The sequence below is a fragment of the Cyrtonyx montezumae genome, unplaced genomic scaffold (genome assembly GCF_038088225.1).
Source record: "Cyrtonyx montezumae isolate F1298 unplaced genomic scaffold, pur_monq_1.0 scaffold_3, whole genome shotgun sequence".
NCBI classification, from domain to species: domain Eukaryota; kingdom Metazoa; phylum Chordata; class Aves; order Galliformes; family Odontophoridae; genus Cyrtonyx; species Cyrtonyx montezumae.
In genome coordinates, this window is record NW_027072034.1 from 79716876 (window position 1) to 80005233 (window position 288358).

General features: G+C 41.1%; 8 protein-coding genes, 10 non-coding genes and 1 pseudogene across 26 annotated transcripts; 9 read left to right on the forward strand and 10 right to left on the reverse strand.

The window, feature by feature from the left end:
- Nucleotides 1–11116: 11116 nt before the first annotated feature.
- On the forward strand, nt 11117–92826 carry COL8A1 (collagen type VIII alpha 1 chain). Of its 3 annotated transcripts, XM_065742001.1 has the most exons (6): nt 11117–11186; nt 26992–27122; nt 49235–49297; nt 64986–65098; nt 89361–89676; nt 90874–92826. In XM_065742001.1, the coding sequence occupies exons 5-6, from the start codon at nt 89364–89366 to the stop codon at nt 92778–92780; spliced, it is 2220 nt and encodes a 739-aa protein (XP_065598073.1). In that variant the 5' UTR covers nt 11117–11186; nt 26992–27122; nt 49235–49297; nt 64986–65098; nt 89361–89363; the 3' UTR covers nt 92781–92826. The 3 variants fall into 3 exon arrangements, with proteins under 3 accessions (XP_065598073.1, XP_065598072.1, XP_065598074.1); XM_065742000.1 differs by lacking the exon at nt 49235–49297; XM_065742002.1 differs by lacking the exons at nt 49235–49297; nt 64986–65098.
- Nucleotides 92827–99098: 6272 nt separating this feature from the next.
- On the reverse strand, nt 99099–136979 carry ST3GAL6 (ST3 beta-galactoside alpha-2,3-sialyltransferase 6). Of its 6 annotated transcripts, none has more exons than XM_065742008.1 (11): nt 136835–136979; nt 119649–119751; nt 118741–118809; nt 117322–117399; nt 114066–114169; nt 112728–112791; nt 106456–106551; nt 105015–105201; nt 103786–103923; nt 101015–101167; nt 99099–99924 (listed from the first exon to the last, which is right to left on the reverse strand). In XM_065742008.1, the coding sequence occupies exons 1-11, from the start codon at nt 136977–136979 to the stop codon at nt 99844–99846; spliced, it is 1218 nt and encodes a 405-aa protein (XP_065598080.1). In that variant the 3' UTR covers nt 99099–99843. The 6 variants fall into 6 exon arrangements, with proteins under 6 accessions (XP_065598080.1, XP_065598079.1, XP_065598077.1 ...); XM_065742007.1 differs by lacking the exon at nt 136835–136979 and adding an exon at nt 136668–136672 and having other exon boundaries at nt 119649–119748; XM_065742005.1 differs by lacking the exon at nt 136835–136979 and adding an exon at nt 136466–136484 and having other exon boundaries at nt 119649–119748.
- A 29247-nt stretch (nt 136980–166226) lies between these two features.
- Nucleotides 166227–168577, reverse strand: LOC136052862 (inhibitor of growth protein 3-like; annotated as a pseudogene).
- A 5232-nt stretch (nt 168578–173809) lies between these two features.
- On the forward strand, nt 173810–181584 carry CPOX (coproporphyrinogen oxidase). The gene is made up of 7 exons (XM_065742042.1): nt 173810–174212; nt 174281–174427; nt 174917–175027; nt 175738–175879; nt 178185–178403; nt 180091–180195; nt 181091–181584. Exons 1-7 carry the CDS (start codon nt 173810–173812, stop codon nt 181176–181178), a joined length of 1215 nt encoding a protein of 404 aa, XP_065598114.1. The 3' UTR covers nt 181179–181584.
- A 516-nt stretch (nt 181585–182100) lies between these two features.
- On the reverse strand, nt 182101–182172 carry TRNAD-GUC (transfer RNA aspartic acid (anticodon GUC)). The gene has a single exon. It is a non-coding gene; the product is annotated as a tRNA-Asp (tRNA).
- A 276-nt stretch (nt 182173–182448) lies between these two features.
- TRNAI-AAU (transfer RNA isoleucine (anticodon AAU)) lies at nt 182449–182522 on the reverse strand. The gene has a single exon. It is a non-coding gene; the product is annotated as a tRNA-Ile (tRNA).
- A 179-nt stretch (nt 182523–182701) lies between these two features.
- TRNAD-GUC (transfer RNA aspartic acid (anticodon GUC)) lies at nt 182702–182773 on the reverse strand. Its single transcript has one exon. It is a non-coding gene; the product is annotated as a tRNA-Asp (tRNA).
- A 391-nt stretch (nt 182774–183164) lies between these two features.
- Nucleotides 183165–183236, forward strand: TRNAD-GUC (transfer RNA aspartic acid (anticodon GUC)). Its single transcript has one exon. It is a non-coding gene; the product is annotated as a tRNA-Asp (tRNA).
- A 100-nt stretch (nt 183237–183336) lies between these two features.
- Nucleotides 183337–183408, forward strand: TRNAH-GUG (transfer RNA histidin (anticodon GUG)). The gene has a single exon. It is a non-coding gene; the product is annotated as a tRNA-His (tRNA).
- Nucleotides 183409–183525: 117 nt separating this feature from the next.
- TRNAI-AAU (transfer RNA isoleucine (anticodon AAU)) lies at nt 183526–183599 on the reverse strand. The gene has a single exon. It is a non-coding gene; the product is annotated as a tRNA-Ile (tRNA).
- Nucleotides 183600–183814: 215 nt separating this feature from the next.
- TRNAS-AGA (transfer RNA serine (anticodon AGA)) lies at nt 183815–183896 on the forward strand. Its single transcript has one exon. It is a non-coding gene; the product is annotated as a tRNA-Ser (tRNA).
- Nucleotides 183897–184271: 375 nt separating this feature from the next.
- Nucleotides 184272–184345, forward strand: TRNAT-AGU (transfer RNA threonine (anticodon AGU)). Its single transcript has one exon. It is a non-coding gene; the product is annotated as a tRNA-Thr (tRNA).
- A 154-nt stretch (nt 184346–184499) lies between these two features.
- TRNAI-AAU (transfer RNA isoleucine (anticodon AAU)) lies at nt 184500–184573 on the reverse strand. The gene has a single exon. It is a non-coding gene; the product is annotated as a tRNA-Ile (tRNA).
- Nucleotides 184574–184932: 359 nt separating this feature from the next.
- TRNAL-CAG (transfer RNA leucine (anticodon CAG)) lies at nt 184933–185015 on the reverse strand. Its single transcript has one exon. It is a non-coding gene; the product is annotated as a tRNA-Leu (tRNA).
- Nucleotides 185016–185956: 941 nt separating this feature from the next.
- On the reverse strand, nt 185957–205760 carry LOC136052130 (transcription termination factor 2-like). Its single transcript, XM_065742009.1, is given in 23 exon segments — nt 185957–186174; nt 187063–187137; nt 188001–188083; nt 189658–189811; nt 190789–190847; nt 191281–191451; nt 192191–192330; nt 193326–193408; nt 194096–194187; nt 194886–195039; nt 195883–196073; nt 197113–197218; nt 197864–198014; nt 198974–199087; nt 199364–199445; nt 199561–199718; nt 199946–200134; nt 200772–200898; nt 201625–202596; nt 203183–203249; nt 205225–205311; nt 205538–205721; nt 205724–205760. Coding segments are annotated over 23 exon segments (3618 nt in total). The 3' UTR covers nt 185957–186032.
- Nucleotides 205761–208213: 2453 nt separating this feature from the next.
- On the reverse strand, nt 208214–216541 carry GPR161 (G protein-coupled receptor 161). Of its 2 annotated transcripts, none has more exons than XM_065742011.1 (6): nt 216087–216541; nt 215575–215986; nt 214310–215034; nt 212614–212718; nt 210275–210394; nt 208214–208950 (listed from the first exon to the last, which is right to left on the reverse strand). In XM_065742011.1, the coding sequence occupies exons 2-6, from the start codon at nt 215940–215942 to the stop codon at nt 208703–208705; spliced, it is 1566 nt and encodes a 521-aa protein (XP_065598083.1). In that variant the 5' UTR covers nt 215943–215986; nt 216087–216541; the 3' UTR covers nt 208214–208702. The 2 variants fall into 2 exon arrangements, with proteins under 2 accessions (XP_065598083.1, XP_065598082.1); XM_065742010.1 differs by having other exon boundaries at nt 210263–210394.
- Nucleotides 216542–217758: 1217 nt separating this feature from the next.
- On the forward strand, nt 217759–224663 carry TIPRL (TOR signaling pathway regulator). The gene is made up of 7 exons (XM_065742012.1): nt 217759–217910; nt 219529–219708; nt 220537–220636; nt 221518–221649; nt 222065–222160; nt 222865–222927; nt 224489–224663. Exons 1-7 carry the CDS (start codon nt 217810–217812, stop codon nt 224639–224641), a joined length of 825 nt encoding a protein of 274 aa, XP_065598084.1. The 5' UTR covers nt 217759–217809; the 3' UTR covers nt 224642–224663.
- A 2052-nt stretch (nt 224664–226715) lies between these two features.
- Nucleotides 226716–234072, forward strand: SFT2D2 (SFT2 domain containing 2). The gene is made up of 8 exons (XM_065742014.1): nt 226716–226786; nt 226930–227016; nt 227132–227217; nt 228215–228296; nt 230632–230667; nt 230785–230843; nt 231557–231586; nt 232197–234072. The coding sequence occupies exons 1-8, from the start codon at nt 226724–226726 to the stop codon at nt 232234–232236; spliced, it is 483 nt and encodes a 160-aa protein (XP_065598086.1). The 5' UTR covers nt 226716–226723; the 3' UTR covers nt 232237–234072.
- A 7325-nt stretch (nt 234073–241397) lies between these two features.
- TBX19 (T-box transcription factor 19) lies at nt 241398–253725 on the forward strand. Its single transcript, XM_065742044.1, has 8 exons — nt 241398–241594; nt 246901–247165; nt 249023–249157; nt 249916–249977; nt 250489–250550; nt 251197–251298; nt 251587–251719; nt 253369–253725. Exons 1-8 carry the CDS (start codon nt 241398–241400, stop codon nt 253604–253606), a joined length of 1194 nt encoding a protein of 397 aa, XP_065598116.1. The 3' UTR covers nt 253607–253725.
- The last annotated feature ends 34633 nt before the right edge of the window (nt 253726–288358 follow it).

A 288358-nucleotide genomic window follows, 5' to 3' on the forward strand; every position in this document is an offset into this window, starting at 1 on the left:
ATTACATGCAAACAATACTCAAAACCTCATATTTTTACCAAAAAAAAAGTCATAGATTCTTTCTTCATGCATAATATAATTCAGCCTCAGTTGTCTTCAGGAATGTGGAAGATGTTATGCCATGAAATGTTATTTGTAGGTACCATAAAAGTTAGGTATTTATGTTTAACAAATACCCTTGATCCTCCTTCTGTAGCCAGTATAGGTAGTGCAGATATTTTTAAATGGCACTTTTAAATATAACTGTTCTCCTATTTTACTTCCAAACCTATCTACAGATCATGACCTATTTCCTATTTCTCACAAGTCTGGAGAAAAATATACTGAAGTAACATCAGCTCAGAGTTGCACATGAAGACTTCTGTTTTGACCAACAAACAAACAAAAATATATATATACATATATATACAGATTATTTTTGACAATATATATATATACATATATATATAAATATATATATACGTATATATACAGGTTATTTTTGACAAAAGTACTACAGAATCTAAGTATTACCATACCATTCTGATTGGATAATATCTACTTGCAGAGAATATATTGGTAAATTCTGTATGCTGTGTCTCCAAGACTGACCTTTCTTTACTAGTTTGTTGGTTTTGTGCAGTTTTTTGTTTGTTTTTACATGTGAGGGATATATACATTTGTTAGCAAAGTTTACAAAACACTTAGCAAACTTCAGTTTTCAGCCTAAAGCTCATAGTGGGGACATTATCCACAGAAAATGGGCTATTTCTTTTTTTTTTAATTAAATCCAATATCTCCAAAGTACAGCCACATTTGAATCCTTGAGACAATTCAATACCAATGTCAGCTGTCATCTTAAAAAACTTTGAACCTTAGTAGTATTTTTTTTCCTAACTTTTTTTTCTTTTTAATAAGTAAATTTCTGGAGTGCAATCTGAAATCAGCTGTCTTATCTTTTTCTGTAGAAACAGGAGCTTTAACCAAGTCTACTTCTCTACTTCTCACAAACTTCACCCTGAAATTTACCATTCCAGAATCACAAAGCTGGCCTACGGAGACATGTTTGGAAAGGCCAGGTGGAAGCTGGACCTCACTACAATGAGGCCTCAAACTGAACACAATAAAAACCAGAATAAAAGCATTTTTTGCTAGCAGGTTTCACACATTGGCAATTGTTACTGTACTACTTTATCACCTAATCACCTACATTAAATACGGATGAAAAATGAATATGTTTTTGCTGGGAACAGGAAATGAGGTTGAGAGTAAAATCAGCTTATGAAGTGTAAGATAAAATCTGTAACAAATTTTAGAACAGCCTGAAACAAAAATTGCAGTCCCTTAAAAAAAAAAAAACCAGAACAGTGGTGCATTACCTAGCCTTCCAGTTGCCTGCAACCTCATTCCAGTTTAATTTCTTAGAATTCTTCTTAGATTCTATCATACAATAGAATCATATCATAGAATGCCCTGGGTTGAAAAGGACCATAATGTTCATCTAGTTTCAACCCGCCCGCCATGTGCAGGGCTGCCAACCACTAGACCAGGCTTGTCTAGAAAATTTAGTTATAGAAGTGCTAAGAAACTTCATTTACTTCAGACAACTTATGGCAGTTAAAATAAATATTTCCAATCTCACCTGCATGGAAACAGTATGAGTGTATGTATGCAGTGTATTTAATCCTACAGCCATGCTGCTTTACTTCAGAGAAGCAAATATAAGAAAAGATTAGCAAAGGAGTACTCTGCTGTGATTTTCTTGCCTCTATAACACTAAGAAAAAAAAAAAAAGAAAAAGTAACATGAAAATGTTCTTAAGGTTATGTAGAAAACCATCTGAAAATTCCAAATCATTAACAAAGTACACTGACATACAAAACCACACGTCATAAAAGCCTGAGAAAGACTGTAACCATGGTATTTCCTCTGCCACCAGAAAAACAGAGAATCTTGTGAGAAAGACTGTTCATCTGTTCTCATTGTTCCTGAATCAGATGGCAAAACTGTCTCTGACTTTAGCTGGTTATCCAAACTAGAAACTGGAGAAAAATGCACCTCTGGAATTTCTCTGGAATGGTTAAATACAACTTATGAGGTGAAGTGTGATAAGCAATAGCACATACATACAAATACAAGATAACAAGTTTGTCAGCATTTTACACCAAAGTTCTCTTCCTTGAACAGGACACTAATCAGCTACCTCTGCTTTGCTGCATGTTAGGAACATGCAGGTAGGATTTGCCAAATAGTGGCTGACTTGCAGAGCAGCCTACTTCTCTGCGCAGTCAACGGTGCACATCTGATACCTCATTTCTAATCACTCTGGGAGTAATTGCTCTATAAGTGGTACTGAGAAGCCCAAAGGAGCTACGTGCAGCTGATTCCATTCATTTAAAAAAAAAAGCTTCTTTAGTTGGCATGAACTTCATCTGAGTTCTGTGGGACAAAATGCTTTTGGCTTTGTGCTTATTGAAATGTTAACAGTAACACATAAACATGAAACTGTTTGAGAAAAAGTAATGCCTGGATACTCCATCCAGTCCAACATAAATAGAAATAAATGTTTTAAGATATGAAGTGCCTGTGCATCTGGATTGAGCAGAAAGGCTTTCACAGAACATGCTTTGCCTAGAGAAGCTTCAGTAGTTCAGTCTGCCTTTTCTTGTTGCAGCTGGGTGTGTGATAAATGCTAGCTAGAAGAATTCTTGTACTTTTCTAAAGTAAGTCTGAACTGAGCGCTCACTGAAATAAACCAATGTCAACCATCTCTATAAATTAAAAAAATGTATAACATTGAGCTCCGGCTTGGAAATTGGCACTAGAAGTAGTTTGATTAACAGTCTAAAAGTATTCTGGTACAAGAAAGCCCCACTGTTTGCTCAGTGACTCACAGAAGAGGTCTATGAATCTCCCACAGGATAATCTAGGGTCTGTACTACAGTACCACTCACCCTCTTGCTGATTAAGTGGAAGCACGGTCCTGATACAAAGCTATGACAGTTCTGGATGCTTCATCTCTCTGACAGTAATACAACCAGTCTGCACTAGGAGAAGAATTTTCAAATTAATCACATATAGTACGTTTCTCTTTCACAAAAGCCCCTCTTATTTTTCAGGCAAAAGGGAGATCAGAGAAGAAGAAAGCCCTTTCTGCAGGTTATTGTGTTGCCACTGAAGTCTATCCAACAGGCACACACAAAGGAAGACCAAGTTTACTGTTATCATCATAAGTGCAAAAGGCCTTTTTTAAGTAGGTGGTGAGCTTACTCTCTCATCACTCGTTCATCTCGCATGACTCACTGCATTACAGTGCTCTAGCAAAAGGCTGTTAAAGCTTAGAACTGAATTTAAAAAAAAAGCCAACATTGATGTAATGCCTTCAGTTTCAGTAGGAGCAGATGAACATACTGAGAATGAATTCGTGATGTGAAAAGAGACAAGTTATTAAAACCAAAGGATTATTATAAACTTTAAGGAGTTGTCTAACAGAATTTCTACAGTTAGGAATATGCCTTTACTGTCCAGAAATTATCATTTTCTAAATATTCTTCCCCTGTAGTGTTCTGAATATTGAAAAGAGCTTTTTCCAGATTAAACACACACCAAAAAAAAAAAAGAGATAAAGTGCCAAGTACCAATTGGGAACATATACAAAAGGGCCAATGTGTCACGAAGCACTCATTCTATATTCTTTTTTTTCCTGAAGAACATGCTGGCAAACAATTTTTTACTCAATGTTACAGTGATAGTGTGAAAAAACTTATGATTATTGACATTTATTTGAGTTTGGTACCTCTCCAGCAAGAGTGATGGAAAGGTTTTCATTTATACTAGAACTTCTTTCAATCTGTTTTTTTCCCAATGGTAATGATTTTAGTAGTTTTCCATGACAAATCAGACATATAAGCTGAGCAGATCACTTAAATGTTGCCTTAATCATCATGTTTGTTGTGAACTCAGTACTTGCTTGGAGAATTCGTGGCTCTTTTAGATATTCATTAAAGTCTGTTGTTTTTTAAACTTCTATGGTTCCAGGGAACAAATTAGCAGGGTTTAGTGTCTATGCTAGAAAAGAGTAATGGAAGACTGCAAGAGTAATATGGAAGATAATATATACTAAAAATAATGGACTTAATGAAACACTCGCAAATGGCATCAAGCTGACGGAATATCTTTGCTAGACACTTCATAGGCCATGCTCTAATCTATTACAGCAAAGCAAAGAACTCTGAAGAAAAGACTGAAGGATTGAAATGCAAGTCCACTGAAATCTTATGAGCACCACCAGTCATATCTGTGTTCTCAGTCCTGTTCTGGCACGGTACAACTGAGAGCTGAAGCTGACCTGCTTCCTTGACGCAGTATTCTGTGTACAAATAATATTGTGTTTACTCCAACACTAAAATGTGATGCAATTTGAACAAAGTGTGTGTCATTATTATAATGCGCTTTTGGTGTTCTCTGAAAACTGTCTCTTTCCAGAAATTTCCAGGGCCATTTTAAGTTTCAAAAAATTCTCAGTCAGTCTTTAAAATTAATTTTGAAAATTACCAAATACACACTCCTTCAGAAAAAAAAAACTGTTAAGATCTTTGGGATCAGACTCCTACAGCTTAATGATAATAATACTAGGCAGCTTTATGAAGATAATTTAATTCTGTCTCAATAGGGAGGGTTTTTTGTGCAGAGAGGGAAAATTTACTAATGATGTAATCATGTTCATCATTTCAAAACTAATAAATTGTATAGAGACAAAGTAAGCGATATCTGTGAAATAAGGCTCGAGTCCTGTGTAATAGAGCTGGAGTAGAAAACACTGACATTTAATTCAACTTCTGGTTCACTCCATTGTTAACCTCACTGTCAGTGGAGCAAATATTTCCTTTGATCAGAAATATGTTTTCCCAAGGATGCTGTATTTCATTTGAAACAGAGCACAAATTAGCTTCCTAAAATAAAAAACACTATATAAACTTTTGGCAAAGAGATTTAAAAGAATATATATTACAGCCAAAATGTATGCCACTTGGCTTCATTAAATAAACTTTCAGGAAACGTATTTAAAAGAAAAATACTCAAAGTCTACACACAGAATGCATAATACTGCCACCAAGCACATTCTGGTGGAACTGAAGACAAATCTTATTTAATCCCCAATCATATGTTGAAAGTTAAGACCTTCATTTGTAATGTGTTATTTTTCAGAAATGCACACATTCTATATTTAAATACACGGACACTTTATCAACTTTGATCATATTCTGGGCCAGTGCCTCAGTTTCTTAAATGCAGGTGAACTGAAAATCAACTAATCTGAGTATTTCTACAGTATCAGGCGAGAAGTCTTACTCAGTATTATCCTATAGCATAGGATCACAGACTCATTTTGTTTGGAAAGGACCTCAGAAACTCTCTAGTCAAATGCCCTCCCCAAGAGAAGGTCAGCCATGAGGTCAGAATGGGCTGCTCAGGGCTTTGTTCAGCTGTTTCTGGAAAACCTCAAAGGATGGAGGCTGCACAACCTCACCGAGCAACCTGCTTTTTCTACTGTCTTTCTACCATATATAATTGCAAAGAGCTTCAATCTACCTTCTCAATAACCCTCCCATATGTAGTTGGGGTAGCTGTTTGTTAGGTCCTCTCCAAGCCAATTGTTGGCCAATGTGAATAAGTCCTGCTTCTGGAGCCTCTTCTCACAGATCAAGTGCTCCAGCCCCTAGGACCACCTCAGTGGCCCTCCTCTGGACTTGCTCCTGTTCATTGATAGCTGTCTTGCACTGGGAGTCTCAAAATTGAACACAGTAATCTAAATGTGGCCTAATAAGCACTGAGTACAAGGGGATAATCATTTTCCTTAAGTTACTGGCTGTACTCCTATTCCTGTAGCTCAAGGTAGTGTTGGCCTTCTTTGCTTCCAGGGCCCACTGCTGCCTCAGGTTGTTTGCTGTGTATCAAGCTTCTCCCATATTTTCAGTATAAATGCACCTCAGCCAGTGAGTTTCCAACCTTTATACATTCAGTCTAGCTCATGTTAAATCATACACCTTCTGAAAAACAGACAGTATAAGTAAATGTTGCCAAGATAATAAGCAATTTTTCCTATTTTGATATAGTGAGCATGATAATCAGCTAATGCATCCCAGTGGCTGCCCCAAAGCTGACACTCAGACATAGGAAGACAGTAAATCTAGGACATGAACAACACAAACAATCGTAAGCTGGATGGATTGATCTATTAATAGCAGTGTTGGACTGCATTCCCTTTTCACTGGTGGAAACAATACTAAAGAGGTAAGACACATGCAGAATGACATCAGTTATGGCTATAGTGTGTTCTGTATCAACTCTTTCCAGTTTTTTCAATTACATCTCATGTTCTGTGGTAAAGAATGAACTCTGTCATACAAGTGAAAACATTGGTTGAGGTTGGCATGTGTTACTTCCATACTCACACTCAGGCTTTGCTCATAGGTTCATAGGTTCATAAGGTTGGAAAGGACCTATAAGATCATCTAGTCCAACCATCCTCCTATCACTATCCCTACCCAACTACTAAATCAAATCCCTTAGCACCTCATCTAAACGCTTCTTGAACAGCGCTAGGGATGGTGCCTCAACCACCTCCCTAGGCAGGCCATTCCAGTGCCTGACCACTCTTTCAGAAAAGAAATGCTTCCTCAGGTCTAATCTAAATCTTCCCCGGCACAACTTGTGGCCATTCCCTCTCGTCCTGTCATTATTTATCAGGGAGAAGAGGCCCACCCCCTCCTCACCACAACCCCCTTCAGGAAGTGGTAGAGTGCAATAAGGTCTCCTCTGAGCCTCCTCTTCTCCAGACTAAACAATCCCGGGAATGCAAGATCCACACTTACAAAATGTGTCGTGATTTTGCATCCTACATTAGAATGCCATACAGCAGTTTGTAGCCAGACCACCTAAGTGACCCAAATCTAAGAATACAAATTTGAAAGTGGGAATTCAGACATTCTTCATGATGTGGAGAGTATAAAATGAATTAAAAATTTTTTGCTCTCTACCCTTATCCTCCCCTCTAGGTTTATGAATCTTTACTGTGAAACAGACAATGCTCTATAAAAACTGCAACTCATTTAATTTAATCACATTTAGTTCTCTAAAAGGCAAATATGCTGGAAAGGCTTTGGATAGATCTTACAGTGATGGGAAGCATGACAGAAGACAGAATGTTTCCTGAAACCACTGGTTAATAAAGCATACGGCTGGTCAAGTGAAAAAATCATTCATGTCTTAGGCCCTACAGTCAAATTAAATAAAAAGAATACATTTCCATGAAGGTGATATAGGTTAACAAAAATTTACCTGTGAGCTGGTTAGAATATTTTTCTACTAACTGATGTAACAAATAAACTTTGAAATGTTTTTCTCTTTTTCAAAGTTATTCTGTTTTTAATGTATAGATGTAAGTTGGAAGAGTACTTCACCAGGGTTCTACTGCTATATTATCCTGCTTTAAATTAGGAGATCTTTTTATATGTGTCTGGTTTGTGTTTCACAAAAGTGTTGAAACCTTGATCTTGATAACCCATCTTCTGTCGTCACGATGTCATTTAACTGAACAGTGACCCTCCTCTTTTGATACAACCACCAAACAGCAAGTAGTCTCACCTACCTGAGCTGTTGCTGCAATGCTACATAAATCCTGATTTATTCACAGTTGAAATCTCCATCAATTCACATTCATTCTTTCTGCATCCACAGCTAACACATTCAGCCACATTTATTTCAGTTGAGCAACACTCAAGCTGGGAGTTAATCACTTGGTTCCTCTATTAGAATTAAGGTAGGAATTTTGGCATATCTACTCTTAAAAGTTCTATAATAAAATATCTCTCATTCATATAGCTGTAGTTTTAACCACTTCTACCACTTCTATTAATAATTATTATCTACCATACAGTTTGTGTGGCTGACCAAATTTAATTTAATAGAAGACTGACTGGAGAGCAAATATACTTAATGTGATTGAAAAAATACAGCAATTATGGTTGTAGTGCTGTCTCTACTAGCAAACTGTAATCTGTATCATAATCATAACATGTTAGAGGGATACTGTTGGCTATACCAGTATTCTGTGTTGTAACACTTCCACTATAAGACAGCTGCAAAGGCTGCCTGGGGGAATCCTTCCGTAGGATCATTGCCAAATCTTTGAAATGATAAGAAAGAGTCAGGGCACTCTAACCCTTCATGGAAGAGTTCAGAGTTCCCAAATTAATTTAAGTGTATTTCAGGAGATTTTTCACAGAGCCACTACAAAAGTGTTAATTGAATTATGCCAGATGGTCATTTTGCTCTCTGAACCAGTACACAGTATTTCTTAGCTGAGCATGTACAGTTCCCAAAAGCATGAGAGAACACTCTTCCCAAGTTTAAGGTACTTTCATGAAGCTGAATCCACTGTTAACAGTTCCATTTTGCACAAAAATAACAGACCTACTATCAATTAATGTCACTACATGGTATGGATCTTGGATGTGCTAAAAGCATAGGCTACCCCAAAAAATTCTTGGTAATTAACTGTAAACAAATCTGGACATTTTAGGGTAAGAATGCAGAAAGAGGAATACACCACTGAACGTACTCTTGGAAGGATAACTTTGCTTTTACGAAGTAGATAGGGCCTAAATGTTTCAGAAAGGTTGGACATCGTTCTTGGTCACAGGGACAAGACATGTCCACACTAAAATTACTGTCTAGCCTAGCAGCATGCCCTGAAATCTACTTAACTCATATGACGAACTAAATCAAATTTCCCACAGAGATTTTGGTTAAGCTTTCATCTATTAAAAATCTCATTAGAGAAGATAAACAATGCAGTACAGTGACTAGATAATTACATGACTATGCCTAACACCCTAGTCTTATCAGGTAATCTTCCATATAATTACATCATGGTACTGCTTTAACAATCATTAACACAGTCTGATACTTTTCATCTATTTTTATTTTATATTTGTAAAGTTCTTTAAGGTTGCCTGAAGGAAAGAACTAACAAAAAACTTCTTTATTTTTTCTCTTCTGGAAATACTAAAAGATAAGGCTACCCTTCAATCTGCTACACAGTAGGACATGTAATCTTCTGTGCACAACCAGTGGTATATGAGTTCACTTGAGTATTGACTCACTTTTGAAAAGTGGTACTTAGCACCTGAAGATAAGGATAAAAAGCTTAAATAAAATCATTCTACAGATAGTCCTTTACATTTATGCTTTTGTTTCCAAGAGAAAAAGTAGCTTGATCTTTAGAAGGTATTGAGATTAAAAGAAGTATCAATTGATTCTAAAAGGGATGTAGAGAAAGGCCAGCAATTTTGAGACAGTAACAGTCTGGGGAGTCATAAGGACATAGTCCTTATAAGTCATAAGGACACAGTCCATAAGTCATAAGGACACAGGCATCTATTACTCCATAATTTCCAAAAATCTTATCCTAGATTTCTGTAAGCGCAAAACCAACCGATGTTAGATGAGCAGAATTCCAGTTTATGTGCATTATTTAATCTATCAAACCATCACAAATTTCCCATGCCTGAACTAATTATTGCATAACTTGCAATTATTGCTGTAACCTGCACCCTTTATAACACTATTCCTGTTATCATTACTTTATGTAGCCTTCCTAAAATCATACTGTAATCTCTTCAGAGAACCCATCTCTTCTTAAGAACTGTAAAACTCCATTGAGTGCTGCATGAATAACAAAATAACATGACTTTTGTTGGTAATTAGTTGCAAGAACATAAAGTTGTCCTAACCAACAGCAACCTGGTACTTCAGAAACCTTAGTAATTTAAGCAGTCAGTTAACCTTTCAGCTCAACTGTTCTCAGTCCTTAGTCTTCATCAGCAAGGTCATGGCAGCTATTTCTACCACCTAACACTGATATACAAGTGATTTATAGGTTGATAAAACCAAATAGAATTGCACGCAACTCCAGTTGTCCTGGTCAACTCACTCATTCAGAACCAAGGTTTTGTTAGCATCTTATGATTCTTCACCCAGTGACAACTTTGGCCCTTCAGTGCAAGAAGTGGCATGTGTTACACTTGATTTTCCATCTCATTCACTACAGTCTTGCTTATCTTAACTCTGTAAATTCAGATTGCCATTTGTTTTCATCCTGCCCAATTTTAAAGCAGGATGCACCTCTAGCCTGTACCTTGATTTCACACCACTGTCCTCCCCTTCTTGTTCTATTTTTCTGGCTTTCTCCACTCACACATGTTCCAAAATGACAGAGGCATTACTCACAGGTTATGGTAAACAATACCAATAAGACCAAATGTCTCATTCAGAAATCTGTGCAAATACAGAATCAGTGCATTCCAGATGGATACCACTGCCTGTTTCACCTCCGGGAGCCGATGACTGGACACTGTGCCACTCATTCTTCCATGCCCTGAAAGCAGTGAATGAGTTAAAATGAACAATGAATAATTTTATAAAGAAACCACCAGGAATGTGTATTCCGACTGGTTTGTCTTTTTGGCTAGATTTGCCTTTTTGAGAATACCAGTTGGGAAAATTGTTTAGAACTTAGGCACACGGAACAATAAACCCACTAAATTAAACTATTAGAAAGTTAGTGTGTAGATGGAACAAGTTACAACTGCACCAAGGAAAAGCTGGGTAACTTAGGAGGGTTCTGGAGTAGTGATTGAATAGATATTTTGAATATAAAGCAAGCAGTTTATGCACACATTCCTTTTTAGAAAGGGAAACACAAGCCTTTCTGATAACTACTTTGTGCTACTATTTACTTCTGCTATTGAGGCAAAAAAATTTCCAAAAGACTGAGACCTAGTAGCATTATAACTGTAACCAGAAGAATGCACCAGATTCTGAGAAACAAATACAGAAGAAAATCTTTAGTTAGCTAATTCATTTAAAAACAAACAAATAAATCCAATGCTATTCCTCCCGTGAATGCCATTCAGCTTGCTTTCCCCCCCTTCTTCTGTCCCCAAAGAGCAAAATCCTACTGTGCAGTGCCTTCTGAAGGCTGTCTGCCTGCTGTCCTTACTGCCCACCTACCGTAGGGAGCAGCTCCTCCCACCTGCACATAAAAGCCAAGTGCATGCTACCAGCAGCTGATCAGAGCACTTTCTCAGCCCTCCACTGTTTTGAACCAGTGATCTTCTCTCCTTGGATCTTGTACACTCAAGGTAAGATGACTGCTGCTTCAGGTTTCTGCTCTAACCAGCTATCGTGAGGAAGTCTTAATGTGAACTCTAGCACTGCCTTGCTGGGTGGTTCTGGCAGGGTGCTTAGCTTTTTTTTTTTTTTTTTAAGATGTAGTGTCATCTGACAGTTAAGTTAGTAACAATCTGTTGTTGTAGCAATGAAATAAAAACAGATCTTGCTGGGAAACACTGTGTGGCTGAGAAATGGTCTCCTCTCTCTCCTTCTGATAGATTTTTGAAGAGATTAATATGCCCAGACCACTTCTAACAATTTATTATCCCTCTTAGAAGTCTCAGTCCAGTCAAAATTATGCAAGAAAAAGTACACATTAGAGCTGCCTTAAGTTTGAAGAAAAAAAAAATAAGCTTAGTGATAACTCAAAATGCTTACTCAAGAAAAGATCTTTTTATTATTATAACCATTACTTACAAGACAGACTGAGCCGGTTTTGGGAATGAAGTGCATCTTCACAGGTTTCACTGCCTGTTAAAAAATGTGTGCTTAAACTTATGCTGTCACGGGAGTACAGTAGTAAGGCTAATGGAGTTTGCTATGTGGTGTCAAATGTGCTTAAAGTACAATTTTCACGAGCAAAATTCTGCTTCCCCGAACAGACCTCTTATGTCTATGAAATCTGTAAACCAGCTTCCATTGTATTTTATCAATGCTGCCTACATAGGTATTTCTAATGCCACGGGAAAGAATAGTTAGCTGTCTCATGCAGACAACTGCTGAAGAATTGAAACAGTAAAACATAAGTGCTTTCAAAACTGTGTTTGCACTGCCCTCTGTTCACCTATCATCCTCCCAGAGGTACATCTATTAGTGACTAGCACTCTCACATCGCGTGTCAGTGCACTTTTAACACACAATCACCTGTTTAAAGAGATTCCATCACAGAAATCCTCACCAAATGCTCAGAGATGAGAGAGCATGAACTACTAAATGCAAGCAGTGAATGCTGACTGTAAATAGTTTGTTTATACTATATATAATTCATTCTGCTGTTAAGACTGGTTTTCTTTTTGAAAGCCAAACAATTATCTTCCTAAACTGACTCTTTGTTGTTCTTTCCACAAATAAAAGTCTTTTCTAAGAATTATCTCCCTGCATAGCTGTACTCACTGTAACTGCAGCTTTTTAAGCTACAACCCGGTATAAACATCAGGAGAACTCTGCTTAAAACGCCTTTTCCTGCATACTGTAAGAGATTTTTCTCTTTATTTTACATGTTATTTGTTGTATCTAATGGCGGAAAGAAAAGATTGCCTTCAGCTATTTGCATGGAAGATTACATAAGAAACTTTCCTAAAAAAAAAACCAACAAAAACTATTCAAAACAAAGTACAGTGCTTTCTACAGGAGGATTACAATAAAACTACAATTGCATCCAGGTAATCCATGCAAGTTGCCTATAGGAAACATGACCAAAATCATTGGATTCTATTCCTATAAGAGATATTCTGTCTCTAAGCTATAAAATTTTAGTCCTTAGTTAACACTGGATTTTTATAGTAAACCCTCTTCCATCTCTGAAAATGCCCCTCTTGTAAAACCCAGATACATGTGAAGCATATAAAATTTACATCTAAAATCTGTCAGTAAAGCCTAATTTTTCATACAGAACTTAGATAAATCAATTTCTCTCAGAGCATTTTCCAATTAAAAAAATTATTTGAAAATGTATTTGCCACAAGAAATGTGTATATAGCAAAATACCTTTTATTAAAGCCTGCTGTGAAATGTGATGTTTTGGCATTTCAAAAATGGATTGCAGGGCATATTAGGAAAACTCCACTGAAAGGAATGTATCTAATTTAGATCAGAATCTCCTCTGAGCAATTTCTCTCTTAGGCTGAATAGATCATTCAGCTGAGCATCACTTGGCAGCAGGGAACGAAGGGAAACTGTAACCAGCTCATCTCCCAGAGTACTTAGGTGTCTAGAAAGGCTTTTATTGACTTACATGCTAAACTGAAACACCTTCTTAAAATCAGAATGTACTGATAGTAGGATAAAAACTATCACTTTAGAAGAATCCAATAGCCACAATTAAAAAAAATAAAAAGAGAGTCAGTGGGAGAAAAAGGAATTCAGACTTTATTTTACATCATGATCGCATTAAAAAAAGAGATTATGTTAATTTTTCTACTAAAGACCCACCAAGTGTTAAGAAGGCATCCTCGGCTACTACTCTTGGTTTAAGGACTTTTTAGATGTTCATTTAGGACACAAATGCCCAGTGAAATTACTAGAGTAATTCCTACTACTGTTAAAAATGCCAGACTAGAAACCTGAAAAAGTTGTAAGTGTAGGCTGAACTACTTAGTCAGTGGCCTGCCATTTCCACTGACTCTGAGACACTGATCTACATTAATTTATTTTCACTGCATCTTTTTGAGGCAGGGATATGTTTCCTCTGTCCATTCTGATACTCTGAGGGCTGTGCAAAAACACTGCCTCCTATTTTATTATGCTGTCCATGACGTCAGAGGTGAATGTTGGTGGTATGGCAGTAGAGCTCAAACCTACTTCCCACCAGCATTTCCTTCCATGCTGTTGCCATGTGACAGATGGCAGCAGAGGGGCAGTCTGACAGAAAGGCCACTGACATGGGAGTGCAGATGAAAGAAAGGTGTGTCATTAAATTCTTCCATACAGAAACAAAAAAAAAATGATATTTGACTCTTGCTGAATGTTTGTGGAGACCAAATGGTGGATGTGAGCGCAGTGTGGTGGTGGTGTGTTTCAGCAATGGTAATATTGACAGCTGATCAACACCTCCACTGGTGCAGACAGTTATGAGTGTGACATGCAGGCTCTTGTTCATCACTAGTGAAAATGCACAGCTAATGCTGGTAACCGTGTGGAAAAATAGCATTTTGTGTGTGAGACTGCTCTATCAAACAGCGTGATTGTGCTCTCTGTAACTGCTGTAGTTTCCATGAAAATAAATAGCCATAAATTTCAGGGCTATCTACATAAATACATGGACTGTTTGATTCATGGTCACAGTGAAAATTCAGTGCAGAACAGAGAGTCAGATTTAGCTCTTCTGGGTTCCAGTCCAGCACTTTAATCCCAAGCTTCATTTTCTATTCAGCCTTATAAAGTACACCCCTTTGCAGCTGATCTGTCTTTGCATGCCTCCTTAGGGCTGAACAGCAGGGAGGATTTCAGTGTCACTTCTTAAGAGAGGCAATTCAATCCTAACACTTTGGATCTTCCTTTGAAATCATTTACAACCCCGTTACCAGGATTTGAAAGTCATTCTTGGAGGGGAAATAGATACATAAATGAATAAATAATCAAATGACCTCCCCTTTCTTACCCTCTCTGATTTGCTGAGGCTAGCTAGCCCAGTCTTGTCAGAATGAGCAAGCAAAGATCCACTGCCATGGACCAGAAAAGGCAGCAACACCTAACTATAGGAGTGCACAAGACTTGGTAACACAAGATTGGTCTTGTGAATGTTGCATTATCAATAAATAAATAAAATTAACACATGCTTGTGCTTGATTTCTGAAGTAATTGCCCTACTTGCTTTTGGAGGTTTTGTCTCCCATTCTTCTACACTGAAAGTTACCACAAAGCTTTTGCTGCTCTCAGATAAAATAGTGAATGTGTGAGAGGCAACTGGCAAATTAGTAGACAAAAGAAGATTAACTGACATACTATTACCTGCAGTAGAAGGTAGGACAGTTGTCATAAGTGAGAAAACCTGCAACCATTTTCAGCCCATTTGCTCTATGTCCTGTTATATATCTCAGGGGAGGAAGGATTACATTTTATTGCTGAGCTTAAAATATATCCCCATACTTGCCCTTACTCTTTTGGCTTTTCAATTATCCCTGCACATGGATTCCTTCCTTCTCCAGAGAGATAATTGGTTTTTTTCACTGGTGTCATATTTCTAACAGAGCAATGGTTTTCAGTGGAGTTAGTGTAGTAAGGAACAAGAAAAGACAAAAGCATAGCAGTGGCTTGTTCTGTCTTCGATTAAAACTAACAAATATCTATATTTAACTGTACAGAAGTTTCTTACTTTTACCACTTCACTGACACAAGATCCTAGCAAATGTGTATTTCTGTTTTATGGATTTCCCTTCAGAAGAAAGTGAGATCTATTCTTTACGCTGTAAGAATTTTGCTTCAGAGTTTAAAAAGATAATGATGATCCCTGGTTCTGAAGCCTTTTGTGGATCTTGTGCAATAACTGTGCCTATTCTTTGTACGCATCAGTAAGCAATTGTGCTTGGTCGCCCCATACTCCTGAAATGTTGGATGTGTTTCTGTAATTGTCTTGATTTGTAATGAATTTAATGTTTCATAATTACACTGCAGGGGATTAGTACCACTATGCAAGTCTAGGGACATCTTTTGATTATTAAATCTTCATGCAAGCTCACATTTCAGAGCAAAGGCAAGACAACTGTTGTCTCTTCCTTCTTGGATGGCAGGTGAAACTGCTGAGGGGTGACGAGTAATGGAGTGAGTGAGAATCAGTGCCCTCTTTTGGTTAGAAAAAATATATAAAGGAGCCCTATGAGAGTGTTTGTCAGTTCCCTCTGCTGGCTACAAAGCCCGCAGCCAGATGAGCAGCTGTGTTTGCGGAGGCGAAGGTCTTAAGTTCTATTCCCAGTGCTGAGTGCATGCAGTAAACTGATGACTATGGTGTCTATGCATGTATGTGGACATCATTCTTCATAGGGTCTCATCAGAAACTATACTGAGTTCAACATGAGGGCACTCAAAAATAATATGGAGTTCCTGGGAGGTAAGAAACTTTCCACAAGCATCCTAGCAGCTACACCATTCTTAATATTACACAGCAAGAGCTAGAGCATCCTTTTGTTATGCATCATACTCTATATTCAGATTTGCACCTTGCTTTTTCCTCCTCTTCAAGACAAGCATGCCTGTGATTATCACATTCAGTTTAGAGATGTCTGGTCAGTTATCTCAAATATTCACATGAAGAATACCATATTTGCAGAAAACAAAAACAAACTACACACAAATAACCTATATAGGTCTTTTCCATTCTCTTAGGGAAAGGCCTACATAATCTGGTTACGCAACTGGAGAAACAGGTTGTGTAATTTATGCAACTTCCCTGAAACAAAATTGAAATTGAAAAACTAAAATATATTGCAAACTTAAGAGGGAGTTTTTATTTTAAATGAACATCTGTATTACTAAAAAGGAAAAATTCCCGAGTCAGCTATCCAAGTTCACTTCAACTCCTGGAAATTTCTCACGGCAACATATAGGATACACAAATCTTTCCTATTAAAGGCAGAATGAGTCAGAACTAATAGTCTGACATACTAGAAAACACATGTATATTAAAAGTCAGATTTCTGAAATATCCGCTGCCTGTTTCCTGCTAACTATAAAAGGAACCACTCTTTCTAGACCAAGATACTGCTATTTTCTTCCTTTGGAAACAAAAAGTGGACAGATAGTACACTGAAGAGTTGTACAAAACAAAGCATTTGACTACTTCCAAAATTAAAACTCCAGAGAGCAAATCAAGGTCCTAATGTAACCCCATGTTAAGAAGTGAAGCAACAATATATATACGTATAATACAGTACAGTCACTGAAATGGAGATGCTTACACTGTCCTTCATTTACTTGATATAATTTTCAGTGGGACAGAATAGTCCCAGGGACACTCAAACCAAATACAGTCAACTTAGCACTGAAGAAATCTAGCAGTAGAGTCTGTTTATGCCAACAAAGGGCTTACCTCTGTTCTGCTCTTCCATTCTCCCCACCATGTGCAGAGCTCCAGTGAGTGTAGAATATCACAACAAGGATCTGTTATGTAGCTCAGAGACCAGAAATTTTCTTCCAGTTTGCCTCTAGGAAAAAAAATAAGAGAGAAGAAAGTGTTCATATATTTCCCAGCAAATGAATAAAGTGAATTTAGTCCAACTCTTAGATGATGGACATTAATACAAAACACCCAACTGGGACCTCTGTTGGCAAATCTCAACAAAAAAAGTCAGAAAGTAGTTAATTTAGGTCAAAGTTGAGAAGTAAAAGCAGGCTTGCAAGAGAAATTTATATTGCCAACATTGATATCTGTCACCTGTACTATGGATAAAAGGCTAATAAGCTAAGAGTAGTTAAGCAGATACACTCCACAAGCATGAGCATTCACACAAAACGGACTTTAGAAAAAGAAGGAAAAAAGACAACACTCAGTACTTATTTGCTTTCAGTCAGTGGCTTGAATTGAATTTACCATAGTAGCACATTACATTGTTTGCTGCAGAAAAATGCAAAGCTTAGGCCTTTAGGAGTAAGTCTCTTGTGCTTTACTGGTTCCAAAAATGTCAGTGCTTGTCAAAGTGTTTTTGAAATAAAACCAAAAGCATGTTAATAAAGTGAACTTTCCAAGACAATGCTGGCCAAAACCGATTCTTAGATTTCTTTTCAGTAACAAACTGCCTCTGCGGTTGCTGAACTGATAGGGAAGAGGATTTAAAGGGCCAAAGCCAAATTCTGGTCAACTCAACGAGGGTAAAAAATAAACTAAAAAGCAGAGCTCTCAAGCAGAGCACAACCCTCCAATGAATCAAAAGATTTTTGCTGAGGGTGGGCAGAGCTTAGCAAAATCCAGCTGAGCTTTCAAAAACGCTTGTAATCATTATTAGGTTTCTCTTGGAGGTACTTGGAGACTGGAATACTTGTTGTGGGTATGATTGGTGAGGTGCTGCTGTAGGTTACTGGACAAGACTTGGGACTTACGTAATTTAGAATTCACAATCTGAACATCAGTTCACAAGAGCGGCCTACTTAATAATTCCCTAAATGAACTGACAAGGCATCAAATGGACTGTCCCATCCTATCCTGGCCTTTCTGAATAATAGCTTCAGAAATAGGCTCCAGTGAAGAATTAAGGTATTTGTGATGAACTGAGTTCCCGCTGTGCGTACAAGCTGCCTACAAGTCTAGGTGGTGAGATCTCTGAGCTCTCTGGCTGTATGCGCATCTGTAGCAGCAGCTTCTGTTTCCCACAGAAGATCCTACAGTAGCTGGATGCTCTGTGCTGGTTACGGGAATCCTTGCTATGTTCCAGGCCCAACCAGTACAACTGACATTAGTAGGCCTATGCAGTACAGCCCAAGTTGTCACTGCAGGAGTGCTTTCTTTGCTCCTGCTCTCAGGAACTCCTACAGGCTACTATTATCTTTGGGGATCTGAGCATAACTCATTACCTCAGGGAACATAGAAAGCATTTTAGCATTGCTCTCTAAGCTTGCATTACCAGCCACAGCTAAAACTTGTGTTCATAATATCCTGGTAATAAAAGTGTATGTTAACATCCAAGCCTGCTTCTTGAGTAAGATTCATTTTCCAGCAGTGAAGTTTTTATTTTTGTACTGGTATAAAATTATCAGATGAGTTTAAAGCTTTTGTTTAAAGGAAATTCACTCTGCTTTTGTAATGTCACAAGCACTGCCTCTTGGTTGCTTGAGAGCAATCTAAAACAAGCTGCAAATGGTATCTAAAATCTGACCTGTTCATTCATTTTGGCATGTGACTCTCAGGGCACAACTGTACCACAGGCAGGGCAAGACGGCTCTTAGATTAAAATTTTGAGCACAAAAACTGCCTTTCATTGAGCTCAGAATTAACTTGCAATGAATATTTCTTATTCTTCTTTTGAAACTCCCTGTTTTCAACATCACATCTGCCACTCATATGTCAAATGCTCTCAAGAACTCAATACAAAAGGTCTGTGAAACACAAGTTAAACAAATTTAATTTGCAACTGCTCAGAGACATTTCCTCTGCTACTCTGTCTTTTAACTTTCTATTAACTGTTCGTGTCAGGAAAACAAGAGTCTGAAAAATAAACAAATGGAAGTCTATTAAATATATTTTCAGCGTTTCATTCATCACACATAGTGAGAGCTGGAATTTTAGTGTGACGGATGCTCACAACATCCAGCCTTAACCCTCAGTAATAATGAGGGCCCTTTGAACACAGTGACCATGTGCACGAGACCAGAAGCTGCTCCTTTCAGCGCCCGCTGAGGCTGACTGAAGAGGTTGCCTGCTGCTCCACAGCCCATGCCAGTCTTGGGAGGTGCAGCCCTACCTCTTTTTCATGTATTCCCCTCCCTGCTGCCCAGCACCATGGGGACAGGTATTTCACCCCACTCTGAAATGTCTTTGAAGCCTCCAGAACGACATGAACTGTCGTACCTGAAGCCCCAGACTCTCAAGGTGGTGTTTACTTGCAAAACTGATTCAACCTGCTAGATTGCACTTCAAAAAAGCAGATGAACAAAAAATTCAGAACACACCAAATAATCCAAAACAACAACAAAAACCCTACTTTAGCCTAAAACAACATACCATGAGCAGCTAACCCCCCAACACCCTCAGCACCAGGGTGTCCCCACTACCATTAATTGCCATTAATGAGCAGAATGCGGCACCGGCATGTCCCACCCTCAGTGGGCTGCAGGCAGGACCAGGTGCCCCTGCCAGTCAGATCAGACCATGGTGTTGTCTGTGTTCATGCCTTCTGTCTCCCACTGTTGCACTGCAGTGGGGTCAGCGGTCAAAAAAGTGATGTGGAGCCTGCCCTTCCCTTTCCCAAAAGGAGGGGCAAGGGTTGGTGAGCGCAGAAACTCCCTGCAGCCCAGTCAGCTGAGGAGTGTTTATGGAAACAATGTGTTTGAGGTTTTTTGGGTTTGGGAGATACAGCCTGGGGGCTTCGCTTCTGCGTGCCAGCCCTCAGTGCCCCTCAGAGGAGGATCTGGGCAGCATTAGCACGCACAGATGCTGACAGTGCTGGAAGGCCAAAATGGGGGAGGAGAGGGAGGTGTAGCTCCTCTGTCTGCTCAAAAGAAAATGTCGCATCCTGCGAGAGGGCCGCTCCAGCACACACAGCGGGTGGCATGGGGCCTTTCACATTTCCCCCATCTGGAGGCAAAATTGAGGCCACTGTGAATTTAGGAGTAAACAAAAATGAAAGCGTCCATTTCAAAGTCAAGGTTCTTTGGTGCAAAAACCAGAAACAAACAAACAAACAAACAAAATAACGCTGTATGTGGGTATCCAGGCTATAAGGAGAGCACCCGATCTTTTAAAGTTGAAATCTGAAAACCCCAAGACTCCCATATGAACCACCAGACACTTTCTGTCTGGTGTTAGGAAAGAAAATGGTAAAACTGCTGTATTCAGAGGCAGGGAGGAGGCAAACAGCTGCACGGAACATCTTTCTCCAAAGAAAATGGCCTGCCTTGCATTGTTTGATGCAAAGGTTTTTCAAGGTGTGTCGCTTTATATATTTGTTACATCCCCTAGTATGTCAGAGCCCTGACTCACTCGTAGTAGTTCAAGATGAATAAGGAGTAGCAGCTCCTGAGCTTGACAGCCTTTAAATCTTGCATACAGTAAAGCTGATTCCCGGATCCTGCTCTGTTCCCTTTAGCAGACTCCTTTTTACATGGATGATTGGTATGTCTGGAAAGATATGACACTACAAATGCTTCACCTCCCTCTCCTGAGTGCAGAAGCATCCAAGAACATCACCTACAGTAGATTAATGAATTTATCCTTCCGAGCACCCTGGCAACGTCACTCTCATTTTAGAAGGAATTGAGGCACAGGGGAATTTGCTGGTGTTGCATTCCAAGGGACAAGCCAGATTCTCAAGTGTCTTCCCATCACGATGGGAGCTGGTGGGAGAGCTTAGTTTCTACAAGGGCACTTCAATGAGAACCAGATTTTCATTAGTGCTCAGCACCCAGTAGTTCTCACAATGGCACTGGCAGCCAAATTTTCTGAGAAGTTCCTTTGATCGTCTGGCCACTGCCTCAGTGGAAGGAGCAAGCTTTTGAAAAACCTGATCCCATTTGTGGGTGCTGAGCACTTTTCAAAATTCTTGCTTAAGTGACCCAGCCAAGGATGCAGACTAAAATTTGAACAGACCTTGCTTTGCTTAATCCCTGGGCCAGTGAGTTAACCACAGGCGTATCCTTCCATCCTCAGCAAAGAAAGAATAGGCGCTAGTTGGGGCAGGAATCAAAATGCTGAGTAACTGCCAGTACCCATGCCTGCCAAGAAAAATGCCCAGATACCTGTGGGCAAACCAGACAGCCACATTTTGGTACCTTCCTGAGAAGGGATTATTCCTAATAGCACCACCAGAGTCTGGCAACCTGGATTATGCTCTTTCCAGATGTACCTATTTCTTTCTGGGATAAAACTCTTGTGAACATGCCCTCGCTCAGGCACACCCTCCCTGCTCTTCAGTAAAAACAGCAGCTATCCAAACACTCTGCTGTCTCCATTATCCTTAGAGAGCAGGCACACTTGGGCAAGACAATGGTATTTTGTGTAATTACTGAGAAGCAGTGGTCGCGTCAGTGAAGATTCTTGTTTTCATTGAATATTTCATTCATTTCTCAACATAAGCAACCACTTAACTGCAGTTGTGCTAGATGCAGAGGAGGAAACACATGCTATTCTTGGCTGGACTATACCTCTGTGGGAAGCAGCAGCAGCCTCCTTACAAGAGCCTCTGTCGGCTGCATGATTTAGCTACACTTACGACTGTCCTAAACTTCAAGCAAGGATGTGCCTCCAGGTTCTGAGAACCACCAAATGTGAAGGCATGCAAAACACCCAAAAGTAGTCTGGTTCCTTCATCTTATACTCTGTTCACCTGAAGCCCATTTGCAGACAACACTCTCCAAAGCCAAGAGTTAAGGCTACATTAGAAATTCCTCTCCAGGCTGGCCACTTGAGATGCTGTCACTCACCATCAGCTTATTAGGCTGAGTATCACAGGACCCCATCTCAGCGTCAAGCTTTCATTAAGTGCTGCCTCATCTCTGGCCAAGCTTTCAGATCACCTCCCAAGTCAGTCTCTAACCAGTCTACTAATAAGAAGATAAGGCACTCAGTCTGTCATGGTTTTAAGGAAGCAGAAATATCACATGCTGACTATTGAATGAAAACATTTACAGAGAAATAGTTTTGTAAAACAGCTCTGACTAAGCTGTTGCTTAGGACTGAACTCAAGCTATGTAAGCCAAAAAATGCAGCTGCATCTTTTCTAGCCGAACCTAGGAACAGTTACGTGTACTGGAAAAACCTTTGACTGGAGGAAAAGAAAAAAAAGTAAGGATACTGTCCTAATAAAGGACTGTATCTAGAAGCAAATGTGAGTGCTTGTTCCCTGCTCTGTGGGGTCTTACACCTGTAGCAAAGCAAAGAAACTGATGGCTGTGGTCTACACTTTAATTGCTAAATGACAGTGCTTTCACTTCATTCTGACATCTGCTGCAGTTATTATTGTAATAACAATTACAATCAGAAGCTGGACTTCAGAACAATACCACAGGCAAATTTTACAGCCTCAAATTTATAAACAGAAAAACTGAGGTAGAAAGGGATGAGCTTTTGCATCATGTTTATGCAGGCAGTTAATTGCCTGTGTTTTAATGTAGAAAGTTTTAGGCAGTACCACTGGAAGAACGTAGATTACAATTAGTTATTCTGTGGGCTTTCAATATTTGTCAGCAAATTTGAGACTAGAACTTGTCACTTTTTCTTCCTCCTTCATTTTATTTTATTTACTTTATTTTATTTTATTTTATTTTATTTTATTTTATTTTATTTTATTTATTTTATTTTATTTTATTCTATTTTATTTTATTTTTAAGTTGTTCTGTTTTGGTTTTAATTCTATTTTTTCATCCTTGGAAGAACCCAGAGCATTTCTGAGGTGGACTTTTTTTTTTTTGTGTGAAGAAAACTAACAATCAGAAAACATTGTGCCTATTGAGGGCCCAGGACAAGAAGTCTGTCTTAGGTATTATCTCCTTCAAACTCAAAAACCAGCAACAGTTCAGAAAAGGTCTCAGTCTGGAACCCAGCAAGGTGAGCAGAACACAGTCCACTTGTAAAAGGACTGGGAGATGTGTCACTAGAGCAGACTTACCAAAAAATGGCTCAGAGAGAAGGCAGCTGTGTTTGACAGGCCCAGCCTGGTAAGCTTTTAAGCAGAGCAAGCAAGCTTACCCACACTGGCAGGAAAGGGTGCAACCGTTAGGGAAAACTAATGAAGAATGACCTTACACTTCGCCTATACTGGAGCCAAGGACTCTTGCATTTTCCTTACAGTTCCAGGTGCTCTAGCACTGGCTTTTCCACCTGGTCGTAAAGGCAGTTTGAGGCTTGTGTCTTTGGCATCAACAAAGCAGTATGGAGACTCAAAACTGGGGTAGTCAACCTGCCAGTAATTGATCTTACGAGATACTGTTAGGGAAAGTTATGTTTCTCTCTAATTTTGTCTAGAAATTCCCTTCAGGAAATGGAAACTACAACTAATAGGTTTGTTTTCAACAAAGAGCTGTAGTTTTGAATTGATGTATCCTGAGAAAAAAAGTTTTGCTTTGAAATTACTACTGGTTTATTTGGGAAATAATTACTAACTATAATCATATGAAAGTGGAATAGCATTTTTTTTTTGTGCCCATGAAGATTGTCACTTGAAACCGGTGCCCACTGATGCAGGTCTTAAAAGAACTCGAGTCTCATTCTTAATTCAGACCAGCATTATAGAAAGCTGTGCTTCTGTAAGCTACACAGTTCAGCCTCCCTGAAGGGTTTGCCAGCCTTTACAGATTTACCCATGACAAAGCAAAACAATTGCCAAGCCTAAGTGAATTTATACAGCTAAATAAATCACTTTTCAAGTGTTTAAATATCATTGTGAGCGTGAAAAGATGAAATGTGCTGTATATCATCTCTCCAAAACCAGGAGGAGTTATATTATAAATAAACAGAGTTTGCTTGGTATTAGGGACATAGGAAATTCCATTCAAGAACAGACAAATGGCACATCTTGTCTGGTATCCTGCATCTGGCACAGGCCTGTAGCAGATGCTTAAAATATTTGGCTCTCTTGGTTCCAGTCTCCTCCGTTCCACCTACCACCAATGTTATAAATCACACAGTTTTGCTAACTTCTGGTGAGAGTCTCTTTCCTGCTCACTTGTATAATGTGGGAGTCGGAAGCACAAGCCAGATAATTACATATCTGCCCTGTGTGATAATTATAACCGTGGCCAGTGCTGAAACTTGGCTGAGCTGTGGTTCTGCCTGTTACAGAACATATATGGTATTACTGCCTGTATTGCCTAAGCATCCAAACCAAGGAGCACACAAGCAAGGACTATGCTTGACTCCAGAGAAAGGGGGAGGGATTCCTCTTCTCTCTCTTATCTGCCCATAGCTAGCAAGCATGCTCATAATTTCTAGGCTGTCATTGTCTGCCATCTCTCTTACTGTAAAGGCATTGCCACTTAATTGCTCCTCACTACTAGTGACAAATATCCTGGCATGACCTTCTTAGGAACTTTTATAATTTAATGCATGGTGACCAAAAATTAAATTAGTTTACTGCCTATCCAGCAGAGTTTGTTTTTGTTCTCTTTATTGCAGAGGTTCTCAAAATACGGTTCACACAACCAACATCTCATCTAACGCATGCTCCTCTCTTCAGAAGCCTTGTTCTTCTAGATGTTGTTATTGCTTTATGTATGCACCTGAAAAAAAGCTTATGGAACTCATCCTTACCAGAAATATGGTTCCCAAAATTTCCCTTCATTTTCTACAGTCTTGTGCATAACCAACATAAATTCAATGGCACAGTCTGTTACAGACCTCCAAAAGAAAAAAAAAAAAGAAAAGAAAAAAGAAAAAAGAAAAAAAAGGAAAAAAAAAGCAAACCTTTCCATTTAAAAAGTTATGTGTTCTTTTTTTGTTTGTTTTTTTGTTTTTAACTCTGTTAATTACATTGTGCCCACTTTGTGTTCCTCTGTGAGAAAAAGAAGGGTTTAAAAAAAAAAAGGCTAAAGAGAATTTGTGACTATGTTTAACTTCCAGTTGAAGTTCTTTAACGTTATTTTACAAAAGCAACAGGAAGAGAGTGGTAGCTATAGAAATGATAGCCTCATATCTAGGCTATATTGTTCAAAAAATAGAAATTTTAAGTGTCCCTCAGTTTGAGCGTATTTGCTCCACAGTTGCTGAGCACTGCTGTTCTTAAGGAATAGCATTAGAAATCTTTACATATTAATAAGGGAAAATTTAATCCTGATGGTGGACCCAGACCATTGGGTATCATTTCATATATTGGCTTTCTCCAAGCTCAAAGATTATCCAGTTTTGGCTCCATCCTACCAAACATAACTTTCAGCGTCAAAGGTGTAAATCTAGACCAGACCTTTGATCCAGCAATCCCAAATGTGTGCCTGTCTCAGCCACAAACCACGGACTTTGCACTGCCAATCTTCCTGAAAGAACTGAACACATTAAAGCTATCAAGCAGAAGTTTGCATCCTTTACATGCTCCAAATCAAATATGCATTTGGAAACAGCTGGGCTCAATACTAGCAGGAGCTCCGTGACTTTCTGCACTTCTCCTGATGTACAACAAGAGTGACTTCTAGAATATCCGTCTTGCTTCAGTCAGGAACAGAAGTGGAGTTTTTTAAGGCAGACGAATGAGTCAGCCACTTGCTCCAAATAAATGCTAATGGTGTTCCAAGTTTCCTAGACAGCTTCAAAAACTACATAGAGCAATTCAGCTGCTTGATATATTGGGTTATGCGCCTCACATTTAAGACATCACAAAATCATATGCTTTTTAATCCAAATAAAAGTTGCTTTATCCACAACAGTCCAAAGTCGCCTCATCTTGTCTCTGTCCTCTGTTTCCTTGCTAGTCATCTTGTTTTGCCATTCCAAGGAGCAAAAGCAGCACCCTTCATAGTAAAGAAAAGCAGCTGAGACTCCCAGCCTGCCATAGATTTGCTAAATAATACTAAGAATATTAGTGATTGTGATTGCATATGTCCATTTGTATAACAAGAATGTTAATAGTTTGCTTTCTGAAGAAATGGCATCCTCAATTAATATAACAGTGACAGACAGGGCATGAATTAAAACTTGAACACTACAGTAAAATATTTATTTGTATAAATAATTGTAAGGAGATATATAGAACTACAAAAATAATTTCTTTACTTCAAAATCTGCCTTAACAAGAACCATAACTCCTTCCTGCCTCAAGAAATCTGAATACATTGACTCATGTCTTTAAGTGTCATGGCAAATTTGTTCTTTTATAATGTGCAGTAGTCCAGCTTTGAACTTTTGATTTTTGGAAAAGGCAGAGCGGAAAAATGTTTTCATGGGAGAGGAGCGCACATTCCAGAACTGTCGACTGTTACTCGTTTATGAGGGGGGAGAAAAAAAAATCTTAGGTTTTAGGGTTTGGTTGATGCGATTTGTTGCTTTCTGTTGCTGGTTTTGTATCACTCTACAGTGAAGGATTTCAGTTATCACCTTCATTTTTCCAGCTTTCACTTCTTCAAATCTTTGAATAGTTATTATTTGTAGTATACAAAGTAGTCCAAAGAGAAAATAACTTACAGCTTGCTGTGAATTAGAGCTACACACAAGCATCATGTGGGAATGCAGACAAATTTAACTCATAAAAATGAAATAAAAGAAAATGTGAGCCTTTCATGGTGTCTTTGTAACCTGAGCAACAGTTTTAAACACAATTTTCTCTGCTGTCTCCTGTTTAACCTTTGATTACTTAAAAAAAATTAAAATAGAAAAATAAAATAAACTTTCTGTAGTTTATTTATTCTACTACAGTAAAAAATATTTCTCTGATGTTCTGAATATTTTGAGGATTATTAACATACATGCATTCTTTCATTCCTTTCCAGAAACAGAAGAAAGTGCAGACAGTCAGAGCTCTTCCCATTTGATACTCCGCACTATTATGTTCTCTTCATTACCGGATGTCAAGTCTCGATACCAGAACAGCTTCAGTGAAGTACTCTCCTATTAAGCCAAGGTAATTTTCTTCCTAACAACTTGTTTTTAAGCATTACAGAAGTCTTCAGTTCCCTACCAATAACAGTTCTTCTTGGGAGAACAATTTGCTGTGAAGTACAGCATCAGTTGACCCAAAAGACTGAAACACTGACTCTTCAATACCAGGCAAATTTAAGCCCCATCTGTTTTTACAGATTTAGCAACAGTGTATTATGAGCACATGGATTTGAGTTTGGAGACAAAATTTAAGACAAAATTATTGTCTTTAAAAAGAATCAGTCTTGTCAGGAGTTCTGAGACAAAGGAAAAAGCTTCATGAAAATATCAGTCCTGAGACAGATGAGGAGAAAACTCTTCCATGTCCAAAGTCATCTGTCAGGGTATTCTTTGAGGAAAAGAGATCATCTGCTTCTCAGGCACTTGTACACTGAGATAAGGTTCTGCTTACTGGGGTGGATGTTCCTACTTTATGTTGTTTTATAAATATTATTCACTCAGCATGAAAAACTGCATTCATGAAAGCTTACTAGTCCTGGCCAGCAGCATCATGTTTCCTCTCAAGGACACAGTCGTGCAGTGTGGGACCGATGTGGTCAAGGTCAGGAACAGGAACATGCAGCTTAGGGCACAGGCTAGAAGGCATCAGTTCACTAAACTGTATTCCATAAATAGGAGGTGGCTTCTGTTGAATCTTGTCTAAGAATGCAGAGATGAAATTAGTCTTGGAACTAGGGTACACAGCAGATACTTTCCAAAAGATTTATACCCTCACACAGCTTCAGTGTTCCCCTCCTTTCCTCATACATCAGTGGTCAAGACACTGGCAGCATTCTCTCTGTTGCCCTAGTAGAAATGTGCATCTTTTGCAATGTAATATGTAGTTTGTAGCTTCTTTCCCTCCCCCCAGTTGAAAAAAAAAAGTTTCTAGAAACGCACACAAATGTAGCTGAATTCTGATAATCTGAAAAGAAAAAAAAAGAAAGAAAAAATACTACTAGTTTATTGTTAATTGTTTTAGGTAATGTTCAAATAAATGTAATACTGTATAAACACTGGTACAGAAAAAAGGGAAAAACACATATGTAGGTGCATAGGGAGATTCCTATTAGTATCTCTAACAAAGTTGCCTCAGGCTCACATTTGCTTTCAAAGCAATGAAATTCTATTACAGGGTAGTAACCAACGTGGCACATAATTTTTTGAGGTCATTTAAAGCCTGCCTGTTAAACAAACTGTACTCTGAATTGTCTTCCAAGGATTCATATTTCCTGTATACTTGCAGCAATTTTTTGTTTTATCTGTCTCCTAAACCATCATTTTGAATCACCGACAAATTTTTTGCCTAAAACCAGAACTCTCTTTTCATTGCTTTTCTGTTATTAATATTCCTTACGTTGCTTTTCAGCTTCCACTCAAGGCTAGCTGCAATAGTTCTTCTTTTTGTGGAAGTCCACTGTACTTTACCATGGATCTCAATTGAACTAGAATTCACATAATGTCATGCAAACTGTAAAAGACAGTATAGCTTAACTTATTCAAAATAGGTTGAATTGGGAGTTTTAAGAATAATCAAAATCATATTTTTACTAGCTAGCAGAGCCAGTGATCCATTGAAGCTCTGTATTCTTTCTCACATAGCACAGAATACACCCATTTCAGTATTCATAGCAATTTGTAAAAGCATCCAGGTAAAACAAGATGCATTTTCAGATTTTATTAATTTTTATGACTTACCACACAGTAGAAACCCTGAAGGACTTTATACTGGGCAGTATTATATATGGGAGAAGTATTTACTGCTCATTTTCTTTAGGCAAAATATATGCATTTGCATGCTTCTATGTATTTATGTACCAAATCATATATGCTTTTAGTGAATTTGATTCTAAATATTTTAGACCAACTTACAGGCTTTGGTAATGCCAATAGAGAGGCAAGTTACTCCACATGCATGATTACATCTGTTCAAACGCAATAGGAAGCTTCTCATAATGTTACCTGTGTGCCTATGTGTTAATAGAACTTGCATTTAGAGCCAGCCTGTCACAGACAGCAGAATATAAACCTTTGTCTTTTGTTTTTTTTTTTAATCTGGGTTTCTTTTTGCTGCTGACTACAAAGGTTTATTTACCAATATAAGTGGAAGTTATCTGAGTGGCAGCCAACATAGAAGCAGTCAACAGCAATGATTCAAGGAAATCTTTATTTAAGCATTATTATTTAAGTATTCAAAGGCCATACACACAAGAAGTTAGTTCCCATCCTGTGAGATGGAAAGATTGTTCACCTCTCTTTGCAAAACTGCAGGCACAAGCCAAAGCTAAATGCTTTGGTGGCACCACGCAGTTCAGCTGAGTTGTGGCTACCTGCAAAAGGGAAGAATTTGGCCACCTATGCCTGGAATCATAGAATCATAGAATCAGTGAGACATTTTAAACTTGTTCTAACTACAGCATAGGTTCTGCTAAGCTGAATGATTTCACAATGCTGAGTTATTTCCCACGTTTCTTTGTTGCTCCAGTAAAGTAAAAAAATGCAGGAACTGCACAGTCATATGACCCATGGAAGAGAGAATAATGTGGTTTCTAAGAAAAATATTTATTACCAAGCAAGCTGTATTGATTTATGAAATGACAGCTTCCCATCAGAGTGTTTGTTTATATGGTGCTTGAAACCACAATGCTTATATAAAGCCAGGACGTTATTTGTTTAAAGGCATCCACTTGTGTTTTTCTTAATAGAAATATCAATACGTGACAATGCCAGGTTTGCAGAAGCTCATCCAGGAATAAACTCCTGAAAAATTATTTCTTTCCTAGAGCATCCACTAAGCCAGTGCAGGCAATGCGTCTCACTGCTAGTCTTCTAACATTAGATTTATAGGATGTTATAATTAACAACAGGTGGCGGGGAGCACTGTGTGCACGGTGAACAGACTGAGAAGACTAGCAGCTCAGGAGACACTTATGAATCATCAAAACTTCTCCCTGGATAAACTCAAGTAGTAATCCTGTAGGTTTTATAACTTTTTTTTTCTTTCTTTCTTTCTTTCCTTTTTTTTTTTTTTTTTAATTCCCCACTCCCCACCCCCTTTTCCTTTTTTTTTTATGTCAGAGATCAGGGCCAACTCTCTTTATCCTAATGCCTTATCTTACTAATCTTTTCCACTTTTATGTTTACCTATCCACAAAGTCAGATGAATTACTCTTCCCTATCACTGAGCACTTCTTGGAGAACTACAGGCGAGTCCATGCACAACATTTTTAAACGTTGCAGATTTATTTGTAAGAAACATTTGTGTCTCCAATTTTTCAGCTCTCTCAAACTCACATTCTGCACAAAAAAGAATACAGGAAAATAAAAGGTTCAATTCAAGATATACACACTGAGATGTGTGAGTGAGCAAAACAAAAATATATCTTAAATTATTTTTAATCTGTGCAGTTAAACCAGTGCCATTCTTTTCACACAGTTGTTTCTGATGCAAGAAGTGAAGGATGGTGTGCTGGGAAAGGTTTTATTGTCTCAACCAAAGGAGGACTCATATCTCAAATCTACCAATTGATCCAACTTTCACGAGTCATTTCCAGTGTACTAACCAGAGGTGAACCAAGATATTCACAAGATAATCAAATGTTGTAACATAATGATTATGAGAAGGTACTTGTATTTGGCTTTTATTTTTTTAAATAAGAAAAACAATATTTTGGATAATTGGCTATCTCACTGAGTAGAAAATGCTTTAAACGCATTAACTTCTAGGAAAATATAAATAGGAATGGTCAAACAGTAAAAAAAAAAAAAAAAGAACAGTATTTGTACTATAGAAGGGATTTGAGATTTTTACTGAGACATTCCACATTCTTGCCAATGTAGTTCCCCGAGTTCCTCTACAAATAACTCTGATGCATGAGATTAGTTCCTATTAAAGCCTTTTTAGGGTGTTTCTTCCCTCCCCTTACCTCCTTCCCCCAACCCCCAAGTACACTTGAGTCGTTAACCTTAAAAGTTCTTAGCATTACTGTATTAGAGAGTAATGACAATTATTCTTGCTTTTTGCTAACAGGCTGCCAGCATGAACACAGGGTGGTAAAAGTTTGAGTTCTTTATAGCATAGGGAGCTAAAACTCTCAGAGAACTCTGCAGAAGAACACGTTCATTTTTCATGAATGTATGGGATCATTTTACCCAAGGCCTGGATGTCAATACCTGGAAGAATCTAGAATTGGACAATGCTACATAGGTGTGCATTTACTAACTTATTTACATACACCTCCATAATGGAAATCAATTCGTTTTAGCGAGTATGCTTTATAATCCTACAATTGGATGACGACTTTCAAATCTGCTAGCAGATACTAAGTTGTGTGCTTATTCAGTGCAGTCCAAACTGGTACCAATGTTTTGGATAAATCATTGCGAACCGGAGTCTCAGTTGATTTTTGCTGAACTGCTTTACTGCCCAGCAGTGGCTGTTGTAATGATAAAGTTATCCTGCTGGTTGCAGACTTTGCATTGGATTAAAATTCACACAGCAAATTTCATCTATAGCTGAGACACTAGTTGCTCAAGGGATAACTTGTTACTCTGTATAATTAATCAGAGGTGATGGGAAATGTTTCTTAATGTTCTTGATAATCTCCAGGGCATCATCTATGAGTGAAATGTTGGCCTCACTGAAGTGGAAAGCAAGTTTCAACAGTAAGGAAAGGAGGCCAAGAGTTTTCTCACAAAGCACTTAACGACCTGGTGTCATCTGGCGAAGTTTCTCTGTGCAGTCCTTTTTCTGACTTGGAGAAAGAGCTCATTTCTATTACATATTTCATATGCATACATACCAAGAACCTTGTTTTGGTAACCATAGATATTTTAAGGAAGGTTCTTTAGGGTAAACAGTTCGTAAAGGGTTTGAATCTATATCCAAATAGTCTGTCAGTTCTGTGTGCTTGAAATCACATCCTCAATAGGAAAACATTTCTATGCAGGAAGAAGGAAGGTAAATAAGACTTTCCAAAATGCTTGGAGGTTCAAGCACTTCACTTGAAACAGCTCAAAGACTACTGCTTTATAGAGTGAAGCTAGCATCAAAGATCATTTTTATTTTTTAGACAAATAAAACCTTCCCTCTTTTTATCAGATGTCCACATTTAGAGGTTTAATTACTGGGTTACTCAAAATAATCACTTTTAAAAACTCACTTTTTTTTTTGTTATAATTTCTTTCAAAAACATTTTAATTTTTGTGACCAGCCATAGATTTTAGAACTTCTATATGTAGAGACCAAATGAGGTGTTTTTCTTATTGATGTGCTTCAGTATATTTCAACTCTTGCTGGACAAAAGTAGAAAAAAATTAAGAAAAATTTGAAGTATTTCCAATTCAAAAGAAGAATTCTCCCCAACCCAAACCTGTCAGACTTTTTGTTTTACACTCTTAGATGATTTAGACAAATATTAAATCCCACTGAAACTGACTCAGCAATTTATTTCCTCTAGTCAGCTCTTTCAGGTGTGATTTATTAATCCTAAATCTGAGAGAGGAATTAGCACTTGGCATTTTTATTAGCTATTCATTTCTTTAGCCATCCTTGCTCTAAAAACAATATTTTTCTCAGCTGTATCTATTTAAAATAGAGATATTTTAAGAAATGTAAAATAAATACATAAATAATTGAATCATGGAAGTTATGGTATACTGGAGAGAAGTATGAAGTCTCAGTTATAGTTTTCATTTGTGTGTTCTAAAAACATAAAGAATGTTTTCAAAGGAGTAATTGCGGAACACAACCAGATATTGATGTATAGATTTTGCCAAGCTCATAAGGAGAGCTGTAAGCTTTGCATTCCTTCTTTTGATTGTCCCCTGTATCAGTAAATTTGACTCAATTAAGAACATACCATGTTATTGCTGAAAGCTCTCATTTTGAGTGCTCTGTGACAGTTTCAGTGTAGCAGGAACTAACTAAATTCTTATTTTTTCATATTGCTCAGCAGCACCATGAACTCTAGTATGGACATCACAACAGGCTTATTTTGTGTTATGACTAACTCAAGTTCTCCATAAGAGGTTCTCAAAGGTATCAGCACTTTCGTGACTATAGCAAAAGTACCTGGCTTTCAGCATTAACTGCATCTGTGAGAGTCTATAATTCACTGTAATATCTCCAATTTGGAAGAGAAATATTACAGGTAGGCACTTAGATGGATGTGTTTGTTAACACTGTTTCTTTCTTCTGAATGGAAATTAGTACTGATATTTTGCTTTTATGCTGAGCTATTCCTGAAATTACTCACTAAGGAAGATAAGACATTTCTGGGGTATTAACACATGTGACAGAGTCTACATTTCAATACAGGACTTGGATATAGGATCTGTATCCATTTTATTTGGGCACTTAACTTCCCCTGAGCTGCAGTCAGGCCACCCACAGTTGGTGTAAGTCTTATAAGTTCTTTCTATATGCCTTAGTTTCCCATTTGACAAAACACATTTACAAGCACACCCTTTAACATTGGAGTTAGGGTGGTAAACAGAAGATAGTTTGTAGAGTAATGACATGCTGAAGGCTGTTTACTAATACTCACTGAATACAAAGATAGAGCTACATGATTTCTGCCATAAAGAACTTGCAATATTACTACTAATTTGCAGGAGACATTTACATTGTCTACCTGAACTGTTTACATGTCCCATGATCCTGATCCAAAACAGCCATGCATACTTCAGCCAGTGGAATCACTGTCGTTGGCATGAATCTTTCATTTGAATTCTTTTAAAATGGGACAGAACTAACTATCTGCTGATATTTAACCTTTGATTTGTTAAGCTGAATCCTTTATGGAAATGTACACATGTGCCTGTACACGTGATAACACATAAAAAATGGTTTTGGGGAGAGGCACAATGAAACATCAAAGTGACATCAAAGACAATATTGAAACAATACAATCTATGCTGTATTTTTTTCTATAGGAATAAGAGGTAGGAAAGATGAAGCCTTTTCACAAGACTGAATTATCATAAATCTTGTAGTGAATGGCATAGCACTAAAAACATTCAGCAAAAATACCCTCTGTGCTTCTGTTCTCTTATTAAATGAATGAGAATTAAGTCAGCGAAAGACCATACGGGGGTATATGCTTGCCTTTAAATAAACCCTGCTCATATCAGCTCAAATCCGTATAGACATATTCACTTACTGACCTTACTTTAGGAAAAATCTGTCACAATGAGGGAGTGAAGGAGAAAAGCAGTAACGTATTGAAGACATTTAAATTCTGCAGAAGTACCAGTGAAAAGTCACTTTCCTGTGATCTTCACATTCCACAGCAATTTTGGATCACTTACATGTCAGCCAAATGATTTGGCTTGAACAGAAGCTACAGTTTTATTCTTCTCAAATACCATACTCAGGTAATGTATTTATTTCCTCTGAGTCTTACCAGTATAATTCCACTACACACACTTCATGTGGAAATTATGTAAAAGACACTGCACAAGTTTACAAAAGAATAAACAAAAAAGTCAGATACTTCCCACTCTAACTTCTTTTGATTTTCAAACTGATTTTTTTTTTCATTATGACAAGCCAATGTGCATCGCCTTGAAACATTCTACCCTTTTGAAATCAGAGATGCCCTTTGCATTGGTCTGTGGAGAATGTGTCAGCATTTTCTAGAAAATTAATATTTATGATGAATTATGCATTTCACTTAAAAAAAAAAATCTTGTTTAAAGGCCAGGCAAATCAGCAACTTTCCTGTATGCTAAATATAGTAACGGGATATTGAACAGCAGTTACTTTTTGTGAACTTACTGCTTCTTGCAAAAGATGTAAATATTTCCAGGAAATTGGTAAAATATCCACAAAAACAGGGAACAACCAATTAGCCTTCCCATTAATGAGGACATGTAGATAGCTGGTCACCATCTCTTGGGACTTCAGTTGTACGGGATTTTCTTGAGAATGTATTTGAATTGCACTTCTTTGGACACAACTTCTATAGACATCCTATGTTGCCATTTACAATAAGTTGTGAAAGTTAAGAACAGGACAAAATGAGTCAAAATCACACTCACTCATCAGGATAATATGATTTCACGTGCATTATAATCAGCCCGTCTTCTGCTTTTGGCAGAGCTCCAACAACTGTTGTCTGGGACACGACAGCAGGACCATCAAAAAAATGCCAAGCCTTCATAGCAGGAGCCTGTCTGTGCTATTTCTCTCAAATTCATTGAGGTCTTCTTGTTCGCGACTGATTGCAAACAACACAAACCCACCAACTGACATATCAGAGTATTGGCAGTTCTGGTCTTTCAAATGTAGGAAATCATAAAACTGTCTCCTGAGTCATAGGATAAAATGATTTTGGTAGTTATCTACTGTTGTTCAAGCCATTAGACTGATATTTTCCAAGTGTTGGTCCCTGCTTTATTTAAAAATGAAACCCATAGTTTCCACAGGATCTGAATTTCTATTAAATCTTTACCACCTAAGACTTGGCAGTATCAGCACAGTTACCTTTAAAAATCTATTATTTAATGTACAGATCACAACAAGCAAGGAACAGATCTGTTTATGTCATGAATGCAGTAAGTAGAAGTAATTCAGACTCAGTTCAGACTGAGACTTCAGTTTCAAAGTCTTACTGTCCCCAGAACTCTGTAGGTAGGCTACAGGTACCTGTTGCAGAAACCAGCTTGATACTACACCAGCAGATCTGGAAAGTAGAGTAAGTCACATGAAAGGTTAGGATTGAATGAGCCTTGGACTGATGGATCAAAAATAATTATCTTTTAAAAGAAATAATTCCCAGTTTACAATATTTTTGAAATAAGTAGAAGAAAAAAAAAAAGCATCTACACAGATCTGGATTATTCTCAGACACGTTAAAGATGGAAAATAATTAGATCATCCAACCCATTTCCCTGCCAATGCAATATTGTTCTCTGCAGTACATATTCTAGTGCTTAGGTTGTTGCTGTCTGAAGTCCCTTGGAAAGGGAGATTCCAGCATTTCCTTTGGACAGATGCTGCACACTACCAGGGAGGCTTTTCCCTCTGTGTTTAGCCAAGCATTCCCTGTTCCTTCATTTTTCCCTTCTTATCTCTTCTTCCAGTAAAGAACCATCCTTCCTCCTTGGGGCCATCACCCTTCAGGAATCCAGAGGGGATACTTTGCCAACGGGGATAAATGTTTCCCAAAAATGATGTTCCAATTATGGAGCACCATCACAAATAATTGTAGGAGAACATTCCTGTAGTCTCCTTTTGTTTACTGCCAAATGGGAAGAACACATCTGGAAACTCCTTCAGCACCTTTCAGTATCTTTAATGCAATATTCTTCAGTTTAAACTTGAGGGAGGATACTTGATAAACCCAAAGCTTGATCATGTCAGATCAGGTTAGGACTGCTGGAAGTGAGTCCCATTCTGAGATGTAAGTTCACATACCATGTAACCTGTGATTTGTTCTTTTAAATAAGCGACCTGAAGAAAGAGTAGAAAAATAGATGTTCTTGGTCCAGTGGGGTCAGAATACAGTCAGCTATCTGTGCTGTATGAATGTACTCAGGACAGCATCAAATACATGTAAAACATTCACATGCAACAATTACAATCATGATATAGATGCCGTAGCTAATGATTACTCATCTCAGAGAGTTCTGTTGTCAGAGAAAAGACATACTACCATCAGCAGCCTGTTTGCAAGCTAAGAATCTTCATGTGCATTTATTAAGAGTTCCATCTGTAGTTCACACAAAAGCTGTGGCTCACAAGGAACTACAGGCCAAAGACGGCCTGCTTATTTTCAGACATTTTAAGAGTCAGGTCAAAGCAGGAATTTAACAGTGATTTGCTGAACGGAAGTGTTTTCTTGTTAACATTGTCAGCTTGAGTTACACAGCCTTCTAACATAAGCAGTCCAAGCCTGCTACCTTGATGAAAACACTGTAGTATAGGTCATGATAAATGTCATTCCCGAGCAACAAGTTTAATTTTGCCTTCTAGAAGCCTAGCCAGAGAAATCAGGGATATTTTCTTAGAAGAACAACAAATGTGAAATATCTTCTTGTTCAAATTTGAACAGGTGGACTTAGTTGTTGGTCATGCAAAATAATTTGCACAATAGAAGAATTAAGTTTCCATTACCTAATTCAAAAGACAGGGCAAATATAAAAGAAAAAACAGAAGAATTTGATTGTAAATGTGTCCACCTCCTTGAACGAATAGAAATGTTCTTGGATTTGTCCTCTCTTTTGACACATTTATACTGATTACAAATAGAAGGGCAACAGTGGAGCATTACTTCCTCCAAACTGCCTCAGCACATTCCCTGGGGACAGGCCGAGGAGACCCTTAGGGCACATTGTGGCTCCCTGCTTAGTAAGTTTAGACTTTTCTTTCAGTGGGAGAGACCCCTTTTCCATTGAACAGTGAAAAGCGTGTGTCTGAAAAAGCACTAGAACACCTGTCCCATTTCAGTGAGAGAGCAAGCTTCATCCATTCCACGAAGCATTTCTGACAACAAATGATAAGGCAGCCTATATTACATTTTAAATTTAAATCTATGCACTGACAACCAGCCAAGTGAAGGTCGACCATATACTTCTCTTGAAAGCTGTTTATAGATGGGGTTAAACTTTGGGCGAGCCCTATTAGGGTACAGGTTAGTTTCCAAGTATAGATGACACAGTGTTACCTCAGGGTCTTTAGGATCTACCCAGTATTCTCTATCAGCAGTGTTTTGTCCTAAGCTTAAAAGAAAAAAAATTTCTGTTGAACCAACAGTCAAGCAACTGGCAAAAGTAATATATATGTAAAAAGAATACCTTCTTCATTAGAGCAATACATGTAACTTACCTTCTGTGATACTTCTTACTAATTCTGTTAAACACACAGTCAAACAGGAAACTTAATAGAACCACAGTGTGCCTCAAGATTCAGAGTGGGAAGGGGGGGGAGAGAGAGAGAGAGAGAAGTCAGATTTGTGACTTTCTACCCTCTATAAACACCAGAATGGTCAGATACTTGTTAGAACTTGTGCAAAGTGCATTAAACTGGGAGAAGAGGTCATTTCTGGGGGCATTTGCATCACTTTCACTCAAAAAAAAAGTAGACGCTTCTTGTTCCTAGATCTAGACCCTTACACTCACACAAATTAAAGAAAAAGAAAAAAGAAAAAGCAACAACCCCCAGACCCCAAACACACACACCCCCAATACACCACAATCAAAGAATTTGGAAAGAAAAACCAGGGTTGTGGATGAGTAACATTAACCTAACCAATTCGAGTCCTTTTATTGAGCCAAGCTGTTTTCCTCCTACAACAAGGAAAGAATATTTTCTTGTGTTACATTTCCTGTTTTTACTTCATTGTTCCAGAGAGGGGTAGTTCTTCTAGTCAGGGCAGATAATTCCACAGCCTGTGGTACTGCTTTGATAAAAGCAGAGGAAGAGAAAGTTTCCTAAGTCCAAATTCCCATGAGTAAGCACAACAGGTACCTTAGGCATAGTTTTGAATCTCATTGATAACGTCACCTTGAAACAGTCCAGTGAAGAGGATGCAATTGTGTAAATACAGCAAAGTGTAATTAGCTTTTTAATTTTGTAATGTCTACAGTAACTTCTCTATAACGCAATTATGTTGTTCTTGGAAAGACCCACTGCAGAGCCAGATTACGCTCTGTTTCATTCCCTTTCCAGACAGAAGAAGAATCCCTATTCATCAGCCAGAACACTTGCCTTTTAACTTCAGGAACTTCATGGCTCTATATTCACATGTGTGAAAACCACCTTCTTTAATAAGCCTTGAGGGGTTTACATTCAACATGACATCTGAAAACCTCTGCGGCTCAGCAGTTGTTAGCCTGCATGCCAACAGAAGCCAGCTTGACATAAACCATTTCCATTTCAGCTTCATTTGCTATTCCATACAGTTTGTCTCTCAGCTGCTGCCTCATCCCAGCTCTGGTTAGTGGCTTCACATCATGGAGGGCAACTCGCTGGAAATGCAGTGCATGGCAGACAGGAAGAGCTATGAATGCTGACAGAAACTCATTGTCTGTGCACTGGTGCACTGGTTCAAGGCAAAGTGCTTCCTCTGGTATTACAGTAACATTTCTGAAACCACAGCTTGCCCAGCTCTGTACACAGCAGCACAGACCTTTTGGTGTAAAACGACGGATGATAGCACCCATCTGTGAGGGACAGAGGACAAATTATGATTGTGGAGGTCACAACCAAGTTCTCCAACAAGAAATGTCTGTGAAGTTTTAACTCCCTGCAAAGCTAACATGGTGTTAGTCACTGATAACATCCAGCCTCTCCTCTGTCATGTCTGATGCTTAATCTATGCCAGCTGCATAACAACTGCTAAAATAAATACACAGTCCCACAAGTGAGTCCTTTGCTTCCACTTCTGCTCCCCTCCCTGCTCATGTTCCTGAGTTTCTCCAAAATAAAGGGGGAAAGAAAACATGGCAGCTTTTTTGACATGTAGAAAAGGGACCTCAATTCTGTATCTCCTTTAATTCACCAAAGCTCATGCAATATGTAGTAATATTGTCCAATTATTTTAATGTGAGTTGTAGTATTTAGCACGACACAATCTGTTTCTGCAGAAGAAAGTAATTTCTTCAGACCCTAGAAGGGCTAATAATAATACTCTGTCTCTCTCTTTGTGTTTTCTGATATGGGCACTCTACCAGATTGTTCAACAGAAGGACTATTTTCTAGGCAGATTGCTTTCTCTTCTTTAAGAACGTTTTGAGATACCTACTAACTAAAGAGAAAAAATGAGTAGAAGCATAAAGCTTAACTCATAGAATCATAGAATGGCTTGGGCTGGGAGATCATCTAGTTCCAACCCTCTGTTGTGGGCATGGTTGCCAACCACTAGATCAGGCTGTCCAAAACCTCAACAAGCCTGGCCTTGAAGTCCTCCAGGTATGTAGCATCTACAACTTCTCTGGGCAGCCTGTGACAATGCCTCACTGCCCCCTGAGTGAAGAATGTCTTCCTAGTCTCTTTCAAATGTCTTGTCACAGTAATAAATTGTCATCTATTGTCCTTTTTTTCTTTTTAACTATCTTGGATTTCTCATAAAATTACATGTCAAAATTATATATATAGTTGTCATGTATTTTGTAGATAAAATATATGGCTTCTTGGAACAACCTCCCTATGGTAAGGTCTGCTGAGCATTTCAAATGCAATGCTTTCTCTGAACTATGTGTAAATTCTTCTGTTACAGTCCACATTTATTTTATTGGTTTGGTAGAGGAACTAAGTTTCTGCTTTTCTTACAAGCATATCATGGAAAGAATCCAGTGCAGTAAGAAACACATCAAAATCATCAACAAGAAGGCTTTATTATTTTGTAATTTATTTCCTCCCATTAATTCCTTAGCTGATTTATCAGATCTCTGACTGATTTCACAGGTCACTAGACTTGCCAACACATTTTTGCTTTAAGTCACTTCCTTGCCAGACCAAATGTAGAAATAAAAACTCTTCATAAAGAGAACAAGGCTATCTTTCAGTCTTCCTGCCTCCACTGCTGAATGTAAGACAAGATAGGAAAAGAAACTATCACAGGCAATAGAAGAGGCATGCATACTTCATATGCATATACACACATTCTCTGTATTCCATGAAGGAGACTGTTTAATAAGTAGAATTCTAGGAAATATTTCGAAACCAGTAATTCTGGACTCTTCAATCATGGATCAGGACTTATTTGTAGTACTCTAAATACGTATAACAAGAAGGTAGCCTCTGAACTGAAAGGCTTTATATTCTAAACTAGATCTAAACTAGATCTAAACTAGATCTTCTAGTTCTGCTCCTTCAGTTCTCCTCTTTTGCCGATGTGCTTTACAAACCTGTCAACATTAAAACCCACCTTGGAAAGCAAGGACAAGTCTTCTTGTATTTAAAACAAAATACTCTGTTACCAGATACTCAGATAATTTCTTGTTACAAATGTAGTCAAAAAGACAAAAGTGCAGATCCCACCACAAGTGCTCCTTGAGAGATGGAAGCTTCTTAATAATGCAATAGGTACAGATGGGATAACGCCTTCCAGTTCCTTTGATGGGATGCCATTCATGGTTTTCTACAGTCATGAACCTTAGAAAAGTCTAGCATTTATTTATTTCTGCCCTGATGTACTTTTGCGTTGCTCATGAAACAGTCTGCTTTATTCGCATCCCTAAGATCTTACATTTATTAAAGGATAAATCATTGGTAAGTTTAAATGCTAACTCAATTAGGGTGTTTACATGCGGTCTTTGCACAATGTTTATGAGATAAAGTTTGAAGTAAAACTCAGACATGTTCTGTTTCTGATTTGTACCAGAAAAATTGCAGTGCAGCAAGGAAACATACTTCAGTGAGTCACATCTTGGAAAAGAAACAGATAAATGGCTAAAAATGCAATAATGGTAGGCTATCAGGAAATAAACAGTATCTGAGCTAATAGACTTGTTTGTCATCCTGCTCACGACCACTTCTAGTCCATTTTTAGGATAAGACTTCAATCACGCAACTAAAGAAAGCCAGTCATTGCTCTTGGTGATATGACACCCATAACAAAGGCAAAAAAGAACTGAGTTTATTTTTCTGCCAAGAAAGGGTATAAAGGTTGAGACTCCAGGAAGACAGGAATGTATATAATTTCAGCCTGTAGCTGATCAATAACCCTTAGCATTTTTTTTCTCATCTCAGAGTTTCTTGCAAACAAAATGAAGACCAGTGATTCGCTCTCCTAAAATGGGTAGCATTATACCAGCTTCCCTGTGTGAAACTGAAAGTGAAACAGTGTAATTCCCTACACACCTATAGGGACAGAAGTGGAGATAATCAGTGCTAACAACTCAGCTGGTATGAGTATGCATTTGCAGTCTTTATTTTTCTAGGTGTAAGCATTACACATTCTCATATAAACGCCAAAGAAAAAGAAGAGGTCACACTAAGTAATGAAATATAACTTATTTTTCAAAACAAAATTCCTTACTGTGTTCAAAAAATATTTTCCTTTAACTTTCCATCTCATCCTTACTTTTCAGCCAGGATCAGAACAGTGGAGGAAGTCACAGTCCAGTTCATCTGTAAAGCAAAGGCGTAGGCTAAGTCCAGTGAGCAACACACTGGCAAGCATTCATCTCTGCACTTCTCCTATTCTTTACATTTTAAACCCATTCGCACAGTTTGAAGCTTTTGAGTTAAGGCTTCAGCTTTTATCAGAAGAAATAATGCCTTCAGTCATTTGTGTTACCTCTAGATGGGCTTTCCCACCTTGTAGAGGCTGTATCAGGGCAAGGACAAAAATGATTCTTACCTGAAGTAACTTCTTAAAATATATTAAAAAGCAGCTGTTCAATGCTTCCATCACATTTGCAAGTTTATTTTTTACTTGGGTAAAATACTGACACCTCTTCAAAGTTGCTAGAAATTTATGTTGAAGCAGAAACAAAAGGAAAGATGTCCAACAGATCATTTGATTTATTGCAGTAACCCTCTTTTAAATGCGGTGTTAAAGTGATCATGTGCATAAAAGTTAAGTATTTTGATTCTGTGGAAAGGTTTACAGGAATAAGTGATACACATACACTTTCCTAATTACAACTGTATGGGTTGGGTTTGGGTTTTTTTTTTTGGTTGGTTGGTTTTTTTAATTTGTTTTTTAAAAAATGCTATATCACTGTATAGTGTGTGCAAGCTAAAGAGTGTACTTCAGAGAAAAGAGTGAGAAGACATTACCCTCCAGGCTAGATAGCAAAAGCTTTGGCACCTCTGAAGTGGATCTGGAATGTTTCTACACATAGGTGTGATTCAAAACAGTATATACGCATTTCCAACAGCAAGATTTGTAATTCCTCACCATCCTACCAAAAATGCTAAAGGACTCTGATAGTTTGTACACTATCTTGGCTGAGCCTGTATTCGCTGATGCCAGATATCATTCCTAGTGTATTCAGCTTCTTACATGGATTTCAGGACTTTCTATCCAAGAAGTCCGTAATGCTTTTGTGGAAAATGTTATTCTTGAGGAGTACTGCATGCAAGGCTTGCATTTTGTTTTATGATCTTTTATAGAAAGCAAAGTTTATCTCAGTATACTGTTTCCTTGTCACTCCGTCTATTTATCTACTCCTTCCACCCCAAAACAATATTGAAGCTTGCTGGGCAATACGAGTTTCAAACTGAGAGGTCTGAAAGAGCATTCTATCCTTGCACAAGTTCCTGAAAATCAGTGGGTAAGCAATGGGTAGAGACAACTTGGCAACATGACCACAGAGGGAAAAAGAGAGAAGATTCATCTGTTAGTCATTCAGTTTGGCCTCAGGAAAGTAAAGAATGTAAATCCAGAAGAAATCAGAATTCACTGGTTTTGCTGCTCATACAGCAGTTTGGATAGTCCAGTTGGGTGATAAAGGAACCATTTGGGATCCAAATGTTTTACCCATCCTCACCGTAGAACATCAGGAATACATGTTGCCTGGGTACAAGTCAGATGCTAGACAAATACAGAATTTGTGGAAGGAGAAAGATCTCATAATTTGCCTTTTTAAAGCCAGAATTACTTCTTTCCACTGCTCTTTTGGTTTTCCTCCCCTTCCTGAACTCCCATTTAGTAACAGATGGCAGTCTGCAAGATAACTTAAAGCACCTTGGATATAAAATGAACCAGTTGACAGAAAAACAGGGAAAAGGTGCTTCTAGGGTTCATATATCCCACTGAAATTAAAATGGATGCCAGTGTAATGCTACTGTCTGGCAAGATGACCATGTACTAAATTTACTCAAGGGAAATGATGATTGAATCATTGCTCTTTTGCCTAAGAAATACTTGACAAACAGAAAACTTCTATACAGATAGTAGGAATCTTAAAGTTTGCCATTCAGTTTACTATATATACTATCATTAAAACACCTGATTCTATTACACAATTTTTAATTTACTTCCACTCATACAGCTTAAGGATTAAGCAAAAGGAATAACAGAACGCCTTACAAAATAGTCTTAAATATGTTGAAGTTCACCACTTTGGAAATAAACGGTTGTCAGCGTTTTGCCAGACTACAGAAAAAGGACAATACCGAGAAGTCTTCACACTGCCATCATCTTTTTATAGCAGTATGCACCTTCCCCTTTAGCACAAAGCCAGTCTTCTCTCTTTTGCCTATGTAGTTAAGAATCTACATCCACTGCAGGCATGTTTCAGGCTTTGTAATTTTCAAATATTTGTATTAAGTCCTCACAATTCTAATAAAATATGAAAGCCATCCTCATGGGGCCCAGTTTTTCCCCTCTGCCTTCAGCCAACACTCCTACTTTAAAAGAGTGCTTTGCTTACGGTGAACAGGCAGGCACAGGCACCTTTCACAGTATACACAAGTGCTTTTCCCAAGAATGCAATCACAGTTCAGGAAACAGTATTGGGAAGATTAAAAAGAGAAGCGGGGAACTATGCTCTTAAAACTCTCTCTTTAAAAAACAGGGACATCATAATTACAAATGTTACAAATGTATTTGTTGTTATGAAGCCCAAAGGAGAAAAGGAAGGGGAGAGATGCAACAAATCAAGGCATTTTAAAGGTCCTTGGTGCAACATGTCTCTTTCTGTTCTGTAAATCCACCTCTATAACCCAGAAAAACAGGGGAGATACCTAGTAGGTTACCTGGCCCACAGGAATTGATGAAAAGGAACCTTCAGAGTAGGTACACAGCATCTTCCCAGCCCCAGAATAAGCACAAGTAAGCATATGAGCAAGCTTACTGTGCTCTGTGCTCTGCAGCCATCTGCTGAGCTGACACTGGTAACGTTTGTGAAGTAGATGTGTGCCATCAAAATTTATAAAGCTTTTAACCAAAATCAAAGCTGTTCCTTCTATCTTTTCAAAAACTATCGCATTTGAGTTACACTTCGTTCATATTTTTCAGATTTATTTCCAGACATCCTGAAACATGAGGGTCATAAACAGATTTAGTAACCTGATCTGCTGATCCCAAGAGATGAGGATCTACATATTACTTTTGTTAACACCTTTGCTTCAATTTTATTTGGATACAAGATGGGAAAAAATGTATGTGTGTATGCATGTTACATGGTATAGAGAACCAAATGGTTGGCGATTTCAGAAATGGTTAAATACATGCACACACACAAGGTTACACCATATGTTTGTAGGAGAGGAATTAGCAAGTGTTTTCTATCACTGCAATACCTCTTTGAGATTTCTGCGGTGTGCAAGTTTCTTCCTGCATCTTTGGTTTTGCTTTTTTATTTTTTTTTTCATAGGCAAACTTTGAAATTTGAATGAAGTGTTACATTTTCACATCCCATGTTCCTGTGTAAAGAATGTGCTTGAATCCCGGAAGCTAGTCACATTCAGATGAACTGCACTTTACATCTTTTTTCATACTGAAAACCTTTTTCAGTCCTGATGGCTTCAGACATGAAATCTGAAGTCAAGCCTTCCCTTCCAACCAGCATCTGCAATAACAGCTCAACAGCAAAGTTTGTTCCTTAACACCATTTCATTTAATATCTAATTCAAACCTGTCCTTACAAAACTGGCCCCTGTCCATCCAACTTCTGGCACTCTTTGACTGGGGAAGATCTGGTCCCGGTACATATGAGTATGAATTATTTTCTTAGGACCTATATTTTCTTCTTAAGCCAGATTGATGGAAAAATACCTGCAAGATAGGCCAGCATTATCCATACATGAGTATTACAGTTCATAAAGTATAATTGTCATGGTGAATATATCCAAGAAATTCAACTTAATTTTATGCATATGATAGAAAATCTGTAGCTAGGCATTATAACATCTAGTTCCTAACCCTAATACATAAATTCTGAGAGCCTAAACTAACATATTCAAATCCATATGAGACCACAAAATGCTGAGAAACAACTCTTTCTCAAGTCTCTAGAAAGTTTCTGACACTCAGCTTCTGAAAAGAAGATTTCTTATTAGATGCCAAGTTTTAGGCATTGACATTTGGAAAATGTTGGCCAAAGCTCCTTGGCTAAGCTCTAGGGATCTTGTTGAAGGAGTTCATAAACATGAAGCAAACAAGTAGTCATTGTGTGGGCTGAAGAACACTCTTTGAGTTGCACACAAAAGGAGTATTTTGATTAAAGGATGTGATACCAAGTCAACATTAGCTTGAGGTTGCCAAGAGGAGGCCACCAGATGACTGACAAATGCAAATGCACCCTTAGCAGATGTTTCTCATTTCTATGTATTCTTTAAGCATCACAAGTTTTGTTTCTCCCACTACATGGGTTAAATACCCGAAGTCCTTAATAAGACACTTCAAATAAAGCATTGACATTTTCCCAACATGATAGGCAGCGCTGGAAATAACGGAACAGGACATTTTTAGAAGAAATTTTAGAAAAGGCCCAGATGCTATAAATGTATTCTACTTAGCTGATATTAGACTACTTTATTCTTTTGTAGCAGATGGTTCTTCCTTTCTAAATTTTTTAGGCAGTATTTTTGCAGAAGCAAAGATTTCACATTAATCATAGCTTTTACCTTTTTTTTTAATCTGAAGACACTATTTCTTTGTTGTCTAAGCTCCATAATTCAAGACCATTTTCCATTTTAACTGAAGTCTTGATAACAGTGATAATAAAATTGATTGCAGTTGTTAAACACAGTATTATGTTTACAGAATTCTTCAACAATCTTTACTTTAGTTATATCTTACTTTTCATTTGAACAATCACTGAGGAGTTGGAAAGCTGATTTCCATTTTTCTTCTTGTAGTCAGTCATTCACTATTTATGGGCACATTTGTTAAACTGCTTCAAGTTCCACATACATCAGGTGACTAAAGTTCAAGGAGTGTTTAGACACCGCTCTCAGACATAGGGACTGAATTTTGGTTGGTCATTTATTGAGCCAGAAGTTGGACTTGATGATCCTTTTAGGTCCCTTCCAACTCAGCATATTCTATGATTCTGTGATTTCATGAAAAAGTATTTTCAAAGGAGACAGTGATTTTGAATATTTGGCTTTCCACAAGTGCCCAATTGGAGACTATGCAGCAAGGCCAGTCCTTCACCAAGTGCTGAACACTTATTTCTGAGAATAAGGTTGCTTTAAAGTATCACAAACTGAGCATTAGTTCATTTTCAAGACTTACATAGGCAAAAGCTATTATCATTTGTGTCAGGTATAAAACTAGAGTTTGTATTAAAAACCTTAAAGAAGCTGAGACCAAAATGTTCACTGCTTTTAAAAACTAAGTTGCAATTTTCTGTTTGTGACAGCATCATCAATTGCTTTGGAAGTTATGGCATTCTAGAACCACTAATGAAAAGCTGAAATCATAATCATTCAAAATCCTTTTTTTTTTTTCTTCCGTTGATTTAAGCTGGAGGAAGAGGAATAGAAGAAATCTACAACATATGAGCAAAATTATCTCTAAATGGAGTGTTCAAAAATGTTTCCATCAGGCATCAGCAGACGGGTCTTTAACTGAAAGCCAAGTATTAAATGGCATCTATTTTAAGTTTTGCATTCCAAGAAAGAAATTATGAGCCAGATAAGTTAGTCTGTGTTGACATGTAAAGTACATCACACCCATCAGAAGGGCAGACATGAATCTAAATGACCCAAAAGATTCTCTGTGACTCAACCAAATACCAGAGAGAAGAAGCATAAATGAATTTGACCATTGGTAATTCAATGGTACTCACTGCACCTCTGAATCAGCCTGTATGCAGACTTCCACTAGACAGAAAACACCTGGAAAAGTTCTCCTAAGAGGGCTTGCTTCTTTGACAGCTTTGGATGACAGCCTGCATAAACAAAGAGGCAAAAAAGAGACATTGTCCTCTTCTTTTTTCCCTCTTGTTTTTTTTTTTTTAAACTCAGCATCGTTTTTATGATCACTTCCAAAAGGCCAAATGTACAGTTCCAGAGCTTTTTCTATGGGCAAAGCATATGCTTACAGGCTTGCGCTTTTCCATATATGCTTGATATTTTCATCATTCTTTACTGTAACTCATGCTGTTTTTCATACAGAGTTTATATCTGATTTTCCCCTGAAAGCTCTAATATTGAAATTTTTGCGCACATAAAAACTTCACTCCTCAACTATTAGTCTCATGTATGATATCACTTCCTTTTGTTGTTTATAAGCAAGCAGATTGTTCAGAAAATTCCCAGATTTGTGTATTTTCAGTGAGTTGAAAATACTAATTTAATCTTTATTTATACAAAATAATTAGAAAATCAACATGATGTCAAACTGAGGCTAGTTTCAGTAGTAATGATGGTAACTGATTAATTTCAGTCTACTTAACAACACTGTTTAAATTCTTCCTGCCTCCCTCTAAGACAATTATTTTAAAACTCGAGGGACTTCTCTTATGCACATCTGCGAATTCAGTGTCAGTTCCAGACTCACATTCTGGTGGTGTATCAAGCTGGCCTCAGTTCACCCAACAAGAGGCCAGCTTTTACTAGACAAACAAACTGAGGTGACTTAATACTTGTGGGGTTTCACTGACTGATATCTGGCATATTTCCTTGCTTTCACCATCCTTTTTCCACCTCTAATGAATCAAACATATTACTACATTCTGTTGACAAATTGAAGATGATAGGAGAGAGCAGATGAGATAGACATTAACAATTTTAAAGCAAGGATGCATGGCTTAACTCCCTAATATCTGACACCACCAGCTCTTCAGAGGGAGGCTTTCATTACTGGGAAAGGATTGAGAAACAGAACTGAAGTGTAATGGTTTTCTTGTCATTTATACTAAATTATTGGGAAACTAGGGAAGAAATAACAATTCCAAATTACTGCACCATCAGCAGTGAACGTCCTAAGTAGTATACGTAGCATTACTTAGTGATAGAGGTTATCAGTATATAGTATCTTCTTATAAACGTTTGGAAACTGATGTATATAAATGTAGTCATTTACCCACACTTCATATTAAATATAAAGTTTGATTCAGCTTTTTAGTACAAATTTGAATAGTACAAAAATGAGAATTTTTGTTACTTAGTGCCTTATCATGAACTAAGCCAAGTTATAAAATTAAATATGAATTGATATGATTTGGACTTTTTCCACCGAGCAGGAATGATGTTGGACTCAACATCCCTGAGAAAAGAGACATTTGCCTCCACACAGAGCTGTGCAAGTAAGTCATGAGACCAAAAGCCTGGCACTGCCAAGTACTTCCTGGGAACCTTTAGGCAAATTATTTTCTTTTTTCCTTTGTTTTCTCTTAATAACAAAATTTATTTGTCCTTGCCCTAGAAATTCTTGTGGCTGTAAACTATTGGTTCTTGAGCACTAAGCAGCATTAGAAGAAAACTGACCATCATAAGTACACCATTTTGTTGATAACAGCGACATCATTTCATTTTTTTCCAGCTGTGGTTACTTGGCATGCTCCCATGTAGTACTGCTAGTATTCATTCCAGGGGGTTGTTTTCACCTTTGCATAGTTTTGTTTCAGTGCTGTCTACTCATAGTCTTTCAGGGCAGATCTTGTGGCTTTTACTTGCACAGGGTTGTACACATCACTCCTCAAGTTCTTTCATGAGTCACTGAGACTAATTGGTAAGTGAGGAATTGCTCAGGCTGAGAGAAGCCATGTGTAGGGGACAGAAATTCAATATGCCTAGGATCTCCTGGGCTAAACAGGGATAATATCCATATCACTTTCTAATTATTTTTGGGTAGAGGTTGCTGTTCCTACCTTCAGATGTGAGACTTCCAGTTTTTCCTTAAGAGATTTTCTCATCTTGTCCCATCACTCTGCATCTTTCTTTGCATTTTCTCTCAGGCAGGTGCTGTGTTGTTTCTGCAGCACTCTACATCGCTTTTTAGACAACTGTCCTTTAGTGGCTATTGTAATTTTTTGGCTTGCTAAGTGTCCTTGCTCATCCTTTGCACTTTGTGGATCTACCTTCACTTATATTGCATAGGCCACAAAATCATTACACAGTAACCTTCTCCTTGGCAATCTGACAGCTTGTTCTTACAACATAACCAGATGCTGGAGACAAGTGGAAGAACAGGCCATACCATTTTTCCCCACAAGACAGATATGTTGCATGCTGTCAAATACAGAGTGCATACCCTTTAAGCCTCCTGCCTAAACTTCTTGAAGATGTGTTTTTTGGAAAAATTGCAATGTCTTTGTTACTAAGAGCTAATGCCAAAGCAAAGTTCAAAGAAATATCTCAGAAGATTAGCAGTCGATGCTAGGACCTCTAATCCCAATAGTTATCATAGCATGGGAAAATCAATAGATTTTCTCAATATCTTCTTAAGATAGGGCCTTTCCAGAAGAGCTGTTTAACAAAGATTTTCAGCTTAGGAAGCTGAGGTTCAATGTAAATCCTGATATCTGCCATAAAGATGGAGTGTAAGTAATATTGATAACTTTCTATCATAAAGAGAGACTTGAAATATCATAGAATGGTTTTTTGGTCACATGGAGCACTATGTATTTGAAAAAAGCCAGTGGACTGTTTCAAACTGAATCACAAGCATTTCTGCTGAGAAAGCAGCAGCTGCCTCAGAGCTATTAACAATGAGGTCTGCTTTGAAGAGATGAAGCAAGTTTATTTGATTCGCAAAAGAGTAAACCTTCAGTTCTGATTTTTTTGAAACATTCTTTCAATAGTTTTGCCTGGGTTTTGAGCAACCTTTTCAGAATTAAGCACCCTACCAGACTGCTGCCAACAAAGGTTGGTTCATTCCTCAGTAAAGTGGAAGTCTTGTTATTTAAATAAAGTAGCTACTGTAGTAGATTTGCAGATATGTTAAGAGTATTACAGGATCTAGAGGTAGATTTAGGAAGAAAATACTATAAAGCAGGAAAAAATTAAACAGTGCACTTATTGAAACTTAAAAGACATTATGACATGTGACATGATTGCATCAGATAATGAGCAGGTGGAACTGTGCTACCTGTATCTGCAATGCAGTGTGTGTCACAAGGTGACACCTGTTTACAGTTATATTTTTCCTTTACAACCAGTCACCCTTTAAAACATATGCACCACTAGCCTACTACAATAGGGGAGGAGTACAGAAGCTACTGGGTCCTTCTGTCCCTTTTTATGAACTGCAAAACACCATACTGTGTTTTCCTACGCACAGGCAGATTGTCCACAAACTTTTTCATCAGCATCTGAAGTTGGAGCAGTGCATGCACATGCCACACATTCATTGTCACAGGATGATAGCTTCTGGTAATCCTAATGAGAATGATAAGAATTACAAAGATCACCTGACACACATCCTCCCTAAATAAAATAGGTGCAGACTATCTCTGGAAATCACCCAAATGCAGTTGTATATGGAGTCTGATCAGACATCTAAAATGCCCCTAAATATCTAAGGCTTATTCCTGTGCAGTACATGAGGTACCACACGAAGTCTATATTCAGGACTCACTCACCTGAACCTTTCAGGTGTGTATTCTTAAGGGCAGACCATTATGTTTTGCCAGGATAAAAGTTACACCACATCAGGGTAATCAGAGAGTCCTACACAGGCAGCAGAGGAAGAAGCTATTTTGCAGTGTTTCCTCAATGGTTTTCTTGTCCAAGGCTCTGGTCCAAGGTATGTTAGGGGTGGCTTAATTGCCTGATGCTGCAGGTCAGTGGCTCACTGTGAACGGTATGAAACAAGGTATCAGGCTCTTGTCCGGGCTTGGCATGAAAGCCTCATGTTGTCTGTAAGTGGAACTAGTGATACATGCTCTGGAAGCACACCACCATGCTGAAGTTTTTCAACTAGTGAAAGTTCATCTGCCAGACCAGCCTCTAGGAAAAGCACCCTGGAATTTTACTGGGAAAAAATAACAGAAACATTCTTATATTCAAAAACCTGCATGCAAATCTACTCCCTTTAGAGAATAAGCTGGGATGTTTTAGCAGACTCAGCTGCAAATATTTTATTGGCAGGTGATTAAAAGCTTCAGTTTTTGATAAAATTTCAAGAATACAGATGCTTACAGAAGACTGACAATACAAAAACAAGAGGAAGAAAGCAACACTGGGAAAAATAGCATAAGCAAAAAACAGAGCCAGATCTCCTCAGAGCTTGCTTTGGATAAATTATTAATGATCTCCATTGAAGCTCATTGATTACATGAATGTAAAGAAAACTCAGGCAACTTATTTTCCATGTATAGTGAATGCAGAGGAATCCTTTCTCCTCCCCAGATTCTTGGAAAGTGTCCTACTACTAGAAGGTACAAACCATCCATGCATTGAAATGTGGGAAGACATTAAACTCTGGAATCAATTTGTAGCCCCAGCTGTGATCAATCTTATTTTTTCAACTAGGTATTTATTATGTCAATTATTTTCCTTCGGCATCTCAGCATTCCATTAGGTGTCCAGGGAGAGCTGCCTGTATTTAAAATTTTCATAAACTACCCAAAACCTTTTAGATACACTTACAAGTCATTAATCACTGTAGGGGAGTTCCTGGCCTGTTAAAAGTCAGTGGCAAAACTTCCCTTGACTTCAGCAAGGATTGAATTTCACATCACTCCATGTGTCTAGCAGGTGCCATTGCCTTTAATGCCAATTACCATCAGGTGTCTTTTCTGGCAGTTCCAAATACATCATTTTCTTTATTATCCAGTATATTAAAAACTTGTTTTCTGATGGTTCATACTGATCTTTCAGTTCAAGGTGGAGGTTGTGACATCTAACCAAATGAGGTTGAATGCTGCTGGAATGAGTTCCTGGCTCCCTTCCAGGCTCTCGCTCTCTGTCTCTTAGTGGCTTTGGAGCTAACCAAGTAATAAATCAAAGCTGATTTGTAATTCATATGGCCCAAGGGTTGCAACAAAACCTTGCTGGATCTACCAAAACATCCTACCAGTTAGAACTATTTGTTAGGCCACTGGTCTTCTCATTTGGTGAACTGCCCACCTGTTGATACAGTATCTGTGGAAGGTGGATCCTTCCTCTAATGATTAGTTTTCATGTGTTAATAAGCTATTATCTCCATATGTTTGCCCAGTTTGCTCCTTTTTTTCAGTCTCAGAAAAGAATCTACCATAGAGGTGACAAATGGATTTTTAAAACCATCCCGTTTCACATCCTCTGCTAGAGACACTGGTGCTCTCTGAACTGGTGACCCATGCAAGAATTCAGATATCTAAGTAATAAGGATTTCATCTTTGGGAAAAAGCAACCCACAGAGTTGTCTTTCTATCCTTCTCCATATAACAAAAAAATGTGTTTTCTCTTGTGTCAACAGTTTACGGGCAGGTTCGGCCCGGTTCCGTGATGATTGGTGCAGGGGACCCACGGACCCACGCCCCAGGAAAGGGGAAGGGGGAAAGGGAAAAGGAAGATGGGCCTAGAAACAAAACAGTGGCAACGATCTGAGGAGGAAAGCTAATTTACTAAATAGATATCAGAAAGCAAAATAACACAACATAATACAATATAATTGGAATTAAAGCTAATAAATCAAATAAAATGAGCAAGAGAGAGTGTCCGATAAACCAAAGGCCTTACGCTAACGCTGAAGGCGGATGGCAGCGAGCACCCACTGCTGAGTTCATCCCAAAGGAAAGAGAGTGTCCCGTGACCGCAGACAGTTTTTATCTTTTCCCTCTGAGCAGAAACATGTAAAAATACAAAGCATTGCACAGTCCTCTGGGGAATGGAGTTCTTCTTCTCTTCTGAGACAGGTATACCTGGAACTATCGATGATCCACAGAGCTGGAGCATTAACTCTTCAACTCTAAATGCACTACATGGTATTATGATGTGGAATACCAGTACCAAAAATCATAAAATCATGACATCTTGTCATTTTTGGGAGTCAAAGCCTATCTAATTATCCCCATCCTTTGTCAGACCCATCTCATTATGTTCAGAAATCTTAAGCTTCTTCCCCCCCTAAAAGTTCACTTGGAAATACTGATCTACAAATAGGATGTTAATAGATCTGGAATTCTGTTACCAGCTTTGATCTCTAGCACAGTTACACTCATCAGTCAGATTTGCAATTTGACTTATCTTCCTCCATCAGACCTTACCCTATTTAAGTCAAATTTTAAATTAAAACAACCACATCTTGTGTTTTATTGCTATCATAACCAAATGTTTTAAACACTCAGGTATCTAATCAACCAGCCAGCTATCCTGCTAAAATCCGATTATTTTTTTTTAATATTTGCCAGGCAAAACTTATCCCTGTCAGCCTTGTACTGTTATTGGCTAAGAAACTAAAGGCAGTAAAACAGCTGCTGTGGAAGATAAGCTGTTCTATGTTTTCATTTGCATCCATCAGTTCTTGAGTGAAGAAAGGGCTGGTATTTTTCCAGTTTCCAAGAGCCTAAGATTTTAGTTCTGTGCTCTCATTCAGATTTATTCTACCACTTCCAAACATGGTATCCACATATGGTCATTCCGTATAAAATACATAACAATAGTTAAGGCCCTTGGAAATATCTACCTCCCTATGATTTGGATACCAGTGAAGGTATTGGTCTGTTAAATTTTCAGTAGTTTAAGGCATGGAAAAAGAAGACAGTTATTTTTAAGTAACATAGAATCATAGACTCACCAAGGTTGGAAAACACCTCCAAGATTATCCAGTCCAACCATCCACCTACCACCACCATAGTCTTCCAGCCACTCTGTCCCAAGCCTGTAGCATTGCCTGGGGTTGTTGCAGCCAAAGTGCAGGATCCAACACTTGGTCTTGTTGAACACTGTCCCATTGGCCTCAGCCCAGTGATCCAGCATGTCCTGATTGCTCCATAGGGCCTTCCTATCCACAAGCAGATCAATGCTTCCTCCCAGCTTGGTGTCATTGGCTAACATTCTGAGGGTGCACTCAATGTCCTTGTCCAGGTCATCAATAAAAGTATGAAACAGGAGAATGTAACACATGACACCTAAATTAATTTCTACCATACCTACCATGTAAACTATCTGCAGGTGATAGTAGAACCATTCTGGAAGTAATACATATATAGATCACTCTGACGCTCAGACCATCTTAAAGAAAGTTGGAACTTACCCTGAAAATGTTTTTATAACCAACATAGCACACAATTTCAAGTGAATTCATAATAAAATACCATGGATAAAAGAAAGAAGGGTTAACTGCTGGAATTGCTTTCCCATGTGCAAGCAAATTTGATTTTAGTCCTGATTGCAGTGCAGACTCCAGAGCAGAGTTCTGTTGCCATATTTAGATAGCTCCAATTCAGGGAACATTTTGGGCATAACCAGCTCATCCAACTCCATCAAATTCCTTCTTACCACCTCCAGAAAAGGCCAACATCAAAGTCCATTCTATAAGTGCTGCTCTGAAAGCAATGCCTCCTATTTTATTATGTTGACCCATGACATCAGGGGTGGATGTTGGTGGTGTGGGAGTAGAGGTTGAACTTTCCCACCAATATTCTCTTACGTCTTGTTGACTTGTGACAGATGCCAGCAGAAGGGCAGTCTGACAAAATGCTGTCTGACATGGAAATGCAAATGAAGCAAAGGGGTGGACCTCAATTCCTCTGTGCAGGAAAAATGACACCCACTGACAATTATCAGCAATTGCTGGACATTTGAGGGGACCAAGCAGTGGATGTGAGCACAGTGAGGTGGTGGATGGTGCATTTCAGCAGTGGCAATGGCAACAGGAAAGACAAGCCATGTTTTGGATGGACATGCAGATTTTCAGGAGTGCAGCATGCAGGCTCTTCTTCTTCACAGATGAAAATGCACAGCTAATGGTGGAGCCTATATATGATAGTGTTTTATATATAATAGTGTTTTGAGACTTTGCTCTATCAAATAGCGTTATTGTGCTCTTTGTGTCTGCTGTGTTCTCCATGGAAATAAATAGGAGGCGTTATTTTCAGAGCCACCTACCCACATTTATGAAAATTTTAAATGAAATCAATGATCTATCATCATTATAAACTTGTTCTCAATTTATTTAAAGTGATACATCTAATTTATGCTTGAGAAGATTTTTTCTAGTGTGCTTTCCAGACCATTGCCCAGATTTTACAATCTACATGTTTTTGGGATCTATAGTTTCCACACTCTCCATAATTCCAGAAGCTTTAGGAATATGATTAGAAACATGCTTATCACTAAAATCATTCCACCCAAATCAGAAGAGATATTTAAACATAGAATTAGCGTTAACACTTGTTTTTAATTCTTTATAAAGTAGCCTGAGGAATCCATCCACACCTGGACTCCTGTTGCTTTCTAGAGCCAATTTGTTTCCAGAATATCTGCTTAGATATATTTCCATAGAAATGTTCTTTCTGTTCCTACACTATGTGTGGGAGTTCATCTAAGTCAAAGTACTATTTTGCAGTGCTTGTGCTGTCTCTTCCTGTGTAAATATTTGAGGAAATCCTTCAATACTTCCTTTAAAGTCATTAGTGAATGTTCTCATTTTTACCAGCCCGTTGCATTAATTAAAAACATTCAGTGGCACTTGAAATGTTTATTTCAGTACTCATGCATGACAGATCTGAGCACCATTTCTGACTTGTCACACACTTGATCTTGTAACTGCTGTGTCATTACAGCCCTGGATTTACATTGCATAGCAGCTGGGAGTTCAGTACAGCCTCACCTAGAAACACCACCTCTATAAACACATGATAAAATATTGAAAGAGAAAATCCAGGCATGCTAGAAACACAGTATGTACTGTAAAGTTTAATTACCTAATGACAATCTGAAGATAAAAATTACTCTGTGCTTGAAAAAATGCAGACCGTGCTTTTTGGCACGGAGGAGGCAAGTGGCATGATGGGATGGGATGGAAGAACACACTTCAGGTAGAACACAGTTAAAGAGGTGAGTTATGTTGCAGATTCCTCATACACTAGCAATGTTTGTGCTGCTGGTTCTGGTTAAAGCTTTATATTGCCACAGAAAGGTGGCTCACCCACTGACAGAGGCAGAGAATGCCTCTCACCTGCCCTATGTCTTTAACACTCCTCCAGATCAATACTGGACAGAGGATTTGGCATGTCTGTTCTTCAGAGACCAGCAAACAGAGAGCGGGGGCTCTTCCTTATCTCACAAAGAACTGTGAAGATAAATATCTGAATATTTAGGTACTACCGTGATAGTGACCAAATAAGCCACTGGCATGAGCTTATCCTGTACTATATTAGCACAGAGAAGAATTCTCCTGCTTGCCTGTAATGGGAAACTCCTAAAATCTGGCCTTAAAAGGAGTGGACAACAAACGGCACAAATCCCTGAGGGGGATGAAAGGGATATCATACGTAGCAGTTTGCAAAGGCAATTTGCTTACAAGGGTGGCATTTTGAACATATTCTCAGCACTCTTTCCTCTACAAGCCTGAAAGCATTTCACTTTATGACAAAACGTACAATTTCTACTTTTTTATTACTAACAGTACTATCTTCATTTTCTCGACCCAACCTGAGTAGAAAATACACATCTGTTTGAGAAATGCTTTGTTTTGATTTTACTTGGGAGAAAGAATGATGATGAACAAAATAAAAATATGTTTTTCTGTAATTGATATTTTGCTCTTTGCTAAGTATGGGGGCATTTCCACCAGCTTAAGGCCCTGACTCAACGAAGGAACTAATCAGGCACATAACCCAATGTACATAAGCAGTCCCATTTAGTTACTCCCAAAAATAAACGAGATGCATGTTTTGCTACTTCATCAAATCAGCTCTCTAGAGAGTTGAAATGGCAAAGTTTCCTTTATGATGTGAGATTCATAAGGCTAGTGTAGCAATTGTTTGGAAAGCTCATCTCCTTTAAGCCTGACCCTGTGGTGGGACAAGGGAAAGTAGTTTCAAACTGAAAGGGGAGATTCAGACTGGAAATAAGGAAGACTTTTTTTTATAGTAAGAGTGGTGAGGCTCAGGAACATGTTGCCCAGAGAGACAGTGGCCCTGTCACTGGAAACATTTAAGGTCAGGCTGGATGGGGCTCTGGGCACTTGACCTAGCTGTTGGTGTCCCTGTTCACTGCAGAGGGATTGCACTAGATGTCCTTCAAGGGTCCCTTCCAACTCAAACAATTCTATGATTCCGTGATTCTATAACCATTTACCAAAAGTGAAAGAATCAGTGTTCAGTATTCACTTATCTGCATATCAGCAATGGAGGACAGAATTTACTTTTTTGTTTATTTCTCTGCTCATACAGAGCAATCAGATAACAGCTAAGGCTCTTCTCTGCTCTGATATTTCGTACTGATCATATTTAAGATATTTGGGAGAATTGTTCCAAATATATTACTTGGAAGTTATCATAGTCCTTACAGCAGCAGCTCAGCCTTTTATGGTAAATGACATGAAAGGTTATGGTGTGATTCAGGGGACTCTGCTAAACAAATAAACAAAGCAACAAGAACTGGCTAGTGCAGTCAGAGCAAGGGGAACTACCTATTACTGTGTCGAGTAAAGCACATTGGTCATTGCATTCCATACCAGCAAGTTACATGTTCTGACTTTGTATTATATCAAAAATGTGCATTTTGCTTCATTTTTCCATAGAATATGAGACTAAGCTGATAAAAATTCCAGGACGGATAACAAATTGATTTGCTAAGATTGGCAGCAGCAAAGAACTGGAAAGTTTACTTTTCTGTTTTTTGTTTTGTTTTGTTTTTGCTTTTGTTTTAAAGACACATGCATAAATAGCCTCACTAAAATTACACAGTGCCCTTTATACCTTATGTTTCCTTTTACAGGTACTTCTCCCAGAATAGCTAGTCTTGGCTGGCAGAAGCAAATCTTTGCATATATTACTTAAAATCAGGAAAAAAAATCAAGAAAGAAACTCAGTAGTCTTAACAGAGCTTCCATTTCATCATAAATTTGAAATTCTGTCCAAGTTCATGGTGTAGAAACATACCAGAGAGAAATGCGCAGTGATACTTAATTCTGTCCTGGAGGCCTGGCAAAATTTCAGTCTGGGCCAATAATATCTCCCTATAATCTCCCTGGCACTTTCCACCTCCTCCATAATAGCAGTTCAGCATGCTCATGCAAACCTTTTCTGGGGAGGTGGTTTTGTAGGAATTACTTTGGCTGAAAAGCCTGAGAAACTTATCACTGTTACAAACCACTACTAACCAAAAGCATGTCTTGTGATATTCCCAATAGCAAGAAAGAAATCACCTGCCATAACCCAGTATCTACCTTTACCTCAATGCAAATAGCTCACACCACCTGGAAAGCAGAAACAGTAACACTGTTTTTTTCATGGACTAAACAAAGTGCAACGTCTATACCTATTTGTATGCAAGTTGTAATCACACCCCAATAACCTCTAATAGTTTAATCACAAAGAATCAAGTTACTGACACTGAACAATAGAAATGCGTTCCTTATCAGAACAAATCTGAAATAGTGCATTAAGAAGGTAGAAAAATTCCTTAGACAAATTAAAGTTGGAGAAAACGGAGACCGTGATTTCATTGGCTTAAGGTAGTACTTCCACAGCTAGAGATTCAAAGCACAGTACTGGTTCTTTATTATATGGCCACGTATTTCTTCCAGTAGAGTCTGCAGGAATTGTCTGGATAAGACCACCCATTTAGTTCTTAAACTCTAATCCTTAATCTTTTGTGTTGATCTTCCACAAATTGTGTTCAGTTTCCGTACTTGAGCTCTCCCACACAGCAGGAGAAGGCAGCATGAAAGTGGCCCGGCCCAGCCCAGGTATGCACCGTGAGCAGCTCCTTGTGTTATCACACAGAGGGCAGACAGAGCCAGGCAGCAGTGAATAGAGGAGCAGGGCCTCAGAGCAGCTGAAAGAGCAAACAAGCTGCACAAACAGAACTAGCACTCACCCACCTCAGTTACTTTCAGGATTAGAAACACAGGCCAGCTCCAGTTCTACAGAGTAATTCATTGTGCAAAGCTTACAGCATGTGAACAGTGGCACTGAAGTCATCGCAGCCAGAGAAATACATGCTACGATGTGCATATTTAGATCCCCCCGCGCCAAAGTATTTTTCTGTTTTGGGGCCTGGTAGTCCAAACCCTCTGCCATTTCCCATCTCAAGCACTTGCTGTGCACCCTGGGGAGGTGTCTGGGCAGAAGGGACACTGCAAGGAGCAAGTCCTTCCCAAGGCTGGAAGGGACTGGAGAGTCCACTCAGAACAGGAAATACTTCTCCAAAAGAGTGGTCATGCACTGGCACAGGCTGCCCAAGGACGTGGTGGAGTCACCGACCCTGGAGGTGTTCAGGAAACATTTAGATATTGAACTGAGGGACATGGTTTAGTAGGAAATATTGATGATACATCGATGGTTGGACTGGATGATCTTAGAGGTCTTTTCCAACCTTGGTGATTTTATGATTCTATTCTATGAACACCAGCATCCTGCTGCTCTCAGCTCCCTGCGAGTACCAGATCAGAAAGAGGGAATGAAGAGCTTCCTTCTGTTCTAAGAACAGAAGACTTGGTTCACCTAGTGGTGACTCAAATTACAGACAATGTTACCTGATCATATCAGGTGCACTGATGCATGTTTCTTCTGAAGTCTAATAGCAAGTGGAAACTACTTAGAATGAACCCTATCTACCATCTTCTAAATAAGAAGTGAGATCATGCTCCATATCTGTCCTAAATCAGCCACGCACACTGTAGTAGGAAAGTCGCAGGAAGAGGCAATCAGAATTGATTTTGCTTTTCCAAGTACATCAGAGCCAAGATTTTTCTAGTGGCACAGAAGTCTGATAGACCCAACTGGAGTTAGGATGACAAAAGTGAATCAAGAGAGCAGATGCCATGACATTCCCCTTTTTGTTTTTATAATCTGACACTGGTAGAAATTTGGCCTATCAGTTCTGAAGCAATTGGGGCAAACACAATATTTTTCTCTTTGCAGGAGAAATATAAAAATATTTTTACCTCAGTGTTGCTTAAAATCTTGGTTTCGATTCAAGCATCTCAAAATATTGAGAATAATTGCAACATTATGTGCCGCCAGCATCTGCAGTACAAAACTCTTTGTGTTTTTCTCACACTTTATGTGAAAAAAGAACATTTTGCACCTCAGTAGATGGCTGTGGTTTTGGATCACAAAGCACCAAAGGTTTTGATGTGTTCTGATTCCTACCCTTGTGTCTCATTTTTCTCATGGCTTAGAACAAAATATTAATGTGACTCATCTGTCATAAGTAATTCTCATATCCTCCACTGTATTTTAGTGCGTGCCTAGAGGAAAGCTGTGGTTTTGTAGAAGTGTTTGTGTACTTTGAGTAAGGGAGGATGGGAATCAAAGGTGCTTTAAACAAAACAAAACAAAACAAAAAAACAATGGCAGCAGAAAATGGTGAATTATAAATAAAAGCATCTTTTATGTATCGTAATTAAACATAATAAATACTTCAAAACACACTATTTCAATTTAGTACTTCCCAGCTTCAAAAATCACAGCTGTCAGTCCCTGGAAAACTGGAAAAGGAAACAATAAATGGCAAAACAATATATATTTAGACTTTGCGGACTGGCGTGTCCAACGTGAGTCCCAAATGTGATACTGAAACATTTACAAGGACACTAATTATGCCTGGAAAGCTGTTATTTGAAATTACAAATGTCAGTTCCAGGATGTCAACATTTTCTGGTACTGTTTAGGAAATCCTGTGCAGTGTGCTACTTTCGAAAGACATAATTATGTGTGCACATTCCTGTGACTCTGCTCCAGACACAGCCTTCTCTTCCACAATAGTTCTCTCTTACAAAAATTGAAAAAATTTGTTAGAAAATAGCCCGAACTATGAGTACAGCAGCAATTCTGCTACAGAAGCATTTGCAGGAATCAATTGATTCCTCTTTTCTCCACCAAACCAGACTCAAATACTTTACTAAATAGATCCAGCTCATTGCAAACCTCATTCCACAAAAGTCATTTGCATTTGGGCTGAATATTGAATCAGAAGAACTCAGGTCTATGCTTAAAATAGAGTTTGTATTTATGTAGCTGAACTTAGGGGTCACGCTGTTTTTGTGTTAAAGAGAGATTACAGTGATTTTCTACCTTTCAACTGATGCCTTTCTGCGCTTGTATTGAAAACACAGATGCTGTTTTCCACACCTGGGGCCAGCAAAGTGGGAGAGGGAGGAGAACACATGGCACCTCCTATTTTTATGTATGCAGAAGACAAATCCTCCACTTTCCTTTCAGCTTCAGATTAGCACTAGAGGGTTCTTAGAAAAGCAATGAAATGCAGCTGTACCAATCAGGAAATCAAATGCTTAAGTTTCCTCTTAGAAGTGATTTCTCTCATTCTTTTCATATTCTCTTCTCCCCTTTCTTCTCCAGGAAGCCTTAACAGGCCCTCTTTTCTCCAAAACAAAAATGACTGCTCCATGTTGCTTTACTCTCTCCAACACTGTGGCTTTCCACTTGTAACACCTCTGCGCAGCCCTAATCTATGTATCAGGATCTCCACATGACTGAATAACACAAGTAAGACAGGGCATGTAGTAGACCTTTCATGCAATTAATTTTCTGGGTTAAAAAAATAGACATTGCATCATCGCAAGCTTTCAGTTCTGAAAGAAGTTTAGTGAAAGAATGCACATGTAGCCATCAGTATCAGGACAAGAAGAGCTGGATAACAATAATATTGGAAGGGTTCATAGAGAACAACACCTCAAAGCAGCCAAAATTTTCTCTCAGAAAAATCATCAGGAGCCAGAATTTGTCTTTTTGTTGGTTACACAAAACCTAACAGTCTGCATTGGCCAAGGATGTCCTTGGAGCAGACAAGGAAGGCAAGGGCAGCAGTGGTGTCATGGATTAAGGAAAGACACATGAGAGGGAAAGGTGGGGACCGTCAGTTATGTTATAGGGGCTTTCTGAGAACCAAGGGGGGATACTATGCGAAAGTTGTGAGAGGGCAGGACACTTTTTTTGCTCCCAGAGTTGGATTTTATCCGGAGGACCACTTCTTCCTTCTCCTCCTGGATGGGACCCAGAGGCCCTCCCCTCCCTTCTGCTCTCTCCACCATCACTGCCTATGCATTCTTCTGTAGCTTCTTGATTATCAAGAAGGGGTTGGTACAGGTTTGGAGGAGCAGGAATTAGGATAGGAGCAAGGCAGAAAGCCAAAGAAATCCTGCTTCTCCTGGAGGCAGAAAGGGCAGGTGTGACTGCTACTGTACTGGGACCTGCTGGTACACGCTGGCACTCCTTCAGCCACCCTCTAATCCCACAGAGGCAGTAACAGCAACATGGATGGTACAAATTGCAAGCAGGAATGAGGTGCTCGGCTGAAACACCTAATCCCTCTCTCCTCAGGCACAGGCAGAGTAACTTGCCACCCCCTCCAGTCTGGCAGCTCTCCACTTTGTTAACTATTAAAAGCTACCTCCGAATTCGTGACTTTCCTTCATCTATGCAAGAAGCTGAGCCAAAGCCCAAACCTAAACACCTGCAAACTGTGGAGAAGTTCATGTCCAGAGCCAAACTTTGGAGCCCAAGGCCATGTCTGAAAGTGATGAATGGGTATAGATTTGTGAGTTAACAAATCATTGCTTAAAGGAGAAGGCCTGTTTGGCAAGATAAACCATTAAAAGCTACTGTTATTTAAACTAGGAAGCAGATGGTAATGAAGCTGGCAATTTGTGCTCCCTAGGCTGTAGAATCCTCTCAGGAAATATGCCAGATGCACATTTCTTCATCCAGCTCAAAAGGGCTGGAATAAATCTGAGGTAAAACAGTTAAGCTACCTGCAGGTTTCCCTTGTAAATTCAGTGTTGCTTCTTGACTGTCCTCCCTTGCCAGATGCTCTCTTCATCTATGGTTAATGCAGGTTGGTGGTGGCTCAGCCCCCTGCGAGTCAGCTCCTGAAGCACACCAGGTCCTGGGGCAGGTGGCACTGTGAGAGTTCAGCTGTGCAAAGGTTAAGAGCTTCTACTCTTAAGCTTTCATTTTGTCCTGGCTGATAGAATGCTTGGAGTAAATTGAGAAAGACCTCTGGATATGTGGCTCTCTGGAGCTAGTCTGGCTACTAGGAAAACCAATGACTTCAGAAAGGCAAAACACAGGCTGGGAAGATCTCAGGCCAAATACCTAAAATTTCAACCATGAGGCCAATCAGAGTGTGAAAAACTACCCTGCTTATCACAGAGCTGTTTTTCTAGCTTTCTGGGTGTTAGCGCATGGTGGACATTGAACAGCAATTGAACAGTGGCAGTGGTTGTTTGAGAGTGATTAGCCTATAAAACAGATAGCATGGTTTATATTTATGTAGGATGCTAACAATGCCTGTGGCTCCTCTTGTTAACACCTTCCCAGTGATGCTTAGGAGTCTGGCTGGCTGTTCCAAGCACTTCCTATCAGTCCAAGCCTCTCAGGGACCAATGATTGCAAGACATTATTTGTACGTACATTTTTGTGGGGGAAACACACATGGAGAAAGATGAGAATAAGTAAGTGTTTTTCAGCAGTCCTTCAAACGGATAATTTTGTACCTAATAATCTGAAAAAGCTACACAGTATCTCTCTAGAAGGGTGGAAACAAGACTCCAGGAACTTTTCCTGAAATCCAGACCCAAGCTTTGATTTATTACAGGATTGCCAACAAAAATATCAAACATTAGGATTTTCATTCTGTATTCAAATTGCTACATCAGTTTTCGCGAGCTCTTTAAAAGCAGCCTGAAGCAATGAGCTGCCAGGTTGTCGTACTTCTGAACAGCAGATCTTGAATAAGAAGTCTGAATATGGAATTAAGAGACCATGCTAAGCTGCTGTGTTTGAAAATCTTGGGCAAAATTCCTCAGTATTTCTGCAAAAGAAGGCCAGTGTGCTCCTACATTTCTTATAAGCTTTCTTTTCCCTCTAGGGACCATCCTAAAATCAACAAAATAACAACGGGCCTTACTCAAACAGGAAATCTAGGTCTCTTACAGTGAAAAGCAAACAACCTGTCCTTCTGCCCTTTCCTGAAATCTGAATGTAAGTATATCCAGCTTTGAAATGCTGAATGAGTTATGCATAATGCCAAAACCAAAGTGCAAAGGCTTAAAACTGAAGTTGTCTTAAAGCTAGCATGAAGTAGGATTTGATAAATTACTCAAATGTTTGCTATAAACCAAAAGTTTTGAATTTTAGGTAGAAAAATATATGGAATGCATATTTTGGTGATTACCCTCAGCAGCATGGTTTTTTTTTTGTAGATAATTAAAAGATCTGCTCTTTCAGACATTCTCTGATGTTTAATAGGAAAGAACATGTAATTTTGGCATTTTGTGATTAAAGAACTTTGTTTAAAATCTATTTTACAGACAGTTAAGATTAAGGATGGGTTTAATTAAAAGGTGATGGCAAAAAAAACATTCTGTCCTGGGAACAGAATGAACTATGCTAGTGGTGTACTTCTGATATCCAGAATACGTATGCATATGTGTCTGCATCCATTCGTATGTGTATGTGAAGACAAACAGCAGTAACATTCATTTGGAAATCCATGTTTAATACAATGTGTAGTTTAGCTCAATAACGGGAGGAATATGTTAAACATCATTTTAAGCCCTAATGGAAAAGTTTCTGACAACTAGACATTAGCTCATAGTATCCACAGTCATCTTAAGCCTATGACTATTGTTTGTTATCAAGTGTGACTTTTGGAAGAAAAAATGCATTATTGCTTAACAAGCTACACTGCAGTAGTGTCCTGCGCTCTGTTTTGGTTTCTAGATGGCTAATTAAAAGCATCCAAATGTTAAGAATTAATCACAAAAGTTACTCAGACTTCCTGACTGCCTCTTTGGGAAGATGAGTGCCTCGTGACACCATGTGTCTGTCCTGCAGAGGAATCTTGCAGGACATGTGTGAAAGGAAACGTGTGGGTCCATACAAACACGGCCTCTCCAGGCACTGGGGTGGGCTGGCCCAGTGCTAGGCTGTATGATGCCTAGTGTCTGCCAGCTCTTGGAGCCAGCCATAGAACCCACACCATGTGGTGAGGATCCTGGGACTGGCCCTAGGCAAGGTGCTAAACTGGTGTAACACGTAAAAAAAGAAAAAAAGAAGAAAAAAAAAAGAAATGATACAGCCCAAGGTCCCAGCCCACAAATGTTATAGAGTATAAAATACTTTCCTGCAAGTATTTAAATTGTCCCAGAGCTTCTATAACAAAGTTTTAGAGCCCAATCCACCTAGCAATAAAACATCCATCCAAGAACGGCAGTAGATTTTGATAACTTGGTTGTGAGTGTTTTATAGCATCTGATTAAAACATTCTGTGAGAACACTGCTTTTTTTATTAGTAATTACTTCAAAGCTTTTGAGAGAGATTATCCAGCATTATATTATATCAATATTATAATATTGATCACTTTTTAAAATGTATCATTTGTTCACTACTTTGGAGTCCTTCACCTACAGCTGGAGAAATAGGAATACAGGCTACTAAATATATGTGCCAGGCAGTAAAAAGCAACAGTTAACTTAGTCATTGCAAACTAGTACCTGCTATTTTTCATGCATGGAAAAATTGCTTTCAGAAAAAGAAAAAAAACAAAAACTCTCCTCTACAACACAGAGATATCAAAGCACAGAGAATTAAGGGGAAAAAAAAAAAAAAGAGAGAGAACTACAGAAAGGTTGAAAGTTCTGGAAAATGTTATTTCCTTCTTTTTTTCTTTTTAATCTGTTCCAGTGAGTAGAGAAGAATTTCAGCAAAACATTCAGATCTGGATAGAAATATCCCTCAAATTAAAAGGAAACAAAGCCCCAAATCTGTAGCAAGAATACAGAAAATTTTCAGACTTGAGCATCAACTGGCAATTAGACTTGAAAGGCATTTGGGTCCAATAGAAGTCCTGAGTTCCTACCAAAATCAACAGTCTAATTGTCTCAGCTGAAACTGGGGCTTAACTTTTGGGTTTCCTGTAACTAAACCCTGCCACAAACAGCTCTGCTAAGTTTTTCCTCCAATAAAACAAAATACAGCAAAATTAAGATAAATACGAGAGACAATGAAGATGAATACATAGTTCCCAATGTAAGGCGGGGAGCAGATGTTAGAGAAAGCTTGTGAACATATCAAACTAGGGCTCGTCAGTTCTAAATGGTTGATATGACAGTTCTTCAAAAATAAACAATCAGACATCTGAAAGTAATTGCTAGACTAAGGGATTTAAGTTTATTTTATTTAAGCAATAAGGTATTTTAAAAATGTGCTCAGAATATCTAGCTCGCTTCAAATTGCTTTGGTTTTCTACACAGTGTCATGGTAGTCACTACCCATCCAAATGTGGTATTTGAATAACATTTTTAAATTGAAAAAAGACAACTGAAATGAAGAAAATAAAACTATTCTGAAAGGTTACCAGAATGCATAGTTTAGTTTAACTTCAGACACTTTATAATCTGATCAAGAAGGAAAATGAAGAAACGTATTGTGCTGAATTTGTAGGCACTGAATCAGGTGATGAAGTTATTCAGTTTTACGTGGTCTTTACTGAGGTCTGATCTTGAAATCAAAGGCAAATCTAAGTAATTTCTCAGCTTGTATATTTTGATATTCTTTATATTTGTCCTTTCTCCTGTTGTCTTTTATGCTTCTGTGTTTAAATCTTACAAACATTGTCTTCTTCTCAGTCCTCAGATTCCTCATTTTCTTGTGCCCTACATTCCTCCATGCAATCTCCACATATGAGCTAATATGGACTAGTTTGCTAATCATTCATTTCCCTGTCTGACTCGGGGAGCTGGAAGTTCTAGAGAGTTTTAAGGAATTTAAACCTCAAATCTTTCATGCATTCATGAAAATGTTATCTTACGTTTCCAGGTCCATTGATTTTTCAACAGAATTCAGTGGCTCAACTCCTTTAGTCACTCTGGAAAACCTAGCTTCAGATTCCTCCCAGCAGTTCAGATGGGAGGAAATTAAAAGGGAATTACACAAGAAAAAATCTCTTCCAAGCATAGCAGTGTTATTCAATAGCTTAGAAATTTGCTTCTCTTTTCCTATTGGCAAATGTGGTTTCTTTAACTAATCCAAACATTATTGTGCATATACCCAAGGGTTGCTTTTGTCTGCGTTCTGAAGGAGAGGGGCTTCTTTTGGGCCTTAGTAGTGATAACTGACACATAAAGCTTTGGTACTATGAACACAGAAAAATGAGGAGATGAACTTGTCTCCACAAATCATTCAATTTGGGGCTATTCCAGATATACCTCCTGCCTGCCTTTAGCAACCATGATGACATGTTTATGACCCAGGCTGTGCAAAGCAGAGCCCCACAGGACCTGCTGCTCTGCAGATTCTCTGCCACTCCAGTCCCCGCCTCCCCAGCCCACCTCACATGTGCATACACAGACAAGCTCACTTGTAGTCTGCAGAGAAGAGCTTGCCATTAACGTTTTGTTGCTTCTTTGCATTGTGAGGAGAATCAGCCAAATCAATGTGCTTAGGCTGAAAAAAGGCAGATTTTTATCCTGATAACAGCAAGTTATAGAAGAAAATGTCTGATTTGGGAAACAGCAAGTCTTCTAATGCAGTAAGCCTAAATCCTCCTCGCTGTGTGCTGAAGTGTGTGGTTTGATAACAGATAATTCAGTAACAGCAACATATAGAACATATAGCTGCAGTCATCACATTGTGAACATAATCCATATGTCTTCCCATAGCTTTGGGGTCCAGAGATAAGTAACACTAAGCACAACTCCTCCTTTCAAAAGCCTGATTATCGTAATTTGTCACTGCAACAATTCCTTGTGGACTCACTAAGTTTCTTTCAGAAACACCAATGGATTTTCTGTGCAGGAGTCTCTTCAGAAATGTCTCATTTTTGTCCTGTTTTCTAGACCCAGGGTGTTCAAATGCAAGAATTTTGTCTTGCAAAGATCAGAGAACACTACCACAGTACAAAGTAAAACCTGAAATACACTTGGAAAGATTACCCGGATAGTAGTTAGCTCATTAATGTATCAGGTTGGTAAGTGAACCTTCAGCTAAAATACGTGCTATACATTTCAACTTTCTGTTTAGTTTGAAAGGAGTTCAATACAGCTGTTGGGTTTTATTTAAGTAACAGGTTAAGGATGTCCTTATCTTTTCTAAATTGCAATAGATACACAGTGTCCAGTATTATAGTTCATAGTAGTATTCCATAGGAACACTCTCTACTTTATAGAACTGAAATCCCCCCTGTAGTTGTTCCCTGCAGCAGTCTAGCTCATGCTTTACCAGGAGTGGAGAGATACCAAAGCACAATGCTGAAATCAGGGATATTTTCGTTGAGAAGCTGACGCAGTTTGCTGAACACATTTCTGGACCATTTACTCCATAGTAGCCTAAGTATTTCTGGCATAAATGAGAGACAGTGTGAATGGAGCCAGCTAGGCAGCACCGTGGCATCAGCATACAACATGGGAATGTGAGCCATGCCAGCTGATGGCTGCAGAATACTTGCTTGCGTGTTTCACGCTGCTTTGCTTGCACTAAAAGTATTTTTAAGCAATTCACAGAACAGAGAGATAGCATTTTGAACCTACAACGGATCTGGAATGTACTCAGGCTCCCCCTCCTGCCCAATGCCTGTGAAGCTGTCTCCTGGTGCGTGATAAACTGGGAAGACAGAGAAAAAGCAGCACTGTGGAGGCAGTGCTGGCTAAGTAAACAGAAATTGGAGTTCACCGAATCAAGTTCACAATTTGCAGTGGAGGGTCATAAGGACTTCAGGCATTTTTGGTATTTTGTCTCTGCTATCTGTATCAAGCAAATAAAAATAAAAATAAAAATAAATTAAAAATAAAATTAAAAAAACCCACCCTGACAGTCAGCTTCCAATTCTGTATACTTGGCATCTCAGCTCAGCCTGAAAGAACACAGGAAGCTCTGTCTACAATTGTTTGAGGACATGCCACCCTAGTAAAGCATTAACACTTACTCATTCCCAGATTCCTTGGTATTTTTTCATGTGACATTTGATAATCTAAAAGGCTTACCCTGCTTCAGCAAATCCAAGTGGCCTGCAGTTTAGTTGCTGAAAATGCACTATCGAATTTAGCGTGGGGAGGAAGAGTCCAAAAATGTTAACTCTTAAAATACGATATTCCTCTTCTTTCATCCAGTGCAAGGTCACTATACAATGTCAAATTCTTTAATGAGAAATCTTCTACACTCTGTAGCTGAACCAAAGGAAACTTAGAGAATTAAATAGTAAAAATAGGACAGTAGGTGATAGAGGTATTGGCTCAATTTTTTGTACACTATGTTCATTCAGTCTTTCAAAGAGACTTCTTTGTGTCCCTATCTTTGCAACCCCATATGCATCTTAGCAATCATACAGTGGGATGCTGCTGTGTATGTTACAAGTGCCAATCACTCGAGCCTGAGTTGCACCTACAGGTGCTAAGAGGCTCCTGGGGATGTCCCTGCCATTCCTGACAGCATCATGAGAGATATGCTTCCAGCCTCAGCTGCCTGGATGCTCTGAGAACATTTTCCTGCAAGCTCAGGAGAAACTGTTCTAGTTGCTATTAAACACAGTCAAAGCCATACTTTGTTGTTGACTTCCTTCACTGGATTTTCTTCACCAGTTGTTTCTTCCATGGCTTATAAGAGCAGCTGCTGCCCACGCAAGTGCTCAGTGGCTGTGAGAAGCTAAATGCAGAAGATATCTACAGGCCTTTCTCCTTTGACTTCCCCTTCTTTTTTATTTCCTCTTCCCTCTCACTTTTTGCCTACAGATGGAGGATTTTGTTATTAGGTTTAGTAATACTGAATGGAGTAGAATAACACCTAAACAGATAAAGTTAGAGCATAATGTTACCCCCTCCTTACCATGGTCAAGTGCAGGATACAGACATCCTTTTATGTGTGCTTAAACCTAGAAGAAATGAATATAATGCCTAAATAGGAAGTATAACTGCAAAGAGATTCTCAAAATTCATTTTATTTCTTTCCTAATTATGAAAAGATTAAGATTAAAGGGATGCTGTTCAACACTTTCTTCCAGCTCAAAGCACCACAATCCACTTCTGGGTTAGATAGATAACAGAGCCCCTTGCCTCCTGATGAACAGTGTCTGAAAAACTAAACAGAGACTAAAGCACAGAAAGCCAGAAAGGACTGAAAGGGAAAAATCAGAAATCAGTCCATCTTTTTCTCAGGTGACAAGTGATAGGATGTAAGAAAATAACCTCAAGTTGCCACAGGGGAGGTTTAGATGGGACAACAGGAAGAATTTTGTCATGGAAGGGGAGGTCAGGCATTGGCAAGGGCTGCCCAGAGAAGTGATGGAGTCACCATCTCTGGAGGTATTCAAGAAACATGGGACACAGTTTACTGACCGGTTTGGTAATATTATGTTGTTGGTTTGACCTGATGCTCTTGAGGATCTTTTCCAATCTAAATGATTCTATGACTCTGTATTTGTTGAGGCTCAGCTTGTATCAGATTTGCCCTGGCCAATGCCAGGAACGTGCTGTTTTGAAGTAGCTGTCTCTCGTTAATCATAACATAATAGTTCTGGCTTGAAGGCGGTTTAACACAGCTGCATCCCAGCAAACACTATGTGAAGGTGTAGCCATGACACCAATAGCACCCAAATAAAGGACAGTTATGAGGACATGTCTTTATTATTTTGCTTACATATAATCTCAAGCAACTGTCAGGGCTGTACCTGCCCTCGAATGGATCGTTCACGCCACCAAGGGGCAGCTACAGTAAGGAGCCGACTGTGCTCTGGGAACTTCAGCTTCCCAGGAAAAGCCGCTGCGTTTCTGATACTGATCTTCAATGTCTGCTCCAACAAAGATCCGAACTGGCTGTAGTACACATCAGTAGCTAAATATGTACACACTGATTAGAAGCATTTGACCTTCAGATGCACTGCTGAAGCATTTGAGATTCGCTGTGCTTGATTTTATAAGCCTATTTGTTAACTATCCATTTTTTATCTTGGTTACAAATAAGGATTCATAAACATTGGATCCTCTGTTTGATTACTGCCACAGATTAGTTATGGTGACTGTATCTAGTCTTGCATTAGATAAATAATAGAAAATGAGTTTCAAACATCAATCATCTTCTGAAGATTGCCACAGGGAATCAAATAGGACTCGATGCAAGGCTTACAAAGGCAACACTGCTCACACCAGCTGACTGTCCCTGAGCTACTCCATACAGTGTTGCTTTGAGCTTAGATGTACACCAGCCTGTGGCTGTGGTGCCAAAAAGAAAAATGTGTCGAATTACAGCTGTAGACACAGTACCTTGTCCTTAGGAATAACAGCATACCCTTTGTTCAACTGTGCAAGTGCCAGCCTTTCCACTGCTTTTCAGAGGCTTCTTTCCACCATCCCTTTTAGCTCTTTTTTCACTGTTTCACATTCATTAACACTACCTAGCCCTTAATTCATAGCCAACTCCAAAAATAGAGCGCAGCCCAAGCAGCTGAGCCTTAAGGTGGGGGCAGACGGACAGGAAGCAAGCATTTCTGGAAAAAGATCAACTGGTACATTTCTACTAAAGAAAGAAAAAAGAAATTAAAACCTTATTGTGGTGCTTTTAAAGCCAGAGTTAATAGCTAATGTACAAAAGCAAGACGATTTCAGGCGGCTCCAAAACATACAAAACAGTGATCCAACCCAGGATAAACAATAACATGAAGAGAAAGAAATGTGTCCCTTTAAGACAGCAAAGGCAAATGATCCTGAAAGCCACTGTAATTAAAGGCACAAAGGGGAACGTTCGTGGTGAGGGGTGGAAACATAACAGTTGGTTGCATTTACCCAGACCAAGCAATGCATGCAGAAGCAGCAACAGTGTATAGAACCTATGTGATACAGTGAGGAAAAGTGTAGCTAGCACCCACAGGTCCATATTAACTGTGAATACAGTGTCCAATTTGCATAAACCAAGTAGAATATGCAAAATGAATACCGCTTTAGACAATATGGCATATACAGTAGTAAGGCTGGGAAAAAAAGCAGCAAAAATGCAGCATCTAGTATGAAATAAAATTAAATTTAAAAAGCAGCTCCAATCCTGGGATACCAAGAGACAAATCCATCTGACTCTGCTTAAGCAAGCCATATGGGCAGAATGTCCTGTTTTAATTTCTCTTTTGGCCTCAACTACATTGTTTACCTTGAGCGCTCATCTTCTTGACAAATATAGTTTGAGGAACTTTATTCTTGCGGGTCTCATAGCCCTGAAGAGAACCTGAATAAATGTGTCTACTCATCAAGTGTGGCTTGTGGTCTCTGTGTGGTTTTATTTCAAGTCACAGGTTCACAGAGACCAAGAAACAATGTAGTACATGAAAAAGCTTATTGCCAACACAAGTTTCTTCCCTCCGTAAATGTGTTAAGATACAGACAAGCAAGAGAACATTAAAATGCTTTTCAGAGCTAAGTAGAGAGTGTCAGAACCATTTTACAAATGAGGAACAGAAGAATGGTGACGTGTGGTGATATCCGTACTACGATTCAGGAGGATCTGTAGCATACTGCACAGGTATCAAAGCTTAACTCCAACCCAAGTAGCATGGGTACCACCAGGCAACACCTCGATGCTCAGTACAGGTTGGAGCATGCAAAGAAAGTCCAAGGTGCAGAGAAATACCAGGCAGTGCATATACACGTGCAGACAGAGCAGAGGCTGGTGGGTCAGGTCTGCCTTTACCTTATTTAAGTTAAAATATGGTACTTAAGCAGCCTGCCCAAGATCAGAGAGGTAGTTTTGAACAACCTTACACACATGCTAAAAATCTTCCAGTTCTTTTAAAATCTGAGTCAGCAGCTTGAACGATGGTGTCTGGACAGACCAGCCTGGGACTCGCAGCAAGAGTTTTGCCACCCATGCCATCATGCTGTGATGTGACCAAGCAAATAGGACTCAAGTCCTGTGTAGTCTTTTTTCCCAGAGGCAGGGGTCAATCCATTCTCTAATTCAGCGATACCAGACAGTTTATAATCTGCCTTTAGTCTTTTCCAGAGATTCTGGCACGTCTAAGTCTGTCCTTAAGAGTTCATAGGGAAAAAAATAACAACCAGGTATTTCCTTACTTTTCAAGGGGCAGTTTTTCCTATTAGGAGGCTGGAACAGTATTTCACAATTGCCATTTTCTAATCCCTTCCCCTCCAGCACTGCTGGTAAGAGGGAACAGAAGATTCAAAGTGTGCTCGTTTCACCATTTTGATTCAGAGCATCAGCCTCCCATTCAGGGATACCAGCTGTGTTATACTTGAAGGAAAAAAACAAAACAAAACAAAACCAAATTGGCTTTCCAGGGCCTGGACTCTGCCACCTCAGCTCATTTCTATGGGTGTGCTTTGGCAGCACACAGCTGAGCAAGGCCATGGATGTGTGTTTTAGAACATGGTAGCCTTCTAATTTCATTAAGAATCATCTATATTATATTACAAGGGAAAAGTGTGGTACATTTTTTTCCAAATCAACTCAGTTTAGGACCATGGCTTTTAGTCAGTGAGGCGTCATCACCAGGAGTGAACAAGACTGAACAATGAGTAAGTTTGAAGCGTCTCTGTAATGAGTTTGACACGTTTCGAAGACCTGGGTTTTCTCATGCACCAATTTTCTTGGGTTGGACAATGATCAAACACAATACTGCGCATAGCCAGCACACAGTATACGTGTTCACTTTGGTTAAATTACAAAAAAGACTAACGTCTAACTTGTCCGTGTCATGTTATTTGGCAAAACTAATGATATAATTAAACGGATCCAAATATCAAAACCATATGCATCTGCTTACATTTATACTTCTTTTCCATTTACAAAATAATGCTTTCGTTAGAGGATAAAATTCAATTAGCTTCATATGTACTGGTAGAGTCCTGCAACTCAATAATTTCTTCATCACAATGGTGAAAGAAATTCCAGCACAAATAATCTAGATTTATAGAGCTGACTGCAATGTTGACACTTGGCCTGCAGAGCTCTCTAGCAGGCCAAAGAGAAGTAGTCCTTTCCACAGATATGAAGTGGGCTGGCTGATAGTATCAGCAAAGCCATGGTGAATGATATGGGCAGAACATTTACAGCCCTGCTCCTTGCTCAACTGGAAATCTTTGAAGTATGATGTGTCAGTTCCACGAGTGCTTTAAGCAAACTCCTGCAGGAAATGGGATCCATGCACTTGTTTTCTAGAGAGCTCCTTGTAAAACAATAATCAAGTCTGAACATAAGTGTGTATTTTAATTTAATTTATAGGTTTACTTTACATTTTGTTCCCTCCTTCTCCTACTGCCTGTAGGATTGTATATCAACAGACATTCAAAGTCTGCTTTCATTTAATTAAATGGGATCTTTATTGCCAGTCAAAAAAAAAAAAAAAAGAAAAAAAGATACCAGATATGTGAAATAATGTCTGTTCTCATGACATTTTCAGCCCTGTTTCCAGGAAAATGTTGGGATTGTTTTGAATAGATGAAACAAATGATAGGAAGAAAAAATACTTCCTTAAAAAAAAAAAAGAAAAAAAAAGTCAAAGGAAATCCCCCACTTATCTTCCAACTCTATTATCTTCAGAAGTTTTTCTTTTAGCTCAGAGGCATTAGGCGAATCAAGTTGTTCATCTGTGACATCCAATTAAGTATCATAATTGGCAGAATATCACCAATATCAATAATTAATTCAGCTATGGAAATATCTGGACTCGGTGATGTGGGTTACTCTGCATGTATGCAGAAATTACCTCCACTGCAACCAACATGGTACCATAAACCACGGGAAGAATCTGGGCCAGCAGTGGACACCCATTCACTGAGCTATACAACGGTAGACCGGGGCGTGTCCTTAAGCTAATGCAGACCAGAGTGCTTCCTCTTTTACTGACTGAAAATGAGAATTTTTTAGACCTAATTTGACATTTGGTCCTTGCCAAAATATTTTGCACTGGCACTTACTGTTGGAAAGGCCAGATTTTGCCTACTGCCAAGAATTTAGTAAAATAGCTAAATTCTTCACTTCTTAATTGAGCAAATCTCTCATTGTAGTTTTGCTTGATCAAGAAAGACAGGCCATGGTCAAATGCACAGCTAACTGCCTGGGAATGTAAACATATAGTCTGAGGGACATATAAAAATATCTAGTAACTACTGCATTTTATAAGGGTTTTAATTCTCATTAAAAAAATAATGGGGTTGTCTATAAATGTCAACTTGCCAGTCTCCGCAAGTGACCGGTTCCCTGAATGCTGAATTTCACAAGCTTCTAATGTTGCTACCTGCCACATGGAAGTGGTTAATCAAGTCATTTGAGAAAAAAAATCTGTTACAGATCATACAGGGTTTTCTTTACTGTTGTGGAGGCCTAAATTACTGAACTCTAGGAAATCTTATTCCTCTTTTTTTTTTAACACACACACACACACACACACACATATATACACCAATGTACTTGATGCACGAGAACTGATAAGATGCAAGTTTCCTACTAGCCAGGAAAATTCTTCAACAGTTTGTGTTAATAAGTTTGCATTTCCAAACGAAAGATAAGTAGGTTTATATTCTCTTCTGCCATTTATCAGTATGTTGTGAATGTAAAATAGTGTTGTGTGTCCTCAGTATACTGATTAGTGCAAGTGGAAGAAAGAGGAGAAAAGCACACATCCTACTTTGGATAATGTATCATGTTTCAGTCCTTTGAAGACAAGTTTATTATAAGTGTCAAATTTAATAAAGATAAAGACTCTGTTACAAACTAAAGGCCTAACTGCACCTAATCATTAATATAATATCAAAAAAGGAAATAATTTTTGACTGACCAGCATTAAGGGACTCGGCTTCCTTTGGGGAATAAATACAAGTACAAGACAGGATAAAACAAGGTATAGCTATTAGTCATAGATAATTGAGAGATAAAATAAGGAATTCAGGAAAAGGAGAGGCAGGAAAGAAGTTAACAGTGGTTCTTAAAGGTGATTTATGAGTTTTGTACAAGGAGAAAATCAAGTCCAGAGCCTACATAGGCAAAAACAAAACTGCCAAATACTATGAGATGCTGCATGTTGAGATTTGGGAGCTTTTGTTTGTTTGTTTGTGTGTGTGTCTGTGCTTTAACTTTCTTGGCTATTTTGATTACTGGTGTTCCTTTTGGGGTACAAAGAACAGCATATTTTTTTATGCAGATACCTTTTAGAACAAATCCCTCCAAATCTGCATTTAAAAGCAACAGCATTGCCTTCTGTCAGTAGTTTGTACATTTTGCATACAGTGTTTTAGGAGAAGAGATGAAAAACTCCATAATTTTGCCTTCCCTGCCCTCTTTGAAAAATTATGTAAAAAAATGTCTGATGCAAACAGTATCAAAAGAAAGAGCCATCCATTGCAAATAGGGACATCCACATTCCCTCACCTTCTAGGAGCTCTCAGATGAAAGAGGTTAGATCACCTCTCAGCTGCAAGCAGAGTGCTGATAAACCACTGGGAGCTCAGAAATGCCTTCACCTCTGCACCTCAGTTCTCAGCCCAGCATTCTTCAAGCATTCTTCAGGCTGCAGGTGGCCAGTGTGTATTGTGGTTATGCTACAAAATGTTGAGGACACAGTAATACCAACAAAGATGACTTTTGGAGTTTCTAGTGTTTCATTCTATTATTACTGTATTATTGCATCATTTTTCTAACTGCTTTTAATTTCTATGCATACATGTGTGTACATTCAGGCAGGGACTTCCATCCCCACACACTGTTAAGGGTTGCTGGTATGGCTCCTTCTCAGCTGGAAGCATTTTGTCATCCAGTATTACTTTAGCAACAAAGTGATGCTACTCTACACATGGGCCAGATTTCACTCTACTTAAGGACTGCTGCTTGCCAAAGGTTTTTGGGGTTCTTAAAGCTGCAGATATATCTTTGGGAAACATCAGTACCTGAATGACTATTAGCACAACTTGTGAGTATGGTTCTGTAGAGTTCACTCCTTTAAGATCTAACCAGCCTGTCAATTCTTGTATTGAATTTACTGGAAAATTTGCAAATTTGCTAAAAAAGCTCAGCCCTAAGAAGGCAACTCTCTAAACAAACTCTGAGCCTGAGGACTACAGTTATGTACTCTATATTACCAATTGTTCTGGAACAGTTAAACGAGTCTTCCACAAAGTATCTTAGAAGGATTTATATTAATGATTTCTGCTAGCATCTGAAAATCTGGGCAAGTTTCTCAACCTAGCAAAAGAAACCCAACTTAGACTGCATACCCTATGCCACTGTCAAGAACAAACCAACTGTCCCTGTAAGACTGTTGACAGCCACACTGTTGTTCAGAGAAACAACGCTGTCTCCCTGCAAGTGAAATATTTGCCTAGTGGACTTATTTAGGATTTGGTAAACCTATGGTCTTAAGGTTGCTGTGAATCTTTTGCTCCAGTGCTTAGCAGTAAGAATCTGTTGGAAAATGTTTGCGGGGATGAATATGATTTTACTGAAGTGCAATGATTTCTGTAACTGTAGATCTTCTAAAGTCAGTCTTTGTTGTCTTAACCGCATCACCCCGGGAGCAGCTAGCACTTTAACCACCCTTTTGAACAGATACAAGAAGAATTAAAGGAATATGTATCTGCCTCAAAATAATCCAGATTTTAAAACAAAAGGAGGACCAGGCAGGGAAATCAGAGGCCTTAGTTGATTGACAATACAGGATTTAAAATCTTTAGATCCTAATCCATGAAGGGATGTTTGCATCTGGCCCCATAATGGAGTCCACATGCCCGAATTAGATGCCTGGACTCCATGCATGTGCAAAAGTGAGTTAAGTGCCTCAGAGAGGGATTCACAAAAGCCACTGTTTGAGGAGCTGCCTAAGCCAGCCAAATAGGAAAAGCTGAAGATTGCACTTCATCCTGAATCCTCTCATGGTTTTAAGAGTCTTCTGGTGAATGAGGCACACAGGCTCAAGTCCCTCTATATGCTGCTCATAGCCCATAATCCTCTTTCTAAAGTGGGTGCCAAAATTTTTCCTTCAAACCATGAGGTGCCATCAGCAGCTCAAGCACACGCTTGCTCAGGCTGCAGCAGTAGGGTTGAATTCTTTCTTTCTACAAAGGGCACCAACACGCCCATTCTCTACCCTGAGGCACAACCCAGCCAGCCAGGTACAGGTGATGGTGAGCTGGAACGGTGTGCAGCAGGCCAAGGAGGACCAAAGCCAGAAGAGAGTTTGTCTTGAAGATTTGGCAACAGCTAATCAGTCCCTGATCAGAGACTTGAATTTCATCTATGGACAAAAGTGCTTTAATTTCTCCCTTCAATCCTATTTTCCCACGTAGTTCCAACCCCACTTCTGCTTTGTAATGCTGTCAGCAACCAACATGAGGCTGGTGCCCCCACTGGCTCCAGAGGAGAAGTCTGGTAGCACCAGGATCTTCAGCCTGCCACCACCAGTTCAGTCCTCCATCCTGGCCATGGTACTCATGAAATGCAAGTGCCAGTTCCCACTGCAGACATTTTTTTATGGCCCTTCATTTTCACTAGTATCACAGTTACCGATCATGGGTCCAAATGGTTATGCTGAACATTTTGTATTGTTTCTCTTGGAGCAGAGTTGTGAGATTTAAGCAAGTGATAGTATTTAGTCTCCACTGCTTGGCTTTGATTTCCCTTGGCTCTTGGTTGGGTTATTCCAAGGTGATAGATAGAATAATTTCAAGTCCTTTGAACCACAGCATGTTGGATTGCATATAGGAAATAAATACTGTCTTGTAGCATCTTAGGGGTCAAATCCAAAGCAATTTAAGTTGAGGGGACACGATGTATTTGTTTCTCTGAGAAGTCGATTAATTTCTTACTTTGTGCAAATGTATATTTTCATGATTCTGGGATAAGTTTGTCGGGGGTGAAGGAGAGCTCTGCACTTGCGTGTGTTTTTCAGAACTATTATTTTTCTTTTGAGCGACCTGATGAACACTTAATGTCAGTATTCACTGAGTCAAACCTATGCTGAGTGTTTCAAAACTCAGGTTAAAAGTTTTTTGACGGTGGTCTGATCTGTTTGGAGTGGTATAGGGATATACAGAATCATTAAGGTTGGAAAAGGCTGCTAAGATAGATCATTGCGTCCAGCCACCAACCCATTGCTACCATGCCCACTAACCACGTCCCTCATGTCCCACATCTGTATGGTACTTGAACACTTCCAGGGATAGTGATGCCACAGCATCCCTGGGCAGCCTGTGCCACTGCTTCACCACTCCTGAGAAGAAACTTTTCCTCATATCCAACCTGAACCTCTCCTGGTGCAACATAAGGCCAGTGTGCAGGTCAGCTATGATGGCACTGCAGAGATGTGTATTAGAGTTTTTTACATTGCCGGCACCCAGAGAGCCAAGTTAGGAATAAATGTGCACTGGTAGATCCACTGTCAAACATCGTGCAACTTCCAGTTTCATGTCAGCCCACACATTTGGCCCAGAAAACAAAGGATGTTTAAAAAAAAAAAAAAAAAAGAAAGCCCAGTTTTTAAAGTATGTTAACTGAATGAGTGCTTAGCTGTGGTTATTGTCATCTTAGTCTTCATCTAGACAGAATCTTGCCCATTTAGGGAGTAGAATTATAGAATAACATCTGTTTGATTTGTGGGAATGGAGGCAGCAGTGTCAGGTCATGACTAAGATCAGCATGTCCTAACAAATATGACAATATCCGAGCATTTGACAATAAAATAGGAAAAATTCTGTTGCTAAATTGTTTTAAAACATCCTTCACTGATTTCTATCTGAGTGGCATGGTCTTGTGTGCTTCACCTTCTAAGGCAAGATAATTTCTTCCGCTGTTTGAGCAAAGATAGGGAAAGTAGGCAAAGGGCAGGAATCTTTCAGTGGCAAATACCCTCCCAATAAAAATGCTCTAACAGACAGGAGGCTTTTTTCAATAAAAATATTTTACAGACATTTGTTACTGTTTTCATATCTCCCTTGGACTGGGACTTTGGGGTTCTGAAGTGCTGTAAAGTCAGAACAGAACAACAAAAAAAAATAAGGGAGAGAAGATCTTTCTCTTGACAGGCTCACCAAAGCAGAGCAAAGGGAAATAGTGAAAGTGGTAACAATTCATCTCCAAAATGGAGCCTCCAAAGCCTTTTGCTTTTATTTAGAAAGAAAAAATTACAAAAAAGCATGAGGGCAAGAACTAAGAAAACACATTTTGTATACCATCAAAGTGGGAAAATGAACAGGCAGTGCTGTGCTTTGTTAGTTTCAGAAAGAGGCAGTCAAGCAAATTTTATGGCAAGAAGGCAGTGTAAGGCCACAGGATTGCAACAGGAGTCACAGAGAACAATAAATTGCTTCAGACGAATCAAGGCAAATATTTCAGTCCTGCACAGATTTCTGACTTAGAGTTCAAGAACTCCAGGACTGTTAAAGTAAATGCAAGCTGCAAAGGCTACAGTATGATCAGCAGGAACGGACGCATAAAATGAAGTTTCTTTGTGACCAGAGGCTTCAATCCAAAAAGATTGTACCCAGAATTAGACACTCAGTGGGATTTCACGATGTTGACACATTTTTAGGGGTTAATGGCTCCCATTTGGACCACAGGAAAACAATCAGCATCTATGTGCAATGCCAAAATGAGGAAGGGAGGAGAGCTGCAGGTCTAAACTTCTAAGAATCCCATCTCATCACTGATAACAGAGACTAAACCACACCTTTTTTTTGTTGTTACATATACAGATAAGGTTTCCTAAATGAAAGAGTAACAGGCTCTGCCTCTGAGCAGCCTTCTCAGAGTCACAAGAGAAAATCTTAAACCAGTCTATGTTACATAAATGTGTGGCCTGAGCTGAGCCTTGTTTGCCCCTTTAGGAATCAATGCACGTTCACAAAGAAAATATTTTGATTTTCCTTCTTCTAGTACAATACTTCCATTCATCAAATGAGCAACTAAAAGTTCTCTGAAACTATGAGCAGCAGATCTCCTTGAGAAGACTCTTTGAATCTTTGGGTGAAGATTCAGGTCACATTTAGTTCCATTTAATTGCCCGAGCCAGGAGCAGCCTCCTGTCTCCCTCTGCCTACTCCAGCACCTGGTGCAGTGGGGGCACTCCACCCCTTCACTTCAGACCCAACCCTCAGAATGGGGCTGGCATCAGATCCAGTCAGCTCGTGTGGAGAACTTATCAGACACGGCTGTCCCAGGATGCCTATGGCTCTCCACCCCTTCTGCTTCGTAGCCAGTAATGCTGAGAGGTTCAGCCCGTGTTCAGTAGTGCACCAGGGTGACCAGAGGGTGATGAGAGCTTATAAACAGACAAGCAGCTTCAGGAAGTGATCACTCTGTGTGTGTGGCTGCTTTATGGGGTGGTGGTGTGACTAGTGGTGGAGGTGCCTCCATCGAAGCCATCTGCCAAGTCTGCAGGCAAATGGCTCAGAAGAGGGCATCAGGCAGAGTATTCAGGCACAAAATACATGGCAGGAAAATGTATTTCACATGCAGGTCTTTGCTAAATCCAACTCGTACTTAATTTTAATCCCATAATTACAGTCACATGCTTTTCTGCAAAAATTCCCCTAATCTAGTCCTCCTTTCAGGTGCATGGGGAAGACCAAGGACAGCATAGTTAGGTCTATGTGGCCTCACCTTCCCTTCCCATCTGCTGCTTCCAATCACAGGATGTGCTTTCACACACATGCACACTGAAATATTTGCACGCAAATACTATCTGTGTAGCTTCTGACACACACACAAATGTAAGTTGGTTGAAAAAGGGTGCCATTTCCATTCAGATAGCCAGCTCACTATCCAGCCTGAGCACAAGCACAGATCTGCTTGGAAGAAGACTGGAGCAGAACAGTTGCTTTGTCTTTGGAAATGGATTTACAAATGAATAAATGGAAATATCCCCAGGCACTGGGAGAAAATATCATATTATTACCATGAAGCAAAAGGCAGCTTATAGATGATTATCTGTTATTAAGATTAAGCCATTTACTGAGATGCTTTCACGCTTCTCTAGGAAAGCAACTTTAGGCATCAGTTTGATTTAAAAAGACAGAAATAGCATCTGTCACGTATTGAGTATTCCCCACTAGCAGCAGGTTTATGCATGCGTGCATTTAAAAATGTTTATTGTGACAATCTGTGGTATGACTGTCTTAGATTTACTAAACACCACATGGTAGTCAGATGCAATTGGTAGACCTTCAGCAAAAATGATTTCGTTTATTTTTAATGTACTGAACAATAGCTGTTTCTCAGTTACCCAAATGGAACACAAACACTCAACACTACTTTGATTGCTTGGAGGGGGCAGAGAAAAGGAGGGAGGCAAAAAATAAACAAACCTGATCTTTGTGGGAGAATGTCACAGGAGACAAGAATGCAGAACTGCATTCAACAGACCCCAGTTTGCCACGATCCGCTCTCCCTGCTGAGTACACAAGCCTTTCACACACAAGAATCAGGCCCTGTTGTCCCCAGTTAACACAGAGTACTGTCAGAAGCAAAATACTGAAGGACACTCCAAGCCTGCCATGAAAGAGCCATTTCCTCCTGGCAGCTCAATGGAGTCCATGGACGGGGCCACTCCTCCACCTCCTTCATGCTCTCTATTGCCAAAAATAAGGTTCAAGATTAAATTGGCAGAGCAAACCTAAATTTGTGTTCTGGAAGTTTGAGGGGAATTCTGTGCCAAGCTGCATTTTGTTGCCCTTACTTCCTGTTTATATGTGGGTTATGACTGAATGTACAAAAAGAAACTCTAAATTAGGGGCTTAATTAGTTTGATTGCAAATGTGAAAACATCTGCCCAAACGACATAAAACATCGTTTGGCACGGAAAGGCAGAAGAGTGCTTCACCTTCAAGTGGTAATGTATGTATTAAACGGCATCCCAAGTACTAAGCAAACAAAATTATTTGGCAAGCAGAAGGCTGTCAGTCTTTCCTGCTCCCAAAAATACGAGTTGACACTAAAATTCAATCTCTGAGCAGCACAGTGCATCTCCAGACCAGTTCAGAAAGTATTCAGTGATGCACAAATTACTTCTCAAAGCCACTGAGGACTAATGATGCAGAGATTAATTTTAGCTGAGATTAAGTTTTGAAATCAAGTCTGAAAACTGCAGACAACAATGTGCTAGGAAGGATACTACACAGTCAATTAAGCACTGCCCTGATGCTACCAAGAATTAGGGGCCTGTTTACTCAATTCTTCACAAATAAACACATTTCCCAGTGGCAGTCACCCTAGCCACTCCCTAGTGCTGAGCAACCACAGGATCTAAAGCTCTGAAGGCTGCTCTTGTCATTTTATGATGCATTTCTCAGAATCTAGCTAGGTGGAAATATCCACATGCTTGCAGGTGTAACCCAGAGGTCTAAGGAACAAAGTAACACAACATGTTAGCAGTGTAGGTTATTTGTTATCAATGTAATGCCAGAAATGAAAACAGAGAGTGAATGGCTACCACCTCTTGTGAGCCTCTTTCTGGCTCTGCACCAGCTGCCACTTACCTCTGTCTGTGAGCTGGGAGCCACAGGGTGTCCCCGCGGAGGGCAGCTGTGCCTCTGAACCTGCCAGTGCTCTGCCACACAGCTGTGCTACTCCTCACTCTGAAGCACATTCCTGGCTGCTCCCACAGCTTTCTGCTGTCCCTGTGTTCCTCTGTAGGCAGGGAGAGACTCGAGTGAAGTTCAGTAGGTCCCAGGTGGGATTAGAGCCACCAGTTCCCAAGACAGGAGCCATCCCCAAGTACACAGCTGTGAATTCTTGGTAATGTGATTCATTATCAAGGATAATTTGAATGCAGTTCCTAGCCACTCTTGATCTCAAGCCAAAATGTGGAGAATGTAGCTTTTTGGCACCAAATATTTTGAGTAGAGCTCCTCTGGGTACAGAGCATCCAGAGACATCAGGTTGCCTGCTGTGTGAGTTTTCTGGCAGTCATGTCTACACGGCAATCTCAGCACTGGCCAGCCCATGCCCTTGATGCACTGGGGAGCAGGTCCCCGCAGCTCTTCCATGGAAAGGACCTCAGGGCAGAAGAGTTCAGGTCACTGTGATACATTCCTCATGCCTCACGTAGTTTTGAGAAACACGGCAGTTCAAAAGCAACATCTTGGCAATGTAGCCTGTAGAACTAGTCTTTGGGCAAATGTCCTACAGGTCCTGAGACACTGGTAAATTATATGTAATGCAAAAATTGATTGCAAAGCAGTCATTCCCCTGTAACAACTGATTAATCAAGGTCTGGTTTCCACCCTTTGCAAGACCACCTATGATTTCAAGTCTAGACGGGCATCACTCTTTCCATACATTCTTCACCCAATTAGACTCAACAGCCATTATTTCTTCACACTAATATAAGAATTATGAGTGCTGGTACATTTTGTTTTGTCTTTGGTTTCTGCTGACAAACACAAACAGCCCAAGGGAGGTCCCTAGCTTTCTTAGGAGAAGAGCTCTACCAAAGAGATTATTGAGAAATGTTCTCACTTGAGCTTTGCCCATAAAAATGCATTTTTTTTCCATAGACTCTCTCTCACCCACAGAAAGAGCCACCCATGTTCACACATAAACAGTTAAACACTGTGGCTTGGGATAATTTTCCATTGCTTTCCAGTTGTGTGCCCCCTATAACATTTACTATATGAATGACGGGCAAAATGATGTGCCACACTGCATCTGCTAGAGAGGGAGAGACATATACTTGGCTGTGCATCAGAACACAGCAGCTTTTCCTCCCTCTTTCTTCAGACATTGAGTTTTGGTAAATTTTTGCTCGCTTTAAGTCTTTGGCTTCTCTAAAGGCATATGCACACATGGATTCACCTGTCATAAATATGTAGACACATTCTTGTTTCTTTCTGACAGAAGCCCAGGAAAATCCCATTCCAAAGTCAGCTTATCACTCTGCTGACAGATACCTTTGAAAGCACATTGGATCATACTGTGTTTGGAGGTCATCCCAAAATTGCTGAGATATGGCTGAAGCGTGTGGAGAGTCTTACACTTTGGCTGCATCTTCAGCATGTATTTTTCTCTTCCTGTCTCTGGTACTGTCTGTGCCACTGCTATCAAAATCTGCTTTTACTATTCATAAGCTCCAGTGTTCCAACAGTAATGTAACCAACAGTTTGGATCTACTCACTTATCTAAAAACCAAGAGCACAGTCTTCAGCAGCTTTTAGGCCTTTAAAGATGCTAATAGCTTCCCAGCAGCTGAGAGGCATTTTGCAGTAAATGCGTGGCTTCACCGTGCTCATCAATGTTAATTTTGCTTGACTTCTCCTCTGAGAGCTGCACGGCCACCACCCAGGTTTCTGCAATGGATCTAAGACCCCAACAGCACGCATGAGGCCGCCGGGGAGACGCTGACCTCCTCCCACAGCAGTGTCAGCCAAGACCCATTGGGCCCAAGGTCGCTCCGTAAATACACCCCCTACTTTCCACTCCACAGCCACTGGCCCCAGCCAAAGTCAATAGCTTAGGAGCAATTTGTCATTTCCAGGCCACGCTGTTTTGGTTATGATGAGTCAAAAGGACTTGAAAGGAAACAGAGACATAGTGAGGTCACCTCATTTCTGGAGCCTTACTTTCTCTCCAAGCTCTTGCTGGATCGCTCTCAGAATTTGCACACAGGTGGGCACATAAAAGCTCCTCGTGTGTGCACAGTCGTGCTTGCAGGTGCACTGCAAGAGATTTGATGGGGACGGTGGCAAGCACAGAGAGGCTCGGTTCCCTCCACACCATGGACAGACTGGTGTCTCCCCATAAGAATTTACTTCAGTTATTTCAAATAGCTCCCACTTGCTCACACAAAAACCACATCTTGCAATACAAACAAAAAGAAAAAATTAAGTCCAAAGGAATTTTACCTATTTCCCGCTCCGCTGATTCCATCAAAGTGATATTTTTGTGAAAAAAAAAAAAAAAAATTGGCCACCAGAACAGCAAAGTAGCCAAAACACTAATTCAATAACCTCATTCTTCCAAATCCGCCCTGCCCTTCATACTTCTAGGTTTCAACAACAGTCTCAAATTATCCCACACCTTGTCCTGCTTTTCTTCAAAAGGTTCCACTGCCATTTTGCCATCACACGAGAAACGCTCTTCGTCCAGAGCAGCTCTCCAGCAGCAGGGATGCTCCCTGCGCACTGAGGCCGGCGTTACCCCGCCGGCTGCAGGCTGGTTCCTAGCTATGGTACAGAAAGGCCACAGAAGAGACCCCCTAGAAGGTCTCTCTGGGCCACCGGCGCAGCTCAAGCTACCACACGAGCCCGAACAGCTGCAGGCTGGCCTAAACCCCACGGCTTCAGCTGCCGGCGCAGCTCCCGGCACTCAGCTGCACCGCGGCCCCGGAGCTCCCGGGCTCCGCTTTCCCCGCCACGCGGCTGCTGCGGCGCGGGAAGGAGCGCGGGGGGCGGCTGTGGCACGTGCGCGCCACCTAGCGTTAGTTGTCCCGTACTACAACAATCCTGCGGCTCGTTTGCCCTCAGTAATGACTTCCGCGGTCCGCTTAGGTCGGTACTGAAAGTAACAACGTTCTGCTGGTTTGTTTTGAAGGGCAGCGGTGACAACATCGACTGAGTGGAAAGCATCCTGAAAAACAGATACAGGGAAATGGCAGAGTCACGGAATCACAGCTCACAGTCGTAGGGGTTGGAAGGGTCTTCTAGAGGTCATTGAGTCCAATCCCTACATCACGTAACCTGCACAGACATCCAGACGGGTCTTGAAAATCTCCAGAGGAGATTCCTCCACCTCTCTGGGCAGCCTGTGCCAGTGCTTGTATGGAACTTCCTGTGTTCCAGTTTGTGCCTGTTGCTCCTTGTCCTGTCACTGGGCACCACTGAAAAGAGTTTGGCCCCATCCATTTGACTTCTGCACTTCAGATGTTTATAAACAGTGATAAGATTCCCCTCTCAGCCTTCTCCAGACAGTACCAAAAATCATAAAACCATGACAGAAGAGTTCCAGGTCTCTCAGCTCTTCCACGTAAGGGAGATGCTCCAGGCTCCTCATCATCTTTGTTACGCGCTGCTGGACTCTTTCTAGGAGATCCCTGTCTTTCTTGAAATGTGGAGCCCAGAACTAGACACAGTACTCAAAGATGTGACCTCACCAGGGCAGAGTAGAGGGGCAAGATCACCTCCCTCAACCTGCTGGCAATGCTCATTTAATGCACCCCAGGATACTGTTGGCCTTCTTGGCCACAAGAGCACTCTGCTGGCTCATGGCCATCCTGCTGTCCACCAGGACACCCAGGTCCTCTGCAGAGCTCCTCTCCATAAGTTCATAAGTTCATAAGGTTGGAAAGGACCTATAAGATCATCTAGTCCAACCATCCTCCTATCACTATCTCTACCCAACTACTAAATTAAATCCTTTAGCACCTCATCTAAACGCTTCTTGAACAGCGCTAGGGATGGTGCCTCAACCACCTCCCTAGGCAGGCCATTCCAGTGCCTGACCACTCTTTCAGAAAAGAAATGCTTCCTCAGGTCTAATCTAAATCTTCCCCGGCGTAACTTGTGGCCATTCCCTCTCGTCCTGTCCAGCACGTCAGCCCCTAACCTCTACTGATGCATGTGATTATTCCTCCCTAGGTGAAAGACTCCACACCTGCTCATGTTAAACCTCATCAGGTTCCTCCCTGCCTAACTCTCCAGCCTGTCCAGGTCTTGCTGAATGGCAGCACAGCCTTCCAGTGTGTCAGCCACTCCTCCCAGCTTTGTATCATCAGCAGACTTGCTGAGGGTGGACTCTGTGCCTTCACCCGGGTCACTGATGGAGATGTTGAACAAGACTGGGCCCAGCACCAACTCCTGGGGAACACTGCTAGTTACAGGCCTCCAGCCAGACTCTGAGCCACTGATGGCAATCCTCTGAGCTCTGCCAGTCAGCTACTTCTCAGTCCACCTCACTATCCCACACTTTATAAGCTTCAATACAAAGATATAGGAGACAGCATCAAACCCTGCTGAAGTCAAAGTACACAATATCTGCTGCTCTTCCTTCACCTACCCAGCGGATGATTACATCTTTGTTTCCTGCAGTTTTAAATTACTCTCCTTCAATAATAATGACATACTAATTACCATTGAGAGATTAGATTTCAGAGAAAGTGAGAGATAATGTCCAATAAGAAGAGCAGGTCCTTCTTCAAATGCAAATTAACAGGAATCTCAGAGCAGAAGCAAAACACAAGAATATGTGAGATGTCACTACATGGTCGCAAGCCTTCATAACAGCAGGAAACAACCTCTGCCAACTCTGATTTTTTCTGTTTTCCTACAGGTGATGGCCGTGCTGCTCATTCCCACACAGCTGTTGGCAGTTGCTGTTGCCATTTCCCTGCAGCTGGTGAAGTCCACTCAGGGTGGTGTCTACTATGGAATCAAGCAGCTGCCACCCCAGGTGCCCCAGTACCAAGCCCTCGGACAACAAGTACCTCACATGCCGCTGGGCAAGGAAGGCATCCCTATGCAGCACATGGGCAAGGAGGTCCCGCACATGCAGTATGGCAAGGAGTACCCCCACCTGCCTCAGTACATGAAGGAGGTTCCACAGGTGCCAATGCTCGGCAAGGACATGGCTCCCAAGAAGGAAAAAGGTAGGCGTGTCCCTCACCAGCCTAGCCCTGACACACTCCACACAACAGTGTTAGTTAGCCCCTGGGTGAGTGGGCTGCTGTCAGCTGGATGTGGCGTAGATTTCCTTTTCTGACTCTTTAAGTCATCTTTCTGTCAATTATGTATTGGACCGAGGCGTTGAACACACAGGAATTATCGCGCAACTCTGCACCTACAAGCATTTTCAGTATTCAGTATTCAGTAAAGAAAGTTTGGAAAATATTAGAATATTTAAGAAAGCAACAAAAAACATCTAAAAATTCAGAGTAACCACAGTCTCCACTGTCTCCAGTGGGAAAGGGAGAATCTCAGGGTCTGTTTCTGGAGTATCTGAACAAGAAAAACAGCAGAGAGAGGGTTTCCACCTCTCAAAGAACAATCCCATCTCCTGCCCTGAAACCTCTTTTCTCCTTTCACCGAACCCCAAACCTCTCATTTCTTCCATTATGGAACAAAAAAGCAATTAGCCCCCAGCACAACCACTCCCAGGTGGCGCCGCCTTCACCTGAAATGCTACATGATCACATACACAAATAAAAACATGGTTTAGGATAATAAAAAGCATTTTGTGAAGTGTTCAGAGGGAGCTCTAATTAGCCATGCCTATGCCAAAAACTTTTGAGAGCTGAGTGAGGCAGCAGGTTTCCATTAGCATCTTACAGGGAACCAAAGCCTTGTGAAAACGTAGTCATTCCAACACACGAATTTCTTACCAACACAGCCTTATTTTATTGATCTTGCTAACATAAGCCCCTCCAGCAGCAGCACTGTTTATGCCAAAACTACTCCTCCTGCATGGTCACACCACGCAGCTTCTGCATCCTTCTGAAACTCACAAGTTAGTCCGCAATAATACAGGAGAAAAAAGTCAGATTTCACTGCTTAATATTATACACATGGAAAATGCAACAGCTTTTCTGTTAAGAAAAAAAAAAAAAAGAATGCAAAACAGTTTTTCATATAAACAGAAACACACACATGTTGGAAATATGCAAAACAGCAAGAACATCCTCTTAATTGCATACTTAAGCCAGTAATTTTCTGGACTTTTCCAGCTACCACAGAACCAAGAGGTACCATATGAAGCATGTTCAGTTCAAAATTGCCTTTGCGTTTTTCAAGAGTTGTGAATACATTCACACTCCTACCTTTTCCTTTTTCTTTCTTCCCCTACCCAGAAATACCCATGCGCAGCTTGAGAGGTGAGCAAGGTCCCCCTGGTGAGCCTGGACCCAGAGGACCACCAGGGCCACCAGGATTACCAGGCCATGGTGTGCCAGGAGCCAAAGGAAAACCGGGTCCACAAGGATATCCAGGAATCGGGAAGCCGGGTTTGCCAGGGATGCCTGGAAAACCGGGGGTGATGGGGCCTCCTGGGCCAAGAGGGGAGATGGGGCCGAAGGGAGAGGTTGGCCCCATGGGGATACCGGGGCCACAGGGACCACCGGGACCTCATGGACTCCCAGGAATAGGGAAAGCAGGTGCTCCAGGGCTGCAGGGACAGCCAGGACCAAAGGGTGAACCTGGGATGAAAGGACCCCCGGGGGTCCCTGGGATCCCCGGTCCAAAAGGGGAGAAGGGTGTTGGGATCCCGGGTTTGCCAGGGCTGAAGGGCCCACCTGGGCTGCCCGGTCCCCCTGGCCCCGTGGGTCTGCCAGGGGTGGGGAAACCGGGTATGGTGGGGTTCCCTGGCCCGCAGGGCCCCATGGGCAAGCCTGGTCCTCCAGGTGAGCTGGGGCTGCAGGGGCCCCCGGGTGTCCCTGGGATGCAAGGACCTCCTGGCCTGCCTGGTGTTGGCAAACCTGGCCAAGATGGCATTCCTGGTCAGCCGGGCTTCCCAGGTGGCAAAGGGGAGCAAGGCTTGCCAGGCTTGCCAGGCCCTCCTGGTCTACCTGGGGTTGGTAAGCCAGGCTTCCCTGGCCCAAAAGGTGAGCGTGGGGTAGGTGGCCTGCCTGGTCCCCTGGGGCCCAAGGGGGAGAAAGGCCATGCAGGGCCCCCTGGCATGGGAGGGCCACCAGGGGAGCCAGGCCAACCGGGCCTGCCGGGCATCATGGGCCCCCCAGGCGCCGTCGGCTTCCCAGGACCCAAGGGAGAAGGCGGTGCTGTGGGGCCACCAGGACCAGTGGGCCCCAAAGGCGAACCAGGCCTGCAGGGGTTCCCAGGGAAGCCAGGCTTTCCCGGGGAAGTGGGGGCCCCTGGGCTGAGGGGGCTGCCAGGCCCCACCGGGCCCAAGGGAGAAGCAGGGCACAAGGGCTTGCCAGGGCTGCCGGGTGTCCCAGGGCTGGTGGGGCCAAAGGGTGAGCCAGGGCTGCCTGGTGCCCAGGGCCTGCAGGGCCCCTCCGGCATCCCAGGTATCGCAGGGCCCAGTGGCCCGATCGGCCCCCCAGGGTTGCCAGGGGCCAAGGGAGAACCTGGCCAACCTGGTCCTCCTGGCTTCCCTGGTGTGGGAAAACCTGGGGCCGCAGGGCTGCAGGGCCCTCCAGGGAAGCCTGGGGCACTTGGTCCCCCCGGGCAGCCCGGCCTCCAGGGGCCTCCCGGTCCTCCTGGACCACCTGGGCCCCCAGTAATCATCCCCCCAACTCCGCCGGCCGCGGGACAGTACCTGCCTGAAGTGGGGCCAGGGATAGATGGCCTCAAGCCCCCTTATGGCTACGCAGGCAAGAAGGGCAAGGCCGGCGGTGCCGTCTACGAGATGCCCGCGTTTACGGCGGAGCTCCTCACCCCATTCCCCCGAGTTGGTGTGCCCGTGAAGTTTGACAAGCTCCTCTACAACGGCCGGCAGAACTACAACCCCGCAACAGGGATCTTCACCTGTGAGATCCCTGGGATCTACTACTTTGCCTACCATGTTCACTGTAAAGGTGCTAGCGTCTGGGTGGCTTTGTTCAAGAACAACGAGCCACTCATGTACACCTACGATGAGTACAAGAAGGGCTTCCTGGACCAAGCCTCTGGGAGTGCTGTTGTTCAGCTGATGCACGGGGACAAGGTTTACGTTCAGATGCCATCCGAGCAGGCAGCGGGACTCTATGCTGGGCAATACGTTCACTCATCTTTTTCAGGATATTTATTGTATCCCATGTAAAACGAAAACCAGACACACTCACACACACACACACAAATCTAAACCTTTCCTCTCTGCTTCAAACTCTTATACCACAAAAGATGCATTTAATGACCGTTTTGGACCATCTTGTTAAAAAAAACCCACAAAGTTTAACATGCACAGCTAGATATAAAAAAAAAAAAATGTGGTGAACATATTTAAAGGTGTGTATCAGGTTCATAAACAGATGTTTTGCACCCAAGGGGGACATATTAGCTGTACATTATATATTTCTGTGACGCCATGCTTCATTTCATCACAATAATGCAATACTGAGGTTCAAATCAGTTTATGTCACTCACTCCCCTGTTACGTATTTGACTGATGCAATGATCACAGTTATGAGATGAAAAACAGTGACTGAAAACAGAGTAGGTCAGACTCCAATTGCATGGAAAAAAATGAGTGGCTTTTTACTTGTTTCGGGGGGGAGGGATGGGGGGGTTGTGGTGGTGGTAGTGGGTTTTTTTCTGACAGCAGGGCTGCCTGACAAGCAGAGGTTCTCACACTGGAGAGCTTTACTTCTCTTCCCTCTACATGAGACATTCCTGCAGGTTTGGTTTTGTTTTTCCTAAGCAATTTGTTTATCACGGAAAAGGAATACTGAGAGCAGAACTGTTCTCTGCGAGCTTTCTCCAGGGGTCTGAGGGCTCAGCACACCGCTTTACTCCAGCGGGCACTGGGTTCACCTCCAAACACCGCAGCACCCAAAAAGCCTCTATATGTACTCTCACTGTTGAAGCAGATGCAGTAGATCAGAGAAAATTTAAGGACTTCACTATTTGCATTATGCCATGTGATTAAGACATCTTGGCTGTCACTTGCCAATGCAGCAGGGTGGTATAAATTTGCTCAGATTCTGATATCCATGCAAAAAACCTGCAGTCTGTCCAGCTTGCAAAAGGACACAGGTATTCTGCCACTCAGCCAACATAGAATCAGTTTACTGTTCCAGGACTAGGCAAAACAAAAGTAGCTCTATTTGCTAACTAACTAACTCATCGCCTGAGATCAGCCAATAGCCTTTTCCACAATACTGATCACACAAATCTATCTGACAATTTCATTTTATCTAACAGCTAATTTCCAATCCTTATTTATGTGTTATGAATTGTCTAGGAGAATCTGCAGGCCTAGATCCTTTCTGTATCTGGGAAAAGCGGCTTTCATGCAAGAACTGTCTGTTCATCAATGGTGCTAATCTCACCTCAAGAGTATTAATTTAAAAGGCAGTGTCCTTCTCTGTGTTTCCCTGTACAGTGCTGCACATCACACACTTAGGTTAGTTGAAAGTTAATTGCTCCTCACTTGGATCCATGTCTTAGCTAACGCTACTGCTTTTGATTCAAAAATGAACTAGATTTTTCATGCAGAACTAAAATTGGATTTAACTGGCATTACTGTTATTTAAATACAGAGTTTAATGCAGTCTGACATTGACTAAGGACTCCAGTGATATAATGTGGTGCTTTATCTCTGAAATTTTATGGAACGTTGGCAGGAACAGACGGACAGCTTACCAGCCACTGGTGACTTTGGTATGTTTCCAGAATATATGAGATATGTCAAAAGCAAATAATTTTGTATTTAAAATTTTTGTACTGATTTGAAAAAAAAATATCTTATTAAATATCTTAAAAAAAAAAAAAAGAAAAAGTGATCCTCTCTTCATTAAGCAATGTTGTTAGAAGGAACATTCAAGCCACCAACTTCATGTAGCAGGCCACAAGGACTGACTCCCCTCTAGCCCCCCCACAGTGGCACAGCTTGCTCAGCACACAGCAGGATTAGGACTGGGACAGCAGTGCGAAGGACTGCCACTGGAAAAGACATCGGGGTATGACAGGAGGGGAGCAGAGGGATCAGATGTCTGTGAGATATGCTGGTAGGTGGTTGTACTTGGCCAAAAAGCCAAAGCTGGCTGTGGGACACCACATTAGGAGATGTGTGCCTCATCCCTACAATGTGAAAACAACTTTTCATACTCCATTCACTTCCCCACACCCTGTTTTTCACCCATGCCAAAAAGGTGGTCTGAAAGTGGCAACTAATTTGTCACTGATCTAGGTCAGTGATAATCTCTGCAGTTTAAGTTACAGCGCAGGGTGTGCCTCCCCTGACCTCACTTCATCGATGAGCGTTTCCTCCATGCTGGTGAACTGCTGAAAGGGCACTACCAAAACTAATACTTTAAATACCCACCACATGTGGCAGGAAACTGCTTTTTGAATCACCTTGAAGCTGCTGAAAAAGCAAGAGAGAAAAGAGAAAAGGAGTGGAACATTGCAACCAGTACCCATCCCTTCCTATCTAACGTATTTCATCACACACCATGTTAAACATTGTTCACCTGAAAGAAGCGAGTAAGGTAAGATTAGAAAGCCATGCAACAGTCTCAAGAGAGTGTTTGTCTTGATCTTACCCACAAATATCACATCCAGTTTTGCTGTAAATCAGCCAGAGTGATATTTCTACCAGCAGCACAGCTTGTAACCAAGGCTCAAACATTTTAAGCCCCATTTGCCCTACTAACCACAAAGGTTTGCTCTGAAACACGATACCACATCTGACAACACTGTATTTACATTACACAGAACTAATAATGGGATTGGGCACACACAGCACTGACCTTGCAAAAAACAAGCTGGAAGGTAACATCTTAACACCATTTATTCGCAGAAAAAATCACTTTCCATTTGTAGCATTCAAAATATCACTTGAAACATCTGTAAGAAAGTCTTCAAAATGTAGCTGACACTTTAAAGATCCATAAACTTAAACAGCAAATAAAATAATCAAGTACTAATCTATAGCAGAATCTATAGTCGAGCTTTGCACATTCTTAAGATCAGGCTCCACTGAAAAGTGACAGTATTTTATTACCTGCCAGAGCACGGCTGAAAATAGAATCACGGCACAGGAAGCAAGAAGTACCACGCACCGATCAGTAACAAAGCTGTGATCCTGCATTATTCTCAACAGTGGTGAGAAATGTGATTTAGTTGAATCTGTTAGGCACTCTCCAGTTCATATTTAGCACAATAATTTATGACCTTCCTCGTGTCGTATCTCAGCATTTCCTTTAATTATTACAGTTGAGGAAAAGATACTGTCAAAAACAAACAGGCTCCCTAAGGGTCAGGGCCAAACAGAACTGGGGCTGATGGATGTTATCCTGCTTACTGCTCGTGTGCACTTTGGTACTTCAGAGTGAGGTCTTTCTAACGGCGCAGCATTTTGGTAGGGAGTGACAGATAAAACACAGGAGCATCTTTGCTGCAAGATGCTGCTGGTGGGAGCTTCAGTCCACTGCTGGGGAAGAGGAAGAGAGGAAGCAGTGGTGAAACTATCTGATTTTGCAATAGATATGGAAGGAAACTTTACAAGGTACCTACACAGTCACACTGCTATCGACATGAAAATAGGGCTTGAGCACTTTGGGATTCACAGTTCGACAGTTTCTCCACTGATGATGTGATCAACATAAGGGGCAGCTTCCAAAGGAAAATTTCAGTGCAGAAACCTTGCCTTCAGGAAAGGCAAAAAACAAGAAGCATTTGAGGTATGCATTATTGCCTTTTTGTTTTTTATAATAAAATCTAAAAGCCCTAAGGCTGATCTTTGATATTACATGCTACCATTGAAAATACGGACCTGGATATAATAGGCACCACGATCTGCAGACATTGTTGACAAAGTAAATACATTAATTCCTGCCCTCAAGAAGTCCACACAGAAGCTCTGTCTGTTCTCAAGACAGAACAGAAGAAATGGTCACGTGAGGTAGGGTGACTCTACACTGATAAAGCAGGGCCAGTATACACAGAAACCTACCAAAACACGTTAAGGTAGAAAAACAATGAACCAGAGAGCTCACCGCTTATTGCTGCAGACAAAAGCTGCAGGACTGCAGGCTGCGCTTTCAAAAAACAGTGCCCTATTGTTTATCAAAGCTATCAAACCTTGCCTCAGTCCTGAGCAAACAGGTCTGGTTCAGAACTTCAGTGAAAGTCACCCTGTCATGACAGCAGCCTCAGCCCATGCAGACTCAGTTATCCCACAAGAGAGACAGATGTGAGGAGAAAGCAGGCACAGGAGTACTGGTTGATTATGAAAAGGAGAAAGCTGTAAACATGGGAAGACTCATGGAGGAGAAATAAATAATAATAATTAAAAAAACCCCAGCATCTGATAGGGATAAATGCTTGCAGGCAGCATACTAAGCACATTTACAATATCAAATGTCAGAAAAGAAGCTTAGAGTGACCATAATGCTGAGGTGATTCAAAATGAGAATAAAGGAGACTACTATAAGTAAAAAAGGAATTTGGGCACACCAGCTGTTTGCCATGAAGTCCTTTTTATCCAGTCATTTTATCTGTGGGCACCAAAGGGAGATGCAGCCCCCACCTTTGCCCTCAGCACAGTGAGACTCTCCCAAAGACTTCTGTGCAAGGAAAGCTCAGCGCTGTCATCTGTGTGAAACATCATGCCTTGGCTTTTTGTTTTCCTGTGGAAATGCTGCTGTCAGTAGTCTGAAGCAGTGCAGGGCTGTACAGTCATGCACAAACCTTTTTAAATGACTGAGGTAATCACGAGATATAAACGCTGGATAGAGCTAAAGGCATCATCACCGTTTTCTGGTGCCGAATTTCACCTAGTTCAGATTTTTAAATGACTCCTTCTGCCACTTAATCATAGTATCACAGAATGGCCTGGGTTGAAAGGACCTCAAAGATCATAAAGTTTCAACCCCCCTGCCATGGGCAGGGTCACCAAGCACTACTAGTCAGTGCTGCCCAGAGCCACATCCAGTCTTGCCTTGAATGTCTCCAGGGATGGAGCATCCACAAGCTCTCTGAGCAACCCGTTCCAGTGCATCGCCACCCTCTGAGTGAAAAACTTCCTCCTAGCCACTCCCCCTTGGCCTATCCCTATCAACCCGTGCAAACAGTCATTCCCCCTCCTGTTTATACGCTCCCTTAAAGCACTTGTGGTTCCTTCCACTCCTGCAACAGAGGTTCTGCCCTGGTGCCTCCAGCACCTTTGGCATGCCCCTCTTCTCCCTGCTGCCACCTGCACACAGCCACTTGAGGAGCCCCTGCACACAGGAGCACCATGGTGGCTGAACCACCACCTCCCTGTACCATGCTGGGATGCACATTTTTGACATCTGCAGTTATTTAAAATATTTCCCATTTGCTTGAAACCAAACAGAGCCAGGAGTCACTAGGTAAAAACACTGAAACACTGTACAACAGCACAAGCCATCTCTTCTTTGTCTATGGCTTGCTTCCAAAATCATGCTGCACTCAGCAACTACCAAGTGGCAGAGCCAAGGAGCTAATGAAAATATTCCTGATAGCTTCCTCATCACCTATTGCATTCTGCAAGAAAAACAGGAAAAAGGATATGATGGCTCTTCAGTCACTTCAGTCGTTACTCCTCTGCACTGCCAGCAAAGTAACTGTGGTCAGTACTTCTGTAATGATCAGCTCCTGAAAAGACAATACTGTGCGGATAACCTGCTAGAGGCTTGAGATCATATTTTAATTGCTTGCACTGGTCCTAGATCTACTACTTCTCTGTGTCTTTGTATTAAAACACAACGTTTTTCTACCAACTTCAAAGACTTTTTTTAAGCCAACTTCTGGTTTTTTTTCAGGCATGATCAATAGATAACCATAATGTCTTCCAGAAAAACCTGCCATAATAAAAGATATGTAAATACATCCTAGGAAAGATTTAGAATGGTATTTCACATGTTCTTTCATCTTTGAACGGTGTCAAGGATGTTCCAAGGCAAATATAACTTCTTTGGTAAGGTTGTCTGAAACAAATGAATACAGGAAACATAACCATCCCAATAAACATCTCCATTAAATTCCCACGTAAATGCCAACGGCTAAGTGATTTAACTCATCCACATCATTTAAACCCAAAAGTAAAAACAAGAGATATAAATGGAAGCCAAATGATAATTCAGCTGATGCAATCCTACGTGGTCCCTAGCACATTCTGCTGCCAAAGACAGGAATATTTACTGTTTGTACTGATACATTTCAAAGTTGTAAATGCTTTGCAGCATGTGAAAAAGGGGATTACATTTGGAAAAATACATTGTTATTCTTCAAGAGAACAGAAAGATACAGTAGATCCTATCCTGGAGATCCGGGAACCCAAAAAAACACTGCCTCTAAGGTTGAACTCAAGTGTGAACGCTACCGTCTGAGCTCACATTCCTGTTGTCATCCTGTTGTGGTGAGTGAGTGACACAAATAATTCAAGACAAAGCTTCAGTCTTCAAACTCCCTTTTTTAAGAGAAGTCAGAAATAGTAAAATTTATTGGAAGCACAGCACAGGCAGTAGGTTTTTTTCCATAAACCAGTACAACACGAGCATTGTCAGTACCAAAATCTCCAGAAAATAGACCAAGGATCTTCACCTTTGGCACACGCAGACAGCAGTTCAGAGTCAATGACCATTGTGGGTTGTGGCTTCTTCACAGAAGATGGATGTCTTCTGCTCAGGAGGAGGGCAGACTGAAGTCCGTATGTCCTCTTCCCCCAAACACACAGTAATGAATTAAAAAGGCATTGTTTTTAAAGTCACTTTTGCATTACAAGAAAGATTCAAGTTTTGACATCCATCCACTACTTAAATAGTTGTCTCAGTCTCTTAACAGTGTAATTCTTCTGAAGGACGTTAGAAAAGAAGGTATTCCAGAGAAGAAACTATTTGGAAAAAAGTTCTTGCTGATAAATAAGTAATGTGAATCACATTTTTATACATCCCTGATACTTTCATCTGAAAGTTGTGTGTTTTTCCCATTAAATAGCTTCACAGAAATTCAGTTAGCTCTGCTTGCAATAGTCTGTTATCCTCTGGCTTAGAAGAAGCTTCTGCCTTATGAGGTTTCTGTGCTGTTTTTAAACAGTAAACAGTTACGTTGCACTTAAAAAATAAAAATGTCATACAAAAAATAAAAATTTTTGAAATCTTGAAAAAAAGCGATTGTTCTTCATATTTTCCATCCAGTTTTCACGTCAAATTGACCACAAAGTTCTTGTCTATAAGCTTCTTCAAAAATTTCTGCTCAGCGTTGATGTCATGATATTCATTCTAAAGAGATGTGAGGAATAATAATCATTAAAAAATTAAATTCAATATATTACCACAAATTATCACTTCATTGCTCCTTACTCCCTATTTCCTATGATGGAGGATGCTAAGAGCTGGAAGAAAACAGGTGAGTGACCCTACTGCCCAAAACTAGACCAGACTTTCTATTAGCATGCAAACCAAACAAACCTCAAAATAAAGGTGAGTTCAGCATCAAAGAAAAATCACCTCAGAGCAGAGGGCACCTAGGTCTCCTCAGAGAGATAAGATGTCCTATGGACCTTGCCTCATCCTTCCTCTTCAGGAAAGGGAGGAGGAAATAAAATAGATCCCACATGGAACTGACATACCACACTGGGTATGCATGTGCAAGAGAAAACTTCACACGGAGGTAAAGGGCTGAGATAGAGATGCTTGGAGTACAGAGATGAGGGCAAGAGCAGAGACAAAAACCAGAGACATAGCTGTAGCAAAGCCTTTCTCTGCAGGAGCAAGAGGCTTCACTGATGTCTGCCAGCCTCCTGCTGCTTCCTCCCCTGCTGAGCTGTGGCTTTTCCCTCCTGGAAGTGCTTCCTTCTTCTCCTATCCCTTCTTATGACCTGTTTTTCTTTGCTGCTTTCCGTATTTGAAATTCATCTCTCTTCCTAACTGCAAATTTATAGGTCTTTCACTCCTTTCTTTATCCTTCCATTCTCTTATCAAAGGAATTTCATAACTATGATCAACTTTGCAAGTAGCTGCCAAAGAAAAAGAATGGAAGCATGAACAGTGCTTACTCATGTTCTAGCAGTGCTAGCAAATACGCCACCATGAACAAGAGCTGTGCTGCCATCGTTAAAGGAAAATAGAGCATACAAATGGACAAATTAACACAGGCACACTATAGAATGCAGTATAGCTGAAAGGACACTATCCACATTTTTAAGAAGCAATAGTAAAGACAGACTTTAAGCAATAAAAACCCATGAGCAGCAGAGAAGATGGGAAGCCTTTCTAACCTGTAGTTCCTTTTACCTCATTGCATTGCTTTCCTCCCTTGCCAGCTGTATTTCCCTAAGCACGTCCCTCAGCACAAACAAGTGTGTGTTACCTGCATCATCTGAGCCATTGTTTCATTGCCATAGTAGTGCAAAGAACTGCTCCTGTCAGCGAAGTCATATTTGAAGCCTGCCAGGTGAACTTCATGACAAATGTGAAATGCTAGTGTAATGGCAATTAGCCCCGTTGTTGGATGCTTGGGTTTCTAAAACAAAACACAAACAATGCACATAAATAAACAACCAGCAGCTTCACAGGAATAGCAAAGAGAAGAAAACAGGCAGTCATTATTTGGGAGCCTAGCTCTTCTACAGACATTTGGCTTTGTATTTGCACCCCCTCCCATCTTCTAAGGAGTAAGGTGCTGCCTGCAGCATTTCCATGGCAAGTATTACTCGTCAGGTCAGCATCACACAGGCTTCTCTGGTTTCTAACAAGGGCTGAGCATGTTCTGTGGCCTTTCCCCAGTAGAGGAATCAGGAAAGTCTCTCCATCATTCTCCTCAGAAGCCTACATTCATGAGATCAGTCCTCAACACGTTGAAGAACACATTTCCATTAACTTTGACTGAATTATCATATGTGCTCATGTTTCTAAATGTTGGAGATTCAGACAAACACAGCATCTCAAATCTTTGCACTGCAAAACCAGCAAACATGAATGCTACTGCTGCATTAACTTTGAACTTCTTCAGAGCAGTGAAATTCCCAAGGAACAGCTTTAGCTTTCCCACACTATTTCCATTAGAGGAAAGTAAACTGTAGATAAAACAGCTTGTTTCCCTACAGGGGATATCTCAGAAGTAAATGCAAAGTAAAATGTCAAGAGCAGGTGATAAAGAAGTGATTCAACAGCTGAAAATTAAAAGTATCTAACTGAAAATGTTCTTTAGTTACGAGTTGTACATTTCTTACATGAGACTATCTTCTGTAATAACATATGATTGTTCTAGCAGTAGCTAAAATGATGAGAAATTAAATTAGGCACGGTTTTTGTTTGATGTGGTTAGTGGGCATGATAGGGATGGGTGACAGTTGTACTAGATGATCTTAATGATGCTATGATTCTACTAATTCAATCAGAGACCAAATGAGCTGAACACTTCCAGTAGTTGCAGTCAATATCCCGCTTGAGCAAAAAATAAAGCAAAAAAAAAAAAAAAATCACATCTTGTTTTCAACTTTTACTCAAGGTTCAGTTTATTTGCCTCTGAAAACAAAGCACACACACCAGAAGTGGGAAATCCTGGACAGAGAAAAGGTAGATGCATTCAGTGACAAAAAATAAAAAGTTATTTCTGTTGTATGATATAGAAACAAAACTGTGAGAAAAAAAATGTTATTAACATCAGTTCTGTAAGACAAATTAAAACCACAGGATTGGACTACCATATTTTATGTTATTTTGGGGGACTTATATGACTTCTGGAGTACTCCAAGAATAATAACATCAACTTAAAATGCATCCCACTGCCCAGAGAGCAGAACAGCCTTCCAACCCAGAGGGGTCAACAGCATAACTTTATGGTGCACCTATCAGTACCCCAGAATTATTACAGGTATGTTACATGTCAGGAATACTGCTAGTTGGAAATCTCAGGAGTATCACCAGCTGCAAGCTAACTCTCTTCACCTCTGGCTATCATAAGCATACAGTTCACCAGAGGAATATACCAATGAAAATCAAAACTGCTTTTATAATGCATTGTCATGCTTTAAGTATGCTTTTTTGTCCAACCAAACCCCAGAGAAACCCTTGAACATGGCAAAGGAAGAAGCCTTGATCAAGCAAACTGATTTGTTGCAGATTCTGCTATATGGAACTGCTGCTGCTTAAGTGTTCCTAGCATGGCCTAGTGATATCCTGGCTTACAATGACATTCATTCACATCCAATTTTACAGGTTTTCCAGGCTTGGTTAACACCATCATAGTCACTAACAGAGAAGAAGTGCTTACTAGACTAGGCAGAAATGCACTAACAGGGAACGTAATTTTGGCTTATTGGAAAAGGCAGCAGACAGCAGGGAAAGTAACAACTGTCTTTGGCATCTCCTCCAGGCAGAGGGAGCTGAAGCACGGGAGAGCAAAGGCACTGTACAGACCTGCTACACAACACACATCAGTGAAATGAGAGAATTGAGGACTTAGGCTCAGCCATTGCTACTGCCTGGGATGATGGGCTCCAAAACCCCAAAGGTAGAGGAGTAAGGGGGATGTGGAGGAAGTAGAAGGGTACATCCTACCATGGACATACTCTGCTCCAGCTTTGAGCAGGAGAGGAGCAGAAAGCGACAAGAGCAGCCTGCACCTTTCTCAGCTCTGGGACACCACATATATCTGCTTGGCTCAAGAATACTGCCAGGTATATGCCATTAGCACGGAGCTGCTCCCTAGACCCTCAACAGAATGAAACCGCAGCAATGTTAGAATTACTGGCTCTCCTTGCCTTCTTGTTGTTGGTGGTTTTGTCTGATTTTAAATAAGAAAAAAATCCCTAAATTTAGTAATTCAGAACTCCTTAAACATTTCTAGAGCCTCTACAGACCGATCATGTTATAGTACCTGCCTAATTTCTTCTGTTTTGTAAAAGGAATTATTTGCCTACAGTGCTGTCTCATTTAATACTAGTGATGGAATCTGTAAGAGTTTTTTAGCATACAAGACTAGCCACTTTCTGAACTCAAATTTTTTCATCTCTGAGCATCACCTAAACCCAAGCTAATGTAATATGATCCTAAAATGATATTCTAATGGTCTGCTATAATGAAGAAATAATTACTTTGGTTGCACACAACTAAAAAGCAAAAACAAAGAATGTTTACCTCTTTTTTGGGAAATCTTGTTGGGAAATGAAGCCAATCATAAGCTGCTTTTCTGGTGATGCTAGGATCAAGAATCCTGATTTGATTAGATTTGTATATCATGTTCAGAGCTGGTTTCTTCCAAAAGCCTCTAGCACTCTGCAATGGACAAATAAACAAGTTATTTACTGCAAATTTTAACAGTTGATTTTGGTTCTGTTGCAACCCTGATTCTAACCAGGGCAAAATCCAATGGTAAGAGTTTGAGGAAGAAGAAAATAACTGTTGAACATTCCAGAGCTCAAAGCCATATGCTAAATCGTGCTCTTGCAATAGGACGACCCCCTGTGGCAGGTTGGTTGGCTTTGCAGAAAGGTCCTTAGTAGACAACAATACACACCATCACTGTGCCCTGCAGGTAACAAATGCCCATCATATACTTGGCTCCTTTAACAAGAGCATGGGAAGCAGCTAGAGAGAAGCAATCATTCTCAAGTACTGTGCCTGCCTGTAGTCTGACAAATGCCCTTTTGGGCTGCCCTCAGTAACAGTATAAGAAAGCACTGAACAGGGCAAGCTCAGTACAGGAGCCCAGAGTGCATAACATGTAATGCAAGAAGGGTGTGAGGAGGCTAGGTTTGTTCAGCTCATCTTCCAACAACTGGTAGAGGTTTACAAGAGGGGAAAAAAAAAAAGAAAAAAAAGGGGCAGGACCAGACTAATATCCTGAGTGCTCAGTAATCAGGAGGAATTCTTTCTCCTGTGAGAGCACTGCTGCGCTGAAACAGAAGTTGTAAAAATATCCCTGGGAATAATAAAAACTTACCTGGACAAAGCTTTCAGAAACTTGTATGGCTTTTGAACTTGGCCCCATTTTATTTGAGCAGGGGTTTGGACTAAAGAACTCCAAAGAGAGGTCCCTCAGAATGTTATTCTGCTATTTCACCAAACGTACAGGATAAAATGACATGGAAGTGGCAGAAGCATTTGTGTTAGAATATGAAGCAGCGCTAGAAGAGAATAAATAGAAATCTCCAAGAAGAAAAATGCTTCGGGGTGAAGAACTGATTAAATGTGGGAGGGGAAAAGGACAGAGGCATACAAGAGAAAGGGAAACTGAGCAGACAGACTGAGAGATTTAGTATGGTCCCCAGCCAGGAGGGCTAAGGTTAAAAGCAGACCAAATGCACCTCCACAGGAGAGACATGTGGCAAGCTGAGAGCAAAAAATGCATAAGTAATTAAACTCACTATTTTCTGACCACCTAATATCTCCCAAAGCCACTTTAAATCACGTGGTTTGAAGACGATAATAACAACAGTAGTATTAGGGTCGTAGTGGATCGGATCTGAGAAGATGGATTCTGGGTAAGAGAGGCGGAAAGTTGTCCTTCTCCCAACATCCTCTTCATACCCTATAACAGGGCCATTATTCATTCTGGAAAGAACAGAGACACAGAAATGGCAATGACTACTCTAGACACACATCCTTACTGCGCAGTGGTCTGCACACACACAAGTCTGCAAGGCAGGCACAGCACATCCAGGTGTGGAAGGGTTTAGTGTCCTGGCATTCACTTATCGCATTGCATGGCAGACAAGCAGTTATCAGGTGCCTCCTGTGCTCACCTGCTAGCACAGCAGTATCAAGCACAAATGGGAACCTGGCCAAGGTGGTTTAGAGTACAGCTGTATGACTGCTTATCATGTGTCACTCAAACAAAAGACCTTCTGATTTTGTCTCAAACACAGCAACTGAAGTAGATCAAGGAGATCTATGCCTGGCTTGGAGAATTACTGACTGCTCCATTCATAATATTAGATGATTTGAGTCCCACAGGAGGCAATTCTCAATCCTTTTCAACATCTACAGTACATAGCAACAGTGATTATGACCATATACCTGATGCTCGTTCATCTTTGTTTATAGCTTTCCCCCCCTTTAAAAAGTACCTGCACAGCTGCCACTGCTTTGTAATACAACAGATTAGTAAGCAGAAGGCAAGTTTTGGTTTTAGAGATAACTGCTTTAAAGTGTGTAATGCCAGCATATATGGATTTCAATTTTAAGAAGAGAAGATCCATCTCAAGGGAGCTTTTGAATTGAAGAATTCAATTCAAACACTTGACAGACAGTAACCTTACATGATTGTAAAGCAACAAAAAAAGAGACTGAGACAATAGCAAAGCAGAAACTGAAATGGCAGCTCAGAGATTTTACTGAAAACACACCATCTGACGGGACAGCTGCTGACAGAAAGATTGTTTGACTAGTTCTTATCTCAGTTTCTGTTATAAATTAGCCAAACAGTCTGATTTTCATATAGTTTGGCATCTGAATTCCACCCCCCCTCCCCCCATCTTGCCTGTTCCTCTCTAAGACTTCCTTAGCTTCCCTGAACTGGACACCTCTTCTTCAGACCCTAGCATCCCCCAGTATACTTCCAGTATAAGACAGTATGTTTGAGGAAAAGAAACAAGCACCAATATCATAGTCTAGATGATGAGCACCTTAAGGTGGACCTCACAACATTACTTTCAACCCACTCCAAGCAATGAATATGGCGGCACAAAGGGCAGACAGGCACGGTGTGGAAGGTAAAAGGCAGGGCTGGACTCTAATGCTACCAACTTAATATAATTTTTTTTAATTCTCTACATGTAGAAAAAGCAAAAAATAAATAGAATTTACCTTATTATCACATCATATGAGTCAATTTTTCCCCCTAAAGTCTTATTTCGAAGTACTCCTCCGTTACCGACCACAACACACCGTTGACAGGCAACACTGTGAAACAAACAGAACATTGAGTGGCACTACACCTCATATTTCAACAATGTGATGAATATATTTGTCTTATGAGCACATAGCTGATGTGTTTATCTATGCTGTATCTTGGTTGCTCCTTGTCCCCCACACAGGGGTCTCAATCCTGTTTCACATACAAAATATTTCAGAGGCTGCAAAAGTCAGGAAGTGGCTGCTTCTCTGTAAAATAGAATTTACACACTGTTTTCTAGTGGCTTATTGAACACACAACCAGATTGTGATACGGGTGCCATTCAGTAAACCATCTCCCACAGCACTTCAGATTTTTCCCTCTGGGATATAGCATGTGTGGAAAACTAACTTGAATTGTGATGTTCCTGCAATATATTGTACAACTCCACAACATTAGAGACCTCCAAGGAAAGCTACAGCGGGAAGATTTAGGTTCACAGTTTACCTCACAAACTTCTGAACTGTACGTGTAAAAACCTCAGCCCAATGACACATGACAGCTCTACACATGGTTTTTTTTTCCGTCCACTTATGAAACATCATCTAAACTTGCTTAAATGTGCTGAAGAGGAAGTAATAGGGACGTGCTTGATAAAAAGGCATCTTTTTATATGCCTAGAATACTGTCTGATTTGAATTCAGTGATATAAAACACTGAACTTGCAGTTAGATTTTACAATACATCCAGTCAAAATCCATCCTTTTAAGATACATTCACAGCTAGAAAACATATGTAAAAATTAGTAAACAGAGATACTAAACTAATGAAATTGAAATCTAACAGCAAGTTTTTCCAAGGAGTTGTCCATATCTTCTACTCTCTACTGTATATTTCAATGTTAGCAGAAGGCGTGCTTTGCTTGCAAAAGAAGAGTTGACAGGCTTGGTCTTGTTTCTCTCAGGAAGCCCTTACAGAACTCATTCATTTTCAAAATATATATTTTTTTCAATCTATTTACATTATATCCTGAGAAAGCATGCAGATGAACTTGCAATGAGTGTAGATGAACTCCTGCAACAATTACAGTGGGAGGAAGGGAACAGAAGTTACCCTTCTCAAAATCAGAATTGCTCAGGTTGGAAAAGACCTGCAAGATCATCAAGTCCAACCACAACCAAACCATACTACCCTAACAAACAACCCACTGCTAAATCATGTCCCTGAGCACCACATCCAGATGATTTTTAAACACATTCAGGGATGGTGACTCAACCACCTCCCTGGGGAGCCTATTCCAGAGCTTAACAACCCTTTCTGTAAAGAGGTTTTTCCTTCTATCCAAACTAAACCTCTCTTGACACAACTTCAGGCCATTTCCTCCATCCCATCACCAGTGAGAAGAGACCAAAGAAGGAGAAGAGACCTTTTAGCTTTGTTACTTGCAACTACACCACAGAGCTCAATACAAGACCCTAGGGCACAGAGAAGCAGCAGCGAAGAGAAATGGGAGGGGAAAAGGAAAACCAAAAAAGAAAAAACAACCCTCAGTCTAAGTGATTAAGATGAAAGGAGGGAAAACTGAAAAGAATATCTCACTTTTCAGTCATTTACAATTCTCAAAAACGTTACATTTCAGTCCTCTGGGCAGCAGCTGGGAAATTGTGATGTACCAACCTCACAGGTTACAAACCGAAATAGGTGATTTCTATTATTCTGACCAGAGCAAGCAGACAACAAGTTACTTGAAGCTGCACTGCTTGTTCTGACATTTGTAGCTGAATTTTAAATGATTCGTAATAGACTAAGTACCTTCCTACTTTTGGCCCAAGTAACAATTTAAGAAACTTTCTTCACTATATCCACCCTACCTATAATATAGGCTTCTCAGATTTCAGATGACACCTACTGAAATAACGTCTTCCAGCATGGTGTAAAAACAAGCAAGCAGCTTTTCAGTTTGTCCACTTTGCACTTTACAGTTGTGATGTATCAGAGTGTTCAGAGCAAGGAGGTAAAATAAATGGGACCTCGGAGCTGGGCAGGTGCTCTCAGGTCAAATCCACTTCCCTCTTCTTACTGAGAGATGCAGACCACGTCTCATTAGTGGCTTTTTAATAGCTGAAATACTGCTTGGACAAAAACAGACTGAAATGTGGCATTTGATAAGGCTTTCAGATCTCAGCACCCTTAGTAACATGAATACTGAAAAAAAAAAAATGTGATCAGCTGCCTTCAAATAACCTACATTGGAAATGTGAATTTCTGAAATGGATATCACAGCCAAGAAGCAGGGGAAATACTCATGATGACTTGGTACACATCACTGTGGAGTCAGAGATATACCCAAATCAGAAAAATCACCTTTTAATCTCTGTCAAGCCCAGGAACTTAAAGGCAGCCAACTCAAACAGGAAGTTTGGTAAGAACAGATATTTCTGAATTATCTTCTTCTAGCTGTCTCCACTAAGCATTTGAGTGTCTCCACTTACTGTGAAAGGTCTACACCCACAGTAAATGAGTCCACCGATAAGCAGGTAACTAAATGGTTTATTTTAGAAACTAGATACACTTGATGCACACGTGTAAATGTTAAGACCAATGAAAACTGTATAGGAAACCTGTTATGAAATAGAGGTGAAAAGTATATAGCAAGACTGGACTGTATTCGACTGGACTGTATTCAAAGACACTTGACGTAATCCGACTTCTACTTACTGCACACTACTGAAGTGAACTACTGATTTTCAGCAAATTGTCACTCGTAGACATTATACCCATCCCATTTCTTAAAGTTTACTTTTTTTGTGATTTCATATTGAGAAAAGGAAAAAAAATGCTCATCTTTTCTCAACATTAACAAATCAATGACAAGTAAATTCCAGTGTCATTAGATGACACTGGGCATTCTACACAAGCAGTAAAATGAACTGAAATATCCAGAGATCCAGATTACAAAAGCAAGTATGAATATATAAGAAAAGGATCTCAGGTATAGCAATGGTTTGAGTGACTAAGGGATTATACTTAGGTCAAGGAAATCTACATTGTTTACACATGGATCCTGATGCAAATGGCACAGAAACTGATCTCTAATACCAAAATGTAATACCTAAAACAATCACTTAAGCCCCTTTATTCACACTGTGTACAAGAGCCTCTTAACTTAAAGGTCAAGCATCAGTTTGTGTATTTCGTTTACATGGTGAAGAGACATTTTCCTAGCCCCATAGAAGAAAACTACTGTTCAGTGGCAATGTAGCCTTTAAAGTGCAAAAAAAGATTTCATTCTCAGCATTCCTGTTTCTCTGGAAAGAGAAACAAACAAACAAACAAAAACCCAACAACAACTAAACATATCTTGACCTCAGCTGCTTTAGCATGCACTCTTAGTAGTAGCCTGTTGAGGAATGCAAATCATTTCCTTTGAGGTTGTTTAGTAAAAGGAGGATGTGGAGGTCACATCTTGTTGACTCAGTATTGTGTAAGCGTATCTGTAAGAATTTACTGCTGATAAACTTGAAGAGTGCTTACTGAGTACTTGTGAAGAAATGGGTGGAGCACATTTGGAGGGTATTCTGTGGGTGGAACACATGGTCAGAAAGTGCTCTATGCATACACGCTCAGCATGGAAAACCCTTCTGCTGCAGGCTTCTCCACATAAGACAGTGACACTTACCTTCAGAACAGCTTTGTAAAACTAGACCTTTAAAGAAACATTCTGAACTAACATTAAAAAAACTACACTGTTCCAAAAAAAGAAATCCTTCAGAGCAAATCACGTGGCTTTACTGATGCTGCACACAAGTACAGCTCATGTACATACATTTGATGTTCACGTTAGCCCAGTGTTCATTAAAATACTTTAAAGTGAGATGTCCCCATCCCAAAAAAGTTTACAGGAAAATTTGATTTCTATTCTGTTGAGAATAGAGAACTAAATGACAGCAATACAGAACTGCCTAATAATTCTACTGCTGGAAAACGTGGTTAGGATCCATTTCCAAAGCGTTTCCTATTTAAAAGCCACTGTATGTTGGTTAAATGTATATTTTAAAGTTCTTTTTCCCTACAATGATTCATACTACATCAGCGCTGTACGCAAAAAATGATTAAGAACAAATACGCTGAATGAAGTCATTGAACATTCAATACATTTACACTACTGTTTGTTAAGCAGTGACAGTTTTGCTTCAGAACCAGCACAGGTGTGCTACTTCTAATAAAATAAATCATAATTCCCAGAAATTCTAAATATCTCTCTATTTCAAATGAAGATCCTACATTCAAAGTATCACTTGACTTTTGAGATACAGGGCAGATGCTTCAATTTAAGAGATGTTATGCTGTGCTACAAGGTTAGTTATAGCCAAAATCATTAGTTCTGAACTTGTGACTTCAGTAGATTTCTAATACAACCCTTAGAATTGTTCTTCAAGCTCCAAACAGAAGCCTAGCCTCTGTCAGTCAATTCTGTGCAAGTTTACCCAATTATCCTACTCATGCTAGAACACAGGTATTGAACTAATGTTTTATTCTTGGTTGTTTTTTCCCCATTCTTCCGAACTTGAAAGTAAATCCAAACATCCTAAATTTTAAGGTAAATACAGAAGAAGAAAGGAGTACAGTAGGCGAAGAAAAAATGAGTATTAAAAACATGAAAACTATTGGGTTTGAACACCAATTACTGCTTATATTGCACCTAGGTTTGATTAAAAATCAGTTCTTTGCCTCAGTATTTACTGGCAGGCAGGCTTCCCATGCCTCTCACCATCCTTGAATCTTTGAGCAGTGGCTAGGGGGAATAGGGTCCCTCTCCCTATAAGAGAAGAGCAAGTCTAAAACCATGAGACTGAATTTGTACAAATCTGTGAGACCAGATGACAAGGATCCCTAAGTCCTGAAGGGGGGCCACAGCAATGATCAGAGAGTTGGAGCACTTCTCTTACTAGGACAGGCTAGGGGAGTCAGGCTTGTTTAGCTTGGAGGAAGCTCCAGGGAGACCTCATTGTGGTGTTCCAGTACCTAAAGGGAGCTTCTAAGCAGGAAGGATACTGACTTTTTGTATGACCTGATAGTGATAGGACAATGGGGAATAGTTTTAAACTAAAGGGAGAACTTTACATTAGATGATAGTGAGAAATTTTTTATTTAGGGAGTGGTACGACACTGGAACAAGCGGCCCAGATTAAGCTGAGGATGCCCCATCCCTGGAGGTGTTCAACGTCAAGTTGTATGGTTTTCTGGTCAGCTTGATGTAGCAGATGGCAACTCTGCCCACAGCAGACAGGGGCTGGAACTAGATGACCTTTAAGGTCCCTTCCAACCCAAGTCATTTTATGATTTGCTTGACTACAAGTCTAAGAAATTATTTGTGTCACATGGTAAACACATCATTTTAGTAGACTTGCCAACCCACTCACCCTACCTCAAAAAAAAAAAAAAAACAAAAGCCAACAAGAGAAAACATACATACACACACACACAAAAAAAAAAAAAAAAAAAGAAAGAAAAACTCCAAAAAAGAACCAAACAAAAAAATCTCAGCAGAAGTGGCTTCCATCCAAGATTTAAACAAGACAATCTAATGAATGGAAAATGAGTTATCAAGGCTGCCAAACTCTGGTTACTCCCAGACTGCCAGGAAAGATCTTTCCCGGCTGCACAAGTCTCCTTTGGGAGCACAATGAAGTCATTTATGGGAAAAGGAAGCTGAACATGCATATGAGTTTGTGTTTGAACCAGGACAGAAGATGCAGTAGCACGGGAACTTGGGTAAAACTTATTGTTTAGAAACTTTCAGTCTCCAGTCCTTTGAAAATAATTTAGTTATGTAAATATGGTAAAAGCAATCTACTTACGCCAGTAATGACTTCAAAAGAGACTATATGCAATTTTTAAGGGTGTTAAGTTTCACCTTTCTTGAGTATAGAAAGACTAGAGAAAGCTGGAACTGGGTTCAGATAGCAAAATCTGAAAGCACATAGGAAAAAAAGTTCTGGAACTTTAAGTTTCCTCACTGAAAAAAAAATATTTTTTTAAATGTTGGCATTATAATTGTTTAAAACTAAACTTATTTAAACCTTGGAATCCATTACATACTGCTTGGACACACTGTAGGTTAGATTTGCATCGTATCTAACTTAAGCAAATTCAGGATAACGTCACTGACAACTTTTCAGATAAATACCAAATACTGAAAATTCAAGGAACAAAACCAGCAAAAAAAAAAAAAGCATCTCACCTGTCATCTTCATTGGACAGTCCACAGTTCTGCAGTCTCGAAAGGCCTAAACGAAAAAATTGTTCTAGAAAGCAAACAGAGACTTTAATGTAAAGATTCAATGCTTTGCAGTAAAAAAGCAAATATGTCCACATGACCACAGCCTTTTCAAACACAATAGTTTTCATGCACTATTAAAAAGAACTCAAAAATAAAACCTCTTCAAAATTACATGTTTATCGGAGCTGCTCCCTTGGAAGCTGTTCCTGACTCCACACTCCACTTCTGGAAAACAGCAAAGGATTTGCATCCAAAATAATTCTAGTTACAAGTAAGCAAGCACTGGAAAAGATTTTGTGGCCTTTTCTATTCTACCCACCTTCAGCTGAAGCAGATACAGCCTTGACCACTTAACTAAGGACAGGAACTGTAGTACACATTTTGGGAGAAGATATCAAACCAGTCTGTAATCACTGAGAAATCTGGGCAGAGGCACCTCTCCAGCCCAACCCCAAGGGAACGTGCCTGCTGGACACTCATGTGCTGCTCACTAAGAAAGAGAATTGTTAAAGCTCAATCTCAAATGCATTTTTCCTCATCACAGATCCAGAGGTGCAGGAAAACACACCATTCCTGTTACACTGATAGAGGGCAAAGTAAGAGGCTTAAGCCCAAATTTGCATGGGCACTAGGACAGTGCACTGATCAACATTAAATATTCTGAGGCTACTTGAGATTTATAGCCCTTGCCAAAAGGATACCTAATGCCCTTGGTTCTCCAACACCATCTACTCTGCCTCAAACAACTCAGACATGAGTAAGGAAATGCTGCACGGGTACAGCAGCCACACAATGGTGAAACTACCCCCTGTAGTCCCAGTGACAACCCTCGGTGGGAGAAGCCAGTCCTGTAAAAGGGAAATGTTGCTGACCTAACTGCCTTAAGTGGGAGAGCATTTATCTCACTAGGACTCTGGACCCTGATCAGCTTTAGTGTTGACTGAACCCCTTCACTCTCACTCAGCTGAAGTTTTCCCTAACAAAGCACTAGCTAAATATCTTCAGCATTTCAGCCCACCCACCAACAAAAGGAGGTTGAATAAACTCCACCCTCCTTCACTCCCACCTTCTCTCACAAGAGAGCACCTCCTCCTTGCAGCATTTCCTCAGTTAAGAGCCAGAAAATGAGAGGTCAGAAATGAAACAAAGCCATTAGGTAAACCATAGGTGCCTCAAAAGCACTAACATCAGTGAAAAGGAAAAACCAGACCCAGATACTGAGATAGCCTTACATGACATATAGGTGTTTCCATTAAAAAAACAAAAACAAAACCACACCACTACACAGGGAACACAAACCTGCTCTTTTTACTCCGTAAGGTAGCTCGAACTTATCACTTCCATGGAACTCTGCCACTCTGATAAAATCATTGGCACACAGGAACGGGTATATTTTGTCAACACTAGTGAAGGGAAAAAAAAAACAGTGTTTCAAAAAGTCAGATGGTGTATTAATAATAAGCTAGTAATTCCTGTAGTTGATTTTACGAATACTTTCTAGCCTACTTGAAACAGGTAAGTATCATCAAGTTTTAAACAAAAGTTCACAATAATGGATAGAAAGCAGGTGACAGAAGAGTGGAAGATTCTATGATGATTCTGCAGGGATCAAAGGCCCTCTCTGCTAGTATAAGTTATGTAAATACATTAAGATTCCATGCAGTGAAAGAGCTCACACCATGAGACAGCATATTTCATAGAAACTAACCCAGTAAGACAATGAGTTACTTCTGGTATAAAAAGTAAATAATCATGCTGAGGATAAAAGCAATAGAAAGCAAGAATAATGTGAAAATTATTATTATATACAGAAGTTTAATGAGAAAGGACAGGATTTGAAGTAAGTCACTCCAAAAGTAATGCCTCCCGATAATGTGCACGGAAACTTCAACTTTCAAAACATCAGTGGGGGACATTTTTTCCAGATGGAGGAATTCAACTCCAGACCTTAGCTTCATACACGCTCTCATGTCAGTTACCATTCTGCCAGACCGCCCCTCTGCTGCCATCTGTCACATGGCAACAACACATAAAGAAACACTGATGTGAAGGTTCAGCCTCTGCTGCCATACCAACACCTGCCTCTGACAGCATGGGCCAACATAATAACAAAATAGGAATCCATTTTACACCAGTCCCCATATTTTAACTTGAAAATATCTCAAATAAGCTGGTTTCTTCAGGTGAAGCATATCCATTCCAAATAAGGGTCACTTTACGGCTGTATTGACACTATTAAGTAGTTGAGGGACAAGAGGATTAGACTCATACAGCAAAAGGTATGTAGCTTCCATGTCCAGCTTACACACACTTCAAACGTTTTGTTCTGGACTAACACTAGGAGGATCCCACCACCCACACAGCTCCTGCAGTGCACCTTGTGACATAGCACTGTCTGAAAGGAGCCCATTCCACGTGTGTCACAATTGCTCTACAATGGGAAGCACAGTGGATGGGATTCACAAGATTTCCCTCAAAAAACACATTCCCCCCTGACAAACTGGAACAGCAGGGCATCAAGATGTACGCAAGATCAAGAACAGGCCACTTAAAAAGACAATAGCCACAGTCAAGGGTTATTTTACAGCAGGGAAGGGACTCTATTACTCCATCTGCCAAAAATCAAGCCACATGAATGGATCAGTCCAAGTCCTGCCACATGCTACCATGCCCTCAGATTCACCTCAATTAAGTCAACTTGTGCTCATTGAACTCACTGACTTTTCAATGATCCTGCATACTAGGTCTTAAATATATTAAAATGTAAACACATAAGCATGCAGCTACATGGAGAAAAACAGTGCTGCCACGACCAGCACAACTTGTTACTCCCACTAAGAATAGCAGCATACTCGCTCACACACACACCTCCCTCTAACAGTCTCACAAATCAAGTGTTTCATTAAGTTCCAATATTCAGAAGGTACACAAGAAAAACAACAAAAATTACACACCAAAAACTGAGCTATAGGTTAACCAGGCAGATCAGCTAACTTTGAGACACTATGCGCTAACTGTCCATACTAATTAATAACTTGCCTTGCTGTGCAAAAGCAGCTGATAAGCTTAGCCATAATAAATAATTTATCTACTGCAAAGGGGTTCTTAATTCTAGCTCTGGTTCTTTTCCAATAAATAATTTGGCCAGGTTAAACACGCTTTAAACTTCCTCAGGCTATTACAAAGTACACAGCCCAAATATTCACCTCACAGAAGCTATCCCTGTAAAGTAGCTGTGGAAACATCCAAGATACTCAGTTCTCACTCTGCACCTCCTTCCAGAAGAGGAGTGAGCATTTCCAAGTCCTTCCCTGCTTTGTTGATCAGGAGCAGATCTACTCTGTTGTGCCTGTCACCAGGACAGCCTGGAAACACAGTAGGCAAGGAGCCTCAGACACTCTCAGAGTCAAGCAGCTAACCAAGACCCACAGACTAAAGCACAGCAAGCTCTGAAGAGGAGAAAGCTCAGGATTCTTGTATGTTCTTTAAAATAATAATAGCACTGAATCAAAGCCCAGTTTTCTTGTACATAAAAAAGACCTTAAAAAAAAACAAACACATAATAATGACATGTTTTAAGAGTCCTTTGGCCAGGACTTGACCTAAACACCTTCCCAAGCTTTTCCCAGGGCCACACTCAATGTTTGTTCATATAAAAAGCAAAGACAAAGCCAACAATGTGTCTTGTTTGCTTCTGCTCCTGCAGCACCTTTTTGATCTTTAAGACACATTTCTAATAACAAAAACTCCCAGTATTTCCTCACAGACATTTTGGATGTACTTCTGTGATCAGATATCTCCTATGTTTTGGGTAGGAGCTCTCTTTTTCATTTGAAGGCTTCTTACACATGGGAAGCTTCATTTGTTACCTTAAAGCAAAGGACAGCTACATAATTCAACAGCACCCATCAGAGGAACAAAGCTGTGAACTACTCCAAGCTTCATAAAAATTGAAGCTCTCTAATAATAAAAACCTACTAAAATTTCAAGGAGAAAGAAAAATCATGTTTCATTAAAGACTGAATGAATTTTTGCACGTTTCATACTCTTCCCTTTGGAGAGGAAAAAAAAAAAAAAGGAAAAGACTTAAAAACTTCTCTGGTTCCTGGTTGCTAAAGAAGTGCCTAGCTATCAAAACACCTTAATCTTAATTCAAGGCTCTTAATAGCAAAATAACTGAGTTTTAGTCGTGGATATGAAGGTTTCTTCCATGAGAATACCATGAACAGGGAGGAAAAGGTAAGGTCTTGATTTTGATCAAGAAAGTAGTTTCACTGTTACTAGCTGGAATACATGAAGTAGTATTTATGTATTTATGCAGTATATAAAAGAGCAAATTGAGTTATCTGTGCCGTGTCTCTCTGATGTTGAACCATGACAAGGTACACAATTTGTGTTGCCACAGCCAGAAAACAAACAAAAATGAATATAAACTCAGAAGATGTACTTACAAAAATCAAGATGTGAAACAGTCCAGAATATCTAAATAGCAAATATTTCTACCTAAGTCAGCACTACCTTTCCACCTCTCCACTCTTTCTCACAGAGTACTCACTCCAGTAAAGATTCAAATGCTGGTTTCAGAAGACAAGTATCTAGCACGTTCCTTCTCTCCACAGCCGTAGGTGGCAGCCTACAAGAAAAGAATTTCAAATAGCAAGAAAAGTAATGGGTAGTGGGAACAATGTAGGAAAATTCAGACAACCAAAACTAGCAAGTTGATTACTGAATTAACACTGTGCAAATGGGAAAACTTGGCCTCTGTTGGTATGATGAAGATGGCTCCTCCTGACTGCAGTACGATTATTGTCACTAGTAGGGCTTTCACTGCACACTGCTGCTCCAAAGGCCCACAGCTTCCCTTGTTAGGCAACTCTTACAGCAGCCATAAGCAGAGGTTACATCTCAGACCTACCTGGAAAGAAGCAAGACACCTCAGCTGAATTACCCCTGTGACCTACAAGAGAGCCATACCAACGCTCCTCAGAGAGGAGAGGGGAGCCACGCAGGGTGCTTCAAGGAAAATTAAATTACATGAAGATAAGTAATTCCCTCATAATGAGGCTAAAAAGCCAAGACTTATATTTCTAAGCACATTCCCATCTTGGCATTTTAGCTTCTTTAAGAACAACATGAAGCCCAGAAGGGAGGGTAAAGTTCAGTGAGAGCAAAGCCTGCATATGGGTTGCATTAAGAACAGAAGGATGAGAACACCACATTAAAGCTTCAAGTCATACAGACCATTAAGGTTAATTGCTTTCAGTAACCTCAAGTTGTCATGTGAATACTGACACTGAGAAAGCAACCTATGAAATTAAGCTGCTGGTCAGCTCATTGCTTTCCAGCATCAACCTCACAGATGGCATTTTGCAAGATAACTTCAGAAGTAACGGAGACCTTCTTTCAAGTTTTAGCGCAGGCTCTCATTAGTCTCATAAACCTAATTGCAGGAATTTACCAGCGCAGGATTTGCTTATACAAGCAATTGCATATCAGACAAATGAACCACACCTCTGGTTTCCTAAAATTAAGCACATACATTGCCCTTACAGCTGTAATTTTAACCCATATATAACTCTGAATTGCAGAAGTTTGGAAGCTGAAAACAAACATCCTTTCAACAACTCTCTGCTTGCTACAGATAGCCACAGTTAAGTGGCCATAAATATTAAACAAACACTGGAAATATGATGTGGGCACATTCCTTTGAGCAACCTGATCTAGCTGTAGAAGTCTCTGTTCATTGCAGGGGAGTTGGACTAGATGACTTCTAAAGGTTCCTCCCCACTCAGAACGATTCTACAATCCTTTCTGCCAAACATGCTACAATTAAGTTTATAACACTCCATGGGCACAGTTATACAAAGACCAGTTGAACTGAGGCTACAGATTTTAGACTCACTCCCTCCCACCTCCCCAAAAACTAGAAGGAAAAGAAACAACAAAAAAAGCCCCACCCAGCTGCTGAACTTACTGAGTAACTCCACTAGCCTCACTGGAAGGAGGACCCCTCACAGAAGAAGTCTGTCCATAAAAGTTAATCCTGCAAAAGGGGGAAATGGTGTAACAATGAGGTTTGCTATATACAGAAACCACAACAGAGAGCCATTTGTATCAATTGTATGCTTTAAGTGAGATAAACACAAGTAAGCCAAACACTAATGTTAAAAGCCATCACTATAGTCTTCATAATACAAACACGTCAGCCCCGATCATACCCATGCAAAGTCCAATGGATACTCAATGTCTGCAGTAAGTTTAGACCCCAGGCCACCTGTCCTGTGTGCCCCAGGGACAGCAAGGGCCCACCTTCCAGAATTTTGCCTACAGGACTTAGTAAACTTCAGCTTTGCAAGAAGGTTCTCGCTCCACATGCAGATATTATCACGCGCTATCATGCGTAGGGCAGGTCACTCCCACGTCATTTATCTGTGGTAGTAAGCTAACACTAAGCATACAGGGCAGGAGTGGACACAGCACAGACATATGCTGCTGAACAAATAGACCTCCCTCATCACAGGAGCATCTATTTTCATGATCTCAGAGCAACTTCCTATCCTTGAGGACTTTAGCTCTCCATAAGTCCAGCTTCACATTGTCTGCTTGGCTTAAAAATGACACAAGAGGAAGGGTGACAAGACAGAACAATTACATTCATTCCCTCACTGAAACCACAAAAAAAAAAAAAAAAAACAGAATAGAAAAAACAAAGAACACGTAACAGAAAGAAAACAGAAACACAAAACACATATACACCCACAGTAATCATTCCATCCATCAATTATTCATAGACAACTGCTCAGCAACACAACAACTAACAGCCTCATATCTCATACAGCCACAAGGGTGTTTGCAGTGTAAGTAAACGAAGTGTCACCATACCAATAGAAGTTATTTCTCCACAGATTTCCGTGTAATATACCATACATAACAGCAGCAGCCAGAATGAAAAACAGAAGAACTCGTTTCATGACTGGTAAACCTGAAATAAGAAAAAAACAATAAATTTAAATCCAAATTACAATAGCAAAATGAACTTTCATGAAACATCTTGCAATCTGTGAAGGGAAACCACTATTATTACAGCCTCTCTCTACCATCACAAGTTTGATAGGGGACCACTGTAGTTTGATTTTTTCAAACTGAGCCCCAGAAACAGGAGTTGAACACTGCTCTGCATCTAACACACACACTTACTCTGCACAGTAACACAAACACCAAGGAAGGCTCACTTCAGGCTCACTCTGAAGACTGTAGAAAGACAGGTCTTCCAGAGGTGTGTCAGAACAGGAGTTCCACTTCGTCCACTAGATTCATAAAGAAATCAGCCTGTTGGGCCAGAAGTCAGCCTTCACAGGTACCTCGCAGATTCTTCTCTTCCTTCTGACCCCACCCACTGTCTTTTTCATAATTACACAGCCAAACCAGCATGCACACACACTATGCAGGGTGCAGATAAGCTGACGCCGATGAATCTGCCACAGATTGCTGCTGGCTTCTAAAGGACTATTGAATATTCTAGAAGTCCAGTTTTGGTCATTTAAACCAGAACTGAAGCTGCCTGCTCACACCCTCATGCCCTGCTCATTCTCCAGCTCCTGACACAGGCCAGGCTTCACTGCTTAATAACAAAAGAATGCTATACTTATGCATAGTAAAGCAAGGGAGAATTAGGACCCCATCAGTGGAAAGCACTTAGGAACTGGTAAGTTTAGGAGAAACAGCAGAAAATGTGTTTGCTTCTCGAGTCAAGTGTTCACCTCGTTGCAGATTAGTAAAACAAAACCAGAGAAATACCAGAAGCTTCTGCCCTCCAGACACGCTGGGGAAAAGTTCAGCATTGCTCACATCTTAACAGACTGAGCTGGCCTTTCAGGAGCTATGAATGAACCGTTGTTGCCTAACCCTCCTGGAAGTCCAAAATAGATATTCTGGCCACAAATTACTGTGGAAATTTACTTGAGAGCCATATCCTTCTATTATTTTGACCCCTCCCCCCCGTCACAGTAAGGGTAAGCAGGTTCAGTACACACAATGCATAAACACCTACGTGTGCATTTATGTATTTTAAAGCAAAGGTAACAAATAGCTTTCCAACAGAAGCAAGTCATATCCAAACAACCATGTTGCTGTGTTTGTCAAAAGCAAACCCTTTGGCTTTCTGATGTGGATTTGAGAGGGATTTTTTTTTGAAGAGTTGCTGTTATTTTAAACTTGCACTTAACAGCATTAAAACAACAAAACTCAACGTATGAACAATCCAAGCAATCTATAGCAATATGCTTAAAAGTTAAGGAGCAAACTACTGCCACTCAAAATTTTATGGCAGCACCCACCAGTAACAAAGTCATACAACGAGCGAGCTATAATCTGTTGATCTCAAGCACACTCTCCAGGGCTGTCCTGCTCTCTTCTGGATGGAATACCAAAGGAGGCAGCTATTGGCATTTCAATCATTTTTAGTCAAGTCTCATTAACAGCGCCTCCATTATCCATTATCTCCATTAATAGAGAACCTTGATAAGTCAGACCAAGCTGCATGTAACAAAGACAAGGCAAAACTACCCAGTAAAGGAGAACTTAATCATAAATATTGTTTGCAACATTATTATTCACAGATGGGGAAAAAAAAATTCTCCTGTAAAGTATTTACAAAGATACTGATAGATTATGTAAAGAGTTAGTGAAAATAAAAGCCAACATGGTTCTTCAAACAACATCATAAAGAATCCATAACAACTTCCAGCATCTTATGCAGGACACTCATCCTATCATATGCATGCAAATGTAGCATCATTAGGGGTGTTTCTAACACAGCTCTTAGGAACACAGAATGGTCTTTAATTACGTAAGTGCCTCCTCACTATCCCATCCCCCCATGCCTGACTTCACTCAGGGCTTTATGGAGACAGCTCTGTAATCAAGGAAGATGATCTTTTTTAAGTGAAGACTTTCTAAATCTGATTTAGTAAATAGAAACTATGAGTTATTTTTAATGGTGACAGCGTTTTCCAGCTCTCCCTTCCCCTTTTTGAAATAAATGGCTGTTAGAGAAAGTTAGTCAAGGGAAAACAAACTACTATGACACAAATATTGCACTAGAACATTTCCAAAGTGAGAGATGAAAGAAAACAGGGAATCAGAAAGACATGTTTTGGTTATGAAACAGTCTCATTCCAGCTTACAAGACTAGGCATTTAGATTTAAGTTCCTCTACCTAATTGAGGGAGGTCATGGTGCCCTTAGGTCAAGGTTGACCAAGGTTAATTATGCAAGATGGAAAAATCTTAAACTCAACTATTCAATCCCCTCTGCTTTCTAAAAACCCTCCAATGGCAAAGGACGAAAGAGGTATGCAAGCCAGAGTCTCAACAAGCACCTGACATACACAATGATAGCTGCTCTGTTTTCTGAAAGCAAGCAAGCAACTGGATGCATAAGTGCTTTTTAAAAGGATAGTAATCACTTTTTAACAGAAGTCTAAGCTAACTTCTGCTGTTCAACTTCTCGCCCTAGCCAAGGCAGAACTGCACTGACAGAATTAGTAAGACCAACAGTTACGGTATGAAGCGATCTCCAGGATCAGCCCACACCTCTTTAGGACAGGAGGCTGCTCTCCTCAGCTCCCCACCAAACCACCATGGGGATGCACTGGGTATATGATACATTAGCTCTACAAGCACAGAGGCACTTTTTTCTTCCCCTTGGTGGAGGCAGAGAACCAACATCCATACCAGAAGTGCACCCTCACTTACACTAGTATTTAATCTGCTACTTCAGTAAGTTCTATGTCTGATAGGAGCCAGTATTTCATAGCCTCCTGTGCAATTTCACATGCAATTCATGGAGATATACTGTAGGGTAAGGACAACCACGCAGGCAACTACAAGTGATTGATCAGACAAGCACAGAATCATGTTATGATCACTTCCCTTTATAACTCTTGTAAGTCTTCTTTTTGTTTTCATGCTTAATATTAAATTGTTAGTAATATAACGCAGGAAGCTTTGCCATCCATCCTAGTTATTTTACCAAGAGCCCTAGAGGATTAGTAAAGTAAACCATGAATAAATATTTAACTAAAAAATGATTGCTGCTAAATTAAGTACTACTCATCTTGAAACAGTCTTTGCTCCATATCCAAGTCTCATGACAGTTTAACTTCTTGCTGCTGCAATTCACTGAGAGCATGAAAATCTCAGCTCACTCAGGCCTCACATTCCTATCCTTGTAGCTGCGGGGGAGGAAGGGCAGCAAGCTTCAAAATGTGCCATGAGTGGACCTCGCAATTTAAAGGGACAGTGGGGAGAAAAAAAAAAAAGCGGAAAGAACACTACTAAAAAGAGTTTAAAAATAAGTACCAGGACTTTAAGATAGTGTTTTACGGGAGTGCTTGTGATTGCCAGCCCTGCAGTACTGTTTGCTGTCAGAATATACACAGGTGAAACAGCCACACAGTAGAATGATAAATCAAGCTAACGTTTTCACATGATCATTTTTCTCAAGTTAAGCTGCCAAAACATGGACACATTATGACACATCTCTGTATTTCTACTGCTACACCTATACACCATTCATCATTAACTCTTCCAGCTCTTGCCCCCAGCACATGCAGCATAGCTCATTATTTCTCTTATTTCTTCAGGAGATACTGTAACAGACAGTAAAATAACACAGCAGTAGCCTTAAAGGTAAAGAAGTGGCTGAGTCAGCCCAGTGTCTTCCCTTACACACTTTCAAAAGGAAGTTTCCAACACTCCCTTTCAATGTTAGTTTGTTACAAAACAGAATTCATCAGAAATATTAAGTGTAAATTAGAAAGACAGATTGGATTATCCCAGCAAAGTGACCCTGAATTAAAAATACATATTTAAGTCTGTAGCAACAATAATTCAGTTTTGGAGTGCTGAGTTTAACAGTACCTTAACTGGAAAAGACTTCTGCCTAGCCTGCCCCTCCTAACACAAAAAGCTATTATTAGTCCTTTTGAATATGTGCACAAATCACAACACCCTAAAACTAAAGTTTTTCTCTGACAAAACAGCACTGGAGACTCCCACCATCACACATAGCAAATGAAGATTACACCTGTTCCAGAAGATAAGGCATTTTCAGACTCTTTCTGCCCTAATCTCCCATGGATTGTCTAAGCAGTAGACACAGACAGCATAGAAAAGACTTTTCTGACTCTGCAACCTGGAGCCTTCTTCCATTCTAACAGCGCACAGGACTCATCATTTACTTCTACAGCATCCCAATCACTTTGGGAAGATATGGTCATCTCCCTGAGAAAAGGTTTCTGCAGTTTCCCATAAAGCTTTCCAGATCTTCTGCCATTGTTGGAAAATGCAAGAAGTAGCAAGATGTTTTTTTTTCCTCTGAGAGCTCAGCTGCAGGCAATGGTGTCCAGTAGATTCAGTAGCACAGCAGTAGTAACATTTCATAGATTCAGCAGTTCAGTAGATTTAGTCAACCTTCACTTTCTACCAGCTAGTACAGCCTCTGCTGACTTTAGTCTACTCGGGAGAGGTGCAGATTGGCACTGTATCCACCTTGGACCTTCTTCATGGCCTCATAATGCATCAGGACAAGACGCAAGAGTTAATAGATTGTCAGGGGGGCTTAAGTGCTTGCCTCCCACTCTTTGATCATTCCACTAATGGTGGGCCCTACTCTGTACTATAAGGGACAGCAATAAGTTTATTATTTTATTTCATTTTTATCTTTTAACTGCAGACATAAGTACTTTTGCTCTTCACCAAAGCATGCCTTCCAGCTGGATCAAACAATAGCAACTTCAGCCTAATCTTTTATAGTCAAGTGCCATTTCAGTTTGCTTCTCTTCAAAATCTTCAAGATTTCTGTATCACTTTTGCTCTTAAGTGATTCTCCAGTTCTACTTACACACCAAGCACTTTTCCCAAGCAAGCATATCCTTCAGCTAAAATGCATTGATAAGGAATTCAGGTCCAGTCAAAACAGCTATTGTATTCTCACCCAGCAATCTTCATTGACTTATGTGGAACAGCTGGTGGAAGACAGAAAAGTTGACTTTCAAGACAGGCAGTCTCAGAAGTCTCAGACAGTCCTTCCTTCCAAGTAGGCCCAAGGAAGGGCATAGTTGCTGCTCTGCCATAGGGCATAGCAGACAACACAGCACTCACGCCCCACCAAAACCATCATCTCCAGCCTCTCTCACTCACCTCATTCCCACTGGCACTTTCAAATATAAGAAAGCAGGCACAGTGTCATGATCTAGCCAAACCCAAGCCCTTGTTCATTTCAGACAAGATCTATAAAACATGAGTTTGTGGTCTCTCTTTCTCTTACAAGCAAGAGACACAAGGCATAAGTTAGGTTATCAATGGGAAAAATCCAGCAAAATCTTCCGAAGGGATGCACAACCTTATTCACTCTTGGCCTTATCATTAAGGCCCAGGCTCTTGCTCACCCTCCTGTTTCTCCACAGTCTGCACAGTGATGTCAGCTCTTGTCCACATCTCTTCCCTATGCTTAGGCATCCAGCAGCATTCTTAGCTACCCTGCAGTAGGCACAGGAGTGGAAATAAAAAAGGAACAGGACAGAGAAAAAAAGAGGTTGCTTTCACTCTTGGGATTGTGAAGCAAGAAGACATATAAAAATGTAGTCAGTTATTAAAAGTGTGAGGTTTCTTTTAGACCTACTCAAAAAGAATGTGCTTTTTGGGCTCCTGTGATCCTGTGCTCAGAGGTACCACTGCAATTAATGATGCGCATTGATTCATAGGCATATTGCTTTGGGGTCTAACTATGTCAAAGTCACTGCCACTGAGACCAAATACCTGCTCTGCAGATGGAAAACAGCAGAGCAAAGCATGAGCCAGAGCATTCTGCCAGAAAACACTGATGCACAAAACACAACAGAACACAGGCATCAGGTACCACTGGCACTGCCCTTAACTGGGAACAGCACTTGGTGCAATGGTTCCATGACAAGCAAATTAGCTCTGCTGAGAGGCAGCAAATGTTACCTCCAGCTTCAGACTACAGTGGGGTTGCTAGGTGACCCTTGACACCTGAGCTAATATTTTGACTCAGACTGACACAGTTCAATTTAATCCATGCTTTGTAGCATGGCGTAGACACAATCAAAACTGAAAATCATTAGAGACTTTTTTTTTTTGCCATTTTCAAATGATTTTTCCCATCCAAGAAAGAAAACAATATTCCATAACGTTCTAAAATGGCGTTGGGCTCATTCCAACAAGTGACACATCTTCTGCAGCACAGTTGACCATTGTTAACTTGGGGTTACAAGGCAGCCCTGGAGAGATCCAAATTCAACCAGTGGCTTTGGAGGGGAGGAAGAGAAATAGTAACTCCTGGATTCTCATCCAATTGGTACTTTCTAAGTATCACATATTTTCAAAACTTTGACTAGAGTCACGAACAAGATCTAGTCCATTGTCTCAGCATTTCTGCCTATGTTTATACCTCTAGGTGAGGACTAGCAGGATAAGCCCAGTGTCTGCAAAAAACACATTAGCAGGAAATAGATTTTCATACACTTTGCCTGTCCTGCCCCTCCACAGGCCTTTCCCCAACACTTCTCTTTATTATTAAGTTCTTCTTGTGCATTTGAACACTGACCAGAACTTATTCTCATGTCCAGCAGCAATGGAGCTGCAGTGGACAAAAGCCTCTGGGTTCTATTGAATGCTAATCTATAACATATGTAAAGTCCGAAGCATATATAAGCTGAGCAGAGACAGCTCTGCTTCCTCAACTCTCAAAGCTTTAATCCAAGCAAGCACTATAAATCCAGTTCTAACTGCATCAAAAAGCAAAATAATAATAAAATATCATACACACGCATTAGGTAACACAGACCTGACAGAGAGAGATCATAGAATAGCCCAGGGTTGAAAGGGACCTCAAAAGTCATTCAACACTGTTCCTTCTCAGACCCTGTTTTGCCTTTCCCTTCAGATCTTCTTCCAGAAAGACTGGAATACAAACAGGCCTTGCAACATGCTTTGGGAGCCAGAGTTCAAGTCCTTTTCTCCTCATACCTTGACATGCAAAACTGAAAAGATTTATTTTGCTTAAGACAGCTGCTCCGCCTAAAGAAATAGAGCATGAGTGTTTTGGCAAGCTTTGCTTCTCCAGGTCATCATAAGTGAGCAAACAGACAGAAGAAAACACACATACTACTACAATGCTTGAGAAAACAGAGACAAACTCCACCACAGCATCGCCTGCTCATTCACAACAAGTGGTCTTGGCTCAGGAGTTCCTGCAGAATCAGAGGCTCAAGGTCAAGTGTGTAGTCCTTTGGTTACCCAGAGAAAAAAAAAAGTGGGGAGAAGTGGAAGGAAAAAAAAGCTGGAAATAGCCAAACAAGGCAGGTCTCAAAATGGTTCAGTTACAAATCATATCGGATCACTAGATTTTCCCCAGAGACCATGATCAATCTAAATAAAGAATGATCAGAGAATTTTAACATCCGTATGATACACACATATTCAGGTATACCTGTCTAGACCAGCTCTGGTTGATTTGGAGCTAGGAATTTAACCTCAACTCTCACAAAAGCGACTGGGAATCATGCAACTGAATCTACCAGTCAGTTTGCAGAGCTTATGCTATTCAGATTTGCATGGAATAAATGGGCAAGCAAAGAGCGTGTGAGCATTGCTTGTGCTAGCACACAAAATGGAAGTTTAATTTTCACCAAAATAATGCACAAAACGTAAACGCAGTCATAGCCTCAAGGAAACCATGGTCATTGTTTTTCACTGTGTTGCTTTCCATCTTGCCTCAGTTTCTTAAAAATAACAATATCAACAAACACCACACACACCCCCACCACCAAAAACTAGCTTTTTGGGATGGTATTTACTCCTAAGAGCAGACCTGGCACGTCAGTCTGCCATGGCACGTGCATGCCAATGGAGAGCTCTGAGGACGTAGAAACAGGAATGTAGCAAAACAAGTCCATGAAAAGCATAAAGCTAAATTAATTGAGGGAGTGGGGGAATGGAGGTAAATGATAGCACTCACTACATACCACTAGCAAATCTTGGAAGTTTCCAAGGGCAGCAATCCTGTCAGATTAGAAGAAAGCAAGCTTTGGGACACCAACAGTTTCAGCAGCTTCTTTGACAACACAAATGGCTGACATTTCTAGTACTCTCAATTCAGCACTGCAATGAATACGTTAACGTTGCCTCCGGGTCATGAACATTAATCAGAAAACCTCACCTTAGCTACTAACATCTAAAAACTGAATCCAAAGAGACACTGTGAAATTGGAAGAGTTCAAATATTGCAAGTATTAGGGTATTTTTCAAGAGTTTTCTTCACACATGGCTTCATCTTCTTGTCTCTTAAAGCTCAGATATTCCTAACACCACCACACATCGTAAGAAAAGCTCAAACAGCAACTTCATAGCTGAGAGTGCTTTGTGGGTGTAAAGTGTTTTTGAGCTAACAAAGAACAGTTGTACAGGTAGCAGCAGAGTGCCTGTGGGCTTTTAGTGCTTTGTTTCATTTCTTAAATGTGTGTATAGGAGAAAAGCCACCACATACAATTCTCAAACAGTGCTTAACCTGAGAATTTCCACAGCTACAAGATTCACACCATAGTTGAAAGACACGGTATTAAAGAAGACAGAATGAGGAATGGGAAATCTTACTGACATTTTCTGAATGGGAAAAGTTACTAAGAAGTCTACATCTCGGAATAAAATCTGTTCACAGCACAGTGCATCCTTCACAATTTAAAATAAGTAAATAAAAATTTAAAAAGGATGTTTTTAAAAACTGATGAGCTTTCACCAATGTAGCTGTAGCTGATTTCAGCATTAGGAGTATCACTAATAGCACGTTTCCCTAGACAACACTGAAATCAAATTCACAATAAGAATCCAAGGCAAAGATGTGGGCAGAAATACAAATTCAGAACTGGAATTGTCCGTAGCACAGCTGTGTTGGTTGTTACACAGGAACTGAGCTCTTAAGGAATACTTCATACAAGTTCATTTACATGTTTCTGTGTCATAGTTACAGTGCTACACAGCTATAAAGCAACACGGCAACAGCCCATGCTGCAGTGCTGACTGTTAGGGGAAGATAGCCTGCACTGACTTTCTCTGCCCTGATTTATGCACCTTTGTTTCCTTGCCTGTACATAAGGAAAGCTAATTACCTCTGATGGTAATCTTCAGCTGCCATCTGTCTGAAAGGAAAGCTGCCTAAATCAGTCAGTAGGGAATGCCGGGAAGGCTTATACGCTTTTCTAAGCACTACGCAGAGATCCTTTCTTTCCCCAAAACATGAATATTTATGCATCAGCATTTGGGACATTTGTTTGCTTCTGAAGAGAGGAGTCACCCTCAGAAATCACAGTGGCCCAGAGGAGTGTTTCACCCTACTGCACACTTTTACATCCTCTTGGTCCTCCTACTCCTGCTAATCAACTCCCACCACCCCTGCCATGGGGCACAAAATATATGCAGGCCAGCTCTCTTGGTGGTGTGATTGCAGGCACACAATCCTGTCCTTCCCACAGCCCCCCATCTTCACACCCTGTGCCCACTGCCAGTCATCAGCTCCCAGCACAGCTTTCACTTGTCACTTTTTCAGTCCAATTTTGGCCTACCGTTAAGTGAAACAGTGCCTATTTCAGCTGCCTGAATCTCAGTTTCCACAGCTGTTCAATGCAAACAAGCAGGAGCTAACTCAGGACTGTGGTATTTTTAAACATGTTAGCTGCCCTTCCCTACCTGATCTTTGCTAAGCATCAGATTTGTCCAGGGCTGTATGCATATGAGATCTCCTACCTGAAGATAAGAGCAGCAGGTGAGCCAGCCCCATGACAGCACGCAGTCACATCAGTCATGGACTTCCTTCAGCATGGATATGTTCCCCAGTAACCAAACCTGACCTCATGTCATATTTCTGCAGCAGTCAAGTCTGATGTTTGCTTCAGCGTACAGCCGGAAGTCTCTGGAGCAAGGTATGCTGTAGGCAGGAACAAGTGCCTCTCATCTATCAATGTCTTTTCCTTGGTGCCCTAAGCACACCGAATCCAGCTCAGCCTCCAGCATCACCAAGATCTACAACATTGCTATTCATGCTGCAGAACACCATTAGAGCATGAAATTCAGTACAGTAATAGGCGCTTTATTATATATTATACAGTTGAAGTGCACATGTTTGGACAATGAAATTTATGCAATCGTATCTTACGTGCATATGCACCTATCCTTTCTTTCTTTATAGAGCTCCTTTGGCTAATCACAGTAAAATCTGTCAGGAGATTAAGAACTTCACATATTTGAGACCTCCACAAGTTTTGCAAAACTTAGCAAGCAGCTTTGTCGAACAAAGAAACCCTCTAAGCTTATCGTCCATTAAATATCAGAAAGTCTACCTGCAAAAAGGCATCAGAAACTCAGCTATTTCTGCTTGTCACATAATTGCATTGCAGAAATGTCCAGATTTTCTAAACACTGTTGCCTGAAGTTAAACATTTTAAATATCACTTTCAGCTACTTATTAGTCAGTATTAGTTGAGTTCAGTCATTCAACTTCCAAAAATAGAAAAAGTAAAAAAAAAAATATATCAGATACCAACCACTGTTTGTACTAAGAAACAAGCCCTGTGAAATCTCAGGAATAAGATGCATGTTCTATTTTACTTCAGTGGCCTTTCCAAGGAAGCTCTGAGCAGCATTCTTCATTTAAATTAGAAATCTTTAAAAATCAAAACATCTAAGAACTGATGCCCCAAGTTGAAAACAACCTACGGCATGTCTTCAACACCGAAGGAGTGGAAACAGCTATTCCACTTAAATTGCTCCAATTAAGATCACAGAATCATAGAATGGTTTGGGTGATGAAGTAACAGTATTTTCTTAACATGTTTTGCAAGAAAAAGTCAGTCTGAAGAAACTGTACAAATGTTATTTGCACTGTCAGTATATGAACAAACCGTCTAGGTCATAACTGGGTGTACACACCTGGCCTGTGCTCCACAACACAAGCTGAGCAGCACAGGCAGGAGAAACACACAGCTACATCAGACTCCTGTCTGCCTCCAGCAGCAACAGAAAGAGATACTATTTAGGGAGAGCACACAGCAGACACTTTGTGGTCCATTCCCCTCCTACACATACAGCATTCACAATTGCTCTGCAGAGGAGCTGGAGGATACATCCTTCCCTGCCCATTTTAGCATCCTTTTGTGAACCTGCCAACATCTACACTTGGGAATTGCACAGGGAAAGGAGAGGGCAACCACCAAAGGAGACTGCAGAGACTGCAGTGGTACTGCTACATCAGAGCAGCTGAACCACGTGGCAGATCGCTACCGAGTCCTCTGAGAACTGGAGATTAAAACCACCACAAGCAGTTACAAAACTAGTGGACGTGGGTGGGAAGGACAGCCCTACACAGCCTTCCAGATCCTCAGCTAAGGCAGAAATTGTCTCCTCATCTCATTAAATATTGCAAAACCTCTGGGCAAGTAGAGCAAGCTGTAGTTTTCCCTTGACTGTTTTCAGTGGGAAAAATAGGCTTTTCCCAGGTAACTGAGTGAGAAAGCAGTAGCTTGTCTGTATGCAGGGCATGACCAAGACTAGCTACCACATGCTAGAAAGCCTTGTGCACGTTCTCCATATGGACAAATTCTGACTTGTCCTTGTGTTTCATCAAGTATATTTAATACCATGTCTCCACTTAATCTTGTGCAAATTTTATGTTCAAACAAACCCTACAGGGTATATCTCATCTACACCACTAATCCTGCTCCTGGTTTCAACTCCACACATCAGCTTCAGACTATCTGAAGCACTGTGGAGATTGAGGCGATAGTGTTTCCAAGGTGCTCAGACATGACATTGATGGAGGACATAGACAGGCGGGTTCAAGAACTTCAGAGAAACAGGAAATATCTACTTTAATTGCCAAAAGATGAGTAAGGTCGTGGTTTCATTCAGCAATGACAGTTCTTAAGCTGCCAAGCACCCTCCTCACTTCCCACTCCAGAGTAAAAAATCTGCAAGTTCCCTTTTGCACCCCTTGCTTTGTGCTGGGGTGCTGGCATGCCCCGTTCCCTAAGCAGACCATTCTCCCACACAGGTCATTACGTAGCCAAAAAACTGCACCAGCACAACACAGAGCAGCAAAATGAGTCAGCCCAGGAAGGAGCTACATAATTCAACACCTACAGTGGAAAGGAGGAAAAAAGATGTTTGTAGCAGAAATGTAACTTCCATTTCTCTCTTACCCTGGGAAAAGGGACTCCACCTTCCCTATCCCACATAGGGTATCTTACACAGGCACACACACATCATTTACTATTAAACAGCCATTCTGTATGCATATTTCCACTGCCTACCTCAGCCACGGCTGTGACTGAGCTGGTGACATGCCCCTCACACCGCTCTCATTTCACTGCCAGCCACAGGGCTCTGAAAGAAGTAGTAGTACAAGCAAGCAGTACCAGGCTACTGATGTGCAAGAGAAGCACCAGCTTGCAGATCCAGCTTAACAAAGAGCTGCTCTGAGCTCTGCAGCAGCTGATCGTCATTTTCACATTTCCATCTTGTTCACCCAAGGGTGAGAAAACATTGTTTTAGAAGTGAGTTGAAGAGCCTATGGAAATCTAAGACTGCTAGTCACCCACTTTCCAAACAGCTTTTTGTTGGCTAGTGGCCCAAAAGAAAGCAATACTGCTAAGTAAACGGAAACTTGCACTCTGAACCAACAGATGTTAAGAAGAGCTGTACTGATTTAGTCAGAACTTCATTTCATTCCTGTCTGGTCTTAAAACCAGCCCCTTGGTTACTCCATCCCTCCTCCTTAAGGAGGGAGGATCGGCTTTGTGGCTTTCTCAAGTTTTCCAGCCCTTCCTCCCCAGCCAGGGCACACGGGAGCTATTCAACTTTTTGCCTTGCTCCTCCTGGCTCCCCATGGATGCTGGAATGTAAAGAATAGCTCCAGTACAATGCACTCAGGTTTTACTGCTGCTGCTAGAGCTGGGAGAGTGCAACAACACAAACAGTTACACAGAGATTTCAGTTATTATCCGGGGGACGCTTAAAATTCACTCATTTTGTGGCAGTGCTGTAAAGGATCTTCCTGTTGAGAAACCAGTGTTTTCAGTTTTGCCCTCAAGAGTAAGTTATGACTGTATTCAGAACGCTAAAGAGCTACTCCACCCTAACAAAAAGAATTTTAAGAAGGATGTGATTTTTTAAGGTGATACATACTGAACACTGCATTAATGAAGCTTTTTACCATAGTCTGCGCATCTACATTTATTCAAAAGGCAGTGGTGCAGCAAGCAAGCTCCACGTTTCTATTTCTATTTAATAGCACATGCTAGTTAATACTGCCTATCACTCTTCAGCTCTTCCAGCTTCCTGCACAAAGACCAACTACTGATATCAGTGATTGAAACACTGAACCACAGAGTGAAGCAGATTGATTTCAATACACTGCAGAAAGGTGACTCGCAAAGGCAACTGCAGCTAACACGTGATGCTTCCCTCCAACCTCAGCAACCACCAGAAAAAGCTGAGGGTTTGGATTCTGTAGTACGATGATAAAAGGCAGATATACAAAGATTTAACACCCATAGAAGTTCACACACCAATAAGGGGGGAAGAAATATTAGGAAAAAAAGTTATATTTTATTTTCCCCTGAAGACAGCAAATAGTACAGTTAGTAATATATAACACCGAAGAAGTAGAAGCAGAAAGAAAACTGGATAAATGGGAAAGTTGAGGGTTTTTCTTCTTTTTGTTCTGCTGCTAGCTCTTGGGCTTTTATGCAAACAGATGGCAGAAAAAAAAACTCTGAAATAGACCAAAAACCCCTCTACACTCAGTTACCACAGATTAATTTCCCAGCATTTTTCACTACCTGCTCTATGCGGCAGCACAAATAAAGAACGTATTACTCAAATGAGTGACAATTGAGCTGTCATAATCTTGGTAAATGAAACTCCTCTTAAAAACAGTGTATATTTCCATTTGTTATGCTATAACATTGTAAGCACCTGTAAGAAAAGATATCTGAAGAAGCATTGCGAGTCACCTGGAACCTGTTCCTAAAATACCCTTAATTATGGGGTCAGAGTAGAGTATCTCATACTCCTACAATAAACAGAAAAAAAAGAATCATGCTTATAATTAAAATAACCTGAATCTTAAGGCACAAAGATTAACAAGATAAGATCCTCTGCTACAGCGTAAGCCATAGCATGCAAAATAAAGAGTTCTTCCTTACAGACCACTTAGAAGCAGTGGTGTGGACAGCCTCATGGAGACTCACAGCAGCCTTCAAGTTATATCTGCAAGGTATCCATCAGATCGTATCCTCTTCCAGGCAAAGCACCTGAACCAGAACTCCCAGCATGGAGTGTAGAAAAGCACCAATGAGCCAAGGCAGGCTTGTCAGAGCTCTGGTAGAGCTGACTTAGAAGGACAGATCAACTCTTTACTGAGAAATATTTATCAGAATACTCAGAAATCACCAAAAATGAACATAAAATAGAAAGATACTCATGGCACACAGAAACCATCACAAAGACAATGGTTCTTCTGCCCAAAAACGAGCGCACAAAGAAGAAAGCAATCACACAGAGCCCTCTAAAAACATTTCTACTTGTAACTTTTCAAGTCTAAGGAGAAATGGAAGGAGAAGAACCTTGAGCACTTGGTTCCATGAATGAGATCATTCACTATGTGTGCCAGTGCATTTTCCTTCTGAGGGATGCACCTATATGTAACTTCTAAAGCCTCTATTTAGCAGCACACAAAGTAGATATCAAAGTGATGTCTTGCCGATTTCCCTATCTAACCAAAACACCATAACTCACCTCTTTCCTTCCACCTTTACAGTTCATGCCCTCGTGACCCCGCAGACAGCTCTGGGGTCCCACTGCCCTGCCCCTCTCCTGCAGCCTCTCCACAGGCACTGCCCCAGGGCAGCTGTCCTGCTTCGGGCAGAGGAGTGCCTGGATGCTGAGAGCTTCAGGGGGTGACTCATATATCCCACGAGCAGAAAGGGTCTCTCACAGCCATAAAGACCCTCAGGTCTCAGGGAGATCACAAGACCTATTCCATGGTCCTTATTGCTGCTGTTTTCAGAGGCAGTTATCATATGCCTGAAGAATGACCTCATTGACTGCTTCAAACTCAGCAGACACAGATATGCCAAAGATGTAGGCACTTCATCAGGCTGGAGAGAAAAATCCATGGATTTATTTCACGTAGGTGGGAAGAAAAACAAAGCTATCACTGATGCAATCTTACATACAGACAGAGATATTTTTCCTTTAGAAACATCACATCTATGACCTAATCAGATGGGAATATTTTCTTCTTCTGAAAAGGGCTGGCAGGAAGCTGTGCTCCCGCACATTTTCTTTGTCTCTAGGCCTTCCTTGAACTTAGTTCTCAAAATTTTGGACTGACAGCTCTGGTACAACCACATTCTCTACATTAGAAACTGTATGTCATTATGCACGGTGAATTTTACACCATCCAGCAGCAGGAGTTGCTGAGTTACACCAAGTAAGCTCATCCCACAGCAGAGGCCTTCCAACATAGCTCTCCAGCCACGTTGTTTCTATGTATAGCTCCGCACAGGGTCAGCAAAGGAAAGAGACGCCAAACAAACGAGGAAACGAGGTTTTAGCAAGAAAACAGGAGCTCAGTGCGCACAGAAGGCAACAGATAGTTCCCACCAGCCTCGGTTCCAACTGAAGATCAGGGAGAGTTCGTGCTGCTCTCCACAGACATTATAACTCAAGGAAGAACGGCGGGGCTGAGCACACGGTACACAGCAGCAAAAATAGAAACACCGACCCCACCGCTAAACAATAACTCAGCATAATAACCCGGAGACACTAAAAAGCATGAGGCACAAAGCTTCCAGGGCTCGTTCCCTCCACCGCGCGTGCACACAGAGCTCTAACTAATGGTTTCACGCAGCTCAAGGTACCTATACAGCCATTGTTTCCCGCCTCCTCCGGGCCTCCGGCCGCTCGCACGGCCGCTGTCTCCCTCCCGCAGCCCCGCGACAGCCCCGCCGCTCTCGGCGGCATTACCGGCGCAAGCGGCTTAGCAGCGATAGCGGCGGGTCTCCCTCCTCGGCTCCGGACGGACCCCGCCGTCGCCACACCCAGCCCGTTACCCGCACGCCACGGGCACTCACCGCCCGCCGGGTGGGCTCTGAGGCGGCGGCGGGGGCTGCTGGGGCCCGGGACTCCGCCCGCCGCCCCGGCTCTGCAACGGGGCCGTCGCGGGGGAGCCGCGCTCCGCCGCTCCGCCGTCGGGAGGAGCCAGGGGGCCGCTCCTGGGCTCCCCGCCGCTGCCCCACCTGGCTGGGGGGGTCCCGCAGCCTCCGGGACCGTCACGGCCGCTCAGAGCCGGCGTTCATCCCGGCGGCAGCCCCACGGCGAGGCTGCTCGCGGAGCAAGGCTTTGCCAGGAAGTTTCCCGAGACCTCTGGGAAAGGTCTGGGACATCTCATCTCAACAGCTCGAGCCAATGACGGCTGCAACTCGCCTTCAAGAGGCAAGGCTCCGTCCCTCTGGCAGCGCGTTCGGCAAAGGACACGCGGGGCAGCGTCAGCCCTCACAGCTCTGCGGTGACTTACACGGAGTAGTAGCGCGGCCGGCGGCTGCTGCCTTTGGTACGTACCTAGAGGAGGCTCTAAAGCTGCAAATCTACATGAGGGTGGCTGGAAGCTTCCCCAGCTGAAATAACGCAGGAGAGACGTCCCATCAGCAGCTCGGTGGAACGAGCGCTCTGCTCAGCAGCCGCCGTGGCTGCAACTCCCTCTGAGCTTACGCAGGGGAACACAAAGCTAGACAGGACCTGTGCAGCAAATGTAGCTACTTACTAGTTTTCTGAATAGCAGGGACAGATCAAGCCGCAGTGAGAAGACGAAATAAGACACAGCTTCTTAGTGGGGCTGTGCAGGCTACCGGCAGCTCCAGCCTGATTTCTGCTGGTTCTGCTAAGCGGCGAGCAACAAGAGCAGGACTTGGTTCAACCGAGCCCCATCAGCAAAAGAAAACGTGGAAGAAAGCATGCCGTGCGTTGGAACGGAGGTGGCGTTTGGCTCGCGTCTGCTGAAGCTCCTCCTCAGCTTATATCGAAGCCTTCCAGGGGAGGAGATCCCCGTGTGAAGGAAGACACTGCGCGGCTCCATCCCTCCCTCAGCGGCTGCTGCTCCCTCCTGCCTGCCCGCGGCAAGCACCGACCACCACCTGGGCAGCGAGGGGAGGCAGTGCACACGGTGAAGAGGTAATAAAAATGGAAAGCCGAGCAAGCTGAGAGGCACAGGGTTCTCCTTTCTCCGTGCCCCTGCTTCCGACTATTGCCACCCACGTGAAAGCCCGCAGGGCACCGGCGGAGGAACTGGATCTAGAAAGCCGCCGCAGAGCAGGGCTGCACCTGTGCCGCCCGGTGTCACCTGCCCTGCCCGGTGTCACCTGCCCGGAGACAGCCGAGGGTTCCTGGAAAGTCTCTGCTCGCCTCGGCACCCGCTGAGAAACAAATCAATGGCTGCGCCAGCGGCTAAGGACAAAACAACAACAAAAATTGCCTTGTTTGAAAGCGTGCGTTGTGTTCACGTTGTATTTTTGTGATGGGGCCTGGATGGTGCTACAGGAAAGCAGAGGGCTTGCTGATGTTTTAATTGTCCTTTCCTGCTTCAAACGTGATCCTCTGCACTGCTAATCTGTAATTTTTCTTAGTGGTGCTTTTCAGGAGTGCGCGTTAGTGTCATAAGAGATCATTGCTTCCTTCACTGGAAGTGCAGCTCCTGGGTCCTCCTTCTGGGCTAGGAACCAAAGGTCATGCTGTTGAAATTTGTCTTGCCTTGAGCTGAAAATACCTTCATGTTTTTAATCCCTTCTCCCAAGAGGATCCTCAGGTCTTCACCCCTCATATCCTGACCCTTGGAAAACAATGCTATTTCAAAGCATCTAGCTGAAATATCTGCCTTATAACATTATTTATTAATGCTGCTGTTATCTTTTTCCTATCACCTCTCGTATTTTCTGTTCTTACCCTTCAATTCATTTCCATATTATGGGCACAAAAACAATTAAATAAAAAAAATAATTACGGTTGCACAATGAAGGGGTCAGAAGTTAGGAAACAGCAGAGGACCAGCTGTATTACTTTACCTCAATCCCCTTGCACATGTGCTTCATGACAGGCTTAAATTACGCAGCCCAGCATTACAGCTTTGGCCTTATTTCTCTTGGCGGGGCACCCCCTTTCTTCAAGACACAGGATGGACTGGCTTAGGGATGTGCCAGGTTTCTACAGCACAAGATACTGGGACAATTCACGGCAGAGGAGCATAGGAAACCTTGAGGAAATGGATACTATTCCTGTCTCTGTTCCAGACAGGATGCTTATGCTGCAGCTGCATCTTTTGCTCATGAGTTCATGGGCATGAACTAACTTCACACCAGCTAGTCTGGGTATTAATAACAGCACAGTGTGGGTCTCTGGGCAGGGAGACAGCAGCTGGCTTGTGGATTTTGTGGGAGGCTTGCATAACACATGTAACTTTAGGAAGAGCGAAACATTTATATTTGCAGCTGAAGTCCACAGGCCATATAACGATCCCAAGAGAAGACCTGCTGCTGGCAGTCTGAGTCCCTTGCATTAAGGCTCTTTGTGTGAGTAATAAATGAAAAGAAATGTATGTAAGACACCTGAAAACATCTCTCGCTGGATGTAAAAACAACCTGTGAAATTCTGAATTCTACCACAGTGGTTAAACAACGTAATTACAAAGTTGCTTAACAGTTCTTTCACTTCAGTTCCTTCTGGCAACTGTAGCTACTCAAGGCCAGCAGCAGAATGGAAACGGCTGTCGTTGTAATCTAAATAATACCTCTGACTGAATTCAAGGATTCAAGTGCCAATTTGAACAATGACTGTGGTGCAAAAAAATGCAGCATTTAGTTCCTAGCCTTTTTCAAAAGGATCTGCACAATCCAGAAGTTAATAACTGAACTGTAGCACTGACAGATTTATTTGGAAGAAAGTACAAGAAATCACTTCTCTGGGATATAATCCATTGCTCACAAACAGTATCAGCAATGATTTGACAATGAGTAGCCTATAAAATACTTTGTGAAAGGATGACAAGCAGGAAGTCAAATGAATGCCCCTGCAAGCAAAAACAATGCATGTGACCAAAAGTCAACAGATCTTTTTTGCTATTTTAGTTCAAAATTAAACTCCCCTGAGACACAAACCTTTCCCTAAACCAAACATAAAAGCCACAGAAGCCTCTAAATGCAAAGCAGTAACTAAAATAAAATGGAGTCACATTTAAGTGCCAGAGGAAACTGTGTGCCTCCTGAGTCACTGCTAAACTGAGGAAAAGTTACAGCCAGATTCTACCCCAGCTTGCAAAATGAGAGAAAAACAAAGAAAAATGACAGGAAATGGACAGAAAACCTGTTGGACATAGGAAAAGCAAAGCTGTACGTGGTACAGAATAAACAGAACGGAAAGCTGCAGCATCATGAAAGTGATTTCCTCCCCTGCAATCCGGTAAGTGAGATGATTTGGTAATCTGGCACTGTACACTCCCCCCCACCCCCCATCCCAATCCTAGAATTAAAATGCAATTGAGCTGTCTTCTTTCTTAATGACTCTAAGAGATGAATACAGAAATACACTCTATCACTACATCCTTTTCCCACTCATTTTCTAGCCTTATTCCCTACCATCAATCTGAATCTAATATCCTTTTTATCACACTGTGAGAACAGCCCTGAGTCCCGCACATGCCCAAATCTCAGTTATGGAGCTCCAAAACCTAACTCAGCACATCCCTATTTCACAGAGCTTCTCTTAGACCCATTGCCCCAAGTGCTAGGGAACTGCTAACCACTGCTCTGACCGCATGAGCTGTGATAAGTACCAGTCCTCATGTAGCTTGTTCACTCACTGACTAGTAGTCACATTATATTTTTCCCAGAGACTATTTGCAAGGAGATGACTTGACAAAGCCCACTCCAGGAGCCAGGTAGCCTGTGGCAGCCTTCCCATCAGCCAGTTCAGTGCCACCTGAAGTGGTGAGGACACCAGAAAGCACCCTCTGCTAAGCAAAATAAAGACCTTAAGGTATACATCTACACATAAGACCATCTGCAAAACCCATAAAGAAATATATCATCCTGTAAGGATTAAGCATCCCTGTGCTTCACTGAGAGTGTGCAGAGGTAAAAATAGGTCAAACACACCCACCTGAAGAGCAGTGTAAGCAAAACTAAAAAAGGAGAGTGAGTTTGCAAAATTATGGAGAATGGATCCTCAGCAGCTAGTGTTTTTCACCAGCTCAGAAATAACATTAAACCACAAATCCCTTGCCCCCAGTTTGTTACCTCCTTTCTACTAAACTACATTGTCTTATGGAACTCAAGGTAAGTTTCACACTTATACCTGCTACCCTTCCTTGTTGCCAGTATTACCAGTGTGGCTCCACCTCTGTGTGTATTCAAGGCTAACACTAACCAAAGCTTTACAGTGCTGAGAACAGCCCTTCTCCATAGGACATAGAACAAGGGCTGACATTTCTTCCCCTTGCAGAAAACAGACCTCTCAAGATCCACTTCTCCCATGCATATAACAGAGGTGTAGCAGTCACATCTAGACTATAGTTCACAAAGAATATTGGCCATGGTGTCTAGCATGGATTAGACTTGGGGAAGGAGAGAAGTGAGGCAGTGCACAGGAGGGAGTAACTAGTCAAGGGAGTGGCAGACCCTCATTTGTAGTCTGCTGCTAAGGCCCAGCCACAGCACTGAGTGCACCAGAGCTCTGAGCTCAGAGGGAGCAAGGAGTCCTTGTTCCTGTGGCTCTGGGTTCCTACCTACTCAGCACCACGTGCTCAGCTCACTGACATAAGCTCCTTTTGGAAGATAAAATACATGGCCTTTTATGTAGATCTGTCATTACTACAGTAACACAGCACTGCAGGACTCACTGCTCTCTGTCTGCCATTTCAAGAACAGGACAGCATGTGAGGTGCCTTTTCCATTTTAAGCACAGCTTAATGCCCAGATTCTTCCTCTGTGCATTTTATGAAAAAAGAAGTCTCTTTTTCCCTCCGACTCCCCACTGCACTGCCCATTCTGGCCTCCAGCCCACCAAGTTTCTGCACTGTGTCTTGCAGACTTCACTATACAGCAAAGCCATTCCTGGAAGCACTAAGGCAGCTATTGCAGCTCTTGTGTATATAACATCCCACCTTCACATTTTTGGCACATTTCTTTGGCTGACAGTAACCAGCTGCACTTCTTTACTGGTTTGCAAGAACTAAAAAATTGGAACAGGTGCATATTTTTTCTCCAAGTAGTCTTCAGACTGGGCCTGTGCACGAAGGCATGATGTAGCAATATAGGATAAGAGACAGGGATATAAAAGTTATACAAACAATTACAACTAGAGCCCGAGAAAAAAAGGTTGAAAATGTCAGAAGCCTCACAGTATGTGAACAGCAGACTAAATGCAATTAGAGAAGGATGTGGGCAAAGAACAAGAAGAGAGCTTTGCATGCTTCTCACATTTGGAAGCAGAAGATGCACTCAAATTCTTAGTACAACAGCGGGGAAATTTTAAAATACATTTCATCCCATGACTGACTTAGCTTGCAGTTTCTGACACATAATGACTATTGCTTTGGGCCAAATGGTCCTCTTGAAACAGATCAGAGGATTCCAGTAAATACTTGCAGGAAACAGGGCTGGCAGCATGGGAAAGGGAATTCTGCTGTCATGGCACTCCAGGCTGAGGAGAGCAGTCTTAGAGCAGAAAAGGCTGGCCTGGTCTCCTCAATGCATAAGAGCTCATGGAGGGGACCTTACTTCTACTGCTCCCCTCCTCTTCCAAATGGGAGCCAGACCTGACTATTGTGAATATGATTCATAGACTAATATCCAAGATATTTGTAATCTTAATACTATACTCCTTCTATTTCAGTGTTCAGCTATTTCATCCAGCCAAGAGGAAAACAGCATATGACCTTTGCAATTTACTTAGAATTAAGCCATCTGTCAGTCAGCTCATCATCATTCAATTTATCTAAAATTCTCCATTGTATGTGAACAGGAAGAGCCACTTCCAGCAGCCCGGACCACCTGTTTGCAGCCTTTGTTTTTTGAGGAGTGGCTGGTTTTGCTTTGTAGACCTCACTGAAACCTGGTCTTTCTTGTCTGCTGTTAAAATACAAAGGTGCAAGAAGAGGTCTGTCATTGAAATGTTATTATAGAAACATTACTGGCAATTATGCCATGGTCAGCTTTAACTTCCCAAACACCACTTGGGAAACGAATGCTTCTAATAATAAATTTGGGCCCAGCTAGCCACAGGTAGAATAGCTGCCAGATTTCTTCAGCTGACAGTAGTCACTGAGGCACAACCCCAACTTAGTAAGTAATAAAGACTTTCAAACTGGTAGGAAAAAATAGCGTAGACTGAGTACTCAGCAACTGTTTCCATTTACATTAAACAGAGTAACAAACAGAAGTAGGTTAGTAATTACTTTTTTCAACTTCAGAAGGGCAAACTTGATCAAATTAAAGCAATTTAGTATTGAATTTACCTGGACTGAAGAGGTGAAAGATGAAGGAGCTGAGAAAACACCTAATTAAAGATATAAAAGATATCCTGTGCATATATTCAAAGCAAGAGAAAAAATCTTAGGAAGCACCCTAGGCCTGAGTAAGTGGAAAAACAAAACAAAACAGAACAAATAAACAGAGAAGTTCTTAGGAGTCACAAGTAGCAAACAGTGCTGGGCAGTGAAGATAGCTGGGGCATAGAGAGATCAAGGTAAATAGGATTAAGGTCAGATTTACCAAAGTCAGTGAGATAGGTTATCAAACAAGCTATTGAAATAAACAATAATTAAATCTTCAGCCATTCACAGAAAAATAAACCATGCCTCAGGAAAGACAGTATTTACTGAAGGTAGAGAAGCCCTGATGTAGTGGTACAAAACTTTGTTTCCCTCAGGACATAGTTTATGATATGGGTTCTCACACTCAAGAAGAAAACATCTCTGGAAAAGATGCAGAGAAGGATTACATGGAGAATGTCTTGTGAGAGGACCTAAACAATGCTGGCATGACAACAAAGCAGTACAAACTGGCTGTGAATGTAATGAATTCTTTGCCATAGCACAAACCTAGAAACTTGCTGAAGCCATTGCTCTGCTTTCTACCTCTCTGTGGCACATTATCCTTTGCCCTTTTCTACAAGCCTCATGTTTGTTGTGAAACACTGAAAGAAAGGTGTAATGTGAAGTGGTGATGTATAAAGGAAATACTTAATGGACATTTTTGAGCAAAATCTCACCACACAAGCCAGCTTGGTCATGGTTCAGACCATCCACATCCCCAAGTGCTATGGCTCTTCTGGTGCAAAATCTCTATTTCTGCTCTTAACCCAAACAAGCAACCCAAACAGCTACCCTTCTGAGCACCTAAAATGTACACATCTGTTACGTGTGGTTATCTATGGCTGTGGGACAAACAGATCTGATGACACTAGCCGTCTTTTCAGTCTGGGAACAATCATTCATATAGAGAGGCTGAAAATAACAGGAATTTTTAAGGAAAATCGTAAGTGGGGTTCAGGTGATCCTCCTTGCAGAAGTAAGGAAAGAAGTGCATCTCATTTCCTGTTAATTGGCATACCTGTGCTTTTGGTAGATGGGATTCAAGACGATTCTCCTCTCTTTATCTCTGTGTTATTTTTGTCCTTGCTCTGGATCTGTATTATAAGCAGAAAAACAAAGGTGATCAACTTGAAATGAAGGAAAATGGAGCTTGCAGTGTCCTCACCCCAGACTCTCAGTGATGCTCAGTCAAATTGTGCTGTACAAGTACTTCTAGCCAGCCTTTAGCCCAGCTGAGAAGTCTCATTTTCAGTCAGCTCTCACTGCACAAAGGCTAAAAGCACTGCCTGCAGTCTTCACGCAGTTCACACAGTCCCATGCTGACCTTAGCACAGTTTTCAACTACACTCTACCATAACTAAAGACACTGCAGAAATATTTAACCTTGACTTTAACTAAAAGTGTGCTCTTTCAGCAGTGAAGGTGAACCCAGAACACTCAGAGCTGGATTCCAGTCTCCATGGAGATGCCAGTTTGGAAAGCACAGTGGGATTAGAATTGAGACCACTGTTACATCATTAACTGTCATCTCCTTGAACTAACCAAGTGAGGTGCAGCCTGCAGCTCTCCTTGTAGCCAGCTCTTCTACAGGGTTAAGTTACATCTTTCTTAGGAGCTCTCTTGGAGCCAGCCTCACAACTGTATGTTTGATTCCAGCACAACAATGTCACTGAAGTTTTATGGTCTTGTTGGAAAAATCCATTGTTTGCTACTAGGTTTTATTTAGCTAGAAAATAGCTTTAGAAAGCAGACATATTTACCAGGCTCAACATGCTATGTACATGTACAGGCAAGAGGGTGAAAACTCATAAGTATGAAACACTCCCCACAGAATGGGCATCACTTAAAGCCCTATGGGATTAATCTCTCTATTTTTTGCCATAAAAGCATAGGTAAACCAAGTCAGAATACCTATAAAAACACTTTTTTTTTTTTTTTACTGGATGTTTTGTTTGTTTGTTTGTTTGTTTGTTTACTGTGACCTAGCAGGAAAAAAAAGGCTGCAAAATCATCTTTTCTTACAGAAGTGTGACCAGATTAAGTTATTTCCTGTTATGATACACTTACCCTGGCACAGGGAGAGGCTTACATCTGTATTTCTGCTTTTGAGAGAGCCATTGCCCTTGGTAATAATGCACAGAAGTATCTGTTAACCTGGGAATGCACAATCAACTTTTGCTGGAATCAATACCACCAAAAGCAGTTCCATCTCATTGCTTGTTATAATAAACATTTTCTACATTTTTTTTTCTCAATATTTTTTTTTCCTGTTGTAGTAATCGGGATGCTCAGTTTTCCAAAAGGTCTATTCATACTTAGTTGTGAACATAAGTGAACCAGATCTGTGGTATGTAATTAAATCATCTGCAACAGCCTTATTTTGCCAGTTTAGCCAATTATCCCATGAGCCAGAGCAATCTGTGTAACCCAGTATCTGGAAGTCTCTATTCAAACCAACTCTACTATAGACATAGGTAATAGGTTTTCAAAATAATTCTATCTAAATGAATAGTTCCAGTAAGGATTTCCCAATACATTACTTGGTAGGAGCTCCTGAGAAGTAGCACCATATACCTGCAACAAACATGAAGAGAATCTTGGGGGACAGTTGCCTTTAAGTTTTGCTTAAACATAGGTACAGCTGAATTCAGAGGATACTGTATAAAGTGAGCAGTAACCTTTCACTAAGGCTGACCTGAAATCAAGGAAATGGTCCACATGCTGCAGGTGGATATAAGAATGCTCTTGTAACTCTTCTGATGTTATAGTGTTGCACGGCTACTGCTGCTGACAAGCAATAGTGAACAATGTAGAACAGATTGTTGTATGAATGTAGATAGAAAATAACAGATAAGCAACAGTAGAGAAATTTGAGGGAACAATCTGAAACATTGATCCTGCAGGGCCAAAAGGTCCACTTAGTTGGAAAGAAGACTCCTGTAACATTCCCAGAAGAGGCAAATAGAATGATATGTAAATAGTTATGGTGGTAACATGCACTCATCTCTTAGGAGAAGCACAAGTGGTTCTTAAAGAAGTCACACCAAGAAGTAAGGATATATTTTCAGAAAGGACTCACAAGACTTTAGCTCTCCAGATGCAACTTCTTGTCTTTACTCTGTCCAGCATTTCCAGTTTCCAGTTTTCTTCTCTAATCTGATGTCATTCTTCCAAAAGGGATTGATCTGCTGCTGTGTCTAGTCATGAAGAGTCAGTGTGTACAGCAGGTAACTCAGTCTGCTTTCTGAACAGGTTTTCTTTTGTATAAAATGCCTACCAAGAGCATGATTACTAAAACCTTCATACCAAACTAACACATGTTAACAGAACTTAACTGATATTTTTAGGGCTCTCTTAAAGCGTTTCAAGGTGCTTTTAAATGTTAAGAAGCTTCAGCAAAATAAATGCAAGTGAGTCTTGCAATACACTGCTCTTTACGTGGAAACTTTTAGCTTTCTAAGAACAAAAACAAAACACTAGTTTCACTCTCCAACACATATGCACAACTGTACCTTGAGGAAAAACACCAGAAATGATATGTACCTTGATGTTTCAGTTCTTTCAGACCGGTAGGCAAACAAGGTGAGGTGGCTTCAAAAAACCAAAAACAAACAAACAAACTACAACAACAACAACAAAACAAGTTGTAAAGTATTCTTGACATTGCACGGGCTTTTTAGTTAAATATATATATTTTAAAGATATTACTTGTTTTCTATGTTGATGCTACTCATAAGTAAGTGAGAATTTGAGCCAGTTCAGACAAGAGCTTCAGTTCAGACACACAGTTCAGATCTATCTTCAGCTTTTGGTATCTGTGGGTTCTGTGAACAACTCTCAGATGACTCAGAAAGTATTTCAGAGCTTAGGAACAGGAAGATCAAGGTACATTGCAGCTATCAAACTGTTTTAAGCCAGTGTAGATCTGACGTAACTATGTGCCACCAAGAGGGAGAAATTCTCAGTGATTTGCATCAGCTCTGTTTAAGTGGTGACAGTCACTCCTGGCAGCATTCCCTAGGGGTGTTCAGCCATCGTTATCTAGTCCACCTTTTTGCTTGCTTTTCCTCATCTACAATTACAGTTGTTTGTTTTCAATCAAGAAAAGAGGCACTCTTCCTTCAGAATTCCACATAAATTTTTGCTGTCTTATTCATTCCTCAGAAGTTCAGCAGAGAGTTTGACTGCTTCTGGTTTCTTGGCCTGCTGACAGCCCTATTAAGCAGATTTTTTTTTTTTCCCAGGAATTTTCTCAGTATTTCCAGGAATACCAAGAGTCTTCCAGATATTGGCAGCACTCTTGAGAAGGGGACTCCGGGATTTTTTTATTTGTTGCACCATTATAAATAAGAGAATCACATATGCCTCCTATCTTATACCCTGAGTATATATGGGCAAAAAGGAAGCAAACTTGCCTCAGGTTCTATGGCAAACCCATACGTTTTTGAAACTGGGAGCCTGCATTTCCTTAGCTTGTTGAAATCAGCAAGTCAACATTTTTCAGATTTATTTTCTATGGAGATCTTAGTGATTATGTCTTACTGTAGTTTGGAATTAAAACTAAGTTGTTGATTTCCAAAGTCCTCTGTAATGTGAATTTACTGTTCTATTCTCTTGCCACTGGTTTGAGAATGTGTCAGAATACCTTAGGAGAGACAGCACCGATCCCTGAGGAACACCACTCATCGCCGGTCTCCATTTGGACACTGAGCCATTGACCACAACTCTCTGAGAGCAACTATCCAGTGAATTCCTTATCCACCAAGTGGTCCATCCATCAGATCCATTGCTCTCCAGCCTGTCCAGATTACTCTGTAAGGCCCTCCTACCCTCAAGCAGACTGACACTTTCTGCCAATTTGGTGTCACCTGCAAACTTACTGAGGATACACTCAATGCCCTCATCCTGGTCATTAATAAAGATACTGAGAAGATAGGCCCCAGTACCAACCCCTGGGGAACACCACTTGTGACCAGTCACTAGCTGGACTTAACTGCATATGCCACCACTCTCTGGGCCTGGCCATCCAGCTGTTTTTTACCCAGCAAAGAGTGTACCTGTCCAAGCCATGAGCTGGCAGCTGCTCCAGGAGAATACTGGGGGAGACGGTGTCAAAGGCTTTGCTGAAGCCTAGGAAGACTACACCAACAGCCTTTCCCTCATCTACCAGGCTAGTCACTCAGTCACTGAAAGACATCAGGTTGGTCAAGCAGGACCTGCCTTTGTTAAATGCATGCTGGCTAGACCTGATGCTTCAGTTGTCCCACACATGCCATGCGATCTCCCTCAAGATGATCTGCTCCATAACCTTACCTGGCACCAAAGTCAGGATGCCAGGCCTATAGTTCCCCAAATAATTTACTGGTACTTGGCTGGTGGACATTCTACATCAACTATGAAGAAAAAAATGTCCATAATAAACCAGTATGAAAAAACTTATTCATACTTACAGTGAAAAATTTCCACTATTTGTTTATATACCAGGAGACCCAGCTGCATCTAATGGTTTATCTTGCTAGAGCTGAGACAATGCATTTTATCCCTGAAGGCAGTAGTCAGTTGTCAATACCAAATGCGCAAGTAACTTGTTAAATGAGAAAGTTCCAAACCTAATTATAAGAAACAATAGTATATTGATAGAATAATAGGATATGTGTGGCACGTATCTTTCTTTCCTATTCTTCATTTCCCTATAAAATCTTGATATTGCAGATTTCCTAATTTGCAATAACCACTGCAATTTTTTTGAAAAAAATTACAGGTAGAATTGTGGCACTTTGGTTCACAATTGTTTTTTGTGACTTCATATGAATTGAATTACTAAAAACAAAAAGGCAAAAAAAGAAGGCAGGAAGGCAGGAAGGCAGGAAGGCAGGAAGGCAGGAAGGCAGGAAGGAAGGAAGGAAGGAAGGAAGGAAGGAAGGAAGGAAGGAAGGAAGGAAGGAAGGAAGGAAGGAAGGAAGGAAGGAAGGAAGGAAGGAAGGAAGGAAGGAAGGAAGGAAGGAAGGAAGGAAGGAAGGAAGGAAGGAAGGAAGGAAAAAGGAAGGAAGGAAGGAAAAAGGAAGGAAGGAAGGAAGGAAAAGATAAAGAAAAAGAAAGACTGCTTATAATACTTATATAATACTTGCAGGGATAAGTCACTTGGCATGCAGGCACAGGTGTGCTGGGCAGAAAGATAGCAAGAAACAAATTCATAAGTAAAATTTTGAATCAAGAGATGATATGACTCAGATTTTAAAGAACTGCCACACTGTTGTCGAAACGTGATACTGAAGAGTCCTCCTAAGCATTTTGTTACTCAGTTAAAATCTTGTTCACTACCTGGGAAGGAAACCATCTGAATACATCATGAATATAAGTAGCTACAAAAACAGTCAAGGTTACATTGCTTGAATTACTTGAATTACTTGTATGTAAAGTTGCAGTACAATCAAGAATGCCTGAAGGAATTAAAGCTATCTATCCTGTGCCACTTAACTCAGTTGGCTTCTGATACCAGTGATGAGAATCCACAAAGTTTTGAACACAATCTCTGTAACGTTAGAGACTCCTAGGGTGATTCTTATTAGATGCTCCACAACTGAGGAAAGGAAGAACTGCAATGAACTGAAAAAAAGTTGTCTTTGCCTAATGCTGCATTTGTGACTAGCCAGCACAACTTCACAAACCATATATTTCTGTTTGAACTTGGATATCCCATAAGATATCAGCAGATGACCAATCAACACTAATGGAGGGCCAACAAAATTAAAAGGAACCAGCTGAGGAAAAAGGGACATTAAACATTTAACTCAAGTACTGTGTAGTAACATTCTCACTTCACCCATGGAGTGGAAGCTATGAAATTTCCACATTATAAGTAGCCACCTTCAAAAACAGTTACAGCTACCCAGAGAAGGACTAAGCTTTTTTTAATCCACTATACCTACTACCTCATGCACTAACTCTTTGTAATAAAACCACAAGACACAGTCCTGTGACACAGTCAGTAATATACACTCAAGGAACACACTGTTCCCTCTCTTCCCTTCACAATGGCCACTCTTGATTTTAAATTAGACCTCTTGATTAAGGTACGTCTCGTACGCCACAGATTTATTTATAGTCAAATACACAAATGACAGAGAAGACTGGTAGAGTACTCTAGGCCAGTATTTCCAAACAGGAAAAGTTTTCCAAACTGTCTTCCCTTCTCCTGTCATGCCAATTTGTTCCTGTGATGTCTGTATTAACTCATAAATGAGCTTTAACCTGCTCCTAACTTGAATGAGTCTATTTCCAAGGTTAATACCCTTTTGGTAGCTCTATTCTTCCTCATATCCTCACCAAACTCCTTATTTCTGTTCTGATATAAGACATGCTCGTTCTCATACCTTAATTTCTCTCCTCAAGCACCTCAACCTTCATTATCCTCTTTAATTCTCCCTATGAAGGGAATAACGCATATCCAACAGGCTTCTCTCACTCCTCAGTCATCCTTCTGTGATGCATGTACCTGACTTCTCTGACTAGCTAGAAAGAGATTGCCCTGCTATTAAGATCTGTTCTAAGGAAGCTCTAAGAAAGGCATATTATGTACAGAGCTCTCAGTTCCTCATCTGGTGCCTCAGTTTGTCCAAAGTTTTTTGGTTCCCATTTTGGAACACCTTTGAATGAGAACAAAAACTTTCAACAAAATTATTATATCTACAATAATATATCTAATATATTATATATATTCTGTTATCAGCCTCCATATGCTTTATTTTATTTTATTTTATTTTATTTTATTTTATTTTATTTTATTTTATTTTATTTTATTTTATTTTATTTTATTTTATTTTATTTTGCTTGCTTGCTTGTCTCAGACTTAGAAGAGATAGCATTATTGGTGTGATGGATATTCCTGTCATAATGATAGTCAGAGGTAGACCTACAGGCTCTGGACATTTAACATTTTCAGCAATAGTGGTTTCAGCTCTGGCTATTAACATGCCTTTGAAACTAATAACGATGTTCAGATTATTTTCTTTTTAGGCCAGTTCTTCATGTTGGTAATCTCCCTGTTTTTGCAACAATTGTTAGCACGTTACCACAAGTTCAATTGTGCTAGAACTGCGCTATATATATATAATTAACACTGTCCTGGAAGGAGGTACTTATACATCCACCACAAGATATCACAGCTGTAACACCAGGACAGCCAGAATAGTGTTTGGTACTAGTGATTAGGGTTTATAAAATATACACAGAACATAACAAAGACCAAGTTTTCACCTTGGTCTTACAGACATGCATGAAACTGAAGGTACCCCCACAGTTAAGACCTGTTGCTTCAGCAACGTTGTAGAACAGTCATTGTCTTCAGTTACTTTCTTCAGTGTAGCTGGAAACCAGTATACAGTTTTCTATAAATAGCTGCAACTTCTTCTTTCCTTGATTTTGAAATTCTTGGTAATGACTCAACCTGTTATCATATTTGGGGATAATGCCAGCAGACACTTTTATGTGGTAAACAATCTCTGAAAGCCAGATGTGAACTACAAAAGAGGGTAGAAGAGGGAAAAAATCACCAGGAAAGTTTTGAAATTGCTTTTGTTACATGGTATAGAACCTATAAGCTTGATTTAAGCCACTGAAAGCCTCTTAAAATTATGAACAGGCTAAGTGTTAGGCTCTAAGTAGAACAAAATGAGATACATGTTACGAAGCACAGAACATTATACATTTTTAAAGACTATTTCATCTGGGTTGAAATATGGGAAGGTAGGGGACAGTGAAGTCCCAGACGTGAATCTCAAAAAAGCCGTTTCTTTCAATGAAATGTCCTTGATGTATGTGCTTTATAAAAAAAACCACCAATATTGTGCTATGATTTTATCTCAGTGCAGTTGGCTGTTGATGGATGGTATCTATATTAGTATTCTTATTCAAACTGAGAAAACACTTTTCAGATAGTCTTCAACAGCTCTCACATTGACACTTCATGTCACAGAATGGCCGCAGAGCACACGGACTGGATTTCTTTTGCACAGTTGCCATCACAGATGCTTCCTCATGTCACAGTGGTCACCACTGCCCCACTCTTTTTTCTGGGCCCTATAAAAGCCCTCTTTGCCTGGCCCACCACTCACTGAGCTCACAGAGTTCTAACAGTATACAATCATGATTGGAACCTAGAGAACCTGAAGTGATGGCTCCCCACTTTTACGTGGTAAGAAGTCTGGGTTCCTGCAACCAAAGAGATGGAGTGGGCCTCTGAGTAAGAACAAGTGAAGGAGGAAGAGTGTCTGTTGCCTTCAAGCAATGGCCAATGCCATGACTGCTGCTGTGGAGCCCATGGAAGCAGGTGCACTTCCAGATGAATAATCAGTGGGGGTAGATACCCCTGCAACACAGTTGGCCAGACACAACACCATTGTGCCAGGATTCCCACTGGTGCAGTCACAGCAGAGCCATTGAAAGTCCAGGTGCCCAGCTCCCTGTCCACTGCACAGCCTCCATGCCCAGAATTAGCTGGGATACCATAAACATCTAGCAGGTTTGCCTTCAGGATGACCTCTTTTACAATCCCCCATCCCTGCTCCTTGTGAAGAGATAGCCTATCTTCTGCATGGATTCTCAAGGAAGTGGTCTAACATGGATTTGGTTTCCTTTTGGCTACTGTACTGGGCTAACAGGAACTCTACCTCAGAGTGTTACCGTAGGCCTTGGATCCTGGAAGTATGGGTGTCTTCTCAGTATGAGTATGAGAAGGCAATCAATTAGACAAAGCCAGATCTTTCATGGTGGTGCACAAAGAGCAGCAGCAGATTAATGAAAAAAGTTAGAGTTGTTCCTTTGGAGAAGCTGCAAAAGCAGCGGACAGAGCTCATGTGACTGACCACGTGCAGATCATGAATACGGATCTGAAAGAGTGGCATGCAGCACAAGTGTGTCCATGAAACAGAGAATGGTACGTGGTAAAGGCACACCAATCATCCAGAGAATGGCAAGGGATGGCTACATCAATTCACCAGAAGACAGGGAGGAGCTCATGGAGATGGATCCATCCATGAAGATGAAAGAAAACTGATGGAAGTGGATCCACCGGTGACAGACATGCCTTGTCACTACCCCCAGCATGCCTTGGCTCTCTATCACAACATCATGACAATAGCATTGCAAGAGAACCAGTCCATCCCTGTCTGCATCACAGCCTCTGCCCCTAGCGTTAATTTGGACACAACAATATGGACTTTCTGAACTGTAATATGTGTTGGATCACCCACCAATATATGCACTGTAGATTACTGATGGTTGTGTTAGTCTTCTGTTCTTTTCACCCAGACCTGGTGAAGAACTTCTCTATGGAGACCCTGGGAGGTTTGGGTTGAGTGTTAGGAAAGGGTTCTTCACCAGAGGATGTTCAGGCTCTGGAACAGGCTCCCCAGGGAACTGATCATGGCACCAAGCCTGATGGAGCTTAAGTATTTGGATAATGCCCTCAGAAATATATTTTGAATTTTGGGTGTTACTGTGTGGAGTCAGTTGGACTCTGATGTTTGTGGGTCCATTTCAACCCAGGGTATTTTGTGGTTCTATGGTTCTCTGCACAAATACACAAGCGCTACAACTGCAATTATTAGCAAAGAAGACAAGGCTTCATTGCCAAAAGGACTTGGGGTTCTTCCAACCTTTAATTAATTGATGCCCCAGAAAATAGGAATTCATCTAACTACCCTTTACCTGGAAGGGAATTTTCACTGATGTAGTATTTGAATTTTTTTTTTCTCCAGCAAGGTTTGTACAGACTAATACTTCCGTGAGTCAGTGAGTTCAAACCTTGGATTACTGGGCCCCTCAGTAAACACTTATTGCCAGAAGGATAAACAGACTTATTTCTATATTGTGCACTTGGTTTTCTTACTGGATAGCATTTCTTGTTGATTTCATAACTATTTATTACCTCCACTTTGTTGTCCTTGTTTTAAAACTGTGGGGATGAGTATCCTTTTTTGAGTTAATGTTCAATTAGAGGGTGGCTTTTACTGTTCAAATATAATTATCACCTGCAAGTTTGAAAAATATAATTAAACATCATATAAGGAAATCTGCTAGAGCTGGACAATTCTTAGCTGTTGTTCATTTGTCTGTTTTCTAATTATTATCTTGCTGTTAAGTTTCTAATTGTTTCTCATAAAAGTTCATCAAGGTTAGCAGTGATGGGAAATCTCCAAATGATCCCTTCCCGCTATAGATGTTATTCTTACAGTTTCCTATAACAACACTCAGAATATTTATAGTCAGTGAAATGTAAGAACCCTATGTCATTATATTCACACAATATCCCCAAAGATACTTTGCCATTATTAAATATTTTTGGGATAACACTGAGAACCTATCGTAGACAATGTGTAAGTCAGGAAGATTCCCAACTCCTGGATCAGTGGTCCAAATATATCTCCTCTAACGGTAATATGTATCTTATGAAAAAGTACTAAACACAGCATTGCTCCTCCAACAATGAAAAATCATACCTTTATGAAACAAGCTGATTACAAAGCCAGTGACTGAGAAGGATATTTGTCTTTGCACAGTTGTTCCAATACATTATTATTCTTCCTGTCATTCTTTCCATTTTGATCAATATAACTTTCCCCACAACCTGAATGGGAAAGAATTCTTTATGACAGATGCCCATTTCCTTACTTTCAGAATCTCAGCAGTGATTTTCATACAGTGGAAGAGGACAGCTGGCCAAAATCTACTCAGTCATTGGCTGATTTAGTTAACATAGCTATGTAGGCTGACAAATTGAAACTGATTTAACAATAGATAACAGACTGAATCAGATTCACCGATTTACAATATGCTTAGGAAAGACCACACAAAAGGTATTTGCACTAGTTAAAGTAAACTGAGTCAAAATAATGTGATAGTCTTACTTATCTTCCTCTTAGATTTTCATTCCTACATTGTTTAGGAGGGACCACGACAGGATTTTAATCAGAAAGTGCAGATAAAACAATTACCTTCATCTACTCAGAAAACTCTTCTAATTAGAGTACATGTGGTGATCATCTGGAAAAGATCGTGACCAGGTAGAATGATCAGACATAAACAGCATAAAACAACTTATGTTCCAAGCCTAACATTGCTTAGGAAGAGCTGCCTTTGTGTGCTTTCATTAATCAAAGTTATGTACTTGCTGTATTGTGTTAGCCAGACTGCAAATGAAAATATGTAGTGACATTTCCTCCAACTCTCGACACTTTCTGTTCTGTCTGGGTCAATAAATACTGAAAAATGGCAGAGGTAGAAGGAAAAGGGCAAATAAATGAGTTAAAGATGTTCAGGTTAAAGTAGTTTTACACTTGAGATCTCACAGCATTGTAATGAATACACATGGTACAAAAATAAATGCACGGTCCTATGCAGTTTCTCTATCACACCTTATCACCAAACCATAGAATCATAGGAAGGGACCCACAAGGGTTGAGTCCAACACTTGGCTCCCACACAAGACCACTCAAAATTCAAAACCTATGTCTGAGAGCGTTGTCAAAACACTTCTTGAACTCCAGCAGCTTGATGCCATGACCACTGCCCTGGGCAGCCTGTTCCAGGGCCCTACCACCCTCTTGGGGAATAACATTTTCCTACTCAGAAGAATACTGTGCCAAACAGTATCAGAAGATTTGCTGACATCCAAAAAGATCACATCTACTGGTTTCCTTTGGTCAACTGCTTGCGTAACCTTGTCATAAAAGAAGATGAACTTTGTTAAACAAGACTTTCCCCTCAGGGACCCATATTGGCTGTGATCAATAACTGCATTATCTTCCAGGTGTTTTCCATAACTCCCAGAATCAATCGTCTCCAGAATTTTTCCAGGCATTGCAGTGAGACTGAAAGGCCTGTAATTACTAGAATCTTCTTTCCCTTCTTGAAAAATGGGGCAAAGTTTTCTAGCTTCCAGACGAGTAGGACCTTTCCAGATTCCCAAGGCCATAGAAATATGATTGAGAGAGGTCTCATGATGACATAATCCAGCTCTTGGAGTACCCCGGGATGAATCCAATCAGGCCCCATGAACTTGTATGTATCCAGAAGGAGAAACAAATCCCACACAAGTTCAGGGTTGGCTGGGAGTTTATTGTTACTGCAGTCATGCTTCTAGAGCTCAGGGTCTGGGAGTCCCAGACTCCATCATTGGCTTGAAGGCAGAGGTGAAGAAGACATTAAATATCTCAGCTTTGTCTGTGCCTCTTTTTATGAGGTGGCCATCCTCACCAGTTAATGGATAGATAACATCTCTAGTCCTCCTTCTGCTGTTAACATATTTTAAAAAGTCTTTTTTGCTGTGCCCCACAGTGCTGGTTAGCTTCAACTCTAACTGAGCTCTGGCTACACAAATTTTCTCCCTACAATGGAGAACAGCATCTCTGTAGACCCCTCAGTTCACCCAACCTTGCTTCCAGTGGCCATACATCTTTTTTTTCCTAAGCATTAGAGGAAGATCCCTGCTTGGGAAAGTCAGCCAGATGTCTGTATGACTTCTGACATTTTGGATTTGCCTGTTTCTGTACGCTTAAGAGGTGGTACTTAAAAAGTTACCAGCACTGATGGACCCCGACAATCTCAAAAACAGTTCTCCTGTTGCCCTATATTGTGGTACAATCATATTTATGTAGCACATACCAACACAGCAGGGTTAATGTACACTAAGTAGAAAATTGCTTAGGTAAGGAAAGTAGAAAGCACAAAGTGAATTAAAATGAGCTGGAGGAAAAAAGAGAATGTTAGGAAGAGACACAGGAAAGGGAGAAAATGAGGTGATAAGGGGAAGGAAGATGTACATAAACTGAACATAAAATAGAAGAATAAGATAGATTTGAAGAGGAGAAAATGGCAAGGCACTCTAGAATTCCTCTGATAATAATAATTCTCGCTCCCTGAGTGGCCAGGAAAATAATAAAAACATAATTCAAATGATTACCAGAAGGGGACAGAACCATCAGTCCAAGTTACACTCTTCAGCAATTCACCTTTTACTTGTGGAAAATCTACCCAGGACAGAGGTTGCTTTCTGCTGGCATTAGAAATAATACATCTATCTGTTGCTTTCTCTTCCTTTTGCAGCAAACTACGTCACATGAGCTCAGCAGAACCCTGCTGTGACTTCAGGTTGCTTATGTGGTCTAACATTAAGTATCAATGAATGGTTCAAGATTCGAATATGTTTAAGAATATATTTGCTCTGAGGGTTGGATCTGAATTCTGACTAGAAAAGAGAAAAACTGAGCTCTATATATCTGAAAACTTTTAGACACAACCAGAGTGTCACAGAGGCTCAAGAGAAAAACAGCTTCCTCTGACTCTCCCTTTTTTTCCCAATTTATACCAACATATGACTCCATTGAAACATATGGCCAAGAGATCTAATCCTTTCCTTGCTGAGAGCCATGATGGGATCTTGAGAAAGTCATGTCATCCTTATTTAAAATCTTCCTACCCATAAAACTGTAGATGTACCTATCTTCTTAACGGCCTTTCTAATTATTTTTTCTTTCATTTTGTCTATAAGTAACTGAGCAATTGATATCTTTTAATGTACTTCTCCAAAAACCACCAATATCCATTACCTAAAACTAAGGGGTAATCTTAGTTCAGGCTAAGATAATCATCAGGCAGAGTGAATTGGGTTGGCTGCAGTTCTTAAGCTTACAGAGAAGACCAGAGTTGAGCAGAAGAGCCTTACCCCATGTTCCACTGAGAACTGCCCTGTCTTCAGTGCTATTTTATCTGAATGTCAACCTAAGCTCATCACATACCACTTTCTGGTATATAAATGTACCTTAGATCCTATGGGCAACAGTGAAAAGTGATAGATGATACATACAAATTTCATTTCAGTCAAGAGAAATAAAGATAGCTTTTGTTTCTCACTGATTAGAAAGATCTAACTTTTATGCTACACTGAGGAGATTCTGGAACTAACTCACCCAGTAATGACAACATTTAAAATGTACTGAATGTTGCCACACGCACAGGAAGGATGAGGCATCAAGATTAGATCAAAAAAAGGATGGACATGTACTGCAGTTCTTTCCTGGCTTCAGTGAAATTCACTTTCATTCTTACAGTTTTATGACAGTGTCTAAACCATGACTGGTAATTTGCAAGCCCTGTTCTGTGACACAAATCGTCCTCCAAAGAAATGTGGGCATTCAGTTGCTGTAACATCCATTTGCTCAGAATATGCCACTCAAAGAAGTTTCTTATCTTCACATGGTGCAAAATGTGATCTCCCTATGGCTAGAAAGAATAATCATTATCGCTCCTTGAGAATACAGAAACAAAGTTTTTTATTATTTTATTTTATTTTATTTTATTTTATTTTATTTTATTTTATTTTATTTTATTTTATTTTATTTTATTTTATTTTATTTTATTTTATTTTATTTTATTTTATTTTATTTTATTTTATTTTAATTTTCTTAGGAGGAATTATTAGAAATTCTTTCTTTTCCTGGTGCTGAAAAGGACAAAAATGCTACACCCTGTTGCAAAGTCATGTAACACTGGTATTTCTTTCTGAAGGCCAGCTCACTTAATCAGATGACTGCACATGACCTTCAACTCCCTTGACAAAAGTAGTCTTTCATCAGCCTGGTTAAAGATCTAGGGCAGAAAAATCTGAATCCCTCAGCAACATGACAAATAGAGGAAAAAAAAAACCAAATTATTACGCATTTTAAACAAATCTTGTGACTTTGGTATCATCTTCAAATGGGTGGATTGGGCAATGTCCCACCTCCTTATCTTTCATCTTGCTTTGCTGATAATCTCTGTGCCCGAGATAATGTTTTACTTAACAGGCAATATCATTTTAAGAGAATTTTGTGAAAAGATGGTGTCTTCCAGGACATTTGTGTAATGCATGGCAGTAGGAGGCCTCAGAGGACACTCAAGTTCATATCCCTTTAATGTTCCAGGCAGAATAAAAGCAGAGCAGGAAGATAGGCTAATCCCCCAGAAAGCTTACTATCTAATGATCAATTGCAGTTATTTTTGGGTACTCAGCTTGAAACGCAACATGCTAGTTTTCAGAATTCCCAGAAAGCAATTGCTCTCAGCAAGAACTAGGGTTGCAAGTCTTCAGCATCCTTCTAGACAAGACTAAGGAAGACAAAAAACCCTGTCTAAGACTGTGGGGCCAGCATCTCTGCTTGATGTTGTGTTTTTAAAGGCATATGGACTGCCAACCAGAAACTAAGTTGTTTTACTAAGGCCTAACACACTGCAAATCCCCCAGATGTCAAAGCTCACAGCATTAGCAAACCTTCTGAAAATGTTACTGGTTGCACTTGTTTACATCAGAATGTAATGTGAAGCATTTGGGCCTAGGTTCTCCAAAGGGTTCATTGTTCATTGCTTAATATTTTACAGTTAGTACAACTTGTCTGATATGACACAAGAAGATTAGTTTAAAAAAAAAAAAGATCAATTTCTTCTCAACCAAAGCACGCCATTTACTATGCTAGCTGTTACAATCAAACAGTAAGCAAGAGCAAAACAAAAAATACTAAAAAAAAAAAAGAAATAGCAGTGAGAACCTCAAAGTGCTGTTTTTAGTTCATGTCAGCACTAAGCAAGTGTAAGAATGTGCTGAAAGTTTGGTGAGATCGCTCTTTGCACAACAAAATGTAAGAATCAGAGCACACCATTCCAAAGACACTTCCTAAATGGAACAGCTGATTACCAAAATTTCCCAGAGGCTGTAAAGTACATCAATGAATCTGAAGTTCTGAAATTCTATCCAGTGTCCGATATGGTTTTATTTTGGCAAAACTCCACTGAAGTCAGTGAGGACTTCTGTTCAGTTGACTGCCAAGTTTAACACAAACAAATCAGCTATGTTATCCTTCCCTTCTTCCAGTAAGTTTCTTATTTGCAAAAGTACATTTGGATTTTACTCTCTCTAAAGTGCTCCTGTGCTGAATCTGGAACACATTGGAGACTTTGAACTGAGTTATTGGATCTGTATCTTTTTCTTTCTTTTTTTCTTTTTTCCCTCATTTAGGAGTCTAGGCTTATCTGAGTTTGTGGTTCAAGGCTTGATTTTGTTTCATTTTTAACTTGGCTATATCACACAGAAAAAGAGGAATTTCTTGTTTAAACATTTTGCTGCTAATTTCACTGAAGCTAACTTCTCAGTGTGCTTCATTGGGTCTATTTTAACTTCAGATATCCTATGTACTCACCTATTTATACATTTTAATCACTCACAGTACAATGCCAATACCACAATGTTTGCAGCACAGGCCTAAAGACACAAAATGGCTGTCCTCTGCAGTCAGTACTCCTTCACACTTGTTTGATAAACACAGGAATTACAGAAGTGGAATTTATGTGAGAGTCTATATTGCCAGAGATACTTTGAAAAGCATTTTTAGCAAATGTGCAGAACTTGCTTTCATATACTCTGAGATAAGAACCCAAATGTTAAAAATGGAGGCCACAAGTAAAACACCTGCTGTATGGAATTAGCTAATGGGCTGTTACTGAGTCATATACATTCTTGAAACTAACAAAAGGGCAGTCCCAATTTTCTTCTTTCTGCCAAAGCTGCTGCATTGCCACGTCTTATTAACACACTCACTAGTTGCCCTGACCTTTTTAACAAAAGGTCAAGTTGATCTTCAACAGAAAAAATGATTTCATTAGGTATGATGTTAATAAGAAGAAATTATCTTATGGTTTCTTTTGATAAAAATAACTGATGTTTAATAATTAAAAGAAAGAGAAATTTATGTTTGGAAAGTGGTGCTACTGGGATTTTTATTATTATTATTTTTTAATCAATTTACAAAGTTGCTTTTAAACAACCTGCTTCTTTAAGCAACGTCTGCAAAGCCAGCAACATCTCACTGAACACACATCCATTTTCCTCTGAAAAAAACTAAACAAGTATTATACCTCCAAAGCTTCTCAGAACATCTGTCTATTTCACAAAAGAGATATGCAGTGAGCACTGTTTCTCCAATACATTTGATCTGTCTCTCACTCTCCCTCTAATTTTGGTATTCTTTCAAATGCTTTCATCTTAATGGACCTGAAAACAGGATCAGGATAACAAGCTAGATGCTGTCTAATGTTTAGATTCATCAGAACTTGAGTTACAAGTGGAAAATATGTCCTACTTTCTATTTGTAGCTACAATTGCATATGTGGTACAGGATGTGTGTTCCAACAAATATTTTTTTTTAAGTATCCTAACAAGTTAATTGGCCTTAGAAGGTAACAATACAGGCACAGGTTAAGTCCCAGATGGCAGACATAAATATTTTCCAGAACAAGAAAGGGCAAGAAAGAGGCATGAAAGCAACTTCCTCCTCTCTACACCTTCCTGTCACTGCAAAAAAGCTCAAGTACCTCATGTGAAAGAGGGAAGTGGTTTCAGTCACTCCATTCTTGACTGAAAATAAAAGATGGATTCTGCCATGTTTGTGTCTAACATTATGACACTTATTGAGTGGGAGGCACCAGCAGAGTACAGCACCTACCACAGAGACATTCTGGCACCAAAACTAAGCAGTGTGGTAATAAAATACTACTCTCAGCTCCATTTAACCATTGGAGGTTTTTTTTTTTTTTTTTTTTTTTTTGGTATTGTTACAGCATCAACAGACCCAAAACAGAATAGGTAATGAATAAAACACATACAGAGAAAATACAGAGACACAGTAAAGTACAGATGGATTAAATCTCTAGCTGATCTTAAGGACAGTTCTTCAATAAATCATGAGGAAGAAAAATACTGAGTGACAAAATTCAAATGAATTCTAAATAAATCATGGGTATTTCTACATGTTGCAGAAGCAACAAGAATATTGCCTAGAAGGGATGAGAATGTCAGACACTCCTACAGATCCTCCCACAGAAAAGCAATTATGTGGGACAGAGATCAGGAAAGGAGAGAAAGAAAAACAAAGTCAACAAATACATCTAATGTGAAATGAAATTTCTCCAGCATCATTTAAATAGGTTATTGTCCTCTTCTTTAATGGCGAGTCTAAACCCACAAAAGTAGCTTTGTATAACAATTTCATCAGAAATGATTGAAGATTCACTCTCTGAAGACAAGCAGGGCTTACATCTTGACAAATACAGCAAGCATTGATTTGCATGTAATCTTCAAAGAAGGTTTGGCATACATACAACAAGGTCTTACAGTTTTCCTTGGAACTCTTGGTATAGTTGATGACTTATTTTATAAGTGTTTAAGTACTTTCACATGGTAACTTTAACAAAAATAGCAGTCTATGATCTCAGGACTTTGTTGTATCAGAGTGAGTCAGAAACAACCTCACTGTGCACTGAGTTCCTCCTGACATACACAGAGAAAACAGAAGTCAGAATCTGGGGCCCTGGTTCCAGCCTGAGCTGGAAAAGAGACACATAACTACTCTCAATCACATGAAAGAAAAGCTCAATATACAAACAAAATAGTCACCCTGAACTGTCACCAGACATCGCACAGTACATATTTTAGTAGTGCAAAATTAAACAGAATGGATTGCTGTAAGACCCTTATGAAAAACTGCCTTCTTCATTTTATTTTTTTTCAAACCAGTCATCCATATTAACATGACTTTTCTGCTGCTGAAACATAGAGTGGGGGCACTGCTTTTATTGTGAATCTTTTTTTTTTCTGTTTCTGGCAAGCATCCTAGATTTTGTAATTTAATATTCCTGCCAAAAGCATTGGAAACATTTGAGATGATCCTCATGGGATTAAGGACAAACTGTGGATTACATTCTTGGCATTGGACTGCACTGGAAGCCTGCATTTTTCTTGCTGTTCCTGAAAATGTGTGAATTAACTGAATAAGGCTGCAGCAGAATGAAGAATAACTCGATGCTGTTTTATTCCTACTTCTCAGACCATCAGTCCATTACCAGAATATTAAACTACAAACTTAGGTCCCAGAGTCTAATGCACTCCTGCTCTTAATCCAGAGAACATGTCCAAGTTGAGTGGATGCATCTATGCTCATTAACCTAGTATGTATATTAACAAAATGGAAACATGTCGTGGTGTGACTAGAGACATGGCTTTTATTTATTTTTTTTTTCCTGTACATTAAGAAATGCATACTTGGCCATGATTCCTGCTCCCGTTTCACGAACATAGGGAATGAATAACATAAGGACATCCAAATGAATCGGATCAAATCTCTAAAAATCTAAGCTGCTTTATCTGACAGTGGCCAATAATGTGTACTTTGGGAAAGAGTATAAAAAAAACAGGGCAAGATTGATTCTTTCTCTAATACTCTAGTGAGGTAATTTGCTGTTCAGGGACAGTGAGAGCCAGAGGCTGGCTTTGCATCTGTGCATTTGAAAGCTTTTCCATGATTTTTTTTTAGTTCCTTTACTGATTCCACTTACACTCTCACCTGCATTAACACCCTGAGACACTCAGTCTCTTAGTGGATCTCTACAAAGATCCATAAAAACGGCTCGCTTTTCTTTGATTTAAGCCTGCTGCCTGGGAGTTTCAACTACATTTGGTACTGTGAGAGAATAATCCTTCCCCAACAACTCTGAGACAGGTGCTTAATATCAGGGCATCAGTAGTAGAACCACTATTTGTCCCTGCACTGAGGCAGAGGCTGGATTAAAAGCTACAGAAGGAGGTACAGAGACAAATTAGATAATAGAAGTTTCACATTTTGCAGATACTCTACCCACAAATTGAAGAATTTTCAGAAAAATCATACTGAATCTGAACACTTTCTGAACATACTAAATAATAACTAAAGAACTCTGAGATCCAGAGGATCTCCTTTGCATAATGAGCCCAGTGGTCTGCACTTGAGAAAAACAAAGTTGTTTAAGCAGATGAACGACAGATATTAGACCTCAGCACTTGTGGGATGGCCTGGAATTATTTAAGCTCAGACATTTTTCTAGATCCAAAATGTCAACCAAACATGTCAAATTTCTTGAAAGAGAGACATAACTTGCTATCTGAGTTTAATTGTCAAAAACTATAGAAGAAAATGGACAGCAAAAATCAAAATGTGTCAAAGCAGAGAAAACTGCTGAGCAATTCAAAAGCCATTTATCTTATACGAAAGCGCAAATGAAAAAGCTGAAATAAAGACAGTACAAACAACATTCTTCAAATTAGCAAGAAATCAGTCAATTTTAAAATTATAATAACTTAAGAACCTTGCTTATTTTCTATATTTTAAAATTTTCCCTCAAAGATAGGAATGTTCCCCAAAACACCCATGCCTTCATGAAGCCTGCAGTACACAACATTGCTGTAATCCTCTGTGACCAAACTGCCCTGAAAACGCAACAGAATTGAGTTAATATGTTCTTAGAGAAATATCTACAGATTAATAGATTATATCACTGATTTTTGGATTATCTAGCAACAGTAAAAAACCCTCAATTTTCTTTCATGTTGGATGGTTCAGTTAATATTTCACAACCTTACAGGACCCGATGCACTGCTGTAGGATAGGTTAATATTGCTGCCAACTTCTTGTTGTAAATCTAGTATCCTTTCTTTTCCTTCTCGTATCTAAATATAAAATGAGAAATAAATGGGTCACAGTGATAGAGGGTCTCAGTGACACCAGGATGAGGGAACTAAATGAATATTCCATTAGTGCAATATGTCTACATCATCCATTTTCCCAAGTTCACAGATGTAGCTTCTCACCCATTTCAGAAACTGACTGTAAAAATGCTAATGATGGATTGAAGCTCAGTTTTTAAATACATTTTGGTAATGTGAAACTCATAACCAAAGCAACAGCCTATCTTTAAAAGTAGCAAAGACAGGTGGAGTCTCTATGCATCATTATGTTCACACAGACCCTGCTTTTAAAAATGAAAGCCATCTTAAATCATCCATTTAAAAACAGATGAAAACATAAGAACTTTTCCAAGGCTTCCTATTAAAAAAAAATAAGGAAGAAATGCTTCTGTGACTGCCTGATATCTCACATTTATGAAAAATGAGGACATCCATAAAAGAGCAAACATTTAAAATTTGAGGGAAAGGAAAATTCATAGGTGTTCTCAACGAGAATAGAAAACTGCTCTTCTCTGCAAAAGAAGACTTAGGATAACAATCCTAAGAACAGTGTTACACAAACCAAAAAAAAAAAAAAAAAAAAAAAGGCCCTTGGGGAAAACCAGTGATGAACAGTGATTATCCAGCTAGGGACTTTCAGGGCAGTTTTAAAGAACGGGGGAAGAAGGGCATTAGGACAGCGCTCTGGGTTTTATTACATTTAAAAAGGAATGAAGCTGAAAAAGTATCCAGAAGGGAAAGATACTGCAGCACTGAAAACCAGTATTGTCTGGGACATTTTGTTCCACTTAAAAGCTAAAAAAGACAATGAAGTCTAACAGAACTCAGGAAAAAACACACTCTGGAAAGAAGGCTGAGTTGTATAAGTAGGCAAGAAAGCAGGCAAGAAATAAGATGCTGAGATGCTGGGGTGGTGTAGCTACACACTGTCAGAATTTCTGAGTTCTTCTCATAAAGGAGTTGTACAGAACAAGCTCTTGGAAAACAGCAGTACCATTACACGGTAATGCATTTCAGCATGCTAGCCTGCTCTACAAATCCATTTTAGTCCACGCAAGCCACACCACACCTGGCAAAGTTCCCCCAGATTTCAATCCACTTGGGAAAACTAACTTTTAAACATGTTACAGGTTTTCATACAAACTGCCTCCAGAAGCTTCTACTCTGTCCTTGCTGTCCTCTGTCCCACAGAGTACAACACTTCATTAATCTACAGGGGAGGCTCCTCTACTTCTTCACTCAAGTCCACAAAGTCCCTGCTCATAGACCTGCTTCTACGCCCTCCAGCTTCACCTCTAGCATGGCTTTTTTGGTGTTGTTCATAATGCCAAGTCCACAGAGCTAGACTAACGCAAGATAAAAGAATTCCAGCAACAAAGGAAGTGAAAGTTGTGATTCAGCAGGTGGTGATTCCTCTTTGGTAAGGCTAAAAACAGACAGGTATTGATTGGCTTTTAAAGGCGTTCTTTCACAAACCAGACTCAAAAGCACACAGCAACAAAGTATTGTTCTTTCTTTTTTTAGAGATACGAGACAAGAAAATGTTGCTCAACACAGTGTGTTAATTTAGAAATTCGTAAATCTGCTGCTGCAGATCTACATCAGAGAAATGCATGTAATCCATAGAAGCACAAAATAACAGAATCACTGAATGGCTTAGGTTGGAAGAGGCCTTAAAGTTCACCTAGTTCCATCCCCACTAGATCAGGCTGTCCAGGACCCTATCTAATCCAGCCTTAAACACCTCCACAACTTCTTTGGGCAACCTGTTTCAACGCCTCACCACCCTCTAAGTAAAGAATTTCTTCCTAATATCTAACCTAAATTTACCATCTTTTAGTTTAATGTCATTTCCCTTCATTTTATTTTTTTAAGATGGAATGGTTATAGAATTCCCATTTTTCAGATAAAAAGTTTTGATAGTACAAATGGCTGCAGAGGCTGGCCACAGGAACAATCCAAGGCTTACTGGAATAGAATCAGTAGCACATCAATGCATATACACAGTTTATGTAGTATTATAAAACACAAACAGCAAAAACAATAGTTCAAGATCTTAGAACTGCTATGCCTCCTTTAAATGGTTGCAAAGAATGGTGGTAAGGATCCCTTCCACCACTTAAAACCTCTGTAAAATCTTTAGAAATCTTTTTTTTTTTTCAGATGAATACTTGCTTACATCTACTGCCTCTTCTCTTCCTTGCAGATGTAAACTGTGGACAGTGCCATTTCCCTTTTGGTGCTTCTATCAGTCCAACACATCCATAATGGAACAACTCAATGTGGCAATTTTACAATAGGACACCTGATTACAGATGCAGTAGTGTGGCTCATTTGCATAATAGGTCCAGACAACCCAGATATTAGAATCAGACTCTGGGATTACTGCTGCTTGCTGGGACAGTTATTGTGCCAGTGCAGATGAAGAAGAATATGACAACAGAAAGGATGAAGAGGAAGATGATGAGGATTGTTGACCTTAGAATTTGTTATTTTTGCTTTTTCTTTCATTTTGTAATCTTTGTTTGATAAATGTAATATTTGCATTAATGTAAAGCCAGAGTTGACAATGAATATCCACTTGAATTCTCTTTCAAGCTGAAGGTCATTGTTCCTAAATGCTTTATAGATGGCTTTTAGACTGAATATTCTTCTTCCTTCCTTCATTTGCACTGTGACTTGCACTGCTTGAGCTGCTGCCATGGTAATTGCACTGGCCCCAAACCCTTAAGATAATGAACTCACATTATACAGTGCCAATGGTTGAGAAGAGTTTGTACCGTATGCACTGTATTCAGATCCAACTGTGTCTTTAATATTTATATGACTCCAACATCTTCTGCTTCAAGTTCCATTTCAAATTTAGCAAGTTCTTGGTCAAGTTTTTGCAAGTGACGGTCTACCAAAAACGTAATTAGCCAGCTGTATTTTTTCATCTGCATCTTCCAAAGCCTTATAAAAAATTGTTTTCTATTGATGTTATTTCTTTTACTCTCTATTCAAGTTTGTGTTTGCATATATTCATTAAAAAATCATTTGCCCCCTGTTCAAGCTGATCCATTGCACTCTGCAAATGCATTTTTTGTGCACATTGCACTCCTTGTGCATTTCAGTGAACCTTTCATGCAGATTCACAGGCAGCTGCTTGATGGTCTCCAGATAGTCCTCCAGATACAGCTTGGCAGTGGCTGGGTCAGTGCAAATAGTCTTCTCACTAATGGAGGCTCATCCCTTCCAGTATGGTGCCACCACCACCACCACCACTGGTGGCTCAGATTGATGAGTAAGCAATGTATTCCTGGCATATGCTTTGCATGTGGTGACAGTGATCACCATAAAAACAATTATTAGACTAGGATTGTCCATCTCCTGGTGAAGGGACACCTTAGGGAGTCCTGATGGCATGGAGAAGAACTTAATTGCCTTTTTAGATATTGAAGAGAGAGGAAAGAGAAATGAAACGAAGAGGAGCTGAATTTTAAAGAAGCCCAACTGACCTATAGAACTCCTGGAGAGATGATTTTCAAGCTGTAGAAAATCAAGGGACCTGGAATGAGCATTTAGAAGAGAGGTCTGTTGATATGATCAGTAAATGCAGATTGTGAAAGACTGATGTAAAAACCTTGAAAACTGCAGCAGACTGTACAAAATGAATGCAAACAATTATTAAAAGTTTCTGGACTGAAGATGATCTAGTCCAGTTGATTAGAGATGAACTAGAACCTAATGACACAGCTTTCATCGTGCCACCAATGCCTGATGCTAGGAAAGGTTTTGAACACACAAGAAGATAACACTTCTGCAATCTTAACCGAAGCTGCTGGTGTTACTGCAGTCAGAGCTAAACTTTAGCATCTGAAACACCATCCTTCCTCTTGCATTTTCCTTTTATAATTCATCTCCAGAAATAGGCATTAGATACTCCTTTGCTGGCAGCCTTTCAGCACACTACTTCTTCCCCATTTTCCAGACTTGGGGGTGATGTTACTAATTATTGACTCTCCTGTGGCTTTAGGAGTGGCAGAAGCTCCTGCTGGCTCTGGCATGTTTTCTCCTTATAGAGACAAACCAGATGGGAACTCCTGTGACACTTTCTCTGTTACAGCTCTGTTACTTTACTATCTTAATACAAATACTTTTGCAGATGCAGAGCTCATGCATTCAGCAATGTAAGGTTTTATCCATACTCTAGCCACTAAATAATAGTGGGTGAATTATGAATCTGACTATCTTTTTGCTCTCTGTTTCTCGGTGGTCTTCACCTGGTGACCTTATCTGCTTTTCCAAATCAAACAGAAGGACAGAACTTTCTGAAGACACTCATATTACCATAAAAATGAAAAGTACCATCAGTATGATTCTGTATGATTCTTGCATGGTTTTTGCAAAGGGTTAAGAATAAATGAGTTCCTGGGAAAGGGGGAGAGAAATACCTCATTTCACACCATTCATACTCTCTGAAACCCTTAGAATAAAGGGCATTACTGAACTTAAGGGAGCAGAAGCTCATGATTTTAGATCTACAAATTTGAGTTTCAGTTCCTGTATTTATAGAGGAGAATTCTTCTGGAGTTTTGTAGAGCAGTTTCAATCACACAGTACATATCTGTTATCTGGAATTAGCTGCATGCACAAGTCTCCTAAGAGCTGTGAACTAACTCATCTAGTCAGTCAGTTTAACCGTAAACAATGTATCAGTTATTCCAGGCAAGATTAAATGGTGTGTATTTTGGCTTCAGAATGGACTTCCATAACAGCAAACATTACATTTAGTCTGTATAATTGAGTACAGTGGCATGCAAGGCAAAAAAAAAAAAAACACCCCTTGGGCAGAGGGTGTAGTGTTTTAGACCTACATGCTAATGCTGGCGCAGGAAAGAAAGCAGGAAATCCACTCCAACAGATCACTTCTTGCTCATTCTTTCCCTCTCTTTGGAAGCCTGGAAGACAGATCCTACTTTGGCTTCCTAGCCTTGAATGAAGCCACAAATCCAGTGGCTATGCTGTGATCTTTGGATAATTTTTGATGTTTTATTGAAGGCTGCATCATGTAATAACAAATATGAAGGCAGAACTGAGAGAATGGTGAAAAGGAAGTGGGAAAATAATGTTCAGTCTTCTCATTGCAAGGAAGATTGTAATTCCTGACCTGGAGTACCAGTACATTTCCAAATGAAGTTGTATGAAGCACATTTTGTGACCTGATAGTGAAAAACTTTCCATGGGACCCGCTCTAATTCCAGAGCTACATTTCCCTTTTTCTGTCCTCTTTTGTTATTAAGGTGATAAAGCATTAGGAAGAAAGTTTTCCTTAGGTATTTTATAATTTCTCTTACCTTCCTGCAGGTAGACTAAAGCAACTTTAACTCAGCAGTTTTCTGTTTTGTAGTTTCCCTTTCCCTCCTTCATATGTCCAGGAAAATAAGCCCTGCATTTATGCATTAAAAATAAGAAAGGAAAAAAAAAAAAAAGAAAGTAAAAGAAAAAAGAGAAATAAAGAGAAAATAGTATGAACTTTCAAAGCAGACAAATCACTGAGATCACAGATACAGAAGGAAAGGTTATCAACTTTCTCTTACAACCTTCACATCACCTACTGTTTCAGCTCCATTTTCAAAGATTTTTCTTCTCTAATACATATTGTGAAATTCACTCATCCTATACTGTCATGTAAAACCTTTGAGATGACCTCTGTTAAACAACAGTACTTGCTAAATTATTCAAGTTCACGGCAGCACTTAGAATTCACAATCAAGATTTGGTGTAATAGAGTAAACTGGATGAGATTGGCTCTTTTAACTTTACAAGCAACAGAAATGCCAACTTGAAAGCGATTTTTTTTCTGCTTATCTTCCAGTTTTCTGATAAGCAAGTGTACTAATTCAGTGCACAAAACAAAAGTATCAAACAGACTCAGTGAAAGCATTGTTCCTGTCTCAGTCTGAATCAGACCTGAGCATGCGTCACTACCTTAGACCATTTAGTGTCTCCTTTTCTTTTAATATGTCACTTGTGCGTGAAACCTCATAAATAAAAACAAGACAGACAACACCTAGAGGCAGCAAAAAGCTTCAGAGCTCTCTTTAAAGCACAGGTTAAAAAAAGAACAGAAGAAGAGAACTTGCAATATTATTCTCTTCATTGGAGATCCCCTTATATAAAGACAGTTATGACTCTCTTCAACTCCTGAAGGCACTGTAGCCACTTCAGCCTTCTCTAGAATCACACTGGTGAAATTCAGAAATTCTGGCTACTCTGAGTGGTGTCAGACTCATTGAAAAAAAACAACAAACCTCACTACCACATTACATACAGGTAAGAAAAACATCTAAAAGTAAGCCATTAAGTAATGCAATATTAAAAGTCATCTTGCCATGTAAACTTCCAATTAGTTTTTTCAAAGCTGACACAGAAATGTTTTAGGGAAGCCAAGATCTTGGAATTTAATTTAGACCACTAAAAAAGCTTTAAGTATATTTCTGGTGATTCAATTTTTAATTAAGCAAATGTAAGACCTATTTCCACATTTTCTTTTTGATTTTGATCTAAGCTCACAGGAGCTGTTTTTTTCCCCGTTTCTTTTTGCATTTCTGAAAGTATCAGAAGAGCACAGAAATTCAATGGCACACACACAAGCTGAAAGTCCCCAAGCTTCAAATCAACAGTATGCACTGAAAGTGCAGATAAAAACGTAAGCTACTTTTCCTAGGGTCTTAGCCTTGGAGTTGCCAAGCCTCTTAATGTGTGCAATGTGTACTACCCTTCTTGGTACTGTACAGTGATCTAAGACAAAATAATGTGGTGAGGAACATTAATTCGAATGCTGAAAAACAAACAATGCTTTTTTTACTGTCCACCACAGTTTGGTTCTATATATGTAACCAAGGGCATAATTAACCATTCTTGCATCTTTCTCACTTCTGCAAAAGGAAAGCCTATGGCATTTTCTTGAAGTTTCAATCTCAACTTGCTGTTACAGCAGACCTCACAAAGGAAGACCACACAAACTGCTAAGGATGAGAAGATTTGGCAAATAATAGGAATATCACTTTTACAGTCTGTCACTCCCCTTCACTTCTGCCAGAAAGCACAGCCTAACCAAGCTCCAGCAACCAGCCTGAGAAATCCTACTCAGTAAAGACGTCATGTTTTCAAGGTTCAGCTGACCTGACAATGTGGTAACAGCAAAGGAAATTCTTGCTAGATGTAAGAAAAGGAATTATTCCTTGTGATGTCACTGCAGTGCTGGGGTAGGGGCCCAGGCACAACAGGGAACTTGCACACAAATGAACAGAAAGGCCCTGAGCAGAATCTCCCAGACAGGAAGACATGAGCCCCTGGGGCTGGACTAAAGACATTCAGTGGCCTTGCCCATCCTGAATTATCATATGGTATCAAAGTTTGTTCTCAGCATCCAACACAAAAATCAGTGAAATTCTCATAAGCATGAACACATTTTATTTTTCTTCTTCTTCTTCTTTTTTTTTTTTTTTTTCTATTACAGTTGTGTCTAAGAATCCCACTAAAAGAGAAGAGCTTTACCACAACATGAATTGGACATTATGCACACTGGTTAGCATGAAAATGCTTAAGTAAAATCACTTTATGTGATTCAGGAAGAAAGTGAGGTATCACAACCCACCCTGGATAAAGAATGGTCCAAAGACCTGCTTAATGTAGCTAAACTATGCAGTCTTACCACAGCCCGTGAGTGTCCTCCCTCAGCCACAGATCTCCTCTGCAGAGGACATTTCTTTCACTGCTGCTGCTAGCAGTTCGGGTCTTCTGGCTCATCCTGGCATCTCAAAAGGATCCTGTCATCCACAGCTGGTGGCAGAAAAGAGTCAAGCTCAAAGATCTCTTTTCCTTCTTTCTTGCAGAGCTTCAGCAGCTTCACAGCATCCTCTGCTGCCAAAGAATAGAATCAAATCAGAAACGGGCTAAGCTTCTGTGTGACTTCTTAACTAAGAAAAGAAGCAGACAACAAAGCCTTGATACATGCTAGGGACACATCAGGGGCAAAGGTATCTTCTCTTGGATACTACTTGTGTAAAACACTCCTTAAATCCCAGTTGCTCACTGTTTCCAGGAACTGTCCCACGCCAGCATACAAATCTTGCAGGATCAGGCTTTTGACACAGCTGTTATTTTTCTTAAGATAATTTTGATGTGGGTCCTCAGTCAATACGCTTAATTAAAAAAAAACAACAACAACAGTATATCTGCTTGTTGATTTGACAGAAAACTCTCATAGCTCAGTTCAACACAGCACCCATGGTTGTCACTTGCATGTTGCCTTGAGGAAAACTTTGGCTTTATTCGTTTGCTAAAGACTTTGGTCATTGTTCCTGTCCTTCATTGTACTGTCTCACGGCTGACAGCTCACTTCAGGGCAGCTGAGAAAAGTCAGTTTAAAGGACACAGTGCCAACACTGGCACCAAGCAAATCAAACTTGGAACTATAAATTGGTAGTACTTTTCAACATTTGGTTCTGTGATAACATTATTTTTTATCACTCTTATTATGTGGGCTGCTCTGGAAATAATATATCTATTTCCATGGAAAGTGCAACAGATATAAAGAGCACAAAAAAACTATTCGACAGAGAAAATTTTTGGCTAAAAAACAGTATTTTTCAACACAGCTACTACTGTTAGCTGTGCATTTTCTCCAACAATGAACAAGATCCTGCATGCCGTGCTTGTCAAAATCTTCACTTGTGGAGGTGACCACTGTTGCTGTCAGCAGTGCTGAAATGCAGCACCCATCACCTCACTGTGCTCACATCCACTGTCTGGTCTCCAGAAACGTTCAGCAAAGTGTCAGTGAAGGCCAATGAAGGTCGGTAGGGACCACTTTCTTTCAGATGGAGGAATTCAGTGACACAGATTTGCTTCATATGCACGTCCACGTCAGACACCATTCTGTTAGACTGCCCTTATGCTGCCATCTGTCACACAGCAAAAAAAAAAAAAAAGCGAGGAAATATTGGTGAGAAGGTTTGACTTCAGCTGCCATATCACCAACATCTGTCTCTGACATCACGGGCCAACATTGTAACATAGGAGACATTACTTTCAGAGCAGCTCTTGAAGAGAAAAAAATCAAGAAAACATTTCTTTAGCTTGAGTGAGAAAAAGGAAAGTGTAAGCATATACCCTTTGAGATCTGTGAGGAGCATTCCCACTGCTCTCCCACAAGTTGGTCAGGCATTAAGAAGCACTGAGTATGAAAAGCAGCCACGCAGCATACAGACGCATCTTCTCCATGCCTGAACCTGCTCAAGTCTTAACTCATGCGGCCGCTCTGCAGCCGTGGTGATGATCCCACCACAGAGAAATGTGTTACGTGAGGGAGAGCAAGTCAGCTCCTGCCTTCACACTGCACAGACTGCTGTGCATGGCTGTAGACATCCCAATTTGACCCTCACAGACTTTGGATCATTAAGGTTGGAAAAGACGTCTCAGATCAGGTAGTTGGGCTGTCGGCCTGTCCTCACCGTGCCTACTGATTATGTCCCTCAGTGCCACATCTTGAACACCTCCAGGGACAGTGACTCCACCACCTTCCTATCACTCTGAAAAGGTGGGGGTGGGGGTGGCACCTTCTTCAAAAAAATGAAAAATAAGAGGGACGTTATCGACGCCGCAGGGCTGTATCCGCTCCGCCCAGCCCAGGATCAGCCCGCTCCCGGGATCCCGCCCCAGCGCGGCCGGCGGCAGAGCGCCGCTGGTGCCCGTCATGGCGGCCGCCGCGCAGCTGCTCCGCGGGGCCGCCCGCGCCCCGCCCGCCCTGTCCGCCGCGTCCCGCCGCTGGCTGGGCTCCGCGCCGCCGGGGGTCCCCGCGGTCCGGGGCGGGCGGCGCTGGGCGCTGGCGGCGGCTGGGGCGCTGGGCGGGCTGGGGCTGGGGCTGTGGCGACGGCGGGCCTCCATGGCGGCGGCCGAGGAGGAAGAGGAGGAGGAGATGCGGCGGCGGTTCATGGCGCCGCCGGTGAGCGGGCTGCGGGAGCTGCGGCGGCGGCGGCGGGAGCTGGGGAGCCGCATGGAGCTGCTCATCATGGAGACGCAGGCCGAGGTGTGCCGCGCCCTGGCGGCGCTGGACCCCGGCGCCTCCTTCGCGGTGGACACCTGGGAGAGGAAGGAAGGTGCGGGGGACGGGGCGGCGGGGCGCGGGGGGCTCACGGCCCTCCGTGACCCCGTGCGGCGTTGGCAGGCGGAGGCGGCATCAGCTGCGTGCTGCAGGACGGAGACGTCTTCGAGAAGGCGGGCGTGAACGTGTCCGTGGTGTTCGGGCAGCTGTCCGAGGAGGCGGCGCGGCAGATGAGGAGTAGGGGGAAGGCCCTGAAGGCCACCGAGGACGGTAAGGGGGCGCTGAGGGATGCGGCTGCTCCGGCGTGTAACACCGGGGGAGGTTCAGGTTGGATGTTAGGTAAAATCTCGTCTCGGAGAGAGCGGTGAGGCAGTGGCACGGGCTGCGCACGGGGGAGGTGCGGTCACCGTCCCTGGAGGTGTTCAGGAGCCGTGGAGATGTGGCACTGAGAGACGTGGTCAGCGGGCATGGGTTGATAGTTGGACTAGGTGATCTGAGAGGTCTTTCCCAACATTAACAGTTTTAGGATAAATGCGAAAAAGGCATTTAATGGGGCACATACAAATATGCAGATGAGATGCAAATTTCACATAGTAATAATTATTGTGACCCAACACGAGAGCTCTTGTAGCTGAATGACAGCTTGAAAGCTAAGGATAAATAGCTATGTGCCTTAAACGATAATAAAGAAAGTTATTTGTAAAACTGAAGTTTTAAAAATTATTATTTTATTTTATTTCTGTGCATCTTTTTACGTAGGAAAACTGCCTTTCTGTGCCATGGGTGTAAGCTCCGTTATCCATCCAAAGAATCCTCATGTTCCGACCATGCACTTCAACTACAGATACTTTGAAATTGAGGAAGCTGATGGTAAGAACTGTAAGTCAGGGTGGTACACTTGATGCATACTACTCTGTATGAAGTGCGAACGCATGGCTCAGGTAAGAGGTTAAGAACCAGTGGTGCCAAGAACCTGTTGAGTAGCACCACTTTCTAGAGTTTAGTGGAAAAAAGGTCCATGAAGGACTGATGGGCATTCTGATCAGGGTATACAGCCTTTGTTCCCAAAGCTGGGAGGATGTGCTGTCAGAAAAATGTCCCTCTGCTTGTCTTAGGTTGGTTTTCCCTGAGTTTCTGCAGCGTGCTGCTGTTAGTTCCCTTGGGTTTAATGTGTTTCCTTTCTTTCACATGCAGTAATGTTTCTAGATTTCTGAAGTATTCAGGAAGTTGCAAGTTTCTTGTCTTTATGTAAGCAGTAGAGGGAACAGTGAAAGTAGCGTTGGGCAGCCCTTGCATGGAGCTCTTGTTACTCTACCAGTTGCCACAGAACATCCACAATATCCAACAAGCAGTTGAAATTTGTTTCGTATTTTCCTGGTCTCTGCACTGCCTTGAATTCAATTTTTTTCATGAATGGTTAGGGCTATCATGGGATAATGATTTTATTTTGCATTGTACAAATAGTTGTTAGTTCTTGATGAACTGCTAGCGATGTATTTCTGTTTGGAAAGTGGACTTTTTGGTTTGTGTGTTTGTTTTCATTTTTATTTCAATGTTTGTTGCTTGCCTCTCTCCTGTAGGAACTAAACAGTGGTGGTTTGGTGGTGGAACGGACCTCACTCCGACTTACTTGAACGAAGAAGATGCTGTACACTTTCACAAGACTCTGAAAGAAGTTTGTGATAAGCACGATCTGAAGCTGTATCCCAAGTACAAGAAATGGTATGTGAGAGATGCACTTGGATCCCAAAATTTTGTGAGAGCAGAAAGTGGCATTACAAATTGCCAGTTAGGTGTGTTATAGGAACAGTAGGCTCTCTTCTGCCTTTTGATAAGTGTTAGCAGACCCTAATGAAAATCAGTAGACACGTACCGGGACTAAATGTAGTCTAAAAGCAGTATCTTACTTACAGAGGCCAGAGAGAGCTGACAGCTGGGATCCTAGATCTGTAAACTGAATAAAAAGCAAGCTGACTCTACGTGGTTTTGTAAGCCTCAGACCTCATTAGGCATTGTAAATGTTCTTTTTGCCCTCCGGTGTCAAAATAGGCCTCGGAGGCCTGTGGACTTTGGACTTGCACTTATTCTGCTTAAGTGAACTCATGGTAAATGTGCATGAGTAAATTCCACTCAGGTTATTCTGCATTCAACCTATCTTTCACTACCCTTCTTCATTTCTTTCTTCCTTTCTTTTTTTTTTTGCAGTGTACGTAAAGGAGCTTTTCCTTAATGTAGAAGCTTCATGATGTTGATGAAACTGTTAGTTTTTTGCCAGTGACACATTCACTTAGTGTTCAGCAGCATATTCTGTAAAGACGTGTACTTTGGATGTTCTTGAACTGAGAGACACATTAGGAGTAGATGGGATCCTTCCCTTCTGCTCAGTAGAGGCTTGCTGCTCTGTCTGATAATCCTATCTGCTGCAAGCTGTGGTATCCAGAAAGGATGGTTAGCCTTTTGTAATCTACAAGGTCTTGTCTGAGGACTGGAGATAATGTGGGTGTTGTAGCTTGGGTGTGAACGACTTATTCCAGGAGCACACCTTAAAACTTGAAGATTACAGTCTGTCTGATGAATTTTTTGCATGCTGGTTCAGAATGCCTGCCCTAATGGTCATGTTGTTTGCAGGATAAGGAGGCAAGCAACGCCAGCAGCTGGAGATCAGAGAGATGGATGTCTGTTCTTAGCCTAAGGAGGACTTTTGTCCATTGTGTCCAGTGGACAAAGGCAGTTTTCCCAACCGTAGCATCAGCATTTGTTCTAAGCTGCAGCTGTGCAGGGGCATCTCGTCCTCATTGCTGGAGGACTCTGAATCTCCTCCGTGCTTCTACTAATTTGTACTGCCTTTTTTCATCTTTTCTGAACCAGAAAAGGTTTTGTTCTGTTTACCACATTGCCTTCCTGATCCAGCTTTAAAACTTTGGTCAGCTTGTTCTCTGTTGCACTTTTGACTCAACCTTTTGTCCGAATTCTTCCTGCTGCTATAAAATAAAAAAGCTGATCATCTCAGTGAATGAAAAAAGTAACTTAGGTTATCTATCTCCCTGTCTCTCCCTCTGTTGCTGTGCCATTTGTATTGCTTGTTGACAGTAACTGTGGATGGACATTTGTATGGTATGCTAGTCCTAAAGGAAGACAGGATTTCCTTCTTGTTGTTGGGTTATGCTTCTCTTCCACTTCTGCCCTAGGTGAAGATTTGCAGGGAATGGTTGCGTAAGCAGACAGCTGCAAGTTGGGTGTGGGTACAGTGAATCAGCTGTCTTACAGTAATTCCATTCCTACACATTCCCAGTAAATACAAAATAGATGAATTTCCTTCTCATTATAGGATTAGCTGCACATGTTTTTTCATAAACTTGACAGTAAGCTGTGTCCAGCCAGTGCTAGAATGACTCCATCTTCCAAAATTAAACTGTTATAAAGTCTTTTTCCCAAAGAAGGCTGCCTCAATTTTTTCCCTCCCTTTAAGTGATGGTGGCTTTTTATCCAGTTTTGGGTTTGTTGATCTTTTTTTTTTTTTGTTCCAGTTTTGATGCAGAAAATCTTGTTTTTTCCATAGGAATAGCAAAAAGAAATAAGGAAAAGCAAAAAGAATAAAGAGATTGTTACTTTTAAGTTTGTTTATTTCACGTTTGCCTGAAAGGTGTACAAATAGTCTGGAATCTGTATATATTTCAGGGAATGAAATCTAGAGAGATCTCTTAGGGTGTGCTTTTGAAATCAGGTGTCCCTCCTCCTCATAGGTAGAGAATATGGATTATAGATGATTACACATGAAAATAATTGGCACAGTCACTGAATGTGGCTCAGTGGCCACAGCTTTGTGATGACCATTTAATCAGAGCTTTCAGTGACTGCATTCTGCATGGGGCTGCACAGCAATGCTTGTACCGGTCAGTGAAACAGGCACCTGGCACTGTAAGAACTGACTTCTCATCACTGTTTCATTAGTGCTGTGCCACGTAGCTGTTAGGAGTTTTATTTATTTATTTGTGGGTCACATTAATAACTCTGCTGCCCCATCTAGGTGTGATGACTACTTCTATATCAAGCACCGCAATGAGCGAAGAGGGATTGGAGGCATATTCTTTGATGATGTGGACTCTCCTTCCAAGGAAGAAGTATTCCAGTTTGTTCAGAGCTGTGCCAAAGCTGTTGTGCCTTCTTATGTTCCCATTGTGAAGAAGCACTGCCATGACTCCTACACACCAGAGGAGAAACTGTGGCAGCAGCTTCGGAGAGGACGGTGAGTATCGAAGGAGCAATACACAGGAGGTAGATAAGAATGGTGAGAATAAAGTGAGCTCGTTCTTCGTGGTCTCAGGGTTTATGTCCTGAAGTGCATTTTACATCCTGTCATGGTGTGGGTGGGGTAAGTTTGCTCGAACACTTCAGTGCTTGCCAGAGAGTTGCAACATTTCTGTGTACAGAACAATTTTTGATATTCAGTGCTAGCTCGCTGGGGGAGGATGCAGAAGTACGAGCACATCCTCATCTGAACCTCTCACTCACCCATGTTGCAGCAGCATAAGCAACCCATACAAAATGCCACCCCTTCAAAAAAAAAAAAATCCAACACGAGAGAAGCCACTGCATTTTGTAACAAAGGCATGCATGTGTGCATCGTGCCCTGAGTCCTACCTTCTGCAGACCAGTGATATGCCTTATCACATGAGGAGCATAAGGGTAAGGGAAGTCACTATTCAGTAATGAAGCTAAACTCCAAAAAGGCAACAAATTACAGTACGTCAGAGTGCTTTCAGTTTCTTACATACATACTTATTCTATCTGATTTTTCTTGGCATTGAAATGCGTATGCCATGAACTCTTGGCAAGTGAACAAAGATGGGGGGGGGGTCGTTTTTCAGGTGTGGCAAAAAGTCAGTGTAGCTTAAAAGATTCTTGAGGATGCTTATTACTCTGAAGGGCTATTAATGCTACGAAAGCTGAAGTATATTGGTAGATACTCTTTTCTCTGTCCTATGTGAGAAACAGAAATATATCTGCTCTATGCAGAAATGGGAAGTCTTTGCTTGCTTTGGTGTGTTTGTGCAAAGGAATCTGCAAATGTAGCATAAAGATGGCATAAGCATTCAAGTTTCAATCACTGGCCTGCAGCAGTTACTCAAAAAAGCACACACGCTTAATTTGGTGAAATTGTTCCCTGGAGTGTTAGGCTTTCGGGATCCATTCTGTGAACAGGATTTAGCAAACCTGGTAAGATTATAAGGGGAAATAGGTTCTTCAAGCTGCATCCTGGACTTGCTCAGCCTGCTGATTGCCCTGGACCAGTCTGCAGATTATTGGGCTTGTCAAAGCTCTTTGTTTCTGTAAATAGTAAAGGCTCCTCCCCATTCTTCTCTTAGGTACCTCCATGCTGGCTGTTGAGATAAACCCTGCTGAGTTGTCACTGCTCTGTTTGTATGCTGATGGAGGAAAACTGTGTTCTGGGATTTACAAGTCCCAGCCAGCACTCTGAAGCTGACTTCTGCTGTTTTCCAGACATCCCCAAGAAACAAAAAAACCTTGTCTTACCTTGCTGCTGTTGCTGCGTCCTTTAGAAGGACCTTCAGCATGGGGGAGAGCACAGTAGAGTTTTTCATATAGCCACTTGCAGGTCCTTTAAGATTCCTTTTGTCTTGACACAAGAGTATTAGCATAACCAAAGTAAACCTGCTGTTCAGCTCTCCTGCAATAGTTTGTCCTCTTGTCAGCTAGTCAAAGCCATTACTTCCTATGCTTTGTGGAGAGGAAAGGTTGCATTTCTATTGCTATGCAGGGGATACTAGAGAACAGTTGGCTTCAAAGCAGGGTTCTTTATGATACTCAGTATGGATGAAAGTTTTTTTTTGTTTGATGTCTGCTAGCTGTAGAAAGCACAAGCAACTTCTGATAATAAACTTATTTTTCTGCCGTATCTTCACTCCCCGTAGGTATGTGGAGTTCAACTTGGTTTATGACAGAGGTACAAAATTTGGCCTGCTAACACCAGGATCAAGAATTGAAAGCATTCTTATGTCTCTGCCACTGACTGCAAGGTAAGGGAATAGTTGTGTGGACAGGTAGGCACTGTTCTTACTAAAATATTTTATAGGATTAAATCAACGGTCTGTACTGGTATCCAGTCTCAACACTGGTTGGTTCATGCCTGATAACAAGAAGTGGCCAGTAATCTGCAGGTGCTTGGCTGTTGGGCTATGCTCACCATTCACCAGTAACATGTGGTTTAGATACTTTTTTTTCATACTTAGTGCTTCTTGATAGATATCCCCTGCTCCCTCTCCGGGTGTTTTTGTAGTATCCCTTTGGAAAGCATGTGAACTTCTGGCAGTCCTTACAAGCCTGTGGCAAGGAGTTTTACAGTTTAACTATATGTTGTATGACAAAGTGCCTCTCTGTTTTCTACTTGCAGCCAATGGTTTTGTTTGACTCTTCAGATTTTCTTCTCATTTATTTTTTCTGTAACAGCTCTTATTTTATAGGCTTCTGTTGTTCACTGTCTACTTTCCAAGCTGATAAGTGTACAAGTCTTTGTACAACAGCTATTCTACATTTTTCATCACATTTGCCACTTTTCTGTAGGTAGCTTTCTTTGTCCTTTCTGAGCTGAGGATAAGGATCAGACAACAGAAGCTGCGTATCCAGGATGCAGGTGTGCTTCTGACTCAGACAGTGGCATAATGGTGTTTTTGTTCATTATTCTTAATATTCCACTTGCTGGTTTTGAGATGGCATTTTCATAGAACTGTTACAATGCCACTATCTTGTCTGGGCAGTAAAAGTTAACCCAGTCTTTCTCAATGTGTGAATATTTTTTCTCTGAACTAATTTAGAACAACACCAAATTGCACCTAGCAATGTTCATTTGTTTGGCCTGTAGCTTTGCATCCTTAGGAGAGGCAGCTGCAGGTAGCATTTCCCCTTTCTCTACAGGTGGGAATACATGAACACACCTCCAGAGAGCTCAAAGGAAGCTGAAATTCTAGAGGTTCTCCGCAATCCCAAAGACTGGGTGCACTGATGTGGATCGTGAAGAAGGTGGATCACTTATACTGAGCCATTACAGAGGAGGAAAGCCTGCAGGCCAGCTCCTCTGACCTGCTGCTGCATGGTGTCTTAGTATAGCTATTCACACTCTTACCTGGTGCCTTAATGATGCTGTAGACTTGTTGTAACTTGTAAATATGTGAACTCTTTCTTTAAGAGTGATCCTTGTGATAGACTGGTGATACCCTCCCAGGGCTAGTGTGCATGCTTATGAACTTCAACTAATTTTTGTGTGATTGTAAAATGTTAAACTACTGTGAAGCATTTCCCCAGTGGAATTAAAGCACTGTCTGTGCCTGAATGGCACTGCTTACTTGACAATAATGTTGGGATGTTCTAGAAATATGTTTTTTAAAGAATAAAGTGAATATTTGGTATGATTTTAAATCTTTAAATCTGCTTTTGTGTACCTGTGAAAAAAAGACAGCACCACATTTTATCTGGAATTGGGGTTAGGGTCCCAGTTGTGCCTGCTGGGTACAAGAGTTGACTGTCTGCTTTAAAGAAAAGCTGTTGAGTGCTGCTCTCCATAGTTCTCTCAGTTGTCATGAACCACATCAGCATCTCCTCTCTGCCCATTCCTTGTCAGGAAGAGCTGGGTTGCTCAGGAAGCTGTGGGTGTGGCCAGATCTTCTGGCTACTCTGATAGCCCTTCCTGCCTACAGTACAATCGTGGGCTGACTGTACCCTCAGTAAATTGCCGAGTGAGGAGGAAATGTCAGTCTGCCTGAGGGGAGGAAGGCTCCGCAGGGAACTGGATAGGCCTGGCAGAAGTGCTGAGGCCAGTTTTATGAGTTTTACCCAGACCCAAGGCCAGGTCCTGCACTTTGTTCACAACTGTGCAGTTGAAGCACTGAGGGACATGGAACGCAGCAAAAAAAAAAACACATTCTTCACTCCCCGTCGGGGAATCGAACCCCGGTCTCCCGCGTGACAGGCGGGGATACTCACCACTATACTAACGAGGAGTAACTACCTCTAGGAGTCCCACCGACAAATCCTATGACGTCAATGCATCCGAGCTGTAAAATAACACTACAGATTCCGTGCTGCTTTAACCCTCAGCCGCCCCAGCCGGCTATCCTGGCCCTGCGGGGCTGACGGCCACTCTCACATCTTCAGCTTCTGTGATGCTCCTTCTCTCCCTTTACACCCTTTCTGCAAAGAAGCACCTCACGCAGACAGAAGGCAAACCTCAACAGTCGATGAAATCCAACAAAAGCTTCTTAGCACCAAAATCAAGCTGGCCCGTACGGGGATCGAACCCGCGACCTTGGCGTTATTAGCACCACGCTCTAACCAACTGAGCTAACCGGCCTTTACATGTATGCATCATTGGCGCTCCTGTCCTATCAACAGATCAGCGAGCCTTCGAACAGTGGAAAAAAGCAAGTCTTCTGAAAGTTTGAAGCCCCCCCCCAGCCTGACGTGCAGCACGCTCCATCCCGTCACGATCCCTCGTAGGGCGTAGCGCAGTGCCAAAACGTTCACCAACACCTCCCCGTCGGGGAATCGAACCCCGGTCTCCCGCGTGACAGGCGGGGATACTCACCACTATACTAACGAGGAACGGGCAAACGCTAGGCCGCCCTGTCAGCTTGCAAAAAAAAAATACTGTGAAAGCAACCTGCAAGCCACTGGGACCGCGTGTAAAACCACAGCATGGCGAACACTGACAGAACACAGGTTGGGATTAAACACCTTTCATCCCGTAGCGGCATGAGTGCTAAGATGGGCTCCTCCCGTATCTTCTCCTCTCCCACCAGTATCACCTACCATAATCTGTGTAACATGGAATGGGTTCGGTCTGGGTTGACATCAGGATGAGGCACGTGCAATAAGAAGCCCACAAACCTTTCCTGCAGAGGTCGCTGAACGCTGTACTCAGGAGCACAGCGCACGCCACCATCACCTCAGGCGGCTCACGGCCAGATGAAAGCGCAACAACTGACCGCTCAGCTCCTCGTTAGTATAGTGGTGAGTATCCCCGCCTGTCACGCGGGAGACCGGGGTTCGATTCCCCGACGGGGAGGCGTTGATGTTTTGCCCCTCGGGCGCTCATGGCGTCCCGCTGGAGGCGGGTGGCGCCGAATACCTTAACCGTGCGCGTCTGTGGCGTTGGGCGCAGGGCGGCCGTGATCGTATAGTGGTCAGTACTCTGCGTTGTGGCCGCAGCAACCTCGGTTCGAATCCGAGTCACGGCAAGAGTTTTAGTGTTTTTTATTTATTTATTTATTTTAAGTACTTTGGTGCCCAGGCAGCGCCACTTTCTGACAGATAAACGTGAGAACTGGAGGGGAAAAAAAAAAAAAATAGGGGAGTGGCCCGTACGGGGATCGAACCCGCGACCTTGGCGTTATTAGCACCACGCTCTAACCAACTGAGCTAACCGGCCAACCGCGTGTAACCTTCTGCACCTCCAGCTGCCGGCATCGTGTGCCAATCGTCCGCATCCTTCCCGCTGGGGCCGCGCGTTCGGGTGGGCTGCCGGGCTCGAGGCCGTGCTGGGGCTTCTGCGGCGGCAGGGAAGGGGCCAGGGCTCTAAAGGAGAACGACAGCACGGCGCCGAGCCGCGCTGAAAGATGGGAAGACAAAAAGTAGCACTATGCAGTAGTCGTGGCCGAGTGGTTAAGGCGATGGACTAGAAATCCATTGGGGTTTCCCCGCGCAGGTTCGAATCCTGCCGACTACGAGCGCCTTTTGTTTTCTTGCACCGCCTCCCTCCCACACCACTTACATTTCCTTTTTTTTTTTTTTTTTCCAACTTCCGTAGGAAAGCTGCAATTAAACACCGAAAGCGGGAGCTAACGCTCCCCACACCCACAGAGGCAGCCCGCAGCGGGGAACACTTCTCAGCTGGAGTCTTCCCCTTCTTTACTTAGCCCCCACACCCCAGCCCCAGCCCCATCACCACGGCCCATTTGGGCGGGGCGCGGCCCACTTGCGCGCGGGGAACACTTCTCAGCTGGAGTCTTCCCCTTCTTTACTTAGCCCCCACACCCCAGCCCCAGCCCCATCACCACGGCCCATTTGGGCGGGGCGCGGCCCACTTGCGCGCGGCTACCGCGGCGCCGTGGCTTAGTTGGTTAAAGCGCCTGTCTAGTAAACAGGAGATCCTGGGTTCGAATCCCAGCGGTGCCTGCAAGGCCTCTAATTTTTGTCTTCGAAAAGCTGAGTGAGCGCAGCGGAGATTACAACACGAGTGCCCACTCGTTTTCACTGTTACTCAAATTACAACTTCACGTCCTGCACACATTTGAGAAAATAACTTGCCGATAGGGTTTCAAAAGCAAGCTGGCCCGTACGGGGATCGAACCCGCGACCTTGGCGTTATTAGCACCACGCTCTAACCAACTGAGCTAACCGGCCATCTTAGATGTCGCTATCGCGACACCACAGATCCCGCGCTGCCATCGGACCCCTCCTGCCCCCCATCATCCCTGTAACTATTGGTGCAGTGCTCTCGGGCAGCACTACTCCCGCGACACATCAACCGTGCGTACATAACGCGCATCCTCGGCGGAGCCTCCTCCCCGCCCTGCCCCGCCCCTCCCACTGCGGTGCGAAATGGCCGCTTCTCTCCGCAACTCCTCACCCTTGGCTCCCCGCCTTGCGATGCCTTCCGCCCGTCCTCCGTAACGGCGTGGTCTCGCGGCTCCACAACCGAGCGCCCACGGACTAAAAGAAAAGAAAAAGATAGAAGCAGAACAAAAAAAAAAAAAATTAGTTGTCAGGAGTGGGATTCGAACCCACGCCTCCAGGGGAGACTGCGACCTGAACGCAGCGCCTTAGACCGCTCGGCCATCCTGACGCGCTGTCGGCAACCTCCAGCCGGCCCTGCTCTGCCCTAGCACAGCCCAACGCGCCGCGCCTATTCACACCGGCTCCTCCTGCACTCGGGGCACGTAGGCAAAGGTTTCTGCTGGAAGCTACGCTAAGCTCCGCACAACTGCATAATCAACTGGAAAGCAGAATATGTAGTGGTCACAGACAAAGAAAGGGGACAGGAAAGCAGAGAATTCTTGCTATCAGTGAAGAATATTCGCCTAGAAACATTACTCAGCAGCACATACTGCTTCTGAGTTTGAAACTCATCTGAAAAAAAAAACAAACCACCAGGTAAATCCACGTTGAAAGGTTTGCACTGAGAAACCTTACACTATTTAATACTTAGAAGAATTAAATAATCAGAAACTCGGGATCCTTTCTGTTTCATAGGAACATAAAAGAAATCTACTCGACTTGAATAAACATTCTGAGCACAGTAGAGAAACTGCATCTTCACTTAAATATAAAAAGTCCTCCTGAGAAGCAAAAATGAAGAAAGTATTCCTCTACATCATTCCTTCAGTTTGCTACTGGCCCATTCCAAAGTTGCTATCATCTTCCCTTACCATTATGCTCAAAAAGACTTTTTTTCCTGATTTCTTCAAGCCAACCCAGCTTTCTTTCTGATCTTGCCCCCCTTACACTCATCTCTCTTGTTCTTGTTTCCTTTAGGGCTGTGTTCCTCCTGTCTTGAAAAGTTAGAAAAATAAAAATAAAAAACATACACAGGAATCCAAGAAATAAGCAAATATTTGCTTTTAATATTTTCTTAAAATTGTTATAAATTAAGCTATTTTAAAACATTTTTATTAACTTTCAGATACACAATCTCATTTTTGTATAACATTGCTAATGTTGGTAACCTTTCTTTTTGCTAGAACAGTTACAAAAATGTAGTTGTTTAAAATAAGCAACCACCTTAGAACAGCAGTCCTTTGCTGAAGTCTGCTCAGTTACCTGTAGGTATAACATCACTTTCCACTTCTATTGCAAAGGACAATTAGATGCCAAAGAGAGTTTTGAGGTCAGCCAGAGTGAGCTTTGAGGTTTCCCCTTTGCCTGACAGCACCTGTTGGGCGAGACCTTTCTTCCTGGTCTGGAGTTGTACAATCTTTTCTTCCACTGTCCCTTCACAGACAAACCTGAAAATCCAAATCCACATCACATCAACTGCTAGGAAAAAAAATACAGCTGATAGAATGCTGACAACTTCCTCACTAAACCTTTGAGCGTTAACTGTCTAGTACGTGACCGACAAAATATTCCTTTCCACAGAAAATAGCAGTTCTGACACAGATGCTTTAACATTCCTAAGAAGAGTCTGATGTAACTTAAGCCTCAACTTTAGTCATGTTATACAACAGTAATTTTATGGTAAATTCTCATAATGGTGGCTTGATAACAGATGGCACCTGTTACATTAAAAACAGTATACACAAATTAGGGTCTCAGACTTCTGGTGCTTTGAATTGCTGTGCATTTACAGTAACCAAGCCATCCTTTCCCTACCTTAACATTACAGACGTTTTTTTCTATAGGCCAACCTTGCCATTTCTAATAAGTGTTCTATATGTTACTTACATTAGATAGATCCAGGCTCAGGGACTATGGTAGCTACCACTGAAATACCAATGTAAAAAAATCAGTAAGCTATAAGTGCTTCTTGCCATGAGTTTCCAAGCCATCCTATAAGTCTTACATTATAGGACTACATTCTCCAAGACAGATCTGCTCAGGGAAGGTAGGGAAGAGATGTGTCTACTCCTAAGCCAGACATGTGAGAGTATTCCTACCCCCAGTGGTTTTTTTTGGTTGGTTTTTAATGTTTAGGACCACAACCACTAAGACCAAAAAGTTTGACATTTAATAGCCAGAAGAAACTTGCACTTCCTCTCAGGGGTCAACTCACAGTCCCACTGTCTGACTTTGTGCCTACTCATGTAAGGTAACAAGCTCTTGTCCAGCTTTAGTTTGTGAAACAAGACAGAACATGAGTTACAGCTTCATTTACTGCTAAGAGAGGTCCTGACCTGTGTATCACAACATCCTTCTGCTGCCCCACTCGGTAGATGCGGTCGCAGGCCTGTTCCTCAAGTGCAGGATTCCTGCAAGAAAAGAAACAGCTCACATAAGCCCCTAGGCTTCGTTCAGGAATTACAGAAATACCAATGTCTTTATACTGGTCTCCTTTTGTCTACCTCCACAGCCTCCTGTTTTCTTCCTTTGTTAAAAAACAGCCCCCTGCCAGGTTACCTCAGCTTTACTAGCTTGATGACCACTATGCACCCAACCCTATTTCCTTTGTGCTGGGCAGTAACCTGCTACAACTCCACACAAAATCAGCTGTTCGAATTAGACCACTGTTCCATACAGCCCCTCACTTCTGACCAATAGTTAATGCTGACAGAAAGCTCAGTAGCTGCTCAGCTGGGTGAAGCAGGAAGGCAATCTCCATTGAGAGAGGCCTTTGCTCAACAACATTACATAAGAAATGGCTGGCACACAGAGGGAATCACTTCCTTATTGTACAAAGATCTCAATACTACCCAATAGCTAGATTATCTACTCACTGACAACATGGCAGTAAAATAAATAAATACAATGTGATTCTCAATGATGAGAGACAGCATAAACATCAGGAACTCACAGGCACTATTTTCATAGTTTTGTAAAACCCAAAGTGCACTAGATAAACTTACTGACTACTCTCAAGACAATCTTGTTTATTTCAATACAAATTCCGTATAGGCATTACTTTCTTTATTACTTCTTGAAATTTAAGCCAGGGGTTTTTGCCCAGCAGGACTGTACTTCACAAGACTTTTGTACAACTCATCATTAACCCTTACACTCACATGAACACTTCCTTCCTACTCAGCTGTATCAGAAGTCACCACACATGGTGTGGAAGAAAGCAGCATGACCTATATACTTCCATAGATGGAAATTTTACTTTATTTTTCTTTACCAGTGCATGTCAAGAAGAAAGAGGTGGTTTCCTCCAGTCAAGTTCAGGCCAACACCTCCAGCCAACAAAGAAACCAACATTACCTTCAAAGGCCAAAAGAGAATTAATTTACAGAGATAAAAGAAAATTAATGTTTCATATATACCACATTAATTTGAAATAAAGAACACACCAAGTAATCCGTATATCATATTTATGTGAATACATTTATGTGTCTGGAAGCCTGACAGATATTACTTAATGAGACACAGAAGCCTGGATGCTGAAGTTATGGCTCTAAGGGAAACCAGCTTAATACTACGTATCTATAATACTGACAAATGTTTACATACTAGAGAAAGGACTGCAAAGTTCATCTTCTCTCCATGCCCCACTTAAATAACAAGCCTTTCTGATGACAGCCTGTTGTCAACAATAGCACCAAACAGCACCAGCTATGAATTAAGAATTAAACACAAGCAACAGGACTGAAATGGCCTGCCACTCATTGCACACTGATATAAATAATCTAATGTGTAGAAAAAGATGAGTAGCTGGGAGGAAAGGGAATACAGCAGATTATCAGTTTAGAGAAGATTCTTGTACAGCAAGAAAAGAACTGAATAAGTTAAGAACACAGCAATTTGTTATATGTAATTATTGCTAAATGTCATAGTATGTTAAAAATACTGATCTTGCATAAGAACTTAGCTATTCATATAGCTTGTAAGTCTTCTTTGGTTGAAGTTCAAATCCAGAAGGAGAAAGATACTTTCCAGATAGCAACTAGTTTAAGAAATCCAGAAAACATGCCAATGCATCACTAACCCCTCCCCCCCTCACTCACAGATCAATCCTCAGAAGAGGCAGCCTGTCCTGCCTAAATGACAATAATGTCAGTACTTAGATCAAAGCGTGCCACTGTGAATAATGAATTTGGATTCAGACTTCTTTATGTATTTGGGAAGTTGTCTTCCCTTGACAAAAACAAACTAGAAACAATTTTCATGAAAAGCCCTAACACTGTAGTTCACCAACATAAATAATAATAATAATAATAATAATAATAATAAAAAGTTCTTGAAAGCAAAAGAAGTTACAGTGAGGTCATCCCACCCCAATTCCAATCTCCCTATTCTTATTCTGGGGTGAGATATGTTCTTGTTAATCTGGCTTCATTTACGGATTCAACTGTTACCCTCTCTTCTCAAAAAAAGATTATAGTTGCCTGAAACAAGGTTATCTGCTGTGCTAGCAAGAACAGTAAGAAAATATTACAGATTCCCTAGCAAGCAGGAGATAAAAAAATAAGAGAGATATCTTCCAATGCAGTGACAGGAGCTGGAAATGATCAACCTCTTCTGAGTGGAGCTAACTGGCCCCATATCTTACACATAACATGACATCTTTTGAGAACATTGAAGATTTGGATAGCCTCTGTACTAATTTCTAAGTCAGATGTTCAGTTCAGAATGGTTAACATCCAAAGGAACTTTCCACAACTGCTCCTTGTCATTATAAATTGTACCTCTGTTTTTACAGCTACCCCTTTTGCTGTTGATCTTGACGTCTAAATGCCCAAATGAAAGCAGTGCCAGTAAATGAAATTATGAAGTTGTGAAGCATTGTAACTGCTCTTAACAATACTAGTAACTGCTTCCCTACTGTGGTTTCATACCTGAGGCCCTTTGGGATTGTTATTGAACTCTTCTACCACATCCATTCTCTGTTTAGGATTAACAGAGCCATCCAATATTGAATATTTCAGTCCCAGTCTCTGGAGGTGCACAGCCACAACTTTTAGCATGCTCGTCCACTGAGACACAACAACACTGGAGACAGAGAACAGGAAGTTAGCAATAAATCCTGTGTGTAGACTGAGAGCTTGGTTATTACAGTGTCTCACTCAAGAGGAGACAGTGATACAGGCACTATTCCCAATCACAATCCAGGCACAGAAGTCTCCTCTCAATTCAGAAATAGATTCACTATTAAGCGCAGTGGCACAACCTGCTGCATAGGGATAATAACCAACAAATACAAGTCAAAGTAACTACTTCCACCACTATTCTTGAATTTCACCAGAAAATTAATCAACACCAAATTTGGATTTCTCAGGATCTCTCACTCCTCACATTCTTTGGATTAAACACTTCGGAAGGCAGTAATTGTTTCAGTAAGTTTTTTTTGTTAGAGGACAAAAGTAACATTGGTGCTCTCATTCTTATGGTAGGAATATTCTTTTGAAGAGAGTTTGTGGCCCCCATCCCCTGTACACTACATCCCAGCCACATATCTGTAAGTGCATTCAACACTGTTTACCAAAAACAAGCACAAACCCCTGCAACAGCGTAGCACACCATGAAGAAATAAGAAGCCAAAGAACTCACATGCACAGAGCTGCAGGCCTATTAGCAACACCTAAGTCTTCAGATCAGAGTGTCCCAATGACTGTTTTATTCCCCTGCCTCTTCCCCCCTCCCCCCACCCCTCCCCTGGGAGCAGTAGGATCAGAGCTGAGGACAAACACTTCTCAGCATGACCAAATTCTTCTCAATCCAGTTTTAGGAGGAAAAGAGTCTGCTTGGGCCTCAAAGCTCAATATTCCTCACACACTCCCCCATTACATTTACACTCATCTACTTCTTAACTTGCTCTCTTACTTTTAGATTTTTCTCAACTAGCTTTCATATACTGTAGTAGTTTCACCATTTCACTGGAAACTGTACTCAGTTGTATTAAACTATGAACACTGTCAAACTACATGCTGAACTCAATCACTGTGACTTAAAAGTGCACATTTACTAACCTTTTCTGAGACTCTGAGTGACTCTGTATAGTTTTCAGTTCGGCTAAGAGGTGAGATACCTGCAAGAAAAAAAATTGTCCCCAGGTCATGCTTAGCTATTCTTCAAGTGATCAAATTAACTCTTTAAACTATCTTTTAAAATACTCAAGACTTTCAAGATACTTTAACAGTTTAAGAAAGAAATGGTGTCATACAAACATGTTTTACAAAGTCCAATATTCCTGTCAGAAGTTACTGCAACCCCTCCTCTTGCTCTTCACAAACACCACGCTCGCATGTAGCATTTTTCTAGACTGCTGTGGACCCAGTGCTCAAGATTTGTGCTGATGTTTTATCACAGCTTTATTATTAAGTATCTATCAAACTTCTGATTACACCTAAATTGTCAGCCCACCTCGATCTGCAATTAGCAACGTGTAATAATTCACTAAGAATTTAAAAGGAAAGGTTCTGAAACCAAGCTTATAAAGGGAGGCTAAAAGATCAGAGTACCTTGGTGCTCTCCTTAGTGATTTCGAAGAGATCTGTTTTAAAAGCTGTGCCATTGAGGTAGACTGTTGACTTGGAATCAGGAGTCTGGAGCTCAGAAAGAGTCAAAGCACTAAGTTGTTCCTCAATGGAGAGAGAAAGGCCTTCACTGGTCAAATTAACTTGGTCCAGAGCCTGCAAGGAAAAATGCAATAACAGATGTCAGCCAAGCCTGAGATCAAATTCAGTACTGATTTACAGCCTTCACAATGTCTGCTGAGGTCAGTGAGTTGGAAAGAAGCTACGTTAGACAATATAAAGACAACACCATTAAGAAACATTACTAGGTCAGACCAACAGTTTATTTATCCCCACATTCCAGCCCAAGCAGGACTTTGTAGGGCAAGTACAGGAGCCCAGTCGTCATCTGCCATCTGGCCTCAGAATAACCCCACAGGATTCAACATTGGCAGGACTCAAGACGTTAGGGGATAAATCTCTGCTTGTTCTCTTAGTATCTGGACTTACTCTACAGCTGCTTTATACTACACAGCAACAAACTACTGAAAGATCAGCCTCCTTAAATCAAGGCAACTTCAATCAAGGCACTTACAGAACTCAGTCACACACAAGCCACTGTACTTGTGGATTTGCACATTTTTCAAGACTTGGCTAAGATTAAGACTTGCCCAAGATCAAGACTTGTCCTTTTCTTTGTTATTAAAAGTACACTTATTATTTGATCCATATAAATCCGTTTCCAAAGCCACAGCTTCCCCGGGAGCTCAGTAAGGTGTGTGCTCACCTTACTGAATAGCGTCCATCCATAAACCTCTAGGTAAGTGATTCAAGAGTGTTAAGAAGATCATTAACTTACACAAACGCTTGAATAACCCCCTCCATGCCACCACTTTTAACAACACAATGCAATTACCACTTTCAGTAAGGAGAGATGGCAGCAGCACTGACGTAGCCTCAATAGCATAGACAATACATGGACGGTGCTGGAGACTTGGAAAGTGCTTTGGGAACTTGCTAGGAAGTCCTTTTGACCGCACCCAAACTCTTGTGCAACTACCAAGGAAGGAACAGAGAACAAAAAAAGATCTTGGAGGCACTTCCAAGCACTGCCCAGCCACCTCCAGCAAGCACTGTGAACCAGCACACAAACACTTGATTTAACACACAAGCTCAACCCTAAAAACAAAACTAAAAACAAACAAAAAAACCCAACAGACAACACAAATCAAAGTACTATTTTTCTTATACTGACATCTCTTCTCTGAGCAACTACACCTTTGTTTCAGAAAGGGAGCCAGGGAAGTTCAGAAAACTTCCCAGAGCCAGAGAAGTGGAAACAGACTTTTGGATACTGACAAAGCCAGTTTTCAGTCACTATCCATTAGTGCTAACAGACTTTGATAATTGTTTTGGCACTCCTTGATTCATACCTTCCTTTGCCACCCACAGCAAATGGACAGACTGGCAGATTCAGATTCCTCAATACCTAAAAAGGACTTCTCTGAAAGCTAAGTAGGAGGAGGCTTCGTAAGGGCTGCAAACCTCAGAACTAATTTTTCATTACAGCCTGGAAGCAGCTGAGCATTTTTCAAAGAATTTCTAAATCTTGACACCCCATGGGGCCACGTTTGTTCTTCCTCATTAACTGTACACTTAAGAGTCATTTCTGCAAACATTTTCTTGGGAGAATATAATGCCATAACATGATGGAAAAAAGAGCAACAACAGTGGGGTAGCAGAGTCCTGGACTGCAGCAAGTGAGGATAAGCCCAAGTACAGCAGCCACAGATTCAGAAACAAAAGAAAAAAGCTGCTTACCCTTGGAAGGCCCCAGGTACACAAGGATCTCCAGCAAGATACCCTTGCCTCCACTGCCAACCCTCATATGAGGTCTGGGAAGTGGTGGATCCTGGCTCTACTTCTTCCAGTCACTCAGGTGCACTGCATGCACCTGAGCTCCCTCGGGTTGGCCCTGCCTTCCCACCAGGTGCTCAATCATGAGCTCAGACTGTGATTTAGCATTTTTGCTACAGAGGGCATGCTCAAACCTTTCTCAAATGGGTTACTCCCAGCGTGCTCTCTGCCTTCATTTTTCTGCTCTTGCCTCTTTAGGTAGGACTGTAGTGTTGACCTGGAAAAAAAAGTCTGGAATTTACAGCAAGAAAAAGGGCAAGAGTACCTCAAGCTTAACAGGCAAGCTGCCGATGCATTAAGGAATTCATTATTTAGTTTCTCATACTCCATTAATGTCAATTCCTCAAGCCACAGAGAGTTTTGTTTAACAAGATTGAAAAGAAAGATCAATTTTGGAAAACATAAGGAAGGTAAGTCTGATTATCAGAATACCCTGAGTATAACAGGAGCCATGGCCCAATGGACAATGTTCTTCATAAAAATACAAAAGGATATTATTAAATATATAGTTGCAAGGAAGGAAGACTCTTTATAGTAGCACTGGTGAAGGACCCTGTGAGAAGGTGCTGCTGGTTACAGCCACCTAAAGAGGCCAGCATAATTTCATAAATATCACAAGGTACAGAAGACAAATCATCCCCTACGCAGGTGCTGGGACATCATCATTTAAGAATTACTGTCACAGTTCCAAGTGTTCCTCCACAGCAGGGGGACTAGAACCAGATTTTCTTTTTCAACAAAAACTGTTCTCCAATTCTATGCTCGACAAATAGTCAGAAAGAGAAAAAGAATAACCTGAGTTTGTCCAAAAGATTTTCTTACCTAAAATGGATTAACCATTCTAATTTTTCAGATCAGTAAGAAACAAAACCATGACATACTTTATTTCTTTCCACATTCATACCTTGATCTTGCAAACAGCACACTGTATACAGACTGCTCCTCTGCTGAAAGTTTTAACTGATGCAACTGCATGCTACGTTGAGGCAGAGATACCTGACAATATACAGCATCAGATGTATATAATGCAAAAAATCTTATACAGCATCTCAAACACTGGTGTCCCAATATTTAATATGGTATCCAAAGTCTCTAATGAAAAAAAAAACAGCCATCTTCAAAGTCATAAATATTAATTAATTATGACACAACACAGATATGCACAGAATACTGAGTAGCCTAGTTAACACTCAGGATGAAAATCTTAATTCCAAGTTGTAACAAAAGGCACAAAAAACTAATAGGCTGCTGTATAGCTACTGTTGAGGAATTAATTTATTGCACTGCAAAAGCAGCTTCTCAGTTCCCATTCAGAATCAGACAGCAACTGAAATTACATCTTCTGAAGTTTTGCAGATACACTGATAACCTATAATTCAGAGTAACAGATTATCCTTAAAGAATAGCCCAGTACCAAACCCATTTTACGCCCTGCAGCTTTTAACTCAGAGATTTGACTCAGAGACCTAGGCTAGCTCTCCACTAAATGGATGTCTACTTGCAATTGCTTGACACACTCCCTTTCTGCACTTGATTTATAACTAAAAGGTTTCATTCTTTCATATGTTTCCACAGGGATTTATTCCTTTTGCTCAAGAGAGTGCAGTAGACAGGAAAATCCATTCATTAGCACACACATGCACGTTAAGAGTTACTGGCTGCTGCAAGGAAAGTGATGACTGCCTAGATCTTACCAAGGGCTTTCCAGTTGAATCCAGCTGGTCCTTCGTTCTCCGTAATAAGAGGCTCCTGGTCAAGAGGCTTAGCCTATCTCCTCCCTTCTTAGTGTTGTTATCTACCTGGTATTTCCACACCTTGTATTCATCAAAAGGAGAGCAACGTAGGAACCTAAAATAGAAGGTAAAAGAACTTCATACCAAGGGAAGAGAAGCAATTCGGTTACTCCTGAGCAACCAAAACGAAAGTCCTTGTTATTCAAAGCAGACAAATTCTAATTCAGCAAGGAGCAATAAAACACTCCCAGTTCGATGACATTTATAACTCGTTTGATCAAAGGCCTGACCATCACAAGCATAGCAAAAGTGACTTTCTGATTCCACACCCATAACATCATCTTAGACCACTATGACTCAAACAAAGCACATCAAGCACATCCACTTGCCAAAAAGCATCCTCACTTGTTGATTCCAAACATTGTACCTCTAAATTGAAAATTAATTTCAGCTCTCCAAAATTAATTTTAAATGCAAGTGTTCTGCTTCTCCAATACCATTTATTATTGTTTCCCATTAGCAATAAGGGTGCAGAGAGTTTAACCTGTTAATCATTTGTTTAGAGAAGCCAGTTTTCCATTCTTTCCTTAATAGCATAACTCTCTTCAAAGATCCTCCCAGGCAGACTTATTAGGAACAAGTATTACTGCACAAAAATTCTGATAATTAAAATTGTTTTTGTGGATACTCCCCTTGGAAACATACGAGATCTTAAGTAATTTTCCCTTTGTCTTCTATAAAAGCACAATAGTTACACACAGCAGTAGCACATGGTCCAGTTCATTCACTGCCTCTGCCACATTCCTTTGAAATTCAGTGTCTGTGGTAATACTTGACTCACTATATCTCTTTTATATCTCAGGGATCACTCCAACTTAGAAACAACTTCAGCACTTTATCAGTGAAGAATCACTGGAACTGGATCCATGTCCGTGTGCCTCACACACAGTCACCTCACCTCAGAAGAGAGTACATGTCCAATAAGTTGTTCTGTATTGGTGTCCCAGTGACAGCCCATCTGGCATTGGCTCTCAGCCTGCACACAGCTATGGAGGTTTGAACCTTTGGATTTTTAATAGTGTGAGCTTCATCCAATATAACTCGAGCCCAGGCTACTCTGAGCAGAGGGGAACAGGGAGATGACCCACTCTGAAAGGAAAAAAACAAACTATTTTTAACCCAGAGCAATAATCTTGAATCTCTGAAGAATCTCTGAAGAGCCACAAGGAAATATATTTCCAGCAAGAAGCGTTTTGTTTCTGATAGCAGTAATCTGAGCTCTCACATCCATACAGGAGATTATTTCCAAAAAATCACCTCTCCAATGCTTCCATAAAATTCTCTAATCCGAAGTATGTGTTTGCACACTCAGGATGGCTATTTCTAGTCTTTTTTGTTTTCTTTTCCTTTTAGCATTTTATCTCCTCTTCCTTCCCAAAAGGCATCAATATCAGTAGCATTTTGCAAGGCTGGGTCAAAGGAACACATAATTCCACCAGGGCATATATAAATAAAAGATTATAAAACTTACAAGCTTATAAATACAGGATCTCCCTAGATGCCACATAAAGGCTTCAGGGAATTCAAAGGCTTGTTTGTTCTAAGACCTACTTATGGATCTGCATGCAAAGTATGGAGGCAAAAGTATCCAGCAAGGGACTTCCTCTCCACTATGTAACCAAGATCACCTGGCATTCAACCACAACTTTATTTTCACAGTCTAGCAAATGCACTGCTGTTTCTTCAAGAATACAGAACATAAACTACCTTCACATCAGTTCAAACTGACTGGGAGCCTAAGCACACAGGCTTCTGGTAGTCTAAAGGGTCATTAGTGTTTCTAACAGCAAACACCAAGCAGCAGATTCTAGCATCTTTCATTGTCTTGAATCATGTGCTCCTCCTCTGAGACATCACTGCACTCTTAAAATGATGGTTTAATACATTTCAGCTGTGTGTTCTGTAGCACATTCTGTATTATGACAGAACAGGTTTATTGTATTTTTTCATGTCATCTTTCTGCACTTCACTACACTTTTTCTCATGACTTTGTTTTCATTGTACAATCACAATGGTACACTTAGGAAAAAAATCTTGCCTACTACTCTTTGTAGCACAAGGTGCTCCTTGAAACAATGACTTGCATCAAATATTACATCAATCTTTTATAAACAACATGGCTTCTCACCCCCTCTTCATAGTCCTTAACAGGGAATTCCCCCTCCTCTTTGCTTGTGGGGACCTCCTTAGAGACAAGGCTGTAGGTTGTGACAACAACATCATATTCAGAGAGCCTGCATAAAGGAACAGTAAGCATCAGAAACAAGAACAAATGAAGGATACATTTTGCAAAGCAGACAAAGCACATGCTCAAGGTTTAAGAACAACGATGTTCTACAGGAGCTAAATGCAATTTTCAGAAAACTGAACTTCACTGCAGTAATGACAGATGGTCTTCATTTTGTGGACATTGAGTATAGATACAGCAAACTCAAGAAGGCGGTAAAAGTCACATACAGAAGCCACATCACAAGAGATTAAATAGTATGTGGTGTGTAGATAAACTGCTCAGAATGGCCTGAAGTGCTATAGAAAATTTTCAGATGTACACATAAGGATGATAAATATAACCACAGAATACAAGTCTGGAAGAAACTGCTACTAAATCTCTGCAGGTCAAGAGATGTGCATCAGAAGACACAATGCTCTTTTTATTATCAGGAGCAATAGCCTGAACCACAACCACTTGATATCGGTACAGGTCATTTTGCTATATAAGATACGAGGACAGACAGGAAGCTGACCCTCTGAACCCTAAACATTTCCATACTTCAGGTTCTTCACACATTTTACTGCCACAATTTCAACTCTGATGTGCACAATCTCTTGTTAAGTTGTATTTAAACTTCTCTTGGTCATGTTCACAGTTCAGCACTTACACCTCCGCATGTTTATCTCGATTTGGTCCATGGTACAAGTAGACCCTCAATTTTCCAAAGCTCACATGTCTGTCAATCTCTTTCTTCCAGTGATGGATCAAGGATGCAGGACAAATTATCAAAGTGCTGCATGAAGGGATAACAGCAGAATCTGCAGGAAAACAGCGCAGGCAGGTTTTAGCATCTTCACGTTTCTCTACAAAAATGAAATCTTGGACAGTTGTGACAGTTAAGAAAATTGGTCCACTTTTCTGTGATTAATTTTTGAAGCAGATATCTCCATATTGCATTCCTGGAGACTGTTAGTTTGGGGATGAAAAGAATTCTACTTAAGACATTAAAGCACCACTATCCATTCAGAGTTATGCTATAAATCTGGGCATTTTTAATAAACAGCAAGATTAGAAGTCAGGAAATTAATCCCTTATCAGAAAATGGTTTCAAATAAACACTTCTTTCTTGTTCTAGAAGAACCAATATGTCACCATTTAGAGCCATGTTAAAAAAATGAACAAACAAGCAAAAACACACAAAAAAACCCACAGCTGTTTGTTTCGCCAAGCGAACTTTCAAAACACAAAAATGCAGTCCAAGTAATTATATGAATATGGGGACAGTGACAGGTTGCTGACACAGAAACAACAACTTTTCTTTAAAACAAAAAAAAAAAAACCCTTTAACTCCTGTATCTCCATGAATAAAAAAATAATTTTATGAAGGGAAGGAAAAAAGATCAGTCATGGAGGGGAGGGGTGAGGAGTAATTAAAGTCCTCATGCTAAGAAAATTATGCAAATATTCAACAGTTTTTCAAAACAGCATATGCAGTTTTTATCTGATTTGGTAAAATAAACAATTAAAATGCCTGGACTACATGAAGGAATGGGTTGGAAAATCCTGCATGCTCAGTGCCTCAGATCAAGAGAAAGGTTTTGCAAGGGAGTACATTAAACATTACCTCTAATGGAATGCTCCTACAGAAGGGAAGTAAATATAGAGTTTATTGGTTTAATAGTTTTTAACCTATACAACTTATAACCAAAATGCCTTCTGAATTTCAAATGGCATTACATCAGAAGGTATGTATTGTAAGATAGAAATAATTCTGTACCATTTTTGGACAGCCACATTTCTGAGTTCTTGCTTCCCTTCTCTGTCTTTGTCTGCTTCTGGGTTAGAATTAGAGCAACCATTGTCAGAGTCTTCCCCAGGCCCATGTCATCCGCTGGAAAGAGAGACATGCAAGTTACGATGACCTGCAGAAATGAGCCTCCTTAACTCAGATCTACACTGAACTACCAGAACTGAAAACACCCTGGCAATACTGAAAACAGAAACACATCTATTTCAGGATACAGTATAATAACGGGTTAATAGCCCCTCTACACATCTTCAAAATCAGCTCAAAATCAGGTTATCGGCCTCAGAGTAAGTTACGTGCTAAATTTTGGCTGTCCTAAATCTTCCTCTCAAAAAGGTACTTCCCCATTCTGCTGCTCACCCAGAATTCCTCCACATGGCCTTTGACTCTCTCTCCAGAGCAGCCATGCAAGTGCTTGCCTCTGGTGCAGCAGCAACGGAACCTGAGAGGATGAAACAGAATTGGAAGGAACCATTTTACAGAGTTCAAGCTCTTCTGCTTCCTGTAGCCAATCATCCAGTTAACTGTCCTACTACAATCCATCCTCGTCAACTTACTTTCAAACCAGGGGGATCCTCAGCTACTGTCTGCTCTGTAGGACAGGATTCTAGAGATTTGTGAAGGTGATTAATAGCATCACTTGTTGCACTGTGTACGGCTCTGATTCGGTCCTCTGTCATTCTTCCTCCATACAGATTCTGCACACCAGAGTTCACTGAAAAGATGAAGAATTATACATAAAGTGTTTGTACAAGGCTAACTCTCCCTTGGAGATCTTTCATCTTAGGCATTTATCTTAGTAGCTACAGATGCTCAGAGGAAATTAGGCAGCTCATGCTAACAGAAAAGGTTTAGTAACTGTTACATTATCCACAGTCTGCAGGATTCTGTCAGGCCCAGTCCTTGACAGTGTTCTTTAATGAACAGGCTTTCCATACTTACTTCCAAAACCACGGCCAAAATATTCACTGGAACCCAAGGCAGCAGCAGAGGGGTGACTGTGTGAGCCTGAAGAGGTCCCTGCCTTATGATCCCCAAGAGGCAGTGGTGTTATCAGCTTCGTGCCACCTGGTCTGCTGAATGAGTTAGGCAAAGGTTCCTCACAACGGCCACTGCTTGCAATGTTCTCCCCTTAAGAAGAAAGGAATTGGAGGGTGAAAGGGTTGTGCAGTTGACCTTATAGCCTTGCTTAACAGCCCAAAGCAGGTCTTCATTTAGCCCAATAGCTTGTGAAAGGTTATTAACTGGCCACAGGGATCTTAGAGCAGGGTAGTGGGTTATCACATTGGCTGAGCCACCACAGCTGTTCACATGCATGCTCTTAGCCAATGCAGTTCAGCTCAGGCCTCCACATATGGTTTATACAAAGACAATGAGCTTTGCAACTATGATCAGATTAGTGCCAACACAAGGTCAGCTGTGCATGATGTTTGTAGCGTTCCATAGTTCCTGTCAGAAGCATCTTTCAAAACCAAATGGCTCAAGGAATCTGACTTGTTCCCTCCTTCCTAGAGAAGGAATCTTGCTTAAAATCAGATATTGCATAAGGCACTGTGACTGTTTGTTGTCTGATGGCCTGTGAGATACCAGGAGTTGCTTACCTTGCTCATGTTAACTTAAATGTTCAGACACTGCAGCCAAAACCAGCCTAATGCATATGCATAAGCAGCTTGGCTCCGCACTGTAAGTTGAAGTTAAACCTTAACTGCCAAATTCTCAGAGAAACAAAACTTTCTGCAAAGGTCTGGGGGAAAAAAAATAGCCCTACCTTTTTCTGTAGCATCCGTTGTTGAAATGTTAAGAGCACTGAGCGCAGCTTCCAAGTCCTGTACTTGCTTTACTAACCGTTGCCCTTTGTCTGGCAGTACCTGAATGTTCACTGTAGCCAAGGTAGTCTGCAAAAAAAAATAATCCAGAACTTAAATGTGTTTTATGAAGCTTTCTGCCATGAAGAGTACAATCAAGGAGTCAGAGGTTCAAAAATGTTCATCCTCTACCACAGTAATTCATATTTGAATGCAGTTCTACAACCTCCAAAAGCATTTAGGTGCCATTTAGTGTTACCGAATGGTATTTTAGCAGAAGGGAAATTAGCCATTAGTACACTTTAGAAAAGATGGAAAGATGCAGGGCTCCCCCTTGTCTTCCTACGAAACAGGATGATCAGTTAATCAAGTGGCTCAGATGATCTTAACATCTCACAAAGCAACCAAGCTACTTGCACATCTCTATACAAAGTTTATTTAATCTTAGCTTTTGTGGCTAGATCACTCTTCCTACGCAAGCCCGTGAAAAACCAACACATTATTTATACAGGCTAAGCTGGCTGCATAGCTACATCTTACACAAACTAAGTATGAGGTAGACACAAACTCAGGCAAGTTAAAATTAAGCAAACCCAAATACAGATGGTTATGTGAGGGGGCCATTGTCATGTAAGGAGCTTAAAAAACCTGGGATGCTTTTTTCATTCCCCCTTACGACTCACTCTCCCATATGCTCAAATATTTCAGAAGTCCTACTCTGTGGGGATATAATATTCTGATCGCTGTCACAAGTGAAGGAAGTCACCCTGAAAAGAGAACAAAACAAAATAAAGAATAAGAGGTAAAATGAGTGACCTTCTTCTGCCTCAGCTGGGTTTCAAGATGGTTACGAAGAGCCTTAGGGTCTTGGGGCCCTTCCACGTGAAGTGGTGCTGCAGCTCCTAGCAAAGATGTCTCCTGGGTACATTTTCCTGATGTTCCTTCAGGAACCCCTCTTGGTTGCAAACTCTCAACTGATTTCTCAGGTTCACCTTCATCTGATGAGGAATAAACAAGTACTACTTCATCACTGTCACTGTCAGAAACTTCATCAGCAGGCTGCTCCAGACGTAGCCTGACTTGTGTCTTGGACAGTGCTGCCCCTGCTCCTTGCTTCAGGAGAGCCTGTTGTGATACTACTGGTGGTACTGTTGTAGAAGTCATGTTTTCCTTAGGTACTGGTTTCATCTCTCTATTCTTTCCACCAATGTATTCTTTCTCTCTGGTTTCTCTATCCCCACAGTTTTTTAAGCTTTTATCCCTGAACTGCTCTTCCTCTGGAAGCTTGCTACTTGTACTTTGCTTTTCAAGACTGACTGGGAAGAGTTCAGATCTGCCACCTGGCTCTTTCTCCACACATTCAGATTTCTTGGATTCCCTGCCACTTCCTCCATGCCTCTCTTTATTCTGATGGGTGCTTTTCCCTTTCCAAGTCTCAGAAGGACAAAGTTTAGATTCAGACACCGTGCTTTCCTTAAGTTCTGGATAACTCCAACCTCCCTTGGATTGTCTCTTTTCATTTTTAAGCCTTTCTTGATGTTCCTTCTCTGTGGAGGAATCAGATGTGGACTTCTTTTCTTTATGTGACTCCACCACATTATCCTTCTCTACCTGAACTCCTCTTGCTTTACTTTCCTCTCCATTGCCTTGCTTAATTTGTTTCCAAGATGATGCTTCACAATTCTTGTCTATCACTTTGAATGGATTTCTTTGGCCACTGGGATTGAAGACAGGTGCCTTGTTGGGCTGAGATTCTAACTTTTTTGATGCTTTGGTAGCTTTTGAATCCTGCAACACACAGAAGTAAAGTAAGTGCTAACATACCAGTAATAAAGCTTGCTAACTGTAGTCACAATCCAATTACTTCAAGCAAGGCTTCATTCTCTATGAACATCATCCATCCAACAATTTTAACAAGGACACGATAAATATTTTGCAAGGAAAACAAAACAACACTGTTGTTTTCCTGCTGCCTTAGTAGTAGTTGGGTAGGGATAGTGATAGGAGGATGGTTGGACTAGATCTTATAGGTCCTTTCCAACCTTATGAACCTATGAACCTTAGCTATTCCCATGGTGTCTGGGGATCAAGTCCTAACAGCACCACTCTCAGGAACAAAGGGAGGCTGGAAAGCAAACCCAAGGGTTATTTTTGTGTTATTTTTTGTTCATTTGTTTTTCGGAAGACTGAAGATCAGTGATTACTTCATACAATTTAGAAATAAGAAGTTTCAAATGGAGAACAACGGACTGATATGGTTTTCAGCTAGAAAATACAAAGTCTTCTACTATAAGACCTTGGAGGCAATTACAGTAGTCAGAATGAAGTCATGCTGGAATAAGCTGATCCTGCAATATAAATGAAACACTCGTACCTGCCACGGCACACTTCCACACCATTTCTTCCCGTTCAATTTACTATTAACGCATCGGTAAAACAACCTACCAAAGAATAAAGCAAGATTTGAAGTGAAAGTGCCTTGAGAGGAGCTCTAGCTGTTCTTTAAAAAATAGCATGGCACAGAAAATATCACTTGATGGGAGCTTTACATCCAGATTTCTGCTTAGCAAAAATCATGAATGATGGTAACAAAGCTTGCTACAAAATTATCATTCTCTGAATATACTTACTTAAGGTATGGGAGTTTGTTTTGAACCACAGAATGGCTTGGGTTGTAACGGACCTTAAAGATCATCAAGTTTCAACCCTCTGCCATGGACAAGTTTGCCACCCACCAGATCAGGCTGCCCGGGGCCCCATCCAACCTGGTCTTGAATGCCACCAAGAATGGGGCATCCACACCTTCTCTGGGCAGCCCATGCCAGGACCTCACCACCACGAATAACAGATTTCTTTTTAATATGTAATCAAAATCTCCCCTTTTAATTTAAAGACATTTCCTATTATCCTATCACTATTATTATGTAAAAAGTCAGTCCCCCTCTTGCTTATAAGCTCTTTTCAAGTACTGAAAAGCTGCATTAAAATCTCTTCTGAGCCACTGGCTCATTTTAAATCTTAAAATAAAAGCTAAAGGTGTGCTACAAGTTGCTGAAGTAAAAATACTATCTTATGCCCAATGCATTCAAAGTATAGCGATTTCTAGGCATGAGAATATGGCTATTCTACCATTATACCACACCAACAACTTAGATTGTGGGATTGAGCACATGCTCAGCAAATTTGCTGATGATAGCAAGCTGAGTGGTGTAGGCAATACAAGAGAAGGGATAACATCCACAGACCTGGACAGGCTTGAAAAGCAGGCCAATGAGAACCTAATGAGGTCTGATAAGGTGAAGAGCATTGCATTGCACTCAGGTTGGGGCAATCCTAGATATGACTACAGACTGGGAGATGAACTCCTTAAGAGCAGCCCTACTGAGAATGACTTGGGGGTCCTAGTGGATGTAAAGCTGGAGTGAGCCAGCAGTGTAAGCTTTCAGCCTGGAGGGCCAATGCTATCTCAGGCTGCATCAAAAGAGAGGTGGCCAGCAAGATGATAGAGGAGATTGTCCCCCTGTACTCCGCCCTTGTGAGGCTCCATCTGGAGTAGTGTCCAGGCCTGTACCCTCAGAAGTACAAGAAGGATGTAAAATTGTTAAGAGGGAGTCCAGAGGAGGGCCCTGAGAATGGTCAGAGGGCTGGAGCACCCCTATGATGGGAGGTTGAGGGAACTGGAATTGTTTAGCACAGAAAAGGCTCTGGGGAGATTTCACTGCAATTTTCCAATACTTGAAAGGAGCTAACAAGCAGGAGGGGGACTGACTTTTTACACAAGTAGATAGTGATAGGATGAGAGGGAATTGATTTAAACTGAAAAAGACATGGTTTAGCTTAGATGTTTCAAAGAAACTCTTCACGCAGAGGGTAGTGAGGCATAGGCACAGGCTGTCCAGAGAGGTTGTGGATGACCCATTTCTGGAAGCATCAAAGGCCAAGCAGGCTTGGTTCCTGGGCAGTCTGATCCAGTGGTTGGCAACTCTACAGAGCAGAAGGGTTGGAACAAGATGACTTGTGAGGTCCCTTTCAACCCATTCTACGATTCTATGACAGACTCAGGAGAGATGCTTTAAATACTGGCAGACAAAGTCAGCTGCAAGAACTCAATGTGAGTCTTACTGCTGAATTTGATGCAGTCAGTAGGAAACTTTGATGAACCCAACAAAGCAACGTTTAATTCTCTTAAAAAGAAATGTTAATGGATCACTCAGATACATATAACTGCATATATAGCATGTATGTTATAACATATATAATAAAATAATAAAAATAATAAATGTTTTGAAAAAGACCAAGCAAAGGCCTCAAGGCCCGATGCCACTTTAGAGGGGAAGTGCAGATCAGCCATCCCCACACAGTTCCAGCTGTCCACATCCATACAGCCAACCTCGGCTTCCACTTAGAGGCACTTACTGGTACTCATCCCCTTGCTGCTGTGGAACCAGGATTTGCAGCTCCACCATGTACCCCTCATGGATCAAACAGTACGAAGCAGGAATACTGAAAAGAAGAAAGGAAAAGAAAGGAAGAATAAACGCAACACAAGCTGTCAAAGGTACAGCGACAGCCAGAACACCGACTTGGGACAAAACACTTCTCAAAGATCTGGTGGAGAAAATACAGCCTAGAGCTCCTGACACCGCGCTCCATTCCCTGAAGTCAACACCCAAAGCCCTCGGACTCCCTCAGCCCCGCGGCTCCTCCCGCCCTCGGGCCCTGCACACACTCCGCCGGTTGGACGAAGCCGCACGGCGCCGGACCCTGCGCTCCGCACACGTAGAAGCTCTTCCCCTGGTTGGGGCCATCGCGGACACCGGTCTTCAGAAGGCAGAGGGAGCCTGCAGGGCGGAGAAGAGCGGGACGAATGAGATACACCAACATTCCCATAACAACACCCCCACCACGACCCATCGCCCCTCACCGTGCTCCGCACACACAACCACCTCCATTCCTACACAGAAGTCCTGCCCCCAGCCTGCAAACCGACCAATCATACCGAGCGCCTGTGGGTGGGCCTCCCAATCAGGACGGGGTAGACTTCGCCCCGCCCTCACCACAGGGCGGGAGGAGAAGACGCGCTGCCATTGGCTGGCGCGGGACTGCCGGCGCGCCAACGACCGCCTCAGCAGCGTGCCGCTGCCGCCACTCGCGCCCCAGGTGAGAAAAATATAAATAAAATCATTACGTGAAGACACTCCATCTGCCACATCAACAGTTTGATCAACAAACACATTAAGATGCCGTGACCCACCACAGCACTCTCCCACCTCTGTGCACAGACCCCAGCTGCCAGCGCTGCCAAGTTCATACACTAAGCTCGATATATTTTTAGCATAAAACCATTCTAGATAGCTTGAAGTCACAATCAACAGTAGTATAAACGAACACCTTGAAGCACGAGAAATTTCTTTTTCTTTCTTTTGTATTTAAGACGAGGGATACAATTTTACAAACCACGTGCGTTCCTTAGTTACTGCTTTAACTCATGACAAGTGAGAAAACGATGCTGGTAATAACAGGGATACAGAGAAGCTATAATTGATTAGCAAAAATATTAACAACATTCATACTAAATAATGGATTAGTGACATGAACACTGAGAGCCCAATTCAGTACTGGTGTGAACAGCAGCAGACTTGACCTGCCTGAAGACTGAATTTGGCTCGGTATCACTGTGAAAAATGTCCTTTCTACATAACACAGGTGATTTTGTGCTTTCACATGTGACATGAAAACTTTTGTTCCTAAAAAAAAAAAAAAAAAACAACATCAAAAAAACCCCACTGTTTTTGGCCTAGCACTGATTACACTCACCTTCCATATTTACTGATAACTTTTCTGACATTTTTGCTCAACTTGTTTGGAAGCAGGAATGTAGAAAAAAAAAGGATGCAGATAAAGCACTTAAAGCCCTCTGAGGGAAGCACACACATTAAGGAGTGCTGACCACTATGAATAACTATGATTGTAGTATTAATCACAGCAGTAAGAACCTCAGCACAGAGCATTTCCTGGCAAACAGTGGAATCTGGGTTCTGAAGTGCCCCACTGCAGAAAATTAAAAACAAAAAGAAAAAAAACAGGAATGCAGAGCTGGTACGCATGCACTGCTGCTTAGCACATCAGTTCTCCATCCAGTCCACAGCTCATTTCATTCTGCGTTATTCAAAGAGCCATCTTATGGTGCTTAAGTGGTCTTGCTTTAAGAGCCTGTTCTTAATCAGTAAACCATGTACTGAATTGTAAGCATGCAGTTAAATCTTATGTGGGAATGTCATGGATTCAGGCTAGTTCAAAGACAAGCCACTTTATCCACAGACAGATGTAAGCTTGTGCTGGAATGTATTTCTGAGTTGAGAAGATGGACAAACAGAATGTATAAATTCAGTACAGAGCTGAGGCTCTACCTCAAAACCTATTTTTTTGTTTCTGTACCATTGAGCAAGTTGCAAGCAGACATAATTTTTGCCCAGATGTAAACAGTCTGCCTCCAATTTCCAAAGAATCTGCTGCCAAAATGCAGATTGCTTCTAAGAAAAAAAAACAGAAACACTTCAAATGAGGGACAGTGGGGAGCAGACATGGAGTAAACAAATATAAGTCCTTGGTCCATAGGTCCATTTGCTACCAATGCTCAACCTCAAGAAATGGATATCCTACTGATCCATCCTGAAATAAGCATTAAGGCAGGGCAGTAACCTCCATAAAGGAAGAAAGGGTCCAGCCTAGGAAGGCACAGAGAGGTTCCTCATGCTGGGCATTCTCATAAGATCCACTTCATCCCTCTTTTCATAACAGATCTTTCTACCCTTGCAGCTGCTTTCATTTCTGGCTTAACTGTTTCTGCATTCCTCTCCTTTGGCAAGCAAGGCTGATCAACCCTCACACAGGCCTAACAAGGTAAAGTCTGTACAGTGCTTAGAACATGTAAGGTGCAATGTTAAGTGCTAAATGGCCTCATTCTAGATGTTAATGAACTCAAACTCCAAAAAATATATGCACTGAGGTAACTATTAAGTACTATGTTCTCTCGTGATTAAAAAATAACCCACAGAACTTCCTTCCATAGAAAAGATTAATTCTGCACATATGATTAAAGTGATAATACCTTATTTATGTCCTGTCAAGCTTCCTGCGGCTGTAGGGTGCTCTTTTAGTAAAAGCAAAACCAGGGAAGAGAGTTGCAGTTCTCAGAGAAACTAAGAACTCTGCAACGATGCCTTACTCAAATATCTCTGTGATGCTTCCAACACCAGTCTGCTTTCACCCACTACACCTGGAGAAGCTAGTGTCTTGTAAAGCAGAAGCAACGTACAATTCAGTTTTGCACCTATAGTTCTGACAAACAGCCAGAAGTATCTCCTAGCAAGGGTAAGAGGAATCATAATGTACATGAGCTCAATTGTTATCCCTTAGTGAAGTCCATGCTCTATCCTTTGGGAACCTTAAAATTAAGACCGTGTATAGTATCCAACGTACAAACTCTCATCAGTACACTCATGCTATCAAGAATAAATGGATGATCCAAATGTTCAGAAAAGGGTCACTACAATTATTAAACACCACACGTACTTTTCATTTTTCATTTCTGTATCAGCTTTGGCCAAAAAGAGACGATATGATTCAATGGACTCGTGATTTGGTTGACAAAACCAAAAAGTGTGTTCCCATGCTCTGCGTGACAGGTTTAAGACATGTCAAAAAGGAGTCCAATAGCACCCTAAACAGTAAGTAAATACTGCTGCAAAATGCTGATGCAAGTACTAAAATTCAAATGACATTCAAAAAACACTGAAAATGTCCCAACGAGGTATCCTGTTTCTGTTAAAACAATAACAGACGCGCTAGGTCCTGCTTAGTGGCTTCATTGAGTTATTTTCATCTAGTTCTGTCAAATATTCCCTTCATCAATGCTCTGAAGCTGAAGTCTTTGGCCAGCATGGGGCCTGATGGCACGCCGTGTGTTCATACTGCCTCCTGGCAGAGTCCGCACAGGAAACAGAGCTCCTGGTAAAGCACCTTCCCCAAACAAGCTGATCTTCACATCAGCTTCAATAGCTCTTGCTAAACTGGATGCGTAACTGTCCAGAGATTTATGAACATCAGCTTTTACATGAAGAACAGAATTCTTTGCAGTTTCTGAAAGGTAAAAAAAGAGTAGTATATAAGAACAAATAGCATTGGCTATGCAAACATTTCAATATCATTCTTTTTTAAAGGTATGACAGCACCTTCTGTAAAGTAACTACCCAACACAGCACCTTTACCAAGAATACCCAAACATTTCCAAACCATCTGATGAACACAAAGCTTCAGCACAACTGTAGGTCAAGAGATTCCCTCCAATTCAAGTGGAAAAAGAAAAAGTGATCTGATGAAACAAAGTGTTGATAATTGAAAATTAAACATGCACTTAAGCACGTGTTGAATGATTTTCTTAATGTGATGAGGGGAAGCAGTTTAAAACTAAAAGAAGGGAGATTTAGGTTAGATGCGAGGGGGAATTTTTTCACTGAGAGGGTGATGAGGTGCTGGCACAGCTGCTCATAGGGCTGAGGATGCCACATCCCCACAGGCATTCAAGGTCAGGTTGGATGGGGCCCTGGGCAGTGTGAGCTGGTGGGTGGCAGCCCTGCTCACAGCAGTGGGGTTGGAACTAGTTGATATTCAAAGTCCCTTTCGACTCAAGCCATTCTATGATTCTAATCCATGCACACACTTATTTAATTCATAATTGTAAAAGTGTGCTAGGTTTTATCGTTACTCAATGCTTTGAGGTATTCTCATTTGTGCACTGACCACAATAATTTATATTTAGTAAATTCAGTCATTCATTAACAAGACTTCTAGTTCATACTCCCACAACAATCAGCCTACATTAAACTAACCCTGCAACACTTACAGATCACCACAGTATCAACATGAGCTGACTGAAAAAAAGTTGGCACATGAATCATCTATTTCCAGCTGTATCTTCTCGGAAAGGTGCTCAGGCAATAAAGTTAAAAACAAACAAAAATAGAAACAACACGATTATATTTAGATGAATAAAGTCTATAAATAGAAGGATTTTAAGGCCATGAATGAGAAAGTTGAGAGTAGGCAGCAAATGTGAAGCACTGTATTAACAGAATCAAAGTATGAAGGCAGGAAAATGTGCTCCCTGAGAAACATAAAACAGACTACAGGAGCAGCTGGATAAGTAGAGGTGCATAGAGGATACCGCTGTGCAACACTGATGCTGGGCATGAAGGAAACCCCAGCTTCTAACTCTTGTCCTTGCCTGTTGCTGCTTCAGAACTGGAAGAAAGACTTACTCTTAACTCTGTGCTGCACTTGCATTAGGTGTCAGTTGTCTCAAGGTGAACAGTTACTAGACAGGCAATTCTAAAGGTCCTGAGAGGCTTCCTGAGAAGGTAATACATTTTGTTCAGAGCATTTTCATACTTACCCCTAAGCCCACCTTTAATTTGCTCTACTTCATCTTCAAATGTCACTGAACTCCTTCTTCGAGGAGGACAGACACAGTGTGGGAGAGAAGGGCCATCGGAGCTATAGTCTTCAAGAAGCATTGTGTCTGTTCCTGAAACAAAGCAAGAATTCTCAAATGAAAAAGAGCAATACTCAGAAACAGTAGCAAAAATCACATGAATGAAGAGAGGAACCAAGTGTTAAGCAGTGCCAAAATCTTTTCGGTCTGCAACAGTCCCTTCAAAAGATGTCTAAACCCAGCTTTTGTGGGCACCTTTTATTTTTAGTTACACACTGCACACAGAATGAACGTGGTTAGAATTTTCATTGAAAGGATTTGGAACTCTTTTCTCATTAGTGATATAAAACCTCAAGCAGCTCCAAAACACTCAGCTGCAGAGATTATAACATCAATCAAGGCGAAACCTTGCTTCTGTAAATAAAGGGTACAGCTGAGGGAAGTTATCACATCTGATCAGGACAGAGGTTAAGGATGGCTACCCGAGGGGCAGACAACCACAGCTGCCAAATGTCATGCTTGTAATCAGATCACAATGGAAATCTGAATTGGAGAATTTTCCTCTACAATTTAGTTCCTGACAACCTATTTCGATTTTCTTTAAGTGTATCTTAGGAAAAAAAATATATGGTTGCTAGCTGGAAATAATTTTCATACAATGAATTAATTTTCAGTTTACGAGTCATCTTCTTATTTCACCTCTCCCTATTTGCATTGCAACTTTTCAATGTAAAACAGTGTACAAGCAGAAGGAAATTTATCTCAGCATCTCTGCAACACTTTCACTCAAACATCAAGACCACAGCTTAGTCATCTCTTGTGAGGCTGGTGTCTTTGCTGTACAAGGGGGAGGCAGAGCAAGCAATCAGGGGAGATGCCAAGGCAATGCTGAGTGAGCAGCCCTCAGAGAAGCCAGTGTTGTAAGGCACAGATTCCTTATGTGTGTTCTTTATTACTATTTTCACATAGCACCAGGCTAAGACAAAGAGTCTTCACAGGTTTCTTAACTCCTCCAGATGGTGACTTAACGTCCCTCTTCACTCATTTCAATGGTTTTGGTTCCCAAATTTCTCCTTTTTGCAATAAGGAAGTGTTCCAGTGCCAATTTTACAGAAAGTGAGAAAAAGACATTGTTGGAAATGTATCTCTAGATAACATACCTAGACTTCTCCATTGTCTTGGCTGACAAAGAATTGACTCAAAGTTTCAGTTCCTGATATAAAGTGAAATTTGTGTTCTGCCCTATGACTCCCTCAAGCTCACAAGAGAATGAGCCGATGTTCTAACACACAGCACAAAACAAGCTAGCAACTTTCTGAGTTGTTCTGTGGATAAATTGGGGTTGAGCCTGCCTCCTGAAAATAGTCGACTCCTACTGATCTCCAAAGGTACCAGCATACAAAGGAAGGTTGCTACTAGCAAGATAAGACATGCTTCCTTCTTTGAAGCCCAACTTCTAATAGCCATAGGTACAAATTTGGTTTGTTAGTTTAGACTGCTCAGTGTCATTCCTCAATTGATGGTAAAACACAATGATTTCAAACAAGAACAGGCTTCACACGTTACCCTCATTTGTCACATACAGTTGCAGAATACTCACAGCAGGCATAAAAATACCAGCATAAAAATCACTACCTGAATAAAATCCAGCTCCTTAGGTTTCCTTTAGAAATGTAAGAAACAAACCCCTAGCACCAAGCAGTTGTTAAAAGATCACCCTCTGGTGTTTCTAAAGAAGAACTACTCTTTAAGTTAATTACAGTTCAGTTAAGGAGCGGTAGCTGAAATGATCACCAGAAGAATCTAGTTAAGTTTTGGATAGAAAACTACTGGCAGAACTCTTTTTCCTTTATCCAAACTACTTTCAGCTGAGAGATCTTAAGTTGTGACACAATCACAAGCTGAAACCATCTGAAGCAGTTATATTTAGTCTGCAGAGTCAATGCAATAATGCCTATTACAAACTAGGAATCAGAGAAGCATTCTCCATGGTACTTTGTTTCTCTGATCCTTGTGGATACAGGAAAAATTCAGTAAGAATGACAGAAACTAAGGAGAAAAGCATAAGCAGTATGCCCTGTTCCCAGGAAGTGTTACCAAGGAAGGATCATTATTCCTTGCAAACAGATATAATGAGTGCATGGAAGGAAAAGCACTGCAGCAGTTTTGTTGTGACAGCTGGAACAGATGCTTCAAGTTTTCCACCCATCAAGGGACATCTCAGTATGTAAACACAGATTATCCCAGAGAGTTCTGCCAAGTTACAAGTGCAAACTTCTGCCCAAGAAAAGAAAGCAAGAGCCTTTATTTACCTGAATCCTGAGAACAGCTGAAACCTGTGTCTCCCGTGCTGCTGCTGTTTCCTAATGGCCGCCCACCTACCATGAGGGCAGTGAGATGAGGGGATAGTCCCAAATCTGCAAAAGATTTTCATTCTCATTACTCAATGGATGGTTAAGGGTACATTAAGAGTAAAAACTTATAGTAACTCGGACTCTACCAACTCATTTACTCTTGTATCTGTAAAACTTACTGTTCTTTCAGAGTGCGCAGCATCTGGAGCTTCCATCTCACAAGTAGAAATACAAGGCGAGCAGCTTTCAAGTACTTTTGGAGTCCTTCCATATGGCAAGCCTCTTTGCTACCCACACCATCTCTCTCCCATTCCCTTTGCAATTGCACATGTTTTTATCAAGAAGCCAGGCTAAACACTGAGCACATACACCCAGAGAGATGGGGTCAATTGCCAAACACCTTCTAGCCAGAGAACAACCTGGTAGCCACCAGCAGATGCAGCAAGCCATTAGCATGGCAGGAAATCTAATAGCGAGACTGGGGCACTGGGAGATTTGGCTTCTTTCAAATCCTCAAATATGGGAAAGAGGAGAATCTAGGATTCTTACGTAAGTGCTGTCTTTGGATCCTGCATAAAGATACTTTTTTTTCCTGTCACCATCCAGCTGGTACACCTGATACGCTTGAAATTATCATCAGTTTCTTATCACTTGGAAAGAGAAAGTTTTCCTATCCCTCCTGCCTCAGTTCCCAACATACTCATCCACAGCATCTCCTGGATATAGACTTGGCAAAGGGAGGAGCATTAGAAATCTCTTGCAGCTTGTGGTGTGATGCAGCTGCACAACTCCTTCCTGTGACTCCAGGTTGTAGGAAAGGCAGCACGTCTTGCTACTCTTCCCTTCCTTCCCAATTAAGTAACTTTAGTTATCACCTCTGTATGGCACATCCCAGGGAACCCTATGAAAATGCCTTATTTTTGGAAGATTCTAAGCAGGACTAGAAAAAGGATAAAAATAAAAATTAAAAAAAAAAATAAAACATTTGCATTGCATTACTACTTAATAAAGAAGTTCTGAGCAGCTGAAGCCCTCAGACTGCAAAGTAAGGGACACACCAAATAGGTTTACTACTTTACATAGTTTTACAGCATTTAGGATCTTCACAATCACAAAATCTGAGTTTACAGAAATATTGCAATCTAATAAGACCAGTATAACTTCCACGAATCCCAAAGAGTTACAGTGTACAGCTAGCATGGAATATATGTGGCAAAATCAAAATCTTAAGGTTGGAAAAGAGCACTAAGACCATCCAGCCCAACCATCAACCCATCACTACCACACCAACTAAACCATGCCCCTCAGTGCCATATCAACATGGTTCTTTAAAATCTCTACAGGAGGTGATTCAACCACCTCTCAAAACATGCTGTCAGTAGAGCTTAAATCTTGATAGAACAAAACAGCAGTTACACGAGAAGATTTTGAGAGATTAATTTTACTTCTTATTTTTTCAGGGGAAAAATCTATGGGGCTAAGAGGACAAGGTTATCTCCCACAAAAAATACATTCTCCTTTCAAGTTTCTGCGATAAGCCAAACAAGATAGCTGGAAGCTCCAGAAACATCCCGCTTTGTTTACAGAGTTCTGAAACACACCAACTAGACACAGGTATGAAGAACTGCTCTTAATGGCATTAAGAATGTCTTACCTGTGATCCTATTGGAAATGCTGAATAACCTCGAGGTCCTATGCCGCTGAACAAACGACTCACGGTAATACCGATCCCCAAAGCACATTCCTAGAAGTTCCTTGCGCACTGTTTTGTTCCACAGGCCATAAATTAATGGGTGGCAAATGGCACTGGAAAAGGACAACCACGTAGCTAATGTCTCCAAGGCAGGGGAAATACTGTTCTTTCCCCAAAGCGCCTCTGATGTAATTACTACCATGTAAGGTCCCCATGTAAGAACAAAAGCACCGATGACAACCAAGATGGTTATGAAAGCTTTGCACTGGTTGGCAGAGTAGACAACCCCTTGGAAAGCGTTCCTTCGGCTTCCTGAAGAGGACGTGGAAGTGCTTGAGTTCTTCCTCCCGTTCCTCTGGGAGTCCTCTTCCACAATGACAACACTGCCACAGTGGATTTTGCGGGCTTTAATCCTAGCCACGCGAAATATGAACCCATAGCATATCATCATGACCATGAAAGGAAGCAACGCACACCAGACCTGCCAGAAGGCAGTGTAACCAGCCTCTTTGTGCCAGGCTGCCACACACATCCACTTAAACTGGTCAAATTCCAAAGACGACCAGCCAAAAAGGGGAGGGAGGCAGCCAATGAGGGAATGTAACCACACATACACGAGAGCCACCACTGCTCTGTTGCCTGTAATCTTCATTGGGTATACCATAGGGTAAAGGACAGCATAGTACCTGGTGAACAAAGAAAAAAAAAGTTAACAGGAGTACAAATGAAGAACAGCAAAAATCATATTTTAATGATGTTGATACATAGTACTATCTATAGAATAAGCTCTTTTCTCCAAACATCAACATATGTTTTTCTATAAACCTCACAGTGAATTATTCTTAAAGGGAAACCTGTTAAAAATAATTGCATGTAAGAATACAGAGCTGTCCAAGGAAGACTGTAAAACTGGGCTGAAGGCGCACATGTATCTATTAAATCTGTCCCTGGGTGTGAATTTTAAATCTTCTTGTCTTTCAAGTAATATATTACTAGAGCAGTGTTTCCTTTAAAAATAGCTAGATGCAGGTCAGCTTTTTACATTATCAATGACAACGCTTTCTTCTGCCCTGTGTGAAAGTTTCACAGGGAACTGAAGGAAAATAACACTGCAGCAGCATGCAGCGTCATCCATGGCAGTGCTTCTCCAGCCTACAAATAGCCAACAAGTCACCCTATGGAGTGACCAAGCAACCAGTTACTGCTCATCATAAAAAGCCACTTACCTGTCTATGGCTATGAGCCCAAGAGTAAGCATGCTGGCTGAGCTGATCAGCATGTAGAGCAGGGCTGAGAAATTGCACCAAACGACTCCAAAGATCCATTCCCGCCTGATGGAGCTGGTGACAACAAAAGGCAGCACCAGGACAGAGAGCAGAAAGTTGGAGAGGGTCAGGCTGAACACGAACTTGTTGCTCAACGTGAGAAGGTAAGACTTCCGATAGAGGGTGACAACAATGATGAGGTTGCCCAAACAGATGAAAACAGCAATGACAATTATAGCAATGGCTTCAGTGACTCTGACTGCGCTGTCTTCCTGCGTGGTAAGGTTTCTCAGACCATTCCCATTGCTGAGGGACGAATTGCTGCTCATGGTCAGATTGAGCAGAGCAGAAGTGGCCAAGACATGCTGAGCACCTAGAAGCAGAACACCACCACTTAGAAACTTTCCAGTAATGTTTCTTCACACTCTCTCTAAAGATTGTAAACTCTTTTGCCTGCATCAATTAAACCTTACCTGTAGGATGCAGGAAACCATTTTAGGTGGGAAACCAAAGGGGCAGGAGATTGTCAGTGGGTACACCGGAGGTCAGGGGCAAAGCCAAGCCTAGAAAAGGGAAGAAACTATCTGAAAGAGGCAAGCAGAAGGGGAGGAAACAAAGAAAGTTAACTCACTTTATTTACAAACTTCCTAAATATCTTATTTTTTTCTAAGCCGTACCAGACAGTTAAATGTCTATGCTGGAAGAAATGATAACAACGTAACTAAATCTCGGTGATTTATTGAAGGAAGATAAACTTTTGTTTTGTTAAGTTTGCTCAGTTGATCCTGATTGTTATCCTATGTTCTGCACATACAGCATTTGTTGGTGTCTGTGATGTCTGACTACTCAAACCCTGCTGACTCTCTCTTAACAGTTTCCAAGTAACGTCCAAAGGCTCAGGAATCATTTCACCTATTCTCTCTGCGTGCTCTCTGTGTTCATCATCACCTTAGCTTCAATTCTACTGCCAACGCCAAAGGCCTGTGATAAAACAGCCTTCAGCACCGGCACTACTAAGCTGTAGCCCACCCTACAAAAACCAAACCACAAACCCTTAATCTCGTGAAATCTCAGCGCTCAGCACACAGCCCACCGCCCCTCTCTCAGCCGGGAGGCTTCCAGGGCCCCGGGCGCAACGTCAGGCCGCAGAGCCATCTTTTACTCATTTTTTTTGTATCCGTACGACTCTCACCAAGGCGCTGCGGGGCCACGCTTTCTGCCGCGCAGCTCAGCTGTCCTCAGGACACTCGCCGCCGCGCGCTCCTCGGGGCTGCCCGTTCCCGCCACACCCCGACCGAAGGAGGACGCGCCCCAAGACCGGCGGGCAACGCGGAGGGATCGCCTCCATTTTGCCCCCGCGCTCCCTCCGGCTGCGAACAAAGGCCGGGAGAGGGACAATCGATGTGCGCGCTTCCCGCGGGCCACGCCGCGCATCCCTCGCCTCCTCCGGTTCCCGCCCCGTCCCGCACGGCCGCGCCGCGCACACTCACCCTCCGCCGCCTCCGCCAGGGCGGGAGGTGCCGGCTGTCGGCGGCCGAGCCCCGCCATGCCCCCGCCCCGCGCTCGCCCCTCTCCCCACCCACCCGCCGCCTCCTTTCTCCCTCTCGCACCGCCCCCGCCGCCGGGTGCGGGCTGCGACGGGGGGTGCTCTGCCCGCTGCAACGGGAGCCGGTTTTACACGGGGAGACCTCAGCGGGCGCAGCGCGGGGCAGAGCGCGGCCGTCCGCCCAGCACCGGCACACCGCCGTGCGCTGGGCAGGGGCTGCCGCTGCTGCCACCCGGGGCGTGTGCGGAGGTGCGAAGGACAGGCACGTGCCCCGTGTCCTTAGCTCCAACGCTCCGTGTAGCTGTGCGGGACTTAGCGCTGCCGCACCTGGTCACTTTCAAGGACCCCTCCCCTGCCGGGCGCCACCAGGAGCGGTGCAGAGAAGCGGAGCGCGGCTCCCGCCCACCCCCCGGCACAGCGCCCTGCAACGCGCCGACGCTACCATATGACTTCCGGCCTGCGCGTGCAGCGCCGCGTTCCCGGAAGCGGAAGTTTGGTGAGGCAGCGGTGGCGGAGGGTCGCCGCTGCTGTGAGGGGTGCGCGGCCGCGGCGGTGGGGCCGGGAAGGGCGGGTAGGTTAGGTTAGGTTGAGCCGCTGCCTCTGCCCCTTCCAGCCTTCTCCTCGGTGGGGTCGCGCTCTCCGCCTTCGCCATGCACCCCGTCTTCCAGAGCAGCCGGCGCGACTTCACCTTCGGGCCGTGGAAGCTGAGCGCCGCCCGCACGCACATCATGAAGTCGGCGCAGGCCGAGAGGTGAGGCGGGAGCACGGCCCTGAGGGCGGGGGTCCTCAGCGGGACCACCGTAGCTGGGTGGAGGGATGTTACCCCAACAAAGCGTACCCGGCACCTCGAGTGTCTTTTATTCTTCCCTCTTGAAGACTCTGGGCTGGTACCGGTTACGAGCGGCTGTGAGAACCTCGATAATGACGGCTGTCGGTGGTGCAGATCTGCCCCTCAGCGGTCGGGCACACGCGGACTAGAAGCTTGATTTTTCCTTGTAATCTCCTAAGGACCATTAAGATGCTTTTACATGGTAGTCCACGCACTCCTCTAAGCTACTCTATAATAACATAAAGGATCTCATTAAAAATTGATTCTTTGCTTCCTCCTCTTAGCAGTAATTTGCACTGATGTCAAACCGTTGGATGAAACGCTGCTGTGTGTCAGCACTGAGTGCTTAAGTCAGATTTGTTAATGTGGAGCTGAACAGTTCAGCTGTTAGGGCCCCAAGCTGACCTCTGTCAGCTGAGCTTTGACAGATAATTCTCGGCTTCAGTTTCCAGAATAAGTATGTGGGAATCTGTGAAAGATAACTTATATCACATTGCCTTCATTTTTTTGAAAGTAATTTGTTTGCGTGAGTCAGCTATTGTGAATTTTCACACTTTGTTTCGACATTATAATAAGCCAAGTAAACTTCATTTTCTGTGTATTATAACAGCATTTTTTTAAACTACATATCTGCCTCCAGACATGTAGGATTGGTGTTACTAACTCTTGTTTTTATTCTGTGCCTAATACACACAATGATGCTTTTCCCTAATGGTCCTGTGGTTTCTGTAGTTGTGGGTAAGAAAACTTGAATTCTGTGTTTTGCCAGTTCCTCTGTAAAGAGGATTCAGCATTCAGCTGAGCACTTCCTATGTTTTGCAGTTCTTCACTTTTTCTGAAACACTTGTGAAGATTTATTTCACAAAATGCTATCTCTTAAAACTGAAGATCTTAAGAATAAAGTTCAGGAGAATGTGAACTTTTCCCTCTCTCTTAAGAGAGCTGAACTGCCAGTCTAGAAACCAGGCTGCCTGCTATACATGTTTTCTGTTTTGCTCTGTTTCCTTCATGGTGGATATTTTAAATTAATCAGTTGCCTCTGTAACCTTTCAGAAATTGCTTTTATCCTTTTAGACGTTTTTCTTATGATCACAATGTGTTGAAGAGGGTGGAAAAATACAGGTGGAATGGCTATGGCACAAGCTGTTTTAATCTTAATGAGTAATCCTCCCTAGTGCTAGGGAGGAAATGGCAGAAGTGTATGAAGTGTATATGTTGCTAAACGATGTCAGTGTGTGCATAAAGCAGTGTATGTATATATTTATTTTTATACAGTATACATATGAGGCTTTTGTACTCTCCTGATGGAGAGGGCAAGCTTTAGGAACAACCTTAGGGTGGAAAAGTCACTTAGGATGAGTGACCCTGCAACTCATGTCAAATGATTAACTGGGAAGGTAACAAAGTTTTGTAAGACATACTGATGGTTTGTCTTGTGGATTACTATGGTTTACGGAATGCTTACTCCAAAGCGCAGATTGTTTTCGCTCAGCTTTAGCTGACTGATCTCTCCTTTTTGGACTGTTATTTTTCTTTGCAGACTGGCTGAAGAATTACACATGCCTTCCCTGCCAGAGATGATGTTTGGAGATAATATCCTGAGAATACAGCATGAACGTGGTTTTGGAATTGAGTTCAATGCAACAGATGCTTTAAAATGTGTCAATAATTGCCAAGGTATGATCAAAGTGGCTTGTGCAGAGGAGTGGCAAGAGAGCAGGTACAGTATTTTATCACCAGTGGGCAAGTACTGGTGTGTTGTATACAAAACTGTTATAAACTAGTTAAAGCAACAGACAGCTCCTGAAGGGCATCTTGCATTTAGTTCTGCATTGATACACTCAGTGTATGATGACAGAAATCGCTTAACTTTTTTTTTTTGCCATGGGCCAGCTGTGTTTTCAGTTACTTCCTGCCTTTCTTAAAACTAACTGTTTGTTTAACATGGTTTAGTTCTGTTTCTGTTTATTCAAACTCATGGGGGCTTACACGTTACAAGAGTGTGTGTGTCAGTGCGTAGAAGCACAGAATGCTGTAGCTGTCCAACATCTTAGCCTTAGGACTATAGTAGAACAGTCACTGTGAGAACTGATTGTACTGCTTAGTATTCACCAAAGTAGTGGCAGAACTCCTAGGAATAAGTCAAGGAGAGAAATGCAAGCTGTCTTAAAAACAGATAATGTTGTTAATTGTTGCTGTGTGTTGTCCACAGAATGATTTCTGTCTACTTACTGAGGAAATGATTGTGAACTGTAATTATCTCAACAGCATTTAACTAAAAATCTTTATTTTGCCTCATAAGCCTGAGGCAGTGTTAGCAGAGGAATTTGGGTAATGGTTTTCTGATTCTCTCTGACAACAGCTGTTTTGGAAGAACCAACACTGTGTAGTTAAGTCTTGACATCATCAGTCCAGTATAGGCAATACTGCTGTTTTTCTTGAATAGTTAGGACATGAGTGTGTAAACCATGATCTATAACCTTAAGTGAGGTTGTAAGTTCTGTAAGAAGTACTACAAAGCTTGCTGTGTTCTTTTTCACTTCTTGAGGAGCGAGACTGAGCACACTAAGGAAGTTGTGAAGCCTTATGATTGGACTTACACAACTGACTACAAAGGAACATTGCTGGGAGATACCGCAACGCTAAAGGTAAGCATTTTTCCCTTGTTGCATCTTGTTTGACTGAAATGACATGTAAGCACAGAACACACTTTTTTTGAACATATCAGTAGGCTTTTATAAATTCTGCATAGTTCTTAGCTTCTGACCTTAAAGTATACCTTGAGTTTTTCATGTTTCTCATCATATTCTCTTAATCAAATCACAGTAAAGTGATAACTTCAGGCTTGATGGTTTGTTTTTTGTTTTTTATGCAACAGTAATTCCACATTTAAGTGACAGTCACTCCCTTGTCTTTATTTATTTTAATATAAAGCTGAAGTACCCAGTTTCTTATCACTATATACAGATTGCTTGCTACTAAGCAGATGGTCTGTGTTACTTCACTAGGATTGTGTTGGTTACAGCTCACTAGGGTTATTCTGAGATCAAAAGTGCAGCATAAAGTAAGCTGTCTGGTTGGCCCGTATTCTTTAGGCAGCAGAAATGTGTGAGCACACAGAGCACAAGATGGAAAAGCTCTAGGTACTTGATTACTGTGGGAAGGCTTTAGTGGAATTCAGGGTTTGCAGGCAGATAGAAATGCCAATTGCATGGAATACAGTTTGCAACCCTGAATGCCTTGATTGCATGTTAAACATGAGGCTTCTTCAAATATTTTCAAGTTCAGCTTGCAGATGAAGGCTACAAAACCTATATTCAGCTGTCAGTTCATTTACAACTTTCCATTCTTGGTTCTTGTTTGGATCTGTGTTTCCTTTTGGAAACGTTGGCTTCATTCGGATGTGTTAAGCCTAGTGCTCTAAAAACTTTTTCCTTGAGAAAGCTAGCAAATGGAAAACTTTTAAGATCAGGACAAACTTTATGCAGTTTCATAGCCAGTTGGTGTACTAACTATTCTTTTTCTTCAGGTTGTTCCTACAACAGAACATATAAATACAGAGAAATTGAAAGCCAGGGAACAAATTATGTTTTTTGAAGAAGTTCTTCTGTTTGAAGACGAACTTCATGATCACGGAGTGTCAAGTTTGAGTGTAAAAATAGTGAGTACTGAGAGATGAGTATAAGAGGCTTGGTGACCCAGCTAGCTGACGTAGCACAATGTGGTTACTTCTTTGCATTTTATTCCTTCTAGAACTTAAAGTTTAAAATGAAAGTTCTTTATTCTTGCTCTTAAAATTAGTCTTATTGAAAACTGTCATCTCGAAATGTTTTTGCCACTTGCTTAAGGAAGCTTGTCAGTTGCTTGTCCATCTTCCTTTCTGCATGCCTGGGCTCTTTAGAAACAGCCTGCTCTGCTGTCCAGTGATAGCTGTAGTGTGTCACCAACCCAAGTTTGGAATTGTAATACTGAAAGCTCACTCATATATTCTTGCATTGTAAGCATCTGACACAAGTGAGCATATAGCTAAAGTTAAACTTTGTAATATGCTGAATGGAACATCTTTCTATTTCCAGAGAGTTATGCCTTCCAGCTTTTTTGTGCTGCTGAGGTTTTTCTTGCGAGTTGATGGAGTACTTATCAGGATGAATGATACAAGGCTTCACCATGAGGTAAGCCCTCATTCACCATTATGAATGTTTTACAGATGCTCACTTGCAGTATTTCTTTCAGAGACCTGCTGATATTCCTGTGCTTTATTGCTGATGTTTTGGGGCATAGAGGTTACCTGAAGTGATCTTTCAAGTTTATTTTGTTATTATGGTGGTGCTGAAGTAGCAACTAACTACGTGAGCAGAGTAGCCTATAGATTATGCTAAAGAATGATTTAAATATGTTTGACAGACACAGATCAGAGAGGCAGCACAGGACAAAAAGTAGACAACAGTAAATGGTGTGATGCAGTTGTTATGGGGCTGGGGGATGGTTTTTTTTTTTTTTTTTGGCTTGTCTTCTGACTGCAAGTTTAACCTTGCAGAGAACTATCTATGCTGTGCTGAGTTCAGATATCCCATAAATAAGACAGAACATGGCAGATTTGCTTATTTTGTCCAGCTGATAATGAACTGATGTAGGAGTTCTGAGAGAAGACTGACAAACACATTCACTTACAGGTTTTTTTCCAATTGTTTCTGTTCTTTTGCATGTGTGCAAAAAGGTGACTTTTGGAAAAGACACTGTTCTTTGTGAGTTTGCATGTATATATACTCAAGATCTGTGGTCAGTCACATTCAAATGTTTGCTGAATGCAGTATTTTTACAGTGCTCCTTTTGCACTCTGATAGTTCTGTAATTTTTGTAATTTTTTTCCCAATAGTCTGACAAAGCTTATATGTTGCGAGAGTATACATCGAGGGAAAGCAAAATATCAAGTTTAAAGGTATTACGTTTTTTTAATGCTTTTTTTCTCTCATCTGCTTTATAAAATTCTTTTACAGTCCACAAAGAAAACGCTGTCTGTCAGTAATTCTTGTGAAAGGTTTGTAATCTAAGCATGGGGAAGTTCCTTATGCATGTGCAGTTTCTGTTTTAGGGATTTCAGGGCAGATTGGCCTTTGTAGGAGATTCAGTGATCACAGTATTATGTGATAAAGGTTTTGGTTAACTCAAAAGTAGAAAAATTAATAGGTGTTTATGTTATTTTAGAACTGTTCAGTCATGAATTCAGCCCATTTCTCATGATGCTGAATTTCGGTGCCTGCCATATGCTCACAACTAATACTAGAAGTCAAAATCAGTTTGCTGGCACAGATTCATTTGTTTTTTCTTACTCAGAATAATTTTAATAGCTTATCTTAAAACCTAAGCAATAGCTCAGAATCATTTGAGGCACGTCTGCAGTTGGAATGTTGACTTTTTATTCTTTATCCAACTTACGATTTTAGGTACTCTCCTCCTTTTTTTCTTAACCTGTAAAACATGACTAATGTGATACTAACATTCCGAGAGAACAGTTTGCACAATTGTTTCCTCCTTAAGGAAAGGGACAATTGGCCATTTTTCAACACATGCGATCCCTAATCGAGGCAGTGAAATCAGGCATGATCTTTTTGATAGTTCGGTGGTTTCTGTAATACAAGCAGTTGATCTAGGTTTCATTTTAACCTCATACTGCAAAACGATGATCTAAGGTGTTTAATTTGTCTGTTGTGATAAAGACAAAATGCATATGGCTTTTCTGTTCTTTAGGTCAGCTTCAATAGGTAAAGGAGAAAAGATTTAAGTCTGAACTAATTGAAGTGGCAGTATAATTCCTTGCATGTTAGGAGTGTTTTACACACAGTTTGTATTTTAATAGCTATGCACATCTAGCTTATGGGACATTGTTAGAAACTTGTGCGCTCAGTGTAGGTTGTGGTTGTTTTCTTTTGTCCTGACAAACGTCCATATGTGTGGTGAAGCTGCATCCACCTGTAGGAATCTACAGGGAAAGGTATTAATTAACTTAGTCTGGCTAATTTCTTCCCATATGAAATTAAAATTCAGTGAGATACTATTCCATATAAATAGCTAAACAGTGGCTGTAGTGGACTTCTTAATTATCAGTAGCTCCAGGGAATGTATTGCAATGACCATTAGACATTAAACATCAAATCTGCTGTGGCCATCCTGGTCTCATCCAAAATAAGACTCTCAAAGGGGCAGTGTGCAGCACTGAAATTGTGAACATTGTTGTTGTTCTGTAATGCCTCTGACTTTCATGTGAAGATAAAATCTGCTGCTTAAAAATGTGAAATTCTTTTTCTTCACCTGCTGATGACACTCAAGAAGAGATCTTATGTATTATATTTGAAGTAGTAACCTACATTTCTCTATGACATGTGACTTTGGGTGTTTAAATCAGGTAAATTAAAGATCAGTTCTCCATAAATACTTGTGTTTTTTGGAATCTTTTTTTTTTTTTGGTTCACTCATTTCATTTACTTTTTTTTGCTTCTTAGCACGTGCCACCTTCCCTGTTCACGGAACCTAATGAGATCTCTCAGTATCTACCCATAAAGGAGACAATATGTGAAAAACTAGAATTCCCAGGGATGCTGGAATCTAATAATCCGGAGGCACCTCTGGAAACCGTGTGCATTAAGTCAAAATAAATGTGACTTCCTATGGACTGAATCAGACTGGCAATGGTGTGATCATGTAGGCATTACTGGGGGTGTGGTTTCACTACTAGTGGAATAAAGAATTTGGCTATTTTTTCTGTAGCCCTAAAAGAAAACAGATCTCATTTCAAGAAGGTTTCACTAATGTTTGTTCTGTCATTTTTGTTTGTTTCTCTTAAACTTGTATCTGGAGTTCATGATAGAGCGGTGGTCAATTATACTTTTCAATGGCACTGGAGAAGGACTTGGACAATTAAAGAGTTTGGGTTCTGTTCATTTCTCCAGTGAGGCAGGACTATTGCCTGGGCCCTCCAATGCAAATGCTTCCATGAAGATTTTGTTAAGTCTCTTGGTACCTGAAGCAGCAATATCAGTCATAAAATTGGCATAATTTTTATTTCTATGGAGAAATCATCTACAGTAAAAATTAATAAAATTCTTCTGCGTATGTTTTGAGCTTTCAGTCCTAAGTGACAGATATTGCTTGGCTTCTACTGCAAGCTGGTAACCCATTGTGTTACTTCTTAGCTGGGGAGAAAAGACATTTATTGTCTTCGATCCCTACAAGATGCTGGTATTTGCAGTTTGATAAAGAGGAACTCACGTAGCTTCAAATGGATGCTAGCATGTATTCCAGATGCATAATTTTGGTTTGTTTAAAATCTTCTAAGTTCTAATATCAGTAGAATTGTGATCACATGTGCAGTCACTATTCTAACTTCGCATTTTATGGATTAAACTTTAAATAATTCTGTTGCTTTTGGACATCTTAAATTACATTGCTAGTTTGGTCTAAGGCTGGGGGAGCTAAACAGGCCTTGTGTAAGTTTGCTGCTTACACTCAGTGAAATGCAAGAAGCTGAGGACCATAGCAAAAAGCAGGCCCTTTGTTTTGAGGTGGGCAGATAAGGTGTATTCTGATGTCCTGGACTGTTTTAATTAAAACTGTTCATATTTCACACCGTGTGTTTTCAAATAAGTTTTGGGGTGGGTTGTTTCTATCAACCACATCTTCTGAGAAATGGTTTTCACTTAAAGGCAGTGCTGACGTTTTCCTGTAAAAGTGCAGTACTGTTTAAGTGACTGCACTTGTTTCCTAAAGACTGTAGTGTCAGGATGAAGTGTTTATCTGGCTACAAATGAATGCAGAGCAGAAGTGATCCAAGTAGAATGTTATTGAGGTCCTCTCCAGAGGTGAGCAGGGAATGAAAAGGAAGGGAACAGAGAGAAGAGATACTTTGCAGGTAGGACTATCAGGGCACTTTTCCTCTAAGAATTTACTATTTTATGTGCCTTACAGGCTTATTAAAGCAAATTGAAGTGAACGTGACTGAGAGGGGAGCTGATGTTGTGCTAACACAAATGAAATTGTATTTACATTCGTTAATGAAAATTAAGATTTGGGTTTACACAGTGGTGCTAATATGAAGCTTTGCTGAGCTCAAGTCTAGTGGGGGGGACCTACAGAACCAACACATGATGTTGAAAAGGGTGCTCTGCATGTGTAGTTGATATCATGTATTTTTCCTGGTCCGTCGCACTTATTAATTTGTGACCTGTTGGTGAAGTTGTCTCGAATGGACTTTAATCCTGAATATATAGCTCTGATATCCATCTGTTTTGGATGCTGTGCATTTAAGCCGGACGCAAATATCGGAGAAATCACAAGGACGTGTTTAGAAAGTGAGTTAGTACAAAGCAGGACGCTCTTCCTGCCTCCGTGACGCCGTGCAGATTATCAAGAAGCACCATGAGCTCTGTGGTACAACTTCGCTGGAGAGAGCAGCACTACTTCGGGCAAGTGGGGTGATTCTCCAACCGTTCTGTAGCAAGTTGAACGCACGGCAATTTATATCCTTCCGTGTATGTCAATAAATGCACTACAGCCGACGTTTCACAGTCCTGGTCTTACCTGAGCGAGACGAACCGACGCAACGCCGCCTCCGCCGTTTCCCGCCCCCTGCTCCGCCCTGCCGGCGGGGCTGTGCCGCGCTGCCCGCCCCACGGGCTGCGCCCCGCGCTGTGCGCAGGTAGCCAGGCCTGCCGGGGCCCGTAGTTCCCCGGGCCGGCGGCATGGACAAGCTGAAGCGGGTGCTGAGCGGCCGGGACGCGGAGGAACCCGGCGCTCTGGCTGAGGTAACGTCCCGCTTCCGCGCTCCGCGGGCCGCCGCCGTGGGGAAGGCCCCGGGCCGCTCCTCGGGCTCCGCGCCGCCGGTCCCGCGTGGCGCGGTCGCGGCGGTGGGTCGCGGCGGTAACGCCTCCTGCCCCCTCGTTTCCAGGTGATCGACGCAACCACGTTGGGTTGGGGCACCCGCGTGAAAGGCTTCGTGGCGTGCTTTGCGCTGGGATGCGTGTTCTCCGTGTTGGTAAGCGCTGTTTGCCGAAGCTTTCCGGGCCTCTGAGGGCACCAGACTCGACTCTCGTTAATCGTTAACGAGAATGCTAATGCGTGCGCTTTCCTCATCCTGCTTTCCTTTTTAGGGTAGTTGTCTGCTCTGGGTACCGAGGAAAGGGCTGATTCTCTTTGCAGCGTTTTACACACTGGGGAACATTGCATCGATCGGAAGGTAACTATCTTTTTTACCAGCTCCCTAATAAAGGTGATGAACGAGCAGGTGTGCGAGTAGTAAAATCCAGTGCATTTGTGTGTGAGCTTTTACTTATGGGGGCCGTTCTCTTTTCACTAAAGAGCTGCACCTTCCTAGCAGTACTGTGAAGGAAAGCACCATGAAGATTTTTTTTTGTACTCATCCATTAAAAAAATAACAAAACACAGCCCCCAAGGCGCTGAGCATCACAGTTTTTAGCTTTTGGGGGTGTGTTTTTCACCCCTCAGGATAAAAATAATTCTTTGCCATTTTGCCTCTGATGATAGCATCATGTGTTTGTGAGCTCTGTCTTAGCAAGCACCTCTGCCTTTTAGAGTGGGACTGGCTCATAACCTTTCGTGTGTGTTGTAAAGGTGCCTGAAACACAGCTCTGCTTCATGGAAACCCAGCCATCTATGGCTGAGGAGCATCAGCAAGGTATTAGAAAGCACAGGTTATGGAACTGGAAATAATACAGCAGCTATGCTTGAGGAATAACTCGTGATAGAAAAACAACCTTAGATAAAACTTTCTCCTTGTTCAATCCATGCTGTATGAGCCCTTAGCAGTCGTAAGTGGGGGATCAGAGAATGGATGCAGGCATGGAAACAACATTACCTAGCAATCCGTGCAGCCTCTGTGGCTGCTGGTTTAGGAGAGAGGGTTAGAAGCATCTGTTGGTCCGACTGAAACTGACTGACCTATGCTTCAGCCTGAGTTCTGCTAGGCTTAGTCACAATTGCTCGGTTATGATTAATGCAAAGTTACAGAACAAATAGCTTAAACAGAAGAAAGCAGAGATGGATTTTTTCTCGCTGTATATCCCATTTATTTTGTTGTGCATGGATAACCGTAGCAACACAGTGCCCTGGTACCCATACAAAGTGACCGCCCTTCATCAGCAGTGGTATGGCTTGGTTTCACTTGCCTTTCACACCTTGGGTGTTCATCTTGTTTTGTTTTTCTGTTTCACAAGCACTCTCTTTCTCATGGGACCAATGAAGCAATTGAAAAGGATGTTTGAGCCTACCCGATTGATTGCTACTATTGTCATGCTAGTAAGTATCAAAGGAATCAGTTTTAACTCACAGTCATCAGTGCTGGAAAAGACCTATGTCTCAGGATGTGTTGTGGGTGGAGATTTTTCTTCACCCTGTACAGTGTGCTGACAGGGTGTGTGTAGCACCAGCACTTTTCTGTAAGGATGGTCAGAACCAAAGGCTGATTGTAACACTAAATAGGCATGAAGTATCTGTATCTGCTTTGTTTTAGTCCTGCACAAACGCTTTTAGGATGTTTGAGGTCATGGCATGGCATTTTCTTGCTCTTAGTCTTCAGAGCATTCACTTGATACCTACACTTTGTGGTTTGTATTCAAGCACCTGTGAGGCTACAAGCAGCACACACAGTTTAGACTGCTGGCTGTGTATGCTCACAGATCAGCAGCAGCTAGGAAGCCATCGTGTGGTATGTGAGTGCAATTAGAGTTCTCGAAGTCAGGAGTACTGGAATGCTAGGTGGAATAAAGAGACATTAGGTGTATGATGCAGTATGTAGACCATCACACAAATCATCACCTTAAAAAGTAATGGACAAACTATATTTATTATAGGTAATCATGGTTGAGGCGGAGTGTGTGATTTCTCTGGCAACACATGTGCTTCTGTCTTGTATATGTGCTACTACGTCTGTATCTTTTTTTTTACTCAAGCAGAAAAGTGCATGTTGCAGTCTGTAGTAGCACAGTGGTGTGCATCACCACTGTCTAACTGCCTGCTGAAGAGTATCTGACATAGCTAAATAAACTGCAGCATCTTTATTTGAAAATGAAAACTTGAACTAAAAAGCATCTTCTGTTAAAACTAACTAAAACAGAAGATAATCCAAAATGATCTACCAGTTCCCAAAGACGCAATGTAATGATGTATGAGGAAAACAGGGCCTGTTTGAATGGCTGTGTGGGTGATGTGTTAAACATGGATGCTACAAAGCAATACCTGAAAGCGATTGAAAGTATGTTGTGGTTTTAATTGATCTGAATTTTTAAGAAGAGTGGAAAGGATGACCCAGGGAACCTATCAGCCTCACAGAGCAGATCTCCCTGGCAGTTATGCTTAGGCACATGGAAGAGAGGGATGTGATGTAGGGATAACCAGCATGGCTTTGCCAAGGGCAGGTCCTGCCTCATCAGCCTGATTGCTTTTTATGGTGGTGTAACTGCATCAATGGACAAGGGAAGAGCCGTTGATGTCATCTGTCTGGACTTCAGAAAGGCCCTTCACGTGGTCCCCCATAACATCCTTCTCTTCAAATTGGAAAGATAGGGATTTGATGGGTGGACTATTCGATGAATGAGGAACTGGTTGTGAGACCATACTCAGGAAGTGGTGGTCAGTGGCTCCATGTCTGGATGGAGAACAGTGACAAGCGTTTTCCCTCAGGGGTCAGTAGTGGGACTGGTGCTCTTTAACATCTTCATTAATTACCTCAGCAGTGGGATTGAGTGTACCCTCTGCAAGTTTGCAGATGACACCAAGCTGTGTGGTGTGGTCGACACGCCTGAGGGATGGGTTACCATGCAGAGAGACCTAGACAGGCTTGAGCAGTGGGCCCAGGTGAACCTAATGAGATTCAACAGATCCAAGAGCAAGATCTCATACCTGGATTGTGGCAGTGCCCCCGATCAGTGTATTCCCCACAAGCTGGAGGATGTAAGGATGGAACACAGCCCTGCTGGAAAGGACCTGGGGGTACTGGTGGATGGCAAGCTGGATGTGAGCGAGCAGTGTGCCCTCACAGCCCAGAAAGCCGATTATATCCCGAGCTGCATCCAAAGCAGTGTGGCCAGCAGGTTGAGGGAGGTGATCCTCTCTGCTCTGCACTGGTGAGGCCTCACCTGGAGTACTGTGTCCAGATGTGGAGTCTTCAGTACAAGAGAGATGATTCTGTTAATCTCATAATTACCTCTAGTTTCAACATGGTAGTGGCCTTAAGCATCAACAGGAAATGTGGCATGTACAGAGGCAGAAGAAACAGTTTTAACTGACAAGTTCTAGTTGTGCTAAAAGCTGAAGTTTGGTGAGTGCCTTGCTTCACTGAGAAGTGTTTAAGGAGAAGCAGGAATGTGCTGGTGTTGCACAAGTGCAGGAATCTCCTGCTCCTGTTCCTTTGCAGACATTAATGTGTTCTCAGGAGATACCAGGATGGTGTATTCTCATTGCTTCAAAAACACAGTAGTACAAGTGTTCCAAGTAAAGGGAACCCTTACACCACATTGGATAAAACTATGAAATTATGTTATCTGTCTCTAAAGAAACCCTTTGCATGTTAGAATATCTATGATAACTAGAGAGTTGTTTGTATGTTTAATAGAGATCATTTGTTTTCTTCTAGTTGTGTCTCATACTAACGCTGTGTTCTGCTTTTTGGGTGAGTACTTGGGTCCTGTATGTATATATAACTAGAATATATTTTAAAAAGGAGATTTTTGCATGGTTGTCTCATTGGCTACTGTTTCCTTCCCTTCCCCCTGCTCTTCTCCCTTAGTGGCGTAAGGAAGGACTCGCACTTCTTTTCTGTATCTTGCAGTTTTTTGCCTTGGCATGGTAAGTGATCTCCCCTTTGCATGCACCTGGCTTGGTGTTAGGTGTAACAGAAAGTAAACAGCTGGATTGTGAGTGCAATTTGAGCTTGTATTCATTAAAGGGAAGGAAGATTTTGTACTCTGCCATTCCCCTGTATGCAAGACAGTGCATCTATGAAGAGATGACACATTGCTGCTCTTTGTTCTCTTCTACTTCTGGGATGGGTTCCTTTTGAACGTGTTTCATTTCTGTGAGCTCTAGGTAAAACTGTCTTTTATTTTGTCTGTTAATCAATGTGATGCTTACTGTTTAGTATTCTGCTTTTAGAGACCACACTTTTTAGGTCAAATGACCCAGATGTGCCCATCAAGTTAAGCATTAGTTTTCTTTAAGTTACAGTATTCTCTGTATAATGCCGTTGAATTAGTTCAGGAGTGGGTAGGGAGGTTTAGCTAGCCCTTGAAAGCAGGCTTATCTCCCTGTAGATGTTAGAGCACAGGGGCTGCTTGGGGCAGGAGCACTGTTTTATGTACCTCCGTGGTGTGCTTTCTGATTTTGACATTTTGCAACAAGGCTGAGCTAAGGTTACTTGAAAGGATGTTCCATCCTCTTGCTCACAAAGTCAGAGCTTCACTTTGTTTGCATATCTTGCAGTCCTCTGTTTAGAACAAGTTATGCCTTTTGTCATTCCAGTATAATCTGACAAGAGTAACCTTTACAACATTCCTTCTTAGGTACAGCATTTCCTTCATACCATTTGCAAGGTAAGTTTCCCTGCTGTCTTTCCTCTTCTTGTATCGAGGTTTCATGATACTGAAGATTACTATATGGAAGCATTGTAAAGTGTGGCTTTAAGCTTTTCCATGGCAGTGTTTTAGTGGGAGGAAATACTTGTAGTAGCTTAAAAAATGGGACAGAGCATCTTTGGTGGGGGGAACGCAAGCGTAACAAATTGAGATGGCTTCCTATAAGAAGTGTGCATGGTAAATTTAACCTAGAGAATACCTAAACGTTAGTCCAAAAGTCCAGAATACTGCTGAGTGAGTGTATTCTTCTGTGTACATTTGTGTACCTTTTTTTCTTGTCTTTGCTGCTCCCTCTGCTGTGAACACTGTGCCAGTATTTGAGCACAGTTTAAGCTGCTTTGTCAGCTCTGCTTTCCTCACCACAGGCCTAGGTGCCATTTCCTTTGCAGCTGGGTGTGTACCGGGTGAGCAGACCTGCTTGTCTGTAATGCAGTCATGCTAGCAATGTAAGCACAATTAACTGCTGGTCAGCTGATCTGTAAAGGCATCAACGTTGGTGGTGCAGCAGCGTGCAGTGAGTCATCCAGCAGCTAACCAAGGTGACTGTTTTTCTTTCTCCTGCCCATAGGGATGCTGTGAAGAAATGTGTGACTGTCTGTCTGTCCTAAGAGGAAAGCTGGATGCTTCACCAAGTTCTAGGAAGCATAGCAGAACTATGTTAAGATCACTGTGTATGTATTTTGCTACTTCTGTCCTAAACGTGTGCCTTTGGGCTGGTGGTTATAGATTCCTTGTGGTAAATGCAGTGAATGCAATTGCTTGTTTCTGGTGTCCATAGGACAGAGCACTCATGTGGCTGAACGAAGTTGAGTCCAGCAGAAGAACTGGACTGAGCCCCAGACTTCGTTATGATGATTTTCACATAAAATTATTTGTTTTTGCAAAATTAACAAAGTAACATGTGAAGCCTGTAAAATGGAGCCCCTGATTCTGATGGGACCATGCCAGTCTAGAGGGTTCCTTTTTTAAAGTAGAAAAAAATCTGTTACTAGCTGATTTCTTGCTGGGAACTCTTGTAGTAGCCTTACATCACTTGATCTTTGCACTATTTACATTGGATAGTGGAATAATGGTGTTCTTTTTTCTGCCTCTCTTGCAAAATTTTAGGTTTATGATATTTTCAAAAGGTTTAATTCCAAATGAAAGGGCTATTTTTGAGTATTTATGAAATGCTTGATTTAAAAAAAAATTCATTTCCAGTTTAGAGTGACAGTGTTTTCTTAAAATGCACGGAAGGGACGTTTTCATCTGCAAAGACTTGTTCCTGTAAGAAAAGCACTTGTAAAATTAGGCCGCTCAAGTTTTTTAGTTGCCAGGAATGAGTTCTTTGCCCCAACTCCAGCTGATGGCAATACATTCAAGCTAGGAAACCAATCTATCATTTGAAATGAGGTGGTTCTCTTCTCCCTAACTGTAACGCAGGAGCAGTGTGAAGCTGAGGACATGGCAGGTAAGCTGAGACAGAACTTGTATGTCCTTGTTCTCGAAGGACAAAGTCCCTGTTGATAAGGTGGAAACAGGCTGGTGTTGAAGCAAGTCCAGGGCAGGGAAAAGACATTTTCTTCTGAACCTGTGAATAAGTTAAAACTTCAGCATGCCTTTTTTGTAAGTGAATTCAATTCTGTTTCTTCTAAAAATCTCTTCTTCGCTAGTGAATTTCTGCTCTGATGAGAAAGTACAGCTTTGTGTTGTTTGTCTGTTTTTTAACCAAAGGAAGCATGCAGCAGTCTTTCTGCCAGCATCTAACAAGCACTGAATGGTCAGTATCCAGATTCCAAGGCCGTTGCCCATTCTTTTAATCTTCTGAGCTATGTATAGTCAGTCATTTACTCCCAAACCGTTTCAGTAGTCACTTGTTTAATATCTGAATGCAGGTTCTTGCTTCTGCTACTTTGGATACTGTTTAACTGTTCTTGCCTTTCCTATTAGTAAGCTGTCTTACTGTAACTGATGGCTGTGAAGGTCATTATCCAGTGAACTTTAATGATCTGAATCCTCTTTCTTCATCTGCATAGAGTGTAGCCATCTAACTGCATCGTATTTGCATAACAGGCATGTCCTTGACTTGCACCACAAAGACTTTTGTGCAGCAAAAGCCTATATCTGTTCAGCAATGAAGTACAAGCCCACAGTGAAGCAGAATGTTTCTGTGGTTCCCAGAAAGTTATTAGAAACAGAATTAACTCTAAATGTTAATCATCCTTCTGATAATTTATAAAACACAGTAACCGCCCCCCATGGGGATCCTCTTTAAAAACAAACAAAAAACTATCTTTTGAGGATGATATAAAAGGGAGCTTCAGCAGGCTTTCTCTGTTTTCCAGCTAGCTAGAGGTACTCTTACAAAGCCATTTGAACAGAAAACACCTTGAAATTGTGCTATGTTGGGATGAATTAGTTCTGTGGGATGACTTCCTCAGGTGCTACTTCCTGCTGCTTTTTTTTACTTCCCATAGGATTTGGAAATATGAAACTAGTGTTGAAATCACTAGATTGACTATTACTTTTCTTTTTTTTTAATAAAGCAGTAGCTAAAGGCCCAAGAGAGACTGAGAATTAAAGAACACCTATCCCTTTTTTTCCCTGGCTGAATATCTAAATAGATGAAAGACTTTTTTTTTTAATGAGGGAATAGGTTCAGAACCTAATGTACATCTGTCAGAGGGCCCCATGTTACTCCTCTATTAGAGCTTGGATAATATGTACAGAATTCCTTTGTGTAAGGCCAGTTGAAATACAACTCCAATGCCTTTCACATCCCAGTGTTTAGTTTTAATACCTCTGGGTGTTCCTGGAGAACTCCACAAGTATAGTGTATGGTGTTTTTCCTTCCCCTCTCTGTGAAAGTTCTTTTGATTTCTATAATCATTCCAGGCCTATCAGCAGTCAACACTCTGCAGTTTTACTTATAAAGAAAAACCAACAAAACATGTAATAGTTCAGAGAAAAGAAGAGAAAAAGCGTTTTGCTTACTCCTTGACTAGCTTTTGCAGGGCTGTAGTACCATGACTCTCTAGCATTTTTGTTGTAAAAACACTAGATTTGGGTATGCTGCATACTGCTTTTTCAACTTGTGTACTGTAAGCAGGACCTTTTAGTGTTGTGAGCACAGCCGCTTAGAAGTAGGAAATTTAGAACTGCTTCTTTCACTGCCAAGAAATGGTAAACTTGAATGGATTCACACACACCTTTTCAAGGCTGTAATTCCAGTTCCATGGCCACATTTGATTCAGGAATAGGTTTATTTGACTACAGAGCACATCGTGCTTCGCAATAGTGCCCATAAAGGAAGGGAACTCAAAAGGAGATGGCAAAGACATAGGTGATCACCATAGTGCCACTAGGATTTATGTTGCTTTCTGGTGTTGTATTCTGTTCTTGTGAAGGTCAGGTGGTAACAGATTCACCATATTCTTGCCAATGTGTGAAAACTACTCAGGGTTTGTCACCTCATCTACAAGCAGTTTTGATTTAAAGGTAATTCCCCACTATCAGAGCAAAACACTGTAGATTCTTACTTAAATATTTAGTTATAGTTGTATACAGGCTATTGCCAAGTTTAGCAGTAGAAGATTCTTATATCTTGTTAAAATAATTTATATGTTTGAGAGGTAAACTAATATATGAATGTTCCCTCTTGACTGGTTTCAATCTGAATTAGATTATACCATTTTTGTCATTAAGACTTCTATATGTTTGGAGTTGATTTCATCAGCTTTGGTTATCTGCTTACCAGGAAGCACGGTGGACTTCTTTAAAGGACTTCTTTAAAGCCCTCTAGCTTTCTATCGTAACATCCCTTCAAGGCAGGAATGTTTGCCAGGTGCACTCTACTGCAGAGGGATGTTTGTGTTTTGAATCATAAGGCTCCTTCCTTAACAAAGACCTTGCTCAGTTGCCTACAGCACTTAATTCAAGGCTGACATTGTAAAGTCCTGTAAAGTGCTTAGTATTTGCTGTAGTAAGATTGCCTGCGAGATGTTGCAAAACCCAAGGAAGAAATTTCTGAATGGATATAAAAGGATTTTCTGAAAGCACATTTTAAAAAAAGTAGATCTCATTAGGCTTTGTTTAGATGCTTAATGTGCAATTTTGGGAGAGAAGGGAGTCCTTGCTAAGGGATGGCTTCTGGCAAGGTGCGGGAGGACAGGCCTGGATTGGTTGTGACTTGTGGGTGGATGAGAGCTGTGCCTGTAATACACCTGGGGGCTTAGAGTGCTGTCACTCATACACAGTCTGAAGTTCAGGAAACTGCATTATGGAAAAACATGGATCCTTGAAAGTTGTCTGTTCTTGTTGTGTACTAAGATTGAAAGAGCATCTGTTGAGCTCACGAGAATGGTTCTTACTCCATTCTGATACTTAGTCATGTTAATGAAGACGATGACTGTTGCTATTGTACACATTCAAAACTGAGGAGGAAGGTGACATTTAAACACCCATCTGTCTTAACTGTTGATGTTTACAACCATAGCAAATACTGACCACGTAGGACAGAAGGCACAAAAATGGTACATTTTCTTAAAAACATGTGCCTCACTGTCTTTTGACAACACATTTTTTAACAACCGTGGGAATTGTTTTGTAAAATAAAAACTGAACTCTCAGATTTTCACCACAACGTTTTATATTGTTACTGATTCAGTTTGTTCTTTTTCTGTGTATTTGCACTGTTTGATTTCTACTTTGGTAAATATCTTTTTCAGAACTTTTTCTGTAATGGAGACCTCGGTTACAAGTGTTGTTTTTTCTTCAATAAAGTTGTAATTGCATTAAACAAATTGCTCTTGCAGTTAATTTGAAGATTTTAATGATGACTGATTGCCCAGTGAGGGTGTGGATGCCCCCTCCCTGAAAGCAAATCCACGCTGGGTTTGAATTTAGTGATGGGACTGCTGGAAGGCTGCTACAAACCTATCGCCTACCCTTTCCTCTTCTCCCTCCACAATTTATGATTTATGAGAGAGTATTTTATGGATGCATGTAGCTGGAATTTTTTCCCCTTGTTTACCCGTGCCTTTCACGTTGAGCTCAAGCTTGGTTGTGGTATCAGTGGGGGTAAAGGATTGATAAATAATGACAGGACGAGAGGGAATGGCCAGAAGTTGCGCCGGGGAAGATTTAGATTAGACCTGAGGAAACATTTTTTCTCTGAAAGAGTGGTCAGGCACTGGAATGGCCTGCCTAGGGAGGTGGTTGAGGCACCATCCCTAGCGCTGTTCAAGAAGCGTTTAGATGAGGTGCTAAGGGATTTGATTTAGTAGTTGGGTAGGGATAGTGATAGGAGGATGGTTGGACTAGATGATCTTATAGGTCCTTTCCAACCTAATGAACCTATGAACCTATTGTTAAGTGCTCATCCATACTGAACTATGGAAACTTCTGAGAGGAGCAAAAGCCTCTGTTTTCTTTTTTTTTCTGAAGAAAGCTTCAGACGAATTAGAGAGATGGAATAGAATGTCTAAGCTGCCAATCTCTGGGATTGCTATTTTAAGTTAGCCTATTTGAAACCCTTTTAAGCTTCCCAGGTTCCCATGTGGCATCCCTAGAAGAGGTTATTCCTGAGAGTCTGTGTTATAAAATCTTTGCAGAAATGAGGTGTAACACTAATGTAGCTGGAAAATGGTACATTAGAAGTATAGGCTGGCCAACGTGATTTCAATGCAGCTCTGAAGGGCTTCCAACTATGTGGAGTGAAAACAAATTATTTTGTCATGAGCGTTTACTCCTGTGTTTTCTAGTTGTGTGTAATAGGATTGTGCAGGTCTTGTTACTTTTGAGAGAATCAAGTATTTCAACCAAGCATAATTATTATTAGAATCACAGAACATCCTAAGCTGGAATGGACCCATGAGGGTCACCAAGTCCAGGTCCTGACCCCACACAGCACTACCCAAAATCCAAACTCTGCCTGAGAGCAGCGTCTAAACACCCCTTGAACTCCAGCACTCGGGGCTGTGCCCACTGCCCTGTGGTGCAGACCCTGTCCCTGACCCCCAGCTGCCCCTCCCCTGACACAGCTCCATGCCGTTCCCTCGGGCCCTGTTGCTATTATACCTCCCCTCTCCAGATCCTGCACCATTCTTTGTACTCTCTCTGATGGTTTCGTGTCCTTATCTCGTGGTACCCAAAACTACGCACATTATTATGTTGTTTGGGTTTGTTTTTTTTGTTGTTTTTTTTTTTTTGTAATACATTTATGTTTATCACCAGCCTGACTAGATCATGATTTTATTTTTTTTTTTTAAGATGAAAAATTACTCTGAATAGCGTTTCATGCTTTCTGAGCTGATGTTGATTATAACAGCAGGCAGGGAGGTGCTACTTGAGCAGGCTGACTGAATAACTGCTAAAAACATCCCTGGCCTAAGTTATTGAAACTGTCCTCTCCACCACCCCAGCTGTAATGAAAAGGCTAATCTTCTCTAAGTCTCTTTTAACCCAGCAATCTCTTAAGGGGCTGGATCCATGATTAAAAACAGAGGGAAAGCAGCTGTCTTTTTTATCCTCTCGTAATTATTCCTTGGTAGTCAATAGGTGTTGATTTCCTGGGAGTGTTATGGCGATAGAGGTTACATTTCCCTGTGTTGTTGGGACTGAATGTTCAGGGGCGTTGGTTGGTTGAGTGCTCCGCTGAGAGCTCTGGAGATGGAAAGTGTGAGTCTTGTTCTCTGTGACTTCATCACATCATGAAGGTTTGGCTTAATTTGGAAACATGCACCTAAAAGGCCAAAGAACAGCTATCCAGTGTCAAGGCAAGGAAGGGCCTCTTTAATTACCTTTTTTTCTTCTGCTGTATCTCACCAGCTGGTGGTAGGAATGGGTTTTAGAATGATTTTAATTAGCCAAAACCAGCAACTTGCTTTTTACTGCTGGAACTTGGTGAATGAATTTCAGTAAGCGTTTCAGGTTTGTTCTATCATTGCTGTTTCCAGACCTTGTTGCTTCAATTAAAAATACAAGTCATTAAATTCTTATTTGAAGACTGGAGATGGTTTTAAGTGTTGTACTTGCACTTTTGACTAGAAGGGGTTAGTTCTGGGTAGCTGTGAACCACCAGATTACCGCTTCTTGATCAGAAGTGCCCGGTTCTCTCCCTGGGGTTTCAGAGAGAGTTTTCAATGGTGCACGTTTGGCATGGTCACTTCCTACTTCCTGGGACATCCATACCCATCTACTTGTTTAATTGCACAGCTACAGATGACAAGTGCAAGAGGACTCATTCACATTCTGTCCTACTTTCAATGGCAATGATTGTCATTCACTTTGTCACCATATATCACTTGGTAAGTGCAGTTACCTTTTTCTTCAAATGTTAAGTACGGGGAGACTTCCAGCTAAGAAATAACCCATTTGATACTCAAGAATGGGTTAGGCTTGGTGTCCCAGGAGTAAGGGAGAAGGGATGTTTGGGAAGTATCCATCCAAAATCCATAAATTTAAAGGATGTCTCTTTTCCTAAAACAGGCCAATTATTTGTGGTAAAGATTTCCACCCTTAATATTTTCTAGAAATGAAAAGTCAACAGTAAGCAATCAACTCTATGAATCTGTTGGCTTGGTTTCTCTCCTGTAGACCCTCATATCAACTGTCTGCAAGTAAAGCAGAGACAGTGTATGATGTGATGAAAACCAGTGCATGAGATGGGATTTGTTTGGTTCTGGATGTGTATTTTTGAGTAAGATCTGTGGCCTGGTTATATTAAGCTGATCACTTTTTTTTTTTTTTTTTAATTTTTGCATGCATGCATGCATGCAAATTTGTTATTTCTTTGGCTAATTCTAGGCTGTTAAGATACATCAGTGGTGAGATGTGCCTTGTGGATATTCTGATACATGCATCAACAACCACCCTTAAAGCCCAAACCCTCACAACTGAATCACCCTTCCCCATGTGCAGAACCAGCAGTTGGCCTATGCCCATTGACCAACCACAGGTAACTACTTTTTGGAAAATGCTGAGGTTATCTGGAGCTAAGGTAAAAAAGTTACAAATTTGAAATTAAAACTGTGTGAAAATAAATTTATGAGATTTTTTTTTTTTTTTGTGAGAAGATTTTCAACCATTGGGCATCTTAAGTGATAACTGAAAGCAACCAAGTGTAACTTACTTTTAGTATCTCAAAGTACATTTTAATGTTGTGGAATATGCAAGTTTTAATATGATGCTACAAAGAAATTGCCTTCGTGTCTCTCCCACAGGCACAAAATAAACTGTAAAATGCCACTCTTCTTGATTAAAAATTAACCTCAAAATTTCCTAGTGTGCAATATTTAATGTAGCTCTGATTCCCATGTTTATTTGCATTTTGTGATATAATGAAAGCAAACAAGTATTTCACGATCCCTTATGTGTTTGCTATGCCATTTGATTTCATGTGGCACACATAGGGAAAAATGATAGAGCTTCTGAATGCTTTTTGAGCATTTGAAAAGGAGGATCCAAACATTAATCTATTCAGTGTTACAGGATGTATGCCCTGATATGCAGTTATTTTTCTGGATGCCAAGTGGCACAACTCAAAGTACCTAAATATCCTATGGATTTTAACATACATTCTTCATTTGCTGAACAATGAAAGGAGGCTTGTCTTTATAAATGTCATCAGTGGTCCTCAGTAGGACCCCAAAAAAATCATTTTGTTGTTTAGAAAGCTGGAAGCACAAAAACTCAACAAGGGCTCTTGAGTTAAACAAACGAAGCTCTATGTGAGTAGGTAGAAAATATATTTCTGTAAAAATAAATCCCCTGAGTTTATTTTCATAATCAAGTCCCTCACTATGTCATGTCCAGCACACCAGAAAATTCATAGATGCTAGTGGAGCTAGATGCATCAGGAGGAATTAGGCACTCAAACACTTTATGTGCAGAAGTCCAGTGTTTACAGCTCAGTGGTATTCATGTAGCCTTCGCTTAACCCTTTAGCATGGAACTGGAGCCAGTTTTCTCACATCCCTGTCTCACTGCTAAAGTTGGTGGATTTCTTGGTAAAATCATAAAATAGTGGCTTCATTTACAACTGTCCTTCATGGAAAGTATGTGCAATTGGAGGAGGCTTGCCAGAGAAGGTCTCAGGCTGAGAAGAAAGGGAATGAAAATGTTTGTGAATGAAACTAGAGACCAAGGGGTAGACAGAGCCGACATCAGCAATGGAGTGCAGGGATTCTGCTTTCTCCTTTTGCAATCTAACATGTTAATTTCGGAACTTGGAGGATGTTGATTAGTGAAGCTGATGCGTTTATTCAACATGCTGGTTGAAAATAAGACTTTCTTCTTCTGTCTTGAAGACTATCTTCTCTGTTTAACTGTCTTGACTGTTACTAGCTCCTTCAGCTAGAGTCCGCGTCAGCGGGAATGCAATTTACATGCATTGTTTCAGTCTGGAAATGAAATAATTTTCATTAATGGAAACCTGGTTCTCAAGCAGAACAATTAGACCCACTTCAGGTTGAAAAAAGATAAAAGCATGCTAATTTGGATGGAGGACTCTTCTTTCAAGGCAGCCAATTGAGTCATCAGCCTGCCACCCACCTGACCGTCTGACAGGTAATTAGGAGATAGTCCTTTTTTTGTGTGGAGTGTGTGCATAAACCTGTACATGCTGGTGTCACTGCCCATTGGGACTTCCAGAGGAAAGAGCTAGTCAGTGGCAAAAGAGTGAGGAGGGCACGTTTCTCAGGCTGTGCCCAACGGTCTGACTTGCTTTTTGATTTAGCTTCCAATTTCTGTCTTTTAACAGCCACCCGAAGTTTCTGGCAGTGAAGTCGTCATGGCAGACCTGGGCTGCAAAAAGCCCAGTGACTGCACTGTCTCCAGACTGCTCAGCGTCGTGGAGAGCGAACTCCGGGCAGGGAGAGACAAAGGTGACCCCACGGAGAAGCAGCTTCAGGTTGTCTTAGAGGATGCTACCCTCTGGCAGAGATTCAGAGAAGTCACCAACGAGATGATCGTGACCAAGAACGGCAGGTGAGCGATCTGCGTAGCACTGTGGGCTAAGGGTGGGTGACAGCCGGGGCTGTGGAGAGGTGCAATAGTAAACAAGTGTGTGCATAGGATAGAGAGAACTGCAGTGAGCATGTAGCAGTGTGGTCCCCTAAAAGGAGCGTAGGAGCAGAATGGGGTGTCTTTGCCCCTTTCTGTGAAGCCATTCCTGCCACCCTTTATTCCTGCTGGTGAAACATGCTGGAGAAATAAATAGACAAAAAGAGAACTTTCACCAAGGAGTGGACAGTATCTCTTAAAATCTTCTGGATTGCTTCTTGTGCTACCAATCATTAATGTTTATCACCATATCCATACCTGTAGATCTCAAATGAGTGTACAGAAACAGACCAGTGCTGTTATTTCCCTGTTGCTGTTCTTGTTTCTTGGGCTTTGGTGGTTAAGAGTGTGCACACACAATCTATACTAGAAAGGGGTACAATCCAGCTGTGCTCTGTGGCTTGTATGTGCAGTCCAGATCTGTGTGGTGCCACAGCTGTATCACTCTATAGTTGTTGCTGGTGCACTTAGTGAGCATGGTAGAATACTGACTAACATACAGAGCTTTAAAAAAATAACAAATCATGATGTGAGGAGATCACATATCTTACTATTTGCTGCAAAACCTGGGGAGAAGAATGTTAATTCTGAATCGGATACTGGCTTGAAGGAAGCTCTCCAAAGGGGCTCTGCTGAACTGGGATGGCAACAGAGTCCAAGCAATGACTAGAGGAAAGTTTTCCCTCACAGTGGTACTGAGGGGGAATTTGCTTTATCTACCCTTGCCTCCTCTGCACACCCTCCCCCCGCCCCCACCTCCGTGCACATGTTTCTTTTGCAAGGAAGAGCTGCATAAGAGAGCACGATTAAGAAGCGAGAGAAAAGATTTTCTCACAAGGTGTGACTTCCATCAATTTTGCAGAGATTTTGGTTGAACAGAACTCGTGGACAAGATTGCTGTTGTGCCTGTAGCCTGACAAGCGACATAGGTGGAAGAAATTAAAGGAGGGAAAATCTTGCCTGTTAGCTCAGCAAGGTTCTTTTACAAAGAGAACATTTCTGTTCCAAAAATATCCCTGCTTATTTCCACTCTGATTTCTAGGAACCTATAAGGATAGATGTTGTCTTCTGTTGTTCTTCTTTACACCAAGAAGCTGCTTTTGCTTAATTGGAATGTTTATAGTTCCTGATAGGCTAAAGCAAACTTCTGAGTGGATTTTCACTTAATGTAAGATAGACTTAAACTGTCTCCTTATCAGCATAAGTAACCAAGATGAGAATAGATTTGCAGCAAGTGAATTAAATGGATACAAAGAATTGAGCCTTACCAGCAGGTTGTGTTTTTTGTTTTGTTTTGTTTTGCTTTTTTTTTTTTTTCAGTTTATTTCCTCACTGCTTATGTATGTTGTGATTGCAAGCAATACTATTTATCTCACTCTAGGTGAGTGTATGTACGTAATCTTTTATGCTGCTGCTGAGAAGCAAATCCATCATTATTTGGATATGCAATGTTATATTTTATTTGTAGAAGCTTATTTTTTGTCTTTGTTTTAATTTAGCACTGTCCTCATCAGCTTGCCCTTATTCCTAAAGCCAGTGCCAGTGGGGCAAGTACAGGATCTTTCTATCTGATCAAACTTTAGCAGCCTCGAACTAAAACATTTTAAGAGTATTTTAGCAATCTGCGTAAATCCTTATAAAGAAGTTCCTGTAGCATTAGTGACTACAAAAAAAAAAAGTCTCTCATTTCTGGAAGTATTTTTCAGTAACAAACATGCCAGCACAATGAAAAAAAACAGAATAGACAGTGGCTGCAGCAAAACCCTCTGAACAACTTCATGCTTTTCTAAAGGAGACAAACTTGGAACAGTTTCCTGTGAATCCTGAGCTTCTTTTCAGTGTCTTCAGTGACAGTTTCTAAAGAGATTCTCAAAAGAAAAAGTATTGATCTAGTTCTGCTGCTGCTTACAGCAGAACTCAGTCATTCTTGAAGGATTTGCGAGCACTTTTGAAAACTGTTTTCTAAGATTAACAGGAAAAGCCAGTTGGAACTTAGATGTTTGAAAATGAAGGCAATTTGTATGGAAATACTGCTAGCAAAAATCAGAAATTAAACTGAAACTTGATGTGGGAATGTACCAGAGAATGAAAGGCTATCTGATTAGCAGTCCTCAAGTGTAAAATTCTAACATGCATAGTTCTATCTGCTGTGATTGAGTCATCTCTAATTGGTCCCAAAATGTTCTGAACCACCTTCACTCTTAGTACGTAGATGCTTCTCCACAGCTGCATTGTGCTTCATTATACTAATCACCTGCCATAGCAAAACACCTAGGTACACAGGGAAGATGGATGTGTTTTTAAAAGGGCAGATACCAGTGAAATTAAACTGCATGCAGTGTTACAAGATGTATCTCAAAGGTGCAGCAAGTGTGGTGAGAATCAGTCTCCTATTTTACTCAAATGTATTGTGTTCTATTGGCATTTCAATATTTAAACAACCTGTTTGCTGATCAAGTAAGTTTTCTTGCAATCTTGATATAATTTCAGCTATGCAGTATTCTGAAATGTCCACATTATTGCATGGAGACAGAGAGGGGCCACTATTCCCCTTTATAAGTGGGGAGAATCTGTACTGGGTCAATGCAGACAAACATGGAGAGGGATGTGGGGAAAGGCTTAAATGATAAAGCAACTTTACTAGTTACTACACATTCATATTTGATACCAAACATCTTCCCACTCAAGCTCTATAACATGGAGTAACTTTAGCATATCTAAATAAATGAAAGAGGCTGAAATACTCAGCTACTGCAGTAACAGAGTTCATGTGTATACCTATGTGATCACTGGAATAAATTCTGACTGAGACAAATTTGGGGAAATTGTCATTTGCCATGCTACAGCATGTGGTTTGAACAGTAAAGCCATTTATCTGCTCGACGAGTGAAGTGGGAGGACTTCCGTCGTTAAGGCCTGTACAATCAAAACGTGCTGATCCAAATGATGTGGAGATTAATTGTGCAGCAGAGATTAATACAGGAAAAGGCTGTAACTTATGTGGTACAGCCAGGTCAGAGTTGATGCTGACTCTGCTCTCCTGGGGATAAACTCATGCCTCTTGAGTAGAAAGGCAGAGAATTTTGCATTGTGTGCAGAACTAACAAATCATTCTAAGAAATCTAGCAGAATTAATTTTTTTTTAGGATGAGTTTTCCTCTCTGTTTCAATTTCAGCTAAATACGTAAACCTGTTACTTTGAAGTTGATTGATCTGGGTGTGCAGGAAGCAATGCATCCATGCTTTTTGTCACATTCCTGTTTGACAGCTGGTGCATCCTGGTCAGAAAGGCGTGTTAAATGTAGTGGATAAATTCTTGGCTAAATTTCTCCTTAGAGAGATAATGGTTCAGCATGTCTTTCTCAATGTTGCACTGGCACTGAGTCACCAGGTACTCATACTAAATGAAAGAAGGTGCTGATTGTATGTCTAAAAAGGTAGAAATTGAGTAGGAGCAAAGGAGATGGTCAGCAGTCTGCAGGTGGGGCCTGCTGGAGAGTGTGAGTGCAGAGGCCTTTTGGTGTCACTGGAGAGAGTGAATTTTCAGTTTCCTTCTTGTGTATTTTAGGCATGTTGCACTGCTACCTAACTAAGCCTAGAGAGCTACCGTCACCACGAACCTCATGCAGCAGCTGAGGTGTAACTAATCTCTGTATCACTAGAGAAAAGAAGCTTGAAGACTTATTGTCCTGTGCATAAAAATGTGGCAAAGTGATGGTTGCCAGGAGGCCTCACATTTGTATAAGAATCAAAGGAGGTGATACATAGCACCTACAGTAATTTTCCAAGTAAAGATGCCACGACCTAAAAAACTTAATGGGTAAGGTATCTTTGATGGGAGGTGTCTGTTGTGCTATCTTTTCCCAGTTCCTGAAACTGTGGGAGCTCTACTAATTCCATTGTGATAGATTTGTTCAGGCATTGAGATGCCAATTCAAATTTACAAGTACTGAAACAGAAAAAAACCTGACAAAAGTCTAGCTGTGAACTGCTACAAATCTCCTTTACAGAGAATGGCATAATAAATAAAAGGGAATTAAGAAAAAGGGGAATTGGAATCAAGGACGAAGATGCTTCAAAGTGTTTTCTCAAAACTAAAGGAAGACAGTATTTCAATTTTAGATGCACAAGAAGGTAGGAAATCTGGATGATATGTGTTCTGAGCTTAGTAATGGACAACATTGCATCTACAGTAGAACTAGAAATGGAAGAATGTGATCAAACTGATGAGGACAAGGAATATGGAAGGAAGGGAGCAGATTACTGTAAAAACTGCCAAATGCAGGTTGGACAGCAAGGACCAGACTTTTCAAATTACTTAAGTATGTTCCGACAGTGGAACAGGGAGAGAACTACAGTTAGCTGTTTTGGCTAACTACAGACTTATTAATATACTCATGTAATAAGACTTTAGGATGTATTTTCAAGGAAAAGCCAATGAAATATGTGGAAGATGATGGCATTTTACTAAGTGTTAAGTCATGCCTGACTAATCCTGATGAAGGAAATGAAAAATTTTACACAAGGTAAATTTAGTGAAATTATTAATGCACTTGAGTATTACTATCTGGAAACTGTTTCTCAAGTAGCAGATACTGGGGTTTAGCAGGTGAACCAAAGGAAATGAACCAGTGGAAAGTGGACAACTTAGGCCACAGAGATTATGGAACCATCCCTTCAAAAGAAGAGAGAAAAATTTTTGTACAGTGTTGTGATGGTTATGTGCCTGGCATTACATCCTAAGGGCTGGAAATGGCAAGGTGATTTTAGAAGATATAAGCAGAGTGAGACAAAGTAGAACTTGGCCATTGGACAATGTTCTGAAGGAGAAAAAAAAACACTAAAGTGCAATTTATTGCAGGATTCTGCAATTACTGCAGTTAATCTGTGGTTTGTCTTCACCTTCTTGACCATCTTCGAGTCTGTTTGATCCTGTTCATGCCTTCTTGTCTCAGACCTGAGGATGTATTTAGCATGTCCATATGCAACAGACGCATTCACCAATCTAGAGCAAAACCTGAGTACCCTACCTAATTTTTCCAACATTTTAAAAAGAAAAAGAAAGATTAACCTTTAGGAGGCTTTTCTTCAGCTAGACGGAGGGAGATAGGGAGGGAGGGAAGGTGTTTTTTACATTGACCTAATCTGTGGGCTACTGGCCACAAAGTTACTAAGGCGAACCCTTCAAAACTGGTTTGAAATGGTATATCTGCTTTTTGTTTCCTGAACAGGCGGATGTTTCCTGTTTTGAAGATCAGCGTGTCAGGCTTGGACCCAAATGCCATGTATTCTTTCCTGTTAGACTTTGCCCCGACTGATGGCCACCGCTGGAAGTACGTCAATGGAGAATGGGTGCCAGCTGGGAAACCAGAGCCACCAAACCACAGCTGTGTCTACATCCACCCAGATTCTCCCAACTTTGGGGCTCACTGGATGAAAGCTGCCATCTCCTTCAGCAAAGTCAAACTTACCAACAAGCTCAATGGGAGTGGGCAGGTATGGGTATGGCCTGATATTTCCCCATACACCTCTTGGCTTCAATTGCAAGCACCTACCAATCAAGAAATATCAAGGGTGCATTTATGTAATTATAGAGGCCCTTACAGTCCTCTTCACCCACAGATGCCAATTATTCTCTGGAGGCCACATGTAAACAGGAATAAACAGGGCTTAATTGGCGCTTTCAGATTTTAATGGACTTCTTGATGTTAAGAGAAACAGAGTGATGTGGTTTACTTAATCATCCGGGGGCTTTTGAGAGTTGGTCTTGTGTGCTGGTGTTTTTTGTTTTGTTTTGTTTTTTTACATAGGACTTCAGAGAAGGGGGAAAGAATGGTCACGGGTATTAGGTTTTTGTTGTGTTCCCCCATGTTGTTTGGTGTAAGTGGAATGTTGGCAGGAGTCAGATAGCAGAATAAAAGGCTGCTCCTAAATGAAATAATTACTATGTCTGCTTCTGCATCATGATAATTATCAATATTCTATTGAATCAGCTTTGGCCTTTGGAAAGAAACCACATGTACCAGAAATAAGTGACTTTCTCTTTGAACCCCTTAAAAATGCAAACAGGAAAATTAGTTTTGCTTCATATTTTGTTTTTGATGATGCATCTAAATATAAAATATTGCAAAAGACCTTTTGTTTGCTTGTTTTTGTAGAAAACTCCTACGTTGGATGATACATGTCAGCCCAGAATTTATTTTTTTCATGTAAATTTTGTGTGTTCTCTACCCATTATTTCCATTTGGTTTGTGAGGTACCTTCATAAGCCTTGTGCCTTAATTAGGTAGGAAATCGTCTAAATTTTTAGAGACTGAAGAACACAAAGATGATCTGACTTTTCATAAAGTAACACATAGAATTGGCACACGGGACTTACTGTGTAGCATAGAACACGATCTGAATTTGTAAATTGTAAATCTGCATCTAAGACCTTAGAAAAGTTAAAAGCCTAATGGTATGCACTGTAGAAAGAGAGGGACAGGAACAAAAAGAAGACAACTTGAAGGGTCTAAGAAACCTTGAGGGGAAAGACAGGAGAACAAGATCTGTATATACAGGCAAGGGATGAAGGAGAAAGTAGAAGGAAAGGAGGAAAAGATAAAAGAAAAACGAAGTCCGAAGAAAAGTTAACTAAATGGCAAAGAAACAATTGAAGCTCTTGTTTTAAGTTTTGGCAGCAGTGTTAAGGTAAACCACGTCTCCCACTGTGTTTAAGCATTCCCTTTTGTGATGTTATTAGAAAGTATTAGCAGAAAGCACTGTCAGTCAGTTGACTCTTATTCCATCTATATACAGGCACATAGCACTTTCCAAAATACATTTTTTTTCTTAATTTTAAATATATTTTGTTGCATTAGAGATAATTAGGTAATGAAACAGGCTTCCTGAGGAAGGTATGCTGTGGAATTACAATTATGCACAGCTTTAAATGCTAGGGCAGAGACATTTGCCAAGGCTTGTTTAGGTAAATCTTGCCCAGAAAGATGAGGTGATGACCCTAGCTCTATCCTGGCCTTGTTTCCTGTGATGATAACTCTGACTCTTTCAGATAGCAGAAGCAGGGCAGAGATTGCTCCTTAACTTTCTGAACAACCTCTAGTGCAGTGGAAGCACAGTGGTGTGAAGGCCGTGGCTACTAACACATATGCTGCTGTATCAAAAGCTTTAAATCCAAGCGTACTGTGTTCAGTCCTGCAGTTTGCTAGAACTCAGGAAGGCATCTGCCCTTCTGTTTTCAGTAACAATAAACCGGAGAGGTTTAATCTGTTCTATTTTAGAACGAGAGTGAAAAAACAGCTGTGGGATGGATACCAGAGTGTCACTGAGGTCTTTTTATTTTGTTTTCTGCAGATAATGTTGAACTCCCTGCATAAATATGAGCCCCAAGTACACATAGTTCGTGTAGGAGGCCCCCACCGGATGGTGATGAACTGTTCCTTCCCTGAGACTCAGTTCATAGCTGTGACTGCCTATCAAAATGAAGAGGTAGGTGGATGCCATTCTGTGCTCTTGGATACCATTGGTGAGATATATTAGATCAGCGTGGATAGGCTGGTCGTTCTCTCATTTCCCCACCAGTCCCATGTAGTATAATGCTCCATCCAGTCTAATACTTCCTGCAGTTGAAAACTATTCAGTCCAGGGCCTGGCTGCAGTACTAAGCCAGATTTAGCTTAATATTCTGCAACTGCTATTCCAGATTGGTCCATCTATGCTGGCATTCCAATCTCGTAAGGTAAAAAACCTGCAGTTTACCTCTTACTGTAAAATGACCAACAGTTTTAATGATAATCTTAGCTCTTCCCCCTCCTTAAAATACATACAATTATGGAAAGGCATACCATTCTAAAGGAAAATTTATTTCCAACCCTAAAACTGGAATTGAGGGATGATTTGGATTGTGACAATTGCTCACTCATATGCCATATCTCCTAGCTGCAGATTTGATTTGTATTTGGTTCTCTTCTCAGTTCTCTTGAAAGGGTTTGCAGTGTCACAGGATTTACCAAACTGGACCACACCATTAGGTTGTCCCTTTTGGTGTGCTGCCTGTGGCATTAATCAGTACACAATACCTTACGAAGAGCAAAACTTCCTCCAACCACCCCTGGAAAACAATATGTGGAGATATATTTTGTTTGTCTAACCATGGCAGTTCCACTTAGTTTACTCTGGAAGATGTTATTTCAACTCTCTATTCCAAGTTGCCTTCACTAACATGCCTTGTTTTCTGTAAACTCAAGATAACAGCTCTCAAAATCAAGTATAATCCCTTTGCCAAAGCCTTCCTGGATGCAAAAGAGAGGTGAGTTAATCTTTTTCAGCTCCAGTAGTATTTTGTTGCTGACATGGTTTAAAACTGGGACATCACCATGGAAAAAATAATATATATATAACTTAATCTTGTTTTCATCATCTTAAATCTAGAGTCATCCCACTGAAAGTAGTGGGGAGACTCTATGTAATTGTCACCATGATTCATCCTAATGTGGGTGAGTATCCTCTTCAGGGCAGAAGGACACATGAAATGAGATGGTGTGAGTTTTCCCAGTAATGTTACACACCTCATATGTTCATTACATTGTACTTGCACTCCAATGAGTACTATAATTCAATAGGTCAGGGAAAATAAAAGCTGTATATTTCAAAAAGCATAGCTAAAGTGAAATTGCACTATACCTGTAGCATAGATACTGTTGAACCTGTGTGATAGTCTATGATGTGTTTATTAAAAGTAACCTGTAGGTGCTTGATCAATTTTAAATTTCTTTACTAATTTTGCAGTAAGTTTTACCACTAGATGTTTTCCCTTTCAGAAACCATCCCAAGGATGCACCAGAAACGGTCCCTGAAGGTCAACATATGACTTACTCTCACTGTAAGGTTTTCGTTCATGTGAGCATAGATGCTGGGAAGCTGGGATCTGCTTAACTGGATCAGAACAGCAGTTCACTGAGCCTTGAAGTGTCTTTGCAGAAAGGGACTGTTTAAATAATGATTGAAATAACCTCAGTAGGAAATCATGAGACAGTTTCTGCAGTTTCTTACGGTCCAATTATGATATTAAATGCAGAAAAAAAATATACATAGTGTTTTTAGGGCTTTCTCTCAATTTGTTCTGTATTTATAGCTGTATTTTTGACATCCATAATACTTTCATCGTTAGGTGGCACAAAAAATAAATGGAGGATGTTGTGTTCATTGTAATGATGATCAGGTTTTTCTTTTTTCTCATTTATTTTTGACCTTACAGTGGGATTTTTTGGTGGACTTTTTTTTTTGGTTGTTTGGTTTTTGCTTGTCAGTTGTTTCGTGAAGCGGTATTTTGATATTGATTTAATATTTCTGAGGCACAACTGATCTGCAAGAAGCTTAGTTACTTTACTGAACTGCGGTGTTTTAGTGCAATAATAGTTTTCTTCTCTTTCCCCTCACAGTGGGTGGCTGGTTGATTTCCAACCCGGATACAATGTGTGCATCAGGAAGCTCTAATTACCAGTACACTGCACCCTTACCTTTGCCAGCTCCACACGCTCCCCACGGCTGTGAGCGGTATTCAGCACTGCGAGGGCATCGGGCTGCTCCATACCCACCTTCCTACATGCAAAGAAATCATTCACCTACAGGTACAACTGCTTTGCTTCCAGGGGACAGTCATCCTGACCAACCCTTGCTTTAGTAAGTGAAGTAGTGCAACAATTGAGAGCTGAAATTAGGGAAGAGTAGGATGAGTGTCAAAAAGGACAAAGTAATCTGTTTGCTAGCTATAATCGAGTAAAGCATCCTGCTTAACTGAAAGCTCAACACTCAGAAATGTCTGTCAAAACATCACTAGCTATATGGCAGTCATCAAGAATCAAAAGATTCTTGCAAAAATACATATCATGAGGATTTCTTTTTTTTTCCCTTCAAAGTGAATTTTTTGGAGAGCTCCAGCAATAATCTTCAGGTATTCTCAGGACATGACAGCTGGACTTTGCCATCATCTCCACATGCCAATTTGCTCTCAGTGCCACACACCAAGGGAGCTGCCAGCCCGGGGCCCAGGTAAGGTTATATGAAGACTGCTGGTATTAGGAGTACTGAGGTTAGTAGGACTGCCATAAGGCTCCATACATGCCTGATTGCTTTACTAGTTCCCACCTTTGCTATGTACACAGTCTTCCTTAAGTGAGTCGCTTCTTGACCTCAATTTTCCATGTGTCATGTTTAACTGAAGGACCTATATGACAGCAAGGTTTGCCTGTGCTACATGAGCATGAAATACTACAGAAACAGTAGTTGCTAGTAAGTGTGCACCCTTGCTAAATCACTCCAGTATTTTACCTAGTATACAATATCTCAGGTAAACGTGTACTCCGGAGGTTTAAAAAAATAAATTGTACATACAGATGTCAGCTTGCCTCTGTAGTTGTAGCTTTTTTTTTTTTGCTTCCTACTAAAAGATGTAGTAAGGACTTGAACTTAGGAAGAAATACAAGTGATATTTAGTGCAGGAGTGAGAATTGGGATGTCTATATTCTTTCCATCTCTGTAAGAGTTATCTAGTGTTTGAAACAAGGAAAGGCTGTTTCCTACCTTTGTCTCCATAGAGGCTTCATGCAGGGATGGGCTGTAGGTGAGACTGGAGGAATATAAGCCTGCTTCATCTTGCCATGGCTCACCATGGTCTCCAGCTCCTCTTCTTCCTTCTATGCTTAAGAGCACAGAAAGTGGCTATATTCTTGGCACGATGCCACTGTTTCTCTTCAACTCCTCAATCCTGTGCAGCATATGCTGGAACGACAGCGAAGTTGCCACACTACTAAGAGAAGGAGAGGCTTTCCATGTTCTGCCAATCCATACTTCATGTCTGCTCACATCAAATAACCCAAATAGAAAATAAAGTCTTTCTCAGGCTGATGTGGATAAGTGGGAGAAGTCTCTGCACCTGTTCACATTAGGACTATGACTACTCTGGTAATTCACACCTCATTTCATGCTTTAGTCAGCACCTAGGTATTAAAACATGTCCCAGGTACCCAACTGAGGATTCCTGGACAGATCTTTCTGACAAGCTGATTATCTTCTGCCCAGATGAAATCAATTGCAGTATTTTTTTTCACTAGCACTTTGGAAAGCCAGGATCTTGAAACTCAGGTCTCTATAATCAGTGAGAGTTTTAAAGCCAAATTATTTTTCTCTCCCTGTTCCTCACTATTCTCTTGCATGAAATGAGGTTCTTACTCCACTGCAGAAGTATAACAAAAGGTAATTCATGTTGCATTATAGAAGCATTGGTAATAGAGCAGTAGTCAGTTATAGGATTGGATGGAACTTATTAGACACAGAATTAAGTATTTTCCCCTCATTTTACCAAATAAATTCATAAATTTCCGTATTTTAGGTGACAAGAAACTCAGGTGAAATTATTTAGAATATAAAAACTCAGTAAAAAAAACACTTAAATACTGAAACATAACATATATTTGCATGTTTCTCTCCATGCTTCTCTTCAATGTCACCAATGCTAATGGCAGCTACTGTTTTTTCACATAAGATCTCCAAGGCTGATCTAATTCAGCAACTTGATTGGCATACCTGCTTTTGAGCAGATAACACACTTGACTGTAGAAGTAGGTCTTATGCAGGTTTTTCAATGTTTTGAAAAAAAAATTTTCAGCTTGTACTGCTTTTTCTTTTTTTTTTTTTCCCAGCCATTACCCTTGTCTGTGGTCAGTGAGCAACAGCACTGTCAGTGTCGCCAGCTCAGGAAGCGAGGTGAACAGCAACACTTCAAGCATGTTTCTAAGGGGTAATGTCCCCTTACCTGCTGCATCTTCATCTGTCCAAATTCCTCTGCAGGCAACTGTGTCTGGAAGCATGGAAACTCAAGGGGAAGCCCCTCTAGCCAGACTAGCTGATTCTGCGTGGACATCCTCACATTCCTTTTAATGGACGCACAGCTCAAAAGGAAAGCTCAGCCAAATAAGAGAGACACAAGTGGCAAAGGATCCCCAGGAATTGAGCTCAGAACAGGGATGTGTATGCGGAATACTCCCCATCAAGCATCACTTTCCATAGTGTACCTCTTGTGTGCCAGAGAGACCAAAATGCATAATGCAAAAGGCAGGGGAACTGGCTTATTATTGTAACCTCCCTGCATTATTGAGGGTGATATCCAGAAAGAATCTTTATAGTTGGCTTTGCTTCTTCCTCATCATCAAAATGATCAGAGACATGGGACTGAGTGAAGCTGACATGGCAGCTGGATATTTGCATGTCATTTTAGAAGGGTCCTTTCTTTCTAAAACTGAAAGCCAAGTCCATGGAAATTGTGGACAAGTTTGCAACCATTGGTTTGAAACATCAGTGCTGCTTTAAAAACTTTCTGAATTAATCACATGAGGGTTTCCTGAAACTAAGCTCTTTAGGGAGTTGATATTTGTCTGACGCCCTAATGACACTTGCATATGATATTCTCTGTCCCTTTCCTTTCTCCAGTTCCTGTGTGCTCTTTCTGTGTTACTGGGATACAAAACAATGCTCAAGCTGAGAAAGCTGCTACACTACATTGTAGCAGCAGGTGAAGGGCATCTGGTTTAGTATTAACAGTATGATGTTAAATGAAAAGTTCTGATGTTTTCTGTGTGTGTTATTTTTGAGAGGATGGAGGGAAAAAAAATCTAGAAAGGAGATTCAGCGTATGTTTCCACTTTGCTTCGGGTACAGATTACAAATAAAATATAAATCAGTGGTGTATTATGTTTTCAGTACATTTCAAGGTTTAAATGTGCAAACCAGTCCTTTTCATCTACTAGCCTCTAAGAGAATTTAAATTAGCTCCACCAGAAGCACATCGGAGTTTTCTATTGCTCTGCCAATTACTGGCCGTGTTATGTTAAACATGACATTTCATATCTTTGTACCTGTTTTCCCTCTCACTTTTTATTTGAACTTCCTTTTTCAGTTTGTAGCTTTTCCTTGCCTGTGAGAGAGTACAGCATCTAGCACAGCAGAAGCCTGATCCTGTCAGCAATATCCAACTACTAATAGTATAAAACAAATAATAACTTACACCCTTGGATATTCCTTGTTTACCTCTTCAGTCAAGCCCCATCCACTGCTTGCATCCACAGTGGCCTGCTTAAGGACTTGCTTTGCACTAAGAAAGGAAGTGAGCAGCAGTAAAACATGTTAATGTGAATTACAAGCTGTGCTCCTGCCCTGTACTCAGTGCTGATGTATATTTTCCTCTCTGAGTCTCTGTCAACTGCAGAAACCCCATGCAATGTGAGATAGCATGTGTGAAGGTGGTGGGTTTTTTCATGTTCTTAGGCCTGAATCATCCCCTTAAGGTGCTTTCATTGCTATGCAGTTTCATGACATTTCCATCTGTCTTTTTAGATTTTCTGCAGGCAAGGCACTGCACCAGGATGCACTTAAGAAGCTGTTAGTTTTAGTAATGTGTGCTGTTCTTAGCTGAAAACAAAGTCATGAAGTTGCTTCAGACATACATTTCTGTTGAAAGAGACATTGCTCAAATGGAAGTGAACAGCAGAAGGTGAAAGCCTCTGTAGTCTACTATCAGTCTAACTGTTGACTGTTCTAACTTAAATGTTCCTTTCCAAATTCTGTCAATGCTCAGTGACAGATTTCTCACTATTGTCTTCCTCTAGCTTGCAGACAGAAATACCAGTAGGTATTTCTCTCACAAATAGCTCTGCTTTACAGATGAGGCTGATTAATTAAAGTATACTACCCTCTTCTGGCTGCTTGGATCCCCGCAGCAGGCATCGAGTCTGCATAAAACATCTATAGATGCTAAAAAAAAACAAAACAAAACAACAATGGCAAGGGAAGACTTTTCTGTGTGCCAGGACTTGCTACACTTCCTTCATGGTTAATGAGTTGGATAATTGGTTAATTTTCCCTCGAACTGCGTTACAGTAACAGAAAAGTAATCATAAGAAGTTAGTTATGCTAATGGAAATTTTATTTCACAAATAAACAACCTAGAAGAAAATCCAATTAGCTTTCCTGATAGCCCCAGAGGACTGAGAGGGTTGATAAAGGATCAAAATGATCAGGCAGAAAAACCAATTTCCTTATCACTGTAAAAGCAGCCATGTCCCAGGAGGCAGAAAGTTCCAAGATCTCAGGAGCAAACTAAGTTTTTTTTTGTCATCGCAGTGTCTGGTTTAGTCTGAGGAAAGATGTGGCAGGATGAAAATAGCCCAATAAGTTCATAAGTTCATAAGTTCATAAGGTTGGAAAGGACCTATAAGATCATCTAGTCCAACCATCCTCCTATCACTATCTCTACCCAACTACTAAATTAAGTCCTTTAGCACCACATCTAAACGCTTCTTGAACAGCGCTAGGGATGGTGCCTCAACCACCTCCCTAGGCAGGCCATTCCAGTGCCTGACCACTCTTTCAGAAAAGAAATGCTTCCTGAGGTCTAATCTAAATCTTCCCTGGCGCAACTTGTGGCCATTCCCTCTCGTCCTGTCATTACTTATCAGGGAGAAGAGACCTACCCCCTCCTCACCACAACCCCCCTTCAGGAAGTGGTAGAGTGCAATAAGGTCTCCTCTGAGCCTCCTCTTCTCCAGACTAAACAATCCCAGCTCCCTCAGCCGCTCCTCATAAGACTTGTGCTCCAGACCCCTCACCAGTTTTGTTGCCCTTCTCTGAACACGCATGCCTTATAACATTACTGCTTTGATAAAGGCTTTGAGAACTGGGCTCTAGCTAGGGATGGTTCACGTCTAAGGAGCAGTAGGAGCACTGGGGAAAGCTTTTGCCACATGACAAGGAAGAAATGCCACTGTAGATTTGCAGGCCTCATTTTCCCAGCACAGTGCCATTCCCTGCACACAGCTATCAGTTGAGGTGCACACAGTGCTCTCCTCCCTGGGGAAGAAAGCTCCTCAAATATAAACCACCCCTGGTCATGGCACACTGCCATTTTGGATCAGATAGTCTTCTGCTTCTATCAGAAGCACAAGCGTTTCTGACTGGTTTCTTTCACTCCCTGCTCTACCCAGTGAGTGAAAGCACAGCAAGAGAAAGGAACAGCTGATTGTTTGTGTATAATTTGACAGCCATCTCTTTGTGGTCTCCAGTGAGCAGACGCCTGTGGCACTGAGGCAGGCCACACCCTTCCGCCTGCTGGGGTGCCGCCATTTTAGGCAGGTGATGTGACAGAGGTAACCTGCATGTTATGCCTGTGAGGAAGGCTGGTTCTTCGTGATGTAGGTGTGCTGGCAGCTTAGGTGGCCTCATCTCAAGGAGTCACAAGTGGGGCCCCTCCCATGCCTCACCCTCTCCTTGCCAAATCTCCATCCTTCCTTTGGGTCCAGGGGGAAAGCCCTGGGCCTCACCTTAGGCTCCTACCCAAACCCTAACAGAAGGGCAATGCAGCTTCTAATTTTCCAGTCCCATACTGTGGAGTATTTTAGGATATGCCCCTTTGCTCATTGACAGGGGGAAGACCAGAGAGCATGTGTGTATACTAGCTCCTGAAGTCCCCAGCTCAAATGCCTCTTGGTGACCCAACCCTGGGCTCGCATCCATCAGCAGAGCTCTGTGCCTTCACCACCAGCATATTGTGCTTCATTCCCCCCTCAGTGGGTTGCAAATCCCCCCAATCCTCAGGAATTCATGCCACTCACTGGTCAGCTGGTCTGCCCACTTTCTCTTTCAGCTACTGAGGTATTTTCAGATTCTCTTTTGTTTGGAGAGTTTCATAGCCTTTTTTTTTTTTTTTTTTGTAATTTTATTTTTTCCTCTTTATTCCTCTGCAGTTTTCTGACATAGAATTAGGAATATCCTTGCCTATGTGCAGGTACCAGGAATTGGGTTGTGTAAATTAAGACTGGGGAGGGCAGTCATGAGAGAGAAGAAGCTGACATCTTAATTCAACACGTGCTTTCTAAGGCTCTTGAGGGGAGTGAAAATGATCACAGATCATCGAGAGCTCAGGTTCACAAATATTCAGGCATTTGGGAGATTGTTCAGCCAGGATGTCATGCCTGCTGCAGAGATGCTTTAGGATGACTGCTCATTTTTTTTTTCTAATACATACTGCTGTAAAAACAAAACAGGCATTTTGGAAAAGCTGGGTGTTTGACCAGTGGGTGTTTGCAAATATAAAGCTCACAAGTGCCTTCTGCACTCTTCTAGGACATTGTCTCAGGACTTGAGTATTCTGTGCTAAAATCTCCAGCATGATTTCCATCCATCCATGCTTTTTCAAAAAGATGGCTCATAAAATGTAAACTGTATGTCATACTCTGCCTCAGTTCTTGCCTTGATCTTTTTGTTCTTCAGGGTCTTTTTTTTAAGTCAGAATGTGCAAACTTTCCTCCAGGAGAACAGTTGTAAATTGCAGGTGAAATATACTTTGCTTCATTAATGTCTGTTTTCTTTTTTTCTTTCCTCTTCCTTTCCCAGTGTGGGCTCTCTACAGTACTGTAATAGTTCCCGAGATCAGGACTTGATGTTTTGGCATCCCAGATTTCTGAAGTATACAGAGCTATGTGTTCTAAACAAACTTGAACTGCTTTTGCAAATATGGATCATGTTTGAGTCTGATACACAATACATTTTGCAGAGCTTACCCTACAGTTTACTTCTGCATTAGGATGTGTAACAGAAATGCTAAGTCACAGCTTGAATCAGTGATTGAGCACCTGGTAGGAAGATAGGGCCAACCGAGGGGAGCTCAGGTGCATGCAGTGCATCTGAGTGACTGGAAGAGGTGGAGCCAGGATCCACCCCTTCCCAGACTTCATCTAAGGGTCGGTAGTGGAGGCAAGGATATCTAGCTGGAGATCCCTGTGTACCTGAGGCGTTTTAAGGATAAGCAGGTTCATTCTTTTGTTTCTGAGTCTGCAGCTTTTGTATTTGAGTATATCCTCACTTCCTGCTACCTAGGATTTTGCTACTACACTGCTTTTGCTAAAGCTTTCATCGTGTTACAAGATTCAATCTGTAACTGGAGGAACTGCAGACGTTCTTGGGGGACAGCAGGTTTCCAAGTACCAAGTCAGTTGCCATAGACCTACTAGTATGTATATAAAAAAGGTCTCTGTCACTTCCTCTCAATCTGAAAAACATACTTGGTAATGTTTCTGTTATCATCTGTTTTTTGGATCTGTTCTGCTGTGAAATGTCAATTCTCTGAGTCTGTGTTGGCTGAAATGCAGCAAATACAGAAATGGGGAAAGAAAAGCTGGTAATAAAGCTAAAGGTGCTTTAGAAACTCAGAAAAAAAAATCTGGCATTTTTTAATATAGCAAAGCATTTGTGGCAGTGTAAATTTAACTGCTATTGTTTATCCATGTTGAGGATGGGCTCTGGACTTTTGGTTCACCTCACAGCTGTGGTTTTGTCCTGAATCCAGTTCTGAATTCTCATTGTTGGGTTAATCACCAAGCGCTTCTGGGTTCTGTGTTTCTGTTTGTCTGCTGTTAAAATGAGTACTGACAACTCAGAGTGTTTAACCACATTTATATTTTAGCCACGTAGCACATGGAACAAAATCATGTCTCCCATAGAGGAGATTCAGTTGAAGCTATTTGAAAGCACATGTATCAGTGAAAGTATTTTGAAGGAAGTCAGAAATACAGGTAGAAAGGACCCTCATGTAAATTTCTCTCTGCTAGCAGTTAAATAAGTACACACATTAAAATTCATCCTGCTAAGTAAAAAACTCTGGTTTTACCTGTGGTGAATAACACCACTGCTTTCAGCTAGTGTGTTGCAGTCTGCTAAGCCTGTAGCAACAATAAATAACAATCCCTAACACAGAGATGTCAGTGCTTATTGGGTGGTTTGAGAATCTCTTATTAGAGATGTTACTGAAGCATGAAGTGTGAGTGATTTTATGCTGAGTTGAAGGATACACTGAATTTTTACTTGAGGAATTGGCAGAGAAAGAGCAATATATACTAGGATGTAAATTCTTTGAATGGGATTCCTTGAGTTTTCAATAGACGTTCTGTAGAACTTCACCCAAAATGTGTACTGTAACCCTTGGTTCTGTCATATTTGCATTAGTAAGCCTTAATGATCAGCCTCACTGAAGTCTCCATCCACACCCTTGCCCTTGGGCCCAAGGTGTGCATTTAAGCTCAGTCTGGGTGTTTCTGTCTCTGGATTATATTGAGGGGTGCAGCTGCCCCAGCTCTGTTCCTGGGTTGTTCGGCTTTCCTGGAGCTGGGTTGGGTTCTGGCCTGGTGCTTACTGGGTTGTTGCTGGGACCCGTTGGTAACATGGCCCTGCGCACCCTAGAGAGCAATGCTGCTCCTACTGCCCATCAGGTTTGTTGCAATCTAATCTCTGTGGCCGTTTATCTGGTCCTCTCTGAAGAATGAAGAGCTTCTGCAGTGCAGTCCTGTTACTGTCCGAACTGGCTTCAAATGCGCTTGGATTTTTCTCAGTTATGGGTGTTACACTTGAGCATTCAGAAAGATGACCCTAAACATGTCCCTGATGGCAGGGCATTTGTTGAAGTTCATGTTTGTACTGTATAAGTAGTTAAAACTTTGGTGAGAGAGGGTCATCCCTAGGAAAAAGCTATTTTACTGTCCTTCTCTGCACTCTGAAGAAGAGAGGTTATTCCACACCATGATAGCATCAGTTGAGTGTTGCTAGGTGTCTGGGGGGGATCCAGGAGAAGTGGGGTTAAGCCCATCAAATGTTTCACCTCTGCTGAGACATGTCATGTTTGTCCTGTCTGCTCATGCTGTGAACTCTCCTGGATCAGGCCAGTCTCTCCATGTGCTTTGCTGATGTTCTTAATTGAGTTTTTGTCACAAATGCAATGATGAATAGCTGTTTTGGCTTAAAATTTCATATGCTGGTGATATGATAAATTAGCTCTGTATGCATGGAAGGAGGCAAGGGTTCTTATGCCCAGTATTCAATATTGCTGCTATTATAAAATGTCAGGGCTTTTTATTTGATTATTCTTCATTTTTTGGGGAGGATGGCTCGCCTTCGCTCATATTTTTAAATATTTTTGGAGAGGTCCAAGCATTGCTTGGAATGTTCAGTGTGGTGGCTGGATGCCCGTAGTTCAAGTTAGTCTGAATTTCAAAATAGAGAGCTTAAATTAAAAAAATAAAATAAAAACAGATTTTAAGGGCTCTGAATTCCTAAAGTTGAGAAGTCCACTGTCATTTCCAGCCAGACCTGTAACTTGCTTTCCATCTTAATTTTGAATTCTCAATCCTTTTTTTTTTTTTTTGAGAGACAGAGGGTGGAGGGTGGAGGAAAGGAAAGACACCTGAACAAATGTTAGGATTGTTACAAATACATGTTTGTTTCCTTTTTCCTTCCAGCGACATTGGTAAGAATAATTTAAAATGTACTGCAAAATTGATTTACTAAATAATTTTCTTTAATTCTGATGTATACAAATACATATGAATATCGTATGTGCATATATATGTGTATTTAAAAAAAACAAACACTTTTTCAAAGCTTCTTCTGTTTCTATGTGCCCAGGCTTGATAGCTATGACTTCAGTTTAGGTGCTGTATCTCTGCATTTCTCTTGCTCTGACCTCTTCAGCACATGCTCGGGAGGATGGTGGCTGTCTAAAATGTGATCAGAGCAGAACTGCGGCAGTTCAAACAAAATGGAAAGAGAATGAGAGTAGATATAACAGAAGCATATAGGCAAATGGTGAGACTGAGTTAAGGTCCTGAAGGCAGCTGTTCTGCCTTCTGCTGTTCTGGTGCCAGGCTCCTTCCCTTGGGCCAGGTGTCTTCATAATGGCTGATGGCATAGCTCAGTGTACTGTCAGCACAGCTTGGACAAAAGCATGGCACCCTTGGCCTTCCCTTGCCCTTCTTGTGGGCACTCCTCCTGGAGGCTTGGCACAGTCAGGCTCTTAGCCTCACACTCTGATAGTTGAGGTAGGGGCAGTGCTTGCTGCGCAAACCCAGCAGACCTGTGAGCAGGTCCAGGAGCAAGACAGTGCAAGAGAGGGTTGTGAGGTCATAGGGTCATACTTTTCCTTCTCTTTCCTATGTGCCTAAACACGTGGGAGATAATTTCTGCACTAGGGTTGAGCTGACTGCTGGCAGTTAGGCACCAGAAAACAGAGTTCTCTCAGGGCAGGTATTTCAGTGACTGTGAAATTCCAGCATGCCAGTGGAATGGGTTTCACCAGCTGAGCATCTTCCTTTAAAACCCTGCAGTGTCCCTAGAATGATCAATTTTAGCCCTGGGATAAGCTGTGTGTGTGTGTGTCTGTGGATAATCTGTGTTTGTAACCCTTCCCATGGCAGCAGCTTGCAGTCAGGAAGCTGGCCATATTCTGTATCTGCTGTGTCTGAATGTCCTCGGGTCCTTGCTGTCCCTGCTATAGAAGATCCTCTCTGCACAATAAATAACCAGACCACAAAAAAAAAAAAATTCTGTAACATATGTTGGTCAATTGAGCCAATTTTGCCCTGAAAAGTGGAATCTCTAGAAGGGATAAGTTCCTTTTGATATATTCTGTCAGCAAGCAATAAAATGCTTTGTCCAGATTTATTTAAATCTTTGGCTGGGATTGCCTAGAGCAGGGCTTTTTTGACTTTGCTTTTATAGCAAGAAGTCTAGTTTTTAGAGCCTTTAAAGTGCTTTCAGTAATTTTTCTGTTAGAAGGATTGATTAAAAATAATCAAGGAATGTAGGAGTGGGAGGCACCTCCAGGTACATGTTCTGTCCTCTGTCATTGCAAGAAAAACCTCATGCATTTCATAAACAGATCAGGATTTTATTGGCATATTAATTGAGGCTTTGTTTCCAGAAGCCCAGTGAGAAAGCTAAGCTTATTTCTGCCCCAAATGCATTTATAGACAATTTATAAGGAGATGTTGTTAGGCTAGCATTTTTCCTTAGCTGCAATTGCTCATTCCTTCTTTTGTTATTTGCGCTTTATTTTTTTTCCAGCTGCAGTGCTTAGCAGCACGTTATAAATTGCCATCTTAAGACAGTGTTACTCTGCTGCTGCTGAAAGAGGCTATGCTGCTTTGCTGCTTCCTTTGTCAGCCCCAGCAGTGCTGCAGTAGCACGAGCTGTGCCAGCTGCTCAGTGTGAGGCGCTAGGAAGAGGCAGCAAGCGGGATGGCACCTCTGGTAGCAAGCTGCTCTTATAGCAGATAGGCTGGGGCTGCAGATTCAGTGTTTTCAGTTCTGCTGGCTAACCAAGAAAAGGTTTGACTTTTTTCCCCACCCCTTTCACGTAGCAGGTTTTCAGTGATGTTTGTCTAGAGCTCTTTTGTTCGCTGACTGTTGAAATTCATCCATTCTGAACTTTGTGAGCACAGCTGCATGCAGTATTTCTGAGGTTGTCTTACCCATGTTTTGTACAATGCCACAGAATCTGCCCTCTGTCTCTCCCAGGAATACATCAACAAATTCATCCTACGCCCACTTGCCTCTGCAGCAGAAGGTAAACTTCCACCTTAGGTAGCACTGATGCGTGAGGCATGACCTTTATATCCCCTTACCGCTATGGAGATCCTATGATTCAGAGTGTGTGGTGGTTTTTACAGCATTATCTCAACCATCCTGGCTAGTGCTGTGTGATCTGCTTTGCTAAAATACAGGTGCTTCCAGAAAACCTGGAGCTTAGGGAATCTGAGAGATGCATTGTTATCTACACAGGGTACAATCCAGGCGCTACTTTCAGTGACGTGACAAAATAGGATTTCAATAAAGATAATTTGTCCTTTAGCACCATGTCTGGCTGACTCAGTCAGGACCTTACAAAAAAATCTGATGTCTAATAACTGTGGAACTTGTGATTCATCCCTAATTGCAGTATGAAAATAGGAAAACAGTGGGGAGAGAAAAGGAATCAGAAGTACGAAACTCCAAACATCCAGAATGTTTCATGCCTGACTTAATTTTAGCCAAGCCTATGTTTCACCTTGGTGGAAGAAAAAGCTTGGCCACTCCATCCAGGGATGTAAGGAGCTAGGGGATGCATGAAATCCATTTGACCTGAAGAAGCAAGAAAGGGGGTGTGATCTCTTGCCATAAATAAGCAGTAACAGCTACTGTCTTGCATTTGACAGCAGTGGCAGCTGCTTAATTCGATGCTAAAAATATCCTTGGTCATCTCTGTAAAGTACGTGTGCATAATGAAGAGAGAACTGGTGCTTTAGTCCTTGTACAGGATGCAAGAAATGACAGACTAATGTCTGAGCTAAATATTGGCTGCTTCCTTGCTGCAGAGGCTCTGCATCCCCAGCCTCTGACTCATGCTGAGGCACTGCATTTTCAGCTGAGTGCAGTCCTTTCAGTACTCCTCGGTCAGAATTACACTCTGACTTTGCAGAAGGCTTGCTTTCAGGGTGGCTTTTTTTTTTTTTTCTGGTGTTATTTTCTTTTTATTTAATCAGGAAAGGGTGAAGTGGGACTACAGATCAATAGTTGTAGTGTAATTGAAGCGTAATTGCACGGTACAGCCCCTTGTACAATTTGTACAAAATCCAGAGCAGAGGACTCTTAGTCTTTGCAGTTGCTTATTAATGCCAGCAGCTGAGATTTGCCTTTCAAAAAGAGGAAAGAAAACAAAATAAGGTAGGAGGCAGGTTTGCATTGGGGACCTCAGTTGAAGCCAATACGCAGGCACCTTGACGTTTTGCACCTTAATGGTTTAATGGTTCCCCCTAGCAGCAAGTTGCTGGTGTAATATTTTTCTGCACAATCCAGCAGATGGTGTTAGATGGCTATTTAATGACTAGCATGGGACTGAAAGATCTTGTTGCTAGAGCTGAAGGGATGAAAAAAATGACAGTTTTGCAGAGGTGTTCAGGGAATTTGAAAACTGGAATATGCTCCTGCTTTTAAGAATCTGTGAATATGATTTCAGCATACTACTGTTAGGGGGAAGGGGAGCTTCACAGCTGTAGTACTATACCAAAAGTGAAATGTGTGGCATCTATCCTTCTTTCACAAGGGGCTTAAGTGTGTTTTGCTCCAGAGTAGCAGAATGAAGATAACCCTGACTCCTAATGAATACACTGAGCCTGAATGTTTTTGAAGATATTTTGCCTTTCCTTTCCCTATTAAAAAAAAAAAAAAAAACAACTTATGCTTACTCCTTGCTTGCCCATGAAGAGACAGAGGAGTGGCAACATGCAAATTCTTTGCAGCGCACTGCCTGTAGCAGAAGAAGCTCCTAAAATTCAGTGTGCATACAAATGTAAAAAGTGTGATGGAATGAATAAAATATAAGCTCATCAGGTTATACGCAGTACAGTCAGGCTAAAAGATAATGGTATCATAGAATGGCTTGGGTTGGAAAGAACCTCAAAGATCAACCAGTTCCAACTGCCTGCTGCAGGCAGGAGTGCCAAGCACTAAATCAGGCACCAGGTCAGTCTGCCAAGGGCCTAGTCCAACCTTACCTTGAGCACCTCTGAGGATGGGCCATTCACTGCTTCTCTGGGCAGCTTTTTTTAATACCTCACCATCCTCTGAGTGAAAAAGTTTCTCAATGACATCTAATCTAAATCCCTCCTCTTTTAGTTTGGAACGGTTTCCCCTTGTCTTATAATTACCATAGAACCATAGTATGGCTTGGGTTGGATGGAACCTCAAGCATTGTCAAGTTCCAACCCCCCTGCCACAGACAGGGCTTCCAGCCACCAGATCTAGTACTAGATGAGTCTGCCCAGGGCCCCATTCAACATGACCTTAAACACTTCCAGAGATGGGGCATCTGCAACCTGATCAAGCCTGTTTCATCACCTTGCCACTCTCTTAGTAAAAACTTCCTCCTGATATCTAATCTAAATCTCCCTTCCTTTCATTTAAAACCATTTCCCCTTATTATCTACCTCATAAAAAGTTGATTTCCCTTGTGTTCATAAACTCTCTTTAAATACTGGAAGGCCTTAATGAGGTCTTCCTGCAGCCTTCTCTTTTTCAGTCTGAACAAGCTCAGTTCCTTCAGCCTGTCTTCATAGGAGAGGTGCTCCAGGCTCTGGATCATCTTTGTGATGAAGATGATGATTATAATGATTAGATATAAATATTAGATGATGATAATCCTCTCTGAAGATTAAACATTTTCTTGTGTTGCAGGGCCTGGAGTTGGATGTAGTACTCCAGCTGGGGCCTCTACTCTGAGGCAGACAGTCAACTCCCTTGCCCTTCTGAGCATCCTTTTTCTGATGGGACCTAGGATACCCTTAGCCTTTCAGGCTGCAAGCTTTCTCTGCTGGCTCATGTTAAGTTTTTCATCAACCCCTAAGTCCTTCTCAGCAGGGCTGCTCTCAAGGAGCTGCATCTCCAGTTTGCATACATACCTTGGATTACCTTGACTCAAGTGCAAAACCTTGCACTTTGCTTTGTTTAAGTTCATTAGTTTCACAAGGGCCCACCTTTTGAGTTTTTCAAGATCTCTCTGGATTCCATTATTTCCTTTTGCTGTATCAACTGTAACATTCAACTTGGTGTCAAACTTGCTGATGGTGGCCCTCTCCAAGCTGAAGGAGGCCAGCTCAGCCTGTCTTCATAGGGGAGGTACTCCAGCCCTCTGATCATCTTTGTGGTCCTCCTCTGGACCTGTTTCAGAAGCTCTACATCTTTCTTCAACTGGGAGCTCTGGGCCTGGACATGGTACTCCAGATGTGGCCTCATGAAGGCAGAGCAGAGGGGGCCAATGACCTCCAATTGAAGGCTGGCCACCCTTCAATTGATGCTGCATAGGATACTGTTGGCCTTCTGAGCTGCAAGCACATGCTTGCAAGGTGATATCAGTTTCACTGCTTTTCATTAGCAGTTGGGATGGATATGTTGATCTCGGTCACTTTCTTAGAGAACAGCTTTTTGCCTACACTGCTGGCCTGAACCATTAGGGATGATAATATTAGTGGAGGATATTGGCAGGTGTGAGGTAATTAGTGCCTCTGGGTGTGAAAAAAATTCAGCCAGATAGTTATAGGACAAGGGGGAATGGTTTAAGATGAAAGGCTATCATTCATTATTCCCTAGGAAAGATCTTGGGATCATTGCAGATATTTAATAAACTGTCTAGTTAGTGCGTGGGAGCTAGAAAGTAATTAACTGTAGGAAAAGTTAGACCTTAAAGCTTCCATTCTGTTACTATGCAAGTTGATGCTGTCACCCACCTCTAACACTGTAGTCAGTTCTAGTAACTCTTTCTCATAAAGTTCATATTGTTCTCTGTGAGAAGAGGGCTTAGGTTTGGCTTCACCCTGGCAGAAGTGACTGTGGTAGGATATGGGGAGAACTTGGAATGATATGTTAAGGCTATTTACAATTTTTTGTCACAAAATTGGAGGTGCCTCAAAACAGTTAAAAAAACAACAGCAGCAACCTGCTGTTTAGTGAATGGAAATATATTTTCCTGTAGTGCATAATGAAATTGTGAAGCTCATTGCAACCTGTTTTTCTTTTTCTAATTTATTTTTGTTTTGTAAAATTCAGAAAATAAATTAATCCAAAGAAGGTTCAACAAATTCAGAACAGAATACCTGTTGTTGGTTGTAAAGCATGCTGTACAAATACAGGCTCTGCTAATATGCCACAAGAAGGGTCAGCTTCCACATTCCTTTTTCAGTCTCTTGCCACTTGTTACCTGCTGCTGGTAAGTAAGATGCAGGTTTGTCCAGTGGCTGATGGGAGCCAAATTACAGGCCTGCAAAAGTCTTCCTTTCCTGTGAGATTATGATGCGTTTACGCAGTGGATGTAAGCACTTGAACTCTATGGGTGCACTTTTGTAGGTCTACTGTACCCTGTCATTCATGGAGCTGCTTACAAAACTCAGTGTAAATATACTTCTGCTTTTAAGTAGCCTTCGTTCTAGATGCCAGGGCTTAGTTCAAGTTAAGTTGACCAGATTCATCTTAACACCAAAGAGTTAAACAATGACATGGAAAATCACAAGCAGAGCATCCCTAACACTCCAGTCAAGGGAGTAATTTATGTAATTCCAGGAAATTTGTTTTATGAAGTGACAGCTTTTAGTGATGGGATAATGTGTTTTGCTTGGTAGACTTGTTCCTGAGCAGTCACTAAGAATAGCAACCATTAAAGTATACAGATGTTCTGTGTAGGGGTGCAGAAAATAAGACAAATATAGAGCAACATGACTTATCCACTAATAGACTGCAGGATGGATGTTTCTTGGGAAGCTTTTTTTCTGGACAGAGGGCTGGTCCTGCAGTCCATGAGAGGCAGTGCACAGATTCTCATGCGTTACAGGCTACTAGCAACAAAGAGGACTTCATTTGTATCTGTTTTGGGAAGCTGAGCAGGATGCTAGTTGGGAATTGGTTGCACTGAGCTACTTCTGTAAGGAAGAGGGTGATTTTCCAGCTTTTATTTGAGCCCCTCATTCTTCATTTGCTTGATTGAGAGAGGAGGTGTCAGGACATGTAATGCTCATTCTGGCCTGCTTAGAAAAAAATAAATACTGTAGGAAGTCCCATTTTCAGGTTTGGATGACCAGCTTTCAGCCTCCCCTAGAAGGAGGGAGTGCTGTCTTCAGTGGTCAGTGGAGATCTGAATTTCCTAAGAAGGAACTTGTTTTTCCATCTTTGTTGCTTTGCTCAAGAAAACTGCTAAGAGACAACTTCTGGCTATTGCATCTCAAAGACCTTGCTGATTTCAAGTGGAGGCTGGTTGGATAGGAGTACCAGTTGATATTTGTATCACGTGCAATTCTGCATTGCAGATCTGATGTAGGTGAACTGGCTGTGTATTTGATATACTGTGCTTGAGCATTTAATCTGTTTCCTTGGATTTGCTTAGTGCTCTTAGTTACAATCTAAAATGACTTCACTGCTTCCATCCTCTCTGGCTCATGTCTTTAGATGCATTCATAAATAGAAATGGATTCATCCTCACATTTGCTAAATATTGAATCTTTTTTCCCTTTCAATTCTGTTATTATCTATTTGATCAGTCTTGAAGTGGCTGTATGAATCCCCATCCTACGTGGACTGTGTATAGAGGCTTTCAGGATGGTCCTTGCAGCCAAGAAGGTGCAAGCCCATAATAACTTTTGCTGTGGTAACAAATCAGCCCTGTCCTGGGACTGAGTTTTCACTGGAAGATGCAAACATTTGATATAATTAACCTCAACTATGAGCCACGTTGGCTACAAGATGGAATTAGGCACTTGAGGTGCATTAAGCACAAGTATCCCCTACTTGCCCAGATGGCTCTGAAGTCTGGTGAAGGGATAATACAGCCTTTCAGAATACAGTCTTTCAGTTTTCAGCTCTTCAGTGGCCCAAGCAGAAAGTGTAGGTAGTCCACAGGCCTTCCTTTGCCTTCTTATTGTCAGTCTTAAGAAAAACTCCAAGAACCAATTTAAGAAATGGACACAGTTCAAATGAGTTTGAAATCTTCCTCTCCTTGATAACAGCCACTAACCAGGCAGTGTTGGGAATTTTTGCTGTTACTGTTCATGCTGAGGTAAGGCTTTTAGAATCTTCAGGGCAATTTTCATTAGCTCTAAATTTGAACTGAAAGATTGTGAATGGAAGTATTGGTCAAGAATCAAAATATCTTCTCTTCCCTCTGCAATACTTTTTTTTAAAAAAATTGCTCTGTACTTAGAGGCAATCTTGTAAGATTAAAAACATTACTTCGTGTATGAATAGTACCCATGGATGAAAAGAACATCATATATTATTCAGATGCCCTGTGTGTTCTAGTTACTGTGTTTTGGTGTTCGTTCTTCAGAGAAATCTGAGCATAACTTCACTGTACTTAAGCTCACTTTCACTCTCTGGTGCTTGCGTACTAATACCCTGCCCTTGTGTCATCCTCCTGGGATGAAGAAATGTTTATTTCCCTTAAATTTTATCAGTCTTTTTTTCCTCTTAGTATTAAGGGATGTCTGTTCATATAGGAACTTTGGAGCTTGACAGGTCCAAACCAACCAACATTTCTAAAATGTTTCCTATTTTCAAAGTGAAATAATTGTATATTCTTCTTTCTGTATGTCATATCTATTTTGTGTGTGTGTTTGTAGTAGCTGTGGATTTTATGGGCTGTAAACATAGATTAAACTTTAATAACCACTCTTTCTACTGCTATTCCATCCCTTCTTTCTGACACCAAGTGTTTTTTGTTGCTATAAATTATGACTATTTCTTTTGGAATTCTTGACTATGTTTTAAGATAGTTATTCTTCTTGTACTTGGCAGGCAGTGTCACATGAATGCACTTTAAATGACCTGGTGGCTTGGGACAGAGCTTTCAAAAGTTCCAGATAAGGCAACTGCCATATGATATTGGATGCTATTCTATTTTTATACACTGTTGATCTTCTGTGAACTTCTGGTACCAATGGCTTTTGCTTAAAGAACTGTACTTTGCTTTGTGTATTTGTTTATGTAATACTTGTTTCAAACATATCTTAAACTCCTCTCCTCTCCTCTCCTCTCCTCTCCTCTCCTCTCCTCTCCTCTCCTCTCCTCTCCTCTCCTCTCCTCTCCTCTCCTCTCCTCTCCTCTCCTCTCCTCTCCTCTCCTCTCCTCTCCTCTCCTCTCCTCTCCTCTCCTCTCCTCTCCTCTCCTCTCCTCTCCTCTCCTCTCCTCTCCTCTCCTCTCCTCTCCTCTCCTCTCCTCTCCTCTCCTCTCCTCTCCTCTCCTCTCCTCTCCTCTCCTCTCCTCTCCTCTCCTCTCCTCTCCTCTCCTCTCCTCTCCTCGGATTTTTTTTCCATGATAAATCAATGTTCCTATCCATTTCAAGTGTTGAAAGAAACTGCTTGACTACCAAAGCTGTAAAATAACTGCAATATCTCATTAGCTGCCTGGTGATTTGGGAACTGACTACTGGTGGTCACTGTTTGCAAGCACCAGCAGTGGAAGCCTGCAGAATTTCCATGCACTCCACTAACTGTGTTTGAAGAGGGGACGTGAGTCAGGATGTGGTCTCTCTTCAACTCCTTGGCTCCATACTTGAGGCAAATTCAGCAGATCAAATGTGTGGGGTTTACCTTTCCTGCCAGTCTGTGCTGTGACTCGTCTGTTCTACAAATCATTCTGAATTTTGACCAGGTCAGGGAAACTGTTGTGATAATTTGCTCATAGACGCCTTCAAAGGCAAGCATTGGCTGATGGATCTTCACTCTGTGCTCAATGGGATGAGGAGAAAGGAGTTAATAATTTTTTTTACCATTAGTACAGGAAATGGTTTTTCCCCCTTTCCTCAACTGTGACAAACGATGCAGACACATTTTGGAGATGGATAAGGAACCTGATGTGAAAAGGAAATTTCACCAGTGCCATCACATCCCTGTGGCAAGGATACGTGAGGTTCCTTCTGAGAATTAAGCTCTGGAGCCTTCCTCCGATTCTGCCCTCAGGCCTGGAGTTATGTAGCAGCATGCTAGAGAATTTAAAGCATGAAATGAAATTTGGGTGAATGGCAAAATGCCTGATGAGTTCAGGAAGGGAGCCAACATTCACTTTGTCTTTCCCCAGTCTCTTATCACAAATAATGCTGTTGACAACTAGAGATTGTTCCAGTATAAGTATCAAGTCCCATACTCCTCTTTCTTCTCTCTCCCTCTCATGATGGAAGAGAATATTGCTGAACAAACTGAATTTTCAGATTTTCTACCTGCCTGCTACTCTTCCATCATGGAGCCTAAAGGACCATGAGAATTATTGTTTCTTACAGGGAAGATTTCCCAGAGGGACTTGGGTAAAGAGCTTCCTTTTCATTTACCTGTTTGTTTTTTTTTTCCTCCACTCAAGTAGACTGAAACAAGGGAAATTCAGACTGGGTATAAGGAAAACCTTTTCCCTGTGAGAGCATTCAGGCAGTTGAGCAGGTTGCTCAGCAAGGGTGTACAAGCTCAGTCTTTGCTGATTTTGATGATCCAACTGGATTAAAGCCATTAGCATCCTGCTCAGACCTGGCAGCAGATCATGTATTAAGCAGCAAGTTGAAGGAGCCACCAAACGATCTCATCCTGCCTGTGTTATCCTATGAACATGAACTTCTCCTTGAGCCCCAGGCTGTGCAACCATGTTTGGTGCAAGTCTGCACGGGCAAACAACAACAAGATCCCGCATTTTCAGCATTACTCACCTATGTATATTCAGTGAAGGTTTTTAATAATCTCCTGACACAAATTCTTAATATTGTAAGTAATAGAAGTACTACTGGGTGTATTTTTTAAATCCTATGGGAACATCTGGAGTGCATCATCATGCACTCAGTATAGGATGAACTGTTCTTGTGTGTTTTCCCGATCCTCACCAGTAGTTTCCTTGCCTCTGACAGACTTTCAGTTCCTGTCTACTTTCTAGCAGAACATCAGCACTTTAATTACAGTGTTACAATTTGTACTGGTTTTAGTGTAATTCTCTGTAGGCATTTCAAGTGATGCAAGTACATCAGAAGGATGTGCAGGTAATGAAAGCTGTTTGTTTGCACGCACAGGGAGCTAACAATAATAATAAAAACATACTAATGTAGTGCTGGCAAATTCTCTTTTGCAAAGGAGCCTGTTGGCTGTCATCCTCTTGAGCTTGATCTAAAAAGGTTCTTTAGGCTTAAGCTGTGTACAGTAGCAAAATAGTCCAGCACCTTCATGTGGGACTCAAAAAGCCCAGAAGCTCGTGTAAGCTCTTCAACTGTGTGTGCTGAAGTGCTACACAAAACATATCAGATCATCTTATGTTTTACAGATCTTCCTTGGTCACTTGTGCTTTCTTCTTGCTATGGCTCCTTTGAGCCACTGAAGGGTCTGCTGCCATTCCCATCCTCTGCTGTAGTTCAGAGATCCTCAGCCTTTCCTGTATCACAGCTCCTTCTTTGCATGTGCTGTCTTCCCTTTGGTGACAGAAACTTCAGGAGGACAGGTTTTTCACCCTAATGCCTTCTCTATTCTGTCTATGGGCCAAACAGCTACTGTAAGGCTCAGGCCATGGCTCTTCACAAAAGTAACTGCTTACCTTCTCTTTGGCAGACTTTTTGTTAAATGGTACCATGAACATTGGTGGGAGTAGGAAACATCAAGTTGGTTTTGAGTGTTACTGAGCTTGAGTACAGAATGAGTAGGAAAGCTTTGCTGGAAGATTTTGTGGTGTAAATTCTGAGTTTTTTATCCTTCCTATTGTCCCCCTCAAACAAATGCAAGGGAGGAAAAAAACAACAAAAAACGTGTCACCCATAAGCCATTTAAATGTCTGCACATTGACACTGTATCTTTGCTTAAAGATCGAGGCCAGTTTAGGAGGTAAACTGCATGGCATACTGTTTCCTGCTGAAAAGATGTGCAAGTCTACTGGATTATTTCAAAAGCAAATGAAACACAACAATTTATAGAACTTTTATGTCTTTACTTCAAGTTGCTGTTGTGCTCTGGGCTAGCCCATTGTGCCAGCACCTAAGATTCTGTTCCAGAGGACTGACTTGCAGTTGGATACAAGGTGATCATCCTTGCTTCAGGTAGTGGATTTGGAAGAAAAGCTGGTACATAAGTAACCTGTAAGCTGTTCAGGCCTTTATATGGCTACGTGACTTCCTGTGAACCCCGTTAGGGAAACTGAGTCAAGCAGAAGTGCTCTGAGTCCACCATACTATTGGTCTCTGTTCAAACCATGATTGGCCCCAAATGGGAACACCTCAAGCATTAAAAACTCTAGCTGATATAAATGGATAGCTGAAGTGGGAACCCTGTGAGGGATTGGAGGACTTATGTTCCTGGTTCAAGTGGCTACTATTTGAGCGCACACAAAGTTTGGGATTGACATTGTTTCTCATGTTAATTCATAGTCTTGTCCCTGCCTGCACCACAAGTGCTGCCCTCACTGACTTCTTTTTCTTCCACACTGGGAGGATTGCCTTATCTGTAGCTTTCACATTCCTGTAGCTAGTCTCAGGCAAGTGGATGTCTGTGCCGTTCATTTCCCTGATCTAGTGAGGTCGGGCTCCTACCCAGCAGCCATTTTAAGCAGCCTTCAGGGAATGTTCACTCACAGCATAAAAAAGGAGGAGGTGAAAACAAGAGATATCAGAACAACTTCACTAAAAATATTTAGCGTAATTTGTGATAGCTAGTAGTTGGGGACTTGGGCTTGTCTCATCTGACATCATCTGTACCCCATCTTTACCTCAGAGGGATGGAGGAGACAGTTAACTTTGATAGCTGTTGTTTTAGGTCTTAAGTATTGCTAAGCAACTACATTTCAGCTCTTTTCAACCATATCTTTGCACTTGAAAGGTGGCAAATAGGATTTTTTCCAAGATGAAATGACTTGCCTGGGCTCATTCTGACTGTCAGCATGGGAGATAAGGGCAGGGCCCGGAAACCTCTGCTCTGTGGTCAGCTCTGTGGCTGTGCACTGGAAAACGCCTGCTTCAGAGCGTGACTTAGGTTATGGAGCAACTGACATGGATGTTGAATGTCTTATGTAGATTTCTAGGACGAGACGTTATGTTTTATTTATAGGCATTACTTAGCGGTAATGGTAGTAGGTTCTTTGTCAACCACGCCTGTCATGGATACGATATGCAGGTTGAATAAAACAGTGTTTTCTCTCTCCTCTGCTCCTGTTTCTTTAAGGCCCGAGACAAGTGCGTTCAAAATGCAAATGCTCCTTGATAAGAGTTTCGTGACTTTGTTGCATTATCTGTGCAGCTCCCGCATTCGTACAGACAAAATTGATCAGGAGCAGGAGGAAGAAAATAGCTGTTGCCAGGGCAACCAGGGATGACTCATCTCGGGGAGCAAGCGGCAAAAGCTGTGAGGCTGCAGTAATTTTCCAGATGCTTAATCGTGCTCTGGCTCCTTTATTTCTCTTGCTGACAGGCAGCAATCCTCCCCTGCCTTTCTTTGCTTGGAGGCTCCCGCAGCCGTACGTGATGCAGAGTAGTCCGCGGCGGTGCTTACCCAGAGCAGTGTCACAGAATGTGTCTGAGTAATGCAGATGAGCTATTGAACGGATTGAACCGTAGCCCCCGACGACAGTAAAAATAGAACAGCAACTGCCCGAACTGTCTGCACAAATACCCAAGTGTGTTGTTGGTTCCCCACTGTTCCTATCTGAACAGCTAGCACTGCATTTACTGTGCCTTCAAGCTATGCTATTGCTAAATCAGTTCAGCTTGTTCCTTTCAGTAATTATACTGTGCAGCCTATGCTGCATACAGAATGTGCTAAAGGGGAAGAAGAAAGCTGCACTCAGCACATGCATTTCCATGAACTAGCAGCCCTTCTCTGTGACCTGCTCTTTTCTATATGAGAATGAATTTGGTGAAATAGAGCAGGTTAAGAGGCTTACTGAGGAAAAGGGCAGCAAAAGGAGCAGTGCCTTCCATGCCACTCGGGCTGTGCCTGCTTTGCAGTTCTGCAGTGACCGCATTGTAATACAGGCATCGCCCCATTTGGGGCACTGTTAGAAATGTCTGACTCGTCATTTACCAGCTTTGGTGGCAATATGGAGTTCTTCGTGACTGTGACGATGCTGTGAAACCCAAGAGAAGCTAGAACAAAGCTAGCTTCAACTTGTTTACATGAAGAAGGCACACATTGCCCATTGCCCTTTGGAAGAGAAGAACAGCAATTGCAGAGTGAGAACAGAATCTGGTTTCCCTGCTCGAGTGAGCCCATCGTTTTGCAGTGGGAGTACATTCATCTGCTCTGCAGCATAGGAAGATGAGGAACTTATGGGATATGGTCAAAGTGGGCAGGGAAGCTGTGGGTTTGCTTTGTTGGGGAGAGGATTGTTCTCTTGAACTTTCCTATGCTTCTTGGACACTATGCTTTGTGCCTCACTTTCACGTTGTTAAGGTGGAGATTATCCTGACTTTCTCTGATTTTACATATTAACATTCTCTGAAAGGATGATCTTGTTTACCGAGGATTTTTACTGGATGGGCTTCTCTTGATGTACAACACTCCCCTTCCTCTCCAAACCACACGCAGCACTGGGGTTTTCTGGCTGTTCAAATACGGAGGTGTAGTGCTGGGGAATGCAGGGAGGAGCTGTGATACCAAGGAGTGAATGTCTTTGCACCAGCACCCAGGCTAACTGCTGATGGTGCTGATGCTTCCAGCTGCTGTTGCATGCAATCCCTGCTGCTGCTGAATCAAATGAGACCATCAGCTCCTCCCATAATGCAGCATCTTACATGCAAGTCTTCATAGTTTTTCTGGCAGGGGCTGCTGCTGAAATGAGCTGCTGCATTGCTGACAGGCTGTGCAGCATGGTGTGGCTGGCTGATGGCCAAACCCATGTCAAGCTGCCAAGTGTGGAGGCGGCACAAAGAAGCTGTATGTGATGTTTGTTTTCGGCTTTTTGTTGTGGTCAAGTTATCTGCTGGTAGCTACGTGTACCACATTTCATGAATACATACTGCCTTGTATCTTTGTCTGCTGTCAGTGGGTGGAATGCATGAGTGTTTAATGAACGTCCTGTCACTGCTCTTCAGGGAAACTTTTTTTTTTTAAGGGTAACAGCAGAAGATCATGATTTTACTGCGAGATCCCAAGCTCTGCTGCAATGCACAGCTGTTCCAACTGCTGACATATTTGTATACTCATGGGAAGTACTGCCGTGCATTCAGTGTCAGATACTGCAACCTCACACATGGCTCAGGGTGCCAACCCTAATTTAAATCACATCTTTGCATAACAACTAATATTACTGTGCAATGGATATACGTGTGGAACTTGCTAGAAAGCTGTCCTTCCCAGAGACACCAAGTTTCAGGAATGTAACAATGGAGGCTGAATATGAGATTTTAATTCATTCAACCACCTCCAAAAAGACAGAAATCATTTCCTGCCTGGGGTAGTACAGATGTACAGAAGTGAAAATACTACTAAAGCAATCTGTGATTTCAGTAGCAATTACTGTAGGCTTGCATTGTTATGCTAGCTTTATTATCTTATGAATATCTATGTTGCACCAAAAATTCTGCAAGCTCTTCTAAGCAAAATCATAAAATATCACCAAATGCATAAAGTTCGTATATGTATCATGGATCCTAGAAAAGATGCTGGCCTCTTAGAACTCTCCAGAAAAGCAAAAATAGTAGTTTAAACTTACTTCTTCAGTGCCATAATATTTACTGTTATTAATAAGGATGTATTGACTTGCTAATGCATTTTGTGATCAGACTACTATTTACTTAATAATGCACCAGGTGTATTTTCACCTGGTAAAAATGCATCAGATACGCTGACTGTAGGTAACAGTATTTGTCATTAGCTGAGGGCTAATTGTTTGGTTAATTTGCTTGCAGAAGGCACATCCTGGCTAAGTGCTGGCTGATGTCCCCAGTGAAGGTCTCAAAGGACTCCTTGGCTTTTGGCATGATTTAAGAGGGAAAATAATCTGACTCCTCAAAGTAGCATTATATTTCTAGTTGACTTTTGGAAGACAGCATTAATAATAAATTTGACTGGTTAAAATCTAATCATCAAGGCAGTTTTTGGATACTTGAAGTCAAACAAATCATATTTCATTAGTTTTGCCTTCTGTCAAAGTATGTAAAATGGTATTTCAGTTTTCCCTTCTCTGGATATTTTTTCTCAAGACCTTTTTGTACTAAGGGGCTATGTTTTTCTGAGTTAACTTGCTGCGCATCCTATACTTCAGGGACCTTATGATGTAGAAATTGTAGTGTGATTTTCAAAGCCATTCAGTCCAGCATCAGCCAGAGGGAGTCACTGCTGAAGCCTGGGAAGATGCTTCATCTCCCTTCTGAAGCCCATGCCGAGAAAGAAGCCTTGCATGTGAGCAACTGATTCAGCCTACATGTCATAATCAGCTCTGGATCACCGATTCCCACCTTTTTAATCTCAAGCTGCAGTTGCTAGGCTTTCAGTGTATTGCAGAAACAAATGTGAATAGATTAGAAGTCAAGAGAGGTGTAAGGAAATTGTGTTCAATAGAGATACACTGAGTGGTGTGGTTCAGTGTGTATATGATGTCTGAGCCAGCTGGCAGACGAAGGCTGCTGGAGCAGGAGCACCATCCATCACTGCTTTAAACTGAGGTGACATCCCACTGAGCCAGTCATCTCTGCAGCCTGAAGAGGAGCTGGCATTGCATCTTTTGAGAACAGGGGCAAAGTCAGTAGCTGCCCTTGACTTCACTAATCTCTGGGCTCATTTATCTCTGTGGAAATGCTATACTGTGGGGCTTTATTTTTGCTTATCTTAAACCAACATAAAGCAAAATGTATTTTAGAGGAAAGAATTGTTCCACTCAGAGGAATGGATTGAACTAAATCCCAGGTTCTAAATGCTGAGCATAGCTTTAATTTGTATTTTGAACCTGTCTGCTCTTAAAATACACTCTCTCTGATCCAAACTATTGTTTACAGAATTTAGAAACCATCTGTCTTTGGAACATGCAGCCCTGGGGAAGTTTAAAATCCAGGTGTATCACATTTCACGCTGCCCTGTGCCAACAAGGGAGAGGGGAACTCAGTTCTTTTCTCAGTCAGACATCTCTATGGAAATTCCCAAGCAGAAGCCACTTGCTACTAGTTTAGTTTTGGCATTTGGATGGCTATCCTTTGAAAACAATATCATAGACTACTGAGGAGAGTGCACTGTCATCTCAATACCAGGATTTACAAATGGACCTGCTCATTTTCCTCCATTTTCCTGATAGTAAGATATATTAGTTGATAGCTTTGCAGGGAAAGCAGCAGAATTACTATTCTTTGAGCCACAGATGCTGAGAGTGTCTGGGACATGTGCTAGGTAGGTGTACAGGCCCTACTGGGTATTGTTGCTGTGTTGCCCCTGGATAGTGATTTGATGCTTGTCCCATTGCTATGAAATTATGTTCTGATTGTGAGATATTTTATTAGAATGATTAGTGAGAAGATGGATCCAGTGTCACTGGATAAAGGCAGAGAGAACCAAATCACATTTTATTTCCACGTTCTTTGTTAATGGGATCTACTTCTCTATTTTGTTCTCTTTCACGGTTGCTTACCTGAGTTTCCCATGTTTAGAGATACATGGAGCTGTCTGGTTATAGGAGACATGGAAGAAGTTGCTTGCAGTCAAGATCCTGTAATACCAGTTGAGGAACTTGCTAGGGAAAAATAATGATTTGGATCACTTGCTATTAGCATTCTTGGTTTTGTTTTTATGGAAGTGAGGCAGAACATAATAGTTTGTGTAAGATAGAGGTCTTTGTTTCTCTCATGAAGCATGTGCAGTTCAGCCTAGAACTACTCAGTGTTTTCCTACTATGTTACCCAGTCAATTCCATTATCTCTTCATGGTATGTCCCAAATATCCATGCCACTCCTGGGCACTGATACAGACTTGAGTGCTATCTCCTATCTTCTATGTCTAGCTTTAAGGTGTGGTGAGATTTCTCTACAGATCTGACTCTGAAGTTTGGGCCACGTCTGTTCTGTTTAGATAAGACCTATCAGTGGTGAATGCAGTTGTCTCTAACGCTGAGCAAAGTTATCTTTAGCTGTCTTCCTGTGCTGGCTATTTGCACATTTTCCTTATGAGCACTGCAGAATTTCCCCTGCTCAGCAGTGTGTCAGCTCTGAAGCTTAATTAGTACTGGTGTGGCTAGGTGGTTTGCTGCTGAGCACAAAAGTTGGTGAAGATGTTCCATGGAAGTGTGCGGTGGCTTTTTTCTCACCCTTATTATTGCATTTGTGCTAGAGACCATTTTAGCTTTGCAGGTTAAAGCTCCTTAACTCTCCATCTCCTGTACAACGTAAGAGGTGAACTGGATGACCTGTGAAGAAGCAGGGAGAAGACCACCTACTGTTTCAGCAGCCCTTTCTAATCCCGCTTCTTCAGAACTGTCCTGAAACAGGTCACCTATAATCTCCTCTTGTTCTTTGTAATAAGAAGGCCATGCAATTTACTTGTCATTTGCTGGTCTGAGGCTTCTATTGTCAAAGAGGATATCTGACACCTTTAGTTAGCACAGTATTCTCCACAGTACCTTTTTAAAATTATTTTATTTTTTTATTGTAAGCAGCACTTACATTTTCCCAGCTGACAACCACCCCCATGGGATTCCAGTTAGCATCAGAAGAGACAAAGAATTTTCTTTCCCCATAAAAAAACAATTTCTGATTTTTCCCCCCATCTCCTTTCCTACAATGTACCACCTAGAATCGTTGGATCAAAAAATAAATAAATAAATAAACAAATACATTAAAAAAAAAAAAAAGGAACTTTTTTCTTGCTTAGTACCCAAGATCAGTCTAAAAGTTGCCTCTGCACCAAATTGTTTAACTGTTATCTGAAGGTCACTGCCTTTCAGCTTGCTGGAAGCCTATGAGATGATTACACAGGCACTAGAAAAACAAAGTTTGAACTTTTTCATTTAGCTTTAATAACTCAATTTCCTATTAAATGTGTTCTTAATATCACCATTTATAGAGTTTGTGACATTTTTAAATAGAAATTTGGAGTGTCAGTGTCTATTTAATAAGAATTAATGCCATTAAGTGTATTTTAAAAAGTGAACTTTAAAGCAATGAAGTCCTATCACTCCTACTTGAAGTTTTGATGAGGTACAGCATGACTTTCAGAGCTTTCTCCACTCTTACATGGAGATTATATATACATCTGGAAGGGATTCAACCAATGTGCACTACTGCAGAGTTATTATGGTGGTTTGCTCCTTCAGCAGAGAGACTTAAACTGAGGCTGTTTTAACTTAAACCTGCAGGCAATGGCAAAATGTTGGATGCTTTTAAAATGATAATCTCTTTATTCCTCCATCTGTTTCAGTCATAGAAAATCAAACACAGAGTGTATTAAGCTGTGTTTCTTCACCTGCCATGTAAACCTGCATCAGTACTTAGGCTATGGGCATGTGTGAGCTCAACAAGCACTCTGCAGGTTGGTGAGGAAAAAATGCAAGTTGGTGTGGTGCCATCAGGGATAGTGCTCAAAGATGCAGAATGACTCATTGGCCGTTCTTGGCAGTGGAGGTCAGTAAGGAGTACAGACCATACAGTTACCTCCTTGAGAAAGTTGCATCCAGGCCTTCTGTCAGGGTTTCCAGGGGACAAGAAAAGTACTTTTCACCAGGTCCTCTTATGCTGAAGCTCTAGTTGATCATGATATATTGTATCTGTGCAGCGAGAGTCACGCGTGTAGCTTTTGCTTTGGGCTTTACGCACTGCTGTGGAGCAATATGTGCTCCCAGGAGGGCTTCTGGCAGGTGTGACCAGGTGGTAGCTGGGTGCTCCTGCCTCCAGATCCCATGGGCACCTTCAACGTTCCCTTCCCTTCTGACAAGAGTGACATGGCTGTAATTCTTTATACCAAAATGAAAATCTCAGAAGCTTGTGGATGAGTGCTGAGGAATATTAACCACTTTATGCTGGTTCAGCCTTGCCAGTATTTTCTGTTTTATCCTGAAAGAGTAAGCAAGATCTAGATGTTATTCCACATACTGCCCCCCGCCCCCCCCCCCTCCCCTTCCTTCTTAAAGGCTCCTTTAATTACGAGCTGCCAGAGCTCATAAATCTGGTACATGTCATTAAGGGCAGACAGTTTCTAAATGTGAGCCACCTAATCGCATCTTCACTGCTAACAAAGCAGAGGGAATCATCAAATCCTATCTTTTCTGAAGGTTAAAATGCAATTATTTTGGCTCTTGAGTGAAAACTGAATGACTTCACTCTGGGAACAGAATATTCCTGGATATTTCTTAACAAACAGGTATCATTGTCCAGGTGGAAATGCAAATAGTCAATTCCTCCACAATGTCCTGGAGTTCATGTGCATGTTCACAAGTTGGTACGGTGACAATGTTATCAAACAAAAATTGTCAAGATGTTTTCCTTAAACTTGAAGGTGAACTTAGCTTTCTGGGTAGTTTATAAAAATGATCTACTTTTCCCCTCAAATTTTGCCTGTGAAGTAAAGGGGTGAAAGGTGTGAAAAATGCCTACCATAAAATGGGAATTTTGTGTCTGAAGTTGATGGAATTTACCAACTTCTGTGGAAAAGTTATTCTTTGGTGTATTATTACTTTGAGTGCACATGGAGGGTTTGGGTTACTCTGTAGAGTGGGAGATTCAGCAGAGATCTTCAGGAAGAATATTCTGGTACAGTCCACACGGGAAAGCAGATAAAAGCAGATTGTTTGATATTGGCAATGTTTTAGAACTAATCGGACTAACATCTGTTATAGATTAATAGCTCTTTCAGCTCTCTTCTCTGAGTAAATGGCATTTCTGGGATAGTCTATCTCCCTTTGCTGATATAAACCTGTCTGGAACTGAGAGCTATCCCAGCACCCAATAAGCAGAATGGCTTTAAGCAGCCATGACAACGGAGCAGGGAGTCCTGGGTTCTCTTCCTGCTCTGCAAAATGGGTTTGAACAAATCTTTTTGCTTTTCAAGCAATTCATCCACACTTTAGTCCTGTCTTGTCTCTTTTAATTGTAGATTAATTGGTGCAAGGCTATTTATTAGCGTTTATTTATTAGTTTGCAGAGCACAGCTCCAATCCCCCCCCAGGGCTGCAAGATGATGATCGTGTTGGTTTCTAGTTTCAACTGTAGATGAGGGAAGAGTAAAAGGCTGATATATGAAAACTTGAACTGTTTTCTCTTAATATGCCAGATCACTGTTATTACAAATATTCTAGGGAATATTACTAGAGAATATTGACAAACATTGGGAATTGCTCCTAAGAGCAGTTTGTGCATGCATAAGCTGAGCCAGCAAGATGTACAAATACTGGCTTTGTAGATTGGATGCATTTGCCAGTTGTTCTGACACTTGTGTGAGGGGTGAAGGATGCTGTAGTCCTGACACACACACACACACACACACAATAGTTAACCAACACACAGGTTTCTTATGTTAGCAGCTGGGAATTAGCACGCAGATTTGGGTCCCAGGTTGTGCAGGTTTTGTCTTTTTCACCCTTCCTTCAGCCTGCTGACGCTCTGGATTTTTGTTCTCAGCTGAGAGGGGGGAAAACATTTGTTATTCTGACTTACAATTTTTTATTCTGACTTTTTTAGGTGAGGTAGGTAGTTACATAGCTTCCTCCCCTGTTTTTGCCTGGTACTCCTCACTGGCCCCTCACAAAGAGTAGGCTGAGCATTGAGGAGAGAGATGCAAGCAGCAGAGCTCCACTGTTCATTCTTTGCATTTCTTATTGTGCTCCTCTGTGCACACATGCAGGTGCACAGGCTGAACATGGTGTACAACCACACGAGAAAATTATCATTTGAATACTTTTTCAGAAGCAGTTTCTATTTTATGCTGTATGCTATTAGAAAGCAGCTCAATGAGTACTTCTGTTTTGTCACCATCATGCCTGTCACTCAGTTCTATGTTAGTTTTCTCTCTATTGAAGTCCATGCTGCTACATTGACAGAAGCCAGTGCCTTGCTTCACTCAAACGTAAATGCTGTATGAAGGAGGGGAGAAGTCAAATGGAGCTCCCAGGGGAGTCTGCTGTTGGAGAATCTGGAGTAAAACCCTTCACTTCTACATGGGAGGGGAACAGCTGGGATTAAATAGCACTGTTCTCCAAGGAAATGGTTTCAGCTTTAAAGCATCAGGTTGTTGAACACAGCTGAGCAATTGAAAGTGTTGTTTTAGACAGCAAGGTGCAAACTGGAGGCCTGGCTGGGAGAGGGCATCAAGCACTCCAGCATTTGTTTGTTCTCCCTGTAGGTATTTCATTGGGGTTTGGCTTCCAGTGCTCTGGTTACGGCCATGTGAGGGTGTATGCCCTTAGTAGTAGAGAGAAAGCAACTTGCCAGGGGAAGGGGAAGATGCTGGTTGTTCTGCTTAGACACTTCTGCTTGGCTTTTACTTTATAGTATAAAAAGTCAAAGACCCTAAATAAGCATAGATACATGCAAACATATACTAGGACACTTTAGCTCAGGTGTGGTCTTGAAAAGTACATTTCTGAACTGGGACCTTACTCATTATCATTGGTGCCAAAGATAAAGCAAATCATCTTTATTCTTAATGTGAATGCCACTGTTCCCTTTTCTAAGAATATTTTCTTTTAAATGGATGTGTGCTATGGATTATTCCAGAACTGAAGTGTATCAGTGGAGAGTTCCCAGATATCTGTGAATGAATCTTTTTCTAATGGTTGCTTAGAAATCTGCTGGAATGATGAATGTCCACCATGGCTAGACAATGAAACTGCAGATACCTGTGGCTTTACTTAGTGTTAGTGCTTTCCTTGCAGATTGTCTTTTACTCTGGCTTCTTTATCTCTTACACTGAGATGCCAGAATATGATGCAGGGATGGGATGGGAGAAGATGCCTTAGAATATCAAGGGAGTGCATGTAAAATTCAGCCACAAAGAACAGCAGAATTTATGTCACAGTTTATGACAAGTCTTCGTTATTTGTGACTGATATCACTTCAGCAGTAAGCAACATTGCCCAGCTGGTAACACTTCTGCTCTTTGCAGTAATAAGGTCAGTAATTAATAAAACCCCAGATTTTAAGCAGACCATAAGGTGATGTCTGTAGAGGAAAAAATCTACAGTAAGTATGGCCAAAGTTATTTCTGGCAGTTCTTTAAATATATAGACTTAAAATTAGGTGTTAAGTATAATTGCTAAAAGAGCACAGCCAGAATGCAAACAGCCAACTTGACAAAGATTCCTACATTGATTTTTGTGGCAAACACGTAGCAAAGGCAGGCAGCCATTAGAAAATATCTTCTCATACTCATTCCTGCTATTCTTATCACTCTGACTATTTCTGGAAACTGTCTTTCTCTACCTTGAAAAGAGTGAAGACACGTACAAGTTTGCCAACTATTATCCTGCAATTGCCATCTGGCCACAGATTCCAAGTAACTATCTAAAATAATGGAACAGTTCCTGGGACATGTCATCCATCAGGGAGATCTTGGCTGGAAAAGTGATGTGTTATTGCCAGTGATATTGGGTAATTGGGTGTTAGCTCTTTTCTTCTATGACCCTATGGCAGAGTTTGAAAAAAAACAAAAGGTGGAAGGAACGACTTCTCTGTCAGTACCTCAGATGGCAGCTGCCACTGGAACAAAGATGTCTCTTAAAAACACTGGTGATGAGTAGGTGCTTTAAAAATGCAGGTTTTCCACCATATATATATGTATGGTACCTAAGTACTTTTTTTGTAGTTGTCTCCTCTGCAAAAGCACTCTGGTTCTATGTGGTGATGAGCTCCATGACAGAAAGGGAATGGATCAGATATGCTTGGTCCATGCAACAAAAAAGGTTTAATGGTTAAAAAAAAAATAAAAATCTGCCAGTTGAATTTTGGTTAGAAAATGTGATGGGGCAGTTCTACCTTGCAGTTTTGGTGCTACTTAGTTTAATATTTTCTGCAGCTGGGGTAAAAGAATAAAGTTGATTTGATGGCATTGCACTCTCAGCCACTTAAAACTTCAGTTCAGCTGCTGTGCTTAATCCTGACCAAATTTCTCCTTCTGGCTCTCCAGCAGTGTAGTGGAAATGCTGAGTGGTGGCTTGAAGCAGTGATTGAGCACCTGGTAGGAAGGCAGGGCCAACACAGGAGAGCTCAGGTGCGTGTAATGCAGATTATTTCGTTTCTGTGCTTACAGGTGTTGTATTTGAGCAAGTCCTCACTTGTTGCAGCCTAGGATTTTGCTACTCTGCTGTCATTCATAGCTGTGCTTTCCACTGTGTTACAGTGTTACAAGCAGTGTGCTACTCAAGGTCACAGAATTGCAGTATGCTGTGGGTTTGAGAAGCTGGTCCTCTCAAAAGATGTCTGAAGCAGATTAGCTTTGCTGGGAATATGGTTACAGGTACACTTCTTTCAGTTGTCGTGTTAACTTAAATCACTTGGTGAACTGGGGTTTGACTTCCCACCCTGAGTTTTTGAACCAACATCAAATTTGAGATGTGGCACAGCTGGGAAGACCTCGTTGGGTGGAAGTGAGAAATAGAAGAGAATAAAATAAAGATGGCGGGAGGGCCATCTCCTGAATTCTTGATTCAACCTCCTTATGGTACAAATGGGCAACACTGTGCTCAGTGAGATCTAGCTAAACAAGGTATTGCTGAAGGCATAAATAGAATAGGAACAATGGCATAGTTGTGCAGCAGAGAAGAGGGCAATAAAAGAGTAGATTGAGACAGAGAAAAAGGCTTTGCTGCAAGAAAATAGCCGTATGAAATAAAGAGTAAATAATAATAATAAAGACCAAAGTGAAGTAAGTCTTTGAGGCTCTATATTGTAAATTCTCAGAGTGTTTGGCCATGTGGATATAAACGTCAGTGCTGTGTGCTGAGAAGATAGGTTAGGTGCCTCAAAATAACTTCCCCTCTCTTTGCTTTCCTTCCTACCGCCAGATCAAAGGTGTCAGAACTTATGTTAATGCTTGAAAAACCAGTCAGGAAACTGAGGCAGACAGCTTTTTTTTTTTTTTTTCTTTTTTTTTTTTTCTGTGAATTCTTCAAGAAAATGGATGGCTGTCCCACCATTTGGTCAGTGAAACCCAAATATATTTCTGCAAATAAGCAGATTAAACTATAAATCATTCACAGTTGACATCAAAACAAAGACATCAAAAAGTTGTTCTCTTTTAATATAAATGCGTACAGTACCCTGATTCTGAGTTTTTTTATTATTACTTATTTATTCATTTTTAAATGAAGTACTAGCACTGGTCTTACAGACATAGTTTGTCTCGTGTACTGAAGAAGAGAAATCTATGGAAAATCTGGCAGAGACAGAAATAAATGCCTTGAAGTGGTTTAATCCTTAACAATCTCCTTTCCAAATAAAAGTAATCTTATTTTTGTGAGAACTGGGTAGAGGAATATACAAAGGTTTGGGAGGTGGCTTGGGCTGGGAAGAGAAACTGAATGTCACTCAGTTTTTCACTGAGAAGTGTCACTTGTGTATAGGTTACATATCTCTGGAAAGACAATGCTGGACTGCATACTCGTGATTTTCTCATTTCTTTATGCCAGACATGAGATGTTCAGATTATCTCCAGGACTGGCAGTTTCCAAGGAGAAAGATATTGTCTTGTTACTTCTGTGCTTAAATGACACCAAGCACAATGGCAGTATACAAGATGAGCAATAATGTGTGCTTGGGTACTGATTCCAGGAGTCTGGAGGCAAGATGTGAAACAGGGAGAAGTTTGACTTTCCCAGTGCAGAGTGCACCTCATGATGTAGAGCAGTAATGGAAGGGTAAGAGTGGGATCTTCAGAGCTACTGTTGAGATCAAATGTCTGCTTTGTTTGCTTCTTCAGTAGCTGTAATGAAATTAATGGAGCTGCCTGTGCAGTAAGATACCAGGTTTTGCAGCAGAATTGGGTTCATAGGGACACAAGTGTCACTTGCTGTTTTGGCTTATCGGAGCTCCTGAAGAGAAGCCACGTTTCTCCATGGGCAGCAGAGATGGATGTTATACATTGCTTTAATTGCACTAAGCAATGAAAATGCCTGCAAGCATACCTTAATGGATGTAATTTCCTGTTTTTGTGCAGTTTGTCACATCTAGACAAATGATTCTGAATAATGCTGTCTTGCTCAATAGAGTGTGTTTTCACCGTGGAGCAGATTGATAGCCCATCAAAAGCACAACAAAATGATCTCACCAGGCCTTTCTATCTGGACATCCACTAGCACATTCAGAGATGTTGATGGTGCTTTAATCAGCAAGAGGAATAGCTCCATCCACCTGTGGAAGGAGTGCTCTCTGTTGCTGGGACTGGTGACATGGTGAGCAGCTTCTTAAAAAATGACTGTCTTGTTTCTATGGGCTGTGCCACTACTTGGGTGGGACCTAGAGTGTCCCTTGAGAGCTCGGTCTCCCCAGTGAGTGTGTTTTAGATGCGCTGCAAGTTTTCTGTGAGTTCTAGATTGTCCAGAGAGGTGGTGGATGCCTCTTCTCTGGAGACATTCTAAGTCAGGCTGGATGGGGATTTGAGCAACCTGGTCTAGCTGTTGGTGTCACTGTTCATTGCAGGGGAGTTGGACTAGATGACCTTTAAAGGTCCCTTCCAACTCTAAGGATTCTGTGAGTTCTTGTTTGCACTGTTACCTAGTCTGAAATGGGCCCAAAGCACAAGTATTTGGGTTTACTTAGTCTTAGTATGGAGAAAGGATTTGGTTACTGAGCAGCATCAGGTTTGTTCCTGGAAAGCCACATGGGCATACATGTGCTTATTTTCTCCGAACATTTACAATGTGTAGGAGAAAGATCCTGAGATTCTAAAGGGCACAAGCCATGATGAGATGTATAGTTAAAAACATCAATTTCAAGATACTATGAAATATGCTAGCCTGATATCCAGAAATATCCATGACTTTTCTCTTTGACAGAATAGTATGTAAGAATCCTCCTAGTCAGAAGCTTCTGAACTGTGGTCTGCTATTCCATTGGATTTCATCTTTTGAGATGTTTATGATATCAGTGGGAACTTCCATCTTTCAGACTAGCAGTTAGTATTTGTTTTGCCTTTCTTAACTGAAGAATTCTTAGCAGATAAATATGGTCTTAAGTAGGCTGTACTTTGTGGAAGAGAAGCTGTTTGAAGGAGGGTATTAGAGTAATAGATTATTTTCTTTATTTTTCTGTGAATGGCTGATTTGAGGAATTATGTTCTTTGTGGGATACAGCTACTTCTTTTGGTTACTTTTATTATGTTGCTGGTATTTTTAACTGGAGCATGTACTGAATAAGCTGAGTACTTTTCATGCTTAATTCAAA

Coding starts and splice junctions, on each gene's coding strand:
- COL8A1 (XM_065742001.1), top strand. CDS start 89,364: ATGGCCGTGCTGCTCATTCCCACACAGCTGTTGGCAGTTGCTGTTGCC. Junction 89,677..90,873: donor GGCTCCCAAGAAGGAAAAAG/GTAGGCGTGTCC, acceptor TCCCCTACCCAG/AAATACCCATGCGCAGCTTG.
- TBX19 (XM_065742044.1), top strand. CDS start 241,398: ATGGCAGACCTGGGCTGCAAAAAGCCCAGTGACTGCACTGTCTCCAGA. Junction 250,551..251,196: donor ACATATGACTTACTCTCACT/GTAAGGTTTTCG, acceptor TACCTTTGCCAG/CTCCACACGCTCCCCACGGC. Junction 251,720..253,368: donor GCTGCCAGCCCGGGGCCCAG/GTAAGGTTATAT, acceptor TTTTTTTCCCAG/CCATTACCCTTGTCTGTGGT.
- SFT2D2 (XM_065742014.1), top strand. CDS start 226,724: ATGGACAAGCTGAAGCGGGTGCTGAGCGGCCGGGACGCGGAGGAACCC. Junction 228,297..230,631: donor TTGCTACTATTGTCATGCTA/GTAAGTATCAAA, acceptor GTTTTCTTCTAG/TTGTGTCTCATACTAACGCT. Junction 230,668..230,784: donor CGCTGTGTTCTGCTTTTTGG/GTGAGTACTTGG, acceptor CTTCTCCCTTAG/TGGCGTAAGGAAGGACTCGC.
- ST3GAL6 (XM_065742008.1), bottom strand. CDS start 136,979: ATGGAGCCGCGCAGTGTCTTCCTTCACACGGGGATCTCCTCCCCTGGA. Junction 119,752..136,834: donor TTCTTCCACGTTTTCTTTTG/CTGATGGGGCTC, acceptor TTTTTCTTATTT/CAGGTTTACCAGTCATGAAA. Junction 105,202..106,455: donor TCATATGATGTGATAATAAG/GTAAATTCTATT, acceptor TGTTCTTTCCAG/AATGAATAATGGCCCTGTTA.
- GPR161 (XM_065742010.1), bottom strand. CDS start 215,942: ATGAGCAGCAATTCGTCCCTCAGCAATGGGAATGGTCTGAGAAACCTT. Junction 210,395..212,613: donor CAGCTGTTCTCAGGATTCAG/GTAAATAAAGGC, acceptor GCTTTGTTTCAG/GAACAGACACAATGCTTCTT. Junction 208,951..210,262: donor AATTAAAGGTGGGCTTAGGG/GTAAGTATGAAA, acceptor TTTACCTTTCAG/AAACTGCAAAGAATTCTGTT.
- TIPRL (XM_065742012.1), top strand. CDS start 217,810: ATGCACCCCGTCTTCCAGAGCAGCCGGCGCGACTTCACCTTCGGGCCG. Junction 217,911..219,528: donor AAGTCGGCGCAGGCCGAGAG/GTGAGGCGGGAG, acceptor TTTTCTTTGCAG/ACTGGCTGAAGAATTACACA. Junction 222,928..224,488: donor GCAAAATATCAAGTTTAAAG/GTATTACGTTTT, acceptor TTTGCTTCTTAG/CACGTGCCACCTTCCCTGTT.
- CPOX (XM_065742042.1), top strand. CDS start 173,810: ATGGCGGCCGCCGCGCAGCTGCTCCGCGGGGCCGCCCGCGCCCCGCCC. Junction 178,404..180,090: donor CAGCAGCTTCGGAGAGGACG/GTGAGTATCGAA, acceptor CACTCCCCGTAG/GTATGTGGAGTTCAACTTGG. Junction 180,196..181,090: donor TCTCTGCCACTGACTGCAAG/GTAAGGGAATAG, acceptor CTTTCTCTACAG/GTGGGAATACATGAACACAC.